The following is a 288,358-nucleotide window of genomic DNA, read 5'->3' as shown; positions in this document are numbered from 1 at the left end:
GGCCCTGCTTTAATCTGCAGTCGAGAGAGAGGCCCTGCGGTGTGTATTTTTTCATGACTGATTCAGATGAGTCCCATGATCAGCTGCGTTTGAGAACCACCTTTCTAAGGCTTTTATATGCACCGCCTTTTTCCAGAGACAATGTCTCTTATCTTTAAGATGAAAGCCGGCGGTGTAGGATCTTGTTTAATGTGGACCATGAGAACTAGAAAGAGTCTTGCCGCCCACAGCCAAAGCCTTGAGTACTGCAATGAAGCTAGCAGAGCAGGGTAGAAGCAGAAATGTCATAGAAGTGGATCAAATATGCTCGATGGGAAGTTCCGACTCAAGACGGGTAATTTCCCCTGAAAATTCTTGGTTGTGCATTACAGGCTGAGCTCGGCTCCACAGTATCAATGGGAATTATTTGGCCACTTCTTGTGTTCTCTCTCCGTAGATGTTATTGACTGTGAGACCTCTGGTCACCAGGGGATTTTCACATAGAGTAAAAAGGCAATTAGAGGCTGGCAGGGTGAATGGATTAAGGCAGTGCGCTCCGAAGTTCAGAAAATCAGCAAGCAAACACTTAAAGAAACAAACAGCCACGCTGCCTATTTCACTGAGGAGGTGCAGGCAATTAGAGAAGACTTCCCTAGCCCTCCGGATCTGTCTTTCCTGGGTGACGGGGCCTGAACTGTGCTCCCACCTAAGGACCATTCCGCCCACTTCTCGGATCAGACCCTGAACTCCCTTACTTTCTAACAGGAGGATGTTGCTCGCCCAATCCTGGCCACACCCCTGACATCATGCCTTTTCCTAGCAGATATCTCACTCCAGAAGACAACTATGCTATTACTTCCCCCATCCAAAAAAATTTTTTTAAATCTAACAAAGCAAAACAGAATCACCCAAACTGAAAATGAGCCATCTTGACCTCTTAATCACTCTTCCCCCTTAGCTGTTTGCTACCGCGTTTCTCCGCCCTGCTTCGCGGCAGCACTTTTGAAGATAGTTGGCTATGTAGCTCGTCTTGAATTCCCCCTCCTGACCTTTCAAACCAGCCCATTCCTTCTGCCTCTCCAGGAAAAGTGCTCTTGGTCAAGGTCACCGCTGACCTGTGCATTGCTTAGTCCCATGGCCAGTCCTCACTTCTCTGCTCGCTGGACTTAGCAGCATTTGACATAGCTGATTCCTCCTTCCTCTCAGAAACATTTTCTTCACTTGGCTTCCAGGACCTTGTTTTCCCAAGCCCTCCTGGGCTGTTCCTTCTCATTCTCCTGATTCCTCCTCGCCCTCGCATCTTCTAAACTTTGGAAAGCGCGAGGCCCACTTTTGGACCTCTATTGTGATTTATACTCATTCCACTGGAGATCTCTTTCCATACGTTGATTTTAAATTTTTATCTATTTGCTAGCGTGTCTCAGATTTATAGCGTCAGCCTGGAGCTCTCCCCCGAACTCCCTATTAATATATTCAACTGCCTACGTGCTGTCTTCACTTAGATGTCTAATATGTCCGGCTGAACTGCTGACCTTCTTCCCCAGGCGAGCTCCTCCTGCACTTTTCTCCATCTCCGTTCATTTCCGGTTTTTCAGGCCAAACACCTATCCTGATGTTTGAAGACTCTCTTTTTCTCACAGCCCACGTACCATCTTTTACAAGTGTTCATGACTCGTCTTACCCTCTCCGGTCTAACATTCACGTTGCTGCGAAGGTTTAGACCAATGTACATTTCAGTACCGTATGTTGTTCTTTAAAATGATGTCAGAAAACTGGGGTGCCTGGGTGGCACAGTCGGTTAAGCGTCCGACTTCAGCCAGGTCACGATCTCGCGGTCCATGGGTTCGAGCCCCGCGTCAGGCTCTGGGCTGATGGCTCAGAGCCTGGAGCCTGTTTCCGATTCTGTGTCTCCCTCTCTCTCTGCCCCTCCCCCGTTCATGCTCTGTCTCTCTCTGTCCCAAAAATAAAAAATAAAAAACGTTGAAAAAAAAAATGTCAGAAAACAAATGTGAGAATTCTTTAGCGTGCCACTCAGTGCTCTCCGTGACCTGCCCCCTTCCTACCCTTAATTCGCTTTTTCCCTAAAAGCCGATCCTCCGGCCCTGCTGCCACGCTTGCCGTGGCGTTAAAACGCCAGTTGCTTCAGGACGCGAAACGTCTTTCAGACTTTCCCTTCTCCCTGAAATATCCTTCTGCCTTCCCCAGAGGCTTATATCCCAAGTGCCCGAATGGGTAACTGGAATAGACTTACCTGCTCGTGGGCAGAACCCTCCCATTTGTTCCTCGGCCTGTGAGGTAAGAACATCGGACCGAGGGCCTCATTCGACACTGAAGGAGGAACAGCGGCGGACACGTAATCGCCGGGTCTCCCGGGTCTGTCACATACCAAGTGACTGGCGCGCCGCCAGCCTGAGAGCGAGGAAATAAACAGACACAGCTGAGGTACCAGCTCAGAGATGACCCTCTGTTGGGTAGGGCGTCGTCTTCGAGGGTGCAGAGTGCACTCTAACGTGAGCGCCGGTGTCTTAGTCCCGCAGACCAGCTAGCTTACAGGCAACAGGATTTCATCTCTCACACTTCTGGGTGCCAGGAGGGCCCAGAGGAGGCGCCAGCAGGGTCGCATGGTGGTGAGAGCTCTCTTCTGGTTCATAGCCACTGCCTTCCAGCCGTGTCACGGTGGAAGAGGCTTCAGATGTCTCTGGAGTCTCCTTTACAAGAGCACTAATCCCATCTCTGCAGGCTCCACCGTCAGGACCTAAGCACCTCCCAAAGGCCCTTCACCTAATACCACCATCTTCAGGCACTAAGATTTCAACATATGGATTTGGCGGCAGTGGGGGGGGGGTACAAACACGCGGATCATGGCAGCCAGGAAACAAGGGGTGTAAGTGGGAGTGGCCTCGCTCATCATGACTCCCGGTGACCCACTTTCAGGAAGCGTCCTACCTGCTCCCCGAGCTCTGGATCCTGCAGGTTCAGCAGTCTTCATTCCCAGAGGCGGACACTTCCACCAGGGCACAGAGCAAGGCTCTCATCAAATGTTAATGCCCGACAGGCACAGAAAGGAGTCGCCAGAGGCAGGAATCCCTGGCCCTGAGCATCAGGAGACGATGGGGCTGAGAGGCGTTTTGGCACCCAGGTGATCCATTTGCATCTCCTTGTTACTTACTTGCCCAGTTTTGACAATAAACGAACAGGTGCAGCAGCCATGGCCCCGGAAGAGCCTTTATAACTGGGGTCTCAGGCTGATCAGGGATGATGGTCTGGGTCACCCCACCGGGTAGTCCACCGACTTGGAGAGCTGATAGTTGAGGGCCAGGTTTACCTAGAGTGGACAGTAGAAGAGGGAGATGAGTGCGAATTAGATGGGGCCTGGAGACCAGCTTCAGCATGAGGGCAGTGCTCATTCTGGTGACTTTTCCCTTAGAGGCTTCTTTCAAGAAAAGCCCCCCAAATTCCTAAGGGATCTGCCTTCAGAAGTAATATTGAAGCACATAGATCTGATTGAAACAAAGGGTAATGGGTACCGTGCTGTCTTTGTCCCACAAACCTACAGAAGTGAAGTACTCGTCTTCGGGGCTCAAGAGCATAGGTGGCTGGCAGTTCTCAGCTGAGTCCCTCTTCAGGAGTTCAGGGTTTATCTTCTCGCAGGGACTGGAGGGGAGAGGGAGCCGGTGTCAACGACTGGCTGAAGCAGGGATACGTACACTCAGACTTCTTCCTTCAGTTTGAGAAAACTTTTCGGGCTCATTCCATCCCCAGAGCTCCCCATGAGATGAGCTGAGTCCTTTGTGGTGACCGTATCACAGACCAATTCCTTCCTCTTGCTAATCCGCCTCCTCTGCTCCCCTGTAGGTATAGCTTCTGAGAGCTGTCCCAACAAATTTGTTTCTGAGTCTGCTTCCCGGGGACCCTGACACACGTCAGGTGTTTCTCCCATCCTTTCTCTCAGCTTAGGACCTGGCTCGGGAGAACATTTGCACAGTTTTATTTAGGTCTCCCGTTCAGACTCTGTGCCCTCTGTAAGCAGGAGGCATCCGCTCGCTTGATGTGTCATCAGCGCCTGGCAGGATGTTTATCTAAGGACCAACGTGTCCCCGCCCCTCCCCTTCTCGTACTCTCTCTCTCAAAATAAACAAACGTTAAAAAAAAGTTAAAACAAGAAGAGAAATGTGGTCCCATGGCACCACCACATGGTTTTGCCCTGGGATATTGAACGTTGGTCCAGAGAAGAAAGGCAGCCACTGAGCAGGATGTTTAATGGGAATTAGTACAAGTGGTGGCATAATTTGTGTATACGATTTTTGGAATTTGCTCCAGTTGAAGGCTTTTTAAACAAAACTGTTGTAGCTGATTCTAAACCGGTGTAAGTAAAGTAGAAGGCTTGGGCACCGTAAAGTTATGAATAGGATTTCCCCAAATTCCCGTGTTACCTACGAAAATTTCAATTTTCTTCTAAAGATTTTTACTTTGGCTACTCAGCCACATAGATAAATCTGGAAATTTTGTGATGGGGAGGGAAAGTAATTACTGCTGTTGATTTCTTAAGGTTATTGAGACATTTTTATAATTCATATGAAATTTATGGATAATTTAATGAAATATTGCAAATAAATTCATTTTTAACCTTTATTTTTTTAATTGGATAAATCTTGATATGTATCTAAAAAGGAGTAATCCAGGGACGCCTGGGTGGCTCAGTCACTTAAGCATCCAACTTCGGCTCAGGTTATGATATCCCGGTTTATGGGTTCGAGCCCTGCGTCGGGCTCTGTGCTGACAGCTCGGAGCCTGGAGCCTACTTCGGATTCTGTGTTTCCTCCTCTCTCTGCCCCTCCCCCACTGACACTCTGTCTCTCTTTCTCTCTCAAAAATAAATAAACATTAATTAAAAAAAATAAAAATAAAAAGGAGTAATCCTAAACTCATTGGCAAAAACCATACCTTTTTTTGGGGGGGGGGATACGTAACATTTCATTCATTTTTTATTCATTTCGGTTTTTTTTTTCACTGGAGGCATTTCTGGTTTTGCGTGTATGTATTCCGTCCCTGGAAAAAGAATCCCAGGATTTTCCCCCCTGTGTGTTTTCATCCTGCTTCTTCCTGGTCCATGAGGCCAGCTGAGGCTGTCAGTACAATGAAACAAAACTGGTGGGACAGGAGCAGATTATTCTGCCATTTTTCTAGACCTTTGAGTTGTACATCAGAGGGGGCTGATCGCTCCACACTTGTTTAACCTGTCTGTAAGGTTCACAATGATTTTCCCAGCTCTGTGATCATCAGTGATTTGAAATTCGCCACTGTAACTGTGCTTCATCATCATGGGTGGAAAGCGGAGGATGACTTTGGAGCACGGTCTAATAGAGCCTGGTGTTTGCCTCTCCTTTCAGCGTTGTTAATGCTCTTGAGAACATCTGCCAGGACACTCATGTACACCATTATGGTGGCTGGAAAGATGGTGGGAGGAGCATTCATTGCGTTTTTAAGCACACTGGTTTGCACACTGTACTTCCTGTGTATGCCTGTTTTCAAATGTGTGATATACTCATTTACTTTTCAAATAGTGAAACAGTTTCCTTTGATTTTCTGATGGTTTATTTCTCTTTTATAGAGAATATTTGCACAGTTAATATACTTAGGCATTTATAAATGTATCCAGATTCTCTGTTCTACTTTTAGTTTGTGATATTGTGCTGCCTGAGACACTGTTAGTATAGATCCTTTAATGACACAGAATTTCTTTGTGGGAAGATCTTTGATGTGGGTAGGACCATTCGGTTGGCATCATATTTGATATTGTAACAGCAACTCCATAACCCAATATTCACATTGATGCCCTGGGAACAGTACCACACATTAATTGAACGCATCACTGTTATACTGATTGGTTTGGTATTGTGTAAACAAGGCATATTTCTAAGAGTTTCAGCAAATGAAGAAAATTTAATAGATGTTTAGTTGCCATAGGAAACCAGCAGAGACACATTTTTAAAATATGAATGGCCAGCAATAGCTATTTCCAAAAGATCTGATTGGAGTCAGGCCTCCTAGATTCTATATTAGGTCCCATCATTAAGAAGATAAACTGAGACAAGTCCCCTTACTTTCCTGGGGCTTGATAGTAATAAGTGTGACCATATGTTGAATTCCTCCTGTCACTTAATTTTATACCTCAAACAGCTGTTTGAGGGTAGGCAGTATTATACCCATTTTACAGATTCGGAAAACTGAGTTTCAAATAGGTTAGGTAACTTGCTCGAGGTTGCAGAGAACCTGTAGTTAGACCCAGGTCTGACTCTGAAGTCTGTGCTTTTTTCTACCACAATATTCTGCCGTCTCATCTTTCATTCAAAACACAGAAGCAATAATACTTGTTCCGTCTGCTTTGTAACTGTGTGCGTGTGAGAGGTACACGCGCGCGCACACACACACACACACACACAGAGGTTGGGAAATCGTCAAATCAGTGTTGTACATCTGAGACTAATATAATGTTGTTTATACTTAATTTTAATAAAGGAAAAAAAGTGCCCTGCATTTTGTTTGGTCATAAATATCTTCGCTAAGACCTCAGTGGTTCTAGGTAGATCTGACCTTTAGATGCCCTTTGAGGTTGGTATTACCATGTCATTTCATGGACAAGAAAATCAAGTATGAGGACAATAAGTGGCTTGTCCCCAAACACATACCAAATAGCATTGCCAGGCTATGGACCCAGGTCTGTGTGATTTCAAAGCCTCCTTTCTAATCAGTAGCTTAAACTGCAGGATTTCTTGCCATTATTGAGCAGGAGTGGGCCCCAGGGGAAGGAAGAAGCTTATCGTGTAATTGTTTGTGAAACGTTTAGATGTAGAACTGAGGTTTACTTTTGCTCCCTTGACAGTCTCATGTCTTTCACATATGCATTTTGTCTTAGGAAACAGCATGACTCTTTTTTGTGCAAGAAAATCAAGTTTAAAGATGGACCTTCTTCAGGCTGAGCAAAATAAAGCCCCGTGCTCGACAAATGTGCTTTAACCACTTACTGCCTAGCAGGTGCTGCAATATTGGGATCACACAGATAAGAAAATCATTGGAATATAATGACATTCCTATAATAATGATATGTACTAAGTGCTGTAAGAACACAGTGAACTGAGTGGTTACTTTGAATGTATTTTATTTAAATTTAAGTCTAATACAATTTATTTTCTGTCTTTAAATACCAGTACTGCCATATAATCCTGGTGCTTTCCATTTAACTAAAAAACTTACTTATTCAACATCCTTATTTTTACATGTGCATACAAATAAAAGAATAGAAAAAAAGAAGCAAAAGAATAAGCAACTCTTTCCAGTATTTCAAAATCGTAATGATTGTTGTTGCATGTTCTCATCTTGAGGCTGAACAAGCTAACCCGAATGCCAAATATCTTTGCTTTTTGTCTGGTTTTCATAAAATCAGTATCAGAGAAAGAACACCTGATTGGCTCCTGATGACATCATAGGAATTTCTGGGCAGGTAGTTGGTGCACCGATCATGGAGAGGAGAGCCCCATGTGAGAGTCACAGTACTCAAATTAAACATGCCCAGTCGGTGACTAATCTTGGACTTGAGCACAGATTGATGGCCACATTTAAATGATTGGTATCAGAGAGCAGTACATAAGTTTCTGCAGGCTTGCTTGACTTTATAGCTTATCACAAACACGACAGTGATTTATGTGATTTCGTAATATTATTATAAAACCTTCATAATTATGGATTGTTGGTTAAAATCTGAATCAACAGTGAACCTGGAAAATAGTAATAATACAGATGGCATGATTTCATTATGACTTACTAAATGCAGTAAAACAATTTCAGTGTAAGGCCTGGGGAGGAAACAAACATAAAAGGTGGTTTGAAGGTTGGAAGCCAAGAGATTGGTTCAGTTGCTGTCCCCAATTTTCCTACTCTTTCTCCTACTTTTTGTACAAACTCTGGACTTGATTTGAGACTCATCTGAAGTTTCATATGTAGTGGTGGAAATTAATTAACTCCTTTTCTTCTGATTCATCATTGTGGCATATGTTTCTGTAGGAAGATAGCATACTTTGAAGAGTAATTGATATATTCTTCTCCACAGAAACCGATGTGAGAGTTCAATGTCAGTTTAAAATCAGACATTTCTTGTGCTGCTCAAAAGCACTGTGGTCCCACTAATTCCGGTTGCCTCCTGGGTATCCGATTCCCACATATATTTTTCAAAGGTGCTCGTTCTGCCAGGATTTTCTCTTGGATCCGGTGTGGAATGTACTTATGTGTAATGTTTTAGCATTCAAGTTTGTCTGCATATATTACTTGGTTTCTCTGAAGGACTACCAAATAGATGATCCTGTCATGGTTATTTGTGCAGAGCTTGAGTGATCCTGATTTCTCACTATTTCACTACTTATGAAGTGTGTACATGGTCATATATGCTACCTGCTTTATGTGGTACCATGGATCAGAGCCATGAAACAGTAGATGAAGCGGGCATTTGAAAATTACTTGCTGAATCTGATTTAATTTGGATGGTTCACATAGGAAAAGTCTTGTTGGGAAAGTGAGGAAAAGCAACTTTTTCAGAGGAAATGTGTAATCTGCCCATAGCGTTTTGCTATATATCCTTTCTAAAAACTTATCATGTACTGAAAATTAAGAGAACTTTGGTTGAGTAAAAATCAAAGATGGCTATGAGAAAGTACTGAAAATAGCACACTTTTGTGAGGTAAAATAAACATAAGATTTACCATTTAAATATTTTAACATGTATGCATGCTTTGGTGGCATTTAGAGCATTCATTTTCTAATTGAAGTATAACTAACAGTGTTATATAATTTTCAGGTGTACAATATAATAATTTCACAATTTTCGACATTACTCAGTGCTCATCAAGGTAAGTGTACTCTTGATCTCCTTCCCCATTTCACTCATCCCCACCCCCCACCTCCTCTCTGGCAACCACCAGTGTGTTCTCTATAGTTAAGAGTCTGGTTTTTTTGTGTGTCTCTGTTTTATTTGTTCATTTGTTTTGTTTCTTTAATGCCATGTATGAGTGAAATCATATGGTATTTGTCTTTCTTTGGCTGACTTATTTCACTTAGCATTATACCCTCTAGGCCTGTCCATGCTGTTGCGCATGACAAGATCTCATTCTTTTTTATGGCTGAGTAGCATTCCTGGAACATTCACATTTTAAATGTCTGTGGGTAGCCACTGTAGTCCAAGTGCCAGTACAAAGGCAAGCATTGGAGCTGGTCCCTCAGGAAACCACCAGACCTACCAAAATACACAATCCCCAGTTTTTGTACTACAGTGTTCTTACTGTCTGCCTTGGCACTAACCAGCCACTCTTGAGTAGCAAGAATGGCAAGAATAATTTGGGAGCCCCAAGGTGGGGGCAGAGGAAAAGGAGATTTTTAAGAATTCAGGTGGTATTGTAGAAGGTAAGTCCTATTTCCTTAGTCATACTATACAAAGGGGATTCTACGGCAGAGAAGTTTAGGAACCCACCTCATACAGTCGTGGAAAACGCTGGAATTAATTGTCTCTTTACTTCAGGTAAAGGGTAATTGAGGAAAGTCTTGATGCGTTCTGGGGATAAAGTTTTTTCCTTAAGGGAGATGTCATGTCTTAGATAATGCACAGGAGGACGGAATTGTTGTATTTTGTCTCAGGAAACTTTATGTCTCCTTTGAGTCTTAGGTATTGGTTATCTGTCAGTAATCTATAGAATGTTCTGGAGCAAAGAAAGAAGTCATCTACATATTTTATGAGGATTGAATTACAAGAGAAAATCAAATCCTTTAAATTTGCATTTAAAGTCTGAAAAAATAGGTAGGGTCTCCTGTAAATCCCTGAGGCATAACAATCCAAGTGTATTGTTGATTTTTCCCAGGCGAAGGCAAGTAGGTGTTGGGAATCAAGGTGGAGGGGTATCCTAAAGAAGGCAGAACCCAAGTCAACAACAGTGAAGTAAGTAGTGTCAGGGAATACAGAAGTGAGGATAGTATTAGGATTTGGGGTGAAAGGGAACCTAGGTTTTACTATTTTATTTATGACCTAGAGATCTTGAATTCATTCATCTTTTCGTGTTAGGCTTTTGTACAGGGAGTATAGGAGGGTAGGGTAGGTTCTTTCTCAAGGAGCCCTTACATAATAGGCCTATAACGTTCACTTGCTTCAGGTATTAAAGGATATGTAGGTAGCTTAGGGAGGGGCATAGTGAAGTCTATTTCAGCTTTGAAGGGCTTGGCTTCCCAATAAATCCTATGTCTGTTATCCTGTAGCTTAAAGAAACTCAGGAATGTGACTGAACACGTTCTGAAGGTGAGAACTGCCAAGGGCTTGGGGAAGTGTGTGTCTGTGTGTGCATGTGCACACGAGTGCGCACACACACACACATAGGAAACTGGACTGATCTATCATAGCATATGGAGGGCAAAGGTGAGTGGGGGAAGTGATTTAGATGTTAAGGGTTAGTCCTCTGGCAAACATTAACATAACATTCCAAGAAAACACAAAAAAGCTATGTTGGTCATCATGAGATCCAAGAGACAGGAAAAGGGATTTAGAAAGGAGAAAAGGATATGGTAGATTATGTCATTCCACCAGTGAGATTATTTGGCCACTCTGAGGGATTATAGTGGGAAAATGTGAGACATTGAGGGTGGAGTAAGTGACTTCAATGTCTACGAGAGAGGTGGCACAGTGCCTACTGACTCGGAATATTATTTCATACAATGTGTTTAAGGTTATCTAAGGACAGACAAGAGCATATCCCAGGAGGGGAGTTATTAAGATTCTTCAGTTAGTTGGCTTATTTTTTTGGACAAATTTTAGCTCAGTGTGCCTTTTCCCTGCAACATCTACAGATGTCCTAGTCTAGAGAAGGGTTTAGGGAAGTCTAGGGTGGCTAATAACTGTAAATATTTATGCCTCGAACATGGTCGCACCCAAATATATAAATCAATCACAAACATAAGCAAACATATTGATAATAATACTGTACTTGTAAGTAACTTTATTACTCCACTTATAGCAATTGACAGATTGTCTAGGCAGAAAATCAAGAAGGAAACAATGGTTCTGAATAACACATTGGACCAGATGGATTTAACAGATATATTCAGAACTTTTCATCCTAAAGCAGCAGAATGCACACTCTTCTTGAGTGCGCATGGAACTTTCTCCAAAATAGATCACATACTGGTCACAAAACAGCCCTCAACAGGTACACAATGATTGAGATCATACAATGCATATTTTCGAATCACGATGCTATGAAACTTGAAATAAACCACAAGAAAAAATTTGGAAAGTCCTCCATACGTGGAGGTTAAAGAACATCCTACTATGGGTACCTGGGTGGCTCAGTTGGTTAAGCATCTGACTTTGGCTCAGGTCATGATCTCACGGTTCGTGGGTTTGAGTCCCATGTTGGGCTCTGTGCTGACAGCTCGGAGCCTGGAGCCTGCTTCAGATTCTGTGTCTCCCTCTTTCTCTGCTCCTCCCCTGCTCATGCTCTGTCTGTCTCTCAAAAATAAATAAATGTTAAAAAAAAATTAAAGAACATCCTACTAAAGAAGGAATGGGTTAACCAAGAAATTAAAGAAGAAATTAAAAAATACAATGAAGCAAATGAAAATGAAAACATGCCCATCCAAATCCTTTGGGATGCAGCACAGGAATCCTAAGAGGAAAATACATTGCAATTCAAGAAGCAAGAAAGGTCCTAAATATACAACCTAACCTTGCACCTAAAGGAGCTAGAAAAGCAGCAGCAAATAAAGCCCAAAGCCAACAGAAGAAAGGAAATAATAAAGATTAGAGCAGAAATAAACGATATAGAGTAAAAAAAAACAATAGAACAGATCAATGAGTCTGGTTCTTTTGAAAGAATAAACAAAATTGATAAACCCATAACCAGACTTCTCAAAAAGAAAAGGGGAACCAAATAGATAAAATCACGAATGAAAGAGGAGAGATCAGAAACAACACCACAGAAATACAAACAATTATCAGAGAAGACTATGAAAAATTATATGCCAACAAACTGGACAATCTGGAAGAAATGGACAAATTCCTAGACACTCACACACTACTAAAACTCAAATGGGAAGAAATGGAAAATTTGAACAGACCCATAATCAGTGAAGAAATCGAATTGGTTATCAAAAATCTCCCAACAAATAAGAGTCCTGGACCAGATGGCTTCTCAGGGGAATTCTACGAGACATTTAAAGCAGAGTTAATACCCATTCTCCTCAAACTGTTCCAAAAAGTAGAAATGGAAGGAAAGCTTCCAGACTCATTTCATTAAAGCCAGCAATACCTTGATTTCCCAAAAAACAGACAAAGACCCCTCTAAAAAGGAGAATTACAGTCCAATATCCCTGATGAACATGGGTGCAGAAATTCTCAACAAGATACTAGCAAATCGACTTCAACAGTATATTAAGAGAATTATTCACCATGATTAAGTGGGATTCTTTCCTGGGCTGCAGGGCTGGTTCAATATTTGCAAATCAATCCATGTGATACATCACACGAATAGAAGAAAGGATAAGAACCATGTGATCCTGTCAGTAGATGCAGAAAAAGCATTTGACAAAATACAGCAGCCTTTCTTAATAAAAACCCTCAAGAAAGTTGGGATAGAAGGAACGTACCTTAGCATCAGAAAAGCCATATATGAAAGGCCCACAGCTAATGTCATCCTCTATGGGGAAAAAGTGGGAGGCTTTCTCCTGAGATCAGGAACACGACAGGGATATCCGCTGTCACCACTCTTGTTTAACTTAGTGTTGGAAATCCTAGCCTCAGCAGTCAGACAACAAAATGGAATAAAAGGCATCCAAATTGACAAAGAAGTCAGACTTTCTTTGTAGACTTTTTGCAGATGACATGATATTCTCCACGGGAAACCTGAAAGACCCCGCCAAAACACTGCTAGAGCTGATACATGAATTCAGCAAAGTCGCAGGATATAAAATCAACGTATAGAAATCAGTTGTATTTCTATATACAACTGATATAATGAAGCAACAGAAAGAGATATCAGGGAATTGATCCCATTTATAATTGCACCAAAAAACATAAAACATCTATGAATAAACCTAACCAAAGAGGCAAAAGATCTCTATGCTGAAAACTACAGAAAGCTTATGAAAGGAATTGAAGAAGACAGAAAGAAATGGAAAAACATTTCATGCATATGTATTAGAAGAACAAATATTGTTAAAATGTCGATACTACCCAAAGCAATCTACACATTCAGTACAATCCCTATCAAAATAGCACCAGCATTCTTCTCAGAGCTAGAACAAAACAATCCTAAAATTTGTATGGAACCACAAAAGACCCTGAATAGCCAAAATAATGTTGAAAAAGAAAACCAAAGCTTGAGGCATCACAATCCCAGACTTTAACCTGTATTACAAGGATGTAATCATCAAGACAGTATGATATTGGCACAAAAACAGATACATAGGTCAATGGAACAGAATAGAGAACCCAGAAATGGACCCACAAACATATGGCCAACTAATCTTTGACAAAGCAGGAAAGAATAGCCAATGGAAAAAAGACAGTCTCTTTAGCAAATGGTGCTGGGAGAAATGGACAGCAACATGTAGGAGAATGAAACCGGACCACTTTCCTACGCCATACACAAAATAAATTCAAAATGAATGAAAGACCTAAATGTGAGACAGGAAACAATCAAAATCTTACAGGAGAAAACAGACAGCAACCTCTTTGACCTTGGCCGCAGCAACTTCTTACTTTACATGTCTCCAGAGGCAAGGGAAATAAAAGCAAAATGAACTATTGGGACCTCATCAAGATAAAAAGCTTCTGCACTGCAAAGGAAGCAATCAACGAAACTAAAAGGCAACTGATGGAATGGGAGAAGATACTTGCAAATGACATATCGGATAAAGGGTTAGTATCCAAAATCTATAAAGAACTTATGAAACTCAACACCCCAAAAAACAAATAATCCAGTGAAGAAATGGGCAGAGGGCATGAATAGACACTTTTCCAGAGAAGACATCCAGATGGCAAACAGACACATGAAAAGATGTTCAACATCACTCATCATCAGGGAAGTACAAATCAAAACCACAATGAGATACCGCCTCACACCGGTCAGAATGGCTAAAATGAACAACTCAGGAAACAACAGATGTTGGCAAGGATATGGAAAAAGGGGAACCCTTTTCACTGTTGGTAGAAAGGCAAAGTGGTGCAGCCACTCTGGAAAACAATGTGGAGTTTCGTCAAAAAGTTGAAAAAAGAACTACCCTATGACCCAGCAATTTCACCGTTAGTAATTTATCCAAAGGATACAAAAATGCTGATTCGAAGGCACACACACTGCAATGTTTATAGCAGTGCTATCAACAATAGGCAAATTATGGAAAGAGCCCAAATGTCCATCACTGATGAATGGATTAAGAAGATGTGGTTTATATATACAATGGAATATTAGTTGGTGATCAAAAAGAATGAAATCTTGCCATTTGCAACAATGTGGATGGAACTGGAGGGTATTATGCTAAGCAAAATAAGTCAGTCAGAGAAAGATAGCTATCACATGATTTCACTCATATGTGGAATTTGAGAAACTTAACAGATGATCATAGGGGAAGGGTAGGAAAAATAAGATAAAAACAGAGAGGGAGGCAAACCATAAGAGACTCTTAAATACAGAGGTTGATGCTGGTGGTTGGTGAGGGAAGTTAAAACGGTGACAGGTATTAAGGAGGGCAATTCTCGTGATGAGCACTGGGTGTCATATGTAAGAGATGAATCACTAGGTTCTACTCATGAAGCCAAGACTTCACTGTATGTTAACTAACTTGAGAATAAGAAAGTAAAATAATTAAGAAATAAATGATCAGAGGGCCCAAATAGATATTTTCCCAGAGAAGACATATAAATAGCCAACAGGTACACAAAAAAGATGGTCAACATCATTAATCATCAGGAAAATTGATTCAAAACCACAATGAGGTATCATGTCACACCGGTTAAGATGGCTATTATTAATTAAAAAAAGAAGAAGGTAATAAAGGTTGATAAGGATGGGAGAAAAGGAAATCCCTGTGCACTATTAGTGGCAATGTCAATTGGTATAACCACTATGGAAAACAGTATTGAAAGTTGTCAAAAATTAAAACTATAACTACCGAATATGATCCAGCAGTCCCATGTCTGGGTATATGTCTTGAAGAAAATGAAATCAGAATCTCCGAGACATATGTGTACTACCGTGTTCATCACAGCAGTGTTCACAACAGCCAAGACGTGGAAATAACCTAAGTGTCTGTCAATGGATAAAGAAAATGTGTGTGTGTGTGTGTGTGTGTGTGTGTGTGTACACGTGCATGCACTGGAATATCGTTCAGTCACGAGAAAGAAGAAAATCCTGCTATTTGCCGTAACATGTATGAATGTTGAGGCTATTATGTTAAGTGAAATAAGTCAGAGAAAGATACTGTATAATGTCACTTGTGTGTGAAATCTGAAAAGGCCAAACTCCTAAATGGAGAGTAGGATGGTGGTTACTAGGAATGGGGGTGGTGGTGGTGGTGGAGAGAAATGGAGGAGTGTAGGCAAAAGGTACAAACTTCCAGTCATGAGAGGAATAAGTTCTGAGACTCTAATGTAGAACACAGTGACTATAATTCATAATATTGTCATTTTATCTACTTGAAAGTTGCTAAGGGAGTAGATCTTCAATGTTCTCATCACAAAAAAGCAATAGTAATTATGAGGTGATATAGGTGTTTGCTAACCCATTTATGGTAGTTATTTTACAATATATATGTGTCTCAAATCGTCATGTTCTACACCTTAAACTTTTGCAGTGTTACATATTAATTATATCTAAATAAAGCTGGAAAGACCTAAACAAGTAATACAAGTGAGTTGGAGTGAAAAAGTTTTGGAAATAGATGGAAGTGATGCTTGCACAACATTGTAAGTGCAGTGTGGGCTTCTGTGGCAGCCAGACAACATGGAGGTAGCCCCGCTGTCCCTGCTGCTTATGCTCTGCCATCTTGGCGGTGACCGCAGTCAGGGCAATCTGAAGGTGGGTCCGAACGAGGCGGCACCACTCTTTCTCACTGACTTTAGTAAAGTTATGTTCTTTATCATGGAGGCAAACTAACTGAGTGTCTAAGGGGTCTTTAGGTTGCTGGGTGAAGCGATTGTTAAGGGAACTATATATGTTTTCCATTGTGACACATGGCATTTATTGGCACCAGGGATGTACTTCAGGTAACAGTAGTTATTGGGCACAACTCAGCCTCTGGGGTGTCTGATGGTCTCTCGTCCCATTGCCAGAGGATCCTGAGCAGTGACTAGGGAAGGGCCTCCCTAACTTGTTTACAGTCCCTTTGTTGAATTGCTAATTTGACCCATCCACTGATAAGCTCATCCATCAGGGGCTAAAGAGAAGGGCCTCCTCAAAAGCAGAAAGTTTCTGTAAATAATCCACTAGCTCTTCCCAGGACCAAGCGCTTTCTCCTCCTGCAAACAACTCTGTAGCACGCCTCAAGAGTGTCCCGTGGGACCCTAAGGCACTTTTCTCCTTCACAATGGCATTGTGCTCCATCGACCATCTTGCTCACTACAACAGTCTGTCAACCTGCCCCGTGTTGAGGTTGTCATTGGTCAATCAGGACAACATGCCAAACTGAAAATAACAATCAGGAGAGAGAAGAAAAAACCCCGCCAGCTCCTAAGTGTTTCATTTTTCCCCACAGAGTGGCACTGAACAAGAATTAGATGACATTAAGTGCAAACAGGGGTGATCACCTCCTTGCTGAATGAAGAGCCCCGGAACAAAAGGCTCCTTCCTTTCAATAGACGCTGGTTACTGGTGGCTAGGATCGGGGAGAGGGCAGGAGTGGAGGAGTGCTAAGTCAGGGGAGGGACGGGTGCCTCACCCAAGGCCGTCAGCAAGGATGGCTCCCCGGGAGGCATCTGGGAGTGCAGGTATGTGCATGAGCGTGGCTGGACTGGGAGGACCTGCGTCCGGACTACAGCTCCCTCCAGTGAGTTGCAGTGGAATGTTAAATGACAAAAACTCAACAGAGTTCATTATAAAGATCTAATTGGAGTTATTAATTGACTTGTGAATTGGCCGGCATCCTGTCTAGCAAACAGAGGTGAGGTTCAAAGGGCTATGATAAAGGAAGGGTTTATTTTAATGTTTTTTTTTTTAATGGGTCAACAATAGCCAACTTATGGACCCAAAAGTCCATCGGCTGATGAATGGATAAAGATGTGGTATATACATACAATGGAGTATTACTTGGTGATCAAATAGAATGAAATCTTGCCATTTGTAACAACGTGGATGGAACTACAGTATATAATGCTAAGTGAAAAAAGTCAGAGAAAGACAAATATATGATTTCACTCATATGTGGAATTTAAGAAACACAACAGATGCACATAGGGGCAGGGAAGGAAAAGTAAGAGAAAAACAGAGAGGGTGGCAAATCATAAGAGACTGTTACATACAGAGAACTAAATGAGGGTTGCTGGAGGAGGTAGGTGGGGGGCTGGGTTAAATGGGCGATGGGCATTAAGGAGGGCCTTTGTTCCGATGAGCACTGGGTGTTATATGTAAGTGATGAATCCCTGGGTTCTACTCCTGAAGCCAAGACTACACTGTATGTTAACTACCTTGAATTTAAATTTAAAAAACCCATGCTAACTTTTAAAAAAGGAAGCATTTTTAAACATACAGGGAGTGGAAAAAGGAAATTATTAGCAAAGAATGCATTGTTTTAGGCAAGGTCGCCCTTTTAAGGGGAACAGAAGAGGGCTATCAGTAAATTTCCTAGCGCTGACCAGGAAATTTCCATGTTGACTGGTTAAAGGTTATATTTCCGGTGGGTGGAAACTGTTATTAGGTTGTTAGGTATTAAGCTTGGTTTACTGACTTGGGGCCTTAACCTAAGTGATGCCATTTGGGACCTGTGGTTGTCTTTTTATCATCACCGACTGTGCAGCCAGGAAGTGCAGCTTTCTCCCATGAGTCCTGCCAGGTAAAGCTCTGTGATTGCCTACAGTCCGCCTGAAAGATCACACATGGGATTTTGGCCTGGGGCTGGATTCCTGCACACTAATGAATAGAAACACTTTATTCTCATTGAGTATATTCTCTCTGAAACTTTCAGGTGATATTGACGGGGATTGGGCATTATAATTTGAGTTGCCATTTAGACTTGGCTACAGCTGACTCTCTGACGTTCGCAGGTTATCTTACAGGGCAGACAGCCACATGATTTAATAGGAGTTGTTTTACCATTAATCTTCGGTTCTCCTAGTAGTGGCTGAAATTTAATTATCATCCTTATTGCTTTGATTTGTGACATGCTGGAGAATATATCTAGACACTGGTCAGGTTTTGTTGGAAATAACTCCAAGAGATTGTCAGTTTTCCTGTTGTGTACTAGGAGCTTGTTGTATTCAAAACTGCTTGATAGTAGTGTCTTGTCAGTGGGAGCTTTTGCATTTGTTTTGTTATAGGATGATATTGTTGGTACGGAAACTGGTCTGGGGCACCCGGCAGAAGAACCAAGCGGCACTCGGAGATCTTGGAAGGCAGGAGGGTTGTTTTACGCCGGTGGGCTCAGAAGAGATCATTCTCCAGAGGTCTGAGCCTCAAACATAAGCGGGGGGGGGGGGGGGTGGGGGGGGACGATTTATAGTCTTTTACTTCCACATTCCTCATTAGTAGTAATTTGGCGTGAGCGGCCAGCAGGGTGGGAAGAAGAACCCAGCCATCTTATAACAGATTTCTCCCTATCATTATAATACTCTTTGATATATTAGGTTTTGATACGGAGTCACTTTTTAAAAAAAGATGCACTTTTAAATAATGTCTACACTCCATGTGGGGCTCAGGCTTCTAATCCCGAGATCAAGAGCAGCACAGTCCGCTGACAGAGCCGGCCAGGCGCCCCTGGATTTACTTTTAAAACAGGAAACTAAAACGGAGGGAGTCTATTTCTCTTTGTTTTTAAGAATTTTTTTCCTAGTTTTCATATACCAGTGAGTATAAATACAAAATATTACTGCATTCGGAGGAAGCAATAATAGGCTGCATAAATATTCTACTGTTGGTACTATTACACATGACTTATCCCTACACATATCTTATTCCATTTCCAGGTGAGATCCAAGTTTTTGGTAGTACATTGCCATCTATGTGTTTTTGTTTTTTGTTTTGTTTTGTTTTTGGTTTAATAAGCCTTCATCTGTTGAATCCTAGAATTACAGAGCTGAATGAAACTGCAGAGTATGTTTTAACATACTCAGACCCGTGATTGAACTCTGTATCTGTTACACTTCCATGGTTGGGGGCTGGTTACCTAACCTATAAGTCAGTGTCCTTATCTAGAAAATCAAAGCATCATCCTAGCCCTCTTTACGTCCCAGCATTATAAGTAGGTTTCTACACAATAAAGCAGTTCGAAAAGGAAAACCACGGAATAAAAATGAGGCGTAATTTTATTGTATATCAAATCGTCACAGTGTGCACTCTAAATATTGTATAATTTTTGTGAAATATACCCCCCTAAAGCTGAAAATAGGTGTAATTCACTTGAAAGATAAGGGATGCTCACTTAGTTTGCACAAGGTCACACTGTAGTTCTCTGGCAGAGCAAACACTAAGATCCAGGTGCCTTGAGTCCCGCTGTGGCAGTGTTAGTAACGCATCGTTGGGGTTTCTTGTTTGTAAGGAAGTCCCAGAAAAGACCTAGATCTCATGGGCGATGTCTTTTTAAAACCGTTTTGGGAGTTTTACATAGACGGTCCTTATCAGAGGCAGAAGTGTGTCCCTCTGGGGGATCACACAGAAGTCGGGAAGGAGCTTCAGAGACCGAAGTCTAAAGAAAGAACAGATTACCCCAATGACAACTTAAGGGTCATTGATTTTGAATGCAAGATATTCGGAGGCAAGTAAATCATTCAAATAAAAATGTTTACGTGCAGATTTGTATGACCCAAGCCAATGTGACTGTTCAGCACTTCATAGGTTCTTTAAGTAAATGTTCAGGTAGCCTCCAGTAGTTTGAGAGAATGAGGGCTATCCATTTCTCCTTCCCATCCTCTCCTCCTGTCAAGCCTCCTTAGCGGGTGATCTAGTACAAGGAAAAGAAATCTTCGACAAAATCCTGACAAGTGTACAATCTTCTGGAAACAGGCAGGCCCAGAGACAGCCACATAACCTGTGTCTCTAGCTCAGAGGAAGCCCACTTCTGCCTGCAGGCACTCCGCTTTGTCCTTGCAGAGTGGATATCACTTACCGGGGGAAGCAGCGGACTCACTGGGCAAGGCTAGCCATCTTTCCAGTCAGGCAGGAGATACGGAATCAATGGCTCAGCTGGAGAAAGCTTACATGCCAGGTGTTGAGGTGGTCAATTAAAACGATGAGCCAGAATGAAAGTAACATTTAACCTTCATCCTTCATTCACTTACTGTGATAGTGTGAGCAAGAGGCCAGAGAGACAGCGCTGTGTATTAGTTTTCTAGAAGCACCACAGACGGGGTGGTCCGAACGACAGAACTCCCCAGTTCCAGAGGCCAGAAGTCCAAGATCGGGCTGTCAGCACAGTCGGTTCCTTCTCAGGGCTGTGAGGGAAAGATTTGTTCCGTGCTTCTCTCTTCTTGTGGTTTGATGGAAATCTTTGCTGTTATTTGGCTGGTACGCACATCACCCTAATCTCTGTTCATCTTCGCATGGTGTTCTTCCTGTGTGTGCGTCTGTGTCCACATTTCCACTTTTTACAAAGACAGCGGCCATATCGGAATAAGGGCCACCCTAATGACTTTATTTTAACTCGATTACCTCTTTAAAGACCCTGTCTGTCTTCAAATAAGGTCATGTTCCCGGGTACTGAGAGGACTTCAGCATATGAGTTTTGGGGTAACAATCTGTAACATGCCAGCTCCCCCAGTGTTTCAGTTTTCCACATGGAACAGCACTGAGTGAAGATCAGGTGTATCAGCACAGACAGGAGGAATCAGCTCACTGCCGAGGGAACCTTGAACAAAAGGCTCTCGGCCATTCTATCAACTCAAAAGGCTTAGGGGAGGCAGCAGGGAAAGTCTAGTACCGGAAAAGTGCTGAGTACTGAGTCACACTGGAGAAAAATGTCGTCTCTGCAGAGGTGTCTGAGAGAGGCCTCAACTAGGGGCCAATGATCAGGAGGCCCTCTAATGAAGGCGTTTAGGCTAGGAATGCAGATACGCATGAGAGCGTGATCAGCCAGGAGGCCCGAGTCCTTGACGGTGACTCCCTCCAGAGTGTTCACCAAGTTTGGGATGGGGGAGGCAGCTTTTTCCCATGAGGCCTGCGAGGTAAAGCTTTGCTTTTTTTTTTTTTTCTTTTTCTTTTCTCTTTCTTTTCTTTTCTTTTCTTTCTTTCTTTCTTTCTTTCTTTCTTTCTTTCTTTCTTTCTCTCTTTCTCTCTTTCTCTCTTTCTTAGCAAAGCTTTTTAAAATTGCCTGTGGTTGGACTTGAAAGATCACATATAAGATTTGGACCAGACTCTGACTCCTCACTGTGACCTCTGTCACATGGGGAGTCAAAAGACTATCTGTGCCTAGACCTGAGGCACTGCTCTGAAGTTATTAGGCAGCTGGGTTCTTAGAACTAGATATTTACAAAGCAAGGATAAAAATAATATCCAATCTCAGTTATCGCAAACATGCTCTTTGTAACAGATTCAGTGTGAACTAATATTTACTCCAAATCACAAGCTGCATAGCTTTGCCTCAATTAAAAAACTTTTTTTTCAGCAGTTGCCTTTGTGAGAACATTTTGACTTGCTGAAAATTCCATGCAACTTGTTCTGTTGAACATCCCTTATTTTAAATTTGTTTTTCTGTCTTCTTGAGATTTCGGTTATTGCCTTATCCTTTATAATTAAACTCACATTGGATATCCTTACCTACCTGAGAACATAGGTGATGCTGTGTGTTTTATATTATGTTATGTGGGAAAACATGACAGCTGACCACTGTTCCTAGTCATGCTGAGATGGGCTACGTGATGAAAGCCTGATTCCTCCATTGCTTCTCTACTTAGGGCTGCCTAATTAATAATCTCATCATGGATTGTAGATGGTGATATTCCAATATTAGCTGGTTGCCTTCTGTAAAGTGACTTTTCCCCATCAGTTTGGGTTCTTTGGTGTGTTAGTTTTCTATTGCTGTCTAACAAATACCATGTGCTTAGTGGTTTAAAACAACACTCCTTTATTAGTTCACATTTATATAGATCAGAAGCCCAACTGAGCTCAACTGGATTCTCTGCTTATAAGGCTGCAATCACAGTGTTGAATGGAAGCTCTAGAGAAGAATTTGCTCTCAGGCTAGCTCATGTTGGCTGAATCTAGTTCCTTGCAGTTATAGTCTCAAGTTGCATTTTCCTTGCTAGCTGCCGGCCAGGGGCCAACTCTCTGCTCTTAGATGTTCCCTGTATCAAGTCATTGTGATTAAAATCTCTCTGACTTCCTCTTCTGACACCATCCAGAGAAAACTTTCTGTTTCTAAAACGTTTGCATGATTAACTTAGACACATGGGAATAATCTCTTTTTGTCATATAAGGTACCATAATCGTGAGAGTGATGTCTCATATTTACAGCTTCCCCTCATTGGGCATCATTCTTAGAATTTTGTCTGGCACACTTACTTATCTCGGAACACAGTTTTCACTGGAAAAGCCCAATAAATGTTCAGTCTTTCCTCACCTTTAATTACCTCTCAAATCGGCATTTGACCATAACTTGCTAAGCGTGTGTCGCTAGGTCTCCAATCCATTTTGATTCTTCTGGGTCATTTTACATTGCCTAGTATGCTAATTCGGTAAAGTTGCCCACCATTTCAGTTATTTATTGATATGCAAAGCAACTTTTTATTACTTCTTATGATTCTGGGCAGTTCGGCTTTACATTGTGTCAACGGGGGTCTCTTGGTCTCTCATTCAACTGTTTTTAGCTGGTGGCTAGGCAGTGCTTAGAAGATCCAAGAAGATGTCTTTCACATACCTGGAACCACTGTGTTGATATTGGCTGGAGTGCCTTCATTTTTCCTCCATGTGGCCTCTCTCTCCATGAGATATCTCATCTTCCAAGCCTTTTCACATCCTCTCTCCTGATGGCAAGAATCTGCTTGCAGCATGCTTTCTAACCTGTATTGGATTAAATAGTGTTTTCCTAAAATTCATGTCCATGTGGGACCTGTGAATATGACCTTCTTTGGAGATAGGATCTTTGCACATGTAATCAGGTTAAGATGAGCTCATACTTGATTAGGGTGGGCCCTAAATCAAATTTTGCTGCAGCTACAAGACAAGGAATGCCAAGGATTGCAGGAAGCTAGAAAGAGGCAAGGAAGAATTCTTCCCTAGAGCTTTCAGAGGGAGCATGGCCCTGTTGACCTTTTGTTTCTGTGAGAGAATAGCTCTCTGTTTTAGGCCATCCAGTTTGTGGTACTTGGTTCCTGCAGCCCTAGGAACCTAATACATCTCCCATTAGCCAAAGCAAGCTGCACGACCAGGCCCAGAGTCAGTGTAGGAAAAGGCTAGAAAAGGATTGGAGTATCGAGAGTGTGGTTGATAGGAGGCTGCCAACGTAACGGTGTGCCAATTTGCCATCTTTCTCCCTGAGATTCATGTCCTTCCTGCAAGACACCTTATCCCATCACAGTCTTGCGCTTAGTTTTGAGCCTGGAATCTTTTATCTAAATCTCATCCAGGTGCAGATGAAGTTCCTTGGTTGTGTCTCCTCAAATCTAGAGATGTGTGAACTCTTACTCCTGGAATCACTGTTGCGCCATGTGCTAACTAACTTGGATGTAAATTAAACAATAAATAAACTTAAAAAAATAGAGATGTGTGGACTCAAACAAGTAACCTTTCCTCCACACACCCAACATCTGTTGTCAAGTCTGGCACATGATAATCACGATAGACACTGTCTTCCCTAAAAGGGATGGGAGGCCGAAAGTACTAAGCATTTATCGGCTCATAGCAATTCTGAAATCTCGCTAATGAATCGGTACCAGTTCCTCTTGCTCTGGAGGCAGGGAATTTTTTAACAGCTGTCACATAAAAAAATCTGGATTTAGATAAGGAGAGACTATATTTGAATGGATTATTACAAGAAGAGGAAAGGAACTATTACATTAGGGAGAAGGCTTTGACCATGAGACCTGCAAATGTCTAAGTCGTCAGGCAGAGAAGGGATTTTCTTTTATAGGAAGGAGTAAACAAGTCTGGGGACAACCAGGTACAGGGGAGCAGATGAATGTTAGTGGCATGAACAGACAGCAGATCAGAGAGTGTTTTACACTGAGGCCAGCCTGTTCTCAGGAGGGGCTGTTAAGGTTGTATGCTGGCTCAGACGGTGGTAGGCCAACATTCAAGGTCCTGGGGAAGGAGAGAATCGTAACCAAAGTTTTGGTTAACCCGCATTTGTTCCACTCGATTATTGGGACAAAACAGTTCAATGACTTGCTTATGAGGCAAAGAATGGGAAGTTGGAGGGTCTGTGTGGCCTTGTCTTAGGTAAATAAGGGGGATGTTCGTAATCACAAGGCTCTGATTGATTTCAGTATTGTCACAGTCTATAACATCCAATGAATTTCCCCACTATGCCAGGAAATCATTGCTTTCCAGGAATAATAGCTATGTTTTATTTCTTCTTTTTTTAGTCTATCGTTTTTGGTACAAGCCCCATTTAATATCTGAAGATGCCTTAAATGTTGCCCTTATTTTCTCTAACACATCCCTGTGTAAAGTCCTGTTTCTGCTCTGCCAGGATATTCCTGTGATACTCCACACCTTAGGTTGTATTTTGAATATTTTAGTTTTATCATTTCTTGAGTGGGAAGTTAGCCATAGCCAAATGCTGATATTCCTTTGCTGTGTCCATCCAATTAACTCTAGGCTATCCCTGTCCATCCAGAGAGTTGTGTTGACCTTAGAATTTGAATGACTAATATTCATTTCAGGATTAATACCTAGCGTGTACTGCACCTGCCATGAAATCCTTATTATAGAACTTCTGGATACTGTGAGTAAAACTGCCCTAAATCAGATTATATCTGTGTTTGTTAGTATAGGTTCTCTTCAGTTTATAATTTCATATTGTGCTGGAAACAGGACTAATTTAGCATGCCAGCTGGACATAGTCCATATTCTGATAGGCAGAGTCTGTTTAACGAAGTCAGCATAAGTGGATAGACAGTATATGAAAGGGGGAGTCCGGGATTAGTTACATAGTACTTTACGGGAGACTTGGATACGTACTGGGTCTCCAACACATTACTGTTCTGTTATTTTTGTTATTAAACTCTTAACAAATATCCACAAGATACTAAATAGTGTCAGCATCAACTTGGTCATTGTATCACTTGGAGCTGGGTAAAGAAAAAGTATCACATCTTGAAAGGACACCTGTCTATAGTAGAGTTGTGTAACTGGGTATCATAACTACACAAACAATATATGTAAGTTTATTAGTGAGTAGTTTGATTAGCTAGAAAGTGACCTCCTTGTCTGCCTCTCCCAGAAAGAGTGTTTTCCATGAACTAACCTAGTAATTTTTCTTGCCAGGTGAATACAGAGGTAGGCTTCAGGTTTGATACTTCTTGCTACATTGGGCGCTGGTTTCCATATCCACGTTGGGTGCTACAAAATGGTGGCAGCTGATTCTGATTTTTAAAATATCCTTACTACAGGGGCGCCTGGGGGGCTCAGTCAGTTGAGTGTCCGACTCTTGATTTCAGCTCAGGTCATGATCCCAGGGTTGTGGGACTGAGTCCCGTGTTGGACTCCATGCTGAGCTTGGAGCCTGCTTAAGATTCTCTCTCTCTCTTTCTCTCTCTCTCTCTCTCTCTCTCTCTCTCTCTCTCTTTCTGTCTCTCTCTCTCTCCCTTTGCCCCTCTTCCCAGGTTGCGTGCTCTCTTTCTCTCTCTCTCTCTCTCAAATAAAAAATAAAAATAAAATAAAATAAAATAAAATATCCTTACTACAGATGGCATTATATAAATCAGGAGGAATTCTTCTTCTAAAGGGCTCTTCAACCAAGAATGAAATGCTACTATGTATTAGTAACTACCAGCTGATCTATTGGTAGTGTACTGAAAACAGAAATAATTTGACACACCAGTTTATGAATAAATGGGTAGGCCTCTTTTTTTATTCCATGATGGGCATAATCTTTACCATAATTCAAAAGGAACTGATGAGTTCTTCCATTATATGTGCCTGGTTCAAATTATTGTAAGTGCTTTTGCAACGATTGCAATCTTAAAATGGGGATAAAATGGACCTGTACTATTGGAATGAGACCAAAACTGTTTAATTGATCTGAGACTCAAGTGTACATATCATATTTTTTTTAATATAGTAAGAATGAAAAGCCTCAATTTTCTGGCCCATGCCTACTCAAGATTTTGCATAGACTGGTACAGATAAATGTATTTTCTAGGAAGACTTTTTGGTAAAATATCGTCAAATCAAGGCAAAAGAGATGGCCCCGTGAAATATCACCACCTGATACATTTAGTGCTCTAGCCCCTGGAATCTTCCAGCGACTCATGTTTATTAGCAATATATGAACACACATTATTTATTTTATTCTTCAATAACTTTATTGAGATATAATTTACACTCCATAAAATTAATCTATTTTAAGTATACGATTCATGGGCTTTCAGAAAGTTTACAGCGTCTTGCAACCATCACCATGAGTCAGTTTTAGAATATTTACATTACTCTAAATGATGCCTCATGCCCATTTGTAATCACCCCCTGCCCCAGAAACCCCTTTCTTCCCCACAGCCCTAGGCAACCACTAATTTTCTGTCTCTCTGGATTTGTCTATTCTGGACATTTCACACAAATGGAACAATATAATATGTGGCCTGTGACTGGCTTCTCTTACTTAGCATCATGCTATCAAGCTTCTTCCATAAAGTAACATGTAGCAGGACTTCATTTCCTTTTATTGCTGAGTAATACTCCATTATATGGACGTACTGCATTTTGTTTGCTCATTCACCAGGTAATAGACATTGGGTTGTGTCTATTTTTTGGCTATTATAAATAATGCTGCTATGAACATTTTTGTAGAAGTTCTTATGTTGACATGTTTTTGTGAGTTTTTTGATATATGTTTTTATTAAATATTTTCAAATTTTGGAAAGGCCACGTGTTCGGCTATCTGTATTATGTACATATCTTGGGAATCAACTGGCTTTAAAATTTGAGGCACACTCTCAGTTAATAAGATTATTGAATGATACTTGATGAGTTATATAAAGCATTAGCTGGGTTCCTGTTTTCAAGGCCCATAGCTATAGCCCCTGAGTATGAGGGCTTTTGGAGTTCTGTGAGTCCTTGAAAATCATTGACCTTGATGGTCATCCTGGGAACCTCTGAGACAGGATTCAAGTATTATTTCCCAGTACCTCATTTAGCTAGTTCATATAAACAAATCAGGATTTTTTTAAAAACAGCATAATTTAGAGAATAAGGAACTGTCCTCCAACAACCCGTTCTTAATGCCTATGACTACCATTTTGAGGGCTTGGCAAACAGTATTGCTTTGAAAATGAATGAAACTAATTATTCGTGACACACGAGATCGTATAACCATACTTTACTTAGGTGAGGCATTCGTGAGCAACCAGGCCGATGCTCCTACAAAATCAGAGAATGGCTCTGGTTGGTCCGGTGCTAATGCAGTGCGTCTCAGCAGTCACTGCACATTAGAATCACTTGAGAAGCTTTTAAATTAATGATGTCCAAGTCCCACATCCAGAGATTCTGACTTAATTGTTGCAGGGGTGTAGACTGGGGATTAGGGTTTTCACAGGGGTTTCTAATGTGCAGTGAGAATTGAGAACCACTATCAAGGGAGATAATGTTGTACCCTAGGTAGTCTGTGTCCCTATGAATGGCTTCATTGTAGCATTACGGGACCTCTCCCAGTGACACATCGTCCTGAGGAAAATTCACATGCTGTCGTGTTGGCTGAGGACAAGCTATCTTTCACATTAGTGGGAACCTTCATTGGGCATTGTAGTAGTTGGGGACTGCCGTTTGACTCTAGAAATTAAGCTCACTTTTCCCCCATTCTTTAGCTTATCTGATAGGGATCTGTCTCCCTTGACCTTGCTCTGGGACTCGTTATTGTGGCAGCAGTAAGTTGTTTCTGAGGATCCCTCCAGAGCCGCAGTGCTCCCCATTTTGATGTGGTCTCTCATTGGATTCCCTAACCTGGTGCACTAATCTTTTTTGCCCATTCCCTGTTAATACTGGGATTGTTGCTTTTATAATTATCTTTTTAAAGAGATCATGTCGCCTTTCCCCTATTCCAGCTGACGTCAAATAGAATGGGATTTGAAAATTCCATCGTTTATCCATGTTATTTGCATGTTCCCACAATATTTTTGTCACAAAATGTTTCTGGGTCTGAGTAAAAAGTTACACAGGCCCCGTATTTTTTGTGCAGTTTCTCCAAAACTCTTATTTTGGTTCAGCTAGTCATCACGAAGGAGCAGTTGCAGTTCGAAACTCCAAGTGCAAGTAAGCAGTAGTAAAACCCAACTGTATATTGGTGCCTTTTAGAGGTCCTCTTGTCAATCTGCCAGGGTGGCCCAGAAATCGGTCCTCTGGGTGCTCTTCCCTGAGAGTTATCCTTCAATCTCGGGGTCAGTTTACCTGCGGGACAAGCGATCTGAATTCTCTTCCATGCACTCCACTCATTTAAAAGGGCAGTGGCCACAGATGCGGATACCTTGTGAACCCACCTTCTTAAGCCAAGATGAGAGGCTCAGATGCCAGATCGCGTCTCAACTGTGCTCTTTAAATTTTTAAATGCCATTTGGCTTTAGCGTCTCCACTCTAAGACTGCTCCTTCACCTTTGCACTAGGCTGAGACGTGACTCATCATGGTGGGGTTGACAGTGCATTCCAGAAGTTCCTTTTCCCAGGTTGTTGTCCTTCAATTATCCAATCTTTAGCTTTAGGTGTTTCCAGTCCCTTTTTTAGGCTACTTGATGATACAGTCATTTCAGTAGTCATCAAACGCAAATCCACAAACCCGTGGGCCTCCATGTAGTTGTTTTTCTGAACCTTACGCTGCCATCAGGACTGTCTAAAATTCCGCGGGGCTCGCTGGTTGGTCTTGCTGGCCCGTTGCCAATTTTCCCATCTTAAGATGAAGGTCAGCGGCTTTTCGTTTCACCCTGTCCCTGGGTAGAGCGGGACTGCCTGCTAACCATGAGCGAGAACACAGTCTCTACCTTTCTCCCGAAAATCCTCCCAGAGCTGTCTCCACTTCGAGGCTTTTCTTCGCTCCTTGGGCACACGGACACTCCTTGGAGCCGCAGGGGAACGAGTGAGTGGCTGGCTGGCACCTCCCTGTAAAGCGGCACAGGGGCCTGGTTTCGCTCTTTTCTGAAGGGTCCTAGCAATTTTGATTGGATGGTGTGAGCTCCCCTCCCTGATTTGACTGGACCCATGTCATAACTGGAAGCCTTTTCTACGCTAATTAAATGGTGTTGAGGCTTTGAGGACCTGTCCCATTAAGTCCTGAGTTTCAGGACTCAAGGAGGTGAGGATTATTTGATTTTCTAGGGGGAGTATGAGTTCCCTTTGCGCCTTGGGATTTCTTGCCCTGAAGTCCTGCTGGCTTTTGGAGGATACCACAGACGGCTTCCGTCAGCGTTGCTCCTGACCTCCTCCCTGGCCCCTAGGGGCTAGGAAGCTGAAAACCACACTTCGTAGACTCTCTTGTTTTTGATGAGATTTCGACTTTTCGGATTAGATCTTAATTAGGAATTTGGTAAGCGGGAGAGAGGCTGCAGCAATCATGCATCCATTTTGCTGATGCGGATCGGGCCGCTGTGGCATGGCTGGCAATGGCCTTGCGAGTCGTCCGATCGCGGCTAAGGCGCAGCTGCGGCAGCTTCCGGATGGATGCCTGGACGGTGGCGGAGCCGGTACGTGCCTGCGTCCAGCAGCTCACACGGCGGCCTCCCGCGTCAGCTCCTCCATTCGCCGGCTTCCCGACTGTCCCAGAGACAGCGGTTTCCTTGACAGGTGACTTCCGTGGTGGTGTTCTTGGAATTCACCCAAGACTCAGTGTAGGGCCGGCTTTTTTGGCCCTCCCACGGTTTTGTAAACACTTCATTTTCTGTGGTAAATACCCTTTTGCTTTTAATAGCCAGATACAGGTTTCTGGTATCTGCCCTTTATTTCTGACTGATCCACAGCTGGTCCTTTCTGGACTCTGCGGGGACCATTTCCAGAGTTCCTGATGCCCGGTGTTGATATATTTGAGGTAAATGCTTGGTCTACAGGGTTGGCACTAATACTATACCTGACAGCTATCTTAAATCAGTGTAGACGGTCGTTGCCTCCTTCCTTTACCTGCTCTCTCCAACAAAATGCTTGCTCTGTAAAGTTGCTATAACCCTACTGGAGGAAGACAAGAGTATGTTGCATTCCTTAAAAAATGATGGCAAGTTAATTTATGTTGCTTTTCAGTTGGTATGTTGAAAAACGTAATAGACAAGTCAATTACAGCTAAATATTTTTCAGGGGCTTGAGTTCTTTTTTTAAATGATTTTTATTATTTTCACTTTTTGAAAATATAATTTATTGTCAACTTGGTTTCCATACAACACCCAGTGCTCATCCCAGCAAGTGCCCTCCTCCCTGCCCATCACCCGCTTTCTCCTCTCCCCCACCCCCCCAGCAACCCTCTGTTTGTTCTCTGTATTTACGAATCTCTTGTGGTTTGCCTCCCACCCTCTCTGTAACGATTTTTTTCCCTTCCCTTCTCCCATGGTCTTCTGTTAAGTTTCTCAAGATCCACATATGAGTGAAAACATATGCTATCTGCCTTTCTCTGCCTGACTTATTTCACTCAACATAATACCCTCCAGTTCCATCTACGTTGCTGCAAATGGCCAGATTTCATTCTTTCTCATTGCCAAGTAGTATTCCATTGTGTATATAAACCACATCTTCTTTATCCATTCGTCAGTTGATGGACATTTAGGCTCTTTCCATAATTTGGCTATCGTTGAAAGTGCTGCTATAAACATTGGGGTACATGTTCAGGGGCTTTAATTCAATAGCGATTTGGGCAATGCAGTCAGTATACCCATTGCCATAATAATTAATAATTAAGGCTTTCTTACCATTTATCCGACAGAATTAAATGGAGATCTGGTTTTGCAAATCTCTGATCTCTTTCCGATGTTTTATATTTGGGGAGGTTTTGACTTGTTTCCCCTCTAAATCATTTTTGTGGGTTATTTCTTAGGTACTGTTTCTCTCTCTCTCTCTCTCTTTTCCATCGGTAACATTTTATTTCTTGAGTTGTGTGGTGATCATTATCCCTTGAGTTTCATTTTAATTGTGATAAAATTACACATAACATGAAACTGACTATCTTAACCATCTGTAAGTATACAGTTCAGCAGTGTTAAGTATATTCATATTGTTGTGCAACAGATCTTCAGGAATATTCTGTCTTACGTAACTGAAACTCTGCACCTATTAAACAACTCCCTATTTACCCCTTCCCCCCCCCCACCCCCAATCCCTGGCAACTACCATTCTCTAATTTGCTTCTATGAATTTGACTCTAGGTAACTCATAAGGGGAATCATGGTATTCATCCTTTTGTGGCTGGCTTATCTCATTTAGCATATCCTCAAGGTTCATACATGTTGTGTCATGTGTCAAAATTCCCTTCCTTTTTAAGGCTGGATAATATTCCATTGTATGGATAGACCACATTTTGTTTACCATTCATCCTTCGATAGTCAACTGGTTTGCTTCTACTGTGTGGCTGTTGTGAATAGTGCTGCCATAAACGTGGACGTACGGATGTCTCTTCAAGCTCTGCTTTCTGTTCTCCGCGCTCAATACCCAAAGGTGGGGTCTCTGGACCATACGATGAGTCTGTTGAATTTTGTTAAGGAACTGCTGTACTGTTTTCCGCAGTAGCTGCATTAAATATATACTTTGAGATAGGCAGTTTGACACATTGCCATTTAGCTTTCTGACCATAATCACAAAATATTGAACTTGTTTGTCAGATTAAGATACCTTTTACCACCCTAATCTATCCATTCCAAATATTCACTCTGAAGTTCTGGCTTCTACCAGTTCAGTTTCCCTGCTTGGTCACCTGTTTGCAGTTTAATCTTAGTTTTCATTCCCAGTGGGTCTGTATTACCCACACCTTTAAATAATTATTATTGTCTTTCTCAGAGCAATCATTACTTTGGAGCCATTGTTGCTTAGTGCTAATTCCCTCTACTCACCTTTTGAATCCCACAGGATGATCAGGGCCGACTTCACCCTCAGACTAGTTTTGTGGATCCTGTATCAACTCTGTCATTTTAGGGGGCTGCTACTCTTTCAGCCTGAGATATTTAGGGACAAGCTCAGCTTGGTATATTTGGCCTCGAGGAACGTTCTCTCCAAGGCTCACTGCCCTCTAGGATTGTTTCATCGTGAATTGCCTCTGGATCTAAGGTGGTTTTCTTGGTACTTCCCTAACTACCTCATCTGACTGCCTGTACCCTTCAAGACCCATCTTTCTCTCAAAAATTGGGAGAACTAACTTATTGCCCAGTTTCTATAGTTGAGTGACTAAAGTGAACCTACGCTCACATGAGCATTCATCTACTAATTACAGAACATCGACTACCCTTTCCGGCTCTCTAAGCTCCCTCATACGTTAATCAGAGAAGTACTCTGGGTGAGAGGTGCTGTGAGTTCCAGTTCCTTCATTAAAAGCAATTGTTAGGGTAGCCTGACTCTGCCACAGTTCCAGTGTGATTGGGTGCACCTTGATAAACACACCTGTTCCTGGATAGCTTCATCTTTGGCTTCAATAAGAACTTCTTTCATTTGCCACTGTGTTCTTTTAGTTGGGAGGCTATAAATATATATTTCACAGGGAGCAGGAGAGGGCTCCTCTGTCCTTGAAGGGGACTCTGGGCTCTTTTAAGTATGTTCCAAGTCTTCCTGACTGGGGACACTTCCTAAACTTCTCATTTTATTTTATTGACAGAATGTACCTACTTCTTTAGTGTCTCGTAACCAAGCCAGAACTCCTTTTCCTCTCTTTGGCAAACTCTTTCCAGTGATTAGGAACTTGAGCAGGATGTAAGCCTTTACTTTCTACCTCTTAAAATCTTAAAGCTGATCCCAAAACATCCAGCTGAATAGTGATACTTGTCCCCTATGTTAAGCTGGCTTTCTGATCTCCACTCTTCTTCCAGTTTTTTAAGAATGTGATTCCATAGACTTAGTTAGAAATATCCTTCGGCATTCTCTCTTTTCCCCTTTATACAACGTGAAAACTTAGAAGTGGCAGTAAACTCCTAGCACCTTAATACCTTCCAAATTTTGTCTCTTTTGGGAAGTGTTCAGTTTCCTCCTTTTGCCCTATATCTAGGTAAAAACTACCCACTTGGTTGGACCAGATATTACAAACTGACCTAAGTTAATTTAGTCATTTAGCAATTGTTAGGTTCGTTTGGCATTTTTCACCAGCCTTTGGAAATTAGAAATGGCTAGTGCTTTATCTTTGCTTCTCCACAATCTTTCTTTCAGGTGATATGCAAGCCAATCTTAGATCCAATGTTGCCAAAGATACACTTGTCAACAAAAACAGGCAGAAACAGTTATACTACCTGTTCTTGTAGTTCAGGAAGAATCTCACTCTCAGCCCTTAGTTCCTCTGCTGTCACTTGATAGCAAAATCAGCCAGCTTTGTGGATACTTCAGGGAAGAGTCTTCCATGAAAGAAAGTGACACAGAACCAATGAGACTTTAGACCTTAAGAACTGCATCAAAACTGTTAGGCTGTTGGCCTTGCCAGATCTTGTTCATACAAGGACAGCAGGACCTAAGCAATGTCCTAACCACATACATATCTTGAGCATCATTTATTTCACCAATGAAGAAATTATTTCTAACATCCCTTATGCTGATTAGCATACCCTCAGGGTATAGATATTTATATCCATATTAGAAGTGCTTAATAACCTCCTCTAGAGTGTGAATTCCTGATTAAGGTGCATCATAAGCTAACTAACCACCTTCATAGTGTAGATGACAGTTATATTGGATACATTACAATTTCTGTTACAGGAAATAGAAAGTAAGTCATGTAATTGGATAGTAGTTATATGGAAAGAAAAGAAAAAAAAACCGAGGTTTTTCCTACATTATAAGGCAAACTTGTCAAGTGCACATAATCTTTATCTTTCCCATCCTTTCATTCCGTGGCTTTTCTACCACTCAGTGGTGTTTTTCCTTCGTCCCTGAAGACAGTGTTCTCTCTCTCTCTTTTTTAAAGTTTATTGAGTGAGAGAGAGAGAGAGAGAGAGAGAGAGAGAGAGAGAATGAGAACAAGTGAGCATGAGTTGGGGAGAGGCAAAGGGAAAGGGAAAGAGAGAATCCCAAGCAGTCTCTGCTCACTGGCTGTCAGCGTGGAGCCTGATGCGGGGCTCGATCCCACAAACCGCGAGATCATAACCTGAGCCGAAATCAAGAGTTTGATGCTTAACCGACTGAGCCACCCAGGCATCCTTTGGCGTTCTCTTGATTTTCCTCCCTCATCAAAACAGGTACTTAAAGAAGGATTTGGTGAATTCATACATACTAAGGGGTTAACAATAGAGTGGAGAAGGTGTGGGAGCAAGTTAAAAGCGTGTGTGCTAAGCACCAAGAGTATTTACATGTTTGAAGATGCCTGGGAAGGTTAAACAATTGAAACAAAATCCTACCTGAGTTGTTCATTTTAGCCACTCTGACCAGTGTGAGGTGGTACTTGTATATAAGCCAATTTGACAATAAATTATATTAAAAAAAGCAAACAAAAATCCTACCATTTTAAGTTACCATTTACTGAGCATGTACTATGCATGCATGCTGACACATATCCTCTTAGTCCATTCAGGCTCCTATAATGGAATACCATGGACTGTGTGGCTTATAAACAACAGAAATGTTTTTTCTCACACTTCTGGAAGCTGGACGTCAAAGATCAAGGCACCAGCACGTTCAGTGATGGCCCACTTCCTTGTTCATAAGTGGCTATGTTTACCCCTCTGACTTAACATGACAGAAGGAACAAGGGAGCTCTCTGGGATCTCTTTTATAAGAGCACTTGACCAAAAAACAATTTAGATGATCTGATTACCTCCCCAAGTCACCACCTCCAGATACCATCACGTTGGAGATTAGGTTTCAACATGTGAATTTGGGGAGGATACAAACATTCAGCCTACAGCACATATGTTTTATGCACACGCTCGCATGCACGCACACACACACAGTCTCATTTAGAATTAACAACTTCCTTGTTAAGCAGCTAGCACAATTTCTATTTTATAGCTTAGGAAACTGAGGCTCCGAGAGGTTAAGTAACTTGCCTAAGGTTTTCTCCCTGCCTTCACAGTGAGATTTCCTGGGGCTTGCGTTTTAACAGTGAACCAAACTTTGGGACATAGGATTCATTTCTCATTGTGATTTTTCAGGCTTCAGTGAACTGGTGGGAAAAGTGATTGTCACATTAAGCAACCGATTTCTTTTGTGGTGGGAGATATCACTAAGGAGTTTGCAAGAAAAATCATCCGTGTGTACTGAATCTCTATTTTAATAGTTACATCTGCTGGTGTTCTTTCTTCCTCCTACTGCCATTTTCCTTATACATACACATGTGCAGGCACACACACACACAGACACGTTTTTCTTGCATGTTTAGCTACTGTTACTCTAAAGACTGTTGTGGTTACACTATCGCGAGATATTTTCTTTTTGGTAATTTTTACAGGGCACTTACGTAAAGGACTAACAACATCCCCATTGATATCTTTCAATGTCAGGGTGTTCTTGCTCCATTCATATAGTCAAGTGGTCTTTGGGGTCCTTATATAAATCTTTGTGTTCGAACTGTCAGCCTTTTGTGTTAAAACTGATTGCAAGTAAGTTTTCCATTGACTTTTACCCAATAATTCTTCTGTGCAGGTTGTTTATTCACAGCTCTTTCTGTATTTCACCTTTTTTTCCCCTGATTGGTCAATTGGCAAAAATCGTCCACTGCCTTATTAAGGTGGTCATTGAGTACACACTATAAGCCATTATTTCATGGTGATTATCACCAATGTAATAGTTATTAACAGATTGTCAGCATTTTGTACCTTCATCAGTGTGATGATTATCGGGTGTTATCTCATACAAACAGGGCAGCTATGAACTTTGCCTGTTGTCTGTTACTGTCAGAAGTTTAAAAAAAAGCGTTAAGGAATAAAGGGTAGAACTTTTCTTTAAGATGGTATCACATGTTTACGCTTCTAAGTCCTCTCTTCCTGACACATATATAGAATAGATAAGAGCTAAAAGAGAAAACTTCCAACTATGTGGCTGTGCTCAGATGAGATAAAGATCTCTCCGCGGGGGAGCTGAACCAAACATCCGGATCTCCAAGGTGGCTGGGGTGTACAAGGTTTCTTTTCTCTTGGGGAGCAAGGCATTAAATTACGAGTGTCTTACTTGATCTGGGGGACCAAATCAAGACTCCCTGCTTGATAGAAATAACAGAAGCCACACCAATGAGACTAAGTAGAGGGCACTGCTTCTCAGAGCTTGCTAGGGACTGGGAGGTGCTGCCATCACGTGCATTGGGCAGAAATCCAAAGGCGGTCAGGGGAGTGGGAAAGCTTGATAGGGGAAAAAAGGAAGGCTTCAGGTATGTCTTGATTGGGGTTCGTTGGCACAGATAAGCTGGAAGCAGGCTAACTAGGACATACTATTTAATTGGCTTGGAAAACCGATTTGGCTTTGTCTTGTTGGTCCTGAATATGGACTTTTGATAATGATTTTTAAAAATCCCAGGAAATTAATTCTGCTACCTGAAGTAATCATACTCCCATGAATAATTTTAGGTCTCCCATCATTAATCAATGTGGATTTTGGAACTAGGAAATAGACTTCTTTATAACTTAATTGGTCTATCAGTATTTCCTTCCATTAGTAAAAATAAATGTGGCTTAAAAGCAAGTTTTAGAAGAGGAATATAATGGGGAGGTCCAGTTTTTCTTCAGAATATTAATTTTCATTCTCCTGGTATTTATACTGAAATATGTTTAGAACAGTAAGGAAATGACTTACTCGTTATAAAAATTATAAAAGTTAAGTGGTAACAGTTTTCTAGTTTCTGGAAAATAAAAACAAAATACTCGGTAAAAATATAACTGGCGCCAAGGGTATTTAAACTTGGGAAGGTTTATTTTAGTGGCCAGTGCCACGGCCGTTCCTGTAAATATCCTGTAAGACCCTCAGGTTTCCATAGGAATTTACCGTACAGAAGAACATGTGACACAGAAACAGCAAGAGCTTATTTGATTGCACTAATGATGTTTTGTTTTTTTTTCTGGCTTTCTGCATGACCTTGATCAGAAGAGGCCAGAGGACCTGTTGGAGAGTTGCAGCGATAAATCTGATAACAAGAATAGTGGACACATTCCCACAATGTACTGGTGCAGCTGACACAGCACTGCTGTCGTTTTTATTGAAATAGTATTTTGAAGTAATGCATTTAGCATTTTGTAAAGCTTTAAATCCGTCTCAAAATGAATGCAGTGCAGCCAATTCATAGTATTCATCCCGATGAGCAGTGCACATTTTCTTTCATTTCCCATGGTCCTCAGCTGTCGGGTTTTGTCTTCGGTTGACCTGTCCGGATGACAAAGTGTTTCTACCAATTAGCACTTTGCGTTTTCCTCAGATGTTCTCTTCATTTTTTTTTTCCCACCTCAAATAAGATGATATCAACTATCCATTTTCCTCTTCTGTTATTAATGAACCGTTGATAAATTTAGATCCTTCTAAGGCTTGGATTCTTTTTTATTTTTACTAGACAGTGTAATTCCCATCATTGCAGATTCTGTGACTGGGTCATTCAGCTGAGGCTCCTGTACCTTCGGTTGGTAATTTTTGAGAACATTTTGGGATAATTTTTTCACCATTCAATTTTGAAACTTGGATTAATTCCTCAGTTTTTCCCTACTTTTAAAGACTTCGTGGCATGGAGCAACCTATAAATCATATCTCAACCTGTAAATTTCAATCCTACTTAAAATGTATTTTTATTTGTTTGAAAAAAACCTGTAGTAGTTTAGAACACAAAACAGCAAGCATTTATTACTTTATACCTGTTAGTCTTATAAAAATTGGCAGGATAATAGCAATTATTGACAAATATATAAATGGGGGAACCCTCAAGCATTGCTGTGGTGAAGGTAGCTTATTGTAGTCATTCTGTAGAGCAATCTGGCGTACTTTAAAGTAACTCTATTCAAATATCGAAATTCGGCCCCTGGATATATATCGCAAAGTATATCCCACACAGGTTACTCGAACAACATACACAAGGCAGCCCACCGCTGTACCTTTTATATTAGAGGAGGATTTGAAGCCATCTGGGTATTCATCAGTAGGAGAATGAACAGGGCCTTTGTATGTCCGTGTCTCCCAGGCATTGTCTGCAGACTGGCCCCTGGAAGGGGTGTAGCCCTGGGCAAAGCAGTCCCATGAGACTGAGGGAAATCTTCCGTAGGGGAAGCAGTTAGTAGCCTTCAGCAATTTGTACTTCCGGTAGCTGGGAAACGAGTGCACTGGCTCTGAAGAGGGGGTGTAGGCAGAGGGCTTTAGTATCCATTACGCTCATGAAAACATGACCCCAAAGCAATCGCTTCTCACCAGGTCCCCGATTACCATCATGTCTTAATGCGTCATCGTATCTCACCTGGCTTATTGCCATGGCCTTCTTAGGTGGTCTTTCTGTGTACATCCTCGTGCCTTTCCCATTTCTTCCCCCCACAGTACCTCGAAATATCTTTTTTTAAAGCATCGCCTTCATTTTTGTAAGTTTATTTCTTCGTTGTGATAGAGTGCGAGCGAGCGAGTGTACGAGCACGAGCAGGGGAGAGGCAGAGAGAAGGCGAGACAGAATCCCGAGCAGGCTCCGCGCCATCAGCACAGAGCCCATTGTGGGGCTCAAACTCACAAACTGTGAGATCATGACCTGAACCGAGATCGAGAATCGGGATGCTTAATTGACTGTGCCTCGCAGGTGCCCCTGAAATACCTTTTTAATATCCATAAGCACACGCCATCTTTCAACCCAAAGGTCATCGATAGCTTCCTACCACACCTACACTAGCTTGAAAAACCCTTCACATGGTCTTTGCGATCCGCATTGGTCTAGCCTCTGCTTATTTCTCTGACCTCATCTCCTCCATCCCTTCCTCTTGTTTTTTAATGTTTTTATTTATTTTCGAAGGAGAGAGAGAGAGACAGAGCATGAGCGGGGCAGGAGCAGAGAGAGAGGGAGACACAGCATCCGAAGCAGTCTCCAGGCTCCGAGCTGTCGGCACGGAGCCCGACGCGGGGCTTGAACCCACGAACCGCGAGATCATGACCTGAGCCGAAGTCGGACGCTTAACCGACTGAGCCACCCAGGCACCCCCACGTCTTTTAAAGGGAATGCTTGCAGAGAAGGTAGAAACTTCTTGCTTGGGAACAGAATTATTCTAGGAGACCTGTGTAATGGAAACAGCATTAAGCCTGGCTCTTAAGACCTGGGATTTTAGAGAATATTTTATATCTCTCTCCTATGAATTTCGTGCACGTTAACTTAAAAACTGTCCTCTCGCCTATTTAAGCTTCTCTTTCTGTAAAATGAGCTGATCTCTAAGTACACTTGCAACTTCAGTATTCTTGGATTCCATGGTGATATCAAGTATGCAGCTAGATCCAGACATCCGAAGTTCAGGGAGGAGGTCCAGGCTAGAGCCATAAACTTGTAGTCTTTGGCACATGGAACAGAACGGGTTAGATACCCACAGTCTTTTCTAAGGGACTCAGACTCCAGGCAGTTGCAATTAAAAGTTTTTTTAATGTTTATTTTTGAGAGACAGAGAGAGACAGAGTGTGAGTGGGGGAGGGGCAGAAAGAGAGAGAGAGGCAGAGACAGACACAGACACAGAATCTGAAGCAGACACCAGGCTCTGAGCTGTCAGCACGGAGGCCAACAGTGGGCTCGAACGCATGAACCGGGAGATCGTGACCTGAGCCGGAGTCAGACGCTTAACCGACTGAGCCCCCCAGGTGCCCCTGAAGACATTTTTATTGAACAGAGAGCTACATCTGGAGTTCAAAAGGGCTAACCATAGACAAGGCATTATTAACAACATGCAACACCCACCCACCATATTCTTGGTGAAAATTCTGACATTTGAGGATGAAGAAAGAATCCTACGAGCGTCTAAGCAAAAGATCAGGTTATCTATCTACAGATGGAAAAAAGTCAGGATATGTGCTTCTTGGAGAAAAAAATATTTGAAGAAATAAACCAGCTAAATGCAAAATGATAAATATAGGTTTAAATCCAAATTAATATGTCAATATGGATATAAAACAATGCAAATATAATTCTTGAAAGAGAACATAGATAATGGAAAAATAATATAATATGTAACTGGGACAAAATTTCCAGATTAGAGCAAGAACAACTGGGAAGTGTGAGATCTTGGTGGGTAGGGGGTTGGTGAAAAATGAATGTGCTAATTTCCTCAACTTACCTGGGGGAAATCATTAGGAATGCCTTTTTGTTAATGTTTATAATTAGAGATGTGGGGGCTTAAATATGCATTTCAAGAGCTAAACTAAGAACTAGTTGAACTAAAAGGTTGCTGTCTACCTTCTAAATTAATTGAGGGATGGAGAGGACTGTTAAGAGAAAATACCATAAAAACTGAAGATTAAAGACAAAAGGATGAGCAAGAAAGCACTGAAAAACAGGAAACACTTGATAATACAATATACACTAGATGCATTCATTGATTACAATTACAATTTATTAGACTAGGTTAGGATATAAAACCCAGCTACATGCTATCTACAAAAGCATACTCCAAATAAAGTGATTCGTGGAGATTAAGAGTATAAAGCTGGACATTTAAGTAATTCAAACTAAGAGTTACTGGATTGACTATATTGATATCAGATATGACAGACTCAGCTGACAACTAGGAAGCATCCTTCTCAAGCAACCATATAATCTTGGCCAAGTTGATCATTAATAGCCACAACACCGGTAAGTTGCAATCCAGGTAGTATAGCCTACATTCATGTCGTCGAACTGATAAACTATGAAAATGAATGACAAATTTTAAATGCATTCCGAAGGAAATTGAGACAAGGAGAAAATCACAGCTCTAACGCAGACTATTGATAAAAAATAGTGTTGAGATCAGTACATAGAAGAATCCATAGGATATGGCCAAAGCTATATCAGAGGCTGTGTTAGGAGAGTTCACCAAAGTCATTTGACCTCAGAATCTCTACTATCGTATTTCAAGAGCCTACCAAGAATTTTCGTTTTTCCTTTGGCGCTTCCTGCTTGAGCGCCAGCTAATGCAGAGATGACCCCGTATCACATCTTGCCCGACTGCCTGTTGCTGTAATTGCTGCTCTTGGTGCGGATGCCACTGAGGCTGGAGCGATCGATGCTGGTGTTGCCACCGGCACTGCTGAATACGGCGGCCAGCGGCCGACAGGAAGCAGAGCTGTCCTGTGGCCCTCCTCCGTTCAGTAGCTGCCCCCCGGGGGACGCTCGGTTTGCTGTTCAGCGGTTGTTTTTGCTCCTGTGAACAGCTCCCGTACTGAGAGACAGATTAACCTATGCCGGGAATGTGTTAGCCCCCCTACCAATCTATTTTCCATGCTTGCTGCCGGGACGATCTCACCCTGAGCATGCCACTTCCTGGTTCCACATTCTTCCTCGGGCTCTCATTCCCTGCACCACGAAATCCAAACCTCTTAACCAAGCATACATGGTTCAGTGTGTTACAGTATTTTGCATCATTTTCTCTATCCGTTCTCTATCCACTGTCTCTATCCCTCCCCCCACCCCAACCCCCGCCTTGCAAAACTCTTTGCTCTAGCTCTGCCAAAGTATGTTTTTTTTCCTTTTTAAACCTCTGCTTGGAATGATTGATGCTTTAATTATTATGTAGAGATTAGCATATTAAGTTACAAGAAATCTGGGGGAAATATTTGTCAGGAACATGACTAAGAGTTAATACCCTAATATAGAGAGAGTTGTTACAAATTAGTAGGGAGCACAAGAGAAGCCACGGTAGAAAAATAGATAAAAAAGCATGAAAGATAATTAACAGATGTGACAACAAATTATTGATAAACAGCCAGGGTATAAAGAAAAATAATTTCATGAATAAAGAAATACAAATTAAAATAGCACGTTTCATTTCATTTCAAATAACAATTTAAAAACCAATAAAGTTTCTTGTTCCAGCAAAGTCAGTGTATTAGAATAATTTTCTAACAGTTGAAAGAAGAGTATCTTTTTTTTAACGTTTGTTTAGTTTCGAGAGAGAGGCGGTGGCGGGGGCGGGGGGGGGGCAGGCACAGAGGATCCAAAGCGGGCTCGGCCCTGACAGCAGCGAGCCTGATGCGGGGCTCGAACTCACCAACCGTGAGCCCCATGTGGGGCTTGAACTCCCGAACCAGGAGATCACGACCTGAGCCGCAGCTGGACTCTCAACCCACTGAGCCACCCAGGTGCCCGTGAAAGGAGCATATCCCGAAGAAGCACCTTTGACTACCAAAGGAGCACCTTTGACTACCAGGTAACGTCCTAGAGAACTTCGCATGTGTTCATTTCTTTAATCTTCAGAGCAAACCCTTTGAGGCGAATACCATGATTTTCTTTATTTTATATTTGAAGAAACTGCCCCAGAGAGGTTAAGTAACTTGAAAGAGAGCGAACAACGAATTAAAAGGTGGAGCTAAAGTTGAACTCTGACCGTCTGACTGTAATATCTTCCCCTCTAACCCCTGTGCATGCTGCCTCACATGCTTGTAGTTTTGAGAATGTGCGTGCATGTTTTCATTATATCTCAGAGACACAGACAAGTTCGATCCATTGCTAGCATTTATAGAACAATTATATGCCAAACATTGGGCGAAGCATTTTATAGCAATCATGTGAAGTAGACATTGTTAATTTTATTATGCATTTGAGGAAAATGAGGCCTGAAGAGATCATGTAACATGTTCGTGGTCATGCACCTAGCCAGTGACAAAGCCAGGATTTGAATAAGGTTGTGTTATACTCCAAGACTTCACGCTTTTCACTGCTGTGAAATACTAGTGCACAAGTATCGACGCACAAATATTTGTGACTCTGATCACATTGTGTCTCTAGTCCGACCCTTGACTTCTTACCACACTTGTAATTGAACCCAAACTTACTGCTATGGCCTGCAGAGGCCTTCACGTCCTGGCCCCTGCCAGCCTCTTTATCCTTGTCTCGGGCCACCCTTCTCCTGGCTGTATCCTCAACACGCCGGGTGCACATCACCTTCAGGACAAAGCGTGTGATTTCTCCTTTGCCTTGATTGCTCTTACCCCAGATAGGTGCGTGGCTAGCTCCGTTTCCTTCAGGGATCTGCTCCACTCTTTCTCTGACCCCCAGGTCTAAAATTGTGGCCTTCGGCACTCTTACTTATCCTTATTCACAGTAGCTATCACAGTCAGGTGTTCCGTTATAAGCTTACTTGTTTGTTATCTGTATTCCTCATCACACTGTAAGTCCTACGAAGCCAAGACTGTTTTGTTCACTGTTGTGTCCTTGGAATGTAGATTAGAAGTTAGTTTGTTTTTTCCTTGGGTAAAGGGCCTGATACAAAATAATTTAGGCTTTGCAAGCTATACAGTCAGTACCACAATTACTTAACTCTTCCATTGTAGCAAAAAAGCAGGCTTAGACACAGTAGGTAAATCAATGAGTGTGAAAATGAGGCGGTTGTGTTTCAATAAAACTTTATTTACAAAAATAGGGGACAGGTTGGATTTGGCATACAGGCTATAGCTTACCAACCCTGGTCTACAACATTAGCTGGTTGGTACTCAGTACATATTTCTTGAATGAGTTTATATGTCTGTAATACACGCCTGCACACACACATGTGTATATATATACATATATATATATGTATATATATACACACATGTTTGCATGTGAGTTTGTGTGTGTGTACAGCTAAAGCATATTGGAAGGAATAAGAAATATCTTAATTGCTGACTTCGACTGGCATAGATTCGTGCACCACTCTTGGTACTTGACATGACCGTAATCATCGTCTTTCGTGTTTGACTTACTTTGCTCAACATTAGGTCTTTGAGATGTATCCACACTGAGGTGTGCAGTTGTGGTTCCCTCCTCCTTGTTGCCCTGTAGTCTTCCATTGTTTGAATTGATAGCGTGTGTTGTTCGTAAGATACTAGTTTGTGATTGTCCTTTTCGTATTTTCCCTTTTCCTCTGTCCTGTGCAGGAATTCAGAATCTCTCCCATAGTAGTTCTTTTTTTTTAATGTTTGTTTATTTATTTTGAGAGAACCAGAGAGCGTGCGTGCAAGGGATGGGGCGGGGGGCAGGGGGAGAGGGAGAATCCCAAGCAGGCTCTGCGCTGCCAGAGTAGAACCTGACACCCGGCTTGACCCCACTGACCATGAGATCATGACCTGAGCCAAAATCAAGAGTTGGATGCTTAACCAACTGAGCCAACCAGAAGCCCCTCCTTTAGTTATTCTTAAGTTTAAATGTTTTTATAGGACTAAAGACAGAAACACCCCAAAGTAAATATCTTTCAGAAAAGCCCAAGTTTATTCAGAAAGACAATGAAAAGAGGCAGGAGGAGAGCGGTGACAGTATATTTGAGAAGAAAACATCCCTCCAAATTTGGGAAGGGAGAGGGACTGTGGCCTGTTACAGAGAGCTGGGAATTGCATGCAACTTAGTCACAGAGCCCTGAGGAAATAGTTGTTTGGAGCAATTAAGTAGACTGGATCTGAGGACCATGTTTTCATCTCAGCATGGAGTGAATGTCTGGATAAAAAAAGGATCACTGTGGGCATAAATATGATGGCAACTGTGGTTTTGCCCATTTTGGAGGTGTCACAGAAGAATCCTGTGTCCCGGGTCAGCTCTAAGATAGATGTTCCCAGGAAAGAAGAAAAGTAAAATTCCCAGCAGCCTGACAAGATGGGGGATCAACATGAGATTTAATTTGATCTAAAAAATAATTCTTCTGGTTCCTTTTGTAGATCTCTGTCAAATTTAAATACTTCCTGAGTCTTTAGGACAATGAGCCCATTTTATTTTGAAATGATCTGCTTTAAAAAATAAGGTCAGCTGTTCAGTTTTCTGGTAGGTAGGGATCCTAGGTTTGCGAATAAGAGTACATAGCATCGTGAAGATGTAAAATTCCTTTCTTTTGTCTTTGACATGTGATGTTCTCCCTCGTTTCCCAAGATAAACCCTGAAAGGCCAATGAGATGCGTGCCCCCCCCTTTCTTCTCCAACCCTGTCAAGTTTTACTTTTTCAGATTTCTTCTTTGCTACTTTTCTAGATGACCAGGAGAGGCTGACCCTTGATTTGTTTGCCAGACATCATTTTGAACTCAATCTTATTTCGATTTCTTGGCTCTCTGCTTTAAGTCTCTCGTGTTACTGTTTCCTTGGAAATAAACCTTTTCTAGCAAAACAGGCACTCATACCTTCCACATTCGTTTTTTAGGTCCCCTTAGACACTGAGGGATTGAAGAAAAAAATAAAGATGTACTCAGAAGGGATCTTATATTCTCAGATGATTTAATAGCAAACACAAAGAAATAAATTAGCTAATTATCTAATTCAATAAACTGAAAATGTAGCAAAAAGATACATCTAGGGAAGGCACAAAAAAGAATTAAATGGAGAATATAATACAACAGTTCTTCAGTAGATTGGTTAAATGAATATAAGAAATGTTTTTTGGAAAAGGCTGACTATAAAATTTCTAGTAACTCTAATTAAAAAAAAATGTGAGAACAACTCCAGGAATAGGAATTAATAAGGTGTCATATCTCCCTGAATTAACTACAGATTTTATGTAATTCCAATTAAAATTCCAACAGTATTTTTAAAACTTGACAAAACGATTTCAAAGCCCTCCAGAAAAATATTCGTGTGAAATTAGCCAATAAAACCATAAAATTGAACAGTAATAAATGATGACTTATATTAGCAGATATTTAAAAAAAACTCAGCAATAAAACCATCCCGAAGGTTTGGTGCTAGGGTGGGAAAGGCAGAGAAATCACCTGAAAAGAGCATTTTGTATTGTTTTGATGGATTATTCAGCAAACTGTCTTGAGGTAACACTCTATCCATTTGAACTAGCTACATGATGCCAGGGTTAGCCAACTCCAATGCCTTCAGGAGCTAGGCAGATAATATGTACGATGAGACATTTAAATAAGGGGTGAAAAAATATAAAACATTATAGAAAGTCTGGACAGAGATGCCTACGTGTGAATAAACTGAATATATAGTCATGAAAACTATGCAAACAGAAACCACCTGGGTATGCAAAGCACTAGTTTCCAATTAAAGAACATTCTTAGCAAGCACCTCTCACTATAAAATTAAATAGGAACAAGAATTCGGCAAAGCAAATACTCAAAGATGACAAATCATCACAGTGAGTTGAACAAGGGAGAGGTAAGTGGACAAACTGAGATATCCATAGATGCTCAAAAGAGCTATACTTGTATCTGTATCTAGATATATTCCTTATCATATTAAGGTACAGAATAACCATGACTGAAAATCATATTACTACCAAAGAACAAAAGTTGGTTGTAGTCATACAATAAGCAAAGGAGTTAGTGATCATTGGTCAATCATCCTCAGTAACCCTTTACTACTGGTCAATGTCCAGCATAATACAAATATGCAGTATTAACACTCATCAAGCATGACCAAAACAAAACCCCTCCTTTGAGTCTCCACTATTTGTAAATACTTCTTGGCCTCTTGTCCCCTCATTCCTTCATGAACACAGTCTTGTCCGTGTTTTGATTATACCACTGTACCAAAACAGCTCTTAGCAAGTTCACCAATGACCTCTGCAGTTTGCTTATAGCTCGTCTTTCCCCTAAACTCCAGATTGCTATCTCCACCTGACTAGTTGACTTATTTTCTTGGGGTTGTAATAAACATATAAAGTTTAACTTGTTCAAAACAATTCTTTGGCCTCCAAACTTGGAATTCCCTAACTGTTCCCCGTCTTGGTAAATGAAACCACCGTGTTCATCCACTTACCAGCCACAAAATTTGAAACTATTCTTGACAATTTCTCTCCTAGTCTATGTCCAACATATCCTTAAATGTATAAGTTCTAATTTAAAATTTCCAACGTTATTTCCAACTTTATTTCTTACAACTCCTAATCTTCAGTTATTCTAACCCAGACTTACTTGATGTCTTGTTTTTCCTGGAGCACATCAGGAAAGCTTCCAACTTTAGGACCGTTGTATTGGCTGTTCACTCTGTCGGAAATGCCCCCTCTTTGCCCCCAGTCTATACCTCCTTTAAGTCTCTTGTCAAATATGACCTTCTCTGGTTACTCTACTATAAATAGGACCCATTCACCATGTTTTATACCTCCTTTACTCTGTCCACTTACTACCACAGAACATAGTATAATTATTGTCTTTCTTTATTATAAATTCCGTGAGTGCTGAGATCTTGGGTTTTTTTAACCATGATTGTGTATCTAGTAGATCTTGTACCTGTTGCTTTTATTGTTCACTTCTAAGTAGGTGACTGTATTAGATTCACATTTTTAAGTTTTATTTCTTCCCTTCAATTCTTATACCTTTCATTTGTTTTCTTTCCTTAAAGAATTGGTCAATACTGAAAATGACATGTTAACCATCAACACTTAAGAGTAAACATATGCCTTGTCCCTGATCTTAATGGGGCACATATACCGTTTCTCTGTGAAATATCATGTTTTCTGTAGGCATTTGGCATGTACATTTTACCAAGCTAGGGAGTTTCTGTGATTTTCCATATTACTAAGAATTTTGTTTTCATCATAGATTGACATTGGAAACTATTTGAGTAGGGAGGAGCATATGATTTTTTTCCTTCAGTCTATTAATGCTTTTAATTGTAGTTGTTTTTAATATTGAAACCATTGTTTTATTCCCAGGGGAAAAATCCTACTTAATCATTCTGTATTGTATTCATCTTACACTGTTGAACTTACTTAGCTCCTATTTTATTTAGGATCTTTGCATGCGCATTCATAGCTGAGCAGGGCCTAATTTTTCCTTTTATCATCATCTGGTTGTAGAATCAAGATGAGAGTTGCCCAGTAAAATGTGTTTGGCAGCTTTTTCTTTCTGGTCTCTGTGAAAAGAATTGTATATGATTAAAACTAACTATTCTTCTATACTTTGGTATAATTCACCTATAAAATTATCTTACTCTTAGCCTGGCATTAATTTGAAGGGAGTTCTTTGACTACCACCATTTCTTTTAATTTAATGGCTATTGATCTATTTAATTTTTCTTTCCTTTTACATTGATATTTAAAATTTTTTTAATGTTTATTTGAGAGAGAGAGAAAGAGAGAGAGAGAGAGAGAGAGAGAGAGAGAGAGAACGAGCATGAGCAGGGGAGGGGCAGAGAGGGAGGGAGACACAGAATCTGAAGCAGGCTCCGGGCTCTCGGCTGTCAGCACAAGCCCGACGCGGGGCTTGAACCCACACACCATGAGATCATGACCTGAGCCGAAGTTGGACGCTTAACTGACTGAGCCATCCAGGTGCCCTTCCTTTTAGATTGACATTGATATGTTATATTTTTCTAATGATTTATATATTAATCTAGATTTTTAAATATTTTGTCATTATTTTTAAGTGCTTGCATATGTAGTTTTTTTTACATTATTATGTATGTTTTATCATTTTCGTAGAAATCAGCCTTGCTAGAAATCTGTCCATAATTATTTTTTTCAGAGAACCATCCTTCTCTTTTGTTAATCTTCTCTATCATTTTTTATTTATCATCATTAATTTCTGTCCTTATTTTCATTATTTTATTTTTCCTTATTTGGGTTTACTCTGTTCATCTTTTTTTCCAATTGCCAGGGTTGATTGCAGAATTTAAAAAATGTTTGTTTTATTCTATCCTACTTTTGAATGTTTATTTATTTATTTTAAGAGAGGGAGAGAGAGAGAGAGAGAGAGAGAGAGAGAGCATGAGTGGCAGAGAGAGAGGGAGAGAGAAAAGTCCCAAGCAGGCTTCGTGCTGTCAGCACAGAGTCCAACGCGGGGCTCAGTCTCATGAACCGCGGGAGCATGACCTGAGCTGAAATCAAGAGGCGAACGCTGAACTGACTGAGCCACCCAGGCTCAGTTTTATTCTATTTTAAAGCAATACATACTTACTATAAGATCAGACAACAAGAAAAAATAAGAAAATGTAACCCATAAGCTCCCTGCGCAGAAGTAAACATTGTTTATGATTTGATGTATTTTCCTCATACATATATGACATATATGGTCTTATCTGAATATAATTATAAATGTAGATATAATGGGGTATACTTTATACATCTTTTCTCAAACAGGGAGGTTTTGTCTCTCAACTTCTTATTTTGGAAAGTTTCAAATCTATTGAAAAACTTAATAATACAGTAAGCACCTAATTTTGGCTTTCATTAAGATTCACCAACCATTAACATGCATTTTGGAACTTCTGAGAGAGACAGTTTACCTTTCGCTGAACCTATTAAAATGGTTTCATCCAAATACTTCAATATATACGTCCTAAAAGCAAGAGCATTCTTCTATACAACCACAGAACATCATCCCATCCAAAGAATTTAACGCTGGTACAATACTGTTATCTAGCTCATAGCTCCTATTCATATTTCCCCAGATTTCCCCAGAATTTCCTTTATGAAAGTTGTTTTGGCTCTTGGTACAGAATGCAGAAATCACGCACTGAATAGTATTGTTGCATCTTTTTTGGTCTTTTTATTATAGGACATTCCCCACCTTCTTTGTCTTTCATCACAATGGCATATTTGGAATTCACTTCTGCTCACCTGAAGTCTGTTCACAGTATGGATTTGTCTGCTTGTTTTCTCATGATGAGATACAGATTCAACATTACTGGCAAGAGCATGACATATATAATGCTGTGTACTTCCCAATGCTTTCACCACATCATTTAGGAGGTACCTGCTACCAGTTTGTCACTTCATAATTGACAGTGATCCCTTGGAATTTGTCATGCTCCTTCACTTGTAAAGGCGACATTTTGTCTTTGTAATTAACGTGCAATCTGTGAGGTGATATTTTGAGATCACATCAGTAGATCCTTGTCCCCCCAAATGTTTATCTCATGATTTTAGTATTCACCAATATTATTTTTCAGATTTATAGGTTTCTAAAATAAATTAAGAATTTATTTTAATATTTATTTACTTTGGAGAGAGAGAGAGAAAGAAAACAATTGGGTAGAGGCAGAGAGAGAGGGAGACAAAGAATCCGAAGTGGGCTCCAGAACTCACAAACCATGAGATCATGACCTGAGCAGAAACCGAGTCGGACGTTTAACCGATTGAGCCCCTTAGGTGCCCCTAAAATAAAGTTTTGTTAAAGTACATCAAACAGGAAAATACACAAATCATAAGGGACGATTTTATTGAATTTTCACATTGTGTACACCAGCGTAAGCAGAATCCAGGTTAAATACATTATCGACATCCTGAAGACCACCTCTGCCCATTCCCGGTCCCAGATTCCCCCAAGGAAAACTCTATTCCACCTTGTATCACTATAGGTTAGTTTTGGTTTTTAAAACATATTTCATATGAATGGCCTCATATGCCATATACTTTTGTATGTGGTTTCTTTGGCTCAGCCTGTTCTGCGAATCATCCATGCCATGGCACCTAGACTGTTGCATGCCATTGCCATTGCCAGTTCAGTAGCAATAGTTCATTCATCCTCCTCGTCCTGTAGTATTCCGTTATATGAATACACAATTGATTAAACCATCCTATAGTTAGCGAACATTTAGTGGTTTCCATCTTTGGGTTATTATTAACACTGCTGCTGTGAACAATCTTGGCAAACATAGTTTGCAGGTCCGATACTTAGGAGTAGACTTGCTATTTCATAGGGTATGTGTATGTTCAGCTTTAGTAGATACCATCAAAATCATTTTCTAAAGTAAATTTACATGTGCACCAGGAATGTTTAAGTTCCACTTTTCCTTGAAAACTCTTGGTATGTTAATTATCTCAAATAATAAGCCTTCATACGTGCATGAAATGGTATCTTATTGTGGATTTACTTTGCATTCTCCTCATCACCAGTAAAGGTTGAGCACATTATAAAATGTTTACTGGACACTTGGATATCCATCTTTTTAAAGTGACAGTCTTTTGCCTCTTTTTGTGTGCATATTTTGTGTGTGTGTGTGTGTGTGTGTGTTTGTGGGTTTTTTTGCTTTCTTTATGGAGTTGTGTAGGGTTGCCAGATAAAATATGGGATGCTCAGTTAAATTTGAATTTCAGATAAATATCAAGTATTTTTAGTATAAGCATGGCCCAAATGTTGCATGATACATACTTATACAAAAAAATCATTGTATATCTGAAATTCAGATTTAACTGGGTGACCAGCATTTCTATTTACTAAGTTGAAGGGGGTGAGCATGAGGAGGAGAAAGCAGAGAAATAGAACATATTCATGAAATAGGTTTAGAAATAAAATATTGGGCGTGTTTACCATCACTCGGAACTGGCTAGAAACAAACGGATCAGAAGCCTACTAAGTTTCTGAGATAATTTTACAGCCCAGAGAAGCACAATTATTGACCAAAGTTTTATATATAGTTCCAGACCTAAAAGAATTCTTCAACCTTTAACCTTGCAGAATTGACAAGCTTGTTGGGAAGGTGGTGTGGTTCAATTTCAGCATGTTCCCCGGTACCTACTTGAGATGTGGCCAGGCAAAAGAGGACAAAATGAAAAAGAACCTCCCAAAAGGCGAATCCAGACACCATTGGGAACAGTGGACAAGGAAATTCTCCCAGAAAACAGAATCAGGTTCTAAGCAAGCAATTGCTCTAGCCCCTAAGTCAGGAGACAGACCCTCACTGTATTTCCCAGCAGTCTTTCAGAAGCTGTTTTGACAGCGATTAACTTCTGTGTGTCTCCTATTTCCCCGTTTGAATGGGGGTGATATTGTAGTCATTCTGCTTCTGCTCCATCATTGAAAACTGGGTATCTGAGGGGGGCAAAGCAGATGATTTGTCTTTTAAGTATGTAGGTCCCTGGAATAAGAGGAGCCACATGCTAGACCTTGGACCAAGATGCAGTGACATTTTGGATTGCAGATTGTCTACCTTGGGAAGGAAATGAGTGTTTTTTTTTAAACATTTGTGTATTTTTGAGAGAGAGAGAGAGAGCGAGCGAGCACGCGTGCATGCGCACACAAACCGGGAAGGGGGGCGCAGAGGATCCAAAGTGTGCTCTGTGCTAACAGCAGACAGCCCCATACGGGGCTTAAACTCATGAACCCACAAACCTTGAGATCACGAGCTGAGCCAAAATCAAGAGTTGGACACTTGACCGACTGAGCCACCCAGGCACCCCAGAAATGAGTATTTTCTACGTATAGGAAGAAAAATTGAAGTCTCATTACCAGAAGGGCAGACCGTAACAGTCAACACTATGTGTTTACCCCACCACTTCCGCCTCATAGAAAGTAGGGTTCTACGCTCCTTAGTAGAAAGGCTGTATTTCCTAGTCTTTCCTTCAGGTGTGATGGGATCAACTTTGGCCAAGGGTGTGTAGACATAAATGCTATGTCTTAGTCGGTGTATATAGTCAGGAAAGCCACTATCCATCCCCCCACCAGAGATTATAAGCAAGGAATTGGTTATAAAAAGGTTAGAAAGACTGGAAAGGTGAAGGAAATGAGAGCGCTTCCACATTTCTGGAAGATGCAACCGCCAGGGGGCTAACCGGATGGAGGTGGTCCCTGCCACACCCCCCGCTGCTCAGCAGGAACTTAGGACCTGCCCTCGTTTGAATGCTGCCAGAATGGCTGCTGACCCTGCCGTTTGTAACCAGTGCAATTGTATTTTCCATGACTTCGGTATCTCTGCTCTCCTTTTTGTTTTCTGCTTGGTCTCTCAGGGTCTGAGAAGGATGTTTAAAATCTCCCTGCATTTCTGTCCGTTCTTTATAAAAAGGCAATTGCTGTATTTTGAGATTGCATTGTTAGACCCATACATATTATACTGATGGTCTTCTTGCTTAATTTCCCCTTGTATCTTTATTTATTCCTTAGGATGTTTGGGCTCAATTTATATTTATCACACATTAACATTTCAATCTTAGCTTTATTTTGGTTCATACTTGGCCAGCACATATTCACCCAACTTAGAAATATCTCTGTGTCTTCATTTTAAGGATTTTGGGGGGTATTTTTGGAATATACTTTTTTTAAAAAAAATCCAAACTGAACGCTTCTGTATTTTAATTGCTAGAATTAACCAGTTCATATTTACTTTTTTTTTTACAGTTTTTTTTAAAATTTAAATTCAAGTTAGTTCACATACAGCGTACTCTTGGCTTCGGAAGTGGAACCCAGTGATTCATCTCTTACATACGACACCCAGTGCCCATCACAAAACGTACCCTCCTTAATGCCCATCATCCGTTTTTAACCCATTCCCCCTGACCCTCCCTCCCAGTAATCCTCAGTTTGTTCTCTGTATGTAAGAGTCTCTTATGGTTTGCCTTCCTCTCTGTTTTTCTCTTCTTTTTCCTTCCCTTCCCCTCTGTGCATCTGCTGTGTTTCTCAAATTCCACATATGAGTGAGATCATATGCTATCGGTCTTTCTCTGACTTTTTTACAGTTTTAACAAGGCTTATATTGCTATCTTATTTCATATTTTCCATCTATTATACTTTTTTAAATTCATAAGTTCCACTGAATGTGTCACTTTTTATTCTGCTTCTTTAAATTTGACTTTTTACTTTTGTTCATATGGCTCACATAGCATAAAACCCACCCTCTTGTTCATTTGTCTCTATTGATTTCTTAAACTTACCAATATCTACATGCCCCTTAATGATGTGAATATGCCCTTGTACATCTTTAATCCTTCCCCTATTCTTTACCTTATTAATATTGTCCTATAATTTAGCTCCAGCATGCTATAAATATATTTTCTAAATGTTTTGGTCTTGGCTTTGTAGGCAAACAATTTTAAAGGTATTTGACCGTCTTTAATTCTCATATATCTTAGAGAGTTCTCCTGAAGTGATTTCTGTTCTCACTTAAAATTACAACTGTACCTCTGATATTTCTTTTTTTTTTTTTAAGGTTTATTTATTTTTGAGAGAGAGAGAGTGCACACACACACGAGTGAGCAGTGGAGGGACAGAGGCTACGGATCAGGTTCTGCACTGATAGCACAGAGCCCGATTCAGGGCTCAAACTCACCGACTGTGAGATCTTGACTTGAGTCGAAGTCAGCTGCTTAACCGACGGAGCCACCCAGGTGCCCGTCTTTTCTCTTCTTGATGTCATCCATTCTGACAGGTGTGAGGTGATACCTCCTTGTGTTTTTGATTTGCATTTCCTTGACGACTAGTGATGTTGAGCATCATTTTATGTGTCCATTGGCCATTTTGATGGTCCTTCTAAGAGTGATTTTAAAGTGGGTTATTGTGTGACAAATGTTCTGAGGCTTGTGTGCCTGAGAAAAATCTTATTACATGCTTACATTGGAATGATAAATAGGCTGGATATACATTTCTACATCTAATATTCCTTTCTTTCAGTATTTTAAAAATATTCCATTCTCCTGAATTCATTGTTGCTGGTGAAAAAAATCTCATGTCAATCAGATTTTCATTTTTTTTGAGGGGGGTAAGGGGAGGGGCAGAGAGAGAGGGAGAGAGAGCGTCTTTGCTTCCATGCACAGTGTGGAGCCTGATGTGGGGCTCAATCCCATGACCCTGCCTTGGATCATGACCTGACCTGAAATCAAGAGTCAGATACTCAATAGACTGAGCCACCCAGATGCCTGTTTTGTTTTGTTTGATTTTCATTATTTTTGTATTTGATCTACTCCTTCTTCTTAGAAGTTTATAGAATTTTCTCTTTGCTTTTGATGATTCTAAGTTTTATTTTAACGTATGCGGTGAGGTTTCCTTTATATCTCCTGTTGTGTACTCTATTAATTCTTTGCATAGGCTTTAATCTTCATTTCTGAGAATTTTATCTTCCTAATTTCTCCATATGTTTCAGTGGCAAAGAATACTAGTATTCATACTATAAATGTTTCTTTTCTTTTCCCCTTGCACACAGCTAAACTACAGTTTCCAGACCTCTACTGGTTGGCTGAGTTCTGGCCAGTGGTGTATAAACGGGAGTGATCTGTGCCACCTCTGAGCCCGGCCTCTAAAATATCTCGCATTTGTCTCCTTGTGCTCTCTTCACTCACTGTTTGGCTGGTAAGCACCCAGTGGCACACTTTGAAGGTCTGGAGAGTGAACGAACTGCTGTGTGGTGGGAGCCCGAGTCCCTGAATGACTCTGACCTATAGTTTTGTGAACTTTATTGTGCTAGGCTAGAGGTTTGGGGCGGTTTGTTATAGGAGAATGGCCTTACTTTCCCGCCTTAATACAATCCCCATCACTTTTTTTCTTCTCTTATGTTGGTGCCCCTATCAGCAATCCTCTGTCCTTTGTATCTCTTTACCCTGCCTATGCATTTCCTACTTCTTTATGTTTCCCTGCTGTTTTCTGGGAAAATCTGTCAGGTATGATTTCCCACATTATTGAATTATTTTTCAGCTACATTCGCCCTTCTATTTATTCCAGCTGTTGTGCTCGTGATTACAAATATATTTTCCTAACCTTTCCACTTGGATCTTTAAAAAAAATGTTTGTTTCTGTTTTAATTTACTAGTACTGTTCATTATCTAAGAATGAATGTGCGTATCTGTGTATAAATACATACGTAAATAAAAACCTTGGTCTCTGTGTTACAATAATTCTATTTCAGTTGGCGTATGTTGTTCAGCTCCCATCCGGGAGTTTAACCAGAAAGGCAAGCATATGGCCCAGGAAGCTTCTCCGTTCGCAGAGGCAGTGTTGGGACCCGTCCTGGGGGCTCAGAGCGGAGGAGGCGGGCAGGGGGTCCCGGTTGAGGGAGAGGAGTCCGTGCCAGGAGGCAGTTGGGAACTCCCACCTGTTTTGGGTTTTGCACAACTCTGATCTTCATGGAAACAGGCAGGTAAAGGTAAGTAGGGAGAAAAGGCAAGAAAACTTAGGAGCCTGTTTGCATCCTATCCTCTCATGGCCATCCTGCCCCCTACTGCCCTCCGCTCTGAGCCCCCGTCAAGCCCAGCCACGTGTACCGTCTAAAGTCAGCCTGCGTTTTACCAGGACTGTCTCACATGTCTCCTTTTCTGTTGTTGTTAGTTCCTCTGATTCATGTTTCTTGCTGACTTGTGTAGTTTCTCCGGGGTTCATTTTGAAGAGGGCCCCAGCAGTCCATGTGATTCACCATCTTCACGAGAAATGGAAATGAATTAATACCTACAAAAATGAGCGTGCTGAATGACCCCAATTTCATAAAAGTATTTGTCTCTCTACCCTCTTTTCTGTATTTATGCATAGTTGTGTGGGATGATAGTCTTCTTTATGAAAACTATGACTTTTTCCTGGGTATTGTACCTGGGGTGACATTTTACTTTCCTTTTTGTAGTTGTCTCTATTGTTCCAATTACTCATGATGTGTGTTTATCATATGAATAAAAGCAAAGTTATCCTTAAGAGAAAGAAAAAGTGTACGCGATGAATAAGTTGTATAACGTCATTTAACATTCTCTCTTTAGGGTCATCTCACTTAAGAATTTATCTTAGGTTTGTGTTGAGCAATATGCATTTGGGTTTCTAAAAAAATATTAGCTTGCAGCCATTTCCAAAATATCTTCCACTTTCACAAAAATGTTATCAGCTATTTTTCGTCTTTCACTTTTTAAAACCCAATTCATCATATTTTGAGCACTTTTCATGTGCCATTCATGGTGCTAAAAATTATGAGCAAACAAATGTAGAATATAGCATCATTCCTTGAAGTCATGGCCAAATGGGAAAGGTACTTACTTACACAGACCACTAATTGTAATCCTAATAAGAATCAAGGAAGATATTCTATGATAGTGTTATAAATGGTGTTCTGTATTAGCCAAAGAAAGAAAACCCTGATTGTGATTATAAGTTATTAGTCATAAGTGGCAGAAGTTGTCAGATTTCAGCTGACTCTTTAAAAAAGTAGGAGGCAGGGAAGAATCTCTTGGTAAGGAATTTGATCTTTATTCATAGTAAGGGTAGCAAACACGATATGCCTAGGATCTAGAAAGATTGGAGGAAGAAGGGGATGGGGAAGTCGTAGGGCTGGTAATTTGTGTTTTATTCATTTGCTTAAGAGTTTATTAAGGGCCTACTGTGTACCAGGTACAATTCTGGGCACAGGATATACAGTGATGAACAAAACAGACATGTTCCTGCCCTCATATAGTTTATATGTTAGTGATAGAGATAAGATAAATTAGTAAAATAGTGTATTAGATAGTGGAAAGTAGTCAGAAGGAAAGTTAGAGAAAGTGATTGGGAAGTGATTTGTGTTTTGTTTTGCATAAAGTGTGGTAAGCTGCACAGTGGTCCCTGAAAGATGTTTACATCTTAATCCCCAGAGGTTGTGAATGTTAGTACATGGAAAGTGTACTTTGCACATGTGATTAAGTTAGGGATCTTGAGATGGGGAGATTATCCTGAATTATTGGGGTTGGAGCCAGGAAACACTCTCAGCACCTAGAGACCTTCCACAGTTCCTTGTCACGTGCCCCCCATAGACATTTTACAACAGGGCTATTTACTTTCTTTCAAGACAACAGGGGCACTTCTTTCTGACTTCCAACCCTCCTCTAGCATTCTCTGATGGAGTCTTACATTAGGTAGTTCAGTCAAATGACTGACTATTCCCAAGCCCAAATAAAGGGGATTATATAAGACCTAAATCTTGGGGGCCATCTTAGATTTCTGCCTATCACGCTGTGTTGAATTTGGTCTGTAGGGGAGCAAGGATGATATCAGATAGAACAATCAGAAGGCTATTGTGTTTATCCAGGCCAGAGCTGATGGAAGTACAGTGGAGGTGGTAAGAAGTGGTAAGATCCTGGATGTGTTTTGAGGTTTGTCCTATTTTGAAAATAGAGCAGAAAGCACCTTCTAACAGATCATGTATGAGAAAGAGAAAGAGGGTGGATGTCAAGGATAAGTCCGAATTTCGGGGCCTGAGCAATTGAAGAATGCCATTTATTGAGATGGAGAATACTTCAAGAGGAGCAGGTTGGGGGAAGGCAGTGATACCAGGAGTTTAGTGTGGGACATAACAAATTCAAAAATGCCTACTAGACATGCAGGTGGAGATAGTGAGTAGGTAGTTCAATGCATCTGGATTTCAGGAAGAAGTGCAGCTTAGATGTACGAGTTTGAGCATCATCGGCATACAGATGATATTTGAAGCCACAACACTGAATGAGCCAACAGAGGGAGTGAGATAGGGAAGACTGAATTCTGAGACATCTCTGCTTCATTCTGGGTTGGGGGCAATGAGGAGGAACCAGCAAATGATCCTGAGAAGGAACAATCAAATGAAGTGGGAGAAAAAAACCCAGAGGGTATTGTGTTCTCAAAGGCAAGTGAAGAAAGTACATCAAGAAGCAGGAAGGGGGCGGGGCATGTGTGAGAGTTGCTACTGGTGGGTCCATTGCACATGGCATTGTAGAGTTCACTGGCGACTGCAGTAACAGAAGTTTTGGGAAGCCTGGTGGGGGTGAAAGCTGCACATTTGAGAATGTTGACTGGCCAATATCCTCCAGGAATCTTGACCTTACTCCTTAAATCTAGATGTCCAAACCCCCACAGCTCCTAGTTCTTACCAGTTTCATGATAAAATATTTATACTAAATCGACCACGTTGCAGCTGTGTATCTGTCTTTCTCCCTTGGTAGTGAGCTCCTTGAAGCTAGATGGTTTCTTTTAGCTCAGCATCTTTAACTCCTGGGTAGGCTCAAAGTAAACAGGAATTGAAAGAAGTCATAAGTGAATGAAAGGCACTGATCTTTCATATTTTTCATACTCCTTGGTCAAAAAAAATCTCTCTGCAATTCAAGACAATTGTACCCTTTGAAAAATGTTAGACTGATCATTCAACACTCTGAGGCGGCCCTGAGAATGATAAATGAAATAGAGCATTGCCTTAAAAAAAAATAAAAGCAGAGTCACATATGAAAGATGATTGATTGATCTTGTGGCTTGAGGAATGTCCGCAGAGGAAATGTTTTTGGGCGGGCTGCTTCTGTCACCTTGGTCTACGCTATTGTGATAAAATGTCAGGGGACGTGGCGGCTGGGGCGGACTGGTGATTGTGCATGGAATTACTCCGCAAAGAAACACCAGAATATTTCTGATCAAATAAAATAAGGTTTTAGGTTCATTTTCCAAAGTTCCTTCTCATGATAAAAAGTTGAATGTGAAAACAAGAAAGTAATCTTGTTTGCAGAGAAAACTAGTGGGAAACTTTGGCTCCCTTGCAAGTTTCCCGGTGTATCGGTGCTATGTTATGATCAGTTCTTATTTTTGTTCAATATGTTAGGTTTGTTTCTGCTATTTCAGAACAGGAATATTAAAATCCTTAGAAAGACTGACAGCATCACACCAGAAACATCCATGTGTACCTCAGGATTACAAACTAGAAGAAGAACAATTTTTCAAAATTCCTACATAGTAGTTAAAATGATGCATCTCATTAAGGCATAGGCAGTAGCCTTCAAGAGATTACTTGTATGCGTGAATTACTATAATTAATAACAACAATAATAAGCAACAGAAGTTAGCATTCACTGAACACCATCAATATGCCAGACATAACATGACAATGATGAGCCAAAGTATATAGATGAAGAAAGTTGAGCAACGCATCAAAGGTCTCAGAGCTCATCAGTAGTGGCTGGGGTGTAAACTCAGGCATCTCAAGCCCAAGAACAGACTTCCTCAACTTTGGGAATGTTTAGGCCAGAAAATTCATTGTTGTGGAGGTTGTTCTGTGCCTCCTAGGATGCAGCCTTCCTGGCCTCCGTGCACCACACGCCAGGAGCATCTCCCCATCGTGACAACTACAAACGCCTCCAGACATTTTCAGATGTTTCCCGGTGAGCAAAATCACCCCCAGTTGAGACCACTGCTCTAAAGTGCCCTACCCACGATGTTCCATGGTCTTCACGGCAAACTCTAGAGACAAGGCAAGAGAAAGTTGAAATTGAATCTCAATTCTCCTCCGTGACCCAGTCAGTTTTTACCATTGTAGCCCTTAAGGGAGAACTCAGTCTTTCACTCAACGGTATTCAGTTGCCGGGCATTTATTGGCCATTTTTATTGTCCCTAGCACTGGAATAGGAACTAAGATTCTAATTAATGTGTTGTTCTGAAGGAAGTAGAACCTCAGCCCGGTAGTAGAATGCCTTTAACAGAGTCTTTTGGTTCCAGAGTGAGGAGTCATTTGATTCCAAGAAGGCATTTCTTTATTTCAGTGTTTTCAGTCTGGGCTATTTGTCGTTAAAGATCAGGAAAGTGCATAGATGACAGGGCATTTAGGTGGTTGGAGAAACATCTTGGAGTTAGATCTATAATATAATATATGTTGTTTTCCTAGTTTAAAAGAATGTAAGGGTGCCTGGGTGGTTCAGTCGGTTAAGCGTCCGACTTTGGCTCAGGTCATGATCTCACGGTTTGTGGGTTTGAGCCCCGTGTCGGGTTCTGTGCTGACAGCTCAGAGCCTGGAGCCTGCTTTGGATTCTGTGTCTCTCTCTCTCTCTCTTTGCCCATCCCTCGCTTGCAGTTTGTCTCTCTCTCTCCCTCAGAAATAAACAAACATTAAAACTTAAAAAAAAAAAAAAACAGTATGCAAACCTATAACGTCTTTTCTGCTGCTGACAAGCCCAGACAGTCCACAGTAATTGAAGGAGATCCTGTGTTCTCCGCATCGCCCAATTTGTATATAACTGGCCAGGGCAGGAATATCTGTGTCAGAAACTTTTTGGAGTTGAAGCAGAAAGATGGTAACATAATCGGTATCACAATCCGAGCTTTATCAATTAGTAGGAATAATAACAATACCAACAGTAATAGTTCATAGTGAGTGCTTACAATGGACCAGGTGCTCTGCTAAGCATTCCTTTAAACCCACTCAACCATCCTATCTGCTGGATATAGTCACATTTTACAGATGAGGAAACTGAAAAAAAAAGACTAACATCCCAATGTCCTACAAGCAGTAATTGGCAGAATGGGAATGGAGGCAATATGATTCTAGCCCCCACAACAAGGCTATACCGCTTTAAAAATATTACTTTTAATATGCTGGACACTTTCATATACATATGGGTACGTGAATATCAGACTCACTCTATCCCGACGGGGGAAGGAAGAGGATGTTGGGAATGCTAAAGTATAACCGTTCTAAAAAATCTCTGCAGTTAGTCAAATTAGGTATACACACCCCTTTTCACCAGCAGTCTCACTCGTGTGCATGTGCACGCGTGTATCCAAACAAATTCTTACACAGGTCCATAAGGAAACATGCACAGATGTACCTTGCAATGTTATTTTGGGGGGTGGGAATCTGGGGGCAATCTTAATAGTTATTGCTGGGCAAGTGGATCGGGGAAATGTGGTACCCACACGCCTAGGGTACTATGCAATAGTCATAGGTATTCAACCATATGTAGATACGATACGTGGGTGGTTCACAAAACATAGCACTGAGGAAAGGAAGAAACAAAATGAAGCATAGTGAAATGCCATTTTCATAAATTCCAAATGCATGTACACAGAATAATAGACATTTTGCAAAATGATACAAAGAGAAAGGATGTGTATTAAACAGAGTAGAATGGTTCCATATGGAGGGAAGGGAATAGGAAACACAAATGCCAATAAAATGGAAAAAAAGAGGGGCCTTGCTGTGTACGACAGGATAATACAAATACCTCAGCTGTCTACACTTAAGTCCAAAAACAAAAGCAAAACAAAAATATTATCTAATACTGGGTTCCCAACTAACTTCATATGAAAATATAAAACATTGGAAAATTATTTCCACAATAAAAATATGGTTTATCTTTTCTTGACTACAGCAGCATTCTTGTATTTGTTTTACAAACGTGAGGAACCATATGGGCCTGCAGGGGAGTGAGTTGCTACCTAGCTATCTGTGCCTTAAGTGCTTGTCCAGCTCCATTCCTGGCCCTCCAAATATATCCACCCTACCTATACTTCAGAGTTTGGGATGGGAAAGTAGCTTCCATGTGGTGAATTTGCCTGGGAAATCCCTTCTACTTCTCAACTCTCCTTTCCCTGGCTCTTTGATCTAATTGTTTTGATCTCAGTCATTAAATTCTGTGCTAGTCCTGAATGCTGTTCACCAGTTTCTGCCTCTTCCCTTTCTGGGTACACAGAGCCATTTTATGGCTTCCTTTGGGTTTGATGGGACTGACTTGAGCTGGCCGAGGTGTCTGACCCTTCTTCGAAAGCGCAAGACCTTCCAAAGCTCCTTTTCCATCTGACCCAATAACAGCAAGTTTTGAGACGACAGATGCTCTTTGTGCCTAAATATCTGAGCAACTAACGTGTACACAGAGCGGAGCTAGCTTACACCCGACACAGCATATGCATTTAAAACAGATAGTTCTTAAGCCACTGAGATTTGGTGTGCTTATTTTGTTGCTGAAGTATACCCTAATATATCTGGACTGTATAATTTCCAAGGATTAAATCATTGGTGAAAATAATCACGTTGATCCTAGGATTGTTTCTACTGGGATATCGTTTGGTATGGCTAACGCGCTTACTGAAAACTTGAAAACATCAGTATAGGGCACCCGATCGAGTCAACTTACTGTTCTTCTTATATGGTGTCATAGAACAACGTGAACTTGAGTCTAGACGAGTCGTTTATACATTGCTTCTTACTGATTTAAGAACCTTGTTCTTGCCATACAAAAGGAAGACAGATCGGCAGAAAATAGATTGGTTCCTCTTCAAGTATCATTAGCCACCTTTGGGATTCTTTTTTAACAGACTTACTGATTTATTTGTGGATGATTTCTCTTGAATGTTTTCCCCCTTAAGAAACAACAATATTAAGCCAACCCTCCTGTCCCACTTCCCTGGCAAATTTGTCAGAACATGATACCTGGTTCAACTAATCCACTCTTGGCTTTTTTCACCATCACTTTTCTATGTAGAAAAATTTCACTGTCATTATGAGATTCTTTTGTTCTCAGTTGAATGAAAAATAATTTGCAATTAATTTGACAGTTACAAATGAACATGTTCTCTTTTGTTTTGTCTAAGAGGTCTGCATAAACACTGCTTTTGAGCAGTGTTTTCAGTGAAGGAAAATGAAGCACAGCCTTTTAAATTCATGTGCCAAGAGGGATTGAAAACCTGCCATCACCTAGTTGGCATTTCAAAGACACCAGGTCTATAGGTGTGCAAGACGTCTTGGTTTACTCTATACCAAGAGTCAGGGAGAGTCAACTGGGTACTTTGTAAATGTATCCTTTTATGCTGGTACGCGAGTCTGTGACGGACAGTGAGAGTGGTATTTACTGTTAGGCTCAGTGTGCTGCAGAGAATCTTGTCACTCCCTCAAAAGGTGGAGACTCTATCCCTTCTCCAGGAAACTGGGTGGACTCTTGTGACCACTGTATCTAATGCAGGATGGCAGAAGTGACCCTCGGTGACTTCTGAGACTACCATAAAAGGTGATGCAACTCCGCCTGGTGCTCAGTCACTTCAGACGCCCTCTCTCCTTCCCTCTCCGTCTCCCCGCGCTCTCTGCTCGCCCGGGGAGCCCCACTGCCAGACTGCGAGGAATTCTAGGCCACAAGGAGAAACCACCTGGAGGCGTTCCAGCGAACAGACCCCTCTGTGGTGTCAGCCAGCATCCTGTACTCACTGCTAGACGTGTGAGTGAAGAAGCCTGCAAGACGAATCCAGTCCCGCTTGTCACCTGATGGCAGGTGCGTGAGAGATCACAGGTGAGAACCATCTAGCTGGGCACAGTAAATCCCCAGCCCTGTGAGAAACAACAAGAAATGATTGTTGTGGTTTTTTACACCACTGAGTTTGAAGCGGTTTGTTTTGAAGCCATAGGGAGCTACAACAGAGACCAGCTGGTAAAGTGACTTGCTCATGGTGACAGCCGTTGGGTTGTCACACCCCAAGGTTTGCTTGTCATCTTGCAAGTGAAGACCTTTGAAGTTTTGCACCTATAACCTATTCTTTGGAGGAGAGAAACCGTGCGTGTGTGTGTGGATGCTAACAGGAAAATACTCATGGATCTTCATGACCCTTATTCACTGATAATAAATAGCAAGGATTTTAGAAAAATACCGTTAAGCTCTGCAGTAGTCTATCCAGTAGCATTTCATCCTCCGTTCTGTTGGTGGTGGGTGGGCAGGAGTTGGGGATAGGGCTTGCATTTAGACGGTACGCTTTCTTTTTTGCGACAGTCCCGAAGAATCCCGTAAGATGACAAGTTTAGAGCAAAAAAGAGCCCAGATTGGGTGTCAGACCTCTGCGTGGATCTAATCCTTGCTAGCTATGTAACCTTGAACAGAGACCAAATGAACCAATACTCATTTTTACAGATAAGTAGTCAGAAAGCCAAAGAGGTGAACTGACTTTCCCGAGGTCGTTTATCAGTTCTAAATTCAAATCAGGTGTTCTCTCAACTATACTATACTGTCCAATTTGTGTGGGTGTTTTTTTCATTACGGAGAGGAGAAGGACATTTAACAAGCGTTTATCACTTGCTTATAATGGAGTAAATAAAAGCACCGTGCACATATTATTCAATTTAATTCTTACAAGGATCCTCTGATCTTGGTGTTGGTGTTACTAAACTATTGAACAGTTGAGTCACAGATAACATGTACAAGAGGCACCATTTAGATTTATACTTGAGTTGTGATGAAGCTGTTTACTCTGCCATCAAATCTTTGTGCCATATCCTTGATTAAAATGGTTTCATTTCCCTTAATGTTTATTTAAAAAATTGGCATATCTTCCCATTTTTTCATCGTTTTTCAAAGTTCTCTCCTCGCTACAACTTAAATTAATACTGGCATTCTTTTCTTTGGCTAGTTCTGTTCCTTAATTAAAAATACATCTTAGGTGTCATGTCTTTCTAAAAATCTTGGAAAGTTATTTCTTTTGAAGTTTTTGAACAGACAAAACCTTAACTGAAGGATCATTTTCATCCATATTGCTGCTCTGTATTCTTTACCTCCAGCCTTTCTGTTTGACTTTGTGGAAAGAATCTAGCTCTGAGCAGTGAAAGGGCATAGTTCCCCTCTGAAGACCACTCCCCAGTGCCTTCATACCTTAGTACCAGAGAGTCGTTCTGGCTGACTTCAAACACACATTAACCCAATGGTGACTTGGGGGGACCGGGCTGTGAATTAAACTATGAGTCCTCCTGTAAAAGCTTGGCTGTTGACTGTACATCATGGGCATCTGGGAATATGATGTGCACTCCATCCATTCCCTTGCTTTATGGGAGAAGATACCAACCATGACCACAAGTGTAGCTTCTACACTAAATAAATTGTAATTATGAAAGCACTTCATGAACTTTGGTGAAAGACATAATGGAGGACTAATGGCTTCCAAAGCCACTTAAAGGGCCTTATAACAGCTCTCGTGTTCTTTAAGCATACAGTGAAATATAAGAAAAGACAAATTTCACACTGCAAGGTTGATTTATTAGAAACGACACATGCTTTGAAGACAGATCTGGTTTTGGTGGGCGGGTGGTATGATCTGCTTGAAACTTAGCTTCCATCCTGATCACATGGGGTGACAGTATCTACCTTGCATGGGTTTTGATTAGAATGAAGAGATAATGTTTTTAAAAGATTTGACAGGCACTTATTAACATATCATAGACACTTAGTAATTTCTAGAAAACAATACTACAAAGATGGTGGTAGATTTGAAAATCCCACGAACTGAAATGTTTTTGGTGGCAAGACAGATCAAGTAAATTCTTGATATGGCAGTGTGCGTTACAGGAGGGAGTTGAAGGGCCTGCGGACATCTGGAAAAAGAGTTTCCAAAGGAAGGTTTTCCAATCCATTTTTTAGGAGAAATGCTGTACTAATTAAACACACCTGTGTGCTTTGTTTGTATCCCACCAGTTCAATACCTGTGACGCACAGAAATATTAGACAAAATTCCCACTTCCCCCGTCACTACGTAGTCTTTTTAACAGGACGTTTACTGATTTCCTGTCTAACTAAATATCTAGTAAATGACATGTCCAGCAACATGTCAGACTCTCGACTCTCATAGAAACATATAGATATGAGATTACATATGCGAAAGTTAAAATTTTATTATATAGACAAGTTTTTAAAAAATGTCCAGGTCCTAGAAATTAAGAGAACTATAATTTTAAAGTTTACTTATAGAATTATAATAATTATAATTATAAAAAATTATAGAATTATAATTTTAAAGTTTGGCATTGAATAGGAGCCAATATTGCAGTGACCCATAAAGTTTCAGTGTTCCATGTATGCTTTAGTAGGGAGATTAGTTTCTAACACAAATGGGAACAAGACATGTGACCCAGAATCTACAGGAGAAAGAGAAACTATACTTCTTACATAAAGCAAAATGCCTTCAAGGGGCACCTGGGTGGCTCATTTGAGCGTCCGACTTCGGCTCAGGTCATGATCTCACAGCTCGTGAGTTCAGGCCCCACGTCGGGCTCTGTGCTGGCAGCTCAGAGCCTGGAGCCTGCTTCGGATTCTGTGTCTCCCTCTCTCTCTGCCTCTCGCTTGCTCATGCTCTGTCTCTCTGTCTGCAGAATAAATAAACCATTAAAAAAATTTTTTTAAATGCCTTCGAGAGCTGTCCTATCTGGCGAGAGACAGAATGCTTTTTAATAATGTCCTGAGGAATTTGTGAGGAAGTTTGCCATCTGAATCTGACCAAAACCTTTGGTATGGTTCAGCCTCCAATATATTCTTTTAATTGAAGTATAATTAATATGCAGTGTTACATTAGTTTCAGGTGTACAATATGATTCAGCAATTCTATGCCCTATTCAGTGCTCATCACGTTAAGAGTACACTCTTAATCCTCTTTGAACCCACGAACCGGGAGATCGTGACCTGAGCCGACATCGGACACTTAACCAACTGAGCCACCCAGGCGCCCCTACACCCCATTTTTTTTTATCCATTCATCTATGGATGGACACTTGGGTTGCTTCCATATCTTAGCTACAAAATAATGCTGCAGTAAGCATAGGGGTGCAGGTAGCTTTTCAAATTAGTGTTTTTGTTTTCTTAGGTAAATACCCAGTAGTGGAATTACTGGATCATACAGTATTTCTATTTTTAATTTTTTTTTTAGAGAGCCATCGATTCTGGCCATTCTGACTGGTTTAAGTTGGTATCTCTTTGTGGTTTTGATTTGCATTTCGCTGATCATTAGGGATGTTGAGCATCTTTTCATGTGTCTATTGTGTTTTCAGGTCCTCTGCCCATTTTTTAATTGGAATGTTTTGTTTTGTTTTGTTTTCGGTGTTGGGTTGTATAAGTTTTTAAAATATATTTTGGATATTATCCCCTTATCAGATACATTATTTGCAAACGTCTCCTCCCATTCAGTAGGTTGCCTTTTTGTTTTGTTGATAGTTTCCTTTGCTGTGCAGAAACTTTTTATCTTGGTGTAGTCTCAATAGCTTATTTATACTTTTGTTTCCTTTGCCTTAGGAGACGTATCTAGATAAATGTTTCTATCGCTGATGTCAAAGAAATTGCTACCTCTATTTTCTTCTAGGAATGTAATGGTTTCAGGTGTCACATTTAGGTCTTTAATCCATTTTGAGTTTGTTTTTGTGTGTGGTGTAAGAAAGTGGTCTTTTTTGTTTAAGACTGTATTTTCCCCATTGTATATTGTTGCTTCCTTTGTCTTAGATTAACTGACTATATAAAACAAAAGCTATTGTTTCAATTTGTCACGCTGACAGATTAAAGGATGAAGAGGGAAAAACATGTTATAATCTCAATATATACAGAAAATGTATCTGATCAAACATAGTGTCCATTCATGATTTTTAGAAAAGCTCTTGGTATACTACAAATAGATAGATTCTCTTAGCCTAATATAAAGAATCTACGAAAAAATTCTATTCAGTACTATAATAGAAGGCTCAACCATTGCAATAAGAGAAGAGAAAGCTTTTAAAATGTAAGAGAAAAGAAAGAATAAAAAGGAAGAAATAGGGGCACTTGGGTGGCTCAGTCAGTTAAGTGTCCAACTCTTGATTTTGGCTCAGGTCATGATCTCGTGGTTCGTGAGATCGAGTCCCATGTTGGGCTCTGCCCTGACAGCATAGAGCCTGCTTGGTATTCGCTCTCTCTCCCTTCTCTCTGCCTCTCTCTCTCTCTCTTTCTCTCAAAATAAATAAAGTTTAAAAAAAAGGAATAAATAAAGCTGTCTTTATTTATACATGCTAGTTATCTACACAGAAATTTCAACAACCTCTACCAACTAATAGAACTGAGAAAGTAATAATGTTTTGGGGTAAACAATTTGAAATAATTTATAACTCTCCTGTATAATGAGGTGGCAATAGCCAATGTGAAACTCTTATTACCAGTAAGATCTTTCTGTTTGTTATAACAAAAACCCAAAAGCACCTAGTAAAAAAAAAATCTCACAAAAGTTGTGAAAGGTTTTGTGGAGAAAATGACAAACCTTATTGAAGGTGATGTATTAGGGTTCTCCAGAGAAATAGAAGTTATGGGGTATATATAGAAAGAGATTTATTGTATGCACTTAGCTCACATGATTATGGAGACTAATTCCCACTGTCGGCAGTCTGCGTGCTTGGAGGTTCAGGAAAGCTGGTGTTACGGTTGCAGTCCAAACTTAAAGGCCTGGGACCAAGGGTATGCAGTAGTTTAAGTCCCAGTCTGAGTCCCAAAACTTGAGAACCGTGAGAACTGATGCCCGAGGGCAGGAGAAGGATGCAGGTCCCAGCTCAAGCCGAGAGCAAATTTGCCTTTCCTTCATCTTCTTGTCCCAGTCAGGATCTCACGGTGTTGGATGATGCCTGTCTGCGTCGGTGAGAGTGTTCTTCCTGACTCAGTCTACTCCTTCAAATGCTAATCTTTTCCAGAAACATCTTCAAAGACACACTCAGAAATAATGTTTTCCCAACTATCCGGGCATCACTCAGCCCAATCAAGTTGACAGAAAAAATTATCACAAGCCATAAAAGAAGACCTTATTGTGTAAGTTAGGGGTTATGTTCAGGTGCTCATAACAAGAAGCATTACGAGTGGACTCCCGTGGTTTACTTCTCTCATGTAAAATGAACCACGGAGGAGGTTGGTTAGGGAGGGTTAGTACAGTGACTACACAATGCACTCAGGGAGAGCTTTCTTGAGCTTTTCCCTCTACCCTCCTTAGCATGTGACTTTTATCATTTTCGTAATCAAAGGAGGGTTCACCCGTGTCCAGCATAGTGTCAAGCATTACAAGCTTGAGGAACGGGAAGGATGAAGGGCAAAAAAACAGTTGGTGCTGCTGAAGCCTGCCTATTTGCAAAGAGCTTTCCTAGAAGTCCTGCCCAGCAACTGGTACTTATATTTTATTGGCCAGAAAGATGTCACATGGCCCTCCCTACCTGTAAGGAGGCTGTGAAATGCAATTTTCCTCGTGACGATATTGCTACTCTGAACAAAATTGTTGGGAGGAGGCAGTTTGGATATCGTATAGGGAACCAGGAGTCCATTGGCACACTCAGTAACCGGCGAGCGATTCCTAGTTTATACATTATCAAAATGATGTGAATTCTGCCCTAATTAATATATGGAGCCAATGCAATATTAATTAAATTTATAATTGGATTTTTTTCATGGATATTGAAAAATTCACATGAGGGGAAACACAGCATAGTAATTAAGATGACAAACTCTGGAGCCAGACTGACTGGCTTCAGATCCAGGCTCTGCCACTTACGTGTGACCTTGGGAAATTAATTAACCTCCCTGTGCTTTAGTCTCTTCATCCGTAAAATGCAGATGACGATAGTAGTAGCTCATAGTGTTGTTTGTTGTAAGGAACAAATGAGTTACTGTTTTTAAAGCACAGTGAACAGCACCTATCGTATATTAGGTGCATTGTATTTGTTAAACATATGTGAACATACAAAATAAAAAAGGAACCAAGAAGATCCAAGATAATTTTAAAGATGACTATGGAGTCCTATTACATACCATAAATTATTATAAAACGGTAGTAATTAAGGCAACATTATTGAGGCAGGGATAGACAGACCCATGCAATAGAATTCACCGAGAAACTGTTGGAAACACACTAGGGAACTAGGCATATGACACAGGTGGCAGTAAAACTCAGAGGGGAAAGAATAAGATTGTCAACAAATGATGCTGGGAAAATTGGTTTTCCATATGGAAAAAAATCCTATCCCTAACACAGTGTATTCAAAGATAAACCACAACATACTCCTAGATAGATTTTAGATGTATTAACGATAGAATCATTTTCAATCAGTGAACCTTAGAACCGCTATAAAAACATCAGAGAATATCTCTGTTACCTCCAGGTATGAAAGAATTTCTTAAGCAGAATAAACATGGACTGCCAAGGAAAAGATTGGTAATTTGACCACATAAAAATTTGAAACCTTTGACCAATTAAACAAAAACACGATGAGACAATAAAAAGTTAAACCACAAACTTGGAAAAGAAATGTATGAAGCATAATACCGACACAAAATTAGTAACCACAATACACAAATAACTCCTACAAATAAAGAGTCAACCCCAAATAAGATAGGAGAAGAAAAGATATTGTTAGGTACTAGATAAAAAGAATGGTGGTGGGGTCTGTATTTGTCTGTATCTGAAGAGATGCTAAGCAAATTAATGCAGTATCATTTCATATTCATTAGATTGGTACAAATAGAAGTTCTGATATTCCCGGGTGCCCGGTTTGGCTCAGTCGGTCGAGCGTCCAACTTTGGCTCGGGTCGTGATCTCACAGTTGGTGGGTTCGAGCCCCACGTCAGGCTCTGTGCTGGCAGCTCAGAGCCTGGAACCTGCTTCAGATTCTGTGTCTCCCTCTCTCTGCCCCTCCCTAGCTGATGCCCTGTGTCTCTCTCTCTCAAACATTAAAAAAAAAATAAAACGAAGTTCTGATATTCCAACATTTTGAGAAATTGTGGAGAAATTGGATGTCTCATGTATTCCTGGTAGGAAGATGAATTGGTATATAACTACTTTGGAGGGCAACATGCCAATTTCATGTAAAGTTGAAGATGCACATATTGTATGCATCAGCAATTCTACTTCTAGGTATAGAGAGTATCTCTTACATGTAAAAATTTATTGAGGGATGATTATGTGTCAGGTACTATTCTGAGCGCTTAATGAATTGTCTCACTGAACCTTCATTACAACTATATGACATAGGCGCTGTTATTGTTCCCATTTTATAGACCTTGAACCAAGTCAGAAAGGTTTAATAACTTGCCCACGTGTATATAGCTAAAAAGCAAAAGACTTGGGATTGAAACACAGGCAGTCTGGCTCCATAGTCTGCATTGTTTGCTAGCACTATGGTATCTTTAATATATAAAGGTTTAATTCAGGGGCTCCTGGGTGGCTCAGTCAGTTGAGCGGCCAGCTTTGGCTCAGGTCATGATCTCACAGTTTGTGTGTTCGAGCCCTGCGTCGAGCTCTCTGCTGTCAGCGCAGAGCCCACTTTGGATCCTCTGTCTCCCCCTTTCAATGCCCCTCCCCCCGTTCTCTCTCTCTCTCTCTCAAAAATAAACATTAAAAAAAAAACAAGCCCCCACAAAGGTTCAATTCAGTTTTGTTGGTAATAGCAAAATAATAATGATTCATAAAATTACCTAAGAGTTATTTGCTACAAAATGACTGAATAACTTGTTAGTCATCACATAATAGAATACCACGTGCCAGTTAAAATAAATGATGAAATCGATCTGCATGTATTAATACAGATCTCAAAACATAAAATTATGGGGATGCCTGGGTGGCTCAGTTGGTTGAGTGTCTGACTTGGGCTCAGATCATGATCTTGCGGTTTGTGGGTTGGAGCCCAGCATCGGGCTCTGGGCTGACAGCTCGGGGCCTGGAGCCTGCTTCCGATTCTGTGTCTCCCTCTCTGCCCCTCCCCTGCTTGCACTCTCTTTCTCAAAAATAAATAACAATAAAAATTAAAAAAACATTAAACATAAAATTATGTGATAAGGCAAAAATGCAGAAGGATTCGTACATTCTTTGTGTAATTTCCACAAGTAATACTTGTAGTAATGAACACAAACATATTTAATAAAATATGAAGCTATGGGCAGAAGTCCTGTATACTCTAAAATAATGGTCATTGCTGGATGGGAGTGAAATTATGGGATTAGGGGACTTCAACTAGATTTTTTTTAAGTTTATTTATTTTGAGAGAGTGAGAGAGAGAGAGCGAGAGCATGCATGAGTGTGGGAGGGGCAGAGAGAAAGGCAGAGAGAGAGAATCCCAAGTAGGCCCTGCATTGTCAGCACAGATCCTGACATGGGACTCGATCTCAGAAACCATGAGATCATGACCTGAACCAAAATCAAGGGTCAGATGCTCAACTGACTGAGACACCCAGGTACCCCTGTTGTTTAATATTTTATTTTTGTAAAAGTTGGAGGGAAATTCCTAAACCTCAACAACAAAAAGACTAAAAACTTAGTTTATTATTTTTTTGCTTTCTTTGTTCTTTTTTTTTTTTTTAGTCTTGTAATTTACATCCAAGTTAGTTAGCATGTAGGGCAACAATGATTTCAGGAGTAGATTCCTTAATGCCCCTTACCCATTTAGCCCATCCCCCCCTCCCACCACCCCTCCAGTAACCCTCTGTTTGTTCTCCATATTTAAGAGTCTCTTATGCTAAAAACCTAGTTTACAAAATGCGCGGAGGACTTCAACAGACATTTCTCCAAAGAAGATATACACATGGATAACAAGCCCATGGAAAGATGTTCAACATCCTGAGTCATTAGGGAAACGCAAATCAAAGCCATACTGCAAATCAAAACCTCTTTATACCAACTAGGACGACTATAAAAGTGTTGATAGAGGTGTAGGGAAATTGGAACCCTTGTACATTGCCGGTGAGCATGTAAACTAGTGTGGCCACTGAGAAAAACAGTTTGGTGGTTCCTCCAAAGCTAAACATATAATGATATGACCCAGGAATTCCACTCCTAATGGAAAACAGGGACTCAAAAAGGTATGTGTAGGACAACGTTCGTTGCAGCATTACTCACAATAGCCAAAAAGTGCAGATGACACAGTGTCCATCAACAAGTGAATGGAGAAACAAAAGGCGGTAGATGCATACAATGGAATATTATTCAGTCATAAAAAGGAATGAAATTCTGACGCATGCAAACACCTGGATGCACTTTGAATACATTATGTTAAGTGAAAGAAGCCAGACACAAAAGCTCAAATATTGTATGGTTTCCCTTACACGAGGTACCTAGAATAGGTCACAGGGACAGTGAGTAGGTTAGAGGATTACCAGGGAATGGACACTTGTCACTTACTGGGTACAGAGTTTCTGTCTAGGGTAAAAATGTTTTAGAAATAGACGGTAATGGTGGTTGCACAACATCAATTACATTCTGAACATAATGACACCGAACCGTACGCTTAAAATTGGCTAAAATGGCACATTTTATGTTATATAAATATATATATGAAATTGGTTAAAATGTGCCCATTTTACCACAGTATTTTAAAATCTGAGACAAATATGGCTGAATGTTAACCTTTTTATATGTAGATGATAGATATATGGGTTCTATCTTGTTTGTATTTTTTGAAATCTTGGAAAGAATATAGTATTGGAGAAAGAGAAAAATAACGTGGGAAGGTTTGAGATTTCTGGATATAGGGAGTTCATTAATTGACTTGCCAATGATGTCACAGTGCATCGTATTAAATATTAAAATTAATGCATTAAAGCAACCCAAATCTGCTCAAATGATTTGGAAGCTGAAGGAATGCATGCTTTTCTGTGTGCAAACGTTTTAAATTCATTTGACTGTCAAGCAGACCAAGGGTCATGCACCTTGACAATGTCAGCAGTTTGGGGAGAAAGCTGCATTTAAATTTTAAAAGGCAAGCAAAACAGATGTACTACATTTGCACTGTTCACGTTAGAATTGCAGGCTCCGAATCAGCAGGAAAGAGTGCTCTCCAGGCGACTTCCAAGTCTATGTCTAATTGTGTGACAGTTTCTCCTATTTTATGTCCTATCCATATATTCTACAGGAAGGAGACCTCTTTTGACATGGATTTTCTAAGAGGAGCTTAACTAGTGGTTCATTCTCAAGTATTTGAGGTTCTTAAAACAATTGAAGCTTATGTTTCTATGGTAAGATTAAAAAAAAAAAAGAGTGACTTGAAAATAGTTTGTAAGTGTGCCATGTTAATAAGCCACGCGGGTCAGGTAACAGAACTGAATTCAGATTACGTGTCTAGGCTTCCATCTCATAGAAAAAGAAATGGGTTGACACCAGATTGTCTCTGACGATCAGCCACTCTCTACTAACAAGGTCCTTTCTTATTTTATCAAGTAAGGGAAAAGTGATTCCAGAATCTCAACATAAAAGCTGTTTCAAATCGGTTTCTCATGGACAATGGCTGTGATGCCAAATAATTGTTTTTTCATTTTCTTTTAGGTACATTTAGCTAGCAGGACGAACACAATTAAGAGGAGGGTCAAACTAATGGCAGGTTCAGGTCTGCTTGCTTGTTCCATTGCAAAGCTGTTTTGTGTACACCAGGAGAGTGGGGGTAAAGTTTTGTTTTGTTTGACTTCGGAGTTTTCTTCTTATAAAGGGAAGTCTGTATTGGTCCTTCAAACGTAATAGACAGAAGAAGTAAGGCAAATAGACACCCGTTATTCTAGACCACCCTGTCCAATAAAAGGATAATGTAAACTACATGTGCAAGTTTAAGTTTGCCAATAGCCGTCTTGAAGTTTAAAAAGAAATGACTGCAATTAATTTTAATTATTTTCTTTAACATGATACATATTAAAGCATCACCATTACAACACATAATTAATATTCCAAAGAAACATTAGTGAGCTATTTTGCCTTCTGTTTTCTTACTGGGTCTTTGAAGTGTGATGTAAACTTTATACTTAGACCACATTTCAGTTTGGATTAGCCTCCTTTCGAGAGTTCGTGGCTATCATAGTGGACAATGCAGGTCTAAGAAGAGGTAATATGGCTTTGAAAAATAATTTAGTGACAAGTATCTCCAGCCTTGATGGGCACACAGGTCACTAGTGGAGAGGTGCACTCCTTTGCATAAAGAGCCCAGACCACTTGGTGGAGGAAGATGTTTAGTCCAGTTTCTGCTCTGCGAAATCGAAATGGTAGCGAGATCCCTCGGGGCGCCCGAGTGGCCAGGTTAGGCCTACGTGCAGGTAGTTGCAAAGTGGAATAGTTTTGCAAAATTAATTTTTGCCAGAGGTGATTCCACTGCAAACCTCAAATGAACTCGGTTCCAGTGAATTGGATTGGTTGATTATTTAGACACAGTATCACAATATGTGTAGGAGGCTGTTGGTAGTAGAGGATAGGGTGTGATTTGTCATTTTCTTCTTATTGCTGGGCGGTGTCTCCTAGAAAAAGGGTGCCTGACTGGAATAGCTATGCTGCAGGCATGCATTGCATATTTGTATATGGCCTTTCGTAAACTAAGAGGTGGCTCTTAGAGCAGTCTCTCAACTTCCCGAGATCCAAAAAAAAAAAAAAAAAAGAAAAAAGAAAAAGGGTCTGAGGAACCCTGACAGATGTCAGAGAGTCCTTTGTCTTTTATTTCTTAGTGGAAGCCCTCAGGCCATCACTCAAGAACTTTTCCATTTTTTTTTTAATTTTTAAAAAAATATTTATTTATTTTAGAGAGAGACAGAGCATGAGTGGGGGAGGGACAGAGAGAGAGGGAGACACAGAATCCAAAGCAGGCTCCAGGCCCTGAGCTGTCAGCATAGAGCCCGACGTGGGGCTCGAACCCACGAACCGTGAGATCACGACCTGAGCCGAAGTCGGATGCTTAACCGACTGAGCCACCCAGGTGCCCCAAGAACTTTTCCATTTTTAATTTACATACCCACAGATGATGATAATAAGGATGATCTTACCTTCTGCTTGTATTTAATTTTTACTTTCACAATTCCTTACACGTGTATGACTTTCATTTCCACAGACTTTCTGCAAGTTAGAGATAGTGATCCATCCCCTCTCCCTTAAGACCTTGGACATTGAGATCAGGACAGGTGTCTGAATCTGCCTCTTATCTCGTAACGTGAATGCTACCACTTGTCTCATACAGTCTTGGGTTTAAAGAAGAGCATCCTTAGAACGTATTGCATATGGTGTGTGATCATTAGATGTTAGTTATCCTCCTTAATAGAGACTTAAATGAAGAATTTAGCAAACTGTATGGGCAGTTTCAGACATAGGACCATCACAATAGCTAGAGTAAACATTCTGCATGTAAAAGCATTGACACGCAGGACTAGAAGAATCTGCGATTTAATTTAATAGCATGCTTTGAGGAGCTACAACATGCCATGCACTGTGCCAGGCACGGGTGATCTACTCTCTAAGGGACAGAAGGCAAGGAGGGGAAGTGGGTTGCTCATGTTCACATGGGTAATGCGTAATGACAGTGGCACAAAGATACAGGTTTTCTAATAAGTTCCGGCTCTTTTCATGACACTACTTCCGTCTCTTCTCCCCCTAAACTCTGAACAGATTTGTTATTTTGCTTGTGAGTCCACAGAAACAGCATACTGGAGGCAGGCTGGAGAGTACTTGAGTCAGGCGTACCGACAGCAATAGTGACAGTTGACATCCCGGGCTCAAGGGAGGAAGCAAAAACACTACATTCTTAACAGTCCATGACAGTATCTCAAGTTCACAGTGATGACCCTGGGTCTTCTAAAAATAGAGCCGAACATATTAAAAAAAAAACCCTCTAAGTCAGAAAGATTTTCATCAACATGGTTAAAGTAACATGACAGCGGAAAAGATTATTGGACAATGTGTAGCCAAGTTGTTTTCAACTGCTCTTTTTACAGAGGTGCCTGGGAGGCCACTGACTACAGATTAAGCCTCCATATAAAGTTTCATTTGACAAAAGAGGTCCAGGTATGTGTATATACACACACTGTATGCCTGTATGTTATGTATATATTATGTGTGGTATGTATGCCGTCTTTCTATGTGTCTATCCATCTATCTGTCCGTCCATCCATCCATCCATCCATCCATCCCAACACTGATGTAGTTCAACCACTTTCTGTTGCCTTGCAAGCCTTCCTCCCCACCCTCCTTTCCCTGAGACTACTAGGCAGGACCACTAGACTAGTTCTTGGGATCTCTAGGCTCGGTATATGACTCAAGATGGGCCAAGGAGATTCCCTATCCCAGTAGTTTAAATTCTGCACAGACATAAACAGACTGAAAGGGGTTGGAAGCAGTCCCCTCGAGAGGGAGTTCATGAGTTCCTTTTGCACTAATCTGCAGGGCTACTCTGATTCTCATCCTTCCCAAGGTTTGATTCTCTAGCTCTTCCTTTGATTTGGTGAGTCGTCTCAGTATCCTTTCAATAAATCACCATTGCTCAAGTTAGTCAGATTTGGTTTCTTTTGTTTGCAACAAAGCTCCTTAAATGACAGCCTTGGGAAGTGAAAGTGATTTGCTCAAAGTCACATAGCGAATGATAAAAACTTGACAAGGTGACAGTCTCCTGACCCCCAATCTGGTCTCTGTAGCCAGATGTATACTCACCCCCCTGACTCCCAAGGTGGAAAACCCCATTCCTTAATGATTCTGAATGAATGAGGCATCGCTATGTGAGGCCAACACAAAACTGCGGGTTAAAATGAAGCAAGGGCTTTTCGGCCCCTGAGCATAAAACATACCAACATGATGCATGTTCTTTGCATAGCGCTTTCTCCCCCAGACTTGCTTGAAGACCAAAATGTCCAGAAAAAGAAAGGCTTGCTCTCCTTGTTTTGGTATACTGAAGCTGGCAGTATCTTCCTACACGAGGAAGTGATTAACTGTGCTTCAGCTCCGAAGCAGTCAGGGTCCCGTAGGCTTTGCCGTGATAACAAGCAGATCTTGAAACGTCAGTGGTTTAGCGCATAGAAGTATTCTCATTTGTACACGAAGCAGACCACTGGGGCTCTGCTCGCCCTGCAGACTGGGTCCCTTCCACGGGCGCCTTGGAGAGCCGGCTCCTTTCTATCTTGTGGTTCTGCCACCTCACCAGGAGGCCTTTTGCGATCACACTGAAGGTTCAGACCCGGCAAGGGCTTTTCACTTCCTCAACTCAGAGGAGGCCATGCACTTCACTTCTGCTCAAATTGGTTTACCTGGTGTCTTTGGTGCCGGCACTGGATAATTTTGTAACGCATTCCGCCTCCCCATGACACCATTATTTTCGGTAATGGTCGTGGCGTAAGGTGACTAATAAAAATGGCCAAACAGTCGGTGAAAATTTGCTGTGATTTTCATATCCCGCCAATAAAAATACAAAGCGAAGAGTAAAATCAGTATCTAGTGCAAAAAAGAAAAGAGTACTAAAATGATACTCGTATTTATATAAAGGTGGTTTTTGAAAAAAGGGAGAAATTGCAACCACATATTGACATGACCCACTAATAATAAAAATAAGATTGGAGTTTCTGACTTTAAGAGTTTTATACATTTGTCAGTGATTCATCAAAATCAGCCACCTATTCATGTTCACCCAGTTGATTGAAAAATACGTGTATTAGGTTCAATTTTAACTTTTTTCCACATGCAATGAGAGATTTACACATAATTGGAAAACATGTTAAACATAAGGGTAAGTTTGGTAGGGACTTAAAGACTCCAGTTTCACAATAAATTGCAGAAATTATAATACTGTCCATGTATTTGTTTCTTTGCTATTGATTCCAATGGCCTTTACTTATTTCTGCAGTCAAAAAAAATTTTTTTAACTTTTGTTTGTATTTTTGAGATAGAGAGCGAGCACTCGTGCTAGTGGGGGAGGGGCAGAGAGAGGGGGAGGGAGGGAATCCCAAAAAGGCTCTGCATTGTCAGCACACCGCACCGCCCCATGCAGGGCTCGAACCCAGGAACTGAGATCGTGACCTGAGCTGAAATCAAGAGTCAGAAGCTTAACCGACTGAGCCACCCATGTACCCCCCCCCCTCAAAAATTGTTTTAATCACAAATCAAAATGTTAAGTAGTGACATAGCATGAGATTGGTGGTAACTTAAATTCGGAGTCTTTGTCCTCGCAGTCACCGTGCTGTCACGGTTTATTTTGTATCCACTGCTTACAGACAAGGATATGTATGGAGTGCCACAGGGGTGGGAGACAGGAAGTGTCCTCTGAGGAGCTCAAATGATTCCAAACTCTGACAAACTCAGTCTTTTTTTTTTTTAATTTTTTTTAACGTTTATTTTTGAGACAGAGACAGCATGAACGGGGGAGGGTCAGAGAGAGGGAGACACAGAAACGGAAACAGGCTCCAGGCTCTGAGCCGTCAGCCCAGAGCCCGACGCGGGGCTCGAACTCACGGACCGCGACATCATGACCTGAGCCAAAGTCGGCCGCTTAACCGACTGAGCCACCCAGGCGCCCCCAAACTCACTCTTAAAAGGAACTTGTAGGGGCGCCTGGGTGGCGCCGTCGGTTAAGCGTCCGACTTCGGCCAGGTCACGATCTCGCGGTCGGTGAGTTCGAGCCCCGCGTCGGGCTCTGGGCTGACGGCTCGGAGCCTGGAGCCTGCTTCCGATGCTGTGTCTCCCTCTCTCTCTGCCCCTCCCCCGTGCACGCTCTGTCTCTGTCTGTCCCAAAAATCAATAAAAAACGTTGAAAAAAAAATTTAAAAGGAACTCGTATAGCCGAGTCGGTGTGTCAGGGCTGACTGTCTGCCTGGCAGTTCTCCAAATTAACTTCCCTGTACAATATAATGTTTCTTAAAGAATAATAACAAAGTGCTAATTGGAGACTAAGATATATACTATTGAGACACAACAGTAATCACAGTAATTGTTTCCAACTTTAAGAATACCAAAATATTTCTTTTCAGGGAGGAATGATGTATTACTGACACTATTTAGAATTGCCAGAACAATGTGAAAACAGGTTGGTTGTAAATTCTCTCCAGATCTGCATCCTTGTTATACGCGCGCTGGTGGACCGCTTCCGCCTCCGTGGTGGTGAGGCACCACTGGCCCGCAGTCCATGGACCAGAACTAGCTACTTGGCCCTCCTCCCCTGCAAGGGGTCTGGGAAGTGTGGGGGAGCATACTGATTTTCAGTGCTGTGGCTGGGTTAGCAAGCTCTGTGACCCAGATGGGGCAGGACATTTCCAGTCGAAGGGGGTGTGTGTGTGTGTGTGTGTGTGCACTCAGGAATAGCTCAGGCGGCCATGGTTTAGACTCTATTGGGTCTGGCAGATCATGAGGGTAGATTCACCTACTTTAATGGACAGGTTTTTCAAATAAGGCCATAGGATCTTTTTCAGAGAGAATTCAGGAAGAACATTACAAAATCATAGCTTTGAGTCAGAGGGATTAATTTTCTGATTGCTTTCTGGGCCTTCTTTTATTCTCAGAATTCAGTGCTACCTTTTGGGGATTGATCATCCTCCAGATAAGCTGCATCCTGTCATCTGGAACAGATAAAATTGGGAAAATATGCAGTAATGTAGTGTTTTCAAAATGCGCTTGCTAAGAATCACTTGGGACAAACTTGTTAACTACATAAATTGCCAGACCTTTCCCGCAGGAAATTCTGCGGTAGTTCTGGGTTGGGGCCCAGATGCTGAATAAGTACATTAGGTGATCCTTATTTTCAGAAACCTGGGTTTGGCTCTCTGTTTCATGTTCGAGTTTCCCGGTATTTGGAGAGAGAACAATTCTTGGCTGTCTCGTCCCGATAAGGCACGTCCCAAACTAAGCAGAATTGAGCGTGGTACACAAGGTGTAGTAAGTAACAGAACACATTTTTTCAGGTTGTTTGTGGGGATAGGGGGACAGAGACCTAGAAGGCAGTGCTTTTCAAGAGGACTTGGGGCCAAATATATTGTAGTTTAAAGGAATTTTCCAGGTGCTTTTAATATGCATTTCACTACTTCTAAATCAGTAGTTCTCAAACGTTCGTTGTGCGTGGAATCACCTGGGTAGGTTAACGGATAACTGGGGCCCCACTCCCAGGGGTTCTAATTTAATTGCTCTTGGGTGTGGCCCAGGCACTGGATTATTTTTAAGCTCCAAGGTGATTTTAATATTCATCCACAATTGAAACCCACTGCCTAGATTGAAATTCTGTGATCCATAGAGATAGGCGATCGTTCTGTAAGTGGACAGGCATGCGGTTGATAGAGAGAAGCCACAGGAAATTTAATCAAGGTTTCGCTTGAAACCAGGAGAGACTGGCAGCAAGTTGTGATCTGGGTTTGCATACAGTTTAGGTCAGTGTTCCAGACTCTGAAAATTCTTGGAATAACGGACTTTGAAAAATGCCTGGTACAAAGACGACAGTCAATGTGAAATCCGTGAATGACAGTAGAATCCGACACCTGGAGGAACTGAAATACTTGATAGTGGACAGAAGAGGGCGCTCTGACACAAAAATCATATTGCATCCCAGTCCCAAAGGAGGTATGAGGTGGGGGGGGTTGGCAGGCGAACAAAGGCAGAAGCCCCCTTTGTGAAATCAGGTTTTCTCACCTGATTTGGAAGCAAGTAATAGAATATCTGACTGAAAGTAGCTTCATAAGAGGATGTTAATCAATCTCGTAACTGGAATTTTGGGGTTGGCAGTTGCAGGTTAATCCAGCTGTGTGACATCAGGGCTCTAAATTGGCTCTTCTAGTCTGTGCTTTGCTTTGCTTTCCCCTCATGCTCACAAGATGCCTGTCACAGCCCTCAGCTTTCTGTCTTCACACAGTTGCATACAAAAGCAGGAAGAAAGGAGAAATTGAATCTGAACTGCTCTGTCCTCAGAAAAATTCCGTGATGGGGCGCCTGGGTGGCTCAGTGGGTTGAGCGTCCGACTCTTGATTTAAGCTCAGTTCATGATCCCAGAGTCGTGGGATCCAGTCTGGCGTTGGACTCTGTGCTGAGAGTGCCCAGCCTGCTTGGATTCTCTCTCTGCCTCCCCCCGACTCTCAAAATAAATAAATAAGCATTAAAAAGAAGAAGAAGAAAGAAAGAAAAACTCAGTACAAGAATATTTTCTGGAACCCACTCCCCTCAGCCCCGTCAGACTTTCCTTATGTATCACTGGCTAGAACTAAGTCATATGCCAGCCTCTAAACTAATTACTGTCAAAGAGGTATAGAGCAACCTTATTGTCTTAGATCATGTTTCATTGCCTGGGACCTGTATGTTGCCATCACATATTTTTGGCAAAGGAAGAGGCAGTGAATATCAGAGGGACTTGCCCAGCCTGGCTAACTTTAGCTTAAGCTAAAAAGATCAGGATGTAACCCTGTTTGTTTTTGCCCTGCGTGGGAACAGTTTGGTCTCCGAATCTGGATTACTTTGCCCAAGAGATGACTGGGGTGGCCTTGGCAAGAAGCCCGTTAAGACAGAGTGTTGGATACTGAGTTTTGTATAAGTTGGCAAAACTGCTAACTAGAGGTCACAGCGCATGCATATTATGAACAAAGAGTGATGAAAGACGTGTCCTCACATACAAAGAGACTTCACGGGACGAACCTCGGTCAGGTGGCGGGTTTATTATGGATACCGGTTAAAGGCTGGTTGGGCTGGAAAGATAACAAGATGGATTTTCTCTCATACACACACTCAGAAGCACACCGAGCTTTGGAGGGGAGTCGGTCTTGTTCCTGTTTCGAGATACTTATCGACATACGTAGGAATGTGTGTGGTCAAATGGTTACTTACGTGACCCTCTGTTCTACTTTGTATGAATATCATATGGCTCTGAGAAGCCCATCTGTCTGAATAGAGTCGAGGGAAGATCGTGTCTACACTGAGGCAACCTGGTACCCAGCCTGAAGTGGGTTGTTGTATATATATGAATAAAGGAATGGAAATCATGCCCTGTGGTTTTATACTTCTGAGCTTACTCTCAGTAGCAACATTAACACATTGGGTATTACATTATAAGTGTCTTCTAGCAAGTTTGGGGATAAATCTGATAGATGACTTCTGCCTCACATTGCTTTTTTGCTGAACTGGTTGACAGCTATAAAATGGCATCCTCTCAAATGAAATGTGAGTGAATTCTGGTGACTCCAAAATCTTAAAGATGGTTGTAGTTTTCTTGAAGCTTATCATTTCATAGAGTAGATTTAAATACATAGCAACTTTGATTCATTTTAGAGAATAAGAAATTACCTCTTTAATATTTCTCCCAATACATCCCATGGAACACTAGTTCCACATAATATTTCATGAAAAATTGCTTCATGGTTTTATGATTCCATTGTTTTAATGATTCCATGGTTTTAATAGAAACGCATGTGTTCAATACGTGATTGATTCAATATCTTCAATATCTTCTTGATATTGTCAATATATGTTAAAATCTTTGAAAAGTTTTACAATAGAGAAAATTGCTTTTTTGATTTCAGTGTTTCCCAGACACATTTAAGAACAGAATGTTTTTCTTGTAATACACCATGAAACAGGCTTTTTAGCACATTTGAGAGATGCTACACTCCTTGATATTTAGAAAAAAAAGGAAAACATTTTAAGAAATTGTCAATCCAAAAGTCCTAGAGAGATTAAGTTACCAAAAAAAAAAAAAAAAAAAAAAAAAAAAAGCAAAGGACCAGAGGCCGGGCACAACAGAAAGTGTTTGCCATAATAGAAATTAGTTCAGTGTAAGGTTTGACATCCTTGCTATGGAAGGGGAAAATGAGGCAGCAAAGGTAAGCAAGGGCCAAGCAGAGTCTTAAATGTTAGGTCAAAGTGTTTGGATTTTATAATGAAACATCAGTCATTGGAGTTTTGGAAACACGAGGATGCCTTCTGTATTTCAAGAGGGTAACTCTCATCAGTATGATGTCTGGATTGGTGGGATGAGACTCATTAAGAAGATAACAGCAGTGGCCCGGATGAGAGATTATGGGCATGATTTTAGGCAAGGGCAATGGGCTACAGAGGAAGGGCCACTAAAAGAGTTATTGGAGGAGTGGAATCGGCAAAACCTGACGATCAATTGTACGTGAAATGTACATGAAGTTGCTGAAGATGCCTTTGATGTTTCCTTTGTGACTAATTGGGAGAATGGTGGTGTTATTAATTAATGAGGAAGCCCAGAGTATATTGGGTATAGACCAGACAATACTATTTCCTGCTCAAACCCTTCATGGCTGCAGAATAAAATCTGTCTCCGTTGCTGTCTACACTCCAGCCATAGTGGTTTTTTGGCTTTTCCGTGGCTCCAACCATGTTCACACCTCAGAGCCATTGCATTAGCTGCTCTCTTTCTTCTTGGAATGCTCTTCTCCCAGGCTTCCTGATGGCTTCTTCTGTCCTTTTGGTAGAAAGCGGAGGAGGCAACAACTATCTCCAGACTGAGAAGCCACTTTGAGACCAAAAAAAAAAGACACAAGTCACTCCATACTCCATACCGTTTACACAGAGTTTTTTTTTTTCAGGGTAACTGATTGATGGGGGATCAGGCGAACAAATGATCCAAGCACTACAGAGTGATTCTCTACCCCCAAACCTAGACCTTAATCCACAAATTTTATAGAGTGAGAGGCATTGTGGTGAGTTCCAAGGATAGTTATTGTAACGTGCGCCACTTTTAGGGAAAATTAGAACAAGCCTTTCCGCATTCTGATCGAGGCACACATTAACCTCCAAGGAGCCTGTAACACGTAGCTCTGAGGGAGGTCTTTGCATGGGCATGAACAAGATGAAGGGCCAAATATGGAGTCAGTGTTATCAGCATTTCTACACTTTTCATTCAGGCTTCTGTTTAAATATTATTTAATTTAAGGGGAACGTCTGTCTACTATAATGTTTCACAAAGAATGGTGATGTTGGCCGTGATTTATCACATTAGGTAGGTACCTTCTTATTTTTCATTTGCTAACATTTTTTTCAAGACTAGGTTTTTAATTTTACTTAAAATATTTTCACCATTTATGAAGAAGCTTTTCTCATCTTTTAAAATTTTCCATGGGGATGATGTCAGCAACGTGGCTGAATAAGCCATCTCTCATCATATCCCCACCTCAACATCCACGATTTTGCATCTACCCACAGACAGAAGTGCCACTGTGGGAGCTGGGATTCAGCTGGGAACAGCTGGTGTACGTTTGGCATTCAGAACATACACCAAGGGATCTGGGAAGAGTCTTGCCCACCCGTGAATTACTTTATAGGTATACAGAACTCAGTCTTGAACCCTGTAGTGGCCCATGAATCAGCTCCTGTTCTTCTCAGCCACCATCCTGGAACCCTCGGAGAACACTGCCTTAGGCAGTCACTCACAGACAGTGGAGCCTGTGTTGGAAGTACAGGTCTCCATTGGAAAAGTTCCAACGCACCGATGGAGAAAAAAACCAAAAGTGAGTTTGGACCCATTGAAGAGGGTAAGAGGACCAGTTTGACTTTATCCACATCACCCCTCTCCAAGGTGGCACAGCTCAGTGCCAGGTAAGACCTTCTCGACCCATGATTTTTCCTGCTTGGGGAAGCGAGAGCACGAGTGAGTCTCTGCCCTCCCCAGCTGTGTGGGACATTGTCAACGAGGCCTATTTCTGTCTCACGCCACCCAGCATACTGAGCTGTACTCTTCGGGAGTGGGAAGAGGCTGGAAGAACAGCAAAGAGAACTCTCGAAGGTCATTATAAGGATGTGATCGTGCCGTGTCTTGGACCCCACCAAGAACACCCCCTTCTTCCATCAAGAGTACAGAATATTGGTTTCCAGGGACTGGGGATGTAGGGGACATGGGGAGATGTCGGTCAAAGGGTACAAACTTCCAGTTATAAGATGAATAATTTCTGGGGATCTAATGTATAACATGATTATAGTTAACAATACTGTATTATATGCATGAACGTGGGTAAGAGAATTTGTATTTCATGGGTCTGGAGTTTTATAAGATGAAAAAGTTTTGGAGATCTGTTGAGCAACAATGCGAATATACTTAACACTGCTGAACTGCATGCTTAAAAATGGTTAATATTGTTATTATTTTTTTACCACAATAAAAAATCTGAAAACTTTCCTAATGGGTTATATTAATAAACTTCAGATATTCTATGATCCTTGCATTTCAGGGATAAAAAAAAATATTGTATATACGGTTGAATGTTACTCAGCCATCAAAAAGAATGAAATCTTGCCATTTGCAATGATGTGGATGGAGCTAGAGAGTATTATGCTAAGTGAAGTAAGTCAGAGAAAGACAAATACTATATGATTTCACTCATGTGGTATTTAAGAAACAAACAGATGAACATATGGGAGGGAGAGAAAAGAAGAAGAGAGAGAAACAAACCATAAGAGACTCTTAAAGCTGGAGAACGAACTGAGGGTTGATGGCGGGAGGCGGGGGGAGGGGGGGGATGGGCTAAATGGGGAGTGAGTCATGAGGGCACTCATTGTGATGAGCACTGGGTGTTGCATGTAAGTAATGAATTGCTGAATTCTACTCCTGAAACCCATATTGCACTGTGTGTTAATTAACTGGAATTTAAGTAAAAATTTGAAAAGAAAAAACAACCCCCCAAAACCCAATGTTATTCAGATAAAAACTACAGTGATCTATCACCTCATACCTATTAGTGTGATTATTTAAAAAAAGAAAAGATAACAAGTGTTGGTGAGGACAAGCTGGAACAATTTCGCGTTGTTGGTGGGAATGTCAAATGGTACAGCTACTGTGGATAAGAGCATGGAACAGTATAGGAATTAAAACTATGGCTACCATATTACCCAGCAATCCCGCTTCTGGGTATTTATGCAAAAGAATTGAGGTCAGGATCTCAAAGAGGTAGTCTGCACTCCCATGCCCATTGCAGCGTTATTCACAATAGCTAACATATGGAAGCAAGTTAAATGCTCATCGACAAATGAGTGAATAGAAAAGTGTGGCATTTGCATACGATGGATTATTCAGCATTAAAAAAGGAATCCTACCAGTTGCAATAATATGGGTGAACCTGGAGAACGTTTTGTTGAGTGAAATAAGCCAAAGACTGCGCGATTCCACTTGCATAAGGTATCGAAAGTAGCCCGAAGCATAGAAACAGAAGAGAATGATGGTTTCCAGGGTCTGGGGTGAGGGGGAAATAGGGAGTTGCTCTTCCGCAGGTATAAAGTTCTAGTTAGAATGAATAAATTCTAGAAGTCTGCTGTGGAACACTTTACTTACGGTTAACAGTGCTGTGTTATGCACTTAAAAATTTGAGAGGGTAGATCTCACATTAAGTGTCCTTACCAGAATTAGGAACAGCCATTATTAAATATGTTCTACAAACTGCTAGTTTTGGTATTGTTTTACTTGATATTTTTTGTATACATATGATATTCTATACGATGCATATGTCAGTCTATTGTATATGGCATCTATATCAGCTTATATCTTTGGCATTATCTTTCCGATGTCTGGTTACCAGAGTAATGCTTGCATTAGAAGATGCTTTGAGGAGCTGTCCTTTGTATGCGTTGGAATGTTTTATATAGCATGGAAATGATATTTTCTTTACAAGTGTAGAGGAGGGTTTCTCAGCTTCGGCACTACTGACATTTTGGGCCGGATGCTTCTTTGCTGTGGTGATCTGTCCTGTGCTCTGCAGGATGTTTAGCAGTGTCCCTGGCTTTTGCCCACTAAATATCAGCAGGCCCCCTGCCCCTCAATTGTGACAAGCCACAACGTCTCCAGACTTTGCCAAATGGCCTTTGGGGGGGCACCTCCTCCATACACCCACTCACCAGTTGCGAATCATTGGTGTGAAGGAACTCTACCACTACCTGTCTGGGCCCAGAGCCTCTTTAAGAAGTTTCGAGAATATTTCCTATCCCTTTCATGATTATTAGTCTTTCAGAGTTTTTTATTTCTTGTGCCAAGTTTGACATCTCTGATATTCTCACAAAACCATTTATTTTATCAATATAATCTCCTTTTTCCATGTTTTCTATTCGATTTTTTTCCTTTGGTTTTCATTACCTTTGCCAGAGGTTTGTCTATATCATTATCTTTTTTTTTTTGTTTTTAAATTTCACAAAGTCACTTCCTATTTCTTACCAAGTACTGGGATACTGTGCCATACGAATCGGATGGAACAAGTTCTCTGCCATAATAAATCTCTGAGCTAATTGCAGGATCCAGATTTGCAAACCTCTCGTTACCGTATGATAACTGCATGGATCGGGTACTATGAAAAGACAAGGAGGGCAACTAATAACTCTAGGGTCAGGGAAGGCTTATCAGAAGCTGGAGCTGAGTCCTGAAAGATTTGAAGCAAAATAATCTTAGATGCAGCTATGCGGAACTGGTTAAACACGTCCCAGGAATTCTAGGGAAGGATAAACAAGGATGGGAAGATGTTGGGAATAGCGTAGGTTTTGGACAGATGTGTGAGTGGTGGAGGTCATTTCAGGTGCGGAAAACTGCAGACCTAAAGCTTTAAAAGGAACACTTAAAAAAACTAAAGTGTCTTTTTCGATTGGAGAGGACAAAAAAGAATGCTTTTGAAAATCTCTAGAATGAGTGACAGGCATGTGTGCGCGCTGTATGAAAATCAGGACGCTGAAGTAGTTAGAGGGCAAAAACATCAAAGTCCACTTTCAATCATACTTATTCATTATACGTCTGCACATATCCTACACTTCCCAACTCCCCTTTTCCCTTTATAATGTGTCCTTTTTTTTTTTGAAGTCCTACATCATTTACATAACTGGAGGGACTTTTCTGGTGCCTGGGGAAACTTGGTCTTAATGTAAGAGGAAGTATTCCACACCCCTTAGCATTAGTGTTCTGGTCATTGTACATACGCTTCACAAATTACTTTTACGAGGAGTGGCGGCCCTACCTTCGGACCCGTCTGATTACTGGCGCGATTTATAGTCATATCAGGCAGGGTGCCCCAATGGGAGAGTGAGTCAAGGTCAGGAGCACTGAAGAGAAAAAGGTTGGGGTGATAAGGCCGTAGAAGGAACCTGAGCTGAGGGTTTGGCTTCCTTCTACCTCTCCAGAGATTTGGATTACCTGGGTCGTGATCTGGAAATGCGTATAATGCTCTTCCGTCCGCTCTTGTAGTTTTGTTTCCAAAATTGTAATGCGAAATGTTTAGGTCTTTCCTCGTGTTCGTGTCGCTAAACGGAACGGCTGAGCGGTATCATGCCTGACCAAGAGGCAAGGGTACCAGCTTTGCTGGGGAATCCCGTGTGGCCTTAAAGAGGTAGGCCAGAAACAGTGGATCTGCTCAAACTATCTTTTGCGCGGGGAATCTCTGATGAGCTTCTCAAACACCTGTTCCAAGAGCTAAAAGCCCCCCATTCAGTGTGGGGTGGGGTGGTGCTCTCACTAGCTCTTTGAATGTCCTTTTCCTACGACCGAATGCTTTTGTCCCGCAGTCCTGTCATTGGGCCCTTATCCATTCTCCAAGCTGTCACCCCTGGCATTTATGCTGGGAGACCGTGATTCTTCTCTCCCAGGTAGAGGTTGTCCTCTGTTTTGTGTGGCCCAATGTAACATACATATCCGTGTAGCATTGAACTTATTATACTTCATTGTAATATGTTTCTTTACATACCTCTGTCCCCTAGTAACTAGTATACTCTCTGAAGGAAGGAACTTTGGTATTAATCTTTGAGGTCGAGTGCCTAGCATGCTTACCATGAAGTGTTTTGGGAAATGAATTGAGTGTTGCTGTCTCTGCCCACGTACCTGAGTTCTGCGTAACTGTGACATGTTCAGTCTTCCGTGGTAATGGAAAACTTTCCTTTGGCTTAGGGTAAAGACCCCATCTGTGGCCCCAAGTACTTTCTAATAGAACCTAATGCATTATAATTTTCTTTTCCATCTCTGTTTCTTGTGATCTTTTCAGGACAGAGATTGTACCGGATTCATCTCTGTACCCCCCAGAGCCTAGTATCTACTTGGTTTATAATATATATTCAATAAATGTTGGATGGATGGGTGGATGGACAGGTGGATGGGTAGATGATTTTTGGAAATGACATGATTGAACGATGCCTTAGAATTACAATATCTGGATATAATTCCAAGTTCTATCCATTATTAACTTCGATTTTGAGCAAGCCACTTCACGGTTTGAAATCTCAGTTTCTCAATTATACAGTAGAAACAACAATATGTATTTGCCTTCCTCGGTGGTTTAGTGTGAAGAGAAAGACCAAAATAAAATAATAGCTGTGAGATTAAAGAAGTCCTTTTAATGGTCTGTGCAAAGTTATGGGTGATTAAAAAAGAAAAACAAGCGAAAGAATGACCTAACTTTATCGTTTCTATGTAAAGCTAGAATAGTATTTTTTTATATAAGATTTAAAAGTTCTTTTGACAGTGGGACACAACACGCTGATGCTGAGATAGATGAAAGGCAGAATTCTGTTACTGACAACTCTGAATGAGACAAGGCTGCCAGGCAGGGCCACACACAGCAGGTTGTATTTGGGGACAGGGTAACAGCAAGCTTGGAGCTTCAGAGGGCAGCTTATGTATCACGAGTTGGGTGGGGGTTGCTAGGTTTTGTGGGCTACCTGTGGATTGGCTAATATGAATAAATTCTAGTACTCCTGGGGGCTTTTCCTAGTTGTCTGGTACCTGGCCCCCTGGGCGGGTAGGGCAGGTACCTAGTGGCCCAGAGTGTGGGAGCCTGATAAGGGAGGTAGTTGGGATGTGGATTTAATTAGCTGTTCAAGAAAGAGAACTGGCTTCTGGCCAGGGCCTCAAAACTGGGTTAAGACAGCCTTTAAAAATATATTGAAGTCTAAGGATCTCTAATGCACATATTTTATTTATAACATCTACATGAGAAATGTTTTTCCCACTGAGACTCCTAGTTTCCATTTAATTCAGTGGATAATAGATACTGAGGACAGTGGTGGGGGTGCTGTCATCTAAACATGTCTAATTCTCACCTCTATTTCACTCAAGCTTCCTGGTAAAACTGAAGCATTATAGACATACGCCAGACTTTGAATTTTAATCCTCTGCTTTCAAAATTCGTTCCTTTTATTAGTTTTCTGATCATACAATACCAAAAAATGCAAGGTTGCTGCTAAGATTGAAGGTAATGTATGTAAAGTACCTATCCACAGAGATTTTGACTGTTTGGTAATCTTTAACACATAAATGGGTCTAGGCAACATTTAACAGTAGCTGCTAAAAAATTACAAAAGAGAAACAACCTGGAGTGCCTGGGTGGCTCACTTGGTTAAGAATCTGACTCTTGGGGCGCCTGGGTGGCTCAGTCGGTTGAGCGTCCGACTTCGGCTCAGGTCATGATCTCGCACTCCGTGAGTTCAAGCCCCGCATCAGGCTCTGTGCTGACAGCTCAGAGCCTGGAACCTGCTTCGGATTCTGTGTCTCCCTCTCTCTCTGGCCCTCCCCCCGTTCATGCTCTGTCTCTCTCTGTCTCAAAAATAAATAAATGTTAAAAAAAAAAAAGAATCTGACTCTTGATCTCAGCTGAGGTCTTTTTTTCTTTTCTTTTCTTTTCTTTTCTTTTCTTTTCTTTTCTTTTCTTTTCTTTTTTGATAGAGAGAGAGAGTGCACGCAAATGAAGGAGGGGCAGAGAGAGAGAGGATGAGAGAGAATTTTTTTTAATACGAAATTTATTGTCAAATTGGGTTTGCATACAACACCCAGTGCTCATCCCAACAGGTGCCCTCTTCAATACCCATCACCTCCCCTCCCCTCCCTCCCACCCCCCATCAACCCTCAGTTTATTCTCAGGTTTTAAGAGTCTCTTATGGTTTGCCTCCTTCCCTCTCTGTAACTTTTTCCCCCTTCCCCTCTGCCATGGTCTTCTGTTAAGTTTCTCAAGATCCACATATGAGTGAAAACATGGTATCTGTCTTTCTCTGCCTGACTTATTTCACTTAGCATCACACTCTCCAGTTCCATCCACGTTGCTACAAAAGGCCATATTTCATTCTTTCTCATTGCCACGTAGTATTCCATTGTGTATATAAACCACAATTTCTTTATCCATTCATCAGCTGATGGACATTTAGGCTCTTTCCATAATTTGGTTATTGTTGAAAGTGCTGCTATACACATTGGGGTACAAGTTCCCCTCTGCATCAGCACTCCTGTATCCCTTGGGTAAATTCCTAGCAGTGCTATTGCTGGGTCATAGGGTAGATCTATTTTTGATTTTTTGAGGAACCTCCACACTGTTTTCCAGAGCGGCTGCACCAGTCTGCACTCCCACCAACAGTGCAAGAGTGTTTCTGTTAGAGAGAATCTTAAGCAGGCTCCACACCCAGTCCAGGACTTTATCTCAAAACCCTGAGGTCATGACCTGAGCTGAAATCAAGAGTCAGATCCTTAACCAACTGAGCCACCCGGGCGCCCCAATCTCAGCTCAGGTCTTGATCTCAGGGTTGTGAGTTCAGGCCCAGTGTTGGGCTCCACACAGAGCCTACTTAAAAAACAAACAAACAAATAAACAACCAAAAGAGGAACAACCTGAGAGATGACACCCCCAGATAGAAGCGCCTATAAAATCATCTTGTGAAAGAAATACCAATGAACAGGAAATACAGAAGGCAGAAGAATATAATAAAATCAAATGGATAAAATCAGCAAAACCCAGACAGTAGGGAACTTTTCAGGGAAAAAGTATTAGTTTCCTATGGCTGCTGTCACAGATATGCAGATAATTGTAGCTTTGAAAAAATAGAAATTTGCTTTGTCACAATTCTGGAGGCTAGAAGTTTTAAATAAGTATCACTGGGCTGAAATCAGGGCATCAGCAGGGCCACATTCTCCCCAAAGGTTCCTTGTCTCGTCTAGCTTCTGGTGGCTGCCAATAATCCTTGTTTTGTGGCCACATTATTCCAATCTCTGTTGTCTCTGGCATATTGGATTCCCTTTTGTGTGCATAAAATCTCTCTCTGCCTCTCACTTGTAAGGACGTTTGTGATTATGTTTAGAGATTGCCCAGATAATCTAGGATAATCTCCCTTTGCCAAGATTTTAATTTAATGGTATCTGCAACCCCTCCCCCCCCTTTGCCATATAAGCTTACATTTTAGGTTTCCACAGATTAGGATGTGTGTATCTTTGACAGGAAGTATTTTTCAGCCTACCACAGAAAACAATCCACTTTTCTATTAAAAAAAGAGGGAAAGAATGGAGGTGGAAACTATAGATTATAAGAGATTGGGGGTGCCTGGGTGGCTCAGTCAGTTAAGCATCCAACTCTTAATAATCAGTTCAGGTCATGATCTCATGGTCTGTGAGATCAAGCCCCATGTTGGGCTCTGTGCTGATAGTGAGAAGCCTGCTTGGCATTCTTTCTCTCCCTCTCTCTCTCTTCCCCTCCCCTGCCCACGCCCTTTCTCTTCCTCTCTCTATCTCAAAATAAAGTGAAAAGAATAAAATAAAAAAAATCAATGAAATATTTTGAACTAAATGAAAATGAAGATACCATTGATCAAAATGTGTGGGATGCAGTGAGAACAGTTTTTAGAGGGAAATTTATAGCATTGAATGAATATATTAAGAAGAAGAAGAAGAAGAAGAAGAAGAAGAAGAAGAAGAAGAAGAAGAAAGATCTAAAAATCGATCTAAATTTCTACCTTAGGAAACTAGAAAAAGAAAAAATTAAATTCAAAGTAAGCAGAAGAAAAGGATTAAAAGTTCTGCAGATCCAAGAGTAAATGACAATAATATGAAGTACACACACAAGTAGATGCTTTATAATTACAGTCTCATGTTCATATTAGGCATTTCTTGAAAATATCATAAGTACAATTTGAGATTAAGTATAGACAAGGTTGTGAAAATATTACAATAATGAAAATGTAAAACCCCTTTACTATTCTAAAAAGCACAAGGAAATTGAAGAACAGAATGATTTTTTTTGTGTAATTGATTTCTTCTCTCCAAACTCAATAGGAGCCTTGTCTGAAGCATTCCTCTACCCAAATGTCAAGGTGAGGTTAATGACAATTATTTATTGATTTTCTATATATATCTGGCACTATGCTTTGTGCTTTACCTGTATTCTATGTTAAACAACAACTTTATTGAGTTACTATGGCTATTTTCCTCATTGTGCTGAGTATAGAATCTAGAATCTTTTATCTCAGCAGGCTGTAGAAATAAGAATATTTCAGCATCTGCTAGGTTTATGAAAAAGGCACTACAGATTTTACTGTTGTGTTTAATCACTTATGGATCTCAGCTTAACTTCTGTCTCTTGCTGGAGAAAGGAGAGACTGTGGAGTACTCAGTTAAAAAAAAAAGAATTAGGGCAATGATCAGTGAAATTGGGAACAGGTAATTAGTGAAGAAAATCAATGAAACCAAATGCTACATCTTGTAAAGATCAATAAAATCTATAAGCCTCTAGCCAGGCTAAATGCAAAAAAGAGAAAGATGATACAAATTACTGATATCAGAAATGAAAGAGAAGGTATTACTATAGAAACCATGGGAATGAAAAGAATAATAAAGGAATACTCTTAATAAGTCAGTGCTCACAAATTTGATAACCAGATGAGATGGACCAATTCGTTGAATAACACAATCTGTGAAAACTCACAGTGGGAAAAATAGGCAATCTGAATAGGCCTATATCTATTAAAGAAATTGAATCAATAATTAATAAGCTTCCAAAAGGGAAAGCACTGCATCAGATAGACTCACTGGTGAATCTTGCTAGACAGTTAAGGAAGAAATTATTACCAATTGTCTATAGTCTCTTTCAGAGGATAGAAGCAGAGGGAATACTTCCTAACTATGAGGCCAGTGTTATTCTAATACCAAACCAGACAAAGGCATTATAAGAAAAGAAAACTACAGACTAATGCCTCCCATGAACATGCAGAAATCCTCAACAGAACATTAGCAAATCAAAAATTTTAAAAGTATATAAAAGAATCATGCAACATGACAAAATGAGATTTATCCCAGGCATGCAAGGCTAATTCAGCATGTACAAATAAATTAATGTAATCCATCACATCAACAGACTAAAAGATCACATGATTCTATCAATAGTTGCAGAGAAAGCATTTGACCAAATTCAACATTCATTCAGGATAAAAACTCTCTGGAAACTAGGAATAGGTGGGAACTTTCTCAACTTGATAAAGACTATCTACAAAAAACCCTAGAGCGAACATCATAATTAATGGTGGGAAACTGGAAGTTTTCCCACTAAGATAGGTACAAAGCAAGGATGTACCCACTTACCACTCCTTTTCAACATCATACTGAACTTGCTAATGCAATAAGGCAAGAAGAGGAAATAAAAAATATACATATTGGGAAGGAAGACATAAAATTCTTTGTTTGCAGAGGATATGACTATATAGAAAATCTGAAAGAATTGACAGAAAGCTCATGTAATTAATAAGCAATTACAGCAAAGTTGCAGGATACAAGGTTAATATACAAAAGTCAATTGGTTTCCTATATGCCAACAATGTACAAGTGGAACTTGAAATTAAAAACACAATACTATTTACATTAGCACCCAACCAAATGAAATACTTAAATATAAATCTAACCAAATATGTACAAGACTTAAAAGAAGAAAACTGCAAAAACTCTGATGAAGTAAATAGATAGATATTCCATAATCATGGATAGGAACACTGAATATTATCAAGATGTAGTTCTTCCCAATTTGATCTATAAAGCCAATGCAATCCCACTCAAAATCCCAGCAAATTATTTTATGGATGTCAGCAAAGTGATTCTAAACTTTATGTGGAGAGGCAGCCTCTATCACCTCAGGAGAGTCTCTAGTTGGTAGTAAGAAGATCTCGGTTGGGGCGCCTGGGTGGCTCAGTCGGTTGAGCGGCCGACTTCGGCTGAGGTCATGATCTCACGGTCGGTGAGTTCGAGCCCCGCGTCGGGCTCTGTGCTGACAGCTCAGAGCCTGGAGCCTGTTTCAGATTCTGTGTCTCCCTCTCTCTCTGCTCCTCCCCTGTTCATGCTCTGTCTCTCTCTGTCTCAAAAATAAATAAACGTTAAAAAAAAAAATTAAAAAAAAAAAAAAAAAGAAGATCTCGGTTTTACGAAGAGATGAATTCTTCCGAAAACAATGTAAGCTTGGAAGAAAATCTTCCAAAGAAAAATGCAAGCTTGGAAGAAAATCATGAGCCCCAGGAATGAATGCTGCCTGGCCAGCACCTTGATTGTACCCTGTGAGGGATTCTGAAGCAGAGGACCCATTTGAACCATGCCTTGATTCCTGACCCATGGAAATCGTGGTGGAACAAATGTGTATTGTTTGAAGCACTGAGTTTATGATGGTTTGTTACAGTGAAATATGAAACTCATATAGCCATCCTCTGAGTTTCTCAAAGTTGTTAGTTCCTTTTTTGCCAGTGATTTCCATGTTGTTTTGATAAATAGATTATCCTGTGAACCTTGCTGCACAGTGTGATGATCGGTTGAGTTTTCTGGCCTTAGGGAGTAAATCCACTGTAGCCTGCCTACTTCTTTGAGTTTTTTGATTCTTCCCCTACCATCTACCATGGCAGTTCTGGCATTTATTTTTCACTTGGAGTGGGTGCTTTCCCCGTGTTTCCAGAAGCCATTCCAGTAGCGTGTCATCACTCTCCCCTGTGTTTGCTAGATTATTAAACCCTTAATAATGAGTGATTTCTTTTATATTGATGAACTCAAAACTTCCAACTGTATTCTGTTCCTCTTGATTCAGATAGTGATTCGGTATTTTTGTAGATCATGAAATGATCACCGTGATAGGCCTAGTTACCATATGTCATCATACAAAGTTACTGTACTATTATCAACTATATTCCCTATCCTGTGCTTTATGTCATCATGACTTATTTTATAAATAGAAGTTTGTACCTCTTAATACCCTTCACGTATCACCTGTCTCTGCACCCTCCTCCCCTCTGGCAATTACCAGCTTGTTCTCTGTATCTAGGAATCTGTTTCTGTTTTGTTCTGTTGGTTTATTTTGTTTTTTTAATTCCACATATAAGTGAAATCATATGGTGTTTGTCTTCTCTGTATGACTCACTTCACTTAATAATGCCCTCTAGCTCCATTCATGTTGCAAATGGAAAAGAGTTCATTCCTTATGGCCGAATAAGGGTGAATGCTGCTTTAACAGAGAGCAGTGGACTCCATTTGCAGTCCCAGTGGGTTCAAGGGGACCCCGGGATTCAAGAATTTCAAGTACATTGATGCAGATGTTCTTATACCAAGATTCTGAGTCCCTTTTCTTTGCTGTGATTGCCTTGTCTTTGACATAGGATTGAGAATTTCAGCTTCTCAGGCTCCTCTATATTTGTAATTAATTCTGCCCTCCAGCTGCAGACAGTGAGTTTCTTTATATGCTGCCTTGGAAGGCCTCTGATTTTCATGTTTTCCCTTAAATTGGTGATTGATCAGCCTCTCCCTTTCATTGTTCTCTCCAGTGCATCAATAATACCCAGAAAAGTCATCCAATTCCATATTCCTTAGAATTACTACTCACCTCAAGTCTTTCAGATGCCTGAGATATTGTGCACACTGTTGTATTCCTCTCCATTTTGTCTCCCATTCCAGTTTTCTACCAGTGAATGTTTTGACAATTGCACTGGTACATCATACCCGTGGCTATTAGTATTCCACCCACCACCACAGATGAAGTCCTCCTATCTGTCTGACCAGTGAGAGATTTAGCTCTAAAATCCCATATTCGATACTACTTCTTAGGTTTATTACTAATGTGAATCATGTTGGGTCAGGTTTCCCAAGGGGAAGAAAAATAGTTGCATACAGGAGGCTTATTGGAGAATGATCTCTCAGGAGCAGCATCTTTAAGGGAGTGAGAAGTCAGATGAGCAGAGGGGAATGTGAACCCTGATATGGCTGCCATCAGGCTTCAGGCTCTCCCACAGGAATATCTAGAGCTGGAAGCGTCCCTCAGAATTGTCCTGAATTGAGGCAAGGGGATCAGGGCTTTGTCCCCCGACACTAAGCATCATTAGATGCAGGCTGCCGCCAGGGAAGGGCCGTAATTTGGGGCAAGGTGCCTTCTTTATAGCAAGGTCGATTCCCAGAGAGAGACTTCATGGTGAGCCATTGGCAGCCCCCACTCCTGCAAATGAGGGAAAGAGTGGCTTGATCCTGATGGGGGTATCTGGCTAGAGAACCGTACCATGTACTACGATTTGTAAAGTCTGTGATTGTAGAATGTGTTGTAGTTAAGGAGGTTTTCTCTTCAAGCTTAATAGCTTTTCAATAGAACACTTAAAACAGAACGAACCATTTAACTATATTTTTTTCAGACAATAAATATTTATGGAATGTTTACTATGCCAGGCACTGTGATAGGCACCGTGGATACAACCATAAACACTACACAATTGAAAGTATAAAACCATCCCCTTCGGTCCTGCCAGATGGAGACTGTGAATTAGAATCATCCTTGACTTAGAATTTAGTCATTATAAACATTGCTTTGAAAGCTTCAGTCGTATCTTTCTGTAGTTGAGGGAAAGGCCATTAAGAAGGGTATGGCTCAGCAATCACATTATTTTCCACTCCCAATCAGCTAAAAAAATCTGGAAGGGAAGAAGGTATCAGGGAGATGAAGAGAAGAAGCTAGCATTTCTCTGTATAATCTCATGAACTAGCTATTCTCTGATACGTTGAGACTGTACTATCCTTGAGAATGAATGATTGGTTGTTTTCTTCCTATGGTTGGTTTTATTAAGCTGTAATTTACATACAATAAATTACACGAATTTTAAGTGTGCAATTTGATGAGCTTTGATAAATTGCTCTAATTGTGTAACTGCCACAAAAATCAGGGATGGTTCATTTTCGTAACCTCCCCAATTTTCTGGTGCTCTCTTTAGTTTATCTTCTCCCCACTGGTCAGATTTTTGTCATGGTGATTTTGCCTCTTCTATAATATCGCATAAATAAAATTATATAGTATATGGCCTTTTGTATCTGAAATTTTTTCACTTAGCCTATCCCGAAGATGCATCAACAGAGACCTGTATGTAATTATTTATATCAGCGTTATTCACGATAGGCCCAAACTGGACACAACCCAAATGCCCGTTGAGCGGGGAAAGGGGAAAGGAACTGTTACACTCACAAGTGGAATACTGCTCAACAATGAAACGGACAAACAACTGATAAACACAATAAGGGTCTGCTATTTTATGTGTATACTAACTTGTGGGGGTTTTACTGCTAAATTTAATTTACAAAGTAAGAGAAGGAAATTATTCCGTGTCTGTGCAGCCAAGCATCCAAACGGGCTTGATGCTGAGCAGGCAAGAGGTGACAAGTAGATTCCATTCTTCTTTCCGGAGAGTGATACCTTTTGCTAATCTGTCTGTAGCCTCGTGATTTCTTTCGTTATGTTTATTTATTTTTTTAATATTTTTTTAATATATTTTTTTATTTTGAGAGAGAGCACATGCGAGTTGCAGAGGGGCAGAGAGAGAGAGGGAGAGAGAGAGAATCCCAAGCAGGATCCGTGCTGTCAGTCTGCCCTGACAGCACCATGTGGGGCCTGATCCCACAAACCGTGAGACCATGACCTGAGCCAAAATCAAGAGTCGGGTGCTTAACCGACTAAGCCACCCAGGCACCCCAACTTCTCTTTCTTATGACCAACATGTACTCTTTTGTGAGTTGACTTGCCAGGATTAGGGAAGAGCCAGACTGACAAATGCAAAGTCCACTATGAGAGTCTGAGACGTAACATTGGTCACTGGTGTGAGAATGGATTCAGCTGTAACAAGCGTCTTAAGTGTAGCCATACAGATCGACTGAGTTTACTTATGGAACTCTATCCTGTGAAAATGGAAATGCAATCCAGGGTTATTATGGTGATGTTCAATGCACTTTTATCTATTTATTTTATTTTATATTAGGGTTCACGCTTGGAGTTGTGCAGTTCTGTGGGTGTTGACAAACTCATAATGTCACGTAGCCCCCATTATAGTATCATACAAAATAGTTTCACTGTTGTAAAAATCTCCGCACTCCGCCTGTTTATCCCTTTGCCTCTCACCCCTCGACCCCTGGCAATCACTGATCTTTTTTAAAGTATTTTTTTAATGTTGATTTATTTTTGAGAGAGAGAGTGAGAGAGAGGGCGCACACACGTGGCGGAGGGGCAGAGAAAGAGGCAAACAGAGTCCAAAGCAGGCTCCAGGCTCTGAACGGTCAGCACAGAGCCTGACACGGGGCTCGAACTCACAAAGCACGAAATCATGACCTGAGCTGAAGTTGGACGCTTAACCGACTGAGCCAGCCAGGCGCTCCTCACTGATCTTTCCTAACGTCTATATAGTTTTGCAACCACAGAATGTCATGCAGGGGGAATAATACAGTACCTTTCTCAGATTGGCTCTTTTCGCTTAGCGATATGCTTTTACTGCTCCTCCATTTCTTTGTGTGGCTTAATAGTTCATTTCATTTTATTGATGAATATGATTGCATTGTACAGATGTTTAGCCATTCACCTATTAAAGGACACTTTGGTGGCTGCCAGTTGGGGGCAATTGTGAATAAGGCTGCTATAGATACTTGTGTCCACTTTTTTGTGTGCCTGTAAGTTATCAAGTCAATTGGGCTAAATCCGTAAGAGTACAAATGTTATACGGTAAGAGTGTGCTTAGATTTTTGGGAAACTGCCAAACTGTCTTCCAAAATGGCTGTACCAGTTTGCATCCCACCTCCTCCCGCCAGCAGTGAAAGTTCCTGCTGCTCCACGTCCTTGTCAGTGTTTATGTTGTCCGTGTTTTGGATTTTAGCCATTCTGACAGGTGTGTAGTTGTATCTCATTGTTTTAACTTGCAAATCCCTAACATACGGTGTTGAGCATCTTCACGTGGCTTATTTGCCATATGGGTATCTCTTTGTTGAGGCGTCTGTTTAGGTATTTTGCCCACGTTTTAATTGGGTTTTTAGTTTCCATGCTGGTGAGTTTTAGAAATTCTTTAAATATTTGGGATGCAAGTCTTTTATCAGTTATGTGTTTTGAAAATATTTAATCCTAATCTCTGAATTTTGTCCCATTCTACTAACATTGTCTTTCCCAGAGAAGGAGATTTTAGTTTTAATGAAGTCCAACTTATTAATTTTTTTTCTTTTATGGATCCTGCTTTTGGAATGACATGTGAAAATTCATTGCCAAACCCAAGTTCACCTGAATGTTCTCCAATGTTGTCTGGTTTTATAGTTTTGTGTTTTACATTGAGGCCTATGACCCATCTTCTGCTGATTCTGGTGAAAGGGATCAGAGGGATAAGGTATGCATTGAGACTCATTATTTTTACATGTGGATGTCCAGCTGTTCTAGCACCATTTGTTGAAAAGGCTTTTTTTCCCCCTCTACTGCGTTGAGTTTGCTTCTTTATCAAAGATCAATTGAATATATTTGTTTGGATCTATTTCTGGGCTCCCTAGTCTGTTCAGTGATTATTTTTCTATTATTTCAGCAATACCACACTGACTTGATTACTGTAGCTTTAAAAGAAGTCCTGACCCGAATAGACATTTTTCCAAAGAAGACATCCAGATGGCCAACAGACACATGAAAAGATGCTCAACATCACTCATCATCGGGGAAATACTTACCAAAACCATGATAAGATACCACCTCACACCTGTCAGAATGGCTAAAATTAACCACACAGGAAACAACAGATGTTGGTGAGGATGCGGAGAAAGGGGAAACCTTTCACACTGCTGGTGGGGATGCACACTGGTGCAAGCACTCTGGAAAACAGTGTGGAGGTTCCGCAAAAAATGAAAAATAGAACTACCCTAGGACCCAGCAATTGCACTACTAGGTATTTATCCAAAGAATACAGGAGTGGTGTTTCAAAGGGGCACATGCCCCCCAGTGTTTATAGCGGTGCTATCAAAAATAGCCAAATATGGAGAGAGTCCAAATGTCCATCAATTGATGAATGGATAAAGAAGATGTGTATGTGTGTGTGTGTGTGTGTGTGTGTGTGTGTGTGTGTACACACACACACACATATATACAATACATATATACATATACATACATATATACAATGCAGTATTACTTGGCAATCAAAAAGAATGAAATCTTATCATTTGCCAACAACCTGGATGGAGCTAGAGTGTATTATGCTAAGTGAAATTAGTCAGTCAGAGAAAGACAAATACCATATGACTTCACTCATATGTGGAATTTAAGAAACACAACAGGTGAACATAGGGGAAGGGAAGGAAAAATAAGATAGAAACAGGGAAGGGGACAAACCATAAGCGACTCTTAAATACAGAGACAAACCAAGGGTTGCTGGATGGGTTTGGGGTGGGGGGATGGGCTAATTGGGCAAGGGGCATTAAGGAGGGCACTTGTTGGGATGAGCACTGGGTGTTATATATAGGTGATGAATCACCGAATTCTGCTCCTGAAATCATTATTGCACTATATGTTAACTAACTTAGATGTAAATTTAAAAATAATACATTTTAAAAAGTGAGAAAAGAATACTACATGGTATAAGACTCCTTATCTTAGAAAAAAATAAAGACTCCTACTATTATGGTATTGTTATGAATGGGTTTCTTTATGTTTGTGATTAATTGAATTCTGTATTTGGGTGCTCCCACTTGGGGGCCTAAATATTCACAATTATTAGATGTTCTTGATGGGTCGAACCCTTAATTATGATAGAATGCCCTTCTTCATCTCTTGTTACAGTCTTTACTTTGAAGTCTAGATTGTATGATATAAGTATGGCTACTCTGACTTTTAAAAAAAATTTTTTTTAACATTTTATTTATTTTTGAGATAGGGAGAGACAGAGCATGAACAGGGGAGGGTCAGAGAGAGGGAGACACAGAATCTGAAACAGGCTCCAGGCTCTGAGCCGTCAGCACAGAGCCCGACGCGGGGCTCGAACTCACGGACCGCAAGATCATGACCTGAGCCGAAGTCGGCCGCTTAACCGACTGAGCCACCCAGGCGCCCCTACTCTGACTTTCTTTTGACAACCATTAGCGTGCGAAATGGTTCTCTGTCCCCTCACTTTCAATCTGCAGGCGTCCTTACATCTAAAATGCATCTCTCATAGGCAGTATATAGATGAATCGTGTTTGTTTGTTTGCTTTTAACAATTCTGCTACCCTATGTCTTTTGATTGAAGCATTTAGTCCATTTACATACAAAGGGATTATTGGAAGATATGAATTTAGTGCTTTTTTGTTATCTGTAGATTTGGTGTTCCTGGTGATATTCTCTGGCCCTTTGTAGTCTTTGCTACTTTGGCCTTTTTTTTTTCTCCACTCAGGGAGTCGTCCTTAAAATTTCTTGCAAGGCTGCTTTAGCGGTCACATACTCCTTTAGTTTTTGTTTGTCTGGGAAAGCCTTTTTCTCTCCTCCTATTCTGAATGACAGCTTTGCTGGGTAAAGAATTCTTGGCTGCATATTTTCCTTTTCAACACATTGAATATTTCCTGCCACTCCCTTCTGGCCTGCCAAGATTCAGTAGACAGGTCTGCTACTACCCTTATGTGTCTACCCTTGTAGGTTAAAGACCGTTTGTCCCTAGCTGCTTTCAGAATTCTCTCTTTATCTTTGTATTTTGCAAGTTTCACTATGATATGTCATGGTACTGACCTATTTTTGTTGATTTTGAAGGGAGTCCTCTGTGCCTCTTGGACTTAGATGTCTGTTTCCTTCCCCAGATTAGGGAATGTCTCAGCTATAATTTGTCCAAATGAACCTTCTGCCCCATTTTCTCACTCTTCCTCTTCTGTGACTCCTATGATATGGATATTGTTCGTTTCATGGAATCACTTCATTCTCTAAGTCTACCCTTGTGGTCTAGTAATTTCCTTTCCTACTTTTTTTTCAGCTTTGTTATTTTCCATAATCTTATCTTCTATTTCAACTGTTCTCTCCTCTGCTTCTTCATTCCTTGTTGTGACTATACCCAGTTTATTTTGCATCTCAGTTATAGCTTTTATAAATTCATCCTAACTAGTTCTTAGGTCTTTGATCTCTGCCGCAAGGGTTTCTCTGGTGTCCTCTATGCTTTTTTCAAGCCCAGCTAGCAGTTTTATGACTGGTGTTCTGAATTCTTGTTCACATGTATTGTTTATATCAGTTTTGAGGAGGTCCCTGGTTGTGATTTCTTGACCTTTCTTTTTGGGAGAATTTTTCTGTATTGTCATTTTGGCTAAGTTTCTGTCTTCTGCATATTTTAAAATCTTGTTTTGTTTCCTGTACTTGAGAGTACTACTATATTAAAAAGTGGTCATACACTGTCCAGGTCGTTTTTGGTGTATGCTGTGTGCACTCTCCTGTTGTGTTTCGGCTGCTCTACCCCACTGGTCAGTCCGCCGCAGAGCTCCTCCTTGCTTGAAGTCGGGGAGTGTTTGGAACTTTAACTAGGTGTGATTTGATTTGTTTGTTGATATAACCTTGGGGAAAAAGGGGGTGGGGAGCCTGATCCCAAGAAAAAGAGAAAAGGAAAGGGAACAACAACAACAACAAAACAAAGAATCAGAGCGCTATAAGGCTGGTTCCAAAGAAAAAGAAGGGAAAATAAAAGCAAAAAAGAAAAAAAAAAGCGGAAGAAAAGAAAAGGGAAAAAGAAAAGAATAGAAAAGCCTGATCCAAAAAAAAAAAAAAAAAAGGAAAGGAAATGAAAAAAAAAAAGAAAGAAAAGAAACTGTGAGCCTTATTCCAAAAGAAAAAAAGGAGGGAAAAAAAGGAAACAGAGGCGTCTCAGTGTCTGGGAGGTGCTGCCTGTGCTTGTCTGGAGGACAGACCAGCTGCATTGGCTCCGGCAATGTTGCCCCAGTAAACAAGCAGTTGCCAGGCACGGAGGGGCAGAGTGTGTTTTAGGCAGGGCCTGCCTCCCCTGGGGGCCGCCGTGCTGCCCTCTGAAGTCCCCGCGTGTTGGCGTTGAGGGAAAACGGTGCCACCCCGATCTCACCTCCCTGGACCAAGGATTTCAACCCACGCTGCTCAGGCAGCCCTCACAGAATAGCAAGGGCAGTCGGCTCATGCTGCACCACAATTATCCTGCATTTTTTCTTTGGCGCATGACTGGGATTTAAAACCCAGTCTTAAAGGACCCGGCACATTGTGGATCTGCTCTCCTCCTCCAGACTAAAGCCGCTCCACCCTCCTGACGAAAGGCCTTTGGCTGGCACCTGCAGGGTCTTTTTTTGGGTGGTGGGAGGCAATAAACTATCTTCCAAAAGTACTCCAGGAAGGGGACTCTTCTCTCCCAGCGCACCCTGAAGATCCCTACACCATGCTGTGAACTCTGGGGCCAGCTCCCTCTTCCCCAGGAGCACATGGCATGGATCTGCTCCAAAGTTGTGCACTTCCAAAACCTCAGAGTTTGAACTCCTAAAGCTGTTTGCAAAAAAGAACCGGGACACTCAGTACTTTTTGCTCCCCAGTTCATGGTGCAGAGAGGTCTTCCTCTTTGCTAACTTGATCCTGCACTATCTCAAGGCCTCTCTCTCCCTTTTATCTTTCCATGGAAACGTTTCCCTTCCCTCTGCGGTACCTCCATCTTTCTCTCCCCAATTCACATCCACACACCTTGCACCTTTCAAGCTCTCCTCCTCCAGTCTTGGAGATCTTTCTGCAGATCAATGTCTTGAGTTTTCCAAGTGATCGGACCTCAGTGTAGCTGTGTTTGAAGGACAAGGAAAGCCCAGGGTCCTTCTACTGCTCTGCCGTCTTAACTGCTCCAAAAAACAGATCTTTAAATACAGATAACAAACTGACGGTTGCCAGAGGAGAGGTGGGTGAAGGGATGGGTGAAATATGTAAGGGGATTAAGAATACAGTCATCAAGGGGCGCCTGGGTGGCGCAGTCGGTTGAGCGTCCGACTTCAGCCAGGTCACGATCTTGCGGTCCGTGAGTTCGAGCCCCGCGTCGGGCTCTGGGCTGATGGCTCAGAGCCTGGAGCCTGTTTCCGATACTGTGTCTCCCTCTCTCTCTGCCCCTCCCCCGTTCATGCTCTGTCTCTCTCTGTCCCCAAAATAAATAAACGTTGGAAAAAAAAATACAGTCATCAAGATGAGCACCAAGAAATGTATAGCATTGTTGAATCTTTGTATTGTACACCTAAAACTAATATAACATTGTATGGTAATTAAACTTCAATAAAAGAAATAAGTCTCAAAGTCAGATTGTTAGTCCTCCAGCTTTGATCATCTTCAATATTATGTGGACTATTCGGAGTCTTTTGCCTTTCCATACAAACTTTAGCATCTTTCATCAGATTTTTGTAGTTTTTCTCATATACATCTTGTATGTATTTTGTTAGATTTATACCTAAGTATTTCCTTTTTTTCATACTAAAGTAAATGATGTTATGTTTTTAATTTCCAATTACAACTGTTCATTGCTGGTATATAAAAAACAATTGACTTATATATATTAACCTGTATCCTGCAACCTTGCTATAATTGCTTAGGAGTCCCCATTTTTTTTGTTATTGCTAATTCTTTGGAATTTCTTACAGAGACAATCATATAATCTGTGAACAAAATTTATTTCTTCTGTCCCAATTTACATACCTTTTATTTCCCTTAATTATTGCATTAGTTAAGATTTCCAGTACAATGTTGAAAAGGAGCCGTGAGAGAGAGAACATGCTTGCCTTGTTCCCCAAATTGGGGGGAAAGCATCTAGTTTCTTATCGTTAAGTATGATGTTGCCTGTAGGTTTTTTGTAGGTACTTCTTATGAAATGAAGGGATTTCTCCTTTAGGTATGCGGAGAATTTTTGTCCCAAATAGGTGGATTTTGTCAATATTGTTATGCAGTTATGGATATGATCATAGGATTTCTCTTATTTAGCCTATTGATGTGAAGAATTACATTCATTGATTTTGCAATGTTGACCAGCCTTGCGTACCTGGAATAAATTCCACTTGGTTATAGTCTGTAATTCTTTTTATACATTGTTGGATTCAATTTGCTAATATTCTGTTGGGTATTTTTGCATTTATGTTTATGAGAGATATTGGCCATTATTTTTCTTTCTTGTAATGTCTTTGTCTTTTTTTCTTGGTATTAGGGTAATGCTGACTGTATAGAACGAGTGGGGAAGTATTTCTTCTGCTTCAATTTTTTAGAACAGATTGGAGAGAATTACTCATTTCTTCCTTAAATACTTATTAGCATTCACCAGTGAAACCGTTTAAGCCTGCTAGTTTCTTTTTAGGATGGTTATTAATTATTGATTCCATTTCTTTAATAGATATAAGCCTTTCAGATTGTTTCTCCTTTTGTGAGAGTCTATAATTTGTGTCTTTCGAAAAATTGGCCCATTTCATCTGGTTCTCAAGTTTGTGGGCATAGCTTTCTTGCTAGTATTCCTTTATAATTCTTTTAATGTTTAGGTGACCAGTAGTGTTGGCCCCTTTCCTTCTTGATATTAATAATTTGTCTCCTTCCTTTTACAGGCATTAGTAAAAGCCATGCAAAGGCACCTCAGGGAATTACATCCACCCCACCCCACCCCCCACCAAAAAGAAAAAAACACAGGAACTCAAACAGATATTTATATACCCATGTTCGTAGCAGAATTGTTCGTAATAGCCCCAAGGTAGAAGCAACCCAAGTGTCTTTCTATGGATGAATGGATAAACAAAAGGTGGTATATACATACAATGGGAGATCATTCAGCTTTAAAAAAGGAAATTCTGACCCATGCTACAACTCGGATGTACCTTGAGGTCATTATGCTAAGTGAAATAAGCCAGTCTACAAAGGAACAAATATTGCATGATTCTACTTTTATGAGTTACCTAGAATGGTCAGATTCTTAGATACAGAGAGTAGATTCGAGGTTACCAGGGAATAGGAGGAGAAGAGAAGGAGGAATGATCTTTAATGGGTAGAGTTTATATTGGTGGTGGTAGCCTTGGGCTGAGGGAAGGAGAAATGGGGAGCTACTGTTTTGTGGATACAGTTTCAGTTTTGCAAGGTGAAAAGACTTCTGGAGATGGATGGTTGCACAACAGTGTGACTGGACTTAACTGTACCCTTAAAAATGGTTAAGATGGTAAATTTTATTATGTGTACTTTACCACAATAAAAAGAGTTAAAAAAAATCATATGTGTCTCTTTTTTTCTTGATTAGACTGTATAGAGATTTATCAGTTTTACTGACCTCTCAAAGATTTGAATCAGCTTTTGATTTTGTTGAATTTCTCTATTTTTCTATTTAAAATTTCAGTGATTATTGCTCTAATATTTATTATTGAATTTATTTTGATTGCTTTAGATTTAATTTACCCCTTCTTTTCTAGTTTACTGAGCTAGAAGCTTAGAGGATTGATTTTAGGTCTTTCTTCCTTCTTTCCTAATATGTGTACTTAAGGCATTACATTTCCCTTTAAGCCCCGCTTTCACTACATCTCACAAATTTGGTAAGTTGTATTTTCAAATTAATTTTGTTTAGAATATTTTTATTTTTCTCCTGAGACTTCTTTGATCCCTGTGCCACTTAGAAGTATGTTGTTCAGTCTCCAAATATTTGGGGAAGTCTTTCTGGTACTGATTTCTAGTTTAATTCCATCGTTGTTTGAGAGCATGCTTTATATGATGTCTATCTTAAAAAATTTGTTAAGGTGAGTTTTATGGCCCAGAATTTCATCTGTCTTGGTAAATGTTCTGTGTGAGTTGGAGAAGAATGTGTGCTCTTCTGTTGTTGGCTGAAGGAAGTAGTCTATAAATGTCAATTAGATCCAGATGACTGATGGTGTGGTTCAGTTCAACTATATCTTTCGTTATTTTCTGCCTACGAGATGTATGAATTACTGATAGAAGGGTATTGAATTCTCCACCTTTAAAAGTGGATTCATCTATTTCTTTTTGAAGTTCTGTCAGTTTTTGCCGTGCATGTATATTGGTATCTTGACACTTGATGGTTGGTGCGTATACATTAAGGATTCTTATGTCTTCTTAGATAATTAACCCTATTGTTAGTGTTGTTTCATTTATTCCTGATGATTTCCTGTGCTCTGAAGTTTCCTTTGTCTGAAATTAATATAGCTGTTCCAACTTCTTTTGGTTACTGCAAATACCATGGCATATTTTACTCTATTCGTTTACTTTAATCTATCTGTGTTTTTATATTAAAGTGAGTTTCTTAAGGGCAACATATAGTTGGGTTGTGTTTTTGATCCACGTTGACAATCTCTGTCTTTAAATAGCACAGACTGTTGATATTTATAGTGATTATTTATATAGTTTGGTTTATATATATAATATTTGTAATTGTTTTCTATTCATTGATTCATTGCTCTATGCTTTGTTTCTTTTTGTCTCTCATTTTCTGCCTGTCCATTCTTTAATTGAACATTTTGTGTGATTCCATTATTTTTCTTTTCTTAGCATAACGGTTACATTTATTTTTATATTTTTAGTCCTACCCTAGATTACAATATACATTTACAACCAATCTAAGTCCATTTGTACTTCACATGATAGTGCAGGCACCTTATTATAGAGTATTCTCAATTCCTCCCTCTGTCCCCCATAACTTTTTTTTAAGTTTATTTACTTACTAATTTTCAGAGAAAGAAAGAGAGAGCAGGGGAGGGGCAATTCCAAGCAGGCTCTATGCTGTCAGAGCAGAGCCCAAGTGGGGCTTGAACTCACAAACCATGAGATCATGACCTGAGCAGAAATCAAGAGTCGATGCTTAACCAACTGAGCCACCCAGGCACCCTTGTCCCCCATAATTTTTATGTCATTCATTTCATTTATCCATGAGCTATGGTCATCCCAAAAGTTGTTTCTATTATTATTTTGAATAAATTATTTTCTGTTAAATTAATTAAAAATAAGAAAAATAAAATATTTTCCCTTCATTTATTTCTTCTCTAATACTTTTTCTTTCTTTATGTAAATTCCACTTTCTGACCTGTATCATTTTCTTTCTCTCTGAAGAACTTTTAACACTTCTTACAAGGCAGTCTACTGGTAACAGATTCTCTCCACTTGACTTTTTTGGAGAAAGTCTTTATTTTCCTTTACTCTTAATGGATATTTTCACTGGATACAGAATTCTAGGTTCATGAGTTTTTTGTTTTTGTTTTTTTTTTTTTTGCCTTTCAGCACTTAATAGATTTCACTTTACTCTCTTCTTACTTGAATGATGTTTGAAAAGAAATCTGATGCAGTTGTTATCCTTGTGCCTCTAGAGGTAATGTGATTCCCCCCCCCCCCACCTCTGGTTTTATTCAAGATTTTCTCTTTGTCGTTGGTTTTCTTTAGTTTGGATGTGATATATCTAGTTGTAGATTTTTTTGGAATATCATCCTTGATGTTCTCTGAGTTTCTTGGATCTGTAGTTTGGTGTCTATCATTATTTTTGAAAAAATCTCAGCCATTATTACTTTATTCATTTTTTCTATTCCTTTCTTTCCTTCTTCAGGTATTCCTATTATGTGTATGTTATCCTTTTGTAAGGATATTTGTATGGATATTCCATCCCATTTTTTAAAGTTCTTTCTTTCCCTTTGCTTTTCAATTTAGGAAGTTTCCATTGACCTATCTTTAAGCTCACAGATTCTTTGGCTGTGTCTAGTCTACTATGAACCTCTAAAGGCATTTAAAACTTTTGTTAGAGTTTTTGAATTTTAGAATTTTCTTTTGATATTTCTAGAGTTTCAATATTACCCATCTGTTCTTATATATTGTCCATTTTTAAAATTAGAGCCCTTGGCATATTAATCATAGTTATCTTAAAGTCCTGATTTGATAATTTTCAAATCTCTGCCATATCCAAGTTTGGTTCTGATGCTTGCTTTTGCTTATCAGAATGTGTTTTTTGCCTTTCAGCATGTATTGTGATTTTTTTTTTATTGAAAGCCATACATAATATATCAGGTAAAGGGAACTATGATAAATAGGCCTTAGTATAAGGTTTTATTTTATCTAGGTAGGAGATAGACTGTGTGTATTATTTGTTGTATTTGTGACACAGGAGTCTAAAATTTCCTCTAGTGTCCTTGCTTTTGTCTTACCTATTGTCTTTGGTTTTTCCTAGAGACTCCTTAAATTGGGTCTGAGATTTGTAGTTCTTTTATCTGTAATCATCTGTTATTATACAATTCATTTTATTTTTATTTTATTTTTTAAAATGTCTGTTGATTTGAGAGACATAGTGTGTGAGCAGGGGAAAGGCAGAGAGAGAGAGAGAAAGAGAGAGAGAGAGAGAGAGGGAGAATCCCAAGCAGGCTCCGTGCTGTCAGCACAGAGCCCAATGCGGGGCTCAATATCACGAACCATGAGATCATGACCTGAGTTGAAATCAAGAGTTGGACACTCAATCAACTGAGCCACCCAGGTGCCCCTCATTTTATTTTTAATAACATTTTCTCTGTTAAAATATATATATGTACGTGGTATAAATTTTGAAAAACTAAAAAAAAAAATAACTGTACACAATCTTACTACTCAAAGATAACTCTTGTTAATAGTTTGGTGTTTTAGGGGTGCCTGGGTGGCTCAGTTGGTTGAGCGTCTGACTTTGGCTCAGGTCATGATCTCACAGTCCATGAGTTCGAGCCCCGTGTTGGGCTCTGTGCTGACACCTCAGAGCCTGGAGCCTCTTCAGAGTCTGTGTCTCCCTCTCTCTCTCTGCCCCTCCCCTGCTCATGCTCTGTCTCTCTCTGTCTCAAAAATAAATAAAAACATTTAAAAAATTTTTTAAAAATAGTTTGATGTTTTAGACTTTATAGTTGATAATAATAAAATAACTGAAGAAAATCTACATACACATTATTAAATGATAGAGTACATTATATTACATCTTATAGTTGCAACATTATCAGCCACTGAAAATGTGTATGAAGACTTTCATAACAAAAAAAAGAGCATATATGGTAAATGAAAAAGACCATAAAATTGTATATAAAATATAAGGATAACTATGTTAAAAATAGCTGTTAACAATGTGTAGAAACAGCCAATAAATGAGTGTGTGTGTGTGTGTGTGTGTGTGTGTATATATATATATATATATATATATATATATACACACATATATATATAATAAACATTACACAAATAATAATGAGTATATTTGGAAGTGATTTTAAGAACAATTTATTTTTCTAAATTTTTCTCTTCCAAATATTACAGTGTGCACACAATTTTTCTCTTCCAAATATACATGTGCACACGCACACACAAACACACACACACAAAGAGCAGGTTCTATATTTTAGCTACGGTAGTTTCTGAAAATGCTAGATAGACTGATACTCACTACAGTAACATAGAAGCAGCCCAAATTTTATTAATCAGACTTATTTATTTACAGTATAACAAACAACTCATCATCCACTATTTCATAAAACAGAAGGGAACCATATTATTGGATGGATCTGAGTATCAACCTGCCTTATTTGAAAAAGATAAAATTACTGTTAATTTGTAGTGAGCAAATAGATTTTTAATTATTACCTGATAACTGCAGTATTTTTGCCCAAATGATTCTAAGTATAACTGACTTGAGGACTGGAGATAGAAGAAATAATCAATAGTCCTGTGGTTGATATTGTAAGAGCCCTATCTTGTAGACTTTTTGCACCGGTGTTGATGGTAAAATGTTCCAGTGGGAAAGTTAATGAGCATAGCCATCATGGCACAATGCATTGGTAGTCAACCATTGATGTGCATAAGCATCACCTGGAGAACTGGTCAAAAAGCAAGATTTTCCTCACCAGGGAAATCAAATCAAAAGCACAGTGAGATATCACCACATACCTGTCGGAATGGCTAGTGTCAAAAACAAAACAAAACAAAAGATATAGACAGTGTTGGCAAGAATGTGGAGAAAATAGAATTCTGCTGCACCATTGGTGGGAATGTAAACTGGTACGCCACTGTGGATCACAGTATGGAGGTTTCTCAAAAAATTACAAATAGAACTACTATGTGATCCAGCAATTGCACTACTAGGTATTTACCCAAAGAATACAAAAACACTAAGTCAAAGGGATATATGCACCCCTATGCACATTGCGGCATTTTTGGCAATAGCCAAGATATGGAAGCAGCCTAAGTGCCCATCAGTAGATGAATGGATAAAGAAGATGTGTTATATATATGATATATATATATATATATCATATATATCACATATATATCATGTATAAAATCCTCTAAATAACACCACCTTGCTTAATCTTCACAACAACCATGATGAGGTAACTATTCCATTAAACTTACAATATTAATAAGTTGTTTGTGGGCCCATGGTTAGCAAGTTGGAGAATCAACCAAGGATTTGTAAAAATGTCTTCCTAACACCAAAAACCCATGCTTTTCCTATTGAGTATTGAGTATTGAGTATTACACACACACACACACACACACACACACACACACACACACACACACATTACTCAGCCATAAAAAAACATGTGATCTTGCCATTTGCAACAACATGCGTGGATGGGCCTAGAGAGTACTGTGCTAAGTGAACTAAGTCAGACAGTGAAAGACAAATACCATATGATTTCACTTTTCTGTGAATTAAAAAAAAAAAAAAACAGAAAAGGCAGAAACAGACCCATAAATGCAGAGAAGAAATGAGTGGTTGCCAGAGGAGAAGGGAGCGGGAGCATGGGCTTCCAGTTACGGAATGACTAAGTCACAGGAACGAAAGGTACAGCATAGGGAATGTAGTCAACTGTATTGGAATAGTGCTGTATGGTGACACAGGGTAGCTATACTTGTGGCGACCATAGCATAGCATACAGAATTGTCAAATTACTATGTTGTACACCTGAAGATAATGTAACGTCGATTTTACTTCAATAAAAATAATATCTAAAAACTAAAAATAAAGTAGCAACTAAATTAAAAAAAATAGATTTTTCTGGAGCCATCCCCAGAGGCTCTGAACCAGTAAGCATTTCATAAATACTTCAAATTCGCATTTTAACCAGGACCCTAGGTGATTCTAATGAAGTTGGTATAGACTATATTTTGAGAAACACTCAATAGGAAAAGCATGGGTTTTTGGTGTTAGGGAGACATTTTTACAAATCCTTGGTTGATTCTCCAACTTGCTAACCATGGGCCCACAAACAACTTATTAATATTGTAAGTTTAATGGAATAGTTACCTCATCATGGTTGTTGTGAAGATTAAGCAAGGTGGTGTTATTTAGAGGATTTTATACATGATAGATGCTCAATAAATGGTATTGCTTAAGAGTGACAATAATAGTTATTATACCCAACATATATTGAATGCTTATTATGTGCTGAGCATTTTCTGTAAGCACTTTTATGTGTATTAACTCATTTTAGTTTTACAACTCTTTGAGGGAAGTACTGTTATTATCCTTACACATGGGGAAACTGAGGCATGGGTATTTTATTTTATTTTATTTTTTAAGTTTATTTTGAGAAAGAGAGAGAGAATGAGTGAGCATGAGTTGGGTAGGGGCAGAGAGAGAGGGAGAGAGAATTCCAAGCAGGCTCCGTGCTATCAGCTGTCAGCACAGAGTCTGACACGGGGCTCGACCTCAAGAACCAGATCATAACTTGAGCCAAAATCAAGAGTGGGAGGCTTAACCAACTGAGCCACCCAGGTGGCCCGAGGCATGGATATTTTAGTAAGTGTTTTAAAAGAAAAAGCAGACTTTAGACTAAGGTAGTCTGGCTCCATTGATGTGGGTGTTTTTTTGTTTTTTTTTGTTTTTTTTGACTAACATGATGCATTTAGATAATAAGCTTATATCCATTTTACATTTGACCCAAATTCCCTCAGAAAAAAAACCAAAAAAACAAAAAAACAGCCACAAAAACATGATAACTTGCACTGTACTTTTCCTCAGGCCTATCTCACAGATTCAGAAAAGTACTCCTTAATAAATTTGAAGTATCTCATAGACTCCTTGATGAAAATAAAAACTTTTTGAAATGTGTATCAGTCAGCTCAGGCCACCATGACAAAATTCCATAGACTGGGTGGCATAAACAGCAGAGGAACACATTTTCTCACAGTTCTAGAGGTTGGAAGTCTAAGATCAGGGTTCCAGCCTAGTTACATTTTGATATGAGCTCTTTCTGGCTTGGAGATGGCCAACTTCTTCTGTGGTCACATGGCAGAGAGAGAGCAAGCTCTCAGGTATCTCTATTTTAGTGTCTCTGCTTTTGTAAGGGCACTGATCCCACACTACCAGGGCCCCACCCTTATGACCTCATCTCACCCTAATTACCTCTCAAAAAGCATATCTCCAAATACCATTACATTGGATATCAGGGCTTTAGCCTATGAAATTTGTAGAGACATAAACATTAAATCCACAACAAAATGGTGCTTCTTCCACAATCCTATTTTACAAAAAAGCATATATGTTCACTTATTCATATTCTTAGGAGCATTCCATGTACATAATACATTGCATAATAAATGTTAGATTTACTGTTAAAAACTAGTATGTTGAAAATATAGATATTTATATCCATCATTGAATATTAAATATACACAGCAAAACAGAACTAATTGCAAATGTAAACTTAAACAGTTGTCTTCAATGTGTCTGAATTCTTCTGTCTCCTCAATTAGTTTTCCATGCAGTATCCAATTGCAATATGGTATTCAGGGATGAGTATGCAATGCAAAATTTTGAATTTGCTTGTAATTACTTGGGGACCCACCCATTGTCATCCAAATGCCTAAGATTTGTTTTTCAAAATATTTGGCAGAGTTCGTTCCTGCCCAGGTCCTCTCATTGTAATGGTTCCAAAGATACGAATTCCTCGCTCCTCTGGATATTGCTCTGTGCTAAAAGAATGTTTTAGCACCACAAAATATTTTTGTGCATTGTTTCCATGCTCTGCAAAAATATTGGCATATACCATTGAAGTACCTGCTCTTAAAGATAGTTTGAATTTTGTTTCACATGTATATATTATGTCAGAAGTGCATCAAGTCACTTGACAAATGTATATATTGAAACAGTTGATAAAATTTATAACCAAAGATCATACCTTAATTTTTTACACAAAATTAACTTATATTTGTAAAGATTTTAGAGTAGTGTTCAAATTCTTTATTTGTCATTTGAGTTTCCTAGATGTGTGTGTGTGTGTGTGTGTGTGTGTGTGTGTGTGTGTGCGTGCGCGCATACATGTATATTAACCCTCAAAGTGAAATATGCTTCATATCAGTTGCTCCAAAGGGAACAATATAGGCTGATGAGTTTCCCAAGCCTGGGCTTATTTTGAGGCTGTGGAATTATCTACACCTGCACATTTCTCATTTACCTTATATTCTGCTCAAGGCTTTAGTGAAGATGGCTATAAGCAAATCCTAAAATTCAGATGTGTGGAGTGGGGGAGGGCAGACTGTAAGCCACTGGTATGATACTGTGGTTAAAAGCAACTTGCATAACGCTGGTCTAATTGTGTGTTGCTAGATGTTTAACAACTGGCTTTCCGGGAGTGGGGAGGAAGCATTGATAGCATTTTCTGATTTCTGTGGTGTTGATACTCCTACATTGGCCAATTTAAAGCTACCAAACTGATGTCACTGAATGTATAGGCAAGAACGGATGCACTGTAGCACACTGTTAATTACCATTTGCACCATAATGATGCAATAGATGTAAATAATCTCAAGAGCATAGAGAATAGTAAAATATTTAAGATACTATACGTTTTGAGTATTTATTACTCTTGCTTGTAATGTAATGTATCAAATCGTAAGTTTGTTATAATTTTTAATACTGACTGCTGGAACCAGCCTGCAAAATCTCTGAAACGTTAGTAGTTAAGCTCTCATGAGTTAGATAGGATGGTTTAAACACAGCACTGCATTGGATTCCTCTAGAAGTTGCAAATACTTTGATATACTTCACCCAGATACTTATTCAAAGAGCTACTGGGGACTAGAGTAAGGATGATTTCTTCTCTCTTGTGGATGAGCGTCCTCGCTGTTACTCATAATGGTAATATTACTATCAGCAGTAATTACGTTACTGAGGGCTTAGTATATGCTAGATGCAACTCTAAGAACTATTATTGATTTAGTATTCCATTAAGAACTGAGGATTCTGAGGTTCACAGTAGTCAGTGATCTTGCCCTCGCGTGAAAGCGCTGGGCTCCAAGGGCAACATTTGCCCAGTACCAAAACCTACCCTCTTCAACAGTCTCCTCTACTGCATGTACATTAGCATGTAGAACCATATGAAACTGCTAGTCGGGTTTGACTTCTGAAAGGCAAGGTCATTGCATTTAACTTAACATGGATATGGGTACGGATACAGACACAGATACAGATATGAAGTAAAGTGTTTTCTTTCCCCTGCCTGCTCACGTTCACATGCTTGTTTAGCATTGTTAAGAGTTAGCAGAATGGAATGGGTAAATGGAATGGAATAGAAGTCTTGCGCGTTGTCGGCAAGAACACTGTGCATAGTGTCAAAAGATCGCGTGGGGCGCTTGGGGGGCTCAGTCAATTGAGCGGCCCACTTCGGCTCAGGCCATGATCTCAGTTTGTGAGTTTGAGCCCCACATTGGGCTCACTGCTGTCAGCAGCAAGGAGCCTGCTTCAGATCCTCTGTCCCCAGCTCTATCTGCCCCTCCCCCGTTTGTGAGCGCAGGCGTGTGTAGAGTTTTGCAGAGAACTTGAATATGTTATTTGGAACAGTGATAGAAAGCTAGTTCAGTCTGGAATTATTCTCAACTCTAGTACATGAGTCAGAAAAGGAAGGGCATATTTCCTCTACTTCTGGGCTTGAAAACAGATTCCCATGTGGTAGAGAACTCTCCCCTTTGGAAATCTTAAATTTCATTAACAATATCTACTTAAGATGAATTCCTTTACTTTAGGCACCCTAAGCATTCAAAAAAGGGGAGTGTACTTAATACCACTGGTTATATTAATTGATATTTTTCTTTTCAGCAGAATTTGTTAAGATACTCCATTCAGGATCTGGACATACACTCAGGATTTGTTACTGGGTTATGTAGAATATATAACTGATCAGGAAATGGCCTGCTGTGGTTCTAATTCATAATTCTATGGTGCTCTTAACCTCCTCAGGAAGAAACAAGGATGATAAAATGACAATGTGGTAGAGAAACCAGTGGTCTATGTGTTGAAAACCGAGGCTTATGTCATGAATGATACTTCCTGGTTGGGTGGCTTTATTGTGTTACTTCACCTTTCTAAATCTCAGGTGTTTTGGGAGCACCGAGGTGGCTCAGTTGGTCAAGCAGCCAACTCTTCATTTTGGCTCAGGTCATGATCCTAGGGTCATGGATCAGCATGGGGCTCCATGCTGAGCGTGGAGCCTGCTTAAGATTTTCTTTCTTTCTCTCTCTCTCCCTCTCTCTCTCTGTCTCCCTCTGCTCCTCCCCCATTCTCTCTTTCAAATGAAAATAAAAGTAAAAAATAAAAATAAATAAACCTCAGGTGTTTTCATCTGTAAAAAGGTTATAATACATTCATCATTGGGTTGTTGCAAGGATTAATTGGGTTAACCTGCATATAAAAGTGCCTAGTACACAAATAGTTGCCATATAAATACTATCTTCCTCTAATATCGTAAGATACTTTGTCATACTTGGTTTTTAATAATGTTCATAATTTGTCAGAGTTAAAGCAAGTCTAGAACCATGTGGATTTTAAACCTCTTTGGGTTGTCGGGCTAGTATCCAAAATCTATAAAGAACTCACCAAATTCCACACCCGAAAAACAAATAATCCAGTGAAGAAATGGGTAGAAGACATGAATAGACACTTCTCTAAAGAAGACATCCGGATGGCCAACAGGCACATGAAAAGATGCTCAACGTCGCTCCTCGTCAGGGAAATACAAATCAAAACCACACTCAGATATCACCTCATGCCGGTCAGAGTGGCTAAAATGAACAAATCAGGAGACTCTAGATGCTGGCGAGGGTGTGGAGAAACGGGAACCTCTTGCACTGTTGGTGGGAATGCAGACTGGTGCAGCCGCTCTGGAAAACTGTGGAGGTTCCTCAAAAAATTAAAAATAGATCTACCCTATGGCCCAGCAATAGCACTGCTAGGAATTTACCCAAGGGATAGAGGAGTGCTGATGCAGAGGGGCACTTGGACCCCAATGTGTATAGCAGCACTTTCAACAATAGCCTAAGTATGGGAAGAACCTAAATGTCCATCAACTGACGAATGGATAAAGAAATTGTGGTTTATATACACAATGGAATACTACGTGGCAATGAGAAAGAATGAAATCTGGCCTTTTGTAGCAACGTGGATGGAACTGGAGAGTGTGATGCTAAGTGAAATGAGTCATTCAGAGAAAGACAGATACCATATGTTTTCACTCCTATGTGGGTCCTGAGAAACTTAACAGAAGACCATGGGGGAGGGGAAGGGGAAAAAAAAGTTAGAGAGGAAGGGAGCCAAACCATGAGAGACTCTTAAAAACCGAGAATAAACTGAGGGTTGATTGGGGGTGGGAGGGAGGGGAAAGTGGGTGATGGGCATTGAGGAGGGCACCTGTTGGGATGAGCACTGGGTGTTGGATGGAAACCAATTTGACAATAAATTTCATATTAAAAAAAAAAAACCGCTTTGGGTTGTCTCTTTAGTCTGCTTTATTCAATAACAAGTTGTCACCTTGTACTTTCTCTGTTCAGATAAGTCGGCTCTATGCCAATACAAACAGTAAAATTTCTTAACTCTTCAGTCAGCTTTGCTGTTAGTCCTATAGGGCTGTTGTGCCTGCCAAATCTGAAATGTAAAGTTAATTCCTAATACTAATGTCTTGTCAACCATAACTCTCTAAACCTTTCAATGTATGTCAATTATGCTCCTAATTTCTGGGTTGAATGCTCTTGAAATATTCATGCAGTATAGTATAAAATGACTTGGTTATAGCGCAAATTAACTATGTTTCCCTAAATAGTATTCTAGATGCATTTATTCAACAAATAGTTTTGGAGTGCCTATTATGTGCTAGGCCCTGTTCCAGGCACTGAGAATACAGCAGAGAGCAAGAAAGATCAAGTCTCTGTTGTCACTGAGCTGACAGTCTAGTGGCAGTAGTCAGACAACAAACAAAAAAGACGTAGATTTATCCTGTATGTTAGATGGCGGGTACTATGGAGAGTTGTAAACAGGTGGTATATGAAGAAATGCTGCCATGAGGAGTAGAGAGTCAAGACCTTTGAGAGAATGGTCATTTAAGACCTCATTAAGAATGTGTGATTTTTTGGGGGCGCCTGGGTGGCTCAGTCGGTTAAGCGTCCGACTTCGGCTCAGGTCACGATCTCGCGGTCCGTGAGTTCGAGCCCCCGCGTCGGGCTCTGTGCTGACCGCTCAGAGCCTGGAGCCTGTTTCAGATTCTGTGTCTCCCTCTCTCTGACCCTCCCCCGTTCATGCTCTGTCTCTTTCTGTCTCAAAGATAAATAAACGTTAAAAAAAATTAAAAAAAAAAAAAGAATGTGTGATTTTGGCAAAGATTAGAAGGAGATAATGTAAAGTGAACTATATTAATAAATTACTCCAGCCGGTTCTGGGCTAAATTAATTAGATCGCTTCTCTTATTTAGTGTTCACAACCAGCAACAAAGTAAATGTTTTTGTAAACATTTTACGGCTGAGGAAACAGGTCAGAGGAATTATATAACTTGTTAAAGTCCTCACTGTTAATCACTATTTTCTCAAACTTCAAGAGACCTACTTTAGGTTTGTAAATTGCTCTCCTTGAAGCGTCTTTTTCTAGGCTTGAAGTAAAAGGAAGAGTGCTCCACCCCCCCCCCCCCAACATTTTTCTCCTTCTGGGCACAGGAGCAATTTCTTTTAACTAGTAGAAATCGTTCACAAGTCCTTCCCTTATCTCTCTTCACTTGCACTTTTAATATCTTTCTTTGGGCTTTAGAAATTTCTAGCAGGTAGCGTCTTGATCCACCGAGATCCCCTCGTCAGCACCAATGCTGGAGATCCCTTCTGCTGATGGCTCACAACTGGGCCTCTTAAAGGGCATTGTCTTCTCATCCGAGATTACAACTACCTTTCAACCAGGTGGTGTATGGACAATGATTGGGTGATGTGAGGGTTCAAAGGCCTGACCCCTTCCTTCATTTGGTACAACTTTGAAAATCTAGGCATCCAAGCTCTAGAGATTTCTGGAATATTCTCTAAGGCCCCATTTGCAAAGAAGTGGAGATAAGATTCTCTCTTTGTTCAGTCCTGCTTCTTTACTGTCGTACATCTCCCTAGAATACTCCCAGTGAACCTTGTGCATATAACCACCCATCTCACAGTCTGTTTCCAGGAAATCTGACCTAAAATTAATCTCTAACTGGTTCTAAAGGTTTTACATTGTGAAAGTCTGCTTTTTATTCTGGCAACCTGGCTTTGAAATTCCATGTCTATTGTACTGTGGTGACTCAGTTCAAACTTCCAATTTAAAATACTATTATAGGTGAAGTGTGATCTGAACAAATTTAACATGGATCAGAGTAGTTCAGTACAGTTTGAGTGAAGTGTATCAATGGGCTCCGATGAAAATAAACCTGAAGAAGTGGGTACTGACCAGATCATGACGTTCCTTATGGATTGCTTTTCTGTAGGCAACAAGGAACCTTTGAACAGGTTTTAAGCAGGAGAATAACAAAATCAGATGTACACAAGATGTCTCTGGTGGCAATGTAGAGAAAGGATCGGAGGGATCTGGGTAACACTGGAGGCAGCGGGACCAATTAGAAGACTAATTCAGACAACACTTGGTAAAGAGATTGAAGGGGAGCAGAATTTGCCACCCCAAACTATGCCTCTTGGCATCGGATTAATTATCTTGAGTTGGCTATTTTTAAAGACACAGCAGAAATGGGAGAAGCCCTGGAAACCTAGTAGAAGTTACATTTTTGTAAGACACATGTACATTTATAAGGAAAACCTCCACTTGTCTCCCTCCTTGTATCAGGAAGGGGAGGATGACTCTGATCTCTAGAAAACCCTGGACCAGGACCTAAATCTGCCTAACAACCTGACCCTTGTGTACTGTGCCTTTTACAGTCACCCCCCATAACCTGCTCCACAGCCCCAGTATCCTTCATTTTGTCTTTAGTCAGAGATGGTGGTTAAGGTGGTGGCTTGGGCCATTTCGGGGAGGTAGTCAGTTTTCCTGGGTCTCTCCCATTATACAGCAGTATACATGTTATTAAACTCCTGTTTGTTTTTCTCCGTTAATCTCTTTAATTGCAGGAGGTCTCAGCTAAGAACCTAGAAGGATAGTGAAAAAATTATTTTTTTCCTCCTCTACAACATGAAACAGTGCTTTTGCATTATTTATTTATATAAATTGTAACCATATATCACTATATTAATATTTATGTGAATTCTAAAACAAATGAAACATGGGAATTAAAAGGCGGCAGGTCAAAAATAAATATAAACAGAGTTTCTATTATTTTCTCCCAACAACTCAATGAATGGTATGTATTTAACTTATCTTGGAATTCACCTTTAGTGAGAAGTCTTGTATGAGGAGCGAATGGCATGCTCTTTCCTCTTTCTGCTATTGGTGCAAAGAGATTTTGATGATCGTTTCCTACCGTTATCATCCCCTTTAACCTATAACATAATAGCTCCCATCAATTCTTAAAGTGGATGTTATTCTCTACAGTTACATTATATGTTGCCACTGCATTGAAAGGGCATGCGATGACGTATACTTCATATTGATAAGGTACATAAATATACTACTGTTGGTGACAGTCTTCAGTCCCTTTCAAGTGATCGCGGGTACCTACAGGTTGTGATGAATGAAACCCAAGGACCTCTTCTCTTATTATCTTGGTATTCCCTCTGCATCAAATTCCTTAGTTTTAATGTGTAAACTTTCTCAAGATCATAAACTGAAAAATGGCCTTTGAACGGTATTTGAAAGTTTATAATGAATCCAGCAGTACCTAATTATCTTCCTAGTTTCACAGTTAACAGGAGCAGTAGGAATGATTAATTCCCCATTTTGGACCAGCAGCAAATCTCGTTGGAGCCGGATCCACACCCCCAAGTGCCCAAAAGCCTAATCCGGCGTTTGTTAAAAATCTGTGTTAATTAGTCTAAATTTCAGGTGAAAAAATGCTATTTTCTCCTCTGCATGGAGCCATAGATAATTTGTTAATTAATATTTGATTATTTTTCAAGTACCTCCAGGGTAGTAATAGGCAATAATACTGTGTGGAGTATCAGTCCCTTCGAATCACACAACACTATAAACCGTCATTTTTTCGCTGATGTTTTTGCACTTTGTTAGGAAAAATAACAACGAGAATTGTTGGAAGCATTCAGTAGAAACGATGTGGTATTTGCCTAGGCTGAGGATGCAGAATCATTTGCTTCTTTGTTTCTTTTGCAGAAGAGAGATGATAGCGATGAATTCATCCTAGCTTATAACAGAAGTATTCGTCATAGTATTTTTTACGCAGGAAGAAATGTGCCCTTGCTGAAAATGCTAGCCTATACACGAACTATTTGATGCAGTGAATAGTGTCTGGGGAAAATGTCTCCGAACTGCTAAAGTCTGTGGTTCTTAGGATAGAAAAGTGGCAGACAGGGTAGGATGTAGAAGGGTCTGTCTTCTGTTCTTTCGCAAAGAAGGGCATAGGGGAGATGAAGGAATTCAGGAGTGAAAGCTTCTGTTGTGTTCCTCCTTTGTTTCTGAAGCGGGTAGGAGGGGACTTCTCTGAGTCCTACCAGCTCTTAACTCCCATCAGAGAGATTTTCCTAAGAGATGACTTCTGTCACCTCCTACTTCAGAAATGCTGTTTTACCCCCAGTAGGCTATTAGATAAAAGACAGCTTCATCCATGACTTCATGACCCTCCCTCGCACTTCTTACTCTCATGGCACCTCACCGCCTTCCACCCAAGCTGGGACGCACTCTCTCCATCTTCCTCTCCCGCTCTCCTCCCTCTCTGCCTCTTTGTCTCCACCTCTGCAAGATGTCTTGATTCCTTTATTGCTGTTTATGTCAATTCAATCTTTGCCTGGCATCGGCTTCCCAATCTAAAGCCTATTTGGTTAACAAGTGTTAACATTTGATTAATATTTTTTAAATAGAATAAAAATATCGTGGATGGAGCCGATCTCCTCGTTGCATTTCTCCACAGTCCAATTTCCCTTTTTCCTAACCTGATGCCATCACTGACAGGAATTTGTTAAATCCTTCTAGTACTTAATTTTATTCACCTGACAGTAGTTGTCTCTATTTAAGATGTCAAGTTTTAGCCTTGGCTACCTGTTGTTAATTTACTCTTCTTTACAAGTCTGCATTCTTTCTCACGAACATTGATGAGGTTTATGTTTTAAAAAATCTGATAGATGTGTGCTTTGTTTTGTTTTTCTTCAGTCTGCTAGTGAGGTTGAGCATTTCATCTTTCGTTTACTCTTAGACATTCCAATTCCCTCTTCTGCAAGAGAACCATTTTCTGTTGTGTCTCATGTATTTGATTTTCTTTAAATGAATGTCACAAATAGCTTCTCCAAGTCTACAACATATCTTTGAACTCTCTTTGTGCTGTTTTTTTGTACAGAACTTTAAAATTTTGACATAATCACCTCCATCAATTTGTTTCTTTTCTCTTTTTTTAATGTGTATTTATTTTGAGAGAGAGTGAGTGAGTGAGCAAGCAGGGGAGGAGCAGAGAGAGAGGGAGGGAAAGAGAGAATCCCAAGCTATGAGATCATGACCTGAGTCAAAACCAAGAGTCAGATGCTTACCTGACTGAACCACCTAGGCGCCCCCAGTTTTTTTATGTGTACTTCCTGTGTCATGCTTAGGAGACCCTTTCCTATCACAAGGTCACAAAGATATCATTTAGGTTTTCTTATTACACTTATGTAGTTTATATTAAACACTTACACACTGAAGCATTTTTAATTTACTTTGGGTATGGTAAGGTACAGTGTCTTATTTTTAACATATGGCAAGTCAATTTCCCCCACTTAATTGTAATGCCAACCATATCACATACCAACGTGCACAGATCTTTTCCTGGGTCATCTACTCTGTTCCATTGATCAGCATCAATACTCCTAAGATAACTTTGTCCTAAATCTTGATGTATGGAAGAAAGGTCTTTCTCCCGGTATTATTTTACAAAGATAATTTTAAAGTATCTTGGACTTTTAGGGGCATCTGAGTGGCTCAGTTGGTTAAGCGTCCAACTTTGGCTTAGGTGATGATCTCACGGTTCCTTAGTTTGAGCCCCACGTCGGGCTCTGTGCTGACAGCGCGGAGTCTGCTTGGGATTGTCTGTTTCCCTCTCTCTCTGCCCGTCTCTTCTTGCATGCTCTCTCTCTCTCTCTCTTGCTCTCTCTCTCTCAAAAATAAATAAACATTCAAAAAAAAGTTTCGGGGTGCCTGGGTGGCCCAGTCGGTTGAGCGACTGACTTCGGCTCAGGTCATGATCTTACGGTTTGTGAGTTCGAGCCCCGCAGGCTCTGTGCTGACAGCTCAGGACCTGCAGGCTGCTTCAGATTCTGTGTCTCCCTCTCTCTCTGACCCTCCCCCACTCATGCTCTGTCTGTGTCTCAGAAATAAATAAACATTAAAAAAAATTTTTTTAAATTAAAAATAAATGAATAAATAAATAAATAAATAAAGCTTCTTGGACTTTTAGTCCTCAATATGAATCTTAGAATCTTTCTAGCATGAAATATTTCCTTGTAAGATTTTGACTGGAACAGCATTGAATTTACAGATTGATTTGGAAGAGAATTTTCATTTTATGATATTGAGCTCTCCCATTCTGGGATATGGTTTATTCTCCATTTGCTCAGGACTTTTATGTTCTTTGAAAATTAAATAAATATACACTTTTCTCTGTCAAGGTATATATTACATGTTTTTAGTTTCACTTTGAACTATTACAACACTGGATGTTTCTTTTCTGTTACATGTTTGAACTGATTATTGCTGCGTATAGAAACACTGTTGGTTTTCCTATGTTGACTTGTGTTTAGCAACCTCCATGGACTTTCTTGTCAGTTTTGGTGTCAAAAGCCAACCTCCGTGCTTCATGCTTGGTGCTTTGGAGCTCAAGGTTTGGGATCAAGAGAGACAATAGCTCTGCAGCAGCCCTGCATCATGTTTTCAGGGTGGTACTGGGTTCCGGAAACAAAAGGCTAAGAAGGGAGGAAGGGAGGTTTGCAGAAGAGAGTAAGAAGGGTTGCTTGAAAATAGAGCTTCAAAAAAATGAAAAATAAATAAAAATAAAATAAAATAGAGCTTCCCTGAAGCCAGAGGGCAGCCATTTTGATTTTTGTTCAACTTTGAGCTTTGAAGCGGTCTCAGTTTCATTTGCCTGTGACTCCTGGTTTCTCTGTGAGGAAGTCCTATCATCAACGAACAATGACAATTTGTCTCTCTCTCTTGGTTCTTCTGATTTTAATTTTTTTCAGGTCTGTGTATATTTGAGGGAGAGAGAGCCCGAGCAGGAGAGGGGCAGAGAGAGTGGGGGGGTGGGGGGCGCGGACAGAGGGTATTGGAAGCAGGCTCTGTGCTGACAGCAGCGAGCCCCATGCAGGGCTTGAACACACAAACCCCGAGATCATGACTTGAGTCAAAGTCGGAGGCTCAACTGACTGCCAGCCAGGTGCCCCTCTTTTGATTTTAATATATTTTCTTTTTCTTACAGTGTTTCATTTAGAATTTCTAGCACAATGGTAAATAGCAGTAGTGATAGCAGTGATATTTGTTTTGTTCCTGAAGATAACGGACGTGGTTTTAATGTTTTATCATTAAATATGTTTTGTGTTAAGCTCTTTAATAGCTATTTATCAGATTAAGAAATTATTACTCTATTCCTAGTTTGCTAATAATTTCAGTCATGAATGATTCACTCTTGCTGAATTGTTTGTTTGTTTGTTTGTTTGTTTGTTTTGGCCATCTGTTGATATTGTTGTCTTCTATAACTATCTATGTGACAAATTGCATGGGTTTTCTGATATTGATGCATCCTTATACACCTAAGACAAAACATTCTTGATCATTATGTATATGTACAGGTGTGCATGCATGTGCACACACAGCTGGATTAAATATGATACTGTATTTAGGATTTTTCTTTTATGCTATATGCTTATGTTGGCGAAGAAAAAATTTCCTCTTCCCTTCAAGCTTCTTCTAACTAGTCTAAGAATAAAATTGACGTGAGACGGATTAATGGGAGAAAATCAAATCAAAGCTTAATTACATGTATACTACCTATACACATTGGAAAGACCCAGTAAAATGGTAACTCCCCAGAATGGCTGAGGCCGTCACCTTAAGCACTATCTCCAGCCAAAGATGAAAGATGATGGTGGGGGCAGAGAGTCAGTTATGGGAGGTTACCAGGAAAGCACAGTAAGCGAAGGTAAGGTAGTTAAGCAGGTTTAAGTCCTAGCCTTCTCCACTAATAACAGTTTCTAGAGGTTTAGAGAGTCATTCCCCTCTTCCTAGTACTGAGGGGGACGCCCTTAGAAATGGATATTTTCCTTATACATGTAAATGTCTTTCATAAAAGGGTAACTTCGACTTGGTTTTCAGAGTTTCTGTGTGTCTGCAGTTACTTAAAAATAACCAGCTTAGAATAATCAATATGCCAAAGAGGCATATTTTCGGCGGGTAAAATTTCCTCCCTTACATTTATTTTTATACTGCTTTTCTCTTATTTGGTACAAAGGTTATACTAGTTTCATTAAATGTGTTGAACAGCTTTCTCTCATTTTTATTCCTGGAAATAATTTGTATTACATAAGGACTATCAGTTGCTTGAATATTTGGTGAAATTTGCCTGTAAGACTTCTTGGCATTCATATCTTTTTTTTATTGAGATGGAGGTAGAAATTGACTACCAATTCACTTTTATTAATGATTGTAGAGATATATATATATATTTATTTATTCATTCAAATATACGTTAACAATGAATAATTCTCAAAAATTCTGTCAAGATACTATTGTTACTATCCTCTTATGATTTTAAAAAAATGTGTCTGTAATTATGTAAATGTTCCCTTATCTCACTCAGCTTTGCATTCTCTCCTTCTTTACGTTTCTTGATCTGTTTTGCTAGTTTTTGAGTCTTTTGTTGGTCTTTTCAGAAAACTCGTCTTGGATTTCTTGAGCTTCTCCATTTTCCTTTGCATCTGTTTTTGCTGATATAACTCAGCCTGATAATGGCCATTTTGTTTTAGTTAATCTGTCTCATTTCTTTGGTGACTTTCCAGATTAGTGTGTGTCCTTTGTGCTTTTTTAGTTTTTCTACAGTGTGCCCTGGATTCTGGGAACAAAATGTTCAATATCATCTCGTGTTCATTTCGTTTAACATTAGGGTATAGAGCAGGAAGAGAGTTGACTTATGAGCCAATCACTCATTCAGTCACCCAACACTTACCATCTCGTAACCGGTTATGCCCCTTTCTCTCCGAATACTTGGTCTCACCGGTCTGACCCAAGGGTCTCGGGGCTGGCTGAAGCTATACTGACGTGGAACAAGCGTGTCCTTCCCAGATAGCCTGAAATCGCTCAAGTTAAGCCTGTCTTCCGCATCACTACCTGTTAATTCTCTTAATCAGCACAATCTACCATGAAACGTCTGTGGCTTTCTATAAGCAAGGCAAAAAGAGATGTTTTCATTTTTCTGAACTGTTCATGGCCCAGCAGTGCCATGAATCACAGCTTTTCTGCCAGTGCCCTAGGCTGTCATCTTGATGGCAAAATCAAGGGTGTGTCCATCTGGTGAGGAATCAAGTTCCCTTTTACTTGGCAACTTGTGCTTAGTGACAGTACATAAGCATGCTACCACCTGGCTTCCCAAAAGTCTGCAAAGTGGCTGTCAGGACCTCTTCTTCTGCCAAAATCTGTGCTAAATGGTGTCTGGGTCTCCATTTCCTGGGCCAGTCTCCTGTGTTAGAGAATCTCTAGCATCTGTGTAAATGCAGATGACTTTTTCTCCAGCGCTCTGATGTGTATTTAAGAAGCTTGTCTAATATGCACTCTGGTTGTCAGCAAGAAGAAAACCCTCTTCTAAAGCTAGCGGACATTCAGCCAGAGTCACTTGTATGCTTGCAGAACCCGAGTGCCTTTAGGAATTCCATCAGGTTCCATAGTTTCTTGGCCTCGGATACCCACCATTGCCACAGCATTTGTTGTGTGTCTACCCTTGTAGCAATTGCTACGCACATCCTCACCTGTGGGCAGATGATCATTTCCATAGCAGGCAAAATATTCTGTCCAAATGAAATAGTGTGGGTCTTGAGCAGCACATCCAGGCAAGGGGCAGTTAGGGATCTTTTATAACTCAGGACCTGCCAACATCTCCTGTGGTATGCCACCCGGTCTCAGGAACGAATTTCCTATTTTGTTTCGTTTTGGGTTTTAACGTTTAAAATCTAATAAAGGGCCTTAAACACAAAAATTCATATCCTCTCCCTTTCTACCCACGCTCCTGGGAATCGCAGGGAAGCTAATCCCACCAGCAGAATCGAGTATGAATGTACGCGTTGTCTTCTCCTTCTGAGGATCCCTTCTAAAGATCACCCTGCTGGGGAGGGGGGTGTTTCAAACGTAGATTCTGTCAAACTTCATGTATCCCAGCCCACTATCATAGAAGCAGCAGTGACTTCTGAGAGGCCACATTCATTTCTGCATACCAGCGCAGTAACTATCATAGCCATGGTCTCAGACCGAACCTTCTTCCATTCTACAGGCTATGATGAGGTAGGCTGTGATGAGGATGGGCACACATTCTTCGAAATCCAAGGAGAGACTCTCCTCATGGGGGAAGTTTACATTTCAATACAAATGCTCAGTTGTAGGAGATACACCACATTCTTTCTTTCAGTTAATACCTGTTTAACTTAGAGCCTCCACCCTGCCAGCCAGGAAAGGAAACCCATTTCAGTCATTCGTGAGGCCCAGACCTATCAGGGTAGCTCAGAGGTCCTGACGTCTTATCGTAAGGCACTGGGAAAATCCCTCCGATCAGTAATCATTATCTGGGTGTCTGAAATCTCAACACTCATAATTGGGGCTACTCATGATCAATCTACAGTCAACCTCAGATTATGTGGACGGGCAGGAGTCTTTGGATGGATCTTACACTTTTAAGAGACTAGTTACGTTACGGTTCCCTTCTTGATCCTGGATGCAGTTCTAAACTAGATAAAGAATAACGGAAATCCGGGTTGGTGACCTACAGGGTGTGCAAGTGCGTCCCCGCAGGTTCTAAGCCTGGGGTGGGTGGTGGTCCAGTGAGACAGCCATGAGACATAGGTTTGGTGGGGGGGGGGGGGGGACTTAAGTACAGGGAGTCCAGGAACAGCAGATTGGACAAAGCATCCGCAGCTGGGATTTCTGTGCAGAAACCCTTTATAGCACGGCAACTTAACCTAGCAACCATCACTGGCCTTTCCCCTCCTTCCACAGCTGGCGTTTCCAAGGAGATCAAGACCTGGCACCTAGACACTGCGGGTTGGCCACCCCCAAAGCCCCTGACCTTGAACACCGAACAACACGTTCTTTTGCACATTCTACTTGATGGTGCCCTAGAGGGAGGACGGGGTCTCGACATTCTCAAGATAGTGATTCACAAGGTCATTCGGGCTCTGCTCGTACAAACCAGCTCTCCGGTGTGAGCATGCACCGTGGCATACCAACACAAGGCCCCCACAATATAAAGGCCTAAATACCCAGTTGTAGAAAGTTTGGAATGAGCTCCCATAAGCCTTAGAGACGTACTTGAAGCTTGCCTGTTCCCGATAGAAATCGGACATCTGGAAATGGCCTCTCAGAACATCCCCCAAACTGGAGGATTTAAAGTGCAGTTAGAATAGAGAAGCCTATTTTCCTCAAACTATCACCGAATAATGCTTCTAAAAATATCTACATTTGAATTCAGTGAAATGCTTCCACAGAATAATTGAAATCATTCTTATAGCTCCTAAAATGGATATAAGCAGCCAAACAAGCATTGGGCAGAGATAGCATATTGGAAATACAGTGCGATTTAGGTAACACGGAACATAAATATCTGGTTTTGATTCTGCAGTGTAAACCTTTTCCAGGTTAAGTTGTTCGCTTTTGCAATAACTGTATTGTTTAAACCAGAGGTTGGTAAATGTTTTCTGCAAATGGCCAGATAGGAAATATTTTAGACTTTGTGGGACACATATAGTCTGTCACGTACTCTTCTTTGTGTGTTTTAAAAGTATTAAAAAATTCTTTGGGGCGCCTGGGTGGTCAGTTAAGCGTCCGAGTTCGGTTCAGGTCATGATCTCGCGGTCTGTGGGTTCAGGCCCTGCGTGGGGCTTTGTGCTGACAGCTCGGAGCCTGGAGCCCACTTTGAGTTCTGTGTCTCCGTCTCTCTTGCCCCTTCCCCGCTCCTGCGCTGTGTGTGTGTGTGTGTGTCTCTCAAAAATAAATAAATATTAAAAAATAAAAAAAAAACAGTAAAAAGTTCTTAGATCCTGGGCTGTATAAAAGGAGGCTGAGTGTGGATTGGCCAGCAGGCTGTAGCTTGTGGACCCCTGATTTAAAACAATGCTGACTGGTTCTCAACGTGTGATTCCTGGAGCAGTATCTTCGGCACCCTTTGGGACTGGGATAGGAATGCGAATTCTTGCCCCAGGCTGCCTGGACCAAAAGCCTTCTGTAGTCTGACAGACTGTCCGGGTGATCCTGATGCTCCCTCAGTTTTCAAGCCCCTGATTCCGATTCAAGCGACAGCCCTTTAGCCAGGTGCTGTGTTGCATCCTAGAGGTAGAAAGGGGGATAAAATCAAGCCGGACCTGCCAAGGACTGACAGTTGATTAAGAGCACCTTTGGCACAAATCTTTAGTCCACGTTACCACGCTGCTCTCTAGGGCAGAGATTTCCCTGAAGATAACTTGGCCTCGACGGTGAGCATTTTCCTAATTTCTTGCTGGGAATCCTCTTCCTCTTTGCCCATTCCGCAAAGCTCCCACACTATAGAGGCCTAAATACCCAGTTGTAAAAAGTTTGGAATGAGCTCCCATAAGCCTTAGAGACGTCCTTGAGGCTTGCCTGTTCCCGATAGAAGTCGGACATCTGGAAATGGCCTCTCACCACCCGAAGAGCCCTCCACCTTCTGGGACCAATTCTGACTTCTGGCACCTGGAACTTCAGGAGCTGAGGCAAGTATCTGCGTGGTTTTGCTTCCGTCTGCGGTTCCTTCTTCCAGCAGCGAGCTACAGTTCCCGTTACGGCATTTCCTCTCGTGCTAAAGTTCTGGCACCCGAATATTTTAGCTTCCCCGGGTCGCTTCCTGAATCATTTACCTTCCCGTGGCCTATGGCACCCAGGTACCCTCATCACCGCGGCCTTTCTTCTTCTTTTTTCTTTTTCTCCGTCCCCCCACACCTGGCCAGTCACGTCGGGAAGGCCGGACGTGACCTTTAGCCGAAATCCTGGCCGAAGCCGGACCGTCATGAACGGTGACATCACTAGAGCGGCCAGGGTTCACTGGAAATTTGTTTCCCCAGGCAGGTCGAGGATTGAAACCAGGTACGAGAGAAGGTCTCCAGCTCCCTTGTCTCCCAGCGTTGCTTCCTTCTCGTACTTGGTCCTTTCGGCTTTTGGTTGCTCTCCCTCCGGCCCCCAACCTTAGTAGAACCAGGGCAGGACCGTTAAACAACCGTTCTTGACAGTTAGCAGGGCGAGACTGTCCAAATGTTCTTGAGCGCGAGGCAGGAGCACTGGAACAGTCTCCAGCCGTTCCAGCCGGATGTCTCACAGAAACTAGAGATGACAACTGTTACAAGAACTCTGTCTGTCTTTTCCTCGCCCTATAAAAGTACAACCCTGTTGTGACAGGGTGAGTTAGCCGACCTACCTGCTTGTCGGGTGCTTTCTGATGTGAATCAGCTCAATAATGCCTTTTACTTCTATTTGAGCCACTTAAACTTTTTTGCCCTTGACAGGCATTTTACCAGTGCTACGTGGGGGGAGGGAACCCCAGCAATTTCCAGACTTAATTGAAACACTTTGTTATTAGCTTAACGTTATATGCTAAGATTAGTAATGCATTAAGCAGTTAACATTTTGCTATGAATTTGAGAGGTACTTCCAAAGTGATACTGGCATGGAACATCCACCTTTGTGCTCCCTTTTATTAGCACAGCTGCTTCACAGAGCTATATGCGCTCGGTATGAAGTGTGAGAGGGGGCAGAGGTTCTGTTTTTAGGACCCTCTCATTTCCTACCTGCCTCTCAGGGTGTAATCAACTCACCGTGCTGAGTGCGAGTCAAGGATTTATAAATAGGCATGTTGTATAATATTGCCCCTAAATGCAAGGTGCCTCCCCCATCAGGTGTTCAGCCACAGAAACAGGGAACTGTTTCAGGGAGGGACCGAGAGATGGCTGTGATTTTGGCCTTATTAGCTTGCTTTAGAGCTGGACTTCTGCCGGGAGATGCGGTCTACTGCCTATCTGGTCCTGAAAGCTAGTTCACGTTCTCCGTGTAGAATGACGCCTACTTCTTCAGCCTGTGGCGAACTTTTCCATTTAGAGAACTGTTGTCATAAGTCAGACTTTACTCAGGCCTAGAACTTAGCATATGAATGTGTCCAAACATGGCTTCTGGAAATAGAGGGTCTGTGAAATCTAAAACTCTTTGCCTTTTCTTATTGATGACCTACAACCATGGAATGAAGGAGAATCTCCTTGGTAAAAAACAAGCAGTTTGCACAGAGTATCCTTCAATTACATATTTTTTTACCTAGCTGATCATCAAGTTAAGAAAACAAAACAGTAATATCTGATAATGGGCAAAGCGCGAAGAAATCAGTACTCTCACACACTGTTGTTGGAAATACAGATCGACACGTCCTTTCTTTGAGAACTGATAGTTATCAGCGATTCACATGTGGAAACCCTTTGATGTGTTTTTCGATTTATCTCATCTTTTCCTGCAGAAATACTGATTCATGTGCTCAAAAATGTGTGGACATAGATTTCTACGGCAATATCGTTGATAATTGTAAAAATTTTGAAAACATGGATGCTCACATAGACGAACAGCTAACTAAGTTATAGTATAGCCCTCCATTCTATAACATTCAACGTCTCATGCCAAGTTAAAATGTGGTAGATCTGTGTATACTGATAGGGACAGATGCACAAGATTGTGGTTGAGTGCAAAAAACAGGCCTCAGAATCCTGTGGAACGCTGTACAATTTCCTCCCCAAACTGTTTGCGTTCTATTATCTCCTCAGGTTATCACTTTCTTCTTAGGTTGTATAGAATTCCCATTTGGATCACTTTAATGTTATAATTCCCTGTCTCTCAGGAGAATTAAAACAGCTGTTCAATTATACGTCATTCTCCTACTGTATGTGACTATATATGTCACAGAAGAACACGAAACCCTGGCAAATTATCTCAAAGAATAGGAAAAAAATCCCATTATAATTGTAATTTGGGGAATATAATTTTAAAAGTGAACTTTGTGAAATAAAATAAAGAAATCACAAAAGTAACACATGACTCTTAAACCCCCAAATGAAATAGGTCAGTAATATACAGAGTTAGAAGTGACAATACCCCTTTACTCTATCCCAAATCCAAATTCTTTCCATACGTAACCACTTGAAACATGCTGGTTTGGAATATTCCAGATCTCTTCCTAGGCATCCACTTACACGTACCTGGATCTGTTAACTACAGCTCTGTATAGCTAAGTATTCTTTTTCCTATTTTAAACAAAAATGACATTGTACCACAGGCGATATTCTGCAGAGATTAGTAGATGATCTCCTCAGACAGGGCCAAATGGTTTTCACCCTTGTATCACTACTCCATATTCAAATTCTTGGGAAATGACAGGTCATTGGGCCCCATGTTCTCCCCTTCCAGAAGATAGCAGACCACCTTTACTGATCATTCCACCAAAACTTTCTGAAATGATAGAGGGGTACTTCTCTAAAAAAAAACCAAAAACACAAAAGGAAGTGTCAAATGGTGGAAAAAGAAACATCAAGATGGGCAACAACAACAGAAGGCTACACCTCTGTACCAGATTTGCTCAACTGACTGGGGAGAACATACAAGAAAACAATATAGGAGCGCCTGGGGGACTCCATCAGTTAAACATCCAGCTCTTGATTTTGGCTTGGGTCATGATCTTGTGGTTCGTGGGTTCCAGCCCCGTGTTGGGCTCTGCACTGATAGCATGGAGCCTGCTTGGTTTCTCTCTCTCCCTCTCTCTTTGTCTCTGTCTCTATCTTTCTCTCTCTAAATAAATAAACTTATTAAAAAAAAAGAAAACACAATATAAACTGTAAGAGAGAGGAACATATGAAGTGTCATGGGTATAAAGATGAGGGAGAAAATAACTTCACCTGGAAATTTGAGGAATCTTAATGTGGCTGTGCTTGATATTATCTGTTTTTCTAGCTACTTATCATATGACTTCCTTATTTAGAATTTCATCAAATAATATATTACATTTTTCCTAAAGCATTTCACATGTAAGTACTATGTTTTGGTATTAAACATAAATAGATGTTTCATTTGTTATAAAAACGAATTAAGATAATTTAAGAGGTTAGATATGTCTAATCTATAGATGCTCTAACACCTGTAAGACCTGAATTGCTCCTGGGAGTATTAATTTGAACTCTTCCTTTTATGGATGACATTACTTTGAGGTAATGAACAGGGGCCTCTTTGATTAATTTTGTGCCCCTCCAATTACTATTTCACTGTCTTATGACCTGGCCTTGCGGAAATATTAAATTGTCAATATTGTTGACATTGTTAGAGTTAGGGTTAGTTTGTAGCTTTTTCCAAAATTGCCAGGGGAGAAGGATCTGGTTGTTGAAAATATCAGTGTCCCAAGTATGGTATGATGAATTTTATTTCAATCACCTTTCCATCTCTGGCCTAAGTAAATAGTATTTGGTCACCTCTGATGTCTGTGGGGCTTTTGAACAAGTGTACATTGCTTGTGGAGAGAGATTTGACATCCGAGATTAGGAAAGGAAAGAACACATACAGAAGCCCAATATAGTTCTGTATCACCTGATCTAATCTCAGAAGAAGGGGTCATGAGGTTAAAAGGAGACACTAATGAATCCTATAGGTAATGGCACCATTTCCCAAGGCCTATTGGCTGATGGCTGACAGAATTTGTAAAGGGAAAAAATCATAGTATCAGTTACATGTTTATAATTTTTAGAGTAATCTTTCCCATAGAGGGATAGTATATGTGAGGGACTGAATGTGTCTCCCTCAAATTCATATGTCGAATCCATAATGCTTAATGTGATGGTATTTGCAGAAAGGTCTTTGAGAGGTAATTAGGTTTAGATAAGGTCATGAGAGTAAAATCCTGGAGGTGGAATGAATGTCTTTATAATAAGAGGAAAAGTCACCAGAGCTCTCTGTCCCCTGTGTGAAGATACAGCAGGAAAGCAGCCATCTGCAATCCAGGAAGAGGGCCCTCAGCAGAACCCAACTGTGCTGTGACCTGTGCACTGTGATCAGGGACTTCCAGCCTCCAGAGCTGTGAGAGATAGATGTCTGGTGTTTAAATGACCCGGTTTGTGGTATGTAGTTATAGCAACCCAATATGACCAAGATACCATAGCAAGGTGCAAAATGTAAGCTTTTCTCACATAAAGCTTATTTCAAATCTTTGCAAATAGGGTTTGAGTAAAACTATCAGGACCTCTGATTTCAGCTCCAATATGTAAAGAATTTGGAAGTTGCCATTCCATTTTTACAATAAGAAAAAGCTGAACATACTTAAAATCAGTAAAATTTCTTGGAACCGCCACAGAATTGAGATATCAAGGCAGACTGCCATCCTGAAATCTGGAGGGACCAGATGAATCCAAAGAGTCATAGCCAATATTTCCTTACCTGGAGCAAAGCCGCTGAAGCAGTAACCGCTAACAATTAAATGGTAATTTTGACAAATTTCTAGAGGCTGAGTGTGGACCGGTTTGAGAATGAGAAACTCCTGTGGGCTACAGTCTTAGGGCCCTCCCCCCTTTGGTGGTTTTAATTCTCACCAGGTTCTCGTGATGTATTGTTAGCTCAGACTGCCGTAAGAAAATTCCACAGGCTGGGTAGCTTACATGACAGAAATTCATTTTCTCACAGTTCTGAAATCTAGAAGTCCAAGATCAAGGTGCTGGCAGATTTGGTTTCTCTTAAGGTCTCTCCCCTTGGCTTGTAGATGACTGCCTTCTTGCTGTGTCTTTATACTGTCTTTCTGCTGTGTGCATCTGCCCCTGGTATCTCTTTGTGTGTCCAAATCACCTCTTATAAGACACCAGTCAAATTGGATTTGGGCCCACCCCAATGGCTTCATTTTACATTTTAACTTAATCAATTGTAGACACCCTAACCCCAAATATAGTCATATTCTGAAGTACTGGGTGTTAGGGACTCAACATAGGAATTTTGGAGGGGAAGCAATGTAGCCCATAATGCATGGTGAACAGCTAAGAAAGATAACCTCGGGGCACCTGGGTGGCTCAGTCGGTTAAGAAAGATAACCTCAAGCCTTGGCAGGAAGAGGGGGAAAGTAACAGTTTTTGAGATATACCCACAACAGAGGTCTACTTTGCAGGGGAAAATTTTCCCTATCCCTTATCCCACCTTGGGAAAGGGAACTTCTCCCGCTTCAGCCCCCTCTAGCCTTCTGGTATCAGAAGGCAGGGATTAAGGCAGGGAGGGCAGCTAAGAAATACTTGCAGAGGTTATACCCCAGGAACACAGGATCTCTCAATGACTGAGATTTAATCATAAGATTATAGAATTCTTCCCCTCAACATCTTACCGCTGTACCAATAGGGCTCCAGTATAATAACTGTGGTTTTGATGCTGAAAGAGCTGCAAAATGCAGGTAGTCTTTTGAGGAATATTTAGGGAAGTCAAAAGTCAACAGAGGAGACAAAAACAAGGACAGACAGTAGAGGGATATGAAGGCTCTCGAACCTATATCTATAGGAAACTTTAAACATAGCCTAACTCCCGGCCAGAATAACTTAATACTTCAAACTAAAGGTCTTCTAACCTCAGTTCCTGTTCCCAATATATCATGGGATATACTTTTCAATATAAAAATTAAAAGGTATACGAAAAGGCAAGCAAAACGCTGTCTGAAGATACAAAGCCAGCATCAGAATCAGATATGACATAGAGTTAGGAATGAATCGTAGTAGGAACTTAAATTAATTGCGATTGATATTATAAGGGCTCTAATGGCAAAAGTAGATAACATGAAAAATAGGTGCTTAATATAAACACAGAGATGGAAACCCTAGGAAAGAAACAACAGGAAGTGAGAGAAATCAAACAGAAATGAAGAATGCCTTTTGATATCTTATCAGTAGACTGGACATAGCCAAGGAAAGAATCAGTGAGCTTGAACATATGTCAGTAGGATCTCCCCAAACTGTAATTCAATGATGAAAAGAATGAAAAGAGAGAAGAGAGAATCAAGAACTGTGGGGAAGTTTCAAAAGTGTGGTGGTTTCTTACAAACCTAAACATACTTTTTCATATGATTTGGCAATCATACTCCTTGGTATTTACTCAAATGAGTTGAAAACGTATGTCTACACAAAAACCTGTGCCCAAATATTTCTAACAGCTTTATTCATAATTGCTGAAATATGGGTGCAACCAAGATGTTCTTCAATAGGTGAATGGATTAAAAAAAACTGTACTACACTAATCAGGTAGGATATTATTTAGCAGTAAATGAAATAAGCTATGAAGCCATGAACAGACATGGAGTTGGGGCGCCTGGGTGGTTCAGTTGTTTCGGCATCCGACTTTGGCTCAGGACATGATCTCGCAGTTTGTGAGTTCGAGCCCACATTGGGCTCGCTGCTGTCAGCTCAGAGCCTTCTTCAGATCTTGTGTCCCCCTCTTTCTCTGCCCCTCCCCCTCTCTCTCTCTCTCTCTCTCTCAAAAATAAAAATAAATAGGGGCACCTGGGTGGCTCAGTCGGTTACACGTCCGACTTCGGCTCAGGTCATGATCTAGTGGTCCGTGAGTTCGAGCCCCACGTCGGGCCCTGTGCTGACAGCTCAGAGCCTGGAGCCTGTTTCAGATTCTGTGTCTCCCTGTCTCTCTGGCCCTCTCCCGTTCATGCTCTGTCTCGCTCTGTCTCAAAAATAAATAAACGTTAAAAAAATAAATAAAAAATAAAAATAAACATTAAAAAGACATGGAGGAAACTTAGGTGCATGTTACTAAGTGAAAGAAGCCAATCCGAAAAGGCTACACGCTGTATCATAGCATCATAGACCTAATGCAAACGATGCATTTATAAAACTTTTAGAAGAAAGGTAGGAGAAAATCTAAGTAACCCTGGATTTGAAGATCAGTTTTTAAAAACAGTTCCAAAAGCACAATCCGTGAAAGAAATATTGGCAGATTTGACTTTATTGAAATTAAAAACTTCTGCTCTGCCAAATACACTGTTAAGCGTATGATAGACCAGCCACAGACAGGGAGAAAATATTTTCAAAACACATACCTGATAAAAGACTTCTTTCAAAAATATACTAAGAATTTTTAAATCTCAGCAAGAAGAAAGTAAACACCCTGTTAAAAGATGGGCAAATATCTGAACACACATCTCACCAATGAAGAAAAACTGATGGTAAAAAAGCATACGAAAAGGTGGTCAACATCATTTTTCTTAGGGAATTGAAACTTAAAATAGGTAGGGCACCTGGGTGGTTCCATCAGCTGAGCGTCTGATTCCAGCTCAGGTTATGATCTCACGGTTTGTGGGTTCAAGCCCCGTGTCAGGATCTGTGCTGACAGCACAGAGCCTGCTTGGGATTCTGTCTCTCTCCCTCTCTCACTGCCCCTCCCTGACTCGCACTTTCTCTGTCTCAAAAGAGAGAGAGCCCTCTTTAGAGGGCTGACCCTAATCCAGTATGACTTGGTGTCCTCATAAGAAAGGAAATGTTAGGTGATGACGAAGGCCCACGGGGAGGAAGCTCTGTGGCTGCAGTGGCAGCGATTGGAGTGATGCAGCCGCAGGCCACCAATGCCACGGATCGAAGCTAAGAAGGGGCAAGAGAAGATTCTACTCATAGACTCAGAGTGATCACAGCCAGCTGACACCTTGATTTCAGAGGGGAGACCTTTCTGTGAGGTAGTCAGTTTGTGATGATTTGTCACAACAAGCACAGGAAACTAACACGACTACACAGCTACTAGAATGGCTAAAATCCAGAAAACAGAGAACCTGATATTATACTGTATGTTCACCAACTGTTAAAATAAAAAATTAAAACAATAAATGCTAGTTAACATACAGTGTAATGTTAGTTTCAAGTATAGAATTTCGTGATTTATCAGTTAACATTCAACACACAGTGCTCATCATAACAAGTACCCTCCTCAATGCCCGTCACCTGTTTCATTCATTCCCCCTGGCCTCTCTCTTTCTTCCCCCCTACATTCATCTGTTTTATTTCTTGAATTCCACATATGAGTGAAATCATATGGTAGTTGTCTTTCTCCGACTGACTTGATTTTACTTAGTATAATACTCTCTAGCTCCATTCCTGTCACTGCAAATGGCAAGATGTCATTCCTTCTTATGGCCGAGTGATATTCCATTGTGTATGTGTACCACATCTTCTTTATCCGTTCATCACTTAATGGACATTTGGGCTCTCTCCATAGTTTGGCAATTGTTGATGATGCTGCTATAAACATCACGGCGTGTGTATCCCTTCTAATTAACATTTTTGTATCCCTTGGGTTAATACCTAGTAGTGCAAAGCCTGGGTCATAGGATATTTCTATTTTTAACTTTTTGAGACACCTCCATACTGTTTTCCAGAGTGAGTGCACCAGTTTACATTCCCACCAACAGCGTAAGAGGGTTCCCCTTTCTCTGCCTTCTCGCCAACCACTACTGTTACTTGTGTTGTTAATTTTCCCCATTCTGACTAGGTATAAGGTGATAACTACTCTTATTGTAGTTTTGATTTGCATTTCCTTGATGAAGAATGATGTCGAGCATCTTTTCATGTGTCTGTTGAATATCTGGATGTCTTGTTTGGAAGAGTGTCTATTCGTGTCTTCTGCCCATTTTTTTTTAAGTTTATTTTTGAGAGAAAGAGCACAAGCAGGGGAGGGGCAGAGAGAGAGGGGAACAGAAGATCCAAAGCAGGCTCCGTGCTGACAGCAGTGAGCCTGACGTGGGGCTTGAACTCACGAACTGCGAGATCATGACCTGAGCCAAAGTTGGATGCTCAACCGACTGAGCCACCCAGGTGCCCCTCTTCTGCCCATTTTTTAATTGGGTGGTTTGTTTTTTGGGTGTTGAGTTGTATAAGTTATCTATAGGTTTTGGATCCTAACCCTTTATTGGGTATGTCATTTGCAAATATCTTCTCCCATTCCATAGGTGGCCTTTCAGTTTTGTTGGTTGTTTCCTTTGCTGTGCAGAAGCTTTTTATTTTGATGAAGTCTCAATAGTTTCTTTTTGCTTTTGCTTCCCTTGCCTGAGGAGACAGATCTAGAAAGAAGTTGCTACAACCGATGTCAAAGAGGTTACTGCCTGTGTCCTCCTCTAGGATTTTAATGGTTTCTTATATTTGGTTCTTTAATCCATTTTGAACTTATTTTTGTGTATGGTGTAAGTGGTCCAGTTTCATTCTTGTGCATGTTGGTGTCCAGTTTTCCCAACACCAGTTGTTGAAGAGACTCTTTTTTTCCATTGGATATTATTTCCTGATTTGTCGAAGGTTAATTGGCCATATAGTTGTAGGTTCATTTCTGAGTTTGCTATTCTGTTCCATTGATCTATGTGTCTCTTTTTGTGTCAGTACCATATTGTCTTGATCACTACAGCTTTGTAATATAACTCGAAGTCTGGAATCGTGATGCCTCCAGCTTTGCTTTTCTTTTTCAAGACTGCTTCTGACAATTCCAATTTTTGACTATGATGCACAGCAACAAGAACTCTTATTAGTGCCTGGTAGGAATGAAACATGGGCACAGCCACTTTGAAAACGGTGTGGTAGCTTCTTACAATACTAAACATTTTCTTACCGTATAATCCAGCAATCATGCTCCTAGATATTTTCCTGAATGGTATGAAAACTTATGCTCATCCAAAAGCTACAAATGAATGTTCACAGTAGCTTTATGCATAATAGTCCCAAACTAAGAGCAATCAAGATGTCCTTCATTAGGTGGATTGATAAATAATCTGTGGCGCATCCTTACAGTGAAATATTCAGTGCCCAAAACAAATGAGCTGGCAAGCCCCAAAAAGTCGTGGCTGAATTTTAAATGCATATTGCTAGGTGAAAGGACTTAGTCTAAAAAAGGCTACCTACTGTGGTTCCATCTATATGACATTCTAGAAAAGGCTAACCTAGTATGTAGACATATATATTTCCTTTCACTGTTATCTGAGATGGCCTGGAAGCAATGACACCCTACCGGCAATTAGCATGCCTAATGCCCTGATCGTGGTTTGTAATGCCATTGTCCAAAAAAAAAGGGCCCTTTGGAAAAATGGCTAATTCTTGGACTAGAGGAGGAAATATACAAAATGAATCTGGTTCATCTTCTGGTGCCAGAAAGTAAGTGCTTAAAAAAACCCCACAATGTTGGGGTAACATTCAGGAGATATAGGAAAACGTTGAAGAGCTTTCAATGACCAAAGCTGGATTATTTGACCAACAAAGTTGGATTAGATCCCAATATATACAATGAATGTCCATGACTTCATACTGGTATAAATTGTTGAATAAGTAAATAAATGGAGTAAATAGGCAAATCCTCCAAGCAGAATAATTTTAATAGATTTACGTAAATCCTCTGTCCTCAAGGAAGTGGGGCTTAACTCCCCACTTCCTTAACTGTGGGCTATGAATAGTGACTTCCTTCCAAAGAGAACAGTGTGGAAAGAGAAAAAAAGAGCAACGTTACAGCCAGGTAGTCAAAGTCAACATTATCAGTACTGCAGATATGGCGTGATGAGAATGGCTCCTTACCTCTCTGATCTTCCAAAAACATATAACCCCAGCCAAATCTTCAGGAAAGGTATCAGACAAATCTTAGTAGAGCATCATTCTACAAAATAACTGGCCACTACTGTTCAAAACCGTCAAGGTCATCAAAAACAAGGAAGGTCTGGGAAACTGTCAGAGCAAGAGGAACCTAAGGAGACATGATCTCTAAATGTAATATGACATCCCAGAGGGGATTCTGGAACAGAAAAGGGCAATTAGATAAAAAAACAAAACAAAACAGGGGCGCCTGGGTGGCGCAGTCGGTTAAGCGTCCGACTTCAGCCAGGTCACGATCTGGCGGTCCGTGAGTTTGAGCCCCGCGTCAGGCTCTGGGCTGATGGCTCGGAGCCTGGAGCCTGTTTCCGATTCTGTGTCTCCCTCTCTCTCTGCCCCTCCCCCGTTCATGCTCTGTCTCTCTCTGTCCCAAAAATAAATAAACGTTGAAAAAAAAAATTAAAAACAAAACAAAACTACAGATATCTGAATAAGGTATGGACTTTAGTTAATAAAATCACTAAGTATTGGTTCATTAGTCATAGCAAATGAACATACTAATATAAGATGTAAGTAGCAGGGGGAACTGGCTGTGAGGTGTTTGGGAAGTCTGTACTAACTTTGCAGTCTTTCTGTAAATCTAAAAACTGTCCTAAAATAAAGACTTTATTCTAAAAAAGCAAAGTATATCACACCAGAGTGGCAAGTTTAGAAAACTTAAAAAGATCAATAGGAACAGCATTTCTGTTGCATCATCTCTAGAAGCCTTCTATTAACTCCGCTTCTTCTCCACTGAGGCTGAACCAGATGTTTTTCTATATGGTTGCGTGTTTCCCAGTGCTTATTTCTTTCATGACATCATGCATGGCAGTAAGTGTATTATTGGATTGTAAGCTCAGCGAAGGCCAGGATTGTCTTAGTCGTTTTTGTATCCCCGACATCTACCACAGTGCTTGGCGCATAGTGTGCCTTTCATAAACGCTCATTGAATACATAAATGAGGGGGAAATATGATTCCTCTGCAATAATTAAGACAACTTGATTCTTAAATTTGTCTAAATCTTCAGATTCATAATATATTCAATATACACAGTAAGCAATGGCATCCAGAACGTGTCTATAGCTAACAAAGATGAATGAAAGCTTTCCCGTAGTCGTTGCTCAATTGCTTTTTGTTGAAGAATTTTGATTATCATCTTTAAGATCTTTTTCTCCATATCTTTCCACAAAAGCCAGGGGATAAAGACGTCTTGTCACTTGTTAAGGAGAAGAGGCCACTGAGGCTATCGAGGATTCCAAGACTTTTGGCCCATTTCTATAATCTTGGTTTAAAATCAACTGCTTTTTAAGCCTCTCTTTGGAATAGCACTTCATTATCTTTTACTTATTACAAACTGTGCCACTTAAAAAATATTTCAAATAAATTTATGGGTCTGTTCTTTTGAGATAATAAGGAAGTGCCTTTTTCTAAACCATGGCCTTTACAAATGCCTTTCTGTGCCATCAGCTTGTGATATTTAATTTGTTTTCAGCTTTGCACGGGCCTCTCAAAACAAAACTCAATAAGTTATTATTATTCCCATAAGTTTCATTTTGATTTAGGCTTTTGATATTGTTATTAAGCATTACTGATTTTGTACTTTGTTGTACACTAGTCATTAACAGGCCACGTTGTGGGGTAACTACTGATTTTGGCAACTGAGCAACAGATATTTTGTTTTAAAACAAATTGGTAAGGGGAACAGAGCAGAATAGCCACTTTCCAATTTTTTTTCCTATCTGATGTCTTATAAGCAGAACTCATGTCTTTTTCGTTTAGTAAATATTAACTACCGTGTTGAGTATTCCCTGGGTGGCCTAGCACTGTGCTTTATAAGGCTGGTGATACAAAAGCTTTAAAGAGTAGCCAGGAAATTGTTCTCATTGTTTATTAAGCATAAAAAAGGATTTTTTTTATTAATTAGCTTCATTCAATTATGCAAGCAATACATGATCATGGTAAAAAATTGGAACAATGAAGAAGAGTGTAAGGTAACATGTCAGTCTCCCTTCTTGCTTTCCCGATACCACAGTCCTCCCTTCCTGGAGACAAATGCTTGCCAGTGTCTTGCATATCCTTCTAGAAATCTTCTGTGTACACACACACACACACACACACACACACACAGAGTTTCTACCATAAATGGGACCTTATTATACATAGTTTTCTGCATTTAATTTTGTTTTGTTTTTTGCCTTCGAAATCAGTATATAGGTGTTTCCTTTATTCTTTTACATAGACCTACTGTAGGATACTAAGTAACAATATGTTTAAGACACAGATTTGATGTAGAAATTGCATCTATGACAATGCAGGCAAGTACATATTTAAAAAGAGAGATTTTTGTACTAAACCAGATGCACTGTGGAAAACTTGTGTTTTGTTTAGTCACCTTAACAAACACAGCCCTTTACTATGACAGGGGAAGAGACTTATAAAAATATCTCGAGATTCTTTATGTAGAGTAATATTTTATATGCATTATTCATTGAGCACCATCTATGTGCCAGAATTCATGCTAGTTACTTAATACGTATCATATTTGGTGGTCGGCCAAGGCATTGTGATCAAGAAAACTTGGGTTTCATTCCCCAAGTGGCTTAAGAGCTGTATAATTTGGGGTATTCCTCCCTCTGTTTCCCAATCTTTTTTTAATATTTTATTTTTATTTTGAAAGAGCACGAGTGGGGTAGGGGCAGAGAGAGAGGGGGATAGAGGTTCCAAAGTTGGCTCTGCTCTGACAGCAGGGAGCCCCGTGCAGGGCTTGAACTCACAAACCATGAGATCATGATCTGAGCTGAAGTCCGAAGCTCACCCAACTGAGCCACACCCACTCCCTAATCTCTAAAATGTGAATAATGTTACTTACCCAAGTGGGTTTATGTACTAATTAAATGATACACTACATGTATTACCTTGAGAATTGTAAGTTCCATACAAGGTTGCCAAATAATAGCTCATTCAGCTAATAATGTAAATCATTAATTATGCTAGAACTTAGAGATACATTGGAATATTCTGGCCATTTGAAGTTGGAGAGTGTATCCGGGGAAGGCATTTCACATTATTTGTATATTCTTATATTGTTTGAATTATTAATATTATTTAAAATGTGAATTAATTTATATTTTACAAGTTATACATGCACATAGTTCTAAAAAATAAAATACAGGGGCACCTGGGTGGCTCAGTCGGCTGAGCACCTGACTCCTGATTTTAGCTTAGGTCATGTTCTCACCATTTGTGACAGTGCAGAGCCTGCTTGGACTCTCTCTCTCCCTCTCTCTGCCCCTCCCCTGCTCACTCGCACTCTCTCTCTCTTCAAAATAAATAAACATTAAAAATATTAAAAAACAAAACACAAAAAGGCTCGTAGTAAGAATCTCTTTGTCTGCCCCACCCCTCCCTGTTGCTAATTTCTGCTCTTGAGAGGCAATCAATTCAATATTGTAGCTGTTCAAGCTACTATTGACTGCCATATTTTTTAAATTTTTAAATGCTTATTTATTTTGAGAGTGGGGGGAGAGGGAGAATCCCAAGCAGCCTCTGTGCTTCAGCACAGAGCCTGATAGGGGGCTTGAACTCACAAACCGTGAGATCATGACCTGAGTCCAAATCAGAAGTCAAATGCTTACCCCACTGAGCCACCCAGGTGCCCCTAACTGCCATATTTGTAAATTATATATATACGTTTCTCTTCTTGGATACATCAGTTTCAGACATTATCTACTGACTATATTGAAAACACATTACGATGGTTGAAAATTTATTTTCGTATACGACAGTGCTCCCCCCTTTTCCAAGCCAATCTCCCCATGTTGTTATACTATTTTTGTTCTTGTTGCTGTTAAAGCAATATCCAACATTTGCATCAATGATGACATAAGTACTGTTCGTTGATGGATCATATTTTGAACTATGATTACATTCACTTTCTCTGAAAACATTTTATTTGTTCTAGAGTTAATCTCCTCCTCTTCTTCCTCTTCCTTGCGCTCCATTATTTGATTGGCTTTTAAGTACCTGTTGTTCCCTTTTTCTCCACATACACCAGCATATCCATAAAAACACCTGTCAATAATTTCTCCAAGGGTACCTGGCTGGCTCAATCAGTACAGCATTCGACTCTTGATCTCAGGGTCATGAATTCAAGCCCTATGCTGGGTATGGAGCCTACCTAAAAAATAATAAAAATTTCTCCAAATGTTCCAAAACATCATATAACACACAAATTTCCTTTAAAAAAACAAGCTTAGAGACCTTCCTCCCAGAGGTGCCAATCCCCCCCTTTTCTGACCTGGATTGGCTATTCCTATGCCTGCTTCAAAAACTGTTATTCTAAGACTTCCCTTCACCATTCCTCAGGCTTGGATCTCCTATATCTAGAGTCCCATGTCACCCTGTCTTAGTTCGTTCATTTCTCTTCTGACATATATCCTCCAGCACTTTTCTCAATTAGAGTACACAGTATGCAAAGTTTTGAGTCTTCCCAGGGCGAAAAGCATTTATCTTCTATTTGATTGGTAGTTGGCTTGGTGTAGAATGCAAAGTTGAAAATATTTACTGTCTCAAAGTCTTCTTCCTCGTTGTTCAGGTCTTCAGAAATGAATTTTTCAGTTACCTGATCAAGGGTGTCTATCTATACCTGGCTGCCTGGCTGCTGGGGGCAAGGTTGAAGAGTAGAGCACAAATTTAACTCTTACTGAATTCCCCTTTGGGTCTGTGTTCCATTCAAGTTTTCTTTTTCCTTGGCATCCCCCAGTTTAAAGACTCTCAGATGTCATTTCTTTCAGAACTTGGGGGCCGCCTGCCTGAGAAGTTAGGAGAGGAACTAATTTCTGGTATTATCCCCACAACTTACTTCTACTTGTTGCATTACCTAATGACTATCCCTAAGCATGGAGGCCCACAGGAGTTCTTCAAGGTGGATTGTTCTGTTCTCATCAGCGTCCTCCTCTGTTGCCACTTACATTCTAGCCTCCTCTGTCTTTGTAAATGAACTGTTAGGCCCCTGTATTTTTGTTCTTGTTGTTTCTGGGGTTTTTTGTGTGTGTTTTATTTATTCATTTTTAATTTTATTTTTTTAATTTATATCCAAATTAGCGTATAGTGCAGCAATGATTTCAGGAGCGGATTCCTTAATGCCCCTGGCCCATTTAGCCCATCCCCCCTCCCACAACCCCTCCAGTAACCCTCTGTTTGTTCTCCATATTTATGAGTCTCTTCTGTTTTGTCCCCCTCCCTGTTTTTAGATTATTTTTGTTTCCCTTCCCTTATGTTCATCTGTTTTGTCTCTTAAAGTCCTCATAGGAGTGAAGTCATATGTTTTTTGTCTTTCTCCTACTGACTAATTTCACTTAGCATCATACCCGCCAGTTCCATCCATGTAGTTGCAAATGGCAAGATTTCCTTCTTTTTGATTGCCGGGTAGTACTCCATTGTACATATATACCACATCTTTTTTATCCATTCATCCATCGATGGACATTTGCGCTCTTTCCATACGTTGGCTATTGTTGATAGTGCTGCATAAACATGGGGGTGCCTGTGTCCCTTCGAAACAGCACACCTGTATCCCTTGGATAAATGCCTAGTAGTGCGATTGCTGGGTTGTAGGGTAGTTCTATTTTCAATTTTCTGAGGAACCTCCATCCTGTTTTCCAGAGCGGCTGCACCAGCTTGCATTCCCACCAACAATGCAAAAGAGATCCTCGTTCTCCGCTTCTTCGCCAACATCTGTTGTTTAGGCCCCTGTATTTAAAAAAAAAAAATTTAATCTCTCATCTATTGTCTTTTTTCCTGGCTTTAAAGAAAATCTTCATGGGTGTATACATTACAGTCTGTGGTAGGCAGAATAACTCCCCAAAGATACCCACATCCAGATCCCTGGAACCTGTGTACCTGTGTCATCTTCCATGTTAAAAGGGATCTTGCAAATGTGATTGAATTAAGGATCTTGAGCTTGGGACATTGCACTGGGTTATCTGGGTGAGCTCAATGTAATCGCAGTGGTTTTTATAACAGGTGGTAGAAGGATGAGAATTATTAGTCCGAGATGTGAGGATGTAATGAACGGGCCGTGAGCCAAAGAATGCAGACCACCTCTAGAAGCTGAAAACATCAAAGAAAAGTATTCGGCCCTGAAGCCTCCAGAAGATGCACAGCCATGATGACACCTTGGCTTTAGATTTCTGACCTCCGTAATTATAAGAGAAGAAACTTGTGTTGCCTTAAGCCACGAAATTTGTGGTAATTTGTCATAGCACCAATAGGAAACTAATACCGATTTGGGGAATCCCACTGGGGGATTCTGTAACAAATATCTGAAAATGTGGAAGTAGGTTTGGAACTGAGTAATTGGCAGAGGCTGGAAGAATTTGAGGGGCATGATAAGAAAAGCCTACTTTGCCTTGAACAGACCATTGGAAATATGGAAATTAAAGGTGTTGCTGGTGAAGACTCAGAAGGAAGTGAGAAACATGGTAGAGAAAACGTACATTGCCTGAGAGAATACCTAAATTGTCATAAACAGACTGCCGGTGGAAATACAGATGTTTATAAACGTGCTGCTGAGGGCTCAGAAGGAAAGGATGAACATGTTCTTGGGAACTGGAAGGAAGAGGACCTTTGTTATATCATTGCAAAAAGATTTGCTGATTTGTGCCAGACAGTTGCACGGAAAGTGGAACTTGTAAGCAGTGAATTTGAATATAGCCAAGATTTCCAAGCAAAATGGTGAAGGTATAGTGTAATTTCTTCTCGCTGCTTATAATAAAATGCAAGAGAAAAAAAAAGGCAGATTAAGGGAAGAACTGCCTTGCAAAAAGGAACCATAAATGATGATTTGTAAAATTCTCAGCCTATCCGGATCATACAAGATCCTCAAACTAGGCGATTCCCTGCCAGATAGCATACTCTGGAGAGAAAGTGAAGGCTGTGGCTAGACAACCTTTTGCTAGTGTGTCCAAAGGAACACGAGAACAGAGGGCTCTTTGAAGAGATTAGTCATGGGATTCATGAATCCCTTCAGCCATCTCAGCAGGAGCCAAAAATAGATACGGGCTTATCTAGGAAAGACCTTTGGAGAGGCCTCCTCTCTAACAGTAAATCCTCCTTATTTTTCAGCCTCTGGTGACCAATTATTTTTTTTAATTACTGAACTATAATTGACATACAATGTTATATTAGTTTCAGGTGTACAACGTACTTATTTGACAATTCTAGGTGGTACTCAATGCTCACCACTGAAAGTACAGTCATCATACGATATGACTCCAATATTATTGCCTCTCTTCCCTGTGCTGTACTTTTCTTATTTGTGACTTATTCATTTTATAACTGGAAGTTTGTACCTCTTAACTCACTTCATCTATCTTACCCATCCCCTCACCCACTTCCCCTTTGGCAACCAGCGGTTTGTTCTCTGTATTTAAGAGTCTGTTTTGTTTGATTATTTATTTTCATTTTTAGATTCCACATATGAGTGAAATCATATGGTGTTTGTCTTCCTGTGTCTGGCTTGTTTCACTTAGCATTATACCTCCTAGGTTCGTCCATGTTGTCGCAAATGGCAAGATTTCCTTCTCTTTATGACCAAGTAATATTCCGTCGCACGTATATAACACATCTTACGTGTGCATTCGTCTATCAACGGACACTTGGGTTGCCTCCATATCTTGGCTATTGTAAATTATGCTGCAGTAAACCTAAGGGTGCAGATATCTTTTCAAATTCATCTTTTTGTTTTCTTTGGGTAAATACCCAGTAGTGGAATTATTGGATCATATGGTATTTCCATTTTTTATTTCTTGAGAAACTTTCACACTGTTTTCCACAGTGGCTACACCAATTTACAGTCCCAGCAACAGGGTAGGAGGGCTCCCCTTTCTCCACATCCTCCCCAACACATCTTATTTCTTATCTTTTTGATACTAGCCGTTGTGACTGGTGTAAGGTGGTACATCATTATGGTTTTGATTTGCATTTTCTAGATGATTAGTGATATTAAACATCTTTTCATGTGTCTGTTGACCATCTGGATGTCTTCTTTGGAAAAATGTCTGGTCAGGACCTCTGCCCGTATTTTATGCAGATTGTTTTGTTTTGTTTTGTATCGTTGGTGTTGAGTTGTGTGTGTTTTCTAAATACATTTTGGATATTAACCCCTTAGCAGATTTATCATTTATAAATATCCTCCCCCATTCACTAGGTTGCGTTTTTTTGCTTTGTTGATGGTTTCTTTGCTGTGCAAAAGCTTTTTATTTTCATGCAGTCCCAGTAGTTTACTTTTGCTTATGCTTCCCTTGCCTCAGGAGAGGCACCCATAAATGCAATGAATCCCCTGGACATACATCGGACACTCACGATGTTTTCGTGAATGTTATATCAGAAGAAATTCTGCCATCTGTACTGAAAGGGACAGAGAGAAGATGAAAGAAAGCCATCAGTCTCCCCAATATCTATAGGCAAGAAACATACTGGTAAAACTGCTTAGAGGCAAAACACATGGCTGTGATTCATAAAAAAGGAAGGATGAAATTAGAGAAAAACAACATCCTATGACTTCACTCCTATGAGGACTTTAAGAGACAAAACAGATGAACATAAGGGAAGGGAAACAAGAAAAATATAAAAGCAGGGAGGGGGACAACACAGAAGAGACTCATAAATACGGAGAACAAACTGAGGGTTACTGGAGGGGTTGTGGGAGGGGGGATGGGCTAAATGGGGAAGGGGCATTAAGGAATCGACTCCTGAAATCATTGTTCCACTAGATGCTAGCTAATTTGGATGTAAATTTTAAAAAATAAAACATGAAATTAAAAAAAAAAAAAAAAGGAAGGATGCTTCCAAAGCCAGAGCTGAGGGCCCTGAGGGAAGAGCCACCACCCACGGGGGATTAATTCCCACGCCTTAAAACCTCGTAGAGTCTGCCCAATTGGATTTTAAATTTTCTTGGGACCGGTGATTCCTTCTTTCCTTTCGGTTTTTTCCCTTTTTGAATGGGAATGTAGTTAACCGTTATTCTATGCCTGTCCCATTATTATATTTTGGGATCAGATGACCTGTTCGTTGAGTTTCAGACATTCACAGATGGGGAGTGATTTTGCACCAGGATGGATTTTACTGATAGTCTGACTCATAACAAATTAGATGATTTAAGCTATAAGATTTGTGGGTTTTGATAGGATGGAGACAATTTGATGAGATTTTGGATTTCAGTTGATGCTATGATAGGTCGCGACTTTTTTGGCCCTTGATATAAGATGGATGGAGTTTACATGTGAGATGGATGTGGATTTGGGGGGCCTGGAGGGAAGACTGTGGTAGGCTGAAGAATGGGTCTCCAAAGATGTGCACGTCCTATTCCCTGGAACATGTGAATATGGTACCTTATATAGTAAAACAGACTTTGCAGGTGTGATTATATTAGGAATCTTGTTTTTAAAAAAAAAAAAAATATTTATTTTGGGGAGAGTGCAAGCAGGGAAGGGGCAGAGAGAGAGGGGGACAGAGGATCCGAAGCAGGCTCTGCACTGACGGGCCGACAGAAGGCAACCCAGTGCGGGGCTTGAACTCACGAAATGTGAAATCATGACCTGCGCAGACGTGGGATGCTCCACCGACTGGGTCACCCAGGTGCCCCTATGTTAAGAATCTTACAATAGGACAGTATCCTGGGTTATTCAGGTGGATCCAATGTAATCACAAGGGTCCCTATAAAAGGGAGGCCGGAGGCTCAGATTCATTAGTAATGCAGATGAGGATGGAAGAAGTAGGTTGGAAGGAAATGAAGAAAAAGCCATGAGCCAAGGAATGCAGACAGCCTTTAGAAGAAGAAAAAGGTAAGGAAGTGGATTCTTCCGTGAAACCTCCAGAAGTAACATGGCTGCCACTTAGATTTTAGAGTTTGCTCCTCCAGTACTAGAAGATGGTAAACTTGTATTAAGCCACCAAATCTGTGGTAGTTTGTCACAGCAGCAAAAGGAAACGAGTAAATGTCTTCACACATTTTAATGGAATTTTGTGAAGGATTAGGGAAAAGAAGCATTTGTGTTTAATTTCTCATGTTTTAACCAAAATTCAGTTATTGTTATTATGAACATATTTGAAATCTTTCCCCTTTGATAAAACCCTACGTGTCTTTTATAATCTCTAGTTAGTGTCTCACCACAGCTGTGAAAACCTTTTTCTTTTTTTCTTTTTTACCTTCTCTGGCTCTCAGTGGCTTATCTTTTTTAAACCTGTGTAGTATTTACTGTTTCTACTTCTTAATTTTATACTGAATCGTATAAAGACTTAGTGTCTAAAGACTTCATATATTAATTCATTAACCACTTGTGAACATATTTTAAATATATTGAGTATTTCCTAGTGCCAGGCACCATGCTAAATGTTGAGACCCAAGATTCAAAGAGGAATCCAAGAGACAAATCCTTCCCTGAAAGGTGCCCATAATGTCCACTATTCTCATTGACTATTAACTCGTAAGTCTCTGTCACGAGACTGTAGGCACCCTGAATGGAGGGCATTTTATATTCCTCTACTATGCTTGACATGATATTAGCACCTTAGTGAAAATTTATTCACGAAAGAAAGAGGAACAAAAAAGGAAAGAGAATACAGTAACGTCTAGGCTGGGATGGAATTCTTTCTCTTCCCCACCATCAAAATGCCATGTAAGTGCTATTTTCTAGGATAATCTATTAAAATAGTTTATTCCTCTTTGCGGACCACTCTGGGCCATAACAAAATTAGCCTAAAATCCACTGCGTAGATTAAATTAGAATGGGTCTCCTTGATTCTTGATCTGTGTGTTATAATTAAAATGAAAACATCTGCAGCCATTTTGTATTGATGGTAATTTAGAATTTTTGATTTAGCCTTTTATAAAGGCGATGTGTTTAAAGTCAAACTGCCTAAAATACGTTTTACGTTTCCTGCCTTGACCTTTAAGAAATTTAGTTAGGCAATTAATGCCTATAACTAATGAAGTTAGTGATTTTTAGCTCTTGTGCAGCCGCATCTCTGAGAAGATGCCTCATACCTATCCAGTAAGGAAAAAAAAAAAACCCTGTTTTAATTTTCAGTACGTGCCTTTGGTTCCCATGGAAACGGCTCAGTAAAAGAAGTTTGAAATGTTACGTATTATTTAATATCTTATATTCATATAAATATTGCCAGAAGATATGTCATATCTATTCAAGTGTAAAGTATCACGGGAGTTAAGCAAAGGAATATATTAAATTGAAACTCATTGTGGTCCATTGCTGTTGACATTGCTGGCCTGGAAGGAACTTCAATAAGAATCTCAAGGACTATCTTGAAAAAATAATCAATACCTTGAGTAGAAAGTGTACTGATTTTGTTAGTGAGGATTCTTACAATCACACCACACTCTTCTATTTTGTAGAAAAAGACCTAAGAACTTGACTTTGGCTTAGGTTTTAGGGAGATGTCAATTTCAAATGGACTTACATTTACTCACTTAGATTTATGTGGGGACCAGTAAAATTGGATGGATCCCAAATAAAAGAGGTTATTGACTGTGCATAGTAATGTGAAGTTTCCAAGTGTGAACCATGGCAATAAATAATGTTTCACTTTCAACCAATTCCATGCTATTGACCAATCTCAACTACTAAGCCTAAGCATCTAGTTTCGGATCACTCAGAATTCTCATTTTCTGACTCTACAGATCTTTTAGACTGGAATAGCACTGCTGGTGGAATCTTTGCAAGACACTCAAACATTTTCTTTCATATTTTGGGTGTTGTTTTTTTAATCGTACAACATTGAAGGAGTTGAACACAATGAAGTCTGTATTTCACACTTTGTTCTGCAGCATCTTGACGTTGAGCATCACATGCAACTTCTAGTTCTGGCTGCTACACGTCAGCTTGACCGTGCCCTAATGCACTCACCCCTGTGGAATGTTCCCTGGAGTGCTTACCTCAGCCTCAGAGTATGAAGGGCTTAGGCAGGGATCCCACCCATTCCTCTTCCAGGAGTACCTTAAACTCTTCTGTCTGCTTCTTTGCAGGTCAGTCTCCTTACACTGTAAACTCCCTCAGGCCAGGGGTCACATCTTACTGGTTTTCAATGTATCCTTCTCTAGCCTATCTGAGATGAAGCTTGATAAATTAATAGTAAAAATGCCAAATTTCCAGTCTGAAACATGCTGTGTTAGGGAAGTATATTCTTGTATGTAACAATGTATATACTGGATAATTATTCCAAGTAACTCCAGAAATAGTTCTTTGCTTATATCTGAGTGGGGGGCACATGCTAAATTCCCAAGCAGCAAACCAGCCTCTTGCCACACACACACACATGCGCACGCATCAGTGACTTATCGGTGACAATGATGCATGACTGGCTTTTAAGTAGCTCAGGGGCGCCTGGGGCCCAGTTGGTTGAGCGTCCGACTTCAGCGCAGGTCATGATCTCACAGTTCGTGAGTTCGAACCCTGTGTCAGGTTCTGTGCTGACACCTCAGAGCCTGGAGTCTGCTTCAGATTCTGTGTCTCCCTCTCTCTCTACCCCTCCTCCACTCACACTTTGTCTCTCTCTCAAAAGTAAACTTTAAAAAATTTTTTTAATAGCTCAGAAGTTGAGACAACTGGTAGAGTGTTCCGAAACCATCCATGTGATTACATTGTCTAAGAAAAAGATCATTTCAAAATGTCTCCTTAAGCAACTGTTGCCAAGTCCTTTCCAGTACAAACACTGATTTGCAGGTGAAGCTGTTACCCTGACAAGATCTAATGGTACCCAGGACTCAGTGCTCTCCGACTGACTGCCTGACCTTGTCAGGAAACTTCTTTTGGTGCCTGTCAGTGCAATGTAAAACTCTAAAAAACATCTCCCCTAGAAAAAGCCTTTCTTGACCAAGCTGTTCTGAGAAGTACATATCTTAAAAACAGAAGTAATTGTAAAGAAAATGCCATAAGCAATACCATCCATCTCAGCAGCAAGAATTGCCCCAATACAAATTGAAATCTTTGACACAAAGAATTTTTAACACATTCTTGACTCACCTGGCTTCCTATCCCATTCCCTTAGGATGAGGTTAATCTTCCTTTCTAGCATCAAACACCATGGAGACCAAAGAAGCAAGCTGCCACAGTTACTAACAACCCAAACTGATTGACCACATCAAGGCGGGGAGCTCTCCCTTCCATCATGCTAGGGGTTCCTCCCACACAGCAGTGGCCAAGGATGGAGGAAGATGGTGACATGGGCTCATGAAATATTTACTTTATTGACCTTGACTAAGATAAAGTCAGTTGGGAGATACAACGATCTGTGGTGTCTAAAATATGCTCTCCTGTGCAGGTTCAGTACAATTCCTTTTATGGACAACTTAAATCTGTCTCTGTATCATCTTACATTTTATCCAAGAAGACCTTTACCAAATTTCTCACCAATGTTTCCATGAAGGTGGGGCTGACTGGATCATAATTTTACCCTACTTACTGATCAGCTTTCCGATTACCATTTACTTCATTTGAATAAACTTTTCTTCACTATATTATACATATAAAGGGGGCAAGAAATAGCCAGGGCAACTAGGAGTGGGTCTATGCAGTTCAGTCTGAGTTGTGACTTTTGCTTAATGTGGGCACACTCAACTGTGTTCTTGACTCACCTCACTCCTGTGGTTGTAAAAATGCAAACACTCTATCTTCTCTTTTTCCTGCCTGTTGTTCTCCAACGTCTTACCTATACGTACGCCTGATTTCACTAATTAACACATTGTATTTGTACTGACCAAAGTGATGTATTTCCCTTCTCCTATGCTAGAGATTTCTGCCCTGCTCATTGAAAACCTGTCTAATCGTCTAACAACCATTAAGTCATTTCTGTGCTCTGGTGAGACTCCCAACCAGGCACTTTAAGAGGAGTATTAAATACTGTTTCTAACTTCACCAAACTTTTCACAAAGCAGCTTCCATTGTTTACATATCTCCCACTTCGGCAGGCCATTCAGGTGAAAGTGCCTGACTTTGGAGAAATCCGAGTGTCTTGCATTTTCTCTTAGGTCAAGACTATAGGCAATTTTTTTTTTAACCTTACCAATGTTTTTAATAAAATGAATTATCTCAACTCTCATTGTTTAAGATATTAGTTTAGTTGGCATGATAAAATGTCTTTGACTTGAATATACTCATGGTTACCTCACTCTGTTTGCTCATATTTTGCAGCTAAGATTATTCACACAATAGAGGTTGATTTTTAAAATCATTATTGTTTGGGAGCACCTGAGTGGCTGAATGATTAAGCATCCGACTCTTGATTTTGGCTCAGGTCATGATCCCACGGTCCTGGGGTGGTGTGAGGCTCTGTGCTGGGCACTGAGACTGCTTGAGATTCTCTCTCTCCCTCTCCCTCTGCACCGCAACTCCTCACACGCGTTCCCCCTCTCTCCCTCTCTCCCTTTCTCTCTGTCTCAAAAAAAGTCATTGTTTAAAAATCAAACTTGGCTCTACCTATCTACATTATACATTGTGAAAAGAAACCACGAAGTATGATTGAATGACGCATGCTTTTATTTCTTTTGGGAGAATGTCATGTTTGTTAAATTTAAAATGTTCTTTTTGATGGAGAGCAAAATTGAGAAATAAACAGAAAAAATGCCAAGTGGTGGCAAATGTGCCCTTAGATTATTCCAGGAATATTTTAACTCCAAAAAAAGATGAAAGAGTCACAAAAGTTCACAGTAAAAGTATCAACACAGCGTATGCTTTAACACCATGTGCTTTTCTTTTAAAGGGTAAGTCATTTTATATCAAGTGGCAAATATAGTCACCAAAATGGGTTGGGTCTATTAATGAACATTTAGTTAAAAGAAAGAGAAGTACAGAAACATATATGCCATCCATTTCAGAGTTTCTACGCCTCATAAACCATTTGAACCAAAAAATGCACAATATAATTGAAAGTACTATTTATTTAACCACAGTATTTGAATTAAAATAGAATATTTTAACCATTAAAACATAATATTCTGGTATAATTAGATTTTCCCACATTGCTAGAGTCAGAAGGCATGTTTTGTTTATTTTAGTGTCTCCTAAATCACTTAGCACAGCTCAATACAATTGATTCAATGAAGTAATTCTCTTCCTTTTTCCTGTTAATTTTCTTTTTTGCTTGTGAAATTCAAAGGTCATCCTAAATGAGAAAAAATATAATGGCCTGGCAAACCCATTAAAATTCATCCCTCTCCTCCGAGTGTTTTGCTGAATTCATTAATCTATTCATTGATCGAACATAAACTGAGTGGAAACTATGTGTTATGATATGCCAGCCACTATTCAAGAACTGGCATAGAAATTAATAAAACATAAGGCTTCTTCTCAAAATACTCAGAAGCTAGTAGGGAAGGCACATAATCAGTTCATTAAAACATAACCAACAAAAATAATTTATGCATAACCAATATGATCTATTTTCATCAACTTTGGGTACAAATCAGTCAAATCTCTTCTTCTAAGTATCTGCCATCTGATGGTAACAGAAATTCCATAGTTTCTCCTTTGATCCCTGCCCTTCCCTCTTAGTTTCATTTTAATACCCAATAACCCAAGGGGAGTTATTGAGTACAAAGAGATCATTTTTGCTTCTAAATATCAGGAAGAGAGAACTGAGAAAAGGCATTGTAAATCTATCAAGGTTTTCGCTTTCATTGCTGCCACAAGGACCTGAATTTCCTGGATTTTAGGGTTAAAGTCTTAGTTCTTTTGATTCATTCTTACATGTTCAGCTATTAATCCAGAAGAATTGGTGCCAAGATTTGTTCTATGCTCCATTCTACCCCATAGTTCTTGTGTCAGCTCTGGTCATCAGCCTAGACAACTTCTAAACTCATGGTGAGATCTCATTTAGAAGTCTTGGCATCCTTTCTTTCCAGTGAATCTCAGTAAGTTATCAGTCCAATCAACTAGAGAGTTCATATAATATTGAACCTCAAAAAGTAAGGGATAAGAATTATAGCGATTTCCTCTTAAGTGGCTGCTTAATCTCTATGTAAATTTAACCTTTTTATTATTTTTCTTTTTCAAATGGTATTAAGATATTAGGAGGGGCTGCTTTTTCAAGACACACATAACACACTTTTCCTTTAAAGCATCAGGCACCTATAAGCCTTTGATTTCTATGACTGTGGTATGGAGCACAAAAGTAATGTGCCTGCACATGACTGGTCTCGACTTCTAGACACAGGATAATGTCTCACATATGTTTAATATTTATTTTTTATTTTGATTCCTCGAATATGAGAACACACCCTGTAACATGCACAGAAAGTAATCTAGATATATTGGGGAAACCCCTTCAACCTAACATTGCAGTGAGGCCTAAAGTAATACATTAGTTCACTCGATAAATATGTACTGATTATCTACTGTTTTCTAGGTGCTAGGGACACAGCAGTGAATATGAGGCCCTAATTCTTATGGAAAGCATGCTTTAGTGGTTGCAGACACAAAGTTAAGAAAGAATACATATATAATATGGCAGATGGTGGTAAGTGTTTGAAAAAATAAAAATTAGGATTAGGGAACAGAGGCTAACAGAGGGTGGGGAGGATATTATATCGAATATTTTAATAGAGCACTCAGGGAAGGCCTTTCTGCAAGGTGACCTTTGGGCCCCACTACCTGAAGTGAAGAGCAAACCGTTACAATATCTATACTAAGAGCCTCTATATAGAGAGGCTAGTAAGACAGCAGCATGTTTTGTTTGAGTCAGGATCATTGGCCAGCTATGGAAAGGGTGAGGATGGGGAGAGGAAATTTAAATATTTATTTAAAGGTTTAGAAATTTACATGATGTATTAGTTTTCTTTAATTTGTTAATGTTTATTCATTTTTGAGAGAGAGAGAGAGAGAGAGAGAGAGAGAGAGAGAGAATGAGAATGAGCAGGGGAGGGGCAGAGAGAGGAGGACAGAGGATCCGAAGCAGGCTCTGTGCTGACAGCAGAGAGCCTGATGTGGGGCTCAAACTCACAAACCGTGAGATCATGATCTGAGCCAGAGTTGGACACTCAACCGACTGAGCCACCCAGGGGCCCCTATGCTGTATTAGCTTTCTATTGCTGCTATAGCACAGTACCACACATTTGGTGGCTTCAAACAGCACGGATTTATTATTTTACAGTTCTGGAAGTCAGAAGTCTGAAAATGGGTCTTAAGGGGGCTAAAATCAAGGCATCTGCAAGGCTGTATTCCTTTATGAAAGCTTTGGGGGAAAACTATTTCCTTGCCATTTCCAGCTTCTGGAGTCTGCCTCCATTGCTTAGTTCATAATCAACTTCCTCCGTCTTCAAATCCAGCAGCGTGGCATTTCTCTGAGCATTTCTTTTGTAGCTGCATCTCTTTCTGACCTCCTTTTCTGCCTCCCTCTTCCACTTTTAAAAAAAGAAATGTTTTAATTTAAATTTTAGTTAACATCAAGTGCAAAATTGGTTTCAGGAGTAGAATTCAGTGATTCATCCCTTACAACAAACAGTGCTCATCACAACAAGTGCCCTTTTCGATACCCACCATCATCCTAGCCCATCGCCCACCCACCTCCCTCTATCAACCCTCAGTTTGTTCTCTGTCGTTAAGAGTCTCTTGTGGTTTGTTTCCCTCTCTTCTCTCCCTCCCCCACTTCTCGTGTGTTCATTTGTGTTGTTTCTTAAATTCCACATATGAGTGAAATCATACAGTATTTGTCTTTCTCTGATTTATTTCATTTAGCACAATACATCCTACCTCCATCCACATCGTCGCAAATGGTAAGATTTCATTCTTTTTACTTTAATTTTTTTTAAATAATTTACATCCAAATTAGTTAGCATACAGTGCAACAATGATTTCAGGAGTGGATTCCTTAGTGCCCCTTATCCATTTAGCCCATCCCCCCTCCCACGACCCCTCCAGTAACCCTCAGTTTGCTCTCCATATTTATGAGTCTCTTCTGTTTTGTCCCCCTCCCTGTTTTTATATTATTTTTGTTTCCCTTCCCTTACGTTCATCTGTTTTGTCTCTTTAAAGTCCTCATTCTTTTTGATGGCTGAGTAATATTCCATTGTGTATATACACCACATCTTCTTTATCCATTCATCAGTCGATGGACATTAGGACTCTTTACATAGTCTGGCTATAGTTGATAATGCTGCTTGCTATAAACATTGAGGTACATGTACCCCTTTATATCTGTATTTTTGTATCCTTCGGGTAAATACATAATAGTGCAATGGCTGGGTTGTAGGATAGTTCTATTTTTAGTTTTTTGACACCCTCCATACTGCTCTCCAGGGTGGCTGCATAAGTTTTCATTCCCACCAGCAGTGTAAGAGTGTTCCCCTTTCTCCGCATCCAGCAAAGAATTTGAATCCGTAATTGAAAATCTTCCAACAAACAAGAGTCCTAGGCCAGATGGCTTCCCAGGGAAATTTTACCAGATCTTTAAATAAGAGTTAATACCTATTCTTCTCAAACTGTTCCAAAAAAAAATAGAAATGGAAGGAAGACTTCCAAACTCATTCTACAAAGCCAACATTACCTTCATTCCAAAGCCAGACGCAGACCCCACTAAAAAGGAGGATTATAGGCCAATATCTTCTCTGGTGAACCAGAATGCAAAAATTCTCAGTGAGATAGTAGCAAATCAAATTCAATAGTACATTAAAAGAATTATTCATCATGATCAAGTGGAATTTATCCCTGGGCTGCAGGGTTGGTTTAATATTTGTAAATCAATCAACATGATACACCACATTAATAAAAGAAAGGATAAGAACCATATGATCCTGTCAATACATGCAGAAAAGGAATTTGACAAAATACAGCATCCATTCTTGATAAAAACCCTCAACAAAGTAGGTTTAGAAGGAACATACGAGACATCATAAAAGCCATATAGAAAAGACCCACAGCTAATACCCTCCTCAACGGGATAAAACTGAGAGCCTTTCCCCTAAGGTCAGAAACAAGACAAGGATGCCCACTCTCACCATTACTATTTAACATAGTACTGGAAGTCTTGGCCCTCAGCAATCAGACAACAAAAAGAAATAAAGGGCATGCAAATGGGCAAGGAAGAAGTCAAACTTTCACTATTTGCAGGTGACATAATACTTTATGTAGAAAATCCGAAAGACTGCACCAAAAAATTGCTGGAACTAATAAATGAATTCAGCAAAGTCGCGGGATATAAAATCAATGTGCAGAAATCTGTTGCCTTTCTATACACTAATAACAAAGCTGTAGAAAAAGAAATCCAGGAATCAGTCCCATTGACAACTGCACGAAAAACAATGATACCTAGTAATAAACCTAAGTAAAGAGGTAAAAAAATCTGTACTGTGAAAACTACAGAAGAATTCTGAAAGACAGTAAAGAGGACACACACACAAAATGAAAAAGCATCCCATGCTCATGGATTGGAAGAACAAACATTGTTAAAACGTCTGTACTACCCAAAGCAGTCTACACATTTAGCACAGTCCCTATCAAAATACCACCATAATTCTTCACAGAGCTAGAAATTTTTTTAAAGTGATCTCTACACTCAACGAGGGGCTTGAACTCACAGCATCAAGATCAAGCATCACATGCCTTATCAACTGAGCCAGCCAGGCACTCCCTCCCTCTTCCACTTTTTAAGGACACCTGCGAATTCATTGGGCATACCTGGATAATCCAGGATAGCCTCCCTATTTGAAAGTCAACTGATTAGCATCCTTAATTCCATCTGCAACCTTCATTTCCCTTTTGCCATGAACTATAATGTAGTCACAGGTCACGGGTTCCAGGGATTAGGTCATGGACTTGTTTGAGGAACCATTTTTCATATATATATGCGTATATATGTATGTATTCATACACATATACACACACGTACACACATCAGAGAGCTGAGAAGACCTTTCTAAGCGTGAGAAAAAAACCCTGCTAACATATAAGGAAAGATACATTCTGTAATTAAAGATGAAAAGTTTGGGTAAAAAATATGATACACAAAATTAAAATCAGAAAAAGAATTGTGTGGTATATGACATATGAAGCACAATTTTCTTACTAATATGTATTGAAACACCAACAACCTAAAAGAAAAATGGTCAAAGGACATGAACACGCAGTTCTCAGAAAAAAAAGATACAAATAGACAATAAATATATAAAGAGATGCTTAATCCTGCTCATAATTAGTGTTGCCAGATTTAGCAAATAAAAATACAGGATGCTTAGTTAAATTTGAATTTCAGATAAGGGCTGCATAGTTCCCGAACATCACAAGGGCTATACTTATACTAAAAATTATTTGTTGTTAGCAGAAATTCAAATTTAATTGAGTATCCTTTATCTGACAACTCCACTCATAATGGAAAAAGCATGAATTAAGGAAGCAAAGTGATTCCCTTATAATAGCATCTGGAAAAAATTTAAAAAATGGTTGGACCGTGTATGTTTAGTTTTGTCTGAGTTCTAAATCAAATTAGACCTAGGCAGGGAGTACCTCGGTTAAGCCAGCAGTCCCCCAGGGGTCATGGCCCAGAATCAGTTTTGTTTCCCTGAATTTGAGTTACAGTGTGCCACAGGTAAGCACCTAGGTACTATGTTGCACACCACAGTGCAGTTTTTCTCGTTTGCTGTCGAAACAACCAGGCTCTTGCAGGTACTCCCAATTCATTTGGAGCCTAGAGCCATGTTCTTAACCCCAGCCCGGGTGCTTGAGTTCTAGAAGCCGTTATCTAATCTTATCAGCTCTGTCATCTTTGGGGCTGAATTCCTTTCACTGTGTCCCGAAGACTTCTTTCTGTGTCATGTTCCACTTGAGACAATATGACCTAGAGCCAAAAACCAAGTTGAAGTTTTTATTGCCTTACCATCAAGCATTGTTATCAAGGGAACATGGCCTCAGTTTAAAGTCAGCTGCTGAACTGGAACTTATGCCCATTGATTAGTAACTCCCCATTTCAGTTAAAAAGATGAAGAAACTCTAGAGATCTGTTGTACAATATTGTACCTATAGTCGACAGTAATGCATTGTACCCTTTGAAATTGGTAAGAGGGTAAACTTCATGGTAAGTGTTTGTGCAACAACAAAGTTAGAAAAATAATAAAGTGACCTGCAGCTGAGTATTGCAGTCACTCAGACATTTTGCACATCACGTTTAGCTGAAGAAGGACCGTCACAGACCTGTCACATAGGATAGGAAGCAGGCAGACAGCTATGGAAACAGAGGCAAAAGTATAATCATGACCCTACAATTCCCTGGGAAATCCATTACTGCTGGTGGTAGTAAAGCCTTGCCAGTTGGGAAGGTGCTTCTGCTTTGAAAAGGAAAGCCCATCGAGAGTCAGCTGCAGGAGCCTCTGTGCATTCTGTGTATTCGGTGTATTCAAGAAGGCATGAAAAACAGGAAATCTATATTCTTGACACATAAAACAATCAATCCGCATAGCACTTTCTGATCAAACATAACAGCTTGATTGTTATATACTCAGAAGCATTGTTAGCAGAGCGTCTCTGACTATGCAAAGTAACTTGAGAGATAAATGAATTGGTAGGTGCAGGATGTTTCCAGAACCTTATCATCCAAAGCAACTGAGGTTTAAAAAAAAAAAAAAACAACCTAGTAATTTATGGAATAATCCTAGGCCTTTTCAAGGGCCAACATAAATTATCACAAAATGAAAAGGTACGTGTGATAAAGGTAACAAAGTAGTAAGAGCCTTAATAAATAAAGAGCTCTAAAAATCAAGTGTTAACAATGGAACTTCTTCGTGTTACTGTTTGCTACTTTACATCCACTCTTTTTCCTGTTCTGCTTGGTATTCTGGGATGCTAACCTGAGAACCATATCATGAAGACTCCCTTAAAAGCTGCTTCCAGCTGAGTTCAGCCAGTGGGACACACTGGTATAAGAGCTCACTGCAGGAGAAAAATGAATCTCCGCTTTCGGTTTATCTTGGAGTGGCTGGGTCCCTAAAGCATTCCATTAACAACTGCATTTGGAAAAACCACCACATGCTCTAGGCCACAGCATCATGGATACGCAGGGAGCAACGACACGGATTGGTGGGACATGTGACTCTTCAGATTCTGCCTTTTTGAAAATCACACACATTTCTGCCCTCAGTGAAGTGGGCAAGTGCTACATATTTCATAAATCAAAACCTAGCTGGGACAGTTCCTCATTTTCTAAAATCTCATTTGGTAACTCTTCAGTTCTAAGGATTTAGATGTCTAGTTTCTACCATGCATAGAAAAGATTTATGAAGTTTTAAACAGTTGTCAAATTGTTTTCTTTTTATTTTTTTTAATGTTTGTTTATTTTTGAGAGAGAGACAGAGCATGAGCGGGGAAGGGGGAGAGAGAGAGGGACACACAGAATCTGAAACAGGCTCCAGGCTCTGAGCTGTCAGCACAGACCCTGATGACGCAGGGCTTGAACCCACAAACTGCGATATCATGACCTGAGCCGAAGTTGGACGCTTAACCGACTAAGCCACTCAGGCGCCCCAAACAGTTGTCAAGTTTTTATGCAGGGCATCATATTTGCCTTACTATTTTGTTCAAAATTTTTTCTTCCACTTAATAGAAATTATTTCTTAAAGACAAAGCACCCCTGATCCATGCTCCTCCTGCCTTTAAAAAATGGACATGATGAGGGGCGCCTGGGTGGCTCAGTTGGTTAAGCGTCTGACCTCTGCTCAGGTCACGATCTCACAGCTCGTGGGTTCAAACCCCATGTTGGGCTCTGGGCTGACAGCATGGAGCCTGGAGCCTGTGAGTTCTGTGTCTCCCTTTCTGCCCTTCCCCTACTTATGCTCTGTCTGTCTGTCTCTCTCTCAAAAATAAACATTAAAAAAAAATTAAAGAAATGGACACGATGAGGACTCCCTTGGTCTGTCTAGGACAGGCATGTGGTCCCATGAAGAAAGGCAGGCCTTACAACAACCCTTGCCCTCATGCCACCAGTGCAGCACCCAAGTCTTTCTTGTGGAATTGGTCCATTTTGGTTTTTAATGTTATTTATTTTTGAGAGAGAGAGAGAGAGAGTGAGCGACAGAGAGCGAGCACACACAAGTGGGGAGAAGGGCAGAGAGAGAGAATCCCAAGCAGGATCCATACTGAGAGCATAGAGCCCATCTCTGGGTTCAAACTCATGAACCGTGAGATCATGACCTGAGCCAAAATCAAGAAACTGACTGAGCCACCCAGCAGCCCCAATATCCTATCTACTTCTAAAATTAATTAACTTACACATAAAACATGGATAAAAAAGAATGATAAAAGAAACCATTAAGAAAAGGGGAGAGAAGTGTACAAAAATTGAGAAAATTACTGTATTCAGTTCTGCACCTTTTGAGAGTTAAAAATGGAAAGAAGGAAATACAGCTCTAACCACCCAATTGTTGAAAAGCAGGGAATTTTTTCATGGATAAGGAACCCTGTATTCTGCAAATCTACCTCTGCTCCTCATCTGCTGCGGATCTGGAGCTAGTCACCTGACAGTCTGAGCTCAATATTTGCATTAGGATAATGGATCACAACGATAATGGATAAAGGCCCAATTTCTATAGCCTGCCAAGGATTGTTGCAAGGGGAAAATAATCACATGTAGAGAAAGTATTTTGTGAATTGTAGAATCCTGTCTAAGCGGGAATCATTAATATAATGACTGAACTATATAGGTGGGAGACACCAAGTGTTCCTTGACCTTCATTTCTAAGAGAAAATTGTATTGCATGAGCATTTTTATAAAGGACATTAGGTCAGTATTTTAACAGCAGTTTTGAAGAAGATCTAGAAATGTTTTCAACTGATTGACTCTGTTGAGCAACATATAAGCATCGTGCTTAATTAAACAGCAGATGTTTGATGCAAATTTGAACACTGTGACAATGAATAAATTAATATATTAACTGTATGTGCATGTGTATATATGCATATATGTACATGTAATTTTATGTGTATATATATGTATTACTAATAAATTATTATATGTTGTGAGTGGGAGCATATAGGCTTATTTGAATATTCCTCCATCAGCTGGATGCCTTGAAATTATTTTGGTTCTTTTGGCTAAGAAGTGTTGTGATACCTTCTTAATGCTTGTTTCTTGTTGTGATTTATTCCTTCCAGGACAATGTATTTGTGTAAAAGAGCAAATGTAGTGTTTTTCTTTGCTAAAATATAGGTCAATAAAGTTCTGATGCTGAAATTAGCCCTAACTCTGTATATGACTATCACAATGTTATATTTCCATTAAAATAAAATTCTATAGAGCTTTCTAGAATGGCATCCTTTCTTTGTTAACAGCCAGATTATCATCACTGTTGTTATAAGTTAATAATTTTTTACTCTCCAGTGTGTCTGTGATATTGCCCTAGGTATTTGGGAAGAGGACACAGAGATTAATTAGGAAAGTCACATCCCTGTCCTTGCAACCTACATTTTTTAAGGCAACATCAATATAGACTCGCTAAGAATAAAAGAAACAAGATTGAACAAGATATGGACACATTGATTTCATTTCTTAGTGTCTAAAAGACTCACTAAGAGTAATGAGGTTTTTAAGAAAGAACATTAACTGTTTTAAGCCACGGTGGACTTTTCCTGGGAAGTAGCTAACGAAATTATGCCCTGAGATGCCTAACTTAGATTGTTGCTTTATCATTTCTTCAACAAATATTTATTGAGTGCTTACTATGTTGCCAGGCATCATTACCAGCACTGGGAGTACAATAGTGGGAAAAGAAACAAAAAGAAAAGACAAGGTTCTTGCTTATATGGAAACTTCTATTATAAAAGTGGAAACTGAAAATGAATGAATGAATGAATGAATGAATGAATGAATGAAAGAAAAAGATAGCTTAAGATACTGTTGTTACAAAGAAAACATACATGAAAATGAGTTAGTAATGGTGAATGAGTGATAGTTAAAATGTAAATGAAAGCACGAAACTTGAAGACTCACCAAAATAATTTGGAAATGCATTCAAATAAGCACACTGGTCAGAATCAACATGCTCATATTCCACCTTATTGGTAAATGAACTTTTAAAATGAGGTATTGTTTTATATCTATTAGCTGGGTGGAAAAAAAATCAGTCTTTACTCAGTGTTGGCAAGGATTCAGTGAAGCTGGGAACTCCCACAAGGCTATTGACATATTTCTCAGCAGAAATCTACAGGAGAGTGGGATGATATAGTCAAAGCACTGAAAGAAAAAAAAACTGCCAACCAAGAATACTTTACCTGGCAAAGTTGTCCTTAAGAAATGGAGACGAGGTAAAGACCGTCTGAAACAGACAAAAGCTGAAAGGAACATCTGGCTGGGTCAGTTGGTACAGCATGAAACTCTTGATATTGGGGTCATGAGTTCAAGCTTCAAGTTGAAAAAAAAGAAAAAAAAGGAAAAAAACCCGAGGGAATGCCTCTCTACTAGACCTTCCTTACGAAAAAATGCTGAAAGGACGTCTTCCTGCTGAAATGAAAGGATGCAAATTAATAGCACGAAAACATGTGAAAATACACATGACACTGAACCAGTAGGAATATAGTCAGATTCGAAATACTCTAATACTGTGATATGGTGGTGCATTAGCCACTTAACACTAATGTAAAGGTTAGAGGACAAGGCATTTAAAGTAACTATAGCTAAAATAATTTGTTAATGAATACGCAATATAAAAAGATGTAATTATAACATCAAAATAAAAGGGTGGGAGTAAAGGGGGAGAGTAAAAGTAAGTTTTTGTATGCAATCAATGTTGTTATCAGTTTAATATAGAATATTATATCTATATGATGTTTTATGTAAGCTTCATGGTAGACACAAAGCAAAAACTTATAGTAGACACATAAAAGATAAAGAGAAGGTAATCAGAGAAGACCACATTGGAAACTTATCAACTCACAGAGAAAGACAGCAAGAGAGGAAGAAAGGAATGAGGGAGCTACAAAAAATCTAGAAAACAATTAGATGGCATTAGTAAGTCTTTACCTATCAATAATTATTTTAAATTTAAGTCCGTTAAATTCTGCAGGCAAAAGGCACAGAATCTGGATGGATTTAAAAATTAAAAAAATAAAAATAAACACACACACACACACAGAAACAAGACCCAGCTGTATGGTGCCTATAAGAGAGTCACTTCAGCTTTAAATACAGACATATGCTCAAAGTGAAGGAATGGTAAAAGCTATTTCATGCAAGTGGAAACCAAAAGAGAACAGTGGTAGCTATCGTTTATTAGACAAAACAGACTTTAACTCAAAAGCTATAATGAGACAAAGAAGGTCATTGTGTGATGTAAAATGGTCAATTCATCAAGGGGATATAACAATTATTATTATATATGCACCAACATTGAGGCACCTAAATATATTAAACAAACACTAACAGATCTGAAGGGAGAAATAGACAACAACAGCACAGTAATCATACTCCACTTTGCACAACTGATAGATCATCCCAACAGTATATCAAGAAGGAAATGTCGGACTTGACCTACACTTTAGTCCAAATGGGACTATCAGGCATGTACAGAACATTCCATATGACAACTACAGAATGCATACTCTACTCAAGCACAATGGAACATTCTCCAGGAGAAATTATATGATAGGGCAAAAAACAAGTCTTAATAAATTTAAGAAGACTGAAATCATACCAAGTATCTTTTCCAACCATAATGGTATGAAACAAGAAGTCAAAAATAGATGAAAAATTGGAAAGTTCACAAATTTGTGCACACGAATGAACATACTCCTGAGCAACCAATGGGTCAAAGAAGTAAAAGGGACATTTTTTTAAAATCTTGAAATAAATGAACATGAAAATGAAACATATTGGACATGTCAGATCCTGCAAAAGCAATTCTAAGAAGGAAGTTTTTTATTTTTATTTTTTTATAATTTTTATTTAAATTCCAGTTAGTTAACACACAGTGTAATATTAGTTTCAGATGTACAATATAGTGATTCAACACATTCATACATCACCTGGTGCTCATCACAAGAGCACTCTAATCCCCATCGCCTATTTAACCCATCTCCCCCTGCCTCCCCTCTGGTAACCCTCAGTTCTCTATACTCTTTCTTGGTTTGCCTCTCTCTCTCTCCTTTTCCCTTTGCATATTTGTTTTATTTCTTAAATTCCATACATGAGTGAAAGCATATGATATTTGTCTTTTTTGACTGACTTATTTTGCTTAGCATAATACTCTCTAGCTTCATCCATGTTGCAAATGTCAAGATTTCATTTTTTTATGGCTGAACAATATTCTAGTGTGTGTGTGTGTGTGTGTGTGTATACCACATCTGTATCCATTCATCTATTGATGGACACTTGAGCCGTTTCTGTAATGTGGCTATTGTAGATAACGCTGCTAAGCATCAGAGTGCATGTATCTCTTCGAATTAGTATTTTCGTACTCTGAGTAAATACCTGGTAGTGAAATTACTGGATAACAGGGTAGTTCTATTTTTAATTTTTTGAGGAACCTCCATACTATTTTCCACAGTGGATGCACCCATTTGCATTCCCACCAACAGGGCACAGGAGTTCCCCTTTCTCCACATCTACACCAACACCTGTTGTTTCTTGTGTTACTGATTTTAGCCATTCTGACAGTTGTGAGGTGATATTTCATTGTAGTTTTGATTTGTATTTCCCTGACAGTAAGTGATGTTGAGCATCTTTTCATGTGCCTGTTGGCCATCTGGATGTCTTCTTTGGAGAAATGTCTGTTCATGTCTTCTGCCCAATTTTTAATTGAATTATTTGTTTTTTGGGTGTTGAGTTGTGTACGTTTTTTATCTATTTTGGATACTTACCCTTTATTGGATATGCCATTTGCAAATATCTTTTCCCATTGAGTGGGTTGCCTTTTAGTTCTGTTGATTGTTTCCTTCACTGTGCAGAAGTTTTTTATTTTGATGCAGTCCCAATAGTTTCTTTTTGCTTTTGTTTCCCTTTCCTCAGTAGAAATATCTAGAAAGAAGTTGCTACAGCCAATCTCAAAGAGGTTACTGCCTATGTTCCCTTCTAAGATTTCTATGGTTTCAGGTCTCATATTTAGGTCTTTAATCCATTTTGAACTTATTTTTGTGTATGGTGTAAGAAAGTGGTCCAGTTTTATTCTTTTGCATGTTGCAGTCCACTTTTCCCAGAACCATTTGTTGAAGAGACTTTCTTTTTCCCATTGATATTCTTTCCTGCATTTTCAAAGATTAATTGACCATATTGTTGTGGGTTTATTTCTGGATATTCTGTTCTATTGATTTGTGTGTCTGTTTTGTGACCATTCTGTTTTGATCACTACAGCTTTGTAATGTAACTTGAAATCTGGAATCATGATGTTTCCAGCTTTCCTTTTCTTTTTCAAGATTGCTTTGGCTATTTGGGGTCTTTTGTGGTTCCATACAAATTTTAGAATTGTTTGTTCAAGCTCAGTATCAAGAATGCTGTTGATATTTTGGTAGAGATTGTATTAAATGTGTAGATTGTTTGTGGTACTATTGACATTTTAATAACATTTGTTCTTCCAATCTATGAGCATGGAATGTCTTTCCATTTCTTTTTGATGTCTTCAATTTTTTTCATCAGTGTTTTATAATTTTCAGAGTACAGGCCTTTCACCACTTTGGTTAGGTTTATTCCTAGGTATCTTATTGTTTTTGGTACAATTGTAAATGGATTGATTCCTTAATTTCTCTTTCTGCTGCTTCATTAGTGGTATATAGAAATGCAACAGATTTCTGTATGTTGATTTTGTGTCCTGCAACTTTACTGATTTTGTTTATTAGTTCTAGCAATTTTTTGGTGTAGTCTTTCAGCTTTCCTATATATAGTTTCACTTCCTCCTTAACAACTTGAAGGCTTTTTATTTCTTTTTGTTGTCTGATTGCTGTGGCTAGGACTTGCAGTATTATGTTGAATTAGTGGTGAGAGTGGCCATCCGTGTCCTCTTCCTGATCACAGAGGAAAAGCTCTCAGTTTTCCCCCATTTAAGATGATATTAGCTGTGGATTTTTCATATATGACCTATATTATGTTAAGGTATGTTCTCCCTAAACCTACTTTGTTGAGGATATTTATCACGAATGGATGTTGTACTTTGTAAAGAATGGATGTGGTATTTTGTCAAGTGCTTTTTCTGCATCTATTAAAATGATCATATGGTTCTTATGCTTTCTTTTAATAATGTGATGTATCATATTGATTGATTTATGAATATTGAATCATGCTTGCAACCCAAGAATAAATCCCACGTGATCATAGTGAATGATTTTTAATGTATTGTTGGATTTGGTTTGGTATTATTTTTTGAGGATTTTTTCATCTATATTTATCAGAGATATTGGCCTGTAGTTCTCTTCATTTTGCGGTGTCTTTATCTGGTTTTGGTACCATGACAGTGCTGGCCTCATAGAATGAATTTGGAAGTTTTTCTTCCTTTTCTATTTTTTGGAATATTTTGAAAAATATAGGTATTAATACTTCTTTAAAAATTATTTTTAGAGACAGAGCAAGTGGGGAAGAGGGAGAGAGGGAGAGAGAGAGAAAGGGACAGAGAGAAAATCCTAAGCAGGCTTCACGCTCCGCGCAGAGCCCGATGTAGGGCTTGATCCCATGACCCCGGGATCATGACCTGAGCCAAAATCAGGAATCTGATGCTCAACCAACTGAGTCACCCAGGCACCCTTTAACACTTCTTTAAATGTTTGGTTTGAGTACAAGCCTTATGCTTGGGATTCTGTCCCTCTCTCTCTCAAAATAAATAGATAGATAGATAGATAATAAAATAAAATAGGTGTTTGGTAGAATTTGCCTGTGAAGCCATGTAATCCTGGACTTTTGTTTGTGGGAAGTGTTTTGATTCCTGATTCAATTTCTTTGCTGGTTATCGGTCTGTTTAAATTTTCTATTTCTGTTTCAGTTTTGGTAATTTATCCATTTTTAGGAATTTATCCATTTCATCTAGGTTGTCCAATTTATTGTCATATAGTTTTTCATAATATTATTTCAAAAAAATTTTTGGTATCTATGGTGTTATTTTTCCTCTTTCATTTATGATTTTTATTTGGGTCTTTTCTTTTTTATTTTTGATAAGTTTGGCTACAGATTTATCAGTTTTATTAATTTTTTCAAATAACCAGTTCCTGGTTTCATCATTCATCTGGTCTATTGTTTTTTGTTTGTTTGTTTGTTTTTAACTTCTGTATCATTTATTTCTGTTCTAATCTTTATTATTTTCTTCATTCTGCTGGCTTTAGGCTTTGTTTGTTGTTCTCTTTCTAGTTGCTCTAGGTATAAGGCTAGGTTGTTTATTTGAGATATTTCTTGCTTCTTGAGGTAGTTCTGTATTGTTATATACTTACGTCTTAGAATGGCTTTTGCTTTGTCCTAAAGGTTTTGAACCATTGTGTTTTCATTTTCATTTGTTGCCGTGTATTTTTTATTTTCTTCTTTATTTCCTGGTGGACCCTTTCATTGTTTAGTTGTGTGTTATTTAATCTCCATGTATTTGTGGTCTTGCGGTCTTTCCAGATTTTTCTTGTTTGCTGACTTCTAGTTTAATAGCGTTGTGGTCAGAAAAGTTGCATGGGATGACTTTGATCTTCTTGAATTTGTTGAGGCCTGTTTTATAGCCTAATATGCGATCTACTCTGGAGAATGTTCATGTGCATTTGAGAAGAATGTGTATGCTGCTCTTTTAGGATGGAATGTTGTGAATATACCTGTTAAGTCCATCTGGTCCAGTGCGTCATTCAAAGCCATTGTTTTAAGAAGGAGGTTTGTAGATATAAGCACTTGCATTAAAAAGGACCTCAAATAAACAACTCAACTTTATGCTTCAAGAAAGTAGGAAAAGAACAAGCTAAGCCTAGAGTTAGCAGAAGGAAGGAAATAACAAAGCTCACAGCAGAAATAGAGGCCAGGAGCAAAATAGAAAAAGAGCAACAAAACCTGACATTTATGACAACATGGATGGAGCTTGAGAGCATTATGCTAAGTGAAATAAGTCCAACAGAGAAAGACAAATATTGTATGATCTTATTTATATATGGAGTCAATCTAAAAAAGCTGAACTCATAGACTCAGAGAATAGAGCCAGGGACTGGGGGGTAGAGAACATGGGGAGACGTTGGTCAAAGGGTACCAACTTCCAGTTATAAGATGCATATATTGTGGAGATTCAATATACGACACGGTGACTACAGTTAACAATATTATACTATATACTTGAAATTTGCTAAGACAGTAAATCTTAGATATTCTCACCACACACACACAAGTAATTACAAGAGGTGATGGGGGTGTTAACTAACCCATAATGGTAATTATTTAGCAATACATACCTGTATCAAATCATCCGATTGTGTACCTTAAATTTGTATAATGTCGTATGTCAATTGTATCTCAAGAAATCTGGAAGTAAAGGAGAATTCAGTGAAACTGGGAAACTGTTAGTGGTGGTTGTATAAATTGATATAACTCTTTGGGGAAATAAATTGGCAATATTAATTAAGCCAGAAAATATGCACACCTTTTGACCCAGTAGTTTTATCACTAGGAATGTAATCTAAGAATCCAAAATGGAAAAGAAAATCTCTAAGTCCAACTGTGTACATTGCTGCACTATTTGTAACAGGAACCAAATGGATCATGGTTGAGATGTCTAACCAGAAGAAAATGGGTAAGTAAATTGTAGCACATGTGTACTGAATACTATGCAGTTATTAAATGTGGTTATTAACAACATTTGACGCAAGGCCCGTAATATAGAAGGTTTTAATGAACTTGCCCAGTGATATTTTAATGGCACTTAATATGTTCCAAATTCAGCCCGTGAACATTATCTTCTCCTCTCTACCCCTCATCGTAGTCATCCCTGAGCAACCCCCTTTGTTCCTTGTAATGACTAACAGAACTACCATCCATTCAGGCACCTAAGCTAGAAACCTGGGAATTATTTTCAATGCCTCTGTCCTTGTCATCCTCATAGTCGATCAGACATCTATACTTACCAAAATGCACATTTCTTTTTCTTTGTATCTACTTTGAATCAGAACTCCATTGTCTCTCAACAGGACTTTTTAAAACAGCCTATTGTTTTCTTTGGTTTCCCAGTCTAGCTTATCTTCTTCCAGTTCTTCAAAAAACCTACCGTCAGTCCTGGTCTTAAAATATGAATTTGATTATGCCATTCCCTCGTTCAAAATCCTTCAGTGACTTCTCATTCCCTGCAAGAGATTTTCTTAGTACATGATTCTAATCTCTTCACAACTTGACCCAAATGCAGGAGCTTGCTGAAACTGGCTTGTACCTGCTGCAGGAGCCCATTATGCGCGTCTCTTCCCAATTCTGTGTTCGCTGACGTATGTTGGAAACTTGAAATTGGTTATGGTGCAAAAATTTTATACCACAAATTGGCCAGTCCTATATATCGGGGCTTTCTAGAGAGCTGGGTGGTCATTTACAAGCACACCATTGCCCCAATCTATTTTCCCAGGTTTATTCCTCATTCTGCATTTCCGGTGAAACCTCTTCTTTGTTCATTCCACGCTTTTTTCCATTACTTAATTAACTCTCCCATTTCTTGCCCTTTGCTGAATCTACTCATTTTGTCAGGAATGCTCTTCTCCTACCCCTGGTCCCTACCCATCTATGACAATCAGACCCAACTCGGATCCTTCTTCCATGAATGTTACAAGCTATCCCTCCCAACCACGGACCTGAAATATATCTCTCCCTCTATATTCCCAGAGCCCTCTGATAAAAGCAGGTAGAAATTTTGGTATTGTTTGATGCTTAATGGTTCACGTGGCTGCTTTACATGTATGTGAGTATTTGGGTAGCTTAAACAGACAGTTTTATACTCATCTTGCTTTCCTCCACAGCACCCAACAGAATGTTTTGTACCATGGAAAATGGTTAATAATAATAATTAAAATGGACCGAGAGAAGCATGGCCCATGATCTTATCATGGCACAAATATTAGAAAACCTTTTACATGATAAAGGGAAATAATACCATGGTTGACACGTAACAAATATTCCCTTATTAAACTGTATGCTGATCATTTCCATATGGATTCAAATAGCCCATTTTTCCAACCTTCATGATGCAATGGGGCATTAACTATTTTTAGTGAACTTACTAAAGAATTCTTCGTATCGCAAAATATTTTTCATAAGCAATTTGGCGTTTACCCAGGCTCATATAATTCACATATGCCGCCTTCCATTTTAGTTATCATTGACATCTGTATGATATTTAAACAATTTATACTAACCTTTATTCATGTTTCCACTCATTATCTTTGTCAGCTGGTCAATCAGCATGCCTCTTTTATCACAGTGACAGCTTCGAAAGTGCAGAAAATTGATTTATGAGTGGGTTACCAATACATTGGCCTTTGGACTTACCTACTTTATTCACTTGGGAGTATTGCCTGTGCAATTTTTAAAGGAAGATAATTTTAATTCCATTTTCCCATTGCAAAATCAATAGATTCTCATTAACTAAAAAGCAAAGATGCAGATAAGCAAAAGGAGGCAACAAAAATGACCTATCATTTCATCTGCCCAGTGATGAATACAATTGTCGTATATGCTTTCCCTTTATAGGCATATATTTACTCATTGATTCATCAGTCATTCAGTCATTCACCAAATATTTATGTGCCAAGAACATTTCTAGATCTTGAAGATAGACCGTTGAACAAAACAGGCAAAGCACCTGCACTAATGGAACTTAAACTCCAAAGATAAATGCAAAAAATAAATCATGCATATATTTACAAATATTAGATAGCTTCTAAGAGATGAGAAGACTAACACAAGTAAAGGAATCAAAAAATAGGGTGATGGGGGTGTTATATTAAATAAAGTGGTCAAGGAGGGCCTAAGAGGGTGACATCAAAGCAGAGGTTTGAATAAAGAGACCTCTGAGTCTCTTTGGATATCTGAGGTAAGGGCACTGTAAGCAAAGAGAACATCCTGCAAACACAAAGAGGTAGACATGAACTTATGTTTAAGGAGGGGTAAAAAAAGTTGATTGTGTTTGGAGCACAGAGAAGGAAGTAGCGGCTCATACGAGATGAAGTCTGGAATGTGCTTGGCATCAGAATATGTAGTGCCCTGTGTCCCATTTTAAGGATTTCGTATTTTAAATATTAATGTAAAGACATTGTAGAGTTTTGAATGGGCATGAGACATAATCTGGTGTATATGTTTAAGGAGGTCATTTGGTTGCTGTGTAGTCCAAAGGAGGACAAAATGGAAAGCAGGGCAATAAGCTGTCTCTGGACACCTTTTGAGAGTATTGGATGACTGGTTGGGCATGGGGCATGAGAAGTGGAAGGGAAGTCACAGACAAATCCTGGGTTTTTGGCCAGGGAAAACTGGGAAAACATAGTTGCTGGAGTTGTTGGAGGAAGAGCAGGTTTGAGTGAGAAAATCCTGAATTTTATTTTGAACATGTTTATGATGCTTATTAAACGTCCAAATGAAAATATTAACTAGATAGTTGGATATAGAGACACAGCATTGAATGGAATGGTACTACCTGGAAATAAAAATTTGAGAATCACCAGTGAAAGGATGAGATATAACGTCATAGGACTGGGTGACCTCAGCTAGAGAGGGGGAATAAATAGAGATGAGAAAATGCCTTGGGATGAACCTTAGAACACTCCAACATTTAGTGATCCAGAAGAAATTAGATGGAAAAAAAAGACTAAGGGAGTGGCAATGAAGTAAGAGTAAAACAGATTTAATATCCTAGAAGCCAGTGAAGAAAATATTTTAACAAAGAATTGATCAACTCTATCAAAAGTACTTAGACTGGCAGCTGGATTTGGCATTTATGGAACTCCTCGGTGAAATTGTCAAGATCATTTTTTTTAATGTTTAATCATTTTTGAGAGAGAGAGAGAGAGAGAGCAAGCATGCGTGAGTGGGAGAGGGGCAAAGAGAGAGGTAGACAGAATCCAAAGCAGGCTACGTGCAGTAAGGGCAAAGCCTAATGTGGGGTTTGAACCCATGAAAGGTAAGATCATGACCTGGCCCGAAGTTGGACACTCAACCAACTGAGCCACCCAGGTGCCCCAAGATCATTTTAGAATTAGGTTTTTTGGTCATGTTATATTTAAATATGATGAGATTAGATATAATAGGTGGATATATTAGATTTGTCAATTGTTCTAGTAGGTTAGGCATATTGTATGCTTTTAGAAGTGTTTAAAAACAGAGAAATGACTTCATTCAATAAAGACTATTGGCATCTACTATGTGCTGTATACTCTTCTGGGTTCTGGGGGTGGGGCAGGTGCAAATAAAACAAAATTCTTAATGCAAGGAGGTCATATTTTAATGGGGAAAGACAATCATACTAAAATATATGGTGTGTCAAATGGCAATATATGTTATACAGAAAAATGACATGTGAAAGGGGAATAGAGCGTGATGGGGGGGAGAAATGATTACAATTTATTTTTTAAAAACTTTCCAGCTTTATTGAAGTGTAATTGTCAAATAAGATTATAATGTATTTAAAGGTGTATAATATGATGATTTGATATACATATACATCATGAAAGGATTTTCACAATAAAGGTAATTAACACATCCATCACTTCGTATAGTTACCTTTTTCTTATTTAATTGCTTGGGAACACTTAAGATCTCCCTTAGCAGATTTCAGTTATACCATACAATGTTATCAACTCTGGTCATAGAATGGTCAAGGAAGATTGATAAGGCACAATTTGAGCAGAGATATGGAAGAGGTGAGGTATGTGGAGGAATAATTTTCTGGCTGGAAAAAACAGCAAATGCTAATGTTCTGAGGAGGGAACATGCCAGACTTGTTCTAGAGAAGGTAAGAAGACCAATGTGACGGAAGCATACAGTACAGAAGAAGTAGACGAGTAGATGAGGTCAGAGAGGAAAAGAGAAGCAAAGGCAGGAGGCAGGGAAAATCCTGTAGGACCTTTCAGGAAACTGTAAGACTCTGGTAAGTCAGGTCCGATAACAATGCCCTCTGAGTGGGGTTTTTCCAGGGAACTGTGAGACGGAACAAATACAATGTTCAGAGTGCTTCAGAGGCTGGGTCTTTTGTGGAGCTCCAAATCCAGTCAGCCCCCTCCAGTGTCTATAAGACATGCTGATTTTCACAGCTATTATGATTTCTAGGCTGCTGGTTTACATGACTGCCAGAGAGCTGCAGAGAAAGGGATTAGAGCAGACCAAGTTAAAATTCTACAAACTCTGCATTTTTTTTTTTTTTTTTTTTTTTTTTTTTTACCAAGGTTCAACTGGAGTTTTTATGGATAAGCCCTTAGATGGTTGCAAGTCTTTGGTTAATTTCCAAAGTTCTGAAAAAGTTGATTTTGACAATTTTTTAGCGAGTATTTTTTAAAGATTTTTTAAAGTTTATTTTGAGAGAGGTAGAGAGAGCGCACAAGTGGGAAAGGGGTAGAGAGAAATGGAGAGAGAGAATGCCAAGCAGGCTGTGTGCTGTGAGCACAAAGCCCGACACAAGGCTCGAACTCACGGGGCTCAGATCATGACCTGAGCTGAAAGCAAGAGTTGGACGCTTAACCGACTGAGATAAATGGATAAGGAAACCCACTTGAAACATAGACCCAGTTAGAATAAAAGCAAAAGTATGGAAAAAATATATACCACAGAAATACTAACCAAAGTAAAGCTACAGAAGTTGTATTAATATCAGAGAAAACAGACATTGGAACAAGGAATATTATCAGGGATGAGGAAGGTCATTTCCCATTGATAAAAAGGTCATTACATGAAGTGAAATCTGATAGAAGAGAAAAGATGAATACATAAGTCCACAAAGATGGTTGGCAAGTACCTGATAGAATAAGTGAAGACTTCCCAAATAGCCAAATGAGAACCACCAAAATCTGCTCATCTATAACAGCAATGAAAATACAGAAGTCCCCTCTTTTTCACTATTTCGCTCTCCTCAGTCTCAGTTACCCACCATCAACCGTGCCCTGGAAACAGATGGTAGTAACCTAACATGTCCCAATGCCTACGGCGTTCATCTCACGTCATGTCCTCATGTAGGCATTTTATCCTCTGACACCATCACAAGAATTAGAGTGAATACATACAGTAAGATATATTGAGGTAGACCCATTCACACGACTTTTTTAAACAATATATTGTTATAAGGGTTCTACCATATTTTAGCTGATGTTAACCTCTTCCTGTATCTAGTTTCTAAATTTGACTTTATCACAGGTATGCACGTGTAGGAAAAAATGTAGTCTATATAAGACTCAGTAAGGTTCAGTGCCGCCCATAGTTTCGGGCACCCAAAACTGGGATGACTTGATTTCGGCTCAGGTCGTGATCTCATAGTCGTGGCACCAGGCTCTGCACCGACAGCGAGAAGCCTGCTTGGGATTCTCTCTCTCCCTCTCTCTCTACCCCTTCCCGGTTTGTGTGCACGCACATGCTTTTTTTCTCTCTCAAAACTAAATAACTAAACTTAAAATAACGCTCTTTAGCATCGGGCTCTGTGTTGGCAGTGCAGAGCCTGCTTGGGATTCTCTCTCTCTCTCTCTCTCTCTCTCTCTCTCTGCCCTCACCCCACTTGCGCTGTCTCTGTCTCCCTCAAAATAAATAAATAAACATAAAAGAACACTTGGGTTTTATTCTGACTTTGCAGTTGAGTTACTTTGAATGAATTAGGTCACTTCAGGGCTTGATTTTAACTTTGTTGGGTGTGATTCATAGCAACTTTTAATCGAGAGCTAACGTAGCCTCACTACTAAAGTGATAGCATTCTGAAAATTCAGCCCTGTGATCCATATACTACAAAATCTTTTTCCTCTGATTTGTTGGAGCATGAACGGTTTCCAGATGTATGTGGACTTTAGTAACTGCTTTGCCTCGTCCTCCCTGTTTCTTCTGTTGATAACCTCAGGTAATTTCCTGTTGTGCGTGCATAGCTCAGTACTCAGCCGAGCACCTGGGGTTCCCTCTGCGTATATACAGAGCCCTTGCAGTCTCTTTGTGACCAGCCTCCCTGGTCTTCCTCGGTTTCTATTTACGTCTTCTTGGCTCAGGACTACTGTAGGCTTTGATTGGGTTCTCCCTCCCTGAGATGTGGCCTTGTACAAACCGCTACAAGGAAATAAGCTGGTAAAATAATAATATTGTCCCTGTGACAGGGATCACGTTCCTGTTTGCTGTTCAATGCCCAAAATGCCTGGCTTCATTTTTTTTTTTCTGGTTTCCTGTTGCTTAAAGCAGGAGGGTCAGTGTGATTCTTGTTTCTTCATCTTGAGCGACAGTAGGATTTTTAAAAAATGTTTATTTATTTTTGAGGGGGGAGGCTGGGCGGGGGGAGGGGACAGGGAATCCGAAGCAGGCTCCAGGCTCTGAGCTGTCCGCACAGAGCCTAAGGCGGGGTTCAAACTCACGAACCGGGAGATCATGAACTGAGCCGAAGTCAGACGTTCAACCAACTGAACCACCCTGGTGCCCCTGACACTTAGATTTTGAGAAGCTCTCTCTTGTTGCTGTGCCGAGAGTACACTAAAGGGGAGAAAAGGTGTAACAGGGAGACCAGTTAGGAAGCTACTATGCAGAAGTGCAGGCTCGCTAAGATGATGGCTTGGGTGAGTGAGTGGCCGCAGTAGAGGTTGACAGAGGAGCGGTCACGGTTGGGATATACTTTGAAGGTAGTGGCAGTAGGATTTCCTTACAGAACAAGTGTGGGTTATGAGAGAGAGAGAGGAATCAAGAAAGACTAAAATGTTAACATTGATTTTCTGATTTATTTCATCGGGTATTAGTTTGCTTGGGTTTTCTAGCTCTCTTTAAGTTGAGTCACTTATTTTCCTAAAATATTGTCCATTTGATTGAGATTTTGAAATGTATTAGCGTAGGATTATAAATATTCTTTACTTCTTCAGATCTCTGATTCTGTAATTATACCCACTTTTTCATTTCTGCAAACGCATGAAGGTTTTTCTTATATTTTCAACTGGATTGCCAAAGATGTGACTGGTTTTTTGTTATTGAAGTATAATTGACATATAATCTATTAGTTTCATGTGTACAACATAGTGATTCAGTATTTGTAGGCATTGCAAACTGATCACTACCATTAGTCTAGTTACTGTCACCACACAAAGTTAACACAATATTATTGACTACATTCTCTGGGATGTGTGTACATCCTCATGACTTATTTACCTTGTAAGTAGAAATTTATACCTCTTGATCCTCTAAAATATTTCATTTTTATGAAGCCCACACATGTGGCTAGTGGATATGATTATTTTAACTCGACTCTGCCACACAGTATATACAAGTTACTAATTGCAATAGAATCAGGAGTCCACGATATGATGTGGGAAACTTCATCAGAGTTATATAGTCAGTAAAATTATGTCCTATCAATGTGTATATTCATTCTGGAAATGTGTTCGAACTGACTCTATATCCAGAATTTGGGAAGAGAAAAGGCAACAAAAGCAAAAGTCTTGTATGTGTGTAGCACTTTGTAGTTTATACAACGAGCATTCACATTCTTCTCTTGGATTATCTTAACTACGACAAGAAAAAACATCCTCGCCAGTGTTTCACAAGGTAGAAACCACAGCTCAGCATGGTGAGTCCCTTTCCCTAATGTCATATTTAGTAAATGGCAAAGCCTGTGCTGTATTCCCCCGATAATATTCTGCTGTCTATGTAAGGGAATTATGTATATGCTGGTGCGTATATATGCATGTGGGGGGTGAGGAGTGTTTGTGGTTATTTATAGTTTTCTTGTCTTTTTGCCATTAAATTTGGGTTGGGATTATGGCTTACAGAACCACAGTGAGGATGAAAAGAAAAGGTCTCTGATGCTATATAAAAGAATTTTCATGTATTAAACCCTCCCAAAATTTCTACTCTGTTTCCTTTGTTTTATTTAAAAAATCTTACCTATCATAAAATGCGTTTTTGAATATTAAATTCCTAATTAGGTATAATGAACCTCTTTGTCGTGAAGTTGGAGTAATTTGAAATAATTATCTGAGCAATCGTACACCTCTACTTTCTATGTGTTTATTTCCCCATAGACCGGAATGGGGATATTTGTAAGTGCAATGAAAAGGACAAAAATTATTTCGAAGCATATCAGAGAAAAATATGAATGTGATGGCAGAGCACAGTGTGAAAAGACAAGGAGAAAAAGAGAGACCTGTTTGATTTTTATCAGATCCCTTTATACATTTATTCTTACTAACTGTTGGAAAAGAGCGATCTTGGCATATGACTGGGTCTCATACATCCACGGGTGTGGGAATGAATCAAACTTTAGAAGATCCTTTTTTTTTTTTTAAATACGCTTTAAAATGACGGCATTCTTGTATCCAAAGGCACCGTTTGTTTTCCATGCCTATATTCAGGTTGTTGCAGTTTAGAATTTCCACATATGACTAATTCAATAGCAATTTTCGTTTATGAAAAAAAAAAAAGGCTGTATACCAGACAGATACTGCTCCCTTTTCAGTCATCGCATAGAGGAGTTTTAAGCTATCAGAAGACATCAAACAAGGAAATCATTGTGTTGTATTTTGGGAAAGATACATAACATACTTGAATCTGTGAGTCAGAGAATATGGCTTGCAGAGAACAAAGCATTTTACAGATCCTCATGTATTTTCTTTGCCAATCTCAGGCTGTTTTCACAAAAGAAAACACATGATTCTCATTTTACATCGTGCCATGTGCATCTGGCTTATGTTTAGTTACACGAAGAGAGCAAAGTGACCTAAAATTCTTTGTATTGCACACAGAGACATCATTGAGGTTCTTTGAATTGAGAAGCTTTGCTTGCTTTATTTAGAACTCTCCAGGACAGTAAACAAGACCCACTCACTTATGTATTCAGTAGCTGGAAGCCAGTATATTGTGTGAACCTTCACGGAGAGGTCAACTTACATAGGGATGGGCATCGTACCACATTAACTATTTTACTGAGACGACTACTTTGCATCAGATCAAGAACAGGGACTAGTCCGTCAGCCTCACTAGAGCCACGTCACAGCTGGAGGGAGGATGATAGGTAATAGTTTTCGGGAACATTTAGTTAAGCTAATTCCTATTAGAAGCGGATTCCTGGACACATGCGTGCACGTGTATACGTGCACGCGCACACACACCAGTTTGGTTTTTTTTAATTTACATTTACCTAGTCTTGCCTGTGCTTTTGCCAATAATTCTGCCGGCTGGCCTGTGGGAGATGTTTGCAAGAGTGTTTGCATTTCCCTTCTGTCCCCTCCAAACCTTTGTTTCACCACAATAATGAAGAGAACAAATGTTCGTATTTTCCAAAGGTTTACCGTTTTCAAGAAAAACACAAAAGCTCAACCGCAGTGAGTGCTCACTCGCTGGGAGGGAGCCAAATGCAAACAGATGTTTAGCTTTTATGAATTGAACTGTTTTGTTTCTGGGCTCGATGCTACTTTGGAAGAACACATTTTGTTTTTAGACCTGAACTGATTCCTAACATCAGCGTTCTGCATCATGAAAGGGATGATTAACCAGCCATATTCTGGCTTATCCAGAAGGCAGTGCACTTTGTGATATTTGAGATTTTCAGGACAAAATTGTGTGTCCTCCCAAGTGGCTACAGAAAGAGTGACTTTAGACCGGGGGGCCTAGATCCTATTTGCCAGGAGCTCCTTGTATGACCATGACTAATCATCTTTTCTCTCAAGGTCTTGGTTTCCTACGTGTATTAGAACAGATACCATCTAGGATTATGTAAGTTTAAATAAAGCCTTAATACGCATGGGGAAAATATTGACCGTTTCAAGTTTGTTCGAAGTAAATTCTTAACAGGAGAATTTACTCTTTATCAATATGGGCACCAATTTGATTTGTATACCTTGCAGGGAGTTTTTTAAAAGTCCCAGTGGAAGAGATGATGCCGGTGGGAAAAGGAGGCAGCTGGAGTGTAGAAGCGGAGACTTTAGAGCGAGACTGGGCAAAAATCTCAGTCTTCGTGAGACCTAGGGGAAGTCTCCAGAAGCTCAAGACATCTCAGTTTCTTCGTCAGTAAAATGGATATAGTGAAGATTAAATGAGTTAATGTGTTTAGTTGTTGAGAAGATTAAATGAGCTAATAATTAGGACAAATAGTAAGTCCTTAGAAGACATAGCTATAGGGGCGCCTGGGTGGCTCAGTCGGTGAAGCATGGGACTTCGGCTCAGGTCATGATCTCGCTGTTCGTGGGTTCGAGCCCCGCATCGGACTCTGTGCTGACAGCTCGGAGCCTGGAGCCTGCTTTGCATTCTGTCTCTCTCTCCCTCTCTCTGCCCTTCCTCCACCTGTGTCTGTCTCTCCAAAATGAAGAAATGTTAGATAAATAAAGATAAAAATATTTGTAAAAGAAGAGATAGCTATAGTTTCTGCACAACATTATTTGACATACCACGAAATTAGAACTCATACAGAGAATTCCGAGGAAAAGATAAGCTCCAAGAAGTTAAAGTGATAAATAAAGGCCATTATGGTAAATGTGCTCTCATCCAACAACAGTATCCTCGTGGCATGTGTCAATACCACCTCAATTACTTTCTCGCAGTATGCATTACAGTAAACGTTTCTTTCGAATCTACTATGTGTCAGGCCCTGGCCCGCCACGATATACACTGTCTCTAACAAGGGAAGTTCAGAATGTCGATAATCTACTACTGACCCTAAAAGTGTGCTGTGGCTCCCAGAATCGTTCAACATGCAATCCAATTAAATTTATTGAGTTTTTATGTACAGTTTCATCTTCATTTGGCACTCCAAACTGCAATACTACTGATTAGGCCTCAGTTAACAAGGGGATCAGGGAAGGAAAATAACTGAATTTTATAATTAATGTATTTTTATGATTAGCATATATTCAATGTGCTGAATAGTAATCGGGCTGCCCTTTCGGTTTTACTCCACAGCTAATAAGCTGGTCACAATAAAGATACACAAATAATATTTTCCCCGTATGTCAGGAATGGCCAGCTAAAATACACGTTAAAAGTTCCATCTACAGTAACAAGCTAAACTTTAAAGTTTAATGAATAGTAAATAAGCTTAGTGTATTATGCTGAGTGAAGTAAGTCAGTCAGAGAAAGACAAATATCATGTGGTTTCGCTCCTATGTGGAATTTAAGAAACAAAACAGATGAACATAGGGGAAGGGAAGGAAAAATAAAATAATAAGATAAAAGCAGGGAGGCAAACCATAAGAGACTCTTCTACAGAGAACAAACTGAGGGTCGCTGGAGGGGAGGTGGGAGGGGGGATGGGCCAAATGGGGGATGGGCAATAAGGAGGGCACTTGTCAGGCTGAGCGCTGGGTGTTGTATGTAAGTGATGAATCACTGGCTTCTACCCCTGAAACCAGGACTACACTTTATGTTACCTAACTTGAATTTAAATAAATAAACTTAAAATAATAATAATAATAATAATAAGTAAAAGAGAAAAATAAATCTGTAATTAGCCCTAGAGGGAAAAACAGTTAATTGTCTTAAACATAAGGCAATTTAATGAAAAAAATAATAAATAAGTTTAACGATGCATGTGTGAGACCTACATGAAGGAAGCTATAAAACTATGTTCAAGTCCTCAAAGAAAATGAAATAAATGGAGAAGCGTGTTACGGTGCTGAATTGGAGGTCTCAAAATTCTAAAACTATTCGTTTCTTTCCAGAGTGATTAATGAGCGTAATGCGATCCCAATCAAAATCCTATCAGTTGTTTTTAAAGTTGGCAGTTGAATTCAGGAGATCATCGGGAGAACAAATGTGTTCGAACCGGCAAAGATCATTCTCATGGTATTTCCCTCTCTCCGTGCCTAGTTGTACATCCGTATCATCCGTACATCCTATGGGGTCTGTTTCTCTTGAGAAGTCTAACAGAAGGGCCTAGTAGAAGACCGATAGAACAGACTGTTATCACAACCGCCGTCCTGATGCTCTCACGTCGTTTTCTCTGCTTACAAACCTATGGAGGAGGAACGATAGATAAAACACGGATCTCTCTGCGGCTGGTGCTGAGTTTTTGGCGGGGTGCACCGTCTTCAAGGACAGATGAAAGGCTGGAGGCTCTTAGTGACCAGCTTCTCTTTTTTCAGGCACCTAGAAAAGAGCTGCGCGTAGTCTGCTTTTGGTTTTCAGTGACTTTATCGGAGAGGCAACACTGGAAACTTATCCTGGCATTGTAATCTTTTTCCTGGAACTTGTTTTTAAACTATTTTATACATTTGCTGCCTTATTTAATTAACCTTTTCGTTTCCGTTTGGCACCGACCAGGCTGTATGGCCCTTGCTGTGTCTTCCTCTTAGGCCTTAGCCCTGAGAGTTTCGACAGCCTCTGAAATAAACCCTCGGACGCTGATGTCTCTGAGTAGGCAAAGAGTCACGTGGCATGTCAGCACTGCCGTTTCTTCTTCTTCTTCTTTTTAAAATATTTATTCGTTTTTCAGAGAGAGAGAGAGAGAGAGAATGGGGAGGGGCAGAGAGAGAGCGACAGCAGAGAGGCCACCGTGGGGACTCGAACTCAGGAACCATGAGATCACGACCTGAGCGGAAGTCGGACACTGAACCGACTGAGCCCCGCCGGCGCCCGTCCGCACTGCCTTTTCTTTAGCTACCCAGGGCTAACCGGCTCTGAGCTCCCTTCTCACCTAATTGCTAATAGTCTGCACGGTTTGCTGCGTCCTGTCCCTGTAGATGTGCTCTCAGGCCTCTCCAAGCAGAGTTCTCTTCAGTTGTGCCGTAAATGAATGTAGCAAACGCAAGTCTCAGTTCCGACATTCAAGTATGCAAGAAAAACTACCTTCCTTATTTCTTTTAAATCAACCTTATGCTGACGTCGAGTCCACGTGTTTCTGGGTTGCTATGAAATTCCATCTCAGTCATTACTGTGATGCTCTCCCCCGCTCAGAATAATAGGAGAGTCTGAATGGTTTTAGATTTTGCCCGGAAAATGCTAATTATGACCACCACAATACACATGTATATAGCAATTACTTTGTTCCAGCAACGATTGTGTGTGGTTTTCACATATTAATGTGAAGGATTAGAACTCAGGTCAGTTGGGCTCTGTTATGGGCTGCATTGTGTCCTTTCCCCAAAATTCACATATTGAAATCCTAACCCCCAGTACCTCAGAATATCACTGTATATGGAGATAGAACTTTGAAGAGATGATTAAGATAAAATGAAGTCACTAGGGTGGGCCTTAGTCCAGTCTGACTGATGTCCTTATAATAAGAGGAGATTAGGGGCACCTGGGTGGCTCATTGGGTTGAGCGTCCCTCAGGTCATGACCTCGCGGTTCACAGGTTCGGGCCCCACGCCGGGCTCTGTGCTGACAGTTCGGCGCCTGGAACCTGCTTCGGATTCTGTGTCTCCCTCTCTCTCTGCCCCTCCCCTTCTCATACTCTGTCTCTCTCTCTCAAAAATAAACATTAAAAAAAAAGAATAGGAGGGGATTAGGACACAGACACACACAGAGGGGAGACTGCGTGAAGACATGGGTAGGGGGTGATATGGCCATCAAGAAGCCAAGGAGAGAGGTCTCAGAAGAAACCAAGCATAGAAACACCTTGATCTCGATGGCTAGTGTCCGGAACTGGGACAAAATACATATCTGTTGCTTAACCCCCGCACCTGGAATTTAGTTACACCAGCCCTAGTAAACAGGCTTCAAGGCCTGTGTGCTTTTCATTTACCACCCTTAACCCCACCCTTGCCCCTTCTTTTCCCAAACAAAATGCTTATCATTTCTGTTAATGATGGTGACAAAGAATCCAAGACAATTTTAGGATTATTTTTAAAATAAACTCTTCATTGTGGAATAATTTTAGAAAATAATGCAAAAATACTCTAGAGTTTCCTTATCCCATGCACTCCTTATATTAACATCTTACAGTATTGTGGTACATTTGAGAAAATTAAGACCAATATTACTACTAACTAAACTTCCAGACGTCGCTTGTTTTTCAGCAGTTTTTCTATTAATGTCCTTTTTTTTTCCATTCCAGGATCCAATCCAGGATAGCACATTGCATTTAGTCATGATACCTCCGTAGGCTTCTCTTGGTTGTGACAGTTTCTTAATTTTTCCTTGTTTTTCCTGACGCTGAGAATTTAAATTTTTTTTTCTAATGTTTATTTTTGAGAGAGAGAGAGGGAGAGCGTGTGTGCTCTTGAGCAGGGTAGGGGCAGAGAGAGAGGGAGACGCAGAATCAGAAGCAGGCTCCAGGCTCCGAGCTGTCAGCACAGAGCCCCACATGGGGCCTGAACTCATGAACCATGAGATCATGACCTGAGCCAAAGTTGGACACTTAACTAACTGGGCCACCCAGGTGCCCCGTGACACTGGCAGTGTTTAAAAACGACTGGTCAAGTAGTTTTGAAGATGTCCCTGTGTTGGAATTTGTCTGATATTTTTCTTATGATTAGACAGAAGTTAGAGGTTTTTAGAGGAATGCCACAAAGGTTAAATGCCCTTTCGATCACATCATATGGGCGGGGGGGGGGGGGTACATGATATCGACGTGACTCATTACCACTGAAGTTAACTTGGATCATTTGGTTGAGATGCAATGGACTGAACATACCCCCACAAAATTCTCATTAGAATTAAATGTGCCAAAGGACTCTCTCCCGAACTCATGTCCTCACTATGATCTTGAGCTTCCAACCTCCAGAACTGTTAGAGATAGATTTCTCTTATTTATGTCACTCAATCTATGGTATTTTGTTAGAGCAGCCCAAACCAAATAAGACAGAAGTCTTTGCCAGGTTTTTCTATTATAAGGTTTCCCCTTTCTACATTTTATCCCTGGAAGAGAGTCACTAAGTGCAACTCACACTCAGTTGGGGGTTGGGGACTAAACTCCATCTCCAGGGGCGCCAGACTGGCTCAGCCAGTAGAGAGTGCGACTCTTGATCTCAGGGTTGGAGGTTTGAGCCCCATGTTGGGTGTAGAGATTACTTTTAAGAAATACAGTCTTTAGGGGCACCAGGGTGGCTCATGTGGTTAAGTGTCCAGCTCTTGATTTGGGCTCAGGTTCATGATCTGACACTTCATGAGATCGAGTCCCACGTTGGGCTCTGTGCTGGGAGTCCTCTCCCTCTCTCCCCTCTCTCTCTGCCCCTCCCTGGCTTGTGCGAGGGCTCTCTCTGTCTCAATAAATAAATACGTAAACAAACATACAAACTTAAAAAAAATAAACCCCATCTCCAGGAGGTAATAACATCTACATATATCATTTGGGCCAACCCTCCATTTGACACCTTTCTGCTTCCATTTTTGTCCAAGGGCCTATTGCCTTCTTTCTTCTTGTGTTTAGTTGCCTGCCTCCCTGGACCATACTTGAGATCAGTACCTTGTCAGAAGTCCCCATCTCATCATTATCTCAACTCCTTTCTCTATGTGATGTGAAAGCTAAGTAATATGACGGCAGTCACTACTTAGATGTGTTGGTGACTTACGTTGGTAGCCTGATCACACCACATTTGAATTTTAGAAGATTTTTAAGGATATCCTTTGATAAACAAAATGAGCAGTTCTAATAATAGGCACTTCTATCACAATGACAGGAGGACAGGCCGGCTCCAGGTAGCACAACTTTGATTTTCTTTATCATTTAAGAATCTTGGAAAATTTGACAATTGTCTTGCATTTTCTCTAATAAAACATTGTTACGTGAGTAATTTTCTAAGAGGAAAAAAAATCATTTGTATCTGTCACTACACATTTATGATTTTCCCTTCTTCTCCTAAGAGTCTTATTCCTTAATTGTGTTTTATGAACCTTACTATAAACGTAGAGAAACGTGAAAACCTCCAACAGGACGTGGTATACAGGATCTGTCCTTCTTGCAACGATTTAGCTCTGAGTAGCTCTTGATTTAAAGTTTAATCTATACAGAGGGGTGACGTGCAGTTCATTGTATGCTCTGTTCAGCAAATTTTAAAAGCTACCCGAAGGTGCTGCTGATTGACAAATGAGATGCTCTTTCTTTGTCAGAATAGTGACGGACTAGTTTAATTACATATATAAAGAGATACCCGATAACGAGGAATACGTGAGAGCAGGTGGGAGGGAACCGTTTACAAGTATATGCAAAGCGATATCTGGATGGTTCAGGCATGTTTTTAAAGACAAGTCCCTTCTTCTTGTGATTTTTGGGAGCAAAAAGGTTGCAAGGTTATGAATTAGCTTTCCAATCTGTCAGTACTGTATTACAGAGAGCCTCGGAAGGCTCAGAGCAATATTTCACCCTCCGTCGAAAATCCACATGAAGGGCACATTTCCATGCTTCTGTTTCTTTTGTGGTCACTGCAGCAATAGAATGTGGCACACTGGTTTTATGGGACACTTTCAAGCTGTTTTCTGATGAAAAACAGGCTGGAATTCAGAAGATGGAACTGGAAAAGTGTCCAGGTGTTCCTGTAAAGGAACTCACGAGCTGATAGGATGTAAATGATGATCTTGCACAGTCATAGGTAAAACTCTCCTTTTGTCTTTTCAAATCAGTTTTTTTTTCCTTAAGATGCCCATGTTTTTATTTTTAATTTGTTTATTAAGCTTTTTATTTTAATTCCCGTACCGTTAACATGCAGTGTTGTATTATTTTCAGGTGTACAATATAGTGATTCAACAACTCTATACTTTTAAATCACTTTAAAGAGGACAGCATTTCTATTTTCAACGCCTACAACCTCATTCCCTCCCTCCGTGCCCTGCCACTTTTGTCTGTCTGTATTTGTTTGATTCATTTATTCATTCAACAAATATTTACTGAGCACCTATGATATTCCAGGTACTGTGCCAGATTTGGGGGATTCAGCAGGGAGTGTAACAGAGGTGGTCTCAGTCTTCATGGATTGTGTCCTTGTGAAAGGGACTGGCACTAATTACATAGCCCAAAGAATGAGTACAAAATGACAACAAAGGCAAGTAGCATGATGGTGACTGACATGGGGCTAGGAGAACTTATAACAGGATAATTTGACCTCCGTTCTTAGAAAGGCGTCCCTCTCAATGCTAGGGCCCCTAAAACAAATGCCACTTTACGAGAAGACTGTGTTTTCTTGTGGGAACTGTCCCTGACGTCGTTGAAGAAGGTTACATTCCTTATATACGAAACTGGTTGATGTGCGTTGATTATAATGTAAAAGTTTGAATCCAGGTGTCAAATTTATGTTCGAAATGAAAATGTAAGATTGTTTTAAAAATTATCTTACCGAAGTATACATATAGCAAAGTACAAATATGATCCTGTGTCTCAATGAACTATCAAAGAGGGAGCACATCCACTTAACTAGCATTCAGATCAAGGAAGAGGACATTGCCAGTTTCCAAAAGCCCCTCTCATGCCGCCTCTAGCTATGTGTTTGCAGAACAGATAGGTGGATGCTTGTGTCTAGGAAACTCAGCCCCCAGGTGTCGGATGACCCTCTGTGCGCCTGGGAAATGCAGCGCCTGCTTTGCTTGCCTGACCCCTCCTGATAAGTCAGGATGGCTCTGAGTCGGTCCCTTCAGAGGCAGGCACGATGGACAACTCTCTGGGGAAGCCTAAGGCACGAAGTCCGTGCCGTTGATGTGCCAGCCTTCAGACCAACCGATGGCCATTTCTCCTGGCCTGACAAGGAGACGGCCTGTCTCCTCGAGACGTTGTGGGCCGTCAGGCTGCCTTCATCTACCTTTCCTGGCTGTCCGTGTGCATCAAACTCTCCCTGGGGAAGATTTCTAATCCTCGGTGCCTCTGTTTGCCTAAGGAGTCTCTCCTTTCTCCGTAAGGCCTCGGGACGTTGGAGACAATGTCTGAATGTGCTCAGTCTTGATCCACTTTCTGTGACTGTTGTCTGGTGAAGGCCTACTCGTGAGAAGGAAAAAAATCTGCTCCTGTCTCCACCATGCGATTGGAAAGTTAGTCTCGAGTAGCCTCACGCACCGGACGGATATGTCAGGGAAGAATTCTTAGGATATAACCTCTTAGCTGACGAAAAGGGAGCAAGAGTTAGAGACCGAAAGGGAGGAGATTCCACGAAGAAGGAATAGTCCATGCACAAGCCTAATGGCAGGAGGGAGCAGAGGGCATAAACAGAGACGAGGGGGAAGAATGAGGAGAGACGAAGTGGGAAAAGAGAGGTGGAGGCTAGACCGTGTAGGGCCTCGTGGGCCACGTTGTGACTTTTCTCCTTTGTATTAAGTGTCATGGAGGCTTCCTCTTTAATCGGAGAAAGAACATGTGTGTAAAATGATCAAATTTGTATTTTGAAAAGTTTCGATCTGGCTAAAGCGATCTCCATGTATTAACTCAGTTAACCCCCGGCCCCTCTATCCCTGTGAACAGCTTCTGTTCTCACCTTCATTCCACAAATAAGCTCACGCCGGTAATAAGTGGCAAAGGCAGGATTTGAACCCAGGCACACTGGCTTCAGAATCCGTGCGTTTAAAACGCTAGTCAGAACTGTCTCCTGTTAGCGTCAAGGCTTATTTTACAGGAGATGATGGTTGCTTGGATGTCGAAGACGGTGGAGACAAAGAACCGGACTGATTTGACAGAGTGTTAGAAGATAAAAATGACCGAATACTATGACAGGTTGAGTAAGGGGGAGGTAAAAGTGCTCAAGGTGATTCTTTAGGTTTGGAATGTGCAACCAGATCTGTGGTGGTATCATTCACTGCGACAGGGAACGCCCGTTGACAAGAGCCAGGCTTGGAGGAGAGAATGATTTCATCCCGGAATGCAGTGAGTTTGAGAGAACTGTGCAACGAGAAGCAGGAAAGTGATGTCATGTGGGCGGTACGTTACGCCTAGCACACAGCAGTGCAGCCACGTGTGAACATTCAGCGTCTAGGTAATGGTTACCTTGGTCTGAGACTTCCAGAACAGTACTGAGTGTTCAGGTAGAGGAGGATGAGCCTGTAAAAGAGATAGGGAAGTAGCCAATGAGACGAGGACAAGAGAGACAAGAAGAACAGGAGAGTCTCATAAGCCCCGAAGTCAGGGTATGAGTGTTGCAAATATTAGCGTCAGATGTTTAAAACATAGGACGTAGGACTTCACTCATATGTGGAATGTAAGAAACAAATGAGCGAAGGGGGAAAAGAGAGAGAGACAACAAACACAGACTCTTAACTACAGAGAACACACCAGAGGGGAGGTTACCAGAGGGGAGGGGGGGGAGGGCACTTGTGACGAGCACCGGGTGTCGTATGGAAATGATGAATCACCGTGCGGTACACCCGAAACTAATATTACGCTGTATTGCGATCTAACTGGAATTTAAAGAAAAACCTTGAAAAAAATTAAAATAGGATTTAAAACTATCTTGATCTTCAGTGGTAGCTGTTTGGTGAGATCATGGAGCTGCAAACCTGACAGCAGAAGCATAGGAGTAAATGGGAATTGGGGAAATGGAGCCAGAGATAATAGACAACTTGTAGGGGAAGTGTGTCTCTGAAGGGAAGGAGAGACGTTGGAAGGTACTGAAGGACGCTAAGAAGTTGGTTTTCTAGTTGTTATTTCAATCAGAGGTACTCGGTTAGCTTGCCAGATGAACAAGAGGGAGATTTGAATAGGCATTGCCTCTTGCTTCCTTTTTGTTTTACCCTTCACCTAAGTCCCATTTCTTTCCCTAGTGAACGAAAGGCGTGGAGAAAATGCAAAGGGGCTGTGGCTAGCGAATTGCTAATATACCTACCTACGTAGGGGACAACGGTAGTTTCTTCCTCCTTAAAGGATGTGAATAATAACCGCACGAATAATATTAACATCACCAACGACATTTCTATAAATTGCTTTCTTATCCTCACAGATGTACCGCTAGCTTTAGGTATCGTTATATCCATTTACAGATGGTGAAACTGAGTTTCGGAATGGTTAAGCAACTTACCATATGTCACGGCAGCTAACGTACGTATCCTGGAGTAAGAATTAAACCACTGTGACAGTGACTTTAAACCCTGTGCCGGTCACCCACCTGTTTTATTCTGTCTTAACTACATCCAAGGTTTTGCATTTGCTGTGGAGGTAGCATCTTAGTCTTTTATTGAATATCAATAATAAATCTATATCCTCAACGTGACATTCATTTCCCCTCATTATGTGACTCCAGCTTACTAATCCTAGGAATAAGTTAACCTACTGAGGAGGGCACCTGTCGGGATGGGCACTGGGTGTTGTACATAAGCGATGAACCACAGGAATCTACCCCAAAAAGCAAGAGCTGTATGGTATCACACACTGTATGGTCGCCAATTTGACAAGAAATTATATTTTTAAAAAAGGAATAAGCTAACCTAAGACAACCACAAAAAGGGAAAGTTGTATCAACTGAAAAGGAATAATTATATATTGATATACATATTTAAAATTATAGAATAAGGCAGTATATATGGGAGGTGCTAAATTATATGTAACATCTAAATCATTCTCCCATATGAAGAGATACAGTTATAAGCCTGTTGACATTTTAAAATGGAATACTTGAAAAAATTACTAAATAATAGTCACCTGATCCAAAAGAAGCCAAGGAAGGGGAAATACAAATAAAAAGACAAACACAAACATAAAATTACATAAAATGGTAGACATGAACCAAAATACAGAAAATGTCACATTGCATTGAAATGGATTAAACACCTCCATTAAAGAGCAGGAATAGTTCAGAAATGAACTCATACAGGTGCCTGGGTGGCTCAGTTCGTTGAGTGTTCCACTCTTGATTTGGGCTCAGGCCATGATCTCATGGATTGGGAGTTCAAGTCCTGCATCAGGCTCTGTGCTCACAGTGCAGAAACTGCTTGCTATTCTCTCTCCCCCCCTGTCTCTCCGCCTCCTCTCTCTCTCTCTCTCTCTCTCTCTCTCTCTCTCTCTCTCTCTCTCCCCCTCTCTCACCCTCTCCGCAGGCTTATGTGGCAAACACCAGTCCGAGCTCCTCACACATCCCTCACGCAGAGAGTTTGTTCTACACAGCACTTCAAATTTTGTTCGACACTGTGTAGACTTGGGCTATCCTATTTGTTCCCATGTGGCATGTCTAATTAACATTGCTTGCAAGGTGGACTCACATGCCTCCTGTTTTATGGAAACAGTTTCTCACTCAGATAGATATTCAACCCCGTGATACGTTCGTCCCCATAATACGTTCAGGGCAAAAGAGACACAACCCCTTCACATGAAGCCCATTTAGACATACGATTTCTCTTCCAGACTTTAACCTCAATCCTGTCATCCTTTACATTCTACCTAGAGCCTTCATTAAGAATGCATCAATATGTTTTGGTTTTATAATACTAGGTAGGGAGAGTGTTCCCCGGTCAGACATAACATTTATTCCTACAAAACATTTAGGTCAAGAAGATACAAATTCTTCACATAAAGACTGTTGAAACATCCAACTTCCATTATCCTAGCGAACCTTTCAATTTAATGGTAGCTCAAGTTAGGGCTTCACCAACAGGTTTTGGGACCACAGTGAATGGGGCTCCTATGTAAAGAATTCCAGAAAAGTTTTCTTTTTTACCCCTTGACCAATTTTATCCACTTTTATGTATAAGGCTTTGGGCCCCTAGTGGAGGGTTAAGCCAAGGGGCGCTGGCTCTTTTTTCAACATTTATCTTGATTAATTGACCTGATTGTTTCCCCAAGCAATTGCAGGTCAGGTTTCTAATAATAATTTTTGCCTTCCAGCTTTTAAAATTCCTCCAAACTGGGGCAAATAGAGCAGACTTATTTGGGTCCCTTTATTGTTGGAGGATCCTGCAGGAGGCCCCTTTGGTATGCCCAGCCTTTGATAGTGTTCCATTAAGACCTTTGTTTCAATCCCATCAGTGTGTCTGCTTTATTCATCCCATTTCTTAATAACCATCTAAAGAATTCCACCCTGTTGGTACAAGCCCCTTGACTCTCCTCTTTATTTTTCTTCTTTCCAATATTTTCTTTATTTGCTCCAATTCTTAATAACCATTTACAAGTTTCCACCCTACTGTGACCAGTCCCTTGCCTCTCCCCTCTTTCTCCACTTTCTCTTGTTATTATGTATGATTATTACCATCTGTAAGAACCGTAAGAGGACCTTGAGATCAAATCAATAAGGCTTCACAGACTGTTGGTCAATTTTGCAGCAATAAGATTACATAGAGTACCATGAAAAAGGGGCCTCCTTAACTACAATATTTACCATGACCTGTGTAACACGCTTATTTAATGGGTGAATATCCCTATCATGATAAAGTTAGTTACACATGGTTTGCGTATGAAGCATATCAGCTATTTCATCTAGAGTGTTCCACTGGCATTTTTAGAGTGAGTTGGATGAAAGAGTGCACAGTAGCTTGTATCCAGTCCACCAGTCTGGCTTTTCCTTGAATGAGGCAGTGTGTGTGTGTGTGTGTGTGTGTGTGTGTGTGTGTGTGTGTATCATGAATAGCCTCTGTGAGCAATGAAAAAGAATGAAACCTTGCCATTTGCAACATGGATGGAACTACAGTGTGTTAAGCTAAGTGAAATAAGTCAACCAGAGGAAGAAATATCGTATGATTTTACACCCTGAAGCGTTTAAAACCAAAAATACTACTCCTACAGCAATCACTCTCACGATCCATTTAGTAAAGATTCCTCAGGGAGCTGATGGTCCCTATCTATGAAATTAGACAACTCCTTCACGCTATACCATCTGGTTTCAGTGGTTCCTTGGTTTTACCGACCCGCCAATGTGGACCACCTTCTTGATGGCCAGAGAGCTTGAAAGTAATCTTTTTCATGCCAACACAATTGTAACTTTTGGTGGTACATTTGAGGATGGTGGCTAATGCTCAGACTGACTACAATCTGAGCTTTGTCCAGCATTTAACGTCTGACCCTTGCGTACTATTTTACTTTCATTTTAGCTATTACAGGTAACACTAGGCAAAGGACTTTTCATATTTTGCTTTATTATTAGTTTGCATTTCTTTATACATACAGTGAATGAGTCGTTTTCCCTGCAGTTGGGTCCATCCCTAATTCCACTGGTAATTTTTACCATTAGTAACTGTAGCAGAGCTGCTCCTCCATACTACGGGTGACCACGTGGCCACCCAGGGATCAGGGCTTCTTCACCCCCCACCCTCTCATCCTTTCTCTTCCCAAACGACGTGTTTCCATGAGCCAGGGCCATAATACCAAATTCCACTTGTAATACCAACTGGGGGGTATTTTCTCTAACACCAACTGATACTCCGCTCTCTGACACCAACTAAGTGCCCCCAAATTTCCTTCAATTCTGACACCACCTAGTGTTCGCTTCAAATCCTACAGGTTGAAGAATTCAGTTCCACAAGACTGTTCCAATTTCAGACACAGATCCCAGGTCGCAGGGCACTTGTACTGCTGACTTACCATCTATAAAATGGGGATGCCTGGGATCCCCTCTTCTGTTTTGATAGTTTGCTAAATGGCTCACAGAACTTAGGAAAACCCTTTATTTGCATGTACCAGTTTATTATAAAGGACACAACTCAGGAACAGTCATATGGAAGAAATGCACAGGGCAATGCATGGAGGCGGGGGGGCATGGAGCTTCCGTGCCTTTGCATTATCTTTTTAGCATCTTGATGTGTCTATGAACTCAGAACCTTCTCGATTGATTTGTGGCAAGAGAGCAAAGTCCAGTCAATGGGGGAAAGAATAGTCTCTTCAAATGGGGCTGGAAGAATTGGATTTCTACATATAAAAGAATTAAATGGGATCCCTACCTCACATTATATACAAAAATTAAGTCAAAATGGATCCATCCATAATGGGTCTATCCTGGAGAACGATTCATGTGCACTTGAGAAAAATGTATATTTTGCTGTTGGTAGTGAAGTGCTATATACCTGTTAAGTCTATTTGTTTTATAGGGCTGTTCGAGTCTATTGCCTTGTTGATATTCTTTCTAATTATGCTTATCAATTGTTAAAGGAATTAAAAAAAAAACCCAAAAGAACATAGGGAAAAAAAGAGAGAGAGAGAGAGGCAAACCAAGAAACAGACTCTTAACTATGAGAATAAGCTGATGGTTGTGAGGGGCCGGATGGGGTGGGGTGGGAGGGATAGGAAGGGGGATGGGTTAAATAGGTGATGGTAATTAAGAAGTACATTTGTGGGGCACCTGAGTGGCTCAGTCGGTTAAGTGTCCGACTTCAGCTCAGGTCATGATCTCAGGGTGTATGGGTTCCAGCCCCACGTCGGGCTCTGTGTTGCCAGGTCAGAGCCTGGAGCCTGCTTCAGATTCTGTGTCTCCCTCTCTCTCTGCCCCTCCCCCACTCATGCTCTGTCTCTCTCTCAAGAATACAGTAACATTAAAAAAAAAGAAGTACACTTGTTGTGATGAGCACTGGGTGATGGATGGAATTGTTGAATCACTATACTGTACACCTGAAACTAATATTATACTATATGCTAACTAACTGGAATTTAAATAAAAAATTGAAAAAATGGATCAGTGGGCTAAATAAATATAAGGTAAAGAAGAAAATGTAAACTGTAAGGAAAAAATGTAGGGGTAAATCTTCACGATCCTGGATTTGGCAATAGATTCTTTGCTGTAACACCAGAAGCATTAGGAAAAAAAAGAAAAAAGTACAGAAAATGGACTTCATCAGCATTTTTTTTTTCAAAAATGGTGCATGAAATGGCGTGATCAAGAGAGTGAAAAGATGATCTATGGGACAGGAGAAAATATTTAGAAATGATATGTTTGATTCGATTTGAATCCACAAAATAGAAAAACTTATGCAATTCAACAACAACAAAAACATACAGCCCAATTTAAAAATTGACAAACGATTTAAAGAGACATTTCTCAGAGAAGATATACAAATTATTTCTATTATACAAATAGAAAAAGATGGTCAACATCAACAGTAATTAAGGAAATTCAAAACAAACCCACAGTGACATAGCACTTGACAGCTACTGAGGTGGCTATATATTTTTTTAAGTTTTTCTATTTATTTGTTTTGAAAAAGAGAGAGCGTGCATGAGTGGGGGGAGGGGCCGAGAGAGAATCCCAAGCAAGCTCCACGCTGTCAGCACGGAGTCTATGTGGGGCTCAATGCCATGAACCGTGAGATCATGTGTGACCTGAGCCAAAACCAAGATTCTGATGCTTAACTGACTGAGCCACCGAAGCGTCCCTTATAATTTTTTTAAAAATTATTATAATTTAAAAATTATAATGATGCGCTATAAACATTGGGGTGCGTGTACCCCTTCAAATCTGTATTTTTGTATTCTTTGGGTAAATACCTAGTAGTGCAATTGCCGGATCATAGGGCAGTTCTAATTTTAACTTTCTGAGGAACCTCCATACGTTTTCCAGAGCGACTGCACCAGTTTGCATTCCCACCCACAGTGCGAAAGGGGTCCCTTTTCTCCACATCCTCGCCAATGTCTATTGTTTCCTCTGTTGTTAATTTTAGCCATTCTCAAACGGATGTTTTTATTCCTGTTCATAGGAACAAATATGTTCACTGCAGCATTATTCATGATAGCCAAAAGGTGGAAAGAACTAAGTGTCCATCAACAGATGAGTAGATACATAAAGTGTGATTTATACATATAATGAAATATCATTTAGCCATAACGTGAACGAAGTTCTGATACGTGCTACAACCTGAATGAACCTTTCAGGTATCCCAGAAGTCAGGACAAACAGCTGTTTGCATCTCTCTGCCAAGGACATTTTCTCACCACTAGAGCAAGTTCGTCTTGTCTGTGGGGATAGCAGACATTCTGTGGAGTTACTACTTCAGAGAGACAACCAATGAAAGGAGCTGATAAATTAAATCTCCAGTTTCCTTAGCTCTCAGTGGAACAGTGGGACTGAGTCCCAGTTCCCCACTCTTTCACAATGCTTTCTGAGATCAGCTTCCAAATTAACTTCTTGCCAGCAAATTCTTTGTCTCAGAATTTGCTTTTGGGGGGACCCAAACTAAGACAGGTTGTGTTATCTTCTACAGTGATGAAATCATGGAGAATACATACAAATGTTGATAAGCCAAAATTTTCACACCGTTTTGGTGCGTCCAGGGATTCACCTTGATCAGGAATATTATGTGAGCTTGGATCCAGATATAATTCTGCATTTACTTCCCAAGTATTAAAAATGATTCACAGAAATTATCATGAGTACAATCTTATGACGACTAATGGTTAGCTCGATACCAATTTGCATTTTCTTTCTGTTTGAGCCTAAATCTGTCTTTTGAGGTCTATATCCCCATGTTATGGACAAATGGGATACTTGCATGGCCGATTAACCTTCAAGAATGCCCCCCAGGAAGCCATTCACAGATACGTAGGGCTGCAAACACAAGCAGATCATTGGAAATTGTCAACAACTTCCCCTCTGTGAGGAAGAGTGAAAACCGCTGTTTTATAGGGTAGGTCATAGACACACACAAATATAAAATAAATATAGGGATAAATATATACACAAATATAAAATAAATATAGGGATAAATATATACACAAATATAAAATAAATATAGGGATAAATATATACATAAATATAAAATACATATAGGGATAAATACATATACACAAATATAAAATAAATATAGGGACAAATATATATACACAAATATAAACTAAATACAGGGATAAAGATATACATGTGAGCAATATATACATGTGAACAAAACCCAGACAAAAATGAAAAAAAAAACTTCTACAAATAAATAGAACCCTTAGAGACTGTGTAATTACTCATTCTAATCCAGTATTATTATTAATTTATTTTAGAGAGAGAGAAAGAGCTGGGGAGAGGGGTAAAGGGAAAGAGAGAGAATCCCAAGCAGGCTCCACACTCAGCGCGGAGCCTGATGCGGGGCTCGATCCCACGACCCTGGGATCATGACCTGGGCCGAAATCAAGAGTCAGAGGCTGGACTGACTGAGCCACCCAGGTGCCCCCAATGCATGTTTTTTAAATAGAGGCGTTTGCCATTGTTCACAAAGAAAGAGCACTTGACTACACTAACTCCTCTCCCATTCCTGCAGGGATTTGCAGCCAACAACCCATAGCATTTCTTAAACAAAAGAAGCATTTTCATATGCCTGCCGGTCCACCACCACTTTGCTGCAACAGGTGATATTGTGCAAACTTCAGATACAAATTTGGTGCCACCGCTGGGACTCCATGCTGAAGCCTTTGGTCTTCAAACTAGAAGATGACCACAGATGTCTTCCAAATTCTTAATCTGGAGACCACCTCTGGCACCTAAAACAAGCCTTTCAGATGCCTTGGAAAGTAATCGCCAGGTGCTATCAGTTCCCAACTGGCAGACAGTAATAACATATAAAAGTAAAATCTAATTTTAAAACATAAAGATGCCTTAAAGGCAGACTTTGTCATGTGGGATCTCTGAAAATCTGCCCAGTTTGCCTGTTCTCAGGCTCAAACTAAGCAGCTGGTCTTAGTAGCTCTGGAATAGGGAATTCGGGAAAGGTAGTAAGACCCTAAAAGGGGCTCCTGTTAGGACATTCGTTGATTGAGGGTTACTCTCTGCTCCAGCGTTCCTCAGGCGGTGATTGCATCTGGGTGAAACGACCAGCTCCAAAAGCGTATAACCCAGTTGTTGGAAACATAATTCTCATAGAAATAGGTAGTGAGCATGTGTCAAACTTTTATTCAATTCATTATTGAAGGAACCAGAGAAGTAATAGGCCTAGCTCCAGAAGGATTTGAGAAAACTTGGACTTGTAGAATTACTGGGGACAGACATATTGAAATACATTTGCTGGCTTAGATGCAAAAGTGGTTACTATCCTATTTCTGGGAATAAAGCTATAACCTTTGGTACTATATTCTCTGTCGGCCGGGGGAAAAAACCCACATCATTTCACTTTTTCAGTGTTCTACAGTTTCAGGCACTGTGGAACATCTGGGCCGTGGTGATCAGATAGAGGTGCATTTACTGAGAGAGGGCTGACTTCCAATGGACTCAATAGGAAATACTCTAATGTAATATTAAAAGGTCATACAATTATATTTTTGCTTTGTTTTTAAGTTTGGGATCTTCCCCCCACTCCCCCCTCAGAAGCAGACAATAAACAATTTCTGTGGAATGGTATGGAAAGAATAGAGGCAGTTCTCAAATACAGTGTAACACGACATCCAAAATCTGAAACGCTAAATCATGAGGAATGGGGAAGTGCCCACTATTAACAATTGGAAGGATTTGCAGATCTACTTCTAATTATATCACACCCGTCGGCATTGTTCATTTTAATTTTTTTTTTTACCATTTATTTCTTTGAGAGACAGACTGAGACAGAGCAGGAATGGGGGAGGGGCAGAGAGAGGGGGACACAGAATCCGAAGCGGGCTCCAGGCTCTGAGCTGTCGACACAGAGCCCGACGCGGGGCTCGGACTCACGGACAGGGAGATCATGACCTGAACCGAAGTTGAAAGATTTGACTGACTGAGCCACCCAGGCACGCCTCGTCTGCATTCTAATATGCATTCTTTTGTGGAAGAGAGTACTTGAATGGGAATCTCTGGGAGGAAAAGCCAGCATTGATTGTAATAGCTCTGCAAATGATTCTGATGTGCAGCCAGGATTAAGAAGTCCTGATGGAGAGGGCACCTCGGTGGCTCAGTGGATAAAGCGTCAGACTCTTGGTTTCAGCTCTTGGTCATGATCTCACAGTTCATGAATTGGAGCCCTGCGTTGGGCTCCTAGCTAACAGTGTGGAGCCTGCTTGGGATTCTCTCTCTCCTTCTCCCCCTCCCCGCACGTGCACATACACACACGCATGCATTCTCTCTCTCTCTCTCTCTCTCTCAAAATAAATAAATAAACTTTAAAAAAAAGCTTAACAAAAATAAAGAAGTCCTGATCTAGAATGAACTCTTAGGTAGAAGCTAGATATGAGCAGTGAGAGGAATACCCAGAGGCAGACCCCGAGGTGCTTGAGGGGGGAACGATGGAGACGGGAGCTGGAGGCAAGGACAGTGATAAATAGGTTACACGTTAGAAGCCAGTGTGGCACAACGTTGTGACCTTGTGGCTTCCAAGACCCTGCGGCTGACAGACCAAGAGTCACAGGTGCAGCACATGTGTTCTCCTCTTCCACCTCTGCCCCAGAGTAACCCCTGGACTCCTTATAATGCATTTGCATTTTAGTCATAGCCCCCCACATGGGGAGGGGCTGCCATGACAGTTCCAGTACAAACTTTGTAGGGTCCAAACCTTCCCTTTCCTGACTGGTGGGAGGAGTCCCCCAATGATTGGAATGGTCTCCATTAGAGACCACCCTATCCGTGATGCAAGACTGTTCACGTAAAAGGAAAGGATCCCAGTAGCCTCAGAGCAATGGAGAGTGTATCGTTGCTTTACTAAACCGTCCTGTGCTTGCCAGTCTCCTTCTGGCTGTCGCGATTCATGCAGATCCTCGCCTAAATCTCCTCACGGGGAGTCCGAGAACCGAGGCCTCCATCTGCACAATGCAGACTCTCCCACTGGCATATTTACCGCCTCCTTCTTTTCTTTTCTTTGTTTTATTTATATATTGAGAGAGCGAGAGTGTGCGTGCTACCAGGGGAGGAGCAGAGAGAGGGACGGAGAGAATCCCAAACAGGCCCCACACCCAGTGTGGAGCCCCATGCGGGACTCAAACTCACGAACGGTGAGACCATGACCTGGGCCAAAATCAAGAGTTGGACACTTCACCAATGGAGCCATGCTGGCACCCCTATTGCCTCATTCTGAAATACGAATTTGTGATGAAAATTAGCCAGGTAGTGAAGGAAACTCTTCAGACTTTAAGAGTGAAACCAACATAAATGAACAGGAGGGAAATGTCCCCACAAAAGCAGAAGCTTTCAAGCATGGGTCTTTTAAAACAATTGAATTAGACACTTCAGTATCGTAGGCAATATGTTAAGAAAAAAAAAAAATGCTACAGGAATCTGAACCTGCCGTGTCCCACCACGTGAAAGTTTTTCTTCATGTGGAATTCATACATTTCTTGTTCGAGCCGAACATGGCCCAAGCTGTTGCTCGCTTTAAATCCACGGCACCACATCCATGCAGGTCCTCGCCGTGACACAGTCCACTCACCCCTCGCTCTCGCCTCATGTCCCCAGACCCCCTTCGCCCCCACGCTCGTCTAACAACACTGCTGCTTCTTTCACCGAGGAGACAGAAGGGATCCAAACTGAGTTTCCTCATATGCTTCCCACGTCTACCACCTCCTGGCGTGTTTACCCCTGTGCCCACCTTCTTGCCAGCTGTGAACTTCTCATGTTCCCGTCTGGGGGGCAACAGCACCATCACTGTGTACCAACTCAAGTGCACGTCTCGACACACGGCTCAATACACATCGCCAGCACGTCTCCCCTTTCTCACTCGCATCCATTTTCATTCCCTAGGGGAGAATTCCTGGTCAGTCAATATGCTCTTTTTTCTCCCATTGTTCAACACACACACACACACACACACACACACACACACACACACCTTCCCTTAACCCCTACAACCCCCTTAAGCTACTGCTTCATTTCTCTCCTCCACTTCAGTTATTTATTCCTTGAGATCTTTTTTTAAGTCATCTCTACATCCAATGTGGGACTCAAATTTATAATCCTGAGATCAAGAGTCATACGCTGTACCGTCTGAGCCAGTCAGACGCCGCCTCTCTCCTCCACTTTAGATCTCTTTGAAAGAGTTGTCAACACTTCCTTCCTACTTCTCCTCCTATTCTTCCTTGAACTTCCTCTATTCAGGCATTTGTTACCATCACTGCACTGAAACAGTGCCTGTCAAAGTCACTAGGGGGTACCACAATGCTAAGTTCAGTGGTTCGTTGCCAGGTTTCATTTTATGTGACACAATTACCCCTTCCTCCATGAATCACTTTGTTCACTTGACGTCAGGGGTACAGCCTCCGACCTCATCGTTTACCTCTTCTTCTTTACTGATTTCTCCTCATTTATCTTACTAATAAACAAAGGAGAGCCTCTACACTCAAACCATTGGTCATCTTCTCTTCTCCATTTACCCTCACTCCTTGATGGTCTCAACCCTAAGGTTTTATATGTTATCTGAAAATTCCCATTTTTTCTATGCCATAGAAATGACTCCCGGTACGCCTGGGTGGCTCAATCTATTAAGCATCCAACTTCAGCTCAGGTCATGATCTCACCGTCTGTGGGTTCGAGCCCCATGTCGGGCTCTGTGCTGACAGCTCGGAGCCTGGAGCCTGCTTCTGATTCTGTGTCTCCCTCTCTCTCTGCCCCTCCCCTGCACACGCTCTGTCTCTCTGTCTCTGTCTCTCTCTCTCTCTCTCTCTCAAAAGTAAATAAACATTAAAAAAAAAAAGAAATGACTCCTAAAAATACCTCTAGTCTGATCTTCCTTCACAACTCCAAACACTTATTTTTAATAATTCACTAGACTTTTCTACTAGGATTTATTTTTTAACCATAACAAAAACTCAGGTTTAATATTTCTAATATATCAAACAGTATTAGGATGACCATATATCCTGGTTTATGACCTGTGATTATTTTTAGTGCTCCTTTTCACTATCAAAAATGTTCCTAAAAAAAAAGATATTCCTGTTTGGATGTTAAGTATATGGTTACCTAAAGGAACATAGCTCTGTGTTTAAGAGTACTAAATGGATGTCCTACTCTCAAGATAATTCAGTTTGCCATGATATTCCTTTTTTCTTTCTCACACAAAGAAAAAGAATCTTTAGTTTGTTTCATGACATTTAAGACCACTTTTATAATCCTGCTATATTTAAATGATTGTAATTACCTGATGAGTTGTATTAATATAAAGTTGTAATTTACTTTTTGATAGGGTGTTATTTCTTCTGACTCTGCAAGGATTTACAGTTTTCCTTCCTGTGCTGTAAAAATAGGAACTAGCAGATTATTGTTCAATTGATTTTGAGAAGTTGGACTTTTAAAGAGCTTAAACAGGAAAAGTTGAACATGCACAATGTGATGATTTGATATATGTAGATTTGGCAAAATAATTACCATAATAAGGTTAGCTAGCACATATATTACCTCACCTAATTACTTCTTGTGGTGGTGGTGGTGAGAACCTTTAAAATCTACCCTCAGCAACTTTCAAGTGTACAATACGGTATTATTAACTACAGTTGGCCCTTGAACAACACAGGGGTTAGGGGTGCTGACCCCCTGCACAGTTGAAAATCCACACTTAACTTTTGACTTCTCCAAAACTTAACGACGGATAGCCTGCTGTGGACCAGAAGCCTTACTAATGACATAGGTGATTCACACATATTTTGTATATGGAGCATATACTGTATTATTGTAATGAAGTAAGCTAGAGAGAAGAAAACTTAAGAAAATCATGAAGAGAAAACACATGTACAGTACCGTACTGTATTTGCTTTTAAAAATCCACATGTAAGTGGACCCACACAGTTCAAACCTGTGTTGTTCAAGGGTCAACAATCGCCATCCTGTACATTAGATCCCCAGAGTTTATTCGTCTTAAAACTGGAAGTTTATACCCTCTGACAAACATCTCATCTCTCCCCTCTTGCAGCCACTGGCAGGCACCAATCTCCTCACTGTTTCTACTGAGTTCGGCTTGTTTAGACTCTACATATAAAGAAGATCATACAGTATTTGTCTTTCTCTGGCTGGCTTATTTCACATAGCATAATGTCTCAAAGTTAATATAAAACCCCTGAAAATGCCAAATAGGAAGATGAGTAAAGATAGGAGCAGGAAATACGGATTTTTAAATTATATTTATTTATCTATTTATTTATTCATTTATTTTTTTTTAATTGTCTATTTATTTTTGAGAGAGGGAGAGACAGAACGTGAGCAGGGGAGAGGCAGAGAGAGAGGGAGACACAGAATCCGAAGCAGGCTCCAGGCTCTTAGCTGTCAACACAGAGCCCGGCGTGGGGCTCAAACCCACGAACGGTGAGATCATGACCTGAGCCGAAGTCCGGCGCTCAACCGACTGAGCTACCCAGGTGCCCCAATACAGATTTTTTTTTAAGTGCAAACAATATTATAACGATATGTTCCACCTTTCTTGTAAAGGACTATTAATGGTGAGTTAAAAATTTAATCATCCATAAAATTAAATACTACAAATCCACTTCAACAATAATGCAGATTTCTATATACTGCACTTACATGGAAATATGTTCATGATGTAGCGATAGCTAAGAAAACCAGTGGCAGAACAATATGTGAATTATGAATTTATCTTAATAAATGCTAAGTGCATATTCCTTTGTACATCATATTATGCTGCTCTGGGATGTCTTCTATGATGGTGTGAAATAGCAGGACTCTTTGATAGAAGCACTTCGGGGCTAGATTGGGTTTTGTGCCCTTGGTAATCAGGCTTTGGGCCTACCATTTTGCTAGGAAGGGGATTTATCAATTTTTATTTATTTGAAATTTATACCCCCCCCCCAATTCTTCATAAAGAACTTGCGGAAGTTTATAATCAAGACATTTAAAGCAACTAAATAGTTTTTTAAATAAACAGTAAGGAAGAAAGGTCAGAATAATATATAAGTAAGAAATACAAAGTTGCACCTATTTTTACCCTTGATCATTCAATTTCTCTCTAGGCTTTCTGAAGGCCAAGACAGAAAAGGAAATAAATTTTTAAAATGGGAACAAAATTTCCTGGAGAGCTTGTCTGCCCCGGTGGAATTGAAAGCTTCAATTGTAATAATGGGAATAAAAATGCTTTATACAATGTAAAGTGCCGTATAAGTTTAGGGGATTGATTTGACTGAGTCCGGAAATTCCTAACTCATTTTTCTTTGGGAAACTACTAAATGGGCCTTCCTTTGGCTATGGATTACCTTTTATGAACTTAATAGAGTAGTGAAAATCTTTCTAGAGTCTCTTGGGCTCATTCTTTTAGCTATTCACCATATTGCCTTTGCAGAAGGGCTCTTTTAATCAGTAGATGTATGTCCAATTTTATCAGGGGCTAATTTGCACATTAACTAACAATTTCTTAAGAAAGACGCCAGTTATTTGCATAGCCATTTAAATGCATCTAATTTGCGGGTGAAGTTTGTCAAGTTTAAAATTTAGTGATTATCCTTAAATCGTTGTTCTTGACACTTAAAATTCTTGCACCACACAGTGAATATCATCTGCTCGTGACCTCATTTGTGGTTGGCGTGCTTAGATATGTTGGAATCACTTGAGACTATCGATTATGAAATTCAATCAGTAGAAGAGGCAAGCCAGTTAGATCTTGACTTGATTATCAGTCATTTTCTTCTTTCAACATGAGGCTCCCAAGAGGTGTTCTACAGTATTGGAAGAATCATATTAAGTGATGATTGAAGCAGTTAAGAGCTCTTCTTTAAACTGTGTACAAACTCCTTAGAGAAGTTTGTCTGAAGAGCATAGTTTCTAGGGAAAGCCTGGCAGTTTAGACTCCCTGTTCTCTCAAGAAGCTGTGCAGGACCTTGAGCAAGGACATTAGTAATTCTGCGACTTAGTTTCCTTCTATACAAAACTGAGACCAGGATGGTTCCTACCTCAAAAGGTTGTTGTAGTATTCAATCAAGGTTAGCTAGTAGTAAGAGTACCACCACATAGGTCAGAACACCAGAGATCATGTTCCAGAAACTTTTTCTCTCTTAGGCCAGGTGGTTAGGAAATTCTAGTTTATCAGCTTTGTGTCAGAACAGTTTCTTCAAAAGAAGGTCACCAAAGAAACTGGTACCTGGAGTTGCTTTGCAGAATCCTACTGCAGAAAGAAAGGGAAGAGTTAGAGAGGTTTCTTAGAGATAGCCAGGGATAAAATAAAAGCTTTTCAGTCCACAGGGCAGAAATAGGACTTAAAGTGGGAGAAAAGGCACAGGTTAAAAGCCAGGCAGAGATAGAGTAGAGAAGGGGCAAATATGAGAATTATGGGATTGCCTTCACTATTACTTAAGAAGTGTTAAGCCTTCTACTATTACTTGGTACATGCAGGGCCTGAATGGGTTAGACTGGCTTAAAAGTATAGGGACCAGTCTATTTGTTCTGGTGGATGTCTCCCAAACTTCTGTTTAATGGAAAAACAAAATGGTAACTCAGAGTGTTAGGAAAGGCAAAGTCTATTTAAGGATCAGGAAGGGGCGCCTGGGTGGCTCAGTCGGTTGAGCATCTGACTCCTGATTTCAGCTCAGGTCATGATCCCAGGGTCATGAGATAAAGCCCCATGTTGGGCTCTGCATTGAGCATGGAGACTGTTTGAGATTCTCTCTGTCTCCCTCTCTATCCCTCTCCCCTGCACTCTCTCTCTGTCTCTAAAATAAAAAAAAGGGGGGTGGAGGGGGGATCAGGAAATCTTAGCATGCTTTTAAGAGAAAGAAAAGCAGCCAATGGCCAGAGACTGAAAATACCAGAACTGATAATTGATCAAGTAAGTTTCTAGAAGGGGCAAGAATAGATTCCATGTCACCAATGGGGAGATTAGTCGCAGAATGGAAGAGGAGCTGCTCTTGCTTTGAGATAGTCAAGAAAAATAATAAAAATGAGTGAACATATGGGGAGATTGTGAATTAAAGTAAGAAAATGAAGGAGCTTGCTCTGGATAGCGTCCATCTAAGTAAAGTGGCAATGTCAGTTCCTTCTAGTAGCCTGGCAGGAGAGTGGAGAGGTTTAGAACAACAGCTGTGGAGAAGGTGGTACAAAGTCAACGTAAAATAAGAAATAGGATGAGGAATTGCTGAGCATCAGGAAAGACCTAGTTGAAATTAAATCACAAGTCAAATGTGGATGCAGTCAAGCTTCCAATGGAATTAATGTTTTCCTCCAACTTAATATTTGCAGTGGTTTGCACTTATTTGCAGTTTTTCATCTGGCTCATATAGAAATAAAAGTTGAATAAATTGCTGTAGGAGTTTAAACTCCCAAGGAGAGAATGAAGAAAAATTGAGAGGAAAAATAGAGAGTTCATGGGGGGGGGGGAGGGGAATTTAAGAATAAAAGTTAAGAAAGGAATTAAAAATCTTAATGACCTTTTTTTTTTTGGTTTTCACTGATTATTTTATATTGCACTACTTTAGAAACTTAATTAGAATGCTTAAAAGGAAGAATTGAAAAAGGAATTAGCTGTTCAGATAGTTTATGTGCTGAGGCATAACTTTTCCTTTAAAAAGGCAAATGATTGAGATAGGCCATCTGGTTAAACTTATTTTTTTTTTTTTATCAATTAAAGTAAGACTTAGTAAGTCGAATAATTGAGCCAACCTTAACAACAAATAATCATATATGAGAAAATGCCTGTGACCAGATTTTGGATAATGGAATTATTTAAACTAAAATAGATGCTTTGGAAATACATCAAACTAGTTTTGCTGAATTCTTTCAAAACCACATATAGGGCAACAATCTTTCCAAAAGTTTTTGTTGATTCTGTACCCAGCTCTATTCTAATGGCTTCCAGTGACACAAAGGTATTATCAGACCTAAACTCTGCTGTTATGAGTTCACAATATAATTGGGAAGACAAAACTAATATGTAGGAAATGATCATGACCAACTGATATATGATTTTTTTGACTTATGATATATTATTTATTTATTAACAATAAATGTGGTAGATATTAAAGAATGACTTATATACTCACAATACTTAAAATTTAACAAACCTTGAGTTCCAATTCAAGATAGCAACATAAGAAGACTGTGAACTCACCTCCTCCACAGAACACACCACATTACACCTATTAATAGGACAATCCCTCCTAAGGAAGAACTGAGGGCTGACTGAACAGCTGCTGAACAATCAAAGAGAGAATGGCAAGAGAACATGAAATATGGAGATACCTCATGGTTTAAAACAGTAGCATATAGAAGCACAGCTCCAGCCAGCCAGTAAAAGTCACCAAGTACACAAAGTCTGCATAGGGGACAACTTACACAGGACCACTCCTTCAACTTTAGAAGCAGCCATTTTGCCTAATCCATAGAAACAAACGCAGAAAGTCAAGCAAACTGGGGAGACAGAGAAATATACCCTAAAAGAAAAAAAATAAGAAAAAAGCCTCGGTAAAAAAATTAAATGAAATCAAGATAGGCAACGTGCTGATAAAGAATTTAAAGTAATGATCATAAACACACTCACCAGGCTGGAGAAAAGAATGGAAGAACACTGTGAGCCCTTCAACAAAGACATGAAAAATATTAAAAAGAATCAATCAGAGCTGAAGAATACAATACCTGCAATTTAAAAAACACACTAGAGGGAATCAACAGTAGATTAGAGGATAAAGAAGAATGTATCAGCAATCTAGAAGACAGGGTAATGGAAAGCACACAAGCTGAACAGCACAGTGTGAAAATAATTTTTTTTAATGAAGATAAGGGCACCTGCCGGCTCAGTCAGTGCACCATGCAGCTCTTCATCTGGGGGCCGTGAGTTCGAGCCCCACATTGGGTATAAAGATTACTTAAATAAATAAACCTTAAGAAATGGGGATAGATTAAGGGATCTCCTCAACAACATCAAGCAAACATTTACTTTATAGGGGTCCCAGAAGAAGAAAAGGAGTGAAAGGTGTAGAAAACTTATTTGAAGAAATAATAACTGAAAATTGACCTAAGGAGGAAAATAGACAGCCAAGTTCAAGAAGCACAGAGAGTCCCAAACAAGATGAACCCAAGGAGCCCCACACCACAGCATATAATAATTAAAATGTCAAAGTTTAAAGATAAAGAGAGAATCTTAAAAGCAGCAAAAGAGAGAAGTTACCTACAAGGGAAAACCAATAAAGCTATCAGTTGATTTTTAAGCAGAAAAATCATCAAATTTTGCTAGTCAGAAGGGAGGGGCATGATATATTCAAAGTACTGAAATGAAAAAAAAAAAAAAACTACAGCCAAGAATAGTCTACCAGCCAAGATTTTCATTCATATTTGAAGGAGAGATCAATAGTTTCCCAGACAAACAAAAGATAAAGGAGTTTATCACCACTAAAGCAGCCTTGCAAGAAATCTTAAAGGGACTTCTTTAAGTGGAAAAGAAATGACCATAATTGACATAAGAAAAATATGAATAAAAAGATGTAAAGTATGACAACATGTACATAAAATGTGGAAAAGAGAGTAAAAGAAATTTTTTAATGTGTTTGAACTTAAATGACCACCAAATTAATATGGACTGCTATTTACTTGGTATGTTATAAATGAGCCTCATGATAACCACAAACCCCAAATCTATGATAAATACACAAAAAATAAAGAAAGCCAACAAAACACTGTAGATACTCATTGATCACTAAGAAAGAGAGCAAGAGAAGAAGAATAAAGGAATAAGAACTACAAAATAACCAGAAAACAAATTTTTAAAAACGCAATAAGTACATACCTATTCGTAATTACTTTAAATTTAAATGTCCTAAACGCTCCAATCAAAAGACTTAGAGTGGAAGAATGGATAAGAAAACCAAGACCCATCTTGGGGCACCTGGGTGGCTCAGTCGGTTAAGCATCCAACTCTTGATTTCGGCTCAAGTCATGATCTCATGGGTTCATGAGTTCAAGCCCCATGTCGGGTTCTGTGCTGAGAGTGCAGAGCCTGCTTGGGATTCTCTCTCTCCCTCTTTCTCTGCCCCCCACCCCAGCTCGTGCACTCTCTCTCTCAAAATAAATGAAAATAAACTAAAAAAAGAAAGAAAAACAAGACCCATCGATATGCTTCCTATAAGTGACACCTCACCTCAGACCTAAACGACACATATGACTGAAAGTGAAGGAATGGAAAAACATTCACCATGCAAATGGAAGCGAGAAAAGGGAAAAGCTGTGGTAAGAATGCTTCCATCAGATAAAATAGACTTTAAAACAAAGAATGCAAAAAGAGACAAAGAAGGGCATTACATAATGGTAAAGGGATTAATCCAACAAGAGAATATAACAACTGTAAATATCTATGCACCCAAAACTGGACCACCTAAATACATAAAGCCAATACTAACAGACATAAAGAGAGAAACTGATGGCAATATAATAATAGTGGACTTTAGCACTCCACTTACATCAATGGATAGATTATCCAGGCAGAAAACCAATAAGGAAATAATGTCTTTGAATGACTCATTGGACTAGGTGGACATAACAGATACATACAGAACATTCCATCCCAAAACAGCAGAATACACATTCTTTTTAAGTGTATATGGAAACATTCTCTAGAATAGATCACATATTAGGCCATAAAACAAGCCTCAATAAATTGGAGAAGATTGAAGTCATACCATGCATCTTTTCCAAATACAGTATGAAACTAGAAATAAATCACAAGAAAAAAATGGGAAAAACACAGACATGTGGAGACTAAACGTGATGGTAAACAACCAATGAGTCATTGAAGCAATCAAAGAAAAAATAAAAAATTACATGGAGACAAGTGAAAACAAGAACACAATAGTCCAAGATCTCTAGGACACAGCAAAAGCAGTTTTTTAGAGGGAAGTATAGAGCAATACAGGCCTATATCAAGAAACAAGAAAAAAATCAAATAATCTAACCTTACACTTAAAGGAACTACAAAAAGGAGAACAAACAAAACACAAGGTGAGTGGAAGAAAGGAAATGATGAGATCAAACTAGAAATAAATGACATAGAGATTTAAAAAAGCAAGCAAACAAACCAAAGCCTGGGGTGCAAGGGAGCACCAGGGGTGGGAGCTGACAGAAAAAAAAAAAAAAAGAGGAAAAAAAATCAAAGAAACCAAAAGCTGGTTTATTGAAAAGATTTAAAAAAATGGACAAACCCTTTGCCAGGACTCATCAGGAAAAAAGGGGTAGGAATCCAAATAAGTAAAATCAGAAATGAGAGAGGGGCACCTGGGTAGCTCAGTTGGTTAAGTATCTGCCTCTTGATTTCAGCTCAGGTCATGATCTCACAGTTCATGAGTTCAAGCCCCACATCCTGCTCCATGCTGACAGCATGGATCCTGCTTGGGATTCTCTCTCTCCCTCTCTCTCTGCCCCTCCCCCACTCGTTCTCTCTCTCTCTCTCTCTCTGCCTCCCTACACCTCCGAAAATAAATAAACTTAAAAAAAGAAATGAGAGATCAGTAAGAACCAATACCACACAGACACAAAGGATTGTAAGAGAATATTATGAAAAATTATATGCCAACAAAGTGGTCAGTCTTGAAGAAATGTATACATTCATAGAAACATACGATCTTCCAAAATGGAACCAGGAAGAAATAGAAAAGCAGAATAGACCAATTACAAGTAACAAAATTGAATCAGTAATCAAAAAACTACAAAAAAAGATACAAGTTCAGGACCAGATGAATTCACCAGACATTTAAAGAAGAGGTAATGGGACGACTAGGTGGCTCAGTCAGTTGAGCACCCAACTTCAGCTTGGGTCATGATCTCGTGGCTCAAGCCCCATATTGGGCTCTCTGCTGTCAGCATGGAGCCTACTTTGGGTCCTCTGTCCCCCTCTCTCTCTGCACCTCGTCTGCTCATGCTCTCTGTCTCGAAAATAAACATTAAAAAAACCCCACAAAATCTTCTATATGAATGCCATCTTGAGATGATTGCTATTGGTGTTAATGCATTGCTCTCTTTTAATGTACTTTTTAATGTTTATTTATTTTTGAGAGAGAGCACATGTGTGCAAGTGGGGGAGGGGCAGAGAGAGGGGGAGAGAGACACACACACACACAATCTGAAGCAGTCTCCAGGCTCCGAGCTGTCAGCACAGAGCCCAACATGGGGCTCGAACCCACAAACCGTTAGATCATGACCTGAGCCAAAATCAGACACTCAACCAAGTGAGCTACCCAGGTGCCCCAATGTATTTTTTAAAATACAGTTATGGGGGCGCCTGGGTGGCTCAGTCGGTTAAGCGTCCGACTTTGGCTCAGGTCATGATATCACGGTTCACGAGTTCGAGCCCCGCATCAGGCTCTGTGCTGACAGCTCGGAGCCTGGAGCCTGCTTCAGATTCTGTGTCTCCCTCTCTATCTGTCCCTCCCCTGCTCATGCTCTGTCTCTTTCTGTCTTTAAACAATAAAAAAATAATAAAATAAAATACAGTTATATATATATATACACACACACACAATTAAAAAAATGAAATCTTGCCATTTGCAATGATGTCGCTGGAGCTAGAGAGTATTATGTAAGCAAAATAAGTCAGAGAAAGACAAATACCTTATGATTTCACCAATTTATGGAATTTAAGAAACAAAACAGATGAACACAGGGGAAAAAAGGGAGGCAAACCATAAAACGGACTCTTAACTATAGATAACAAAATGTGGGTTGGTGGAGGGGAACTGGGTAGGGGGATGGGTTAAATTGGTGATGGGTATTAAGGAGGGCACTTGTGATGAGCACCGGGTGTTGTATGTAAGTGATGAATAGCTAAAGTCTACACCTGAAAGTAATATTACACTGTATGTTAACTAACTGGAATTTAAATAAAAACTTGAAAGAAAAAAATCATATGATCATCTCAGGAAAAACATTTGACAAAATAACATCTATTTATGACTAAAACTTTAAACAAAATGGAGTTAGAGGGAACATACTTCAATATAATAAAGACCATATGTGAAAAACCCACAGCTAACATCATCCTCAATGGTGAAAAACTGAGAGCTTTCCTTCTAAGGCCAGGAACAAGACAAGGATGTTCACTCACACCACTTGTATTCAACATAGTACTAGAAGTCCTAGCCACAGCAATCAGACAAGAAAAAAAAGTAAGAAGCATCCATACTGGTAAAGAAGAAGTTAAACTGTCACTATTCTCAGACGTGACACTATACATAGAAAATCCTAAAGATTCCATCAAAAAACTACTAAAAGTAATAAATTCAGTAAAATGGCAGGATGCAAAATTAATACCCACAAATCTGCAGTGTTTCTATACATTAACAACAAAGTTACAGAGAAATTTAAAAAAACAACAACAACACCATTTGCAATTGCACAAAAAAAGAATAAAATACTTAGGAATAAACTTAACCAAAAAGGTGAAAGACCTGTACTCTGAAAACTATAAAAGTCTGATGAAAGAAATTAAAGATGATACAACCAAATGGAAAAATATCTCATGCTCATGGATTGGAAGAATTAATGTTATCAAATGTCCATATTACCCAAAACAATCTAGTGGTTCAATGCCATTCCTATGAAAATACCAACAGTATTTTCACAGAACTAGAACAAATAATACTTAACCGTGTATTGAAACCACAGAAGATCCCATATAGCCAAAGCAATCCTGAGAAAGAAGAACAGATTAGAGGTATCACAATTCCATATTTCAAAATATACTACAAACCTATAGTAATCATAACAATATGGTATTGGCTCAAAAACTGACACATAGATCGATGGAACAGGATAGAACCCAGAAATAAAGCCATATATATATATATACATATGACAAAAGAGGCAAAAATATGCAATGGGGAAAATAGAGTCTTCTCAATAAATAGTGCTGGGAAAACTGAATAGGTACATTTAAAAGAATGAACCTGGATTACTTTCTAATATTACACACAAAAATAAACTCAAAACAGATTAAGGACATAAATGTGAGGCCCAAAAGCATAAAAATCCTAGAAGAGAACACAGGCAGTAATTTTTCTTTTTTTTTTTTAAGTGTTTGTTTATTTTTGAGAGAGAGAGAAAGAGAGAGAGAACACGTGCATGAGTTGGGGAGGGCCAGAGAGAAAGGGAGACAGTGGATCCAAAGCAGCAGTGCAAGGCTCAAACTCACAAGCCGTGAGATCATGACTTGAGCCAAAGTCAGATGCTTAACTGACTGAGCCACCCAGGCACCCGAGTAATTTTTCTGACATCATCCATAGCAACATTTTCCTAGGTATGTCTCCTAAGACAAGGGAAACAAAAACAAAAATAAATTATTTGGACTACATCAAAATCAAAAGCTTTTGCATAGGAAAGGAAACAATACACGAAACTAAAAGACAGCCCAGTGAATGGGAGAAGATATTTGCAAATTATTTATCCAGTAAGGGGTTAATATCCAAAAAACATAAAAACTCATACAACTCAACACCAAAAAGCAAATGATCCAATTAAAAAATGGGCAGAGGACCTGAATAGACATTTTTCCAAAGAAAACATACAGATGGCCAACAAACATGAAAAGATGCTCAACGTCACTTATTAGGGAAAATGCAAACCAAAACTACAGTGAGATATCGACCCATGCCTGTTAAAATGGCTAAAATCAAGAAGCGAAGAAACAAGTGTTGGCAAGGATGTAAAGAAAAAGGAATGCTCATGCACTGTTGGTGGGAGTTTAAATTGATACAGCCACTGTGGAAAACAGGATGGAGATTCCTCAAAAAATTAAAAGAATTACCATATGCTAGAATAATTCCACTATTGGGTATTTATCCAGGAAAAAACCCCCACTAACTAACTTGAAAAGATATAAGGACTCCATGTTTATTGAAGCACTATTTATAATAATAGCCAAGACATGGAAGCGACCTTCATCCATCAATAGACAAATGGATAAGGAAAAGTGGTATATATACACAATGGAATATTGCACAACCATAAAAAGGATGAGATCATGCCATGGATGAATCTAGAGGGTATTATGCTAAGTTAAATAAATCAAACTGAGAAAGACAACTACCATTTGATTCCACTCATAAATGGAATTTAAAAAAATGAGTGAGGGGTTGCCTAGGTTGGTCAGTCATTAAGCATCTGACTTTAGCTCAGGTCATGATCTCACTGTCCGTGAGTTTGAGTCCCACATTGGGTGAATATAAGTCCTGCTTCAGGTGAACATGAGCCACTTTGGATGAGCCCCACTTTCTTTCTCCCTCTCTCTGTCTTCTCTGCCCCTCCTGGGATTCCCTCTCTCTTTCTTTGCCCCTCCTGGGATTCTCTCTCTTTCTCTCTGCCACTCACTCACTTGAACCCTCTCTCTCTGTCTAAAAAAAAAAAGAGTGGGCAAACAAAAATCAGAATCAGAACTATAAATACAGATAACAAACTGATGGTTGTCAGAGGAGAAGAGGATGGGGAGTTTGGCAATATGAGTGAAAGAGGAGAGGGAGATACAGGCCTTTGGATCTGGAATGAGCAAGTCACAGAAATAAAAAGCAGAGCGTAAAGAATACTGTCAATAGTATTGTGATAGTGATATAATAAGACAGATGTTAGCTACACTTGTGGGGAACCCAGCATAATGTATGAACTTGTCAAATCACTAACTTGTACACCTGAAGCTAGTGTAGCATTGTGTATCAACTGTACTCAAGTAAGTAAGAAAGTTAGTAAGTAACTAAGTAAATAAATAAATAGGTGTTAATTCTTGCAACACCATTGGTCATTCAACTGGGAAGGATGCCAATTTCTAAGTGGCTCAAATTCTTTAATGCTATTTTGGACTTACATATTTTTGTTAATGTAAGAGAGCATGTGAACTCATAATAAAGGTCAATTTTCTGAAATAAATGTAAAAAGCTAACAAATCTCTTTTATATAACTGTCTCATTTCTCACAACAATCCTTAGAGGTAGTAATCCAGTTACTTTTGGTGAGCAATAAATTATCTCACATCTTACTGGCATTAAACAACCATTTTATAATGCTCAGGAATTCTGTGGGTCAGAATTGGACAGGGCTTGGCTGGCTATTCCTCATGCCTCATGGAGTTTTGTATGCAGTTGCTATCACATGTTGTCTGGTACTTCAGTCTTATCAAGGCTCTGTTGGGTTGGATGTCCAAGATGGCTCACTTGTATGGCTTGCAGTTTGATGTTGGCTATTGTTTGGGGTCTCATCTGGGAGGGTCTGGCAGTTAGAAAGACTACATGTGACTTCTGCATGTGGCTTGTCCTTCTTCACAATATAGTGGCCTCAGAGTAGTCAAAATTCTAATGTGGAAGCCCAGGGCTGAAGTTCAAGTAAAGCAACAGAGAAGGTTGAATCTGCATGGCCTTTTTTGACTTAGCTTTGGGTATCACACAGTACCCCTTTGGCTGTGCTCTTTGTTGAAGCAGTCACAAGCCTGCCCACGTTTAGGGGAGGGAGATAGACCATATCTCTTAAAGAGAAGAGTGTCAAAAAATTTTTGGCCACTTAAAAAAAATAAAAGCCTGAGGTAGTTTTTACTACCTCGACTCACAGATGGGGAAAATAATGTTCAAGAAGATCAATTATCTTTCTTTTAAACATTTTATTTTATTCTTGAGAGACAAAGAGATCATGAGCATGGGAGGGGCGGAGGGGGTGGGAGACACAGAACCCAAAGCAGGGTCCAGGCTCTGAGCTGTCTGAAGTCAGCACAGAGCCTGATGTGGGGCTTGAACCCGCAAACCACGAGATTGTGACCTGAGCCAAAGTCGGTCACCCAACTGACTGAACCACCTAGGCGTCCCAAAAAGGTTAAATAACTTGCCTAGTGTCTCACAGCAGTAAATGTCAAATCCTAGACTTGAAGCTAGATTTTTTTTTATACTAAATCCATTATTTTTTCCATTACATTACTCTTTATTCTAAGAAGTCAGTGTTAGCAATAGTGATAAGAAAAGGTTTTCTGAAGGAAATGGGGCTTTGCGTGTGACCTTAATAGATGAGGCCTATCTGATCAGCTAGGAGGAAGAATGCAAGGACTTTCAGAAGAGAAGACAGTGGGAATATGACAGTTCAACCACAAAACACCTAATATAAGTTATCACATTCCTTGTAAATTTACTCTTTCCAGTGTATTTACTTGCACAAGGGAGAAACTAGAAGTCTTACCTCTGTTCTCTCTTTATTTCCCACATCATGTCAACATCATGTCTTGGTAATTTCAACCTCTTAATAGTTATAAAACATGTCCTTGACTCTCCATCTCTTCCCTAATGGTCCTATAATATGTTTCATCTGGACCAGGGTTTAGCAAAGCATGGCCTATGGCCAAATCTGGCCCACCATCTGGTTTTCTATGTCTGTCAAGCTAAGGATAGTTTCTACACTTTCAGGTGGTTGAAAATATTAAAAGAAGAATAGTATTTTTTGACAAATGAAAATTATATAAAATTCAAATGTCAGTGTCCATGAAGTTTTATTAGAACATAGTCATGCTCATTCATTTACATGTTATTTATAGTTGCTTTCCCCCTACATGGGCAGAATCGAGTAGCTGCAAAAGAAATTGTATGACCTGAAATGCCTAAAATATTTATTATCCGGACCTTTACAGACATAGTTTGTCCTCTCTTATTCTAGACTACTCTAAGAGTATCCTAAATAGTTTACCTGACTGTGGTCTTCTCCTCTGGACCAATCTCTACACTGCAGTCATAGTGATTTATATATAATAAAGTCACTCCTATGCATTAAAGACTTCAATACCTTGACATTGCCTAAAGAATAAAGGATGAAATAGAACAGCTTTAGGAGAGCATATGAGGCCTTCCTTGATATCGTGCCTGCTTACTTTTTCAGCCTTCTTTTTAGCTACATCCTTTCTTAAAATGTTACTTAGTATTAGTGAACGGCTGACATTTCCTACACATTCTATGAAGTTTCATGCCTTCACTCATGGAATTACTTCATCCTAGAGCACCTTTCCTTCTTCAGGTTAGTTCCTATTAGCCATTCAAGACTTAGTTCAAATCTTATCTCTTGGGGAAAGACATTTCTAAACTGTATTGTCACCCCATACACATATATGAAAGTGATTTCAGTTCCTGTAAATGTATTCAATAATTAAAGGCCTGAACAAATTCTCTAATGGACAGTATTAGGTAAATGCAAAGGAAATTTTGAGAGAATATATGGTAAGTCTTCTTAACACGTACATAAGGAATAGAAGACAGAGGAGAGTGGGAAGATCTATCCAAGTTATCTAGCCTGGGGAACTAGAATGATAATGATACCTTAACAATGAAGGAACTTTCTATCCATCAGCCATAACACTGTGCCAAGAAAAAGAGGAATTCCCATATTGGCTAAATTCTTTTGATGAGCAAATGGTTGGAAAGGAAAAGCCATTTTTAAGGATCAGATGAAATTCATTTTGGACGTATCGAGAGGGTGTGAAAATGCGATATCCAAGAAGATATGTCTCATTGGTATCTAAAATCATAAGTCTAAATCATGAATAGGAGGCTAAGAATACAAGCACAGTGGGGTCAGGAACTGTATTTGTCTGATCCAGAGCTGTTATTTTCAGTGCTTAGTACAAGAGTGGCACTTACTAGGCCAGTGGGTCCCAACTCCAGGAAGGAATGAGAAACACCTATGGAAGTTTTCTCTTTGTTCTGTTTCAACACAGTTGTCTAAGTCCCACAACAGACTGTGTTAAAATTTCAATGGTGAGGCTCAGGAATTTTTATTTCTTAAAAACTCCACAGCTGGGAGCCTGGGTGGCTCAGTCAGTTAAGCCTCCGACTCTTGATTTCAGCTCAGGTCATGATCTCAGGTTTCGTGAGTTTGAGCCCCGCATTGGGCTCTGCTTGGGATTCTCTCTCTGCCCCTCCCCCACTTACACTTTTTTCTCTCTCTCTCTCTCAAACAAAAATAAATTTAAAAATTCTCTCCCTCTCCCTTTGCCTCTCTGTTTCTCAAAAAAAAAAAAAAAAAAAAAAAAAAAAAAAAAAAAAAAAAAAAAAACAACCAGAAAACAAAAAACTCCATAGGTAATTATAATGCACAAAGCACAAAGAATCATTGTGGTAGGTGCTCAGTAAATATTTGTTGACTGAATAAATGATTAAATTCATTCATTCTTTTTGACTCTAGAATGAGAAAAGAGGAAAAGATACCTTTCTGATGTAACTATTAATGTGAGAAAGCGGATCTAGATGAAAAGAATGACAGAGACTGTGAAACGGGAATGAAAGAAAGAGAATAGAGAAGTTTTAAATAGAAGCCTCTTTCCTTATTTTTTATTTTTAGGAGAAAAGATGATAAAATAAAAGTTGGCTGTATTGCCCTCTCTTTTGACGCATAGCAGGCCAGGCCGTAAGGTACCATTGGTATAGACTCCATTTAAAGTGCTCACTTTCTGTTCATGGGCCCATTTTAATCTATTCTTGAAAATCAGGCATTCAGCATAAAACACTACCCAGGAAACTCTTTCCCAATATTTTTTACTTAACATTTTATTTTTAATACTAAATTACTTTAAATAAATATGGATATCTTGATATTCAATTCCTAAATATGCCACCCTATGCTTCTTAAAACTAAGAAAATTATATTATGGAGTCAGTTAATACTATAACACCCAAAACATTAATATAAACACTTTTCTAGTATCTAATAATTAGTCTGTCTTCAAATTTACCAATTTTTGCCAAAAGAAAGTTCTTTATAGCCAGGATCCTATTCAAGACTGCATATTTCACTGCATTCTGTGTTTTGTAGTCCCTTTTAATACAAGGGCAACCCCTTTTTAATGACATCCAATACTTGAAGGGATTAGGCTCTCACTGTGCATCCAACTCCTGAATTTTTTTGATTGTTTCCTTGAGGTGTTGTTTCCTGTTTAACATCCTTGTTGTGGCAAAATTTATACACATTTAAGGGAACATTTTAAAGTGCACAATTTAATGAGTTTTGCCGTAAGTATATATCCACAAAGCATCAACACAATCAAGATAATGAAGGTATTCATTATCCTTCAGTCATTACTCATGTCCCTTTATTATCCTCTCTCTTACACATCTCTGACCCGGCCTGGTTTCTAAGCAATCGCTGATCAACCTGCTTTCTGTCACCATTGAGTAGTTTGCATTTGGTAGAATTTTATAAATATTGAATCGTGTATCATATGCCATTTTTTGGTATAGCTCTCATCCAGCAGAATTACTGAGGGTCCATCCGTGTTGTGTACAACCGTAGTTCATTGCTTTTCATTGATGAGTAGTATAACAATGCATGGATACATCACAATATGTTTATTGGCTTGCTGATATAGAGTTGGGGTTTTTTTCCCAATTTTTGACTATCAAAGATAAAGCTGCTATGAACCTTCTTGTATGGCCTGTGAACACATGTTTTTAGTTTTCTTAGTTTTCTTGGGTAGCTAGCAAGAAACAAGTTTGGGGTCATATGCTAGTTATGTGTTTAACGTTTTAGAAAACCGCTAACCTGTTTTGCAAAGAGGCTGTACCATGTTACATTGTTAACAGTAGTGGATGAGAGTGACCTTGACTCCACATCCTCCACCAACACCTGTGGTTCATGTGATCAGTCGCAGTGCCCATGACCTGAGCCAAAATCAAGAGTCCCATTGAGCTGCCCTGGTGCCACCCCCACCAGTCTTTTTCAATTTCACACATTCTAGTGGGCATGGAAGAGTATCTCAATGTGTTTTTTTCCCATTGTGTTTTTGTTTTACATGTCCCTAATGACAAATGATGTTGAATATACCTTTTCAAATCTTATTTAGTACCCATATATTTTCTTTACTGAAGTATCTGTTCAGATGTTTTGCCCATTTTAATTGGGTTGTTCATATTCTAATAATTATTTGTGGAGTGGGATATAAGTATTTTGTTGATAAATTTTTTTACACATCTTTTCTCCCATTGGGGGGCTTGCCTTTTAGTTTTCACAGGGTCTTTTGAAGATTAAAAGTATTTCTTATGTTATGAATTTCTAACATACTGATTTTTTAATAAAAGTTTATGTCTTGTGTTGTATTTAAGAAATCTTTGGCACATACAAATTTACTCTGATTTTCTCTTATATTTTCTACTGGATATTTTATTGTGTTAGGTTTTACTGACATATATAAATCATTTTGAGTTAGTTTTAGTACTTGATATGACGTAAGGATTGAGGTTCTTGTACTTTTCATATGGTCAATCAAATTATCCCGGCATCAAACAATATTTTTGGAAAATATTAACCTTTCCCAACTAAATTATCTTGGCATCTTTGTTGGAAGTCAATTGACTATGTATGTGTGGGTCCACTGCTATACTCTCTATCTCTTTTTCCGTAAGAGTAGGCTCTACACCCAACATGGGGCTTGAACTCATGACCCTGAGACCAAGAGTCACATGCTCCACTGAATGAGTCGGCCAGATGCCCCTATACTCTCTTCTGTTTCATTTATCTACATGTCAATCTTAATGCCAATATTTCATTGCCTTATTAACGTAGCTTTATAATAAATATTACAATCAAGTAGTGTGAGTTCTTTACATTTTTTCTTCCTTTTCAGAATTAATTTGGCTATTCTAGGTCCAGTGACTTGCCATAAAAATTTCAGAATTAGCTACCCAATTATGAAAACACACTTTAAGTTTAGATTTTGGTTGGGATTGTGTTAAATCTGCAGGTTGATTTGGGGATAACTGACATCCTAACATCACTGAGTCATTTCATGAACACAGTCTATGTCTCCATTTATTTAGGTCTTTGTTTAAAAAAATTTTTTTAATGTTTATTTATTTTTGAGATAGAACACAAGTGGGGGAGGGGCAGAGAGAGGGGGAGACACAGAATCCGAAGCAGGCTCCAGGCTCTGAGCTGTCAGCACAGAGCCCGATGCAGGGCTCGGACCCACAAACTATGAGATCATGACCTGATCTGAAGACAGATGCTTAACCGACTGAGCCACCCAGGTGCTCCTGCATTTATTTAGGTCTTACTTATTTCATCATAGTTTTGCAGTTTTCAGTGTTCAGGCCCTGCATATATCTTTTGTCAAATTCATCCCCAAGTATATAATATTTTTTGCCATTGTTCATGGTCTATTTTTTACTTTCAATTTTTGATTGTTCATTCTTTTTTTTTTTAATTTTTTTTAACGTTTATTTATTTTTGAGACAGAGAGAGACAGAGCATGAACAGGGGAGGGGCAGAGAGAGAGGGAGACACAGAATCCGAAACAGGCTCCAGGCTCTGAGCTGTCAGCACAGAGTCCGACGCGGGGCTTGAACTCATGGACCGTGAGATCATGACCTGAGCTGAAGTCGGACGCTCAACTGACCAAGCCACCCAGGCGCCCCTGATTGTTCATTCTTAGTACATAGAAATGCAATTGATTTTTGTATATTGGCCATTCATTCTGCAACCATGCTAAATTTATTTTTCTAGTAGCTTTGTTTTGAATATTTGTTGGGATTTACTATAAAGATGATCATGTTATCTGAAAATAAAGACGGTTTTACTTCTTCCTTTCTAGTCAATATGCCTTTTATTTCTTTTTCTAGCCTGATTTCTCAGCCAGTACTCCAGTACAACATTGAACAGAACTGGTAAGAGTAGATATTCATGTGTTTTATTTTTGTTTTTGTTTTTGTTTTTGTTTTTTTCTGATCGTACAGTTAAGTGTATCAGTCAGGTATTGCCAGAGAAACAGAACCAACAGGATGTGTATGAGTGTGTGTGTGTGTGTGTGTGTGTGTGTGTGGAGAGAGAGACAGAAAGAGAGAGAGAGATCTTGATTGATAGATAGACAGATACACACATAGACATCTACATCTATAAAATAGATTTTTTTTAAGAAATTATCTCATGTAATTGTAGGAGCAGACAAGTCCAAAATCTGCAGGGCAGGTCAGCAAGCTAAAATTTCTAGCAGAAATTGTTTCAGCTTGAGTTTGAAGGGAGTAGGGAGACAGAATTCCTCTTCCTTGGGGGACCTTAGCCTTTTTTTTAATCTTGAGGCTTTCAACTGTTTGGATGAAGTCCACCCACAATTGGGATGTAGTCTGCTCTTCTCAAAGTTTACTGATTTAAATGCTAATCTTATCTACCTTTACAACAACATACAGACTGGTATTTGAGTAAACAACTGGGCCCCATAGACTAGCCAAGTGGACACATAAAATTAAGCTTTCAGTCTTTGGTCCTTAAATACAATATTAACTGTAGGTTTTTCATAGACACTGTTTATCTGGTTGAGGACATTCTTCTAGTTCCTTCACGTTTGCTTAGAGTTTGTTCCAAGAATGTATGTTTAATTTTTTTATGTGGTTTTTACAAATCTTTTTATACAGTCATATGGTTTTTCTTCTTTAGTCTGTAAATATGGCGATTTACATAAACTGATTTATAAATATTATTAAGCAAAGTTACATAAACTGATTTATAAATATTATTAAGCAAACCTCATAATCCTGGGATAAACCCTGTTTGTTTATGATGTATTATCTTTTTTATATATTGATGGATTCTACTTGCTAAAACTTGTCAAGTATTTTTCTATGTTCCTAAGTGATATTTATCTTTAGGTTTTTTTCTTTTAATATCCTTTTTTCTGGTTTTGGTGACAGGTTAATGTTGGCATCTTTGGGCGCCTGGGGGGCTCAGTTGGTTAAGCATCAGACTTCAGCTCAGGTCATGATCTTGGGTTTGTGGGTTCAAGCCCTGAGTCAGGCTGTGTGCTGACCGCTCAGATTCGGTTCTTGATTTCAGCTCAGGTTGTGATCTCGTGGTTTATGGGATTGAGCCCCACGTTGGACTCTGTGCTGGTAGTGCAGAGCCTACTTGGGGTTCTCTCTTGCCCACTCTTTCTCTCTCTCTCTGCCCTTCCCCCACTGTCTCACTCAAAGTAAATAAATAAACATTTAAAAAAATGTCGTGAGTATTCTCTTTAACTGGCAATTTTTTCTTTTTAGAATTGGCATTATTTCTTCTTTAAATATATGGTGGAGTTCCCCAGTGAAGCCATTAGTGTGGGGTGTTTTATTTATTTCCATGTTTTTAAGCCCAGCAATTAGTTTTATAACTATTATTCTAAATTCTCGTTCAGTTATATTGGTTAAGTTGGTTTTGATCAATTCATTAGCTGTCGCTACTTCCTGGAATTTCTTTTGAGGAGAATTCTTCTGTTTTGTCATTTTGGCTAGTTTTCTGTCCCTTATGCATTTTAAAAGCTTGTTGTATGCTCGGCACCTGCGAGCACTGCTATATTAAAGGAGGGTCATACACTGTCCAGGGCCTGGCCCTTCAGGAGGTGTTTTTTCGGAGATTGTTACTTGCTCTCTGTTGTTGGGACTTTGGTTATTTTATTACCCTACTCATAGTGATATTTTGGACCCTCCACCAGGTGGGCTTTGATTTGTTCCTTGGAATAGCCCTATCTTTTTTCCAGCTTTCCCATTTTCTTCCCGGTAGACTCAGTCTCTTTTCCTCCCAGGCTCTGGTGTTCAAAGTCCTTTGGCTTCCGCACTTCTTTGTTTGAGAAACGCAGGAAGTATGGATCCCCCTACTTCTCTGCCATGTTGGCCCCCCATTCTCCTATTTCCATCTCTTTAAAAATACTTATTTTTTAAAGCAGTTTTAGGTTTATAACAAAATTGATGGGAAGGTACAGAGATTTCCCATATATGCCCTGCCCACACAAATTCATAGCCTCTCCCATTATAAACATCACTCACGAAATTGATTTTTTTTTTTTTACCAAGGATGAGCCTACATTGGCAGTGTACTATTCTGTGAGATATTATAATTCTGAATACACAGAATTAAACGTTTGTCAACACTCATAAAACTTTAAAGAACTGTGAGTAAACTTTAATGTATATACATTTTGAAAGTCATTAGGAGGTTGGAAGATCCCCAGATGAAATGCATAATGTGACAAAATAATCTAACTATGTTGCAAATATATGAAGCAACTTCACTCAAGGTGGGTGGTTGGAAGAAGAAGCTAAGTAACTTTGGAAATTAGTGGATTCTGTAAGCCTAAAGGCAAAAAGAACTATATGTAAGAATTGTACTCAATTTGATAAAGTCAGTCCCTGTGCTGACACATGTAGCAATTTACATGTATACTGGAATTATACCTTAAATAAATGGTTGATGATGGGAACCAGATTTCTCAATGTTGGAGTAAAAAGCTTACAGGTAAGCAAAGGGGGAACACTAGAAAGATCCATGTGATAAAAGATTAGAGTTAGAAACCTCAGTATGAAACACGTTTAGTTTAATATAGATACAGATGGTTATATACAGAAATATTTATAGATATGTGTATATACATAGATTAGTATACCCAGTCATATCTTCTTGTTTTGTCAGCTGAATGTCCTAGAAGCAATGACACCTCGGTAGCAATGAACACATCTAGTGCCTAAATTTTGGTTTCTAATACTATTCTCAAAAAAAAAAAAAAAAAAAAAAGGAAACAGTGTTCCTTAGAGAAATGACTAATTCTAGGACTAGTGCAGGGAATATACCAGGTGAACCTGGGGCATGTTATCATGGCAGAAGTAAAAACCACGTGAAACAAACAAATAAGCAACAACAACAAAACCCAGTAAATTATGGGCGTTGTCAGAAGGACACAGGAACCAACTGAAATAGCCAAAGTTGGAACAGATTGAGAAACTATTTGTTGGGATTTACTATAAAGATGATCATGTTATCTGAAAATAAAGACGGTTTTACTTCTTCCTTTCTAGTCACATAAATAAATGGTTGAATAAATAAATTTGGCGGAGTATAAACAAATCTCTCATGCAGAAAATTTCTAAATAATTTATGTAAATGATCTACCCTTAAGGATTTGGCCATAACTCTGCACTCCTTAAGTGTGAGTTGTTCATAGAGACTTTCTTCTAAAGACTGCATGATGTAAAGGAAAAAAACAGGGGAGTCATTTTATAATGGAGCAAATCCACAAACACTACCTTAGCCAAGTTGTTGAGGTTAGCATAAATATTAATAAGTCACGTTGTTAGCAAGTAACCATGATGTAATGTGATGAGAATGGCGTTTTACATCTGTGATCAAACTCCTCAAATCTTAGTTTAATCCCGAGGAAAAAAGTCTGACAAATGCCCACTGAAGAACATTTTACAAAGCACCTAACCAGTACTCCTGAAAACGGTAAAGATCATCAAAAGCAAAGAAAGTCTAAGAAGTTGTCACAACCAAGAGAGGCCTATCTAAGCATGACCAGTAAATGAAATGTGGAATCCTGAGTGGGATTCTAGAGGAGAAAAAGGACATTAGGGAATACTGAGGAAATCGAAGTATAAACTTTAGTTATTAATAATGTCTCAATATCGGCTCATTAATTTTGATGAATATACCATACTAATGCAAATTCAGCAATCCCACTTCTGGGTACTATGCTAAGTGAAATAAGTCAGTCACAAAAATAGATGTGCCACATGAGGCCACTTATATGAGGTATCCACAGTAGTCAAACTAATAGAAATGGAAAAAAGAATGGTGATTGCCAAGGACGGGAAGGAGAGGGGAAATGGGGAGTTGTTCAATGAGTACAGAGTTTTAGGCATGCAAGATGAAAAAGTTTTAGAGATCTCTTGTACAATAATATATATATATATATATATATATATATATATATATATATATATATAGTTAACAATACTGAAATGTTCACTCACAAATTAAGAAGGTGGGGCGCCTGGGTGGCTCAGTCGGTTAAGGGTCCAACTTTGCCTCTGGTCATGGTCTCGTGGTTCATGAGTTCAAGCCCTGCATCAGGCTCTCTGCTGTCAGTGCAGAGCCCGCTTAGGATCCTCCTGTCCCCCCTCTGTATGTCCCTCCCCTGCTTGTACTCTCTCTCACTCTGTCTTGAAAATAAATAAAATATTTAAAAAGGTAAGAAGGTAATTTATGTGTTTTTTATCACCATAAAGCAAATATGGCTTGATTCACTTTAACTTAAAAATGAATACCTGTGCGATTATTTTATGGGAGAAAGGGATGATGTGTTTTCAAGGTAAATAAAGAATAGGTAATCATAAATCGGTCATTCAGTATTTATTGATTATTTCACGTGGGCCGTATGTCCGATTAGGTTCTAGGTATAAATGATAAAAGGCCCAGTACCTACCCTGAAAAAATGCTGTGCACTGAGGAAGACAGTCAGGAAACAGTAATAGTATCATGTGGCAAGTGCTGTGATGAACATTTTCAGGTGCAATATGATACAGTAGAATGCCAGGCAGCGGGGACGGCGTGTGTGAAGGCACAGAGGCATGAAATACTATATTGATCAGGTGACAGCTGAAATAATATGTGTCAAGGAGAGTGTACAGAACAAGTCTAGAGATATGCAGGAAAGGGGCAAGTATGGGAAACTGAAAAAGATTGGTAGTTTTTTCCATAAGGGTGACTTTTGAGCATACTAGCTAGCAATTCAGATGACCTCGTTTAAGAAACACGGAGGTAAAGATATTGACATGCGGGACACATCTAAGACCTCGTAGTTATCTATCTCAGTGACCATGTAAATAGAATTAATGTGCCACCAAGCATAGAGTCATAATAAGAACGTTTAATTTTACCTCTGTGATTGTGGATGGAGCTTAAGATATTCGTTGAATATGAATGGGACTAAGAAATGAGCACAGAGGCACAAGGGGAATTTTTTATAAGAGACATGGAAGTGTGTTGGATGACAACAAGCCAGTGGTGATTCGTACTAGTTATGAGTGAGTATTCTGGAAAGGAAAAGCAGAAAAAAAGATGACAAAGTGAAATCAAAGTAGAAAAAGGCTATGACAATCAAAGATGAAGACAGTTGTAATTGTTCTGCTGAGGCAAGGTCAGGAGAAGGGACAACAGGGACTCTAAGAGCTGAAAAAATATTAATGGAATGTAAAGATGGACGTCATGGATGGATACATTCACTCTTTGTGCAGAAATATGTAATTCACAGAGCGAGAGAACTGCCAGATGTCATAAAAAGATAAACTTGCTAAGCTGAGAAGAAATAGATAAGGGAATCAATATTATACCACAATAGATAACCAGAAGGTGAAACAATCGTGTTAGAAAAATTGTTCTGTGATATGTGTTTAAGAGCAGCAGTACCTCTTTCACTGAGGTGTTGAGTTGAAATAGTGTGAGTATAATTACGTATACTCTATTATAATCATTACTTTGAACTTGATCAATACAGTCTGTCATCGAGGGCCGAGCGTGTGTCAGTGTGTTTGAGTCAAACATGTCAACGAATCGTTTTGAACATCCTTGATCAAGATCTTCAGCCTGAAGTTAAAAATAATCTCCTTAAGCAAAGAGGATGTCAATTGTTCGGTGTTGTGTAGAAAGCAAATACAGAATATGAGTGTTCAAATTTATTTGAACTGACAGAATACTATAAATAGTAGATTTAGTTACATTGCAAAACGTGTTTGGTTTATTGACTCTTCTCTAAAGATCAGTTTTTACCTTAAATTTAAGATTAAACTCAGAGTGGAATGTTACTTATAAATCATTATACAATAACTTTGGTGCTGTGGCTAGCCTTTTAAGGCCATATGATTGAAGTATAAGTGGATTTCTTACTGCTTAACAGTGCTATGTAGGAAAATACAATTATTAAACAGATTTATAATAAAATATAAAAAAGGGTTATGTGTTTTTATGCGATCAACAATTTTGGTCCTTCATATCACAAAGGAGGGGTGTGTGGGTTGATTTCAGCTCAGTCATGATCCCAGAGTCGTGTGATTGAGCCCTGCGTCAGCACGGAGCCTGCTTGAGATTGTCTCTGTCTCTCCCTCTGCTCCTCTCCCCAATTTGCACTCTCTCTCTGTCTCTCTCTGTCTCAAATTTAAAAAAAAAAGACACTCAAAGAGAGAAAATATATTATAAACATATAAATATATATATATATAGTATGACATATGTCATCGTTCCCCTTTTAAGTGAATGACATGAAAAGAATATAGTTATACATTATATTTTATGTATGCATTATTTTTGATAAGTGGTTTTCATTGAAATCTTCTGGACATAACCTTGTGGATGTACCGAGCTCCACGGGGCTGAATCGTTCGGTTCGGTATGCATCAATCATATTGGTAAAGCCTATGCTGCAGAAACAGACAAATCCCTGTCGGTTAAGTCAATCTCAGTGACTTAACACAATAGTTTATTTCTTGCTCACTCTACGGTCTAATTCTAGTTAGGTAGCTCTCCTCCATCACTGCCCAGTGCCGCGTCTAAGGCCGCACTGACAAGGAAAGAGAAGTCTGGTTTTAACTGCCTCAGCCTGGAAATGTCACATTCACTTTTGCTCACATTCCATTAGGCTAGAATTACTTCTGTGGCGCCAAACTAAATGTAAAGAGGCTGGAAATTGTAGTGGAGCTTATGGAATATTTGGTAAGCACCACTCCTCTCCAGCTTCCAAGATGTTATATTCAATTTGTGGACACTAGACAGACCCCCATTAAACTCGGTTTGCATGGCAAGGCTGATGACGTCACACATCCACCACGAGCATGTGAAGACATTTATTATTCACATGTTGAGGCCTTTGGAGACAGCAGGGCAGGGTCCCAAGCGGGTCTGAAAATGGCTTGGGTGCCTTGAGAGAGAGTGGGCGTGAGTGGCCCTGACTTTTGTCGTGGCAAGAGGGGGACTAGCGTGCTTTCTCACCAGCTTGCCCAGATATGGGGCAGAAAGGAAGCAGGAGGTGGGGATTGAAAGCTGTCAGCAGTCAAACAACATAAATGGAGTAAGGCTCTTTATTACACAAAGGAATGAATTATTTCCTCATTTCTCCCCATTATTAATTTTAATCCACTTCTAAAAGTGTTCTTGAGCACATTTCATGTACTATGCTTAGGTACTCTCAGCATATTTATCATTTGGATAAATCCTCTCCACTCAAGTAATTCATATTTCATTTTTTCAGTTTCTGCCTTCTCTTATCCTTCTCAGCAAGAGCCACCAGTGGTCTCTACATACGAGATGACTTTCTAATCCGATCTCCACCGGGACACAGAGTGTATATCAAAGACTTCAGGGGCACCTGGGTGGTGCGGTCGGTTAAGCGTCCGACTCTTGGTTTTGGCTCAGGTCATGATCTCACGGTTCATGAGTTCAAGCCCCATGTCGGGCTCTGCGTTGACAGTGTGGAGCCTGCTTGGGATTTTCTCTCTCTCCCTCTCTCCGCCCTTCTCTCTCTGTCTCTCTCTCTCTCTCTCCCTCTCTCTCTCTCTCTCAGAATAAATAAACTTTTGAAAAAAGAAACTTCAGTTCCCTATTTTGAGGAATCACGATTAGTCATATATTCAACTTTTGCTTTGTCAGGAAGAACACTTGGTATCCACATGTTCATCGAATTACAAAATTTCTCCACTTCCTACTTGGATCCTACTTTCGAAATATTTTATAGTTTGGGTCCCATTTTTCAGTGTCTAATGCTACTATCCTTTCATTGTTGCCTAGACCCAAACAACAACGTCGTGTCTCATCTTGCTGAATTCACTCTGGGTCCTCGTCCAGTCCTTTCTCTATCTGACCAACCCCACTAGCCTCATTTCATTTCACTATCATCCCCAAGCCGTGCTGACCTTTTTCTAGTTCTCAAAAACTCGGTACTCCCTCCCTCCTCGGGGCATATGGACATGTTATTCTCTCTGACTAGAATGTTCTTTTTCCCCCCTTCCCTTCACTTGACAAACTCTTCCTCATCTTTTAGTCTTAGCTCAAACATCATTTCTTGAAGAGAGTCATCCCTGAACTCCTTATTGCTCTGGCCTGTGCTCCCTATAATCTCTCGGTTAATCCCTCTACTTTTTCTTCATGGTACTTGCATTGTTTTGTAGTTGTCTCTTTGCTTGTCTCCTTCTCTTCTATACTGTGAGCTACCAGATGCAGGGAGTTTAGGGCTTTAGCTGTTTTGCTTACCTTGTATCCTTAGCACCCAGACAGCATTATAGGATATATAATATAGTACGTCAGTCCCCTTCAGGGACTAGCTCCATGCTCTAAACATTGGCATGCCTTACATTTGAATTCCTAATGGCCATCTCAAAGTCATGGACAGAGTAAGTACACCATGAAAGTTTGCTTAGAAGCCTCGCATACTATGTCTGGGGCTTTGGTCTTTGTCCCAGAGAATTATCAAAGCATCAATATATTGTCATTGAAGAGCAGGGTGGGCAAGCATGCGCTTTTGAAAAACAACTCTGGTAGCAGTTGGGATGGGGGTGACCAGTCAAATTAGCACAGAATTACTGACAGGCTGAATCAGAGCGCTACCATGAGAATGTGAGAAGAGAGGGCATGATTGGGTTTTAGAAGCAGAATCGGTTCCAAATCATCTTGGAGACCATGTAGACGGCGATAAAACAACTTCAGAGTTTTTAACGTGAGTAACCAGGATGATGATATTCCTAGACATTAGGGGAGAGATTATGCCACTAGACAAATTCTCATCAAGCTTCTTCTTTGACTATCTTGCTAGGTATATATAAACACTAATTCATCTTCTTTTATAATTGGTATGGTCATTGTTTCTTTCTAGTGCTTTAATGATGTTGGGGAATATTTTGTTGCAGCACAAAACCCCATGAACTAAAATGTAGCCCAGAGATGTACCATGTACCACTATTAATTTATGTGTACCACTAGAATGAGAACAGTGCAATTGTTATTAGATTTTAGAGGCTTAATGCTCCTTTCATGGTAATTGTTAAAGAGGTTCTGATATTAAGAAAAAAGTATGATTTATGAAAACCACTTATAAAAAGAATCCTAAGCCATTTTAAGGGAAACAAGTCACTTATATGAAATGAAATCAAAAAGAAGCACTCAGTGTGGACTTACAGAGGAAGATGTTAGATTGACTACATTAAGATCATAGTAAAGGAATTTTATTTTATTATTTTTTTAGTGTTTATTTTATTTTTGAGAGACAGAGAGAGACAGCATAAGCGGGAGAGGGCAGAGAGAGAGAGAGAGAGAGAGAGAGAGAGAGAGGGAGACCCAGAATATGAGGCAGGCTCCAGGCGCCGAGCTGCCAGCCCAGAACCTGACGCGGGGCTCGAACTCATGGGCCGCGAGATCGTGACCTGAGCCGAAGTCAGACGCTCAACCGACTTAGCCACCCAGGTGCCCCAGGAATTTTAAAAATGCAAACGCAAATGCCCAAGAACAAGGACACCAACACAGGGAATATCAGCAGGCAGGCATTTTCAACACATTTTGGAGAGACAGAAAGCAGGTGGCGGAGAGGTGATGCATAGAAGAAAATCTACATGCCTGAGCGTTAACTTCCATCCCCACCCCCATCTGTAGAAGTTTCATCATTGATGGAGCCAGTTTTTAAAACCAGGCCATGTATTTCCAGAGGTCGTAGTCTTATCCACACATACTGTGTTCCAGTATGTTTGCACTGTTTTATTTACTGAGGATATTTATTTGGACCTCTTCTTCTAGTCTCTGTTCCATATCTCTAAGATAGAGATAGTAATTGTACCTTTCTTATAGTGTTTTTGTGAAGAATGAATGAGTTAATATGTGTGAAATATTTAACACAGGGTCTGGCATATAAAAGATGGCATATGATGAGTTTTTTTTGGGGGGGGATCTTAAAAGATTTATTTTTGTTAATTTTTTTAGGAAATCTCTATACCCAACATGGGGTTTGAACTCACAACCCCAAGACCAGGAGTTGTATGTTCTGCTGACTGAGCCAGCCAGGTGCCCCTAATTTTTAAATTGTTATTAGTGAAGTATAGTTGACCTACAATGTTATGTTACTTTCAGTTGTACAACATGGTGTTCTGAAAATTCTGTACATTGCACAGTGCTCACCACGATAAGTGTTGTCACCATCTGTCACCATATGTTATGGCAATATTGACTATGTTCCCTATGCTATACTTTCATCTCCATGACTTATTTATTTTATAAGTGGAAGTTTGTACCTCTCCATCCTCTTCACTATTTTGCCTATTTCCCACCTACCTCCCCTCATTGTTTACAATTGCATACAAGGTATAGAAGCAAGCTAAGTGTCCATCAATAGATGAATGGATAAAGAAAAGATGGTATGTAGATATAATGAAATATTACTCATCCACAAAAATAATCAGGTCTTGCCATTTGCAACAACATGGATGGACCCAGAGGGTATTATGCTAGGTAAAATAAGTCAGACAAAGACAAATACCATATGCCTTCACTTATATGAGGAATCTAAAAAAAGTAAAACAAATGAACAAAGAAATAAACAAAAGAAGAAGCAGCTGCATCAATACAGAGCTATTTTTTATTAAATGCTTTCATAAAACAAGAAGTTGATATTAAAAGGAACAGCATGAAGGAAAGATCTTGAAAATGTGGTAGCAAATCTCAAAAATCAAATTCAACAGAAGAATTGGAGGTAATTCTAAGGATTCTCCCAGAAGCTAATACAAATACATGAAGACATGAAAAATAGCAAAGAAAACATAAGAATCGGTCCAGTTAGTCCAATATCCAAGTATTAGGAGTTCCATGAAGAGACAACATAAAAAATGGAAAGACAGAAATTATCCAAAACATTTTCTTAACTGCTCGGGCTTAAGTCTCCAGATTGAAAGGGCCATTTGAACAACCAGCAAATGAAAAAAAGACCCATAAGAAGCTTCATGGTGAAAGTTTTTTTTTTCCCCAAACAACCAGACACATGGAAGTTCTTAGTTTATTAATCGTGTCATGAGAAATCTGCACAATCACCACCCAGTCACTGCAGAATCTTTACTCCTTCTGTTGTCCAGTCTCCAGCTCACTGCTAGATACTTCACTTCTTTTTGCCAGCACCAAAATTGGCTTTTGAAGTTCTCAACTTTCTTCATTCTGTTCTTGTGTTCCTTTCACTGTTTTCTTGATGTCTTTTTCTTCTCATACAGGCCATGTCTTGCAAGTCTATGTTTGGGTTCGTTTTTCTTTCTATAATCCAAGGAATCATAAATCCTGCCAAAACCAGTTGACTTATCACCTCCAAAATGGGTTCTGAATCCAAACACAAAGACGACATCTGGTGTGGTCTTGTACATTTTGGTTAGTTTTTCCCGAATTTCTGTCTTAGGTATCGTTGCCTTTCTGGGGTGAAGAACATCAATGACCATCTGTTTCCGCCGAAGTAGTCAGTTGGTCATGAACTTCCTCATCCAGATAGTTACTGTGTCATTCATGATGGCGGCTGAGCCTCAAGCAGCCAGGGAGGAAGAGAGCTCATGGTGAAATTTGACTACACGGGGACAAATTAAGAGAGGACAGTAAAGGTCACATCACAAAGGAGAGGCATCAGATGTCATTAGATTTCTCCCAAGCAACACCAGATGCTAATGAAGATGTGAATGCCTTCAAAGTTCTGAGGGAAAATGAAAATGAACTTAGATTTCTGTACTCATCCAAACTAACATTCAAGTATGAGAGCCTATAAAGTTTCAGAAATTTGAGGACTCATGCATTCATCTCTCCTGCACCCTTTCTTAGGATGGTGCTAGAAAAATGTGCTCTATATGCACTCCGATGTTTATAGCAGTGCTATCAACAATAGGCAGATTATGGAAAGAGACCAAATGTCCATCGACTGATGAATGGATAAAGAAGATGTGGTATACACACACACGCGTGCACACACACACACACACACACACACACTCACAGGTTATCTCCCCCACCCCACCCCACCCCCCAATCCTAAGAATTTGCTGTAACATCTCTTGTGGAGAAATGAAGCATTTCTAATGGCAGAAAATTACACAAGTGCTATTGTGAATGATATTACAAACCAGTGATTTTGGTGGAGGATACTGTGTCCATGTTACTTGCGAGGACCATGAAATACCTGGGAGTGTGGAAAGGGAAGCTAGTCCTTCCACTACGACAGGTTCACACATCCACCCTGAATCCCTTAAGAAGCAATTGCCCAAAAGTCCATCGACTGATGAATGGATAAAGAAGAGGTGGTATGTATGTATGTGTGTGTGTGTGTGTGTGTGTGTGTGTGTATACACACACACACACACATATGCACATATATATAACATGTATATATATGTATATATATAATGTAATGTATATATATGTATATATATATATAATGTGTATATATATGTATATGTATATATAATGGAATATTACTCAGCAATGAAAAAGAATGAAATCTTGCCATTTGCAACATGGATGGAACTACAGTGTGTTAAGCTAAGTGAAATAAGTCAATCAGAGGAAGAAATATCATATGATTTTACTCATATGTGGAATTTAAGAAGAAAACACATGGACATAGGGGAAGGAAAGGAAAAAGAAGATAAAAACAGGAAGGCAAACCATAAGAGACTCTTCAATACAGAGGACAAACTGAATGTTGCTGGAGGGGAGGTTGGTGGGGGGATGGACTAGATGGATGATGGGCATTAAAGAGGGCGCTTGTTGGGATGAGTACTGGGTATTATATGTAAATGATAAATCACCAAATTCTACTACTGAAACCATTATCCCTCTATATATTAACTAACTTGGATTTAAATAAAAATTAAAAAACAAAACAAAAAGGTGCTCTGGTATGCCAAGAAAGTCTAGCAAAAAGAATACATGGAGTTCAAGCAATAGTGGACACAGAATAAAATATCAGGGAAGAGAAGCCCAGAACAACCACTGTGCAGCAGACCTGCAGAGCAACCAGGGCAGACTCAAGAAAATGCTAGCAGATTCCAGGAATCTGGCCAGATGCAGCTAATGGATGCACTGACGGTACGATAGAAAAACTCAGAAGTTTCCAGCAGCAGCAGCACATATGGCACATCAAAATGCTAGACCTACCCTGGAGAAGATGGCCCTACTAGGAAGGGTCTGCATTATTCAGGAGCATCTAATATGCTAACTTGGAAATAAAACACAGATGCTCATGACATTTCACAGTTAGGGACTCTCCCATTGGACATCTAGCAGAAAGGACCCAAACCTTACACAATTGTACGTACAGTTTGGGAAATTAACTGCTTTTGTGTTCTTCAGTTCTGGCTTTAAATAATAAAACATACGTGACTGTTAAAGAAAAACAGAGAAGGAAACACCAACTGGTTTTTGGTGGATAAGAAACTTAGTTTTAAGTACATTATTTGAAGTTACAAAGGTGACTTAAAAGAGAGGGACTTAGAAAGTATTGACAAGTATTGGAAGGGAAGGTAGAGGATATAATGTGCTGTGTATCAAAAGAGGAAGTCGATTAATGTTTAAAGTTGATACATCAATAAATAGCAATTTAAGCTATAATTTGAGATTTGGAGATAACCACCAAAAAACTTTTTAAGGAAAGGTTTAAATTAATTGCTTCTGGAGTAGAGAGCTGTGAGTGGCAAAATCTTGGGAAGGAGACTCTTGCTCCTTATTTTTTCAAAGCTTTTTTTGTAGGGGCACCCAGGGGGCTCAGTTGTTTGAGTGTCCAGCTTCAGCCCAGGTCGTGATCTCATAGCTCATGAGTTCAAGCCCCACATCAGGCTATCTGCTGTCAGCACAGAGCCTGCTTCAGATCCTCTGTCTCCCTCTCTCTGCCTTTCTCTCTCTCTCTCTCTCTCAAAAGTAAACATTAAAAAAATAAAAGAAAGCTTTTTTGTACTATTTGATTTATTTTTTTACCCTGGCATGTATTACTTTAATGAAAATAAAAGTACTTATTATACTCTCAGATTACAAATGTATGGGCATATTTGTTGTTTAAATTTGAAAACTACAGGGGAGCCTGGGTGGCTCAGTCGCTTAAGTGTCCGACTTTGGGTCAGGTCATGATCTTGCGGTCTGCGTGTTAGAGCCCCAAGTCGGGCTCTGTGCTGATAGCTCAGAGCCTGGAACCTGCTTCACATTCTACATCTCCCCTCTTTCTGCCCCTACCCCTGCCCCGCTCATGCTCTGTCTCTGTCTCTCAAAAACGAATAAATGTTTTAAAAAAATTTTTTTAATTAGAAAAAAACAAAAACAAAACCATTAACACATAGATGTGTTAAGAATTGAATTGTGTCTCCTCGAAATCCATATGTTGAATTCTTAGCCTCCAGTACCTAAGAATGTGACGTTATTTACAGATAGCATCTTTACAGAGGTACTTAGGTTAAATTAGGGTCATGAGGGTGGGTCCTAATAGAATATGATTGATGCAGTTGTAAAAAGAGAAAATTTGGACCCAGAGACCCACATCCAGGAAAGATATGTGAAGATGTAGGGAGTAGACGACCACCTATAAGAAAGAGGTCTGGAACAGATTCTCCCTTGCGGTCCTCACAAGGAACCATCCCTGCCCACATCTGGGTCTTACGCTTCTAGACTCCAGAATGGAGACAATAAAGTTCTGTTTGTTGAAGCCACCCTCTCTATGCTCTTTTGTTTTGGCCGCTTGTGCTAAGACAAAAGCTGCAATGGAAAGGTTTCTATTTTGTTATTATGGATTATTTTTTTAAGTTTATTTATTTATTTTGAGAAACAGAGAGGGAGAAAAAACGGGGAAAGGGCAGAGAGAGAGGGGAGAGAGAATCCCAAGCAGGCTTTGAGCTGTCAGTGCAGAGCCCGGTGTGGGGCTTGAATTCACAAAACTGTGAGATCATGATCTGAGCCGAAATGAAGAGTCAGTCGCTTAACCGACTGAGCCACCCGGGTGCCCCATGGATTACTTTTTATTATGAAATCTTAGGAGTGTAATTGATATGTGTATTAACGTTTTTAGGGCTTTTAAACAAAGTAAGTTGCCAGCTTTCCCTCTAAAGATTACCTATTTATACTTCCACCAGAAACATATGCCTTCAAGCCTCCACTGCTGATTTAAATTTGCCATTCTATGTAGATTTGAGAGGAAATTGGTGTGGTAAATGACTGAGTTTCCATCTTGGCCAGAATCTCCAAGAAATAACTGTATTTTAATGTTTTATTAGGTGATCATTTAATCACTGTCTCCAATCAACACCCCCCCCCCCCACAAAATGCGTTTATTTAAAACATCTTCAGAAAATGCTAGGAAAATCTGAGCGAATTAGGAAGACACCCATCACAAGTTGATACAGAAGCCATATTAGATGACCACACAAGTTTAGATGTTAAGCCAGATTAGTTATAATTGTGACTAGGATTCATCACATCCTATGGTCTCATTCTAGGGAAATCAGAGACATCATATAGTATACAATCTAGAAGAAACATGGCTAAATTTTCCTGGCTTGTAAAATTGGTGCCTCATTCAACTTGAACCTATTCTAATTATCAACTATCTTCCTAATGGGGGATGGTTTCAATAGAAGAAGTAGACTGTTCCCAAGCTCTTCCCAAACCATTAGAAGCATATCTAGTAAGCAGTAAAGCAGCTGACAATTCCAACTTTGTCTTGTACAAAAATAAGACTATTAAAAGTAATAGCGGAAGGCAGTAGTGATGTATCAAATTACATATTTTTAAAGTATTTAAATTTGATTACTAATAGTATAAATATCACTCTTGTTTGTTCTTCCTACACAAATTAATTCTGGATGTAGGATTACATTAGGGTTTTTTTGGTTTTAAGTTTATTTATTTTAAGAGAGAGGAAGAGAAAGCATGTGAGTGGTGGAGGGCGGGCAGAGCGACAGAGAATCTGCAAGATCATGACCTGAGCTGAAATCAAGATTTGGATGCTTAACCAATGGAGCCACCCAGACACTCCAACATTAGGTTTTCATTTAATACAGATCCACTACAAGCTAGAAAAATCACTTTATCTGGCCTTCAAGCATTTCTAATAAATCGCAGTTTCAGCTCTTTGCAGGTTACACCAGATTTGAACTTGTATTCCCGAATTGTAAAATCTAGATCTTAATTAGCTCAAAATTTGAGATTCAGTTTCCTAGTCTACGTCTGTACCTTGAGTACATTTCAATATACTTCATATATGTAGAGTGTAAGTCGTTCAGATATTAGGTTTTAAGGTTTTCAGACTTGGATTAAAAACCGAGCTCTGTCACCTACTGGCCTTATGACCTTGGACAAGTTTCATAAACACTATTTGGCTCAGTATCTCATTTTTAAAATAAAAATAATAATAACAGGAACTACTTTTTAGTGTTGTGGATTAACATATAGATAGATAGATAGATAGATAGATAGATAGATAGATATAAAGTTCTTAGAATAGTGCTTGGAACATTATTCAACTGTAGCTATCATCGTCATTATTATTATCATTATCAATATCTAGGGTTTTTTTTAAAGCTACAAAGCAAAACTCAATCATTTTGACCTTGCAAGCCACCTTTGAAAGTGTATAATTCTTCATTGTAAAGATAATTGTAACACTTGCAACATTGTGCTCACTGTAAATGCAATCATCTGCGGTTTCATTATTCTCTCCCTTCTGCAGTGATCCCAGTTGGGGATTGGATATCTTGGGAAAACAGTGTCTCTTGGGATGTTAATATGTGTTCGTGGGAGTGGAGGAAAGATTCTGTGCTCAGATAAGTTCTGGAATGCTGACGAAACAAAATTAAAAGAATATTTTTATCACAGGCTCTAAAAAGATACGCTATATGTAGTGTTTCCAAATGCATCTGGAACCACACTAGGAAATGCTACCATGGGTAGTAAATGGATCCCAACCATTGAGAGTCTCACGCTATGTTTTTAATGTTACTATTTATATCCCTGAATACTTTTAATTGTATTTTAGTACCAGTTGATTAAGAAAATACTTGACAGAAAGATACCATTATTCAAGTAATATGGTTAAATTTATTTATATTTTCCTCAAAAGATCTATGTCTACATTAAACATAGTGCCATCAATTTTGTGTGTGTGTGATCATGTGATTCATTCATTTTACAAACTCATTTCTTAGAATTCTCATAAGTTTTAAGGTTTCTGCCAATAACTTCATGGTCCAAGGGTGAGAACTAATGTTTCTCAATCCTCACTCTACACTGGGACTCATCTGGGAAGCTTTAAAAAATACAATTTAGATGCCTAGATATTGCTCAATAGATATTGGCATCTGTGTGGTCTCTGGGGGCCTGGGCATTACTGTCTTTACAGCTCTGCAGGTCATTTCATTGTGCAAGTCATAGCACAACATTGCTGGTTCTAGGTGTTAGTGAAGTGAGTCAGATCAGGGACCTATTTCATACCATGATCAACATATAGGATGTCACAGACCTAATATAAATTTTAAAAGTTTCTACAGTATATGGTCATAACTGAATAGCTTCTGCTGTAGGAGACGGAGTGAGGCTCAGGGGTAAAATTTTTAGCATTGGTAACCAAAATATGTACCTTGAGAATTCAAAGATCTGCTATATCCTAGAATATATTTGCCTGTTATCCTATGTGAACCACAACATCCATAGTCCATAGTCATCTTTTGTGTTGAGTTGTCTTATAGGTGTATCAGAAAGGACACTTTGCTCTTCATTCCATATTGCCTGGCTCCACTTTCTCCAGATATTCACAAACATATCCTAGTTGCCTTTATACAATGAATATTCTTTAATAGTTATCTTGACATTTTTGTGTTATTTGGTCATGTTAGTCGATCTTTTTTTAAACTTTTATTAGGGTATAATTGACCTGCAACTAACTGCACATATTTCAAATGTATCCGATAAGTTGGACTTCTGTCTACATCTGTGAAGCCATACTGGCCAACTCTTTCCTTCCTTGCTTTCTTGACACAGCTCTCTTCATTTTCGTCCTGCATCTTGGCCACTTCTTTTTAATTTTACTTCACGGTATCGTTTCCTTCCCTTGTACCTTAAATACCGGTGTTCTCTAGGGATGATGCGTTCACTTCAGTCATATATTTAAGCAATTACAGTATACATGTTAAAATACTGTATTCGTGTACAAGGGCCGCCGTAACGAAGTGGCACAGTCTAGGCTACTTAAACAAGAGACATTTATTTTCTCACAGTTCTTGAGCCTGGAAGTCCACATCAAGATACTGACAGGGTCGTTTCCTTCTACAGCCACTCTTCTGGGCTGGCAGATGGCCACCTTCTCACTGAGTCCTCACAGGTTCACTCCATGGTCTCTGTGTTGTCTGTGTCCTAATCTTCTCTCCTTATAAGCACAGCAGTCATGTTGGATCAGATCCCACCTATAGGACCTCATTTTAACTGAATTACCTCCTTGAAGGCCCTATATCCAAGTACGGTCACATTCTGAGCTACTGGGGATTGGAATTTCAACGTATGAAATGTACAGGGACAAAATTCAGCTCACAATATGCACGATGATAGGAATGTGAATGCATATTGTTAGAAAAAAAATGCACATTTCCAGATTCGGTCAATGACAAATGGAGTCCCGGAAAATGAAGAGGAATCAACTGAAGAATAACGAGGGAGTAGGGGGGAGATAGAAACGTAATATTAGGTAGAAGGAATAGCATATACATTGGCACTTTGGGAATGCTGTAAGTGATACATTATATCTAGAACATAAAGTTCAAGAGGATATGTAGCCTTTGATAAGCAGTTAGATATATACATGTCTGGAGACATTTTTCTTTTCGAAGTCCCCTTCCCATTCCTTATACTTCCAGATTGATCTCAACCACTCCAGTTGTTTCAACTGTACTAATAATATCTACTTCTCTAAATCTATCTCAAACCTGTCTATTGAACTCCAGACCCTTCAGTCAACTGCCTTTGAGAGGTCACTTTTTAGATATCCCCCAGGCACCTCAAACTGAAAATTGAAATGTCAGAAAGGTCTTTCTCTCTCTTCAAATTTGTTGCTTCTTGAGAATTAATTGTCTTATCAAATAATACTGCTTTTTTAGGCATTGAGTTTTTCATTTTAATTGCAGTATCATTGACATACAGTGTTTTATTAGTTTCAGGTGTATAATATAGTGATTCAATAATTCCATACATTATAGAGTGCTCATCACAACAAGTGAAGTCCTTAATCCTCATCGCCTATGTCACCCATCCGCCTGCCCACTCCCCCCTGGTAACCATTGTTTGTTCTTTATACTTAAGAGTCCAATTCTCAGGTTTGTCTGTCTCTCTCTCTCTGTCTTTTTCCTTTGATCATTTGTTTTGTTTCTTAAATTCCACATATGAGTGAAATCGTATGGTATTTGTCTTTCTCTGACTGACTTATTTCACTTAGCATTGTATTCTTTAGCTCCATCTGTGTCATTGGAAATGGCAAGATTTCTTGCTTTTTTATGGCTAATATTCCTCTATCTATCTATCTCACATCTTCTTTATCCATTCATCTATTGATAGACACTTGGGCTGCTTCCATATCTTGGCTATTATAAATAATGCTTCTATAATCATAAGGGTGCATGTATCCCTTTGAATTAGTGTTTTTGTGTTCTTTGCATAAATCCCTAATACCCAGTAGTGTGATTGTTGCATCATAGGGTAGTTCAATTTTTAACTTCTTGAGGAACCTCTATACTATTTTCTACAGTGGTTTCACTAGTTTGCATTCCCACCAATAGTTCAAGAGGGTTCCTTTTTCTCTGCATCCTCACCAACACAACACCTGATGTTTCTTGCCTGGTTGATTTTAGCCATCCTGACAGGTGTGAGGTGATATCTCATTGTGGTTTTGATTTGCATTTCCCTGATGATGAGTGATGTTGAGCATCTTTTCATATGTCTATTGGCCATCTGGATGTCTTCTTTGGAGAAATGTTTGTTCAAACTTGCTGTTTTTTAGTTGGATTATTTGTTTTGGGGATGTTGAGTGTAAGTTCTTTATATATTTTGGATACTAACCCTTTATTGGATATATCCTTTGCAAATATCTTCTCCCGTTTGGTAGGTTGCCTTTTAGGTTTTTGTTTTTTTTCCTTGATGTGCGGAAGCCTTTTATTTTGATGTAGTCTCAATAGCTTATGTTTGCTTTTATTCACCTTGCCTCAGGAGACTTGTCTAGAAAAATGTTGCTACAGCAGATGTCAGAGAAATTACTGCCTGTCCTCTCTTCCTGGATTTTTATGGTCTCACATTTGGGTCTTTAATCCATTTTGAGTTTATTTTTGTTTATGGTGTGAGAAAGTGGTCCAGTTAAACGATACTCTTACTTACTGAATAACTAAAACCAGAAACTCAGATATAATCCTGACTACTTATTCTTACCCATTCATTTCTAGTAATCATTCAATGCTGTGGATGCTACGTATGCTTTTAAATTCATCTTCACTTCACCATCCCCACTTAACTGCTGATCCTCATGGATCTTTGCCATTAGGCAAATTACTTGACCAGCAGGTCCAGTGGGGATCTGATTATCCTTGATTGAGATTATACATTCCACCAAGGCACATAGATAAACAGTTCTAGACTCTAAATGAGCATATGATGTATGACAATAATATTAAAATTCAATTATTGATGACTACCATTTATGGAATATTCATGATGTGACAGATATTGCATGAGGTACTTTGCAAACTCACAAAAAAATTGTGTAAATTGAATAGTATATCTCTTTTGAAAAAGAATGAATTCAAGCCTATAAATGTTCACCACAACAAGACATCTATCATACTTAATTATCACTATGTGTAAAGTATTTCTAATGAGAAAAAATTTCTTACCAATGGAAAAATGACAACAAAAGTGTGTCTCATTTTAATACTACGATATATTATTGTAATTCTAGAAAAACAATAATTCTTTTCTGACCTGGCCATGATTTTTCTATCTACACTATAGAAAATCACATTCTTAAATTTAGCCAATGAGGCACTATGAAGAAGATAATTTATAAGATGGATAATTTCATAATAAATATATCAGCTTAAGTGCCTTAAAATTGGAAATTAGTTTTCCCATGGTGCAGGAATCTAAATGGAATATAATATACATAGATGAGGAATAGCAGGCATCTCCAACTTTACTGAGAATAGTTTCCCCTTAAATTACTCTTGCAAAAGTCAATAATAGAAGCTATTTGCTGCCAGAAATATATTTAGAGAAACTGCCATTTATTATAATTAAAGTGATTTATTTGCTTGCTAGTTTATTTGGCTGAGGATTTTCTTGAAATTGAGGACAAACTGGAAATGTAATTTACCGATATATACAGTATTACAGCATATTTCATACTCTGAAGCTTTTTAAAGTGTTTTTCAAATATCAGTGGTAAAAATACCCTGTTTACGCTAGATATTGAAAATGTGGGTTATTTAAAGCAGAGCTGGGTGTCAGAATTCATGCTAAAGCCAGTTATAACTGGTTCAGGGATGGTCCTGGCAATTTAATAATCACCACTCATCACGAAAGAATCAATGAAGAACTAAATTCCATGGGACATTAAGGATTTTTCTATGTTGGCCACTTATCGACTTGAAGAAGGAAATTCAGAGATAGTTGTTGCACTGTGTATGCTTCATGAGCATAGAAATCAAGTATTGTGGGTTTTTTTCTGATGGATACGTCAAGTTTCTCTGAACGCTGAGTTTGAAACCGGGTGATGCCACTTGTTAGCTTTATGAGCTTAGGGAAATGATTTGCCTCTCTCAGACTGAAGCTCAGTCTTCTCACCTATGAAATGGGGATAATCATAAACTTCCTCGCAACTTTGCTGTGAGAAAAAGATGACTTAACGTATATAGATTGCTTAGCAGAGCACTTGACGTATTTTAGTTGTCCCATATTTGGTTCTTCCTAATGTAGTCCCTGGTATTTATCTGTTCATCAGCGGCCTTCTTCTTCCTTACTAACAGAACCCCAACTTTAGTCAGGTGCCACACCCCCAGCCTCAGAGGATGAATTGTGATTGGCCTAGGCCAATGTTCCTCAACGGAGACATCACTAGCATTTTGAACGAGGTCTTTCTTACATTTCCTCCTTTTCAAATTTTGTATTGCAAGGGTCCCCCAAGTATAAGAAAATGGTAGCAGTGAATTTTATGAGGAAGGAAGAGAATCTGTGAGAATGTGGCATGAGGTGGGAATGTACAAGCTCAGTGAAATTGTCAAAAAATAACAAAACTTATTTATATTCCAAGGGAGATGGAAAGGACCCTTGTATATCTCAGCCTGGGCTAATGATAGAAAAAGCTTCCCCTGTAAATTTGTAATCATGGACCTGCCCGCATATTAACTTTGAATTTAAATGTTTAATATCCATTTTACCTGGGAACTGCCAAGCTGACAAATTGACATGAAAAACTCATACAAGTCCAGTGATGCTTCCAGACAAAAGCAAATGCAAAACTTCTCTGGAGGCATACACATTCACACCAGGACTTGCAGGATGTAACTGCTGAAAAGAGGAAGAGTCAGAAGTCACAACAAAAAGAAAAATTAGACTCATAATAACCTCAAGTAATACATTTATCAGAAGTATGCATGTTGAAAATGGCATACATGAAAGAGGTTATCATCACATTTCAAAACCATGCATATGAGGAAAAGAAAGCCGTTTTCATTTTGACAGGAAAAAATGCCAATAGCACTTTTAAAAATAATTTTACTGTGATATGTATAGAAGATCTTGTAACTCAATAGACTTTTTAAAGAGGTACTGTTTTTAAAATGGAAGATAGTTGTGAAGAAATTATCTAGAATAAAGCACCGAAGGTTAAAGAGATTATGGTTATGGAGTGGAGATTTAAATATTCAAAAGGGGCGCCTGGGTGGCTCAGTCGGTTAAGCGTCCGACTTCGGCTCAGGTCACGATCTTGCGGTCCGTGAGTTCGAGCCCCGCGTCGGGCTCTGTGCTGACGGCTCGGAGCCTGGAGCCTGCTTCTGATTCTGTGTCTCCCTCTCTCTCTGACCCTCCCCCGTTCATGCTCTGTCTTTCTGTCTCAAAAATAAATAAACGTTAAAAAATATTCAAAAGAAGAAGAATGTTTGACATGTTTCGTACGGTTTCAAATACTGTGACTATTTGAGGATATCATATTTGAAAACTTCTACAATTGAAAAACATTGATTCTCAGTTTCAAGAAATACATCAAGTTCCATGCAGTATTAAATAAAAATAAATCCACACCTAGACACACGGAAATAAAATTAGGAGAAAACTGTTGATCTAGAGTTTTATACATATATAATCATTCAAGAGTGGGCCAAATTAAATACTTTTGCAGATAATGACTGAGAATTTTTCATTACCAGACTACCATTACAATAGTAAGAGATGAACTTCATGAAAGAGAAAACTGAAGCTTGAAAGCCCCGAGACACTAGAAGTCATGGTCAAAAAGAAATTGTTTATCGTTTTTGTTAATCTAAAGAAGCATTGACTTAACAAAAGCATTAATAGTGAAAATTAACAACACATTACATAAAAATAATATGTCAGGTGTAAGGGTGACTTAAAGATTCAATTGATTTAAGTTGGTTTGGGTTGGAAATAACCAATTACTTTACTAAAAGAGCCTTAAACAGTTGGAAGTCATTATTATTTTGTATATCATGAAGTCCAGAGATGGATAGTCCATGAGTTGTAACAGCAGCCCAATTATGCAATTGAGGACATAAGCTGTCTTCCTCATTGTGCTATTTCTTCTATAGTACGTGTCTGCTCTTTTCCCCCATGGTCCGCATAACTCAGGTACGATGTTCTCACACAAGCACATTCTCACGCAGAAAGAAAGAAAGCAGTGAACGCTATCTTCTCTTATGTTTCTGTCTTTTTATCAGGTCAGGACATCCTTTCCAGTAGCTTGAGAGCAGACTTTTATTTATAGCCCATTGGCCACAACCAGTCATTGGCAAAGAGAATGTTGTTTTCCTGTCTCACTTAGACTAATCATGATTATCACCTTGTGATAGACTCACCATCCTTGAACTTATTTTGCTCAATATTTGAATAAAACCCTGGCTCTTTTAGAAAGAAAGAAGAGGAAAGAATGCATCCCTGTAGTTTAGGCAACGAAAATAGCCTGCCTAAGTATTCTAAGGTCCTTATAGTCTTCCAGAGGAGGAGAGAGGTGTTGGCTAACTTTAGACTTTAGATTAATTAGACATACTAAAAATTTAAGGATACATGCTATGGATATAAACAAAACATATAACTTCCAACCCATGGGAGAATAAAAAGAAATTTCAAAAAAGCAGTTCAATCCAGTAGAAAGCAGTTAAAGAGGTACATAGAGCGCTAGGCACAGTTTTATAGACAGGAAAGAGTTTTGTGCCCTAGCTCTATCAGTGACTGGTTGTTTACTGGACAGTTACTTCTCTATGGTACTTGGTTTTCCTAAATGTAAAGTTAAGTGGTTGTTCTGAATGACTTGTAAGGTCCTTTGCCGTTCTAACAGTCAGTGAAACAAATATGTGGTTTTTGGAAGTGGTATTCATTAGTTTGTAGGCACTAGAGAATATCATCCCCCTTCTTTCAACTATACATCTACTTGCAGCATATCTTCATCAGTACCTGTGCACTTGAAAATTCTAGGAGCATCCAGGAACAGAAAACATTGTTTTAGACTTGCTTAATTGAAACTCCACAAATGTCGTGCCTTAATAAATAAAATTACTCTTTCCCCTTCCCATCTTCCAAATTATTTCTTGTTGCAAAACAAAGTCACATTACTAATTCTTCCATTATTGCATATCTTGGAATGTAAATTAGTTAAAGGAATGACCCCAAAGAAAATCCTGAAATCCTCAAAGGTTGTCTAGTTTCTCCAAATGTCACCTCTTTGCATTTTGTCTTTGTTCCATGTTGGTAAAAATCTATTTTAGCATCACCCTAAGATCTCCTGCACCTCCTTAAACCTTTCTTTGGGTAGAGCGTTGTTTCCCTTTTAAAGCATAAGTTGTCAACAACGCAGGTAATTAAAATAAGACCTGTTAACTATCAAGAGAAGATTTTACAAAGCGAGAAATAAAGCAGAAAATGCAGGTGTCAAAATGATTGATTGACCAGACTTTACCTGAGAATTGACTATACCTAAATATGTACAGAAAAGGTGCTACACGATGGTAGAAAGGCATTGGAATCTTATTAAAATAACCCAAGAAAAATCTGTTTATGCAGTGCTGGAGATATAAACTACAATGGTTAGAAAAACAGAATTCAGGGGCGCCCTAGGTGGCTCAGTTGGTTGAGCATCTGACTTCGGCTCAGGTCATGATCTCACGTTTGTGAGTTCAAGCCTTGCATCAGACTATGTGCTGACAGCTCAGAGCCTGGAGCCTGCTTCAGATTCTGGGTCTCCCTCTCTTTATGCCCCTCCCCTGCTTGTGCTCTGTCTCTCTCTCAAAAATCAACAAACATTAAAAAACAAAACAAACAAACAAACAAACAAAAACAAAGAAAGACAGAAGTTCAGAGTCCCCTGAGTGGTTAAGCGTCTGACTTCAGCTCAGGTCATGATCTCGTGGTTCATGAGTTCAAGCCCCGTATCGTGCTCTGTGCTCACAGCTTGGAGCCTGGATCCTATTTCAGATTCTGTGTCTCCCTCTCTATCTCTGCCCCTCGCTGCTCACGCTCTCTCTCTCTCTTTCTCTCAAAAATACAATAAAACATAAAAAAAAAAGAAAGAAATTCTGATTAGACCAATAACAAGTAAGGAGATTGAATCAGTAATCAAAAACATCCCCCCAAAAAAGATTCCAGGACCAGATGGCTGCATGATTAATTTTACCAAATATTTAAAGAAGAATTAGGGGCACCTGGGTGGTTCAGTCAGCTAAGCATCTGACTTCAGCTCAGACCATGATCTTGGGGCTTGTGGATTCAAGCCCCACATTGGGCTCCATGCTGACAGTGTGGAGCCTGCTTGGGATTCTCTCTCTCCCTCTTTGCCCCTCCTTCACTCACACTTTCTTTCTCTCTGAAAAATAAATAAATAAACTTAAAACAAAAAGAATTAATGCCAGTCCTTCTCAAACTCTTCTGAAAATCTGAAGGAAGAGAACACTTCTAAGCTCATGTTACAAGGCCAGCATTACCCTGATACCAAAGCCAAAGCCAGGTACAAGAAAAGAAACCTACAGGCCATTACTCCTGATGAATATAGATGCCAAATCCTCAAGAAAATACTAGAAAATTAAATTTATCAACACATTAAAAGGATCTTATACGCTGATTAAGTAGGATCTATTCCTGGGATACGAGGATGGTGCAACAATAGGCAAATGAATAAATGTGACACATCACACTAATAGAATGAAACACAAAACTCACGTGATCATCTCAATAGATGCAGAAGAAGTATTTGACAAAATTCAATATCCTTTCATGATAAAAATCCTCGACAAAATAGGTACAGAAGGAATGTACCTCAACATAATGAAAGACATATATGCCCGTCCCACAGCTAACATCGTACTTAATGGGGAAAGATTGAAAGCTTTTCCTCCAAGATCAGGAAAACAGTGCCCACTTTCACCAGTTCTATCCAACATAGGACTGGGAACTGTAGCCAGAGCAATTAGTCAAGAAAAAGAAATAAAGGACATCCAAATAGGAAAGGAAGATTTCTCATATAAGTGAAATTGCAGATGATATGGTTTTATATAAAGAAAAAACTGAAGATTCCATGAAAAAATTGTTGGAGCTAATAAATGAATTCGGTAAATTTGCAGGATACAGAACAACATACCAAAATCAGTTATGTTTCTAGACACTGACAATGAACTATCTGAAAAAGAAATTAAGAGAATCACCCTACTTACATTATGATCAAAAATAATAAAATACTTAGCAATAAATTTGACTAAGAAAGTGAAAGATCTATGTACTCTGAGAACTAGAAAACACTGATGAAAGAAATTAAAGAAAACAAAAAAAAAGATATTCTGTGTTCATGGATTAAAAGAATTCATATTGCTAAAATATTTATACTATTTTAGCAATCTATAGATTCAATTCATTCCCTATCAAAGTTCCAATGGCATTCTTCATGGAAATAGAAAACAGTCCTAACACTTATAGGGAATTTAAATGGAACCTGAATGGCCAAAGCATTTTTGAGAAAAAAAAAGAACAAGGCTAGAGCCATCACACTTCTGGTTTAAAACTATATTATAAAGCTATAGTAATCCAAACAGTGTGGTACTGCTATAAAAACAGACATAAACAACAATGGAATAAAGGGTCCAGAAATAAACCTACACATGATATGGTCAACTAATCTTTGACAAAGATGCCCAGAGTACACAATGTGGAAAAGGTAGTCTCTTCAATCAATGGTGTTGGGAACACTGGTATCCATGTGTAAAAGAATGAAATTGGATCCTTATCTTACATCAAATTAACTCAAAATGAATTAAAGGCTTAAATGTGATACCTGAAATTGTAAAACTCCTAGAAGAAAACATAAGGGAAAATCTTCTGGAAAATCTGTCTTGGCAATGATTTTTTTTGGAAACAACACCAAAGGCACGGGCAATAAAGCAAAATTAAACAAGTGGGATATATAGAACCCAAAAGTTTCTGTACAGGAAAGGAAACAATCAACAAAATGAAAAGCAAAGCAATGGAATGGGAGAAAATATTTTCAAAGCACATATCCAATAAGATGTTAATATCCAAAATATGTAAGGAACTCCTACAACTTAATAGCAAAAAATAAGTAATCCAATTTAAAAATGGGCAAAAGCGTGAGTAGACATTTCCTTGTGGAAGACAGGCAAATGATCAACAGGCATATGAAAAGGTGCTCAACAACATGAATCATCAGGGAAATGCAGATCAAAACCACAATACAGTATCACCTCACACTAGTTAGAATGGCTATTATCAAAAAGACAAGAGATGGGGTGCTGGGTGGCTCAGTTCAGTTAAGCATCTGACTCTTGATTTCCACTCACGTCATGATCTCACAGTTTGTGAGATCAAGCCCTGTGTTGGGCTCTGCACTGACAGTGCAGAACCTGCTTGAGATTCTCTCTCTGCCCCTCTCCCACTTGCTCTCTCTCTTTCTCTCTCTCTCTCTCTCTCAAAATAAATAAATAAACATTTAAAAGAAAAAGACCACAGATAACAAGTATTAGTGAGGATGTGGATAGAAGGAATCTTTGTGTACTATTGGTAGGAATGTAAATTATTCCAGCCATTATGGAACACAGTAGCGAAGTTCCATAAAAAACTTAAAATAGAACCTCCATATGTCCTAGTAATCTCACTTCCAGATATAATCAGTGGTCTGAAATTTATATATTCAAAAGAAATGAAATTAGTATCTCAAAGGCAAATCTGCACTGCCATGTTCATTTCAGCATTATTCATAATAGCCAAGATATGGCAACAAATTCAGTGCCCATCAGTGGATGAATAAAGAAAATACAGTCTGTGTATTTACAATGGAATATTATTCAGCTTTGAAAAAAAGGAGATCCTGCCATTCAGTACAACGTGGATGAACCCCGAGGATATTATACTAAGTGAAATAAGCCAGACACAGAAAGACAAATAATGATCTCATTTATATGTGAAATTTTAGAAAGTCAAACTCACAGAACCAGAGAACAGATTGGTGATTACCAGGGGCTAAGGGTGTGGCAAAAATGGGGAGATGTTGGTCAAAGGGTACAACCTTTCAGTTATAAGATCAATAACTTCTGAGGATCTAATGTATAGCATGGTGACTATAGAAACTTGCCAAGAGAGTAGATCTTCAATGATTTCACTACACACAAAAACATTGTAACTCTGTGAGGTGATGGATATGTGAATTAGCTTTATTGTGGTAATTATTTCACAATGTATATGTATGTTAAATCATCACATTGTATACCTTAAATATATACAATTTGTATATTTCAGTTATACCACAGTGAAGTTGGGAAAACTTAAATAACATGCTTATACTAAGCTAATTTATACTAAAACTAGATATTTTTAATGCTAAATGTTTTATACTATTTTTAAGTGTTTACATTACATGTTATAAGCATCGCATATGTCTATATTCTATTTAATCACCTTACTTCACTCACTGAAATCATTTATAATTCTTTAAATTCCACTTTTAGCAAGTCATGTAAATAGAATTTGAACATGAGAAAATTAAAATATCGAAAAGCACCTAATTGTTTTTATTTTATTTTATTTTTCAGGGTATAAATAACAGACAATGTTATATTAGTTTCGGGTATACAATATAATGATTTAACAATTCAAAAACATTTCTCAATGTTCATCAAGATAAGTGTTCTCTTAATCCCCTTTGTCTATTTCACCCATCCCCCAGCCACCTCCACTCTGGCAACCACTAATTTGTTTCTATATTTAAGAGTGTAGGGGCACCCGGGTGGCTCAGTCAATTAAGCATCCGACTTCAGCTCAGGTCATGATCTTGCGGTTTGTGAGTTCGAGTCCCACATTGGGCTCTGTGCTGACAGCTCACAGCCTGGAGCCTGTTTCGGATTCTGTGTGTGTGTCTCTCTCTCCCCCCGTCCCCAGCTCACACTCTGTCTCTGTCACTCTCAAAAATAAATAAATGTTAAAAAAAAAAAAAAGCATGGGTTGTTAAGTCTTTTTTTCTTTGCTTGTTTGTTTTGTTTTTTTCAGTTCCATGTATAGGTGAAATCATATGGTATTTGTCTTTCTCTGACTTTTTTTCACTGAGGATTATACCCTCTAGGTTCATCTATGTTGTTACAAATGGCAAGATTTCATTCCTTTTCAATGGCCGAGTAATAGTCCCTCTTCCTTATCCATTCATCTGTGGATAGACATTTAGGTTGCTTCTGTATCTCGGCTATTGTATGTAATACTGCAGTAAACCTAGGGGTCCATACATATTTTTGAGTTAGTGTTTTAATTTTCTTTGGGTAAATTCTCAGCAGTAGAATTACTGTATCCTATGGTAATTCTATTTTTAATTTTTGAGGGACCTTACTGTTTTCTACAATGGCTACACCAACTGATTTTCTGTCTGGATGATCTATCCATCGACATAAGTGGGGTGTTAAAGTGCCCTACTATTATTGTATTACTATCAATTTCCTCCTTTATGTTTGTTAATAATTATGTATTTAGGTTCTCCCATGTTGGCTGCATAAATATTTGTAATTGTTATATCCTCTTGTTGAATTGTTCCCTTCATCATTATATAGTATCCTTCTTTGTCTCTTTCTGTTTCTTTAAAGTTATTTATTTTGAGAGGGAGAGCACGTGCACATAAGCAGGAGAAGAGTAGAGAGAGAGGGAGAGAGAGAATCCCAAGCAGGCTCTGCACTGTCAGTGCAGAGCCCATCACGGGGCTTGATCCCACAAACTGTGAAATCCTGACCTGAGCCAAGATCAAGAGTTGGATGTTTAATTGACTGAGCCACTCAGGTGCCCTCTTCTTTGCCTCTTGTTACAATCTTTGTTTTAAGGTCTCTTTTGTCCAATATAAGCATGGCTACCTCAGCTTTTTTTTTTGCACTTCCATTTGCATGGTAAATGTTTTCCCATCCCTTTATTTTCAATGTACATGTGTCTTTAGGTCTGAAGTGCGTCTCCTGTAGGCACCATATAGACACATCTTGCTTTTTTATCCATTCAATCACCCTATCTCTTTTGATTAGAGCATTTAGTCCATTTACATTCAAAGTAGTTATTGACAGATATATATTTATTGCCATTTTGTTACTTGTTTTTCAGTTGTTTTAGTAGTTCTTTATTCCTTTCTTCTCTTGCTTACTTCCCTTGTGGTTTGATGGCCTTCTTGGTGATATGCTTGGATTCCTTTCTCTATTTTTTGCGTAACTATTACAATTTTTTTTAATGTTTATTTATTTTTGAGAGAGAGGGAGAGACAGAGCGTGAAGAGGGGAGGAGCAGAGAGATAGGAAGACAGAATCAGAAGCAGGCTCCAGGCTCCAAGCTGTCAGCAAAGAGCCCGACCCGGGGCTCGAACCCACAGACCGCGAGATCATGCCTGAGCTGCAGTCAGAGGCCCAACTGACTGAGCCACCCAGGCACCCCTCTATTACAAGTTTTTGATATGTGGTTACCATTAGGCTCATATATAACATCTTATGCATATAGCAATCTATATTAAGTAGATGGTCACTTAAGTTTGAACCCATTGTAAAAAATGATGGTTAGATGCCACTGAAGTAGATGGAAGTGGCTTAACCATATGCATGTTGTCTAGCCTGAGGGCCTCTTCCATTCTTGTCTAGGGGAGTTCTAACCTTCTCTCCTTTCATACAACACTGAAGCCATAATTTTAAATAGGATTGTTTATTTGCAGAGTCTGACCTCATTTCCATACATCACACTAATACTCAGTTACGTTGCATGAAGGGTATAATGGCAAATAAGGTAAAAAATATGGCAAGCACTTGTGAAGTGACTTGATTTATAATTTATAATAATTGTGATAATAATATCAATAATAATAATACCAATCATCTTGTAAAATTGGAAACCATCCCTCTTCTGATGGTGGGAAACTCTGAATAAAAAAGATGATATTGAGGGGTGCCTGGGTGGCTCAGTTGGTTAAGCATCTGGCTTCGGCTCAGGTCATGATCTCACAGTTTGTGAGTTCAAGCCCCACCTCAAGCTCTCTGCTGTCAGCATGGAGCCCACTTTGGATCCTCTGTCTCCCTGTCTTTCTGCCCCTCCCTCAGTTGCTCTTTCTCTCTCTCTCTCTCTCAAACATAAATAAACATATATAGATTTTTTTTAAAAAAAGATGAAATTGAGATTTGCACTTGTGGTAGCCAGGCAACACCCTTGTGTATCTCATAAGATTGGCTTGTGCAGCCAATAAAATATGGTAGAACTAATGGCATGTCACTTCTGAAATGATGTTATGAAAGACATTGTAGCTTTCTCTCTCTCTCTCTCTCTCTCTCTCTCTCTCTCTCTCTCTGTCTCTCCCTTTCTCTCTCACATTACTTACTCTGGGGGAAGTCCTATGCCATAAAGTAAACAACTGTATGAGAAGGTCTGTCTCTTGAGGAACCAAAGAATCTTCCCCAAATCCAGTTCTGTGGACTTAGAAGTGAATTCTCCAAGCTCAATCAAGTCTTCAGATGATTGTTGCCCTGGTGGGCTTCTTGTCTGCAACCTCCTGAGAGACCTGAGCCAGAACCTCCCAGCTAAGCTGCTCCCAGATTATTGACACTCAGAAACTTCATGACATGATCATCTGCTAATTTAGGGATAATTTGTTACACAGCAATAGGTAACTAATACAGGATTTGGTAACTGGAAGTGCGGCAATGCTGTAACACACACCTAAAACACATGAGTGGCTTTGGGAAAATAATAGTGTTTTCCAGGGTTCTGTTTTCAGTTCAAATGTTCTTACTCTACACGCTCTTTTCTTCATGATCTCATCTACCCTCACGGATTTAACTCTAATGTATGTATGGCTGACTCCAAAGCCTGTATTTCCAGTGTAGATACTTCGTCTGAATTCCATGCTCCTCTTGCCAACTTCCTACCTAGCATTTCTACACAAACTTCCAATAAGCACCTATAGCTAAGCATGGCATTTATGGAACTTATCATCTCTGCTTCCCAGGTCAGCTCCTTGTCCTATATACTTTGTCTCAGATTGGGACACATTCTCCTCAGTCACCCATTCTAGAAACCTAGTTTTTTTTTTCATGTTCCACATTTAAACTCTTATCCCACTGATTTAAACTCTTAAGTATTTCCTAGATTTGCACACTTTGCACATCCCTTCTAAATAAGTCTTCCCTACTTTCTTCTCTCATCTGAATGATTGCAACTGTCACCTAACTGGATGTACTAGCTCCAAGCTTGCTCCTATAAAATCCATTTTCCACCCAATAGCCGGTATTATGTTTCTAAATTGCATATATGATCATCTTATCCTTTGCTTAAACCCTTTCAGTGGATATTTATGTCCCTCTGGATAAAGTCCAAATCCCTCACTGTGTTTGAAACGGTTCCTGTGGTCTTACCCTTAACTATATTCCCAGATTAACTTATTGCTTACCTATCTCTCAGTGCACACTTGAACAAAAGTGGCTTTTAAATATTTTTTCAAGCACAGGACTTTTTTGCCATTATGCTTTTGTATATATTTCCTCTACTTAAAATGTCATTGCCTTAACTTTCAGTGTAGTTTACCCCCCTTCTTTTAGGAATAAGGTATAATAATGTCCTCTGGGTAACTACAGTGCATTTCTTTTCCAGAATGGTTTCTGTAGCCCTCCCTGACCCTCTCATAGTCCCTGGAGCACATCTTATCATAATAAAATTTTTCTTTCATTAAAATTGTCTGTTTTCATGAATAGCCCCATAGCAAGGCTATACTCCTTAAGGATAGAGCTTATGTCTTAATTATCTTTTATTCCAAAGGCCTAATACTGTGACTGGCACAATATAATTTTGTTTCTTGAATAATACCATCAGGAGTTGACAACTGGTTAGAGGTTATAAGCTGAGGGAAATGCTAGACAAGGGTAAAAGATGATTCAAGATGAAATTGGAATCAGTGATTCTCAAACTTTATTATTGATAAAAATCAACTGGTAAACTTGTTAAAATGCAGATTGCCTAACCTCACCCCTACATATTTCGAATTCCTTAAATCTAAGTCTCAGGAATCTGCATTTTTGGCAAACACCCAAGTCACTCTGATGCTGAGGTTTTCTGCCCAACTATTTGAGAAACATTGGTTTAAAAAATGAGGTTTGAGGGGTGTGTGTGTGGCTCAGTTGGTTGAGTGTCTATCTCTTGATTTTGGCTCAGGTCATGGTCCCAGGGTCGTGCAATCGAGCCCCAGGTCTGGCTCTGTGCTAAGCATAGAGCCTGCTTAAGATTCTCTTTCTTTCTCTTTCTCCCTCTGCCCCTCTCCCCCAGTCATGTGCTAGCTTGCTCTCTCTCTCACTCACTCTCTCTCTCAAAATAAATAGATCTTAACAAAAACAGAAAATGAATTTTTAAAGGAATTTAATGTCTCCGTAGTTTTATCACATATATCCATTTTTGTTATCTATTGTTTTAGGTTTTGTGGCATCTAAATAAACTTTATTGCATTTAAACACCATTCTGTCATTTCAAATATTGCATACAAAATTAAACCTCACCTTCTACTAGGAGTTCCAAAACCAAGTAAGTTTCAACTCTTCTAAATGACTAATATGGGTCTGCAGTTCACAAATAAGTCACAAAGAAAGGGCTGTCATAAACACATGTTGGGGAAATCAAATCCAGACAGTCTATAGTAATTCATGTTTGAATATTAGCCTCTTTGCTATGCTACCAACATTACTTAAAGTAAGGAGACTAAATGCCGTTCAAAGAAGGTCTAATCACACATGGATTTTTTTCAAGCTTAAGTAATCTGTTTCTTGCTGAGATTTTAGGAAATCTAAAAATCATCAAATACACAGAGACAAGGTCTTCAACAACAGCTATTTTAGAGTAATAATTTAGTTGAGAATAAACTCAATTAGAAAGATCCATGTACTCCAGTGCCTGTCCAGTTGAACTCATGTCAGTTTTATTTGTATATGAGCAAAGTTCATTTCTAAGATGTGTGTGGGGGGGGTATTACTTCTATGCCTTTTGAAAATAGCATGGCCCCAATGTTATTGAATGGAAATGGAATAAAATATATATTCCATATTATGCTCAATAGATATTTAGAAGAAATCATTTCTGCTGAGGAGCAATTATATTCAGATGCATGGAAATTAATAAGTTAAGCTGTATGTATTTGCAGTCAAAGTATTAAAAAATCTCTTAACAACAAGAACATTAAGTAACACAGCTAGTTATTTTCAATATTGGAAAGCATAATATTGATAGAAATTTTCATTGTAATCCTCAGAACTAGGCACTGAACAAACAAAAAACTGGTTATTTGCTTTGGGATACCTTGTCTGAAATTAGGATACATTGTTATCACACACTTGTCCTTTAGTTAAGACTTCAAGTACTGAAACATCAGGTTTGTTTTATGCTGACCTAGTTAACAAAAGAAGGGACTAGAATATTATTCCACTAAAAATTCAGAATCTTAAATAGAATCAAAGTTGCTTTTATTTCAAAGAAAACAATTGTGATATATAGACTGATGGATTGAAGACCATGAAAATAAAGGTAAATAAATCTGTCATAAATAAATCCAATAACCGAATACAAACACAAAAAGAAAATGGAGAAAAAACTAGATCTCCCAAAAGTCTGAGAAATAAAAATTGTAGGTGAATGAAAGCTTAGAAAGTATCCATGAAAATGATTATTTTCTAGGAACTATCAATTACCAAATTGATTATGTAAAGATAGAAAATCTGAAAAGACCAAAAACATGAAAGACATTTTTTAAGTGTAAAAATAAATTAGTTCCTAAAAGACTGAGCTAAGAAAGATTTGCCTATGAGTCATTTCATTTCTTCAAAGAATATTTTCCTATGTTATTAACGTGTTTCAGAGCATAAAGAAAGAAGGAGATTAACCCAATAAATCCTATAGAACTAGTATAACCCTGTTTAAAATTTTTTAAATTTTTTATATTTATTTATTTTTGAGACAGAGAGAGATAGAGCATGAACAGGGGAGGGGCAGAGAGAGAGGGAGACACAGAATCCGAAGCAGGCTGCAGGCTCCAGGCTCCGAGCCATCAGCGCAGAGCCCGACACGGGGCTCGAACTCACGGACGGCGAGATCATGACCTGAGCCGAAATCAGATGCTTAGCCAATTGAGCCACCCAGGCACCCCAACCCTGATAAAAATTTTAAGAAACATAGAAAAGATCATTTAAATTATAGCTGGATCTTATTTATGCTCACGCAAAATAGAGATGCATGAATACAATATAAAATACTGGCAACTGGATTTAGCAGTATACTGAAAATATTATATATTGTCCTTGGATTATTTATCCAGATTGTAGAAATTGTTCAGTATTTGGAAAAACCAATCATATAATTCATAACATCAATAACAGATGAAAAATAACATCAATATAATTGATACTGAAAAGAAACCAGGTTGAGGAAATTTTCTAGTTTAGTATTTTTATCATAAATCCCAGAGCTAACATACTTATTGGTGAAAGACTAAAAATTTTCCCTCGGGAAATAAGACAAGGATGTCTACTTTTCCCCAACTCTACATTGTACTGGAGACTTCAGCCAGGGAAATTCAGCCATAAAATGAAATAAAGCTATCTAGTTTGCAAAGGAAGAAATAAGAAAACTATCTCTGAAGATAAGATGATCTCGTACATAGAAAACCCTAAGTAACACACACACACACACACACACACACACACACAGAGAGAGAGAGAGAGAGAGAGAGAGAGAGAGAGAGAGAGAGAGAGAGACTTAGAGCTAAAAAGCAAGTTCAACAAGGTTGCAGGATATAACAGCAAAATACAAAAATCAGTGTTACTTCTACACACTTTCAATGAATGATCAGAAGAAGAAATTAAGGAAAGAAGTACATTTTGAAAGACATCAAAAAGAATCCAAAGAAGTACAACACTTGTACACTGAAATTTACAAAGTGTTGTGGAAAGAAATTGAATAAGATCTAAATGAATGAACAGACATCTTGTATCCATGGAGGCAAACACTTAATGTTGACAGAATGGCAACGCTCAAATTGATCTACAGATGCAATGCCATCTCTACTAAAATTCGAGCACCCTTTTTTGCAGAAATTGACGAACGAATCCTAAAATTTATATGGAAATTGATGGGACCCTGAATAGCCAAAATAATCTTGAAAGAGAATAACATAGTTGAAGGACTTACAGTTTTCACTTTCAAAAACTTCCAGAAACCTGCAGTAATAGAAACAGTGTGGTACTGGAGTCACAGTAGACATATAGATCAATTGGATGGAATTGAGAGTACAGAAATAAACCATCACATTTACAGTCAAATGCTTTTCAATAGAGTGTCAAGACCTTTCAGTAAGGAAATGTGTCTTTTCAACAAATGATGCTGGGACAATTAGATATCTACATTTACACTGTATACAAAAATCAATTCAGAACGAATAGAAGACCTACATATGAAAGCTAAAACTATAAACCTGTTAAAAGAAAACATAGGTGTACATTTTCATCACCTTGGGTTAGTTAGACAAATATTTCTTAGGTAACACATTAGAAGGACAAGACATAAATGAAAAGAAAACATAAATTAGATTTCAGCAAAACTAAAAACTTTTTGCTTCAAAGGACATCACCATCAGTAAAATGAAAAGACCACTCTCAGAATTGTAGAAAATATTTGCAAATTCTAAATCTGATACGGGATTTTTATCCAGAATATATGACCAACTGTTACAACTCAAAAAGAAAAGGATAAATACGCTGCTTTTAAAAATTAGAAAAGGCTCTAAACAGATATTTCTCCAAAGGAGATCTAGAAATGTGTAATAAATGAAAAGATGTGCAACATTACTAGTCATTAGGGAAATGCAAATCAAAGCCACAATGGGATAGCACTCCACATCTCCTAAGATGGAGATATGCAAACAGACAGATAATAACAAGTATTGTCAAGCTTGTGGACAAATGGGAACTCACATACACTGGTTGTGGGGATGCAATATGGTGAAACTGTGATGGAAAACAGTTTGGTTATTCCTCTGTAAGTTAAATATGGAATCAGTGTATGAATCAGCAATTCCACTCCAAGGTATATGCCCAAGGAATTGAAAACCTATGTTCAAGCAAAAACTTAAACAAGAATGTTCAGAGTAACATTGTTCATGTATCAAAAAAAAACGGAAACAACTCAAATGTTTATGAACTGATGCATGGTAAACAAAAAGTGGCATATCTATATAATGGAATATTATTTGGCAATAAAAAGGAATAACAACGAAGGAATGATAGAACATGGACAAACTTTGGAAACACAATGCTAAGTGAAAGAAGTCAGACCCAAAAAGTTCACATTTATCCATATAGTATCCATTTATATGAAATTTCCGTAATAGGCACATCCACAGTGAGAAAAAGCAGATTGATGGTTGCTGGAGTTTGGAAGGAGGTGGGAATGGAAAATGACTGCTAATGGGTACAGGGTCTCTTTGCGGGGGATGATAAACACGTTCTAAAATTGATCATGGTGATGATTGCACAACTGTAAATATACTAAAAACCATTGAACTGTAGACTTTAAGTGGGTAAATCATATGGTATGTAAGTTATATTTTAATAAAGCTGGTAAAAATAACATATATAGACATCTTTTCATATCATCAGATCTCTTTTAAAACATAATGGCTTCTTAGTGTCTCTGTTATATAAATATATAGCATTTATTTAACTACTTTCCTGTTGTTGAGTATTTTAAGTTTTGATTTTTTCAATATTATAATGAGTGTTTCACTGAGTATTGCGGTAGTTAGAAACTTGCATACGTCCTTTCTTATTTCCCTAGGATAAATTCCTAGAAGAAGAATTGCTAGTCTAAATACTATATACATTTTTGACTTTGGGTAGACACTGACAAATCACTTTCCACAGTGGTTATCTCACTTATCATGGCCATGTGTAGTTACGTGAAAATGCCAAGTTCCATGCACCATACCCAATGCTGGGTATTTTGTTCTACTACCACTTTTTAGTTCCCTCTTCTTTGTCCTCCTTCTCATCTCCATTCTTCTTAACATTAAAACGTATGTTACTTTCATGTACTCTTTTTAGTATTAATTGTTGAATCAGTGATGACTTTTGGGAACTTCAGCAGTGACATGCTCTAGGACTTAATCTTAACATATTTCCTTTTTATCATGATATTCAGAACACTGATCAAGTCATAAAAGACTGACTTATCATATATTCAGATGGCATGCAGCTAAGAGGAACAACAGCTGTGTGTCGCACATTCTCAATTTGTTTGCTACTTTAGTCCTCATAACATCTCTACATGGCGGCATCATTATCACTTAAAAATGAAAAACTTGATACTCGGAGAGGTAAAATCACTTAATAGGGTGGCATAGTTTTATATTTTGGATACTAACCCTTTATCAGATATGTCAATTGCAAATATCTTCTCCTGTTCCGTAGGTTGCCTTTTAGTTTTGTTGATTGTTTCCTTTGCTGTGTGGAAGCTTTTTATTTTGATGAGGTCCCAATAGTTTAGTGTTGCTTTTGTTTCCCTTGCCTCAGGAGACATATCTTGTAAGAAGTTGCTGCAGCCAATGTCAAAGAGGTTACTGCCCGTGTTCTCTAGGATTTTAATCGTTTCATGTCTCACATTTAGGTTTTGGATTTACTTTTGTGTATGGCATAAGAAAGTCATCTGATTTCATTCTTCTGCATGTTGCTGTCCAGTTTTCCCAACACCATTTGTCGGATACTCTTTCCTGCTTTGTTGAAGATTAACTGACTATATAGTTATGGGTTCATTTCTTGGTTTTCTATTCTGTTCCATTGAACTATGTGTCTGTTTTTTTGTGCGAATACCATACTGTTTTGATCACTACAGCTTTGTAATATAACTTGAAGTCCGGAAGTGTGATGCCTCCAGCTTTGCTTTTCTTTTTCGAGATTGCTTTGGCTATTCAGGGTCTTTTGTGGTTCCATACAAATTTTAGGATTGTTTGTTCTAGCTCTGTGAAAAATGCTGTTGGCATTTTGTGTAGATTGCTTTGGGTAGTATAAACATTTTTACAATATTTGTTCTTCTGATTCATGAGCATGGAGTGTCTTTCCATTTCTTTGTGTTTTCTTCCATGTCTTTCATCAGCGTTTTATAATTTTCAGAGCACAGGTCTTTCACCTCTTTGTTTAGGTTTATTCCTTGGTATCTTATTGTTTTTGGTGCAGTTGTAAATGGGTTGATTCTTTAATTTCTATTTCTGCTGCTTCATTATTCATGTATAGAAATGCAACATATTTCTATACATTGATTTTTATATCCTGTGACTTCACTGAATTTGTGTATCCATTCTAGCAGGTTTTTGGTGGACTATTTTGGGTTTTCTGTATCGAGTATCCTGTCATCTGCAAATAGTGAAAGTTTCACTTTTTCTTTGCTGAATGGATGCCTTTTATTTCTTTTTGTTGTCTGATTGCTAAGGCTAAGACTTTCAGTACTTGATACTATGAGAATGGACATCACTAATTTGTTTCTGACTGTAGAGGAAGAGCTCTCAGTTTTTCCCCTTTGAGGATGATATTAGCTGTGAGTTTTTCATATATGGCCTTTATTATATTGAGGTATGTTCCCTGTAAACCTACTTTGTTGAGGGGTTTTTTTATCATGAATGGTTATTATACTTTGTCAAATGTTTTTTCTGCATTGATTGAAATGATCATATGGTTCTTATCCTTTCTTTTATTAATGTGATGTATCATGTTGATTGATTTGTGAATATTGAAACCACCCTTGCAGCCCAGGAATAAATCGCTCTTGATCATAGTGAATGATTCTTTTAATGTACTGTTGGATTCAGCTTGCTAGTATTTTCTTGAGAATTTTTGCATCCATGTTCATCAGGGATATTGGCCAGTAATTTTCTTTTTTAGTGGAGTCTTTATAGGGTGATATAGCTTTAATTGGTAGAACAAGGGCTTGAAACTCAGGTATTTTTGGTACATGGTTCCAAATGTACATGGTTCTAAAGCATGTACATTTTCTAGTACACTGCATTTGTTTTTTAGTTCAGCAATTATTCATTGACAACCTACTATGCTCCAGGTATGCTAGTGATGACAGATGTAGTGATACATAAAAATGATATGGTCACTACTCTAGTGGAGGTTATAGTCTTATGGAAACGCACAGCAATAACTAGTCAACAAGAAAAATGCATGGTAAATTTAGATAATGATATGTGATATGAAGAAAATAGAATAAGTTAATACTAGAGAGTAACCGGAGAAGAACATTAGATAACGGGTCCTGATACACCTCTCTGAGGAGATTTGAGCTGACACTTGAAAAATAAGAACAAGTTAACTATCTGAAGAGCATGAGGAGAGATGTTCCAGGAAGAGGAAGTAATTGCAAGTACAAAAGCTTTGACACAGGAACAAACAGGATAGTCTAGAAAGAGAACTAAGGGGTTGTAGACATTTGCAATTTGTTTTGGCAACACAGTGTCTTAAACACCCCCCCCCCCTTTTTCTTTTGAGAAGTGTTCTCTTTATGAATTTTAGTGGGACACAAAGTGTGCCTCTTTCTTCAAGAGATTAAATACTAAGTATTTACCTTTCTGGCCTTTCTTGCAAAGTGTTCTTCACCAATCAGACACAATTGTTTGAAATTTTGACTCAGGAAGTAGTGTCACAAGAGGGAGAGGAAGGGAATCTTTTTCTCTTTGGCAGTCATAATGGAAATTTCTTTGTGAGATCATTTCTGAAGATGATTTAGATTGTTGTTTCTGGAAACATAGCCTGGAGCCTGTTTCTCCAACCTTCCTCCCACCACTAGTGTTTTTAAAATTCATTTTAATAAGGTCCTTTCATTATTAAGTATTCAACATAAGCCTCTGTTGCTTCTAATTTAGAGCCCTAAATTACATAGCTGGTATTACTGAAGCATAATGGGAATGGGGATTAGTTTCAGGAGATTGTGGTTGGCAAAATAATGGCCTCAGAAAGATGTACACGTCCTAATTCTCAGAACCTGCAAATGTGTTACCTTACCTGACAAAAAGGACTATTCCCATATGATTAAGAATCTTGAGATAAGAAGACTATCATGGATTATTCCGGTGGTGCAAAGTAATCACATTAGTCCTTATAGAAAGGAAATAAGAGAGTCAGTGTAGGAAGAAGGAGATGTGAGGATGGAAAGAGGTCAGAGTGACGTGGGGCCATGAGCCAAGGAATGCAGATGAACTCTAGAAACTAGGAAAAAGGCAAGGAATAGATTCTCTCCTCAAGCCTCCAGACGGAATGGAGCCCTGCTAACCAATTTTATTTTTTTTTTAATTTAGAGAGAGAGAGAGAGAGAGAGAGAGAGAGAGAGAGAACCCCAAGCAGGCTCCACGCTCAGTGCAGAGCCCAATGTGGGGCTCCATCCAACAACCCTGGGATCACAACCCAAGCTGAAATCACCCAGGTGCCCCCTTGCTAACCTATTTTAGACTTCTGACCTTGAGAACTGTAAGAAAATACATGCGTGTCATTTTAAGTCGCCAAGTTTGTGGTAATTTGTTGCAACAGCTACAGGAAACTAATGCAAAGAAGTCAGAAAGGAAAGCACAGCTTGTATCATGTATGGCCTTGTAGGTCACAGTCAAGAGTTGAGATGTTAAGTATGATGTGAAACTATCGGAGAATTTTAAGCGCGAAAGCCATATTATTGGATATATGACTTTAACATACTATAAAAACATAACTTTTGCTCATGTATGGAGAAATTTACTGGAATAGGGCAAGGCCAGGGTGGATGAGGATGCTACAGTCTGCATTAGAGATAGTGGTAGCTGGGCTTGTATTTTGGTGACGGAGATGGAAATATTGAGTTGAGAGGGAAAAGATAAATACCTAAAATGTAAGAGGGAAATTGATGCTGAGCTCTCAGGAAAGACAGATTGCATCCAAGTATTGGCAGAGGGATTAGCTTTAGTTGAGAGAAACAGCTACTTTATTTTAACAGTAAGAGAGAAGGAAGGGAGGGTGTGTGTGCATATGTATGCTTAATATTGAGCACGCCCATCTGACGGTATTTTACTTTCTAAATATGAGGATGCCATCTTCTCAAAGTGAATACAATTAGCATAAAATATTTTCTTCTCGCCATAGACCAAGATACAAAATATTATACTTAGATTAAGTAACATCCATCTTGGGTTTAACCTGTCATTGATTATTAAGAGTCGACTATATTGTTCAAATCCTGGGCTGAGGTTATAGAAGCCAATTAAATTTGGAACACGATGAATGATTTACTGACTCCCAACACGAAGAGGCAAACAAATAAAACATGCCATTTGTGCTTAGTGGATACCACCAGGAATATAATATACCAACTGAAAATAAGTCTAATCCTGTTGAACTATGTGCTGTTCCAACTGTGTAGGCTTCTATGGTTATTTCTAAGAACTACAACATTAGAAGGATATCAACAAACTACAGTGCATTCAGAATAGGACAAGTAAGTGATAAAGTAGCTAGAAACCATTTCATGAGACACAGTTGGAGAAAGAGGGGATGAGTCACTAATTCTAATTTTTATATATTTGAAAGGCTGGTATGTGAAAGAGTAAAAAATCACATTGTTACAACACTGCCTAACGCAAAGAGTTCTTTTGGTAATTAAATGCATATGTTTATACATGCATATTATTATTTCTACTATTTTTAATATACCCTTATTGTTCTAGAGGGCAGAACCTGAACCAATAATGTTAGAACAAATCAAATATCAGCCAAGTATGAACATGAGTATTCTTGAGTATCAGTGACAGGTGTATAAATATAGGCCATCCTGCCTGGTTAGATAGGGAGATCACCGCCATTGAAAGAGACCAGGCAGAGGGCAGCAGCCTGACTGCCGGGATCGTTCAGAGGACCTTGTCATTTTGAATGGAAAGTTAGGTGAAGATGATCACAGGCATCACATATACAACTCTGAGAATCTAAGATGTTTATGCTTTAGTTTTTCCTGAGAGTCATTAGATAAAGAACAAAAGAAACCTTTTTGTGCCATTGAGATAGCCATTAATTCTGTCCACCAAATACATTGGGTTTTTCTTCTGAGCGCATGGTAGAATCATGATTGGGTGGGCTGTGTGACCAGCTCTGATGAGTGTGAACAGAGGTGACTGTGTCACCCCCACCCTTCCCTCTGGCACAGTGACAAGCAGTGTTACAAGACAACTGTTCTTGACAACTTGGGAGACTGAGTAAGTGCAGTAACAGAGCCCCCGCTGTGGAACAGTGAGGGTTACTTCATCTGACTGTAAAATAAACTTGTCTTAAGTCACTGGGACTTGGGGGTTGTTTGTCACCGCAGCATAACCTAGTCTACCTTGATGGGCGTGACCATATTGATTTGCCTAAGCTCTGCTCTAACAGATCAGTCGGCAGACCCTAAGAGGAAATTGAAATAATTAACATTTTTTACACATCTGGCACAAACAACATTTCCACTCTTTTTTTTCCAACTCTGTAGTTCTCCACCTCCTGCTCCCCGCTGCTCCAGCCCCAGATGAGAGATACAAGTACAAGAATTAGTATAGCACGGAAGAAAACAGCATGGAAGTTCCTAAAAAATAAAACTAGCACATGATCCAGCAATCACACTTCTGGGTATATATCCAAAGGAATGAAAAGGACCTCATAGAGATATCTGTACTCTCAGAGATAAGAGTACTTGGTTTTTTGTTGTTGTTGTTGTTGTTGTTTAACTGATTTTACAAATGCTGTCCTCATCTGTTACTGCCCCACTGTCTCTTTTGGCTCTCACCTTGCCAGATAACACAATTTGTGTCCCAAATTGTGCGTTTCTCTTGTCTACCTGGGGACTTCTTGGAGGGTAAACCTATCTACTACCAACTCTGCCATTAAATTGCTTTATTACCTTGAAATTCTCATATTTTCCTTGCTTGGTCTGGATTTCCTAATCTTTAAAAAAAAAAAAAAGAAAAGGCAAAGGAGGGAGTAGATTAGGTGATATTGTCACTTGTTAAAAATTGGATTCAGTTGTACTTTTCCTCGGGAGCTAGGTTGGTGCTGTTACTTTTGAGGAACAAATTTTTAAAGGAAGCAACGATTGTTTTATAAACTAAAGATACTGAAAAGAAAACCAAAGGAAGTAGTTAAGACCTAAGCGTCCTTGAAGATGTGTAGGTGAAGCCTAATGACAAGTTCAGAAGAAAAGTAGATGCTGTAGGATTGTATTTACTTCTCAGGAAACAGCGGGAACCATGCAGCGTATACAAAATGCCAGCTAACAACTGTTATTAATAAGGCTTTCACTGTAAGTTTTCATATTTCTTTATAAAGGAAAGGTTAAGGATTAATAAGATATTATGCCTGTGGAATTATCTAGTGGAAGATATCAGCTCTAATACTATCAAAGTGTGAAGAAATGCCTCACAATATTATACCAGGAGAACAAGAACCACTTCCAGAAGCTTTAACTTTTCTGTGTCAATGCCTCTTGCTTCTTCTCCATTATTTCCATGCAGAGACCTCGTAGAGTAGGCAAGTACCAGGTTGTCCAAAGGTCTTCCTTTTCTAAACTAGTGTTGCTCAGCTGTCTAACCTAAACAAGAAAATTTACCTCATTGAGTTTTAACATCCTTATTTATAAAATGAGGATAATATTAACCTACCATACTTGTGAGAATGTTATATATATATATATAAAATACACACAATCACACACTGAAAAGGAACAGAATTTACCATCCCAAAATATGTCTCTTTGGCATAAGGATTATTTTAGGCTATTTTTAAGAAGCAGCAGACACAGGAGAAGCTCTGAAAACTGAAAGAAAGTTACCCTTTTGTGAGGGATATTTACATTTATATGGGAAATTTCTATTTGTAAGGGTGTCTCCCTTTCTATACCAGGAAAAGAAGGAAGACTTAATCTCTAGAAACTCCTAACAATGGAGGAAAAAAGAGACTCTTATCAGTGGAGAAGGCAAGGACTTCATCTACACGTTACACCTATTTACTGTGCTTTTCCTGACAGCCTCCTATAACTGACTGCCCCCTACCCCTCAACATCATATTTTATCTTTAGTGAGAGACAGTATTTAAGATGGTGGCTTGGGCCATTGGCGGGGGGGGGGGGGTGCAGGTGGTTACTAAGTTTTCATGGAGATATGTAGGCTATATAAATGTTATTAAACTTCTGTTTCTTTTTCTCCTATGAATCTGTCATTTACATGGGTGTCTCAGTCCCAGAACCTTAGAAAGGTAGAAGGAGAATTATTATTTGTCTCTCACAATACACACACAAATACATACATATATATATGCATATTATAATATACATTATAAAATTGTAAACCTAACATGTAGGATTGTAAAATTCTACCTAACATGTACATAAACAGGTACATAAAACAGGTACATAAAATTGTACCTAACATGATGGATGATGGATGTAGTAAACAAGGCTGTAGATGGTTTTGGTGTGCTGATCCATATCTCCATATTGCCTCACCTAGGAATTCTTTGTAGCTGCCGAATCTCTCTACTTTTGTGCCATAGTGATAGCTGAGGATGAGAGGAATCTAGAATAAAGAGTAGAGAAGAGAAGGAGAAGATGAGTACCAGTTGCAGCCCCAAGATCTACTACAGTGACAATGATTGTAATTTGTTCACTAACATCTCATTTCTCAGTTTCCCCTAAGGAAGACAGAACCATGGGAATCATGGAAAATGCTCCTAAAACATGCTTGGAGAAATGGATCTGTTTGGTGCATGGGGTGGACTGTAGGGGGAGGGGGTCCTGAACACGTGCCTCTCAGATCTTATACTTTAGAGAGCATGATACACTGATGGCTTCAAGCCATTGTCCTTCTGGACCCACCACTGCATGGCCACCAGGGTCTTACTACCCCATGGGCTTCACCCAGCCGATGATGGAGCGTGTTGGAGGTACTAAGGGAGGTCCGTTGTGGAAGGACATGGAACTCCTACAATGGGAAGCTTTGGCTTGATGTTTCTCCATTCACCTGGCCAAATCACCCTTGGACTTTCTATGTAATCCAAGCCTTTTCTACCCTTTCTACCCTCTTTCAAGTCACCTTGTTTCTTTCTCCTTCTAGAGGTATCAGACCTGGCTCACAGTCTGAAGGCTCTCCTCACCTCCTGCTTCCTCCCTAAGTAAACCTTCTGTGTACCTAATCATGTCTTGGGATTCGGTTCTCAGCACGCCCAGATGCCACGGGGATGACTATAAATACAGGAAGATGAATAACCTTAGGGACAGCTGTTGAACAATGGCGGTAGAAGTAAGAAGACAAACACTATCTTCTCATATTTTGACACATACAGCAGTCACACTCCAAGGGTGACCCAGAGACTCCTAGGGTTGCCCGTGAAACTTCCAGGCAGTCTGAGGTAAAAACTATTTTTTTTACTGTGCTGAAATTTGTACTGATAGTATAAAATCAATGGTGAATTAGTTGCTGGTGCCTTAGCACAGATCAAGGAAGTACCATCAACTTGTACAGGTGGTCATTGTACATTTCACTGCCATGCGCTCTCAGGTTTCTTGAAAACCAAGTGTCATCTAAGGAAGTTCTTGGGGCACCCGGGTGGCTCAGTCAGGGGAGCTTCTGACTCTTGATTTCGGCTCAGGCAAATGGTTCGTGGGTTTGAGCCCCACATCGGGCTCCACAGTGACAGCACGGAGCCTGCTTGGGATTCTCTCCCTCTCTCTCTGGCCCTCCCCCACTCTCACCCACACACACACACACACACACACACACTCTCTCTCTCTCTCTCTCTCAAATAAAAACATTAATAAAAAAAGTTACTCATTAGACAGTAAAGGTTATTCATTTAATTAATTCTCTACCCTTGAACATATGTTTTTACTATGCTGTGTGACAGAATGGGAAGTACACATGAAGCACTTCGGAAAACACTGAAGTCAGATCGTGATCTTGAGGAGAACCATTTGGGAAATATTTTGAGTTATAAACTAAACTACCTACTATATTTCAAGGAACACCACTTTTAACCTGAAAGAATGAATGAGAGAAAAAAAACTGTAGTCATTCAGACGTAGTTATTTTACAGACATTTCCCAAAAAGTAAATGAAATGAACCTGCCACTTTGAGGAAAACAAATGACAGTAATTGCTCCCAATGTTAATATTCGATATTTGAAATCAAAATTAGACTTTTGGAATTTTTATATCCACCACCATGAGTTTCATAGCTTCCCAGTACTTAAAGCCTTTTCTGGGGCACCTGGGTGGCTCAGTCAGTTAAGCATCTGACTCTTGATTGATTTCGGGTCAGGTCATGATCTCACATTTCATGAGTTTGAGCCCCGTGTAGGGCTCTGTGCTGACAGTGTGGAGCCTGCTTGGGATTCTCTCTCTCCCTCTCTCCCTGCTCCTCTTCTCTGCTCACTTTCTCTCTCTCACTCTCTCTCTCTCTCTTTCTAAAACCAAAAACCAAAAAACAAACAAAAAAACTTTACAAAGCCTTTTCTGATGAGATGGCAGTGATATTAACAAATGTGAAATAGCATTTTTCAAATGCCCATGAAGACATTACAAAGTCATCCATGTGAAAATTCATTTAACATGCAAAATGTTTATCGATATGGTTTCAGAATTCACCTTACAATAATTACAATTATCTTTAAGAAATTCTTGTTGAGTTTTGTTGAAATATCAAAGAATATTCACAATTATTTGGGAAGGCAATTAAGCTACTTCGTTTTCCAACGAGATATTTGCTTGAGACTGAATTTTCTTCATATGCTCCAACCAAAACAGCATGTCACTACAAATTAAATGCAAAAGCAAATATGAAAATCCTGCTGTCTTCTATTATATTAGACATTAAAGAGTTTTGCAAAAATGGAAAACAGTGATACTTACAGTGGTACATTATATTGCATTTTGAAAAATATTTTTTAACTTAAATGCATGGTTTATGTTAACATACAATGGGTCTATTGTTATAGTTAGGTGAATTAATAATTGTTTTATATTTTTTCAGCTTAATTTCTAATATGGTAAATACCAATTGACATAAACTCTTTACACGAAAACTCCTTAGAATCTTTGGGGTCTTTAACTATTATTAAAATGCAAATGAGGGGCGCCTGGGTGGCTCAGTCGGTTAAGCATCCGCCTTCAGCTCGGGTCACGATCTCACAGCTCGTGAGTTCGAGCCCCACGTCAGGCTCTGTGCTGACAGCTCGGAGCCCGGAGCCTGCTTCGGATTCTGTGTCTCCCTCTTTCTGACCTTCCCCTGCTTGTACTCTGTCTCTCTCTGTCTCAAAAATATATAAACTTTAAAAAAATGAAATTGGCTTCCATACAAAGCAAGAAAATGTTTTGAAAAAATACTCTCAATAAATATTCTGGAATCTATCTTATAAAATTGAAAATAGCCCCAGATAGAAATTTATCAACCAAAGAATCTTGACCTGAAGTTCCTTTTTGCATTCTGCCACTAACTGGCTGGACCTTCTTAGACAAACACCTTCCCCTGTTCTATGTTCTAATTTCCTCCTCTGTAAAATGAGGACACACGATGAATTGCACCCTAAAATCTCTTTCAGCCCTTTTTCTCTAAAACAGCCATCTCTACAAGCATCTATTATCTGGGAGACAGTGTGAGATGCTGGGAATACAAAGAATCTTCAGATTCTTTCTGTTCTTGAGAAGCAATTTAATTGGAAGGTTCACACAAGTCAAATGCTAATATACAGAAAAGTACAGAAAAGTACAGAAAAGTGAGGGTACTGACAGAGGGTATTACAGAATTTCACATCAGGAGCGATCTCTGAGGGTGAGGTTTTGGGGAAAGTCTCAGTGAGGGCTCATGGTAGGCCTTGAATATTTAAACAGCTTTGTATAAGAGAAGAATTGAAGAGACCTAGCAGCTGGTTGGAGCCAGTGATATTTAGCAGGGAAATTTAGAGGTGGACTTCGAAGGAATCATATCATGGGTGGTTCAGAAGGCCAAGTTCGGGAGTGTAGATCACATTTTTTGGGCAGAGGGAAGTTAATAGGGAAGTTATTACTAAGGGTAATAAGTTATTGCTAAAGGGAATACAAGGATATATAAATTGCTACTCAACAATGAACTCAGGAGGTGATATTTAAACTGGGATAAGAAGGAAGAAAATAATTTGAAAAGGTGAAGAATGGTATTTTAACCAAAGGAAATGCTGTGTATAAAAGCATAAAATGGCAAACATACACTACATATTTGGGAAATGGAGAGTAGTCCATTATAGGCAGATAAAGAAGAGCATCATACACTGTAGTGACAAAGAAAGAAAGAAAGAAAGAAAGAAAGAAAGAAAGAGAAAGAGGAAGAAGGAAGGAAAGAAAAGAAAGAAAGAAAGAAAGAAAGAAAGAAAGAGAAAGAAAGAAAAAGAAAGAAAGAAAGAGGAAGAAGGAAGGAAAGAAAAGAAAAGAAAAGAAAGAAAGAAAGAAAGAAAGAAAAAGAAAGAAAGAGGAAGAAGGAAGGAAAGAAAAAGAAAGAAAGAAAGAAAGAAAGAAAGAAAGAAAGAAAGAAAGAAAGAAAGAAAGAAAGAAAAGATAGATGGGGATTAACTTAGGAGAGCTCAAACCAGCATGCCAAGGAATTCTGATGTTATTTTGTGAGTGAAGGAAAATTTAAAGATTCTTAAAGAAGAGAGTCACATGATCTGAACTGTTCTTTCGGAAACTCAAAATCCCAACAACCCTAGTTGCAATTTAAAGGGTAGTTTGGAGGGTGCCTGGTTGGCTCAGTGGGTTGAGCGTCCGACTCTTGATTTCAGCTCAGGTCATGATCTCAGGGCCATGGGATCGAGCCCCACGTTAGGCTGCATGCTGAGCATGGAGCCTGCTTAAGATTTTCTCTCTCCCCCTGCCCCTCTCTTGAGCATAGATTTTGCTTAAGATCCTCTCTCTCTCTCTCTCTCTCCCCCCCCCCCCGCCCCTCTCCCCCATTCATGAGCTCTCTGTCTCTCTCTGTAAAATAAGAAAATATATAAAAATAAAGGATGGTTTGGGGGAAAAAAACAATAAGAAAAGTGAGAATTCTTTTTTAAATTGCCCAGGTAAGAAACGATGAGAGACTGGATAGAGAGTAGGATAAGAAAGGAGGGCTGGACACCAGAGTAAAAGCAAGTCTGGAAGCAGCAAAATGTAACAATCCAAGACAGAAAGTTTATGCCAGAGTAAAACAGCAAGAGTAAATCTAGTGAAACAACAGTCCTAAAAATAATAGATACAAATTACTGTGTAATACTATGTACTAGAAACTGTGCTAGGAACTTTACATATATTATTTCATGGCATTCTTACAATTAAACCCTGACATAGGTCATTCCCATGTTTACTGATGGGGGACATTGAGATCTCGAGAGATTAAAACATTTGCTTACGGTCAGACAGCTCGTATGGAAAGAAATCGCAAATGTCACAGTATTTCTTCATCGCAAAGACTCGGTAACCACCTCACATGGATTTAGGTGCTCTGTCTTCTGTGAACTTTGCACATACATACACGAATTTTATTGTTTTTTCGCCTGTCTACTCTCTGAACCTCCTGAGGAAAGCAATCGTATCTTTTTCTTTTTAATTCCAGTATAGTTAACATGCAGTATAATATTAGTTTCAGGTGTACAATATAATGATTCACACTTCCATACGTCACCCGGTGCCCTCCCCCATCCCCATCACCTGTTCCACCCATCCCCCTGCCCCCCCCCCCCCCCCGGTCTGGTAATCATCAGTTTGTTCTCTACAGTTTGCTCTCTGCAGTCTGTTTCTTGGTTTGTCACCCTCTCTCTTTTCTTTTCCTTGGCTCATTTTTGGTTGTTTGTTTCTTAAATTCCACCTGTGAGTGAGATCGGATGGTAGTTGTCTTTCTCTGACCGACTTCTTTCACTTAGCATTATACTCTCTAGCTCCATTCATGGTTGCACATGATAAGATTTCATTCTTTTTAATGACTGAATACTATTCCATTGTGTATACACCACATCTTCTTTATCCGTTCATCTGTCGATGGACACTTGGACTCCTTCCATAATTTGGCTATTGTAAATAACGCTGTAATAAACATAGGTGTGCATGTATCCTTTTGAATTAGTGTTTTTGTATTTGGGGGGCACATACCCAGTAGTGAAATTACTGGATGATATCTTTTCATCTTACCTTGAACATTTAATGTGTTTTTCAGCCCATAGTGGACAACAATAATTTTTTTCAGTTATTTTTAACTTTTTATTGTGGCAAAATACACATAATGTAAAATTTACCATTTTAACTATGTTTAACTATACAGCTCAGTAGTGGTAAATATATTCACATTACTTTCCAGAAAAATCCCAAACTCATTAATCCCATACTCATTTGCTCTTACCTCAGCCCTTGGCAACGACCATGCTACTTTTTGTCTCTACGAATTTGACCACTCTAGGTACCTTATATAAGTGGAATCATATGGTATTTCTTTTTAGAAGTGACTTATTCCACTTAGCATAAAGTCCTCAAGGTTCATCCATCTGTGTCAAGGTTTCCTTCTGGGGTGTCTGGGTGGCTCAGTCAGCTAAACATCTGACTGTCTGTTTTGGCTCAGGTCCTCATCTCACGGTTGTAAGATCAAACCCCTTTTGGGCTCCACGCTGAGAGTGGGGCCTGCTTGGCATTCTCTCTCTCTCTCTCTCTCTCTCTCTCTCTGCCCCTCCTCGACTTGTGCTCTCTCTCTCTCTCAAAATAAACAAACTTTTTTTTAAAAAAACAATTTCCTTTTTTTAAAGAATATTTACATATCTACCCTCTTAACAAACTTTTAAGTGTGTAACACAGTATTGTTAACTCTGTGCATGATTTGTACAGTAGCTCTCTACAACTTACCCATCTCACATAACTGAAAATCGATGACAATACCCCATTTCCCCCAGCCCTCCCAAGCTCTTGGCAACCACTATCCTCTTTCTTATTTTAAATACCTTCCTTTGAAAGGCTGTATAATATCCCATTGTCCATGTATACCATATTTTATGGTAAAAAAGACATATTTTGTTTATTCATTCATCCACGGATAGACACTTGGGTTGCTTCTGCCCTTTAGGTATTGTGAATATGATGCCGCCATGAACACGCATGTACAAATAGCACTTTAAGAACCTGTTTTCAATTCCTTTGGGTGTATGCCCAGAAGCGGATTGCTGGATTATTTGGTAATTATATTTTCTATTTTTTGAGGTACCACAATACAGATATGCACAGGAGCTACGCTATTTTCCATCCCCACCAACAGTGCACAAGGTTTCCAATTTCTCCACATCCTCGCTAACACTTGGTCTTTTCTTTTTTGTTTTTGTTTTTGCTTTTGAGAGTAGCCATCCTCATGGTTGTGAGGAGATGAACACTAATTTTGGAATGAATTCATGAATGCTTGAAAAACAAGATGAAATGTCTCCAGCCTAATTTACTCTATTTCCTATTTGAATTGAGCCCATTCTTTTCTGGATAGCTATGGACTCTCTCTAGTGGCTCCATTGTGTCTTTTGATCTGTGCTTTGCTTAAGCTGTATGAAAATACTGCTGAAACTTCCCACTTAAAAGCCCTTTTGGATTTCAGAACTCTTCTTTTCTTCTCAGTAAGCATCCTACAAAAATGACATAGGATTACCTGGCTGACCTTTTTCACTGTCAACCATGGCATAACTGGGCAGTATAGAGGCTTTAGACTGGTTCTGGACCTGGTTCTTCATGTGTAAGGTCATTCCACATCCCCGGGCTGGCAAGAATATACCAAAAGACACTTGCGGATAAGATTCATTTTATGGCTTTCTTAAACCAGCCCCATTGTGTTTGTTGTGCGTACATTATAAAAGATAAATGTAGAAAAACATTTCCTGTATATGTTTTCTTTAGGAGGAATGAGAATATTTCTTAGAATAAGCCATATAGCCTATCAAATTTGGAGATCTTGATTTTCAATTTTGAACAGAAAAGGGTCTGTTAAAGTGCTGTGTAGTATTGTTTGTTTGCTTTCCTGGGGAGCGATATAAGTAAAAAATTTTAATCTAAAATGCATGTGTAAGTGCAAACGAAAAAGCCTCCCATAAATATAGGTTCATCTAGTATTAATTGGAGATTTCTGTTACCAAAAAGAGAGTTCCCCAGCTCTCTGTTATACCTATATCCTTTTAGTTTTACTGTTTAGAAGGTTAGTTTGTACTTTGCAGTGGAAAATTTTCTTTTTGTTTACATTTCTAAAAAATAAATTTGTATCTCCAAAAAAATCATATATAGGGGCGCCTGGCTGGCTCAGAGGAGTGTGCAACTCCTGATCTTGGGGTCATAAGCTTGAGCCCCACATTCGGTATAGAGATTATTTAAAAAAACAAACTTTTAAAAGGAACATATAGGGGCATCTAGATGGCTCAGTCAGTTAAGCATCCGACTTTTGATTTTGGCTCAGGTCATGATCTCATGTCAGGCTCTGTGCTGGGTGTGGTCCCTGCCTAAGATTCTCTCTCTCTGCGCCTCTGTCCTCCTACTCTCTCACTCTCTCTCTCTTTCTCTCTCTCTCTCAAAAAAGAAAAAAGAAATGTATACATAAGATTATGTGGTAGAATACATGAGATAGTGGGCATGGTTTAACAAATGCATGGTACTAAACACGATCTAAGCATTCAGAAAGAAATAACACTGGGTTTGTGAAGCTAATAGAAAATGTGGGAGGAGGGGTGCCTGGGTGGCTCGGTCGGCTAGGCATCTGACTCTTGATTGCTGCTCAGGTCACGATCTCACAGTTGGTGAGTTCGAGCCCCTCGTCGAGCTCTGTGCTGACAGTGCAGAGCCCTCTTGGGATTCTCACTTTCTTCCTTTGCTTTGCCCCACCCACCAGCTCTCTCTCAAAATAAATAAACATTTTAAAAAATGGGCTTAAAAAAAGAAAATGTAGGAGATTAGTTTTAAAACTGTGGAAAATTATGAATTATGTGTTACTTTGAAGTAAATGAACTCATAAGACTTTAAAATACACATAATGCCAATTAAATCTTAAGTTACTTTTTCCTTGGGGTTCTGTATTAATTATTTAGATGCAAATTGGTACAAGTTAAAATTGAGTTTTTGTTTTTCATTAAGCGACAAAGATCTTAAAAAGAAAAGACCTTTTCAAGAAGAAGGTGATTTTTTTTTTTGAAATAGATTCTACAAACAGCTTTCAATCATGATTATGCATTTACTTTTCTTTTTTTTTTTTTTTAAAGTTTATTTATTATTTTGAGAGAGAGAGAGAGCCCAAGCAGGGGAGAGACAAACAGGGAGGGAGAGAGAAAGAATCCCAAGCAGGCTCAGTGCTGTCAGCACGGAGCCCGAGGCAGAGCTCAAAGCCACAAACCATGAGATCACGACCTGTGCCGACATCAAGAGTCGGACGCTTAACTTGACTGAGCCACCCGGGCGCCCGCATGCATTTACCTTTCTTAGCTTCAAAGCGTGGGGTCAAATTCATTTTAGCTTTGGTAATAATCTCACAGGTTCGACGTGCTCAGTCTTCACTGAGCGCTTACTATGTGCAATGCATGAGGCTGAGCCCAGAGGAGCGTCGAAGGGAACAAATAAAACGCTGTTGCTGCCCCCCAAGGGCCCACAGTCTAGCGCAGATAAGGCACTTCAACTTCAACAATGTGTAACATAAAGTGGGAAGTAAGTGCAATAAAAAGACCAGAAGACACACGATTACAAACAGACGTAAACTGAATTGGGTTTTCACACTAGTGTGTTCTTTAGCCGAGTAAGGGTCCTGGGTCTCCTCCCGCAGAACCTGACTACCGAGGTGTACGTTACATGCCGGCAAAACTGAGGCCGCGTGTTGCCACATACGCGTCTTTTAGCAGTCAGCTCCTCGGTCAGTCAACCTGTTCTGCCGGCTGATTGCGACCCCAGCTGTCTGTCCCTTGGGACACTCGCTCCACAAGCGTCTTGTGAGAGAGGGTCATTCAGACCACACAGACACGTAAAGTGGCTTCGAACCAGGTGTGGCAAAAATCTCGCGCGGAATTTAGTGTCCCCGTAGTGTCGGGCGACAGAAGGCCATAAAGATCGGAGGCAGCCTTTGAGCGAGCCACTGCAAAGAACATAAACCACGGGGGCAACTTTTTCCTTTCACCCCGTTTATGCCAAGGCAGCGAGGCTTGCACAGTACTGGCAGGCAGTTCATGAATCTGGAATGTTATTTATTCATTCGCTGATGAAAACTCACGTTTAAAATTTGTTACACTGATTTAGCACACGCTCTGTTACAGATCTGATACGAAAAAGATTGAGGCATTGTGGAGGAGCAGTGACATGGGGACTTTTGTGACATGGGGACTTCTGTCTTAGTGTCCTCAAAATAAGACACTATCCCTGGATAGGTTTCATAACTTCAATTGTTAACTAATTTAACTAATTAGATGAAAATTAACCCATTAGCTGAATGAATGAGATAATTAACTGATTCACTAATTTTACACACACAAGCATATATACCAATCTCTCTCTAGATATAGATATAGATATAGATATAGATATAGATATAGATATAGATATAGATGTAGATATAGATGTAGATATAGATATATACATATACCTATATCTCCACACTTTCTTCTGTTCTGAGGATTTAAAATAATTATAAGCAATTTAATGAATAATTTTTAAGTGAGCAGAGTCTTATTCAAAAGTATTTTACTAATACTGGCTTATTCTGTATGCTTTGTAAAACTGGTGGAACGCCTGGGGGACTCAGTCGGTTATGTATTTAACTCTTGATTTTGGCTCAGGTCATGATCTTGTAGTTCATGAGTTCAAGCCTCACATCGGGCTCTGTGCTGACCGCGCGGAGCCTGCTTGGGATTCTGTCCCCCTCTCGCTCTGCCCCTCCCCTGCTTGCTCTCTGTCTTTCTCAAAATAAATAAAAATAAAAAAATTTTTAAAAGAAATAAAACAGGTAACCATTTGATGCTTTGTAACCGTAACTAAGGATAACATCATTTCCTTAAACATATTGGAAGTGACATTTCTGGAGGTTCTTCCGAGCCAGGTTTCAAGCAATGATAATAAAATTACTCATCTGACTTTATAACCTCGTAGCAAGTTGAACCTAAAACAAGATCGTCACCCCTTTTCACCATATGTAACTCAAATATGTAGTTGAGTCTTAGGAAGCCAAATGCGCAGTTGAACAATAGAGGTTTGTCACTATGAGCTTCTGATTCAATGTGTTGGATTGAACACATGTTTTTAAATCTATACTACCATGCAGAAACTAGGCAAATTGTATTTAATAAATATTTACCGTTCTTATGTAAGCCACGGATTGTTCTAGGAGGTGAACAAAACAGAATTAAACAAACAGGCAAAAATACTCACCATCATAATGCTTCCACTCTCGTGGAGGTTTTTGTTTTTGTTTTTAATTATAAACCTGAACAATCCCTGTCCCCTGAGCTCCTGACTCATATCTAAACTGCCTACTTAGGAATAAAACAAATGAACATAGGGGGAAAAAGAGAGATGCAGACCAAAAAACAGACCCTTAACGATGGAGAACAAGCTGATGGTTACTGGAGGGCAGGTGGGCACAAGAATGTGTTACATGGGTGATGGGATGAAGGAGGGTGCCTGTGGTGAGCACTGGGTGTTGTATCTAAGTGACAAATCACTAAATTCTACACCAGAAACCAATAGTACACTCTATGTTCACTGATTGGAATTTAAATAAAAATCTGGACGAAAAAAATAAGCTGCCTGCTTGACATCTCTTATTGATTACCTTATAGGCAACTCGAAATGAACTTCTCCAAAACAAGCTCCTGATCTTTCCCCTCCTCACCCAATCTGTTTCATCTGAAATCCACCCCCCCCACACACACACATACTTCAATTAAAATAAATTCCATCCAGGGGTCCCCTGGGTGGCTCGGTCGGCTAAGCCTCAGACTTTGGCTCAGGCCACACTCTCACGGTTCATGGGTTCAAGCCCCAGGTCGGCCTTTGCACTGACGGCAGAGAGCCTGCTTCGGATTCTCTGTCTCTCTGTCTCTCTTTCAAAAATAAATAAACATTAACATATCTAAAAAAAAATGTTTTTTAATTCCCTCCATTCAGTTGTTCGGGCCAAATCCTTCGGTTGTCATGGTCAGAACTTCACAATCCTGTTTCCAGTCCACCGGCAAGCCCTGTATATTCTATCCGCAAAATATACCTAGGCCCCCATTTCCCTCACAACCCCAGTGCCACCATGTCGGTTGGTCTAGATCATCACCATCTCACACTTGAATTATTATATTAGCCTCCTAACCTAACTGCGTCTTCCCTGCCTCGACTATTTGCAACACAGAATCCAGAGAAACCCTGGTAGGACAACAGCAAGATAGCAGGCTAGGAAACCCCGGACCCTGTCTTCGCCCAGAGACATCCATTTAACAGTACATGGACTAATTCCCTTTATGAGAAATCCAGAAACCTTTCAAAAGCCTCTTGCGCTGGAGGCAGGGCAAAGCCAGCCACACCAAAGACAGTAAGAAAATTCCTGACACTCTCTCTCCACAGCCCCTCCCCTGCAACGGTGTCATACATTTGGGCAGAAAATCCCAGCTCCCAGATGCTCTCTGTGGAGAAAAAGAGAAGACTGGACAATAGTCCAACATTGGGACTCTTCGGGGGATCTGCCCGACGGACGGCCTTCTGTCTGGCCGGTCTCGGAGCGCTGAAGGGCCGTGGCATCCTCTAGATGCCTGGAGGCCAACAGGAACAAAACAGAGCTGGGCAGTGTGCTGGCTGCCCCAGAAGACCCGTGATACAGCTGACAGGAGCTGACACCGCTTGGCAGCCTCTCCTTCGGGGAGACACAGAAGAGTAGAGCATGCGTCCAACATTTCAGATTTTCTGGAGGCTTCCTAAGGGACCGGTTTCTGCCGCTGCTCCGGGGGGTTGGTGGTTCAGCAGACAGACGTCCGGACAGACTTTCCACCAACTGTCTTATGACCAGAGAAACGACCTGTCAAAATTGGGAGGGATAGGTCCGAATAAATAAAAATGAAGAGAATTTCCTGCCGGCAGATCTGGCTTATAAAAAATACTAAAGGAAGTTCTTCAGGCTGAAAGCACGTGATGCCAGACAGAAATTCACATTCACACAAAATATCGGAGAGCGCTGGCGAAGGGAACCGCCTAATTGTCAAGGAAACGAATGCATGTTTCCTCACCTGTTAAGTGATTTTCTGGGGTTTTTTAATGTTATAAAATAATACGTTTATAAGTGCATTGTTGGACCTAGAACATGTAAAGAAAAGTAATCTATTTGACAATAACAGCCCAAACGAGGTAGCAGATGCAAAATTGCACTTGAGTAAGGAACTGACACCAGACGAGACCTCAAATCCACAGGAAAAAATAAGAGAGCCACAAATGGTCAATAAGATCAATATAATATACTCTGTAAATATACACTCTTTATCTTCTCTCAGCTTCTTTCTAGTACATAAAATTGTATAAAGTAATAATTAAAACAACACATTCTTAGGTTTCTAGCACGTGCGGATCTGGTAATAGCTATCATTAATAGTACCAAAAGGGGGGTAGAAAATAGAGCTATATAATTATATAGAGAATGGAACTACACAGTTAATAACTTGAGAGAGGTAAAGAAAAAGAGTCAACCCAAAATTCTATATGAGATGATGATATCCCTCACAAAAGAGTGAAAGACGTTTTACGTAAACAAAAACTAGGAGACTCTGTCACTAACAGATATACACTCAAAGAAATGCTAAATGATTTCTTTAGACAATGGAAATGATGCTGAATGGAAGCTCAGATTGACAGGAAGCAATGGAGAACACCAGAAATAGTAAATTAGTGGGTAAATACAAAAGCGCTTTGAAACAGAAGTATTAGGGGGAAAAACCCTAGACCACATACAAAAAAAAAAAAAAAAAAAGGAGGAGGGGGGAGGGGGAGGTGAGAGAACTATGGCTCAAAATTTCTGACGGGAGGTAATTTCCTGCATCATATTATATCTTTCGCCCAATCAAGAATTGATTATAAGGGTTAAATAATTATAAGGGTTAAATAATGTGCAGATTTTTTAAGTTCTCCTCATGCACCCTTTCTCAGGAAGCTGCTGAATGAGGTGTCCCACTAAAACAAGGGTGTAAAACAAAAAAATAAGAGACAGAATATCCAGAAAACAGAGGCTCTAACCATGGGAGAGAGGTAAAAGGAATACCAAGACCCATTCTCAAGAATTCTGATCCAGTGAATTGGGAGTGGGGCCCATTTCATTGTATTTCTAATAAGTGCCAGGTGATTCTGAGGCAAAACCCGAGTCAGGAACCACGGATACATATTTTCTTGTCTGGTTTTATGAGACTGACGCACTGCCTGCTGCGCCAAGAGGGCCGCTTGTCTGGTTTTATGATAACCCTGTGACTTAGGCACATCAAATATGCCTCATTCTACAAATTGGATAAAAGTTGTACGTGTAATAGCAAAACGAGGATTAGAATTCATTCATGTTTTGGAGGGCACTTGTTGGGATGAGCCCTGGGTGTTGTATGTAAGTGATGAATCACTAAATTCTACTCCTGAAACTAATATCACCCGGTATGTTAACTGACTTGAATTTAAGTTAAAAAACTAATTCATTCGTGCTTTGAGATCGTTGAAATATTTTCTCACTGATCAAATGCAATCATAAGAGTATTTCTCTATGATCAATTAATCTTTGCCAAAGCAAAAAAGAAATTCCAATGGGAAGAAGACAGTCTCTTCAACAAATGGTGTTTGGAAAACATGCAAAAGAATGACACTGGACCACTTTCCTACACCATACACACAAAAAAATTCAAATTGGATGAAAGACCTAAATTTGAGACCCGAAACCATAAAAAATCCAGGAAGAGAGCACAGGCAGTAAATTCTCTGACATCAAATCTAGCACCATTTTTCTAAATATGTCTCCTGAGGCAAGGGAAACAAAAGCAAAAATAAGCTATTGGTACTACATTGAAATAAAGAGCATCTGCACAGCAAAGGAAACCATCAATGAAATTAAAAGGCAACCTACTGAATGCAAGCAGATATTTGCAAATGACATACCTCATAACGGTTAGTATCCATAATATATAAAGACCTTATACAACTCAACACCCCAAAAATAAATAAGCCGATTAAAAATGGGCAGAAGACATGAACAGGCATTTTTCCAAAGAAGGCATCCAGATGGCCAATAGACATATCAGAAGATGCTGAGCATCACTCATCTTCAGGGAAATGCCAATCAAAACTACAATGACACATCACCAGAATGGCTAAAATCAACAACACAAGGAACAACAGGTGTTGGCGAGGATGTGGAGAAAGGGAAACCCTCTTGCCCTGTTGATGGGAATGCAAACTGGTGCGGCCACTGTGGAAAACAGTATGGAGGTTCCTCCAAAAGTTAAAAGTAGAACTACCCTATGATTGAGTCATCACGCTACTGGTATTTACCTGAAAGATACAAAAACACTAACTGA

General features: G+C 39.6%; 1 non-coding gene and 1 pseudogene across 1 annotated transcript; both read right to left on the bottom strand.

Annotated features, from left to right (window-relative positions):
* Positions 1–238,127: 238,127 nt before the first annotated feature.
* Positions 238,128–238,521, bottom strand: LOC106976720 (40S ribosomal protein S24-like; annotated as a pseudogene).
* Positions 238,522–258,294: 19,773 nt separating this feature from the next.
* On the bottom strand, positions 258,295–258,421 carry LOC113597824 (U6atac minor spliceosomal RNA). Its single transcript, XR_003418582.1, has one exon. It is a non-coding gene; the product is annotated as a U6atac minor spliceosomal RNA (small nuclear RNA).
* Positions 258,422–288,358: the final 29,937 nt, after the last annotated feature.

Source organism: Acinonyx jubatus, chromosome X (genome assembly GCF_027475565.1).
Source record: "Acinonyx jubatus isolate Ajub_Pintada_27869175 chromosome X, VMU_Ajub_asm_v1.0, whole genome shotgun sequence".
NCBI classification, from domain to species: domain Eukaryota; kingdom Metazoa; phylum Chordata; class Mammalia; order Carnivora; family Felidae; genus Acinonyx; species Acinonyx jubatus.
Note: the sequence above shows the minus strand (reverse complement) of the source record. Positions and strands in the feature narration are given on the sequence as shown.